At 37.7% G+C, this 263,234-nt stretch overlaps 1 protein-coding gene across 3 annotated transcripts; it reads left to right on the top strand.

Moving 5' to 3' along the window:
* Nucleotides 1-19,935: 19,935 nt before the first annotated feature.
* Nucleotides 19,936-148,460, top strand: FUT8 (fucosyltransferase 8). 3 transcript variants are annotated; one of them, XM_065839813.2, is made up of 12 exons: nucleotides 19,937-20,200; nucleotides 47,613-47,692; nucleotides 70,851-70,944; nucleotides 81,097-81,522; nucleotides 90,901-91,016; nucleotides 91,187-91,352; nucleotides 98,365-98,479; nucleotides 109,602-109,839; nucleotides 133,275-133,521; nucleotides 134,763-134,939; nucleotides 141,682-141,832; nucleotides 147,496-148,460. In XM_065839813.2, exons 4-12 carry the CDS (start codon nucleotides 81,320-81,322, stop codon nucleotides 147,811-147,813), a joined length of 1,731 nt encoding a protein of 576 aa, XP_065695885.1. In that variant the 5' UTR covers nucleotides 19,937-20,200; nucleotides 47,613-47,692; nucleotides 70,851-70,944; nucleotides 81,097-81,319; the 3' UTR covers nucleotides 147,814-148,460. The 3 variants fall into 3 exon arrangements, with proteins under 3 accessions (XP_071665218.1, XP_065695885.1, XP_071665217.1); XM_071809117.1 differs by lacking the exon at nucleotides 141,682-141,832 and having other exon boundaries at nucleotides 19,936-20,200; nucleotides 147,496-147,804; XM_071809116.1 differs by lacking the exons at nucleotides 19,937-20,200; nucleotides 47,613-47,692; nucleotides 70,851-70,944 and adding an exon at nucleotides 75,757-75,833.
* The last annotated feature ends 114,774 nt before the right edge of the window (nucleotides 148,461-263,234 follow it).

Below are 263,234 nucleotides of genomic sequence, written 5' to 3'. Positions count from 1 at the left end.
CAGTGATAACAGAGTGAAGATCTTAAAAATACCAACTTCCTGCAGTTTTCATGGAGACTAATTACTGAGTGAAGAAGAAGGATCTGCACTTGCCTCTACTGCTGGAAAGGCTGCAGCATGTACTCGCTCCAGTGAAAGCACAATTATTAATTATTATTAATGCATGACACCAGGAAAACCTTTGGTCAGAGTTCATATTTCACAGGACAACAGAAAATGAAATCACAAGACATAAATCTGTAAGAAACCAGACATCACAAATTCTGTTGCTCACAGAACTGCTCATTTTTCAGTCTTTCATGTGACCTAATACTCAGTGTTTCATTATTTAAATTTGAGTTCTGTCTTTCTTTTTTTTATTTCAAATTTACTTTTATCTTGGTTGACTTCCTTAATCAAAATGTCTCATACAAATTTTTAGTCTCTCATGTTTCTGGTTTGACCTCCATTTATGAACTCATTCTTTCTGCATCTTGACTTCGTCTTCTTCAAGATATCACTCTTCATATCTCCAAATTCTCCTTTGTACAATATCTTCTCTCTTAATGTTTCTTCCTTTTTCCCTGTTTTCTTTTTTCTTCATTTTCTCTGATTTTCTTTCTTCTTTTTATCTTGTTTTTTATCTAAGCACTCTTCTCATGGATGTCAGTTCTTTAGTTTTGTAGCTGTTGGTGACTGCCATTGTCTCTGAGCGCTCTCCTTATAAGCTGGTGCTCTGTAATTGAGAAAATAGCTTTTTAAATGCAGAACTAAAAAAAAAAACAAAACACAAAACCCCACAACAAGAACACCAAAACCCCCACACACGCATGCACACATACACAAACAAAAAGAAAAAAACCTTATTTTTTTTCTACCGGGGAAGACTACAGTATCTTTCTGAAACTTCATAAGACTAATTCATAGCCACAGTGAAAGTTCAGCTGCCCTTTTATCAGCCTTGGTAACTTTTTGTATAAATGTTCTCATTTTGTCACATACACAAGAAATCTTTCCCCTGTTACAGGTTGAGACAAAAATTTGTTTCTGAGCCATGCAAAGTTATTCTGCACAAGAGTTCATGCAATGAAAAGGCTGTGTGGCTTACAAGTAATACAAATCTTATTTTGCTTATTTTATTCTCAGTGACTTTTCATTAGTAGTTAATGCTTTAAACAATAGTGGACAATGATGTTGGGTCCTTCTGAATAGAAGAATATTGACACTTGTCATGGAAATACCTCTAGTAAAAACCAACAAGAAAAGAAATTTAAAAAAGCAGGATAAATTGTTCTTTCACCCTAGACTTTCAGCTGAATTGTTTCAGAAATACCAACAATTAATTAAAATCAGCATTTTCGAAGATCCTAAATCACATACATGCAGAGAGAATTTCTTACATCCCTAAATAAAAATACAACTGATGCAAGAAATCCAATATAGAAGTCTTCTATAATTGAGTGACAGATAATGAGAGGCAACAGAGAAGAAAAGTGCTCTCTAGTGGGCCTGATTATGAGGGATGCTTCTCATTTTCAATTTAAGAACATGTAGAGGCATCTCTGCAGCAGAGTTTTCAATCACTGTATTTCATAATTTCCAGAGACCACACACAACTGCCTGGATAGGAGTGAAATTAAGATCTTGTACCAAGTGAGAATTTGATTTTGCCTTGGGCAATTTCTGCAGAAAATATTGTTAGTATAATAATTTTCAGCCTGTGAAGTATTACAGGCATAGCAGTACAACAGACAGCTTCATTTCCACAACCAGTAACAGCTTTGAGTGACGGTAGGTACAGCTCCCACTTTCAGACCTATATTGAGCAAAAAGAAATTAAGCAAATAGGAGTAAGGAAATTGCAGCTTACTTGTGTACTATCAGATCAGATCATGACTCTTAAACTAACATGAGATAAATGGGCACATCTCACATGACAGGCAATAACTTCAGTTCTGACCAATAGGTGGTCTTTATGTTATGCCTAGGCTAGAACAAGAAAGCTTCTAAAAAATATTATTTAACATATGTGTCAAAACCTACCGTGCAGATGGCAGTTTATGCTTTAAATTTGTAATAGCTGGCTGCCTTGTAGTGTACTACTGCTCATGTAATTGCCATCAAACTTTAGTGTTTTGGTCAAATAGTTATTTGCTGTTAAGTACAATCTGCTTCTTACATGTTGCCTGTAGAGACCTATGAAATTATCAGCCTATGATGAAATAGCTTATGGAAGTGGATTGAAGTTGAGGCTAATAGTAATGGTTATATATTTGCAGTGAAGTCTAGAGAGCTTCATTAGGTCACTATTTTTCTAGAGATTATACAGACAAATAGTTTAAAAGTGCCTGCTTTGGTTACAAGAAACATTAACTGTATGAAACACGCAGGAGAAAGGGAAAGCAATTACGCGTACATAGTTGGTTGTGTGGGGCTTTCTTTTTTTTTTTTTTTTTTTTTTTTAATAGGGTTTAAAAAAACCCAAATCTGACTATTTTGTCAATGAGAATCTCCCCAAAACAAATATCTCAAGCGAAATCCACCAGCCACAGCAGACAGACTGAATCAACTACTGGTAGAAAAGTGTAAATTGCTTCATATAATCTCAATAGCATTGATTTTGTACTTCAGTTATCACAATGTTCATTCTTTCCTCCAGATCATTTTAGTGAAAATACTTTAGAAGCGCACTTGCCCTATTATCTTAACTTCTTAGGTCTCCTCAAAACCTTCCTTACCCCTGGACTAACTGCTAAACCTTCCCTCACTTGGTTTCTTTAGTTTTTTCTCCAATTATCTGTTTGTTGTTGATTCAAATTTGCTAAAATTTCTTGTTAAATATGTGGGATTTAAGTCAATGAAAGATCTCCAGGAAATCAAGTGAAATGTGATCACTTAGGTGGAATATTTTCCGCCAGATCTTTAGTAGCAGAAATAAAAGTAGTGTAAAAGTCAGCCATTATCTCATTAAAATCTGTTTCTGCTTTCAGCTCATAACTTCACTAAATTAGCATTAGAAGAACAGACCTTTATGTTAAATTCATTGCAGAGTTGTGCCAACAAGACTAGTTGCTTTTTAGTGGTCCCTCATTGCCTGTTTGCACAAAATTATAGCAAAACCCTGAACAGTAAATTAAAATGGAACACAACCTTTTTATGTTGAGCTTAGAGTAGTTGAAAGCTTAAGCTTCTGTAGAACTCCATAATTATTGTATAAAGCTTGTTTTCCAGATTTAAATTTCAGAATGATTGATTAATTAAAAACACTTGCAATAATTAATGTGCATGCTAGAGGAAGTCAGAAATTATTTACATATAATTGCTTATGGTTTATTTTATTGTACATACAAGAAAACTTGATATACTGTCTCTCTCCCAGGACTTAGGACTCCACAAACTAACACTGTCTGGGTGCCTGATTTTAAATTATTCCCTGCAGTAGGTTTTTCTCTTATTTTGTTCTATTTGTGACCATGCAGTTTGTGACCATGTTCTCTTCTTTCTTACTACCTTTATGTTTTTGTGGCAATGAGCTCCTCATTGTCTTTATGCATATTAATGTACCAATGTAATTTAATACTTTTAGACACTGTAGGAAACATTATCTCTGTTTAATAACTATTGCTATGAAGTACAGTGTAAGCCAGGTTGTTGGCAGATGTTTGCAAATGTGGTGAATTCAATGGCACTTAACAGTATTTTGTCCTTGTCTCTTTGCATGCCATGTACTTCTTTCTCAACAAGGGTTCTCTAAGCCATAATCCTACAAAGGAACATAATGTGAGAAAATATCTGTATGTAATTTAGGACTACAAATTGCCAAAAGGATATAAAAAACCCAAACAAACAAACATCTCTGTCAGCTCTTGTTTTACCTGACAGTCTGAGCAAGAAGGGTTACCCAAGCCCATTTAAATAGTAAAGATACAATGCTGTTTTGCAGAGTCATTTATCAAAATCTGATCTGTGAAACTGCAAATGGACAGAGACTGGAAGGTAAAATGACTCAAAGGGCTTTAGTTTTTATAGTATATATATATATATATACATGATTATATATATATATGATTACATATATTAAAAAAATCATATGTATGTATATATAATTATAAATGAGATTATGGTCCATATCAGCTTGTAACAGAAGAAAAGCAAAGATTTGAATTCAGTTTGTTTTGTTCTTCCTTGTGTCTAGGCTGTTCAGGAATATATTATGGAATGGGGACCAGGCAGGCTACTGGATCTGCTTCAGTATCATCATAACATCTTTTTATGTAATCTCCATTTTGAGCTGATCAGTTGATTTTGATGAAACCTGCAAGAGACACTGTCTGTGGGAGATCTGCTTATTCAGAGTGCCTGTGTTTGAGTACACATGCTGAATGGAAATTGTCCATCTCGTAAAACGGGCAGAAGGCAGATCCTGAGTCTGCAGCTCCCCTGAAAACTCACCTAGAGCTGTAGAGGCAAGTTCACCCACAAAGACTTCATGAATCTTGTCATTCTACCTGTTCCTAGTGATGCAAATTCAGTGCAGTGCTGTTGCTAGATGTTCTTGTCATTCTTCTCCTCCAGATTACTAACCAAGGAACCACTGTCTTTGTCCGTGGATGCGCTAATTGTGGAAGAGTGGTCTATGGAAGCTCAATGACTTTTAAAGATGTGTATGTTCTTCCAGTTAACCCAAGCACAGCTCCCAAACTTTACAGTTAATAGTTTCACATGTATTTCAAAGAAAAATGCTTCTTCTTTACGTCCAGAATTTCCTCTTAAAATCACCTCTGCCTCTTATAGGCAACTACAGTCTTTTCTGTGCATGAAGATGGAAAGACTTTATGTGACTGAAGGTGATTTTTAAGGCAAGAGATAGAAGGCCTTTAGCAGCTGGAAAAAAAAGATCAGTATGTTTCTCACAGTGTCTATCATTTACTTCGGAAAAGTCTAAGTCGTCATGTATAAGATACCGTGACATTAGTTTTTTTCCTGCATGTGGAAATGGAGTATAATAGTTATTGCAAGCTCATTAGTATGCTTTGAATTTATCTCCTGCTTTATTGTGCACTGATTACTCCTTGTGGACAAGCCCATTAGTCTCCACTAGCATGTTTATGGGACTGTGCAGTGGGACATGCGACAATGCAGTCACCTGACTTTACAAGTGAACCAATTTGAAAAATCAGTCCCAGTGCATTAAAAACAACAACAACAAAAACCCAAATCAAAACAAACCAATGAAAAAACTGTTAATCTTTCCTAAAATAATTATTTAGCCCACCTCACTCTTTTCTCCTGGCAACACATGAAAATGATTTTATACCACACTACCAAGTAAGTTTTTGTCAATGTTTGCGTAATTACACAACTCACTCATGAATAATGTAACCAACATAAACTCAAAGTGATGACACATTTTAATACTGAACTGTTATGTATTCTTTGTATCACATAAAGTATTATTAAGTCTTTGGGGTTACACAGAAATCAGTTAGTCAGACTGTAAAGGTGTCAGACAATTAGGCTAGGCATTTGCTGTTATTTCAAAATTGGCAATTGAAGGTAATTTATTTGATTAAAGAATTAGCATTTCCAAGTTTTGCTGTGCTGTGATTTTGAGGCCTGATTTAGCAACAAGTGAAAACCAGGTTTATTTGGTAGTGTGTTGCTCTAGAATAGGCAGAGAGAGATGGTTAAGCTTAACCACTCCTCCACATGGAGTGGAGGAGTGAAGGCTTCACTTACTCTGAAATGCATCACTGATGTTTTTCTTTTACCTAAGAACCTGTATTGGGTGTACTGGGCCAGATAAAAGGCCCAGCTAGCCCAGTGCTTCATGTCCAGTGCTGGCCATACAAGAGATGCCTGGGGAAGAATAAGAACAAGGCAAGCAGGAATGGTACTTCCCCCTAATACATTCCTAAGCTCCAGCTGTTTTCAGGTCTGGCATTCCTTGGGCTGGATGTGTTTTTGAGGTGTTTATTAACCCTTAGAGACCTCTCCTTGAGCTCAAGCAAGCTTTATTATCTACAGCATCTTTGTGGAAAGAAGTTGCACAGGTCTACCACCTGTCACATGAAGAACCACCTTTCTTGTTGGCTTTGAACCTGGCTGCCACCAGCTTCTCTTTTCTGGACTAAAGAGTCCTAGCTAACTTAAATCATTCTCTGAACAGAAATCTTTCCTTTCATCTTTCAACATTAATGGTAAATTAGACATTTTGCCCTTTGATAATAGAAATTATTTAGTAGCTTTTGAACAGTTAGTCCCACAACTTCTATTGCATGGAAACACTTAACATCTGTATCTTCCTGCATACCCGTCTGCCAGATTCTAAATTGGTGCAGATCTGTTAAGTTTGCTGATTTCAAAGGAGCTCTACCTGTTTAGACCAAATTGAGCTGTGATTCAGGATTTCTTCTTCTATTTATTGCTGGTGATACAAATTTAATAGGTGTCTGAATATTTTTACAAGCTTTGTAGCCCGCCTTAAAAAAATCAATTGCTTAAATGTTGAAAATAATCTCTCTACAGAATTAAATTATAAAGATAAGTTTGTAAAACAAAATAGAGCTGTGTTTTTTCTGAATTAAGATCTACTTCCTAGTTGAATTTGGTCTGATATTACTGCTTTGATAAAAACTAGGATTATGAAAACAGTGTATGCCCTAGAAGAGCCTTATATAGCTTATTCTGTTGATAGTATGACAATACAGAATATTTAAATAGTGGATACTTCAATGCAAATACGACAGCGATGGCTGGGGTGGACAAGTAACCTCTATAAATGAAAAGTCTTTTAAATTGTACATGTTTAGGATGAACATTCAGCAGCATTCAAAGCAAATGTGAGCTTTTATGAACTGAAACAAAGATTGTAAAATAAGCAAAGTGAACCTAACTAAATGCTCTACACAAGGAATCTGTGGAAGCAACAGGAATAGGTGTAGGCGCAGCCTGTTTTTTTAACCACCGTGTTAAAAATCAACACGCAAATTGTTTATACAGGAGTCAAAACCAAACCAAGCAAACTACCTCAGAGCTGGGCAGCATTCCACCCAGGCAAGACTTGTTACATCATGCCTTAAAACTGCCAGTGAGAGCTTCAGAGAATATTAGCATTGCAGCCAACATTACAATAATTCAAGCACCAGCTAATGAACAACACATGGAGCATGTAGCTGGGCTCACTTTGCTTTTTAGAGCTGGTCACACTCTTACTGTGAAGAAAGGTTGGATCAGATGATCCTTAAGGTTCCTTCCAACCTGGTATTCTGTGATTCAATACTCAACACTATGGTTATTGCATTTCCATATGTAAATATTAACTCTGATCTACATGTGTGCACTTTTTCAACAGTTTGATGAGTCACCTGAGGCAATCATGCAATAAAGAGTTTGTTTACAAATTCCGAGCAAGATAGCATTTAACAGGAAGCAAGTCACACAGTTGACTTTTACATTCAAACCCGCCACATGACAAACTATATTTCACATTTCAGATATTAAACAACTCTGTCATTCCTGGTTGTCTCTTGAGTCAAATTTTATGCTTTTATGAGTGAATTTTATTTTCTTTTTGGTCTAGTAAGCTTTGGGCAGAAGGTGGCAGCCTGAATAATCAGCTGACAAGCTGTAGTTTCCTCTCCTTCAGAGATCCAGAGGTCCAATTTCAACCAGCTGATTTTGTTAAAGCAATGAAATTAAAGGTTGACCAGGGATACAGACTCTCATACTTCACTAATTAACTGCCTTTAATTACTGAAAACTGAATGGAAACACTTGCTGTCAGAGGCAGGTTACTTGGTAACTGCTAGCTGTGGAACCTTCTTAGCTTTTCTATAAAGTATCAAGTGTACAGTTCCTGTGCTCCTTAGAAATATGAAACATATTTCTGTGTTGCAGAAGCAGAACAAGTATGTTTCTTTACAATAGCTCTATGAGTCTCAGCTTACAGGGAACCGTAGGGCCTCCAGCACTGTTTCCAGCAGACGCAAGTAAGGCTGAGAGGCTGCGGCAAGCCACGGTACAGGCAGAGCACTGTATGCTGGATGATGTGCTTCCAGAACAGTTGCACTTCTTCCCTGCTGTTTCATAGTGCCAGCTTTGTAGACTGGTGCCCATGCTGCTGTCTGCTAGCTACTCAGACTGATGCATCAAATAATATTATTTTCTACCAGTTTCCCTCAATTCTGCATGGGCAGAGGGTGCAAAGCTTTTATAGACTATTTGCCACTCACACCCTTCAGTGTGGATTCTGGGCCGTATCTTCCTGTTGATGTCAACGAATAGGACCAATTATTTAGGAAAGTACTGCCAACAGCATACCATTAGCTGGAAGTAAGCTGGGTAGCCTTCTGCAACAAACCGCCCTGATCTTTTAATTTATGAGGCATTATTTTAGATCGCTTATGGTGTGCCAGGTGAAAAGAGCTGTGTGGAGCTCAGCGCCATTCACACTTTATGAACACTTCGATTATACTTATGCTGTTCTGCATCCACATTTCTGCCATTTTCCTTGAGAAAGCTGGTAGCCAGGGAGTTTTCCTTGGTGTGCACGCAGCAGCATTTTAGTAAGTGTAGCCTCGTATTGTCTTTCAACTTCTAAAGTGACTCAGGAGTACCTGAGGTCTATTAAACAATGCCATTGGTGTAATAGCTAAAATTTTCAACTGTTTGCCCTGCAGGATCCCAGAGCATTTTCCAAAATAATATACAAGTGTCATTTACTGTGCACCGTAAGAGACTTATTAAATAAGTAACATCTGAGCCTTACAGCTGAGTAAATATTCCACCCATTCAATAAAACCTAAAGTCACAGCCTACATAGGCTGGGTCTCAGTAAGAGCTGAAGAAAGTTGGCATTACCAGAGAATATAAAATCTAATGAAATGAAATTCGATAGGTCTATTAACAGCCAGAAAGAGCCCCAGGAACAGGGTGTGTGATGAAATCTTATGATAAAAAAGCAGCTCACCTGTATTCACTGAAGGTTTGAACTTTAGAATTAAAAACTTCAGTTGAATTACAGTTCCCCCTAAGATACCAATAAAATAAAACATTCGTCATACCTAGAGAGAAATAAAACTTTGCAACCACTTCTGACAAAAATCGTGTCCAATGTTATTTGAAAAGAAAATATGACATCAGTACTTGTTATATCCCATTGCTGTCCTCTGAGAGCCACCGTCTGATGACCTTAGCTTTTTTGCAAGTGTTGGCTTGCTCCCTTTGCAATGGTTGTTATCTCACAATTCTGCAGATCAGAATGGGAAAAGGCAATGATAAACAGATTAATAAAGCTGATCAAAGTTCACACAACTAATCAACAGCAGAGCTGATAGGAGAAACATCTTCATTCCAGTCCATCTACTGCAGCTGTATTCATCTACATTTGTAAGGTATATCTAACACCAAGTTTATCCTGCCAGGTTAACACATACCAAAAGTGTCAGGTTTCGTGCAGCTGCCCTGCCAGAGGTGTGGGTTATCCAGCATGATTACACACTTGTTCTTCAGAGTAATGAAATTGAATTTTACCATTTACTTTGTAAAAAATTTCAACAGTAGCCAATCAGTGAATTGAAAATCTGGGCAGAATAAGTTGGAGAAGAGTGGATTGAAAAAAAGTATCAGGACACGAAATGCAAATCAGTATTACAGTGCTGGTGGAGCTGATAGGCACTCCGGCCGAAGGCAGCTGCTGGTCTCTCTGAAAGGCAGATTGCATGATTATCCCACAAAACTAGCAAAAGTCACTTCATGTATTTCTCTTTCTCGTAAGAAGGAGACTACTGACACTTAAAGTAACAAAATGGCATGAAGGTTTCTCTCCAGTAGCCACCAATATTAATTTCTGGCAATACTAGCTATTTGGTTCATGTCAGTGGACATTTTTAAACATCTAAAGATATTGCAGTAGAGATTTGAAATGTCCTTTTACATAGGCATGTTCTGATTAAGAGTATCTAGAACTGCATGAAAGTTGTCTGCTTGTGACAACAGCCCTGCTGTTTCAATAGGTGAAATGGTCAAAGGTTTTGTATATACTTTTATGGTTATACTGATGTTGATATGGCTGGCTGCTATAGAGAACTCAGAAAAAGCAATTGGCAGATGAGACATGATCTGAATTATTTGTTGAGGTGGGAACAGAAGCTGCTTTGCTTCTCCTGGCAGTGCAGAATAGAATGTCAGTCCAACAGGCACCTGCATTTCTTTCCAAGTCGTGCTGTTCATCAGCTTCTAGGAAACACTCCTTAGTTGTTTATGCCTCCAAATCTCTCTCAGCTTTTGACTGTGTGTTATCGATATATTTGTGGTATGTAGAAATACATGTACAAGTACTTCATAACAATACAATTTATTATTTAATTCTGTAATTGCATTATTATACCTCTTTTAAATTTTGTGTCCCTCAGGTGTGAGAGAGATTAAAAAAATAAATCTTATAATAAGTATTACAGGTTTGAAGCCATCCTGGATAATGACTATCCTTTATGAATGGCTATAGAAGAACCCTGGAATGATTAAAACCTGCTTTATAAATCCTGCTGCTCCAAGATCTGTGCTGTCATTAACATGCTTTTGGCTTCTCAGTGGTTAAGCTGTACCTACGTGTCAGTTTTCACCAGTTTCCTCCCATGGCATCCCTATTTCTGTTATCACATATGAACATGACTGTAGGATTAACAGGAAATAGAAACATCAAATGGAAATAATAATTTGTTTTAAAATATGTTTGTTAAAGATTATGTAAAACTTTTCATCCTTGATGTCTCTAGTGACAAAGTAGCTAAGCTCCCTTCAACCCCTCCCAGGAGGCACCTCAAACAAACAGTAAGTCTCACTTGAACATGATACAAATATGTGCCATGTAGACTGTGTAAGATTGTTTTGCTGCACTAACCATGATAGTGGGTGGGATAAAATATTTTGCCACTTACCAGATGTTTTGTGGCCATCCTGCAAAGGTAAATACAGTTGGGTGGAATTGGTAATTAAGTTTGATTTATTTTTGCTAATGTCAGACTAGATACATCTGTGTTTCTAGGTCAGTCTATCTATAATATCAGCTGCAGAATTCATGGGAAGAGAAGAGCACAAAAAGCGGTTCACCCATTTTGAATCCTTATGTGATAGAAGTCTTCACTTAAGTATTGTAGGCTTTTTAGCATAACTCAAATCATGAAAGCACATCTCCCTAGATTCCATGTGCAAACAAAAATGTTGTACTACCATTTTAGAAAAGGTGAATTTTAATCTCATATGTGCAACAGCTTCACATCCAAATTTTGCTTCAGAATTGAAAAAAGTTTGCATACAGCAGATAGCCTATTATTAGTACAAATAAAAACAGTCAAACACAGACTTGCTTAGAAAGTAAAAGTGGGTCTTCTGGCCCTCTTTCAGCTATGGCCAAATCAGTAATTGCCTTTGGTAGTTATAAGGTCTGAAACTGAACAATGTTTTTTGTGTTGCTAAAAGGCATTGCACCAAGTCAGCTTAATCTAGAAGAACTGGTAGAAGAGAAAGTTGCTTTAAACAGTGGTTAAATACTTCATCTACGAACTATTAGACTTTTCAAAACCAGTAACTATGCATTACCAATGTTGAAAAAAAAAATCGGGCTGATTGTTAGAAATGCTATGAAGTCATCACTTGCATATCAATTCAAGAAAGATGAAAGCTTATTGCTGAAAGTCAGTTTCAATCCTTCATATTATGCAACATTTTTCAAAATTACTAGAGAAGTCTGAATAACTTGGGTTTTCTAACTATATTGAATCTTATATTCCTTCTTGAAGGTTAGAAGCAATTGATTATCTAAAGAATCCAGAGTAAATTAATGAGATAGCCAGTTCTGAAACCTGGCAACAGTTCAGTGACAAAAGCTTTGTTTCTCCCCACTGGCTGACAGTTTCCTGGTTACAGTGGGACACCAACAGAGCTCCCACCAAGTAGGAATGCTGGATGTTAGAAGTAAAACCTTGAACAACCTTGGCGTCTGGCAGAAAACCAACACAGACAGGCATACTGGAGTAGCGTGCTCACAACAGCCCTTCGTTCCCAGCAAAAAGCCTGGGATGTTTTGAACCAGCTGGAGTTTTTTCCAGGGATAATGGAGTTTAGTAGGGAAGAGAGTCCTGAAAACATCTATCACTATAGCAAAACCCATTTCCAGAGTTGCAAGTACAGAGTTGAAGGAGGAGGGCTTGTTTTATTTCCTGCTGGTGGAAGTGAAGGTTGTATTTATTTTCTGGGAGATACTTTATGACTCTGGGGAGGTTATTGTATTTTTATGAGATACAAAGTCATGCTTGAAACTTGTTTGTTAGCCACGGTCTTTGCTTTGTGCCAGGGTTGCTAGAAACAGGAATGAAATTCAGCCGAAGGCCCTGCATATAACTTTTAAATTTCTAGGTAGGATATGGTATCTGGTTTATCTGGCACTCGCTAGTAGGCAGATCCTTTTTCTTAATGTACTTGCTAATGGAGGGAAAAACTGGTTGTTCAAGTTACATGTGGGACATGTGATTTGAGAATGGGCTGATAAGTAAATGGTACTGATCAACTGATTTTGCTTGCTTATTACCTGTTTTTCCATTTGTGTCGAATACTGGTAGACGCAAAAACAATGAAATGCCCTCGGGAAATTTCATATTGTAGCTATTGATGTAATAATAAGTTCACTGAAACTAGTAAAAAGCAAAATAAAATAATTAAGCTTAATGAAAACTTAATTGAATAAAATGTGTTTGTCTTGTCTGGTTTTGGTTTACGGAAGTATTTATGTCCAGAACTCAGCAGTTTCATGTGACATGCTGGGCCGGTGCTACAGGTTGTCTTTCTCCGGCAGATCTTTTATTAGCTGATCATCCTCTGAAAGTATGTGCGTAAACCATTTGCAAAGACAATGCTGAGAAAGAGGACAGCTGGGTTCATTACTTGAAAAGGTGATAGCATTTTCCCTATAATCACAGATAAACTGTTCCATGTTTCTATTTCAGGCTGTAGACCAGATCAGGCTGTTCTTGAGCGTAAGTTTACCTTCACAGGAAATCCATTGTTTGGAAAGCTAATGGAGCCACCACACCCTGTGTGCACACAGATGGGGCTCTCTGATAAGTTCTTGTTCTTCAACAGATATGAATACCTTCAAATTATCTGATAACGCTATTGTTAAAGTGCCAATACTGAAAATTCTACAAGCAGTGATACATTCATTTACATTAATTTATTGGGGTAGGGAACTTGATCTGAGTAAGGAAGAAAACTAGCAAGTAGGAACTGTGGTGTCTAGACCAATGCAAAGACAAATCATCAATCTGGAATAAATCACTGTAAATTTGCAATAATCCCAAATTCAAGGGCCGTGTTCTTTTCAAAGGAAAAGAGTGACCTGGTATACAAAAATACTGACAATCCAGAAGCTTTATTTAATTGCCCGTGGGTGTATACAAGCAAAAATCTACTCAGAAGAAACACTGTGGCATAGTTAAGTGTTCAATAATAATCACCACTTTCCCCTTCCCTCTAGTGGTAGAAATAGGAGCTGAATAAAGCTAGGAAATTTTTATGCAAAAATGTATTGATGATGCACAAGCATGTCTCCTTCATAGAGGGAAATAGTGTCTAGAAGAGAGAATTAATACAGCTTTACTGTACTCTGCAAAAAATGTAGACACCAGAACTCTTTTGAGTATCATGCATTCAGTTACTGTAAAATAAATCTGAGCAAGGAAACCCTCAAATATTGTAGCAATTAACATCTCAGTAATACCACATTAACATATTTAGATGTTTGTAATCACTACTCAGCTCTAGAAATGCTGCCTCTCCTAGTCTTTTACAGCAGAAAAATGATGAGTTTGCCTGTCTGTGTGGATGTATTAGCTTTTCCAGGAGTAAGAAATGTATGGAGACAATCTGAAACATGAGAGAGAAGACTTCCTTCTCGTAGTCTCCATACACACCTAGACCAGAAATTTCGTTTCAGATTAAGTCCTACTGAAATAGTAGATCATATGCAATACATTTAGCAACTTTGGGAGATTTATTTGGAAAACATAGTTGCAAAACTCTATTTGTTTATATGACAGTTCTGAGTGTGTGAAAAATCTGATTTTTAAAGTTATATTCTCCCTTTGTTTCTTCTACAAAAAGCCTCATTAAATACAAGTAGATTTTTAGATGAAAAGCTAAAGGCACGTTCCTACCACCAGCATAATCCTGACAAATATGAAACTCTTACTCCAAAACTTAAGGCACTCGAAAGAAAATGGGCAAACCTTTGAAAATGCTTGTCCAAAAGGCCAACAGTTTATGAAATCACGTATTTCTGTTATAAGCACCTGAAATGGAATGTCAAAGTGGGAAGTGCTGGGCCGACTTCAGGTGGCAGAGCCCACACTGTAGTCAGTCCAGCTTGTAATGCAAGTTGCATTGTAGAATTTTAATCTTGAAGCAGATCTACTGTGTAGAGTTTTGGATGATCCAAAACACACTTTTTGGATAATCTGTATTTTACTCACTCACATGAAGGGACAAATGATTGTGTTTACATAGCTGTACTACTTCTGGTTCAATTTTAAAAAATAGACATTGTCCCTTTTGTCTTTGCATTTACAGTACTGTCTTTCAAATATTATGAATGTTTCGTCTCTGTTCTGCTGAGGTGCACAGGCTGCTGCTGTGATAGTGAAGCTGTCCTTGCTTCACTCACCCAGAAGACATACCAATGCGCAGCAATGTTTTCCACATAATCACAAGCATCTCTGACGTTTATTGAACATCCACAATGTGATTTTTTGATTACATGACCTGCCCAGCTCATTTTAATGGTGTTTGCACTTTGCTCCTTTTGACCTTTATGTCTTCGCTTGCTGTAAAACCAGTGTGTGAAGTGAAACAAAATAGTATGCCACATCAATCCCTGTCAGAACTCAAAGTGAAGTGTTGTAAAAGTGGAAACGTTAAGAAAGAATAAGTTTACACTGATTTATATAAACACTTTATTCAAATGCTTTGGATACAGATAAACAGTCCTTATGCAATATTTGTTATGGTTTCACCTGCTTCAAGCTGGAAACTGAAAGTGTTTTGATTAATGGGACAGAAAAGTTTGTTGAGTTACTCTGCAGCTGCAAGTACTTATGCTGAAGCGCTATCTTACATCTTGTAACAGCAACTCGTCTCAGTAATTCAAATTTTTTTTCTTGTTTTGTTTTGGTTCTGTTTTCCATAGAGGAGGAACCATTACTTTTACTGCACTTACAATGACTGGCTGTACCTGCTGGCACTTCCTGGAAAATGAAAAGTACAGATTTTGGTGTTATTCTTTAATGGACATCAATGTAAGTCTCAGTTAAAATATTTTTTAAACTTTTTAATAACATTAATAACTGATGTTATTTTCAAATATTTGAAATTCTGTTTTACCTGAATCTGAGACTTAACAAGTGCAACATTGCATTTCAAAACACTGGAAGAAACAGGAAATATTCTGAGGGCTAGAAAGAAACATTTGATGAACCCTTTAAATCATTCTTTAGAATGTAAGAAATTTGGTTTTATATTACATGTTTAATAATATTCTTAGGCATTTTTATAAAAGTTATATTCAACTGTGGTAGTTTATGTAATTTCCCTGTTGATTGTGGCTTGATTTTCTTTTAACCCTAGCGACATGTTTTCTTCAATTCTCACATTCTGGTTGCATTTCTGCAGATAAAAGCATACAGCTTTCCTGACTGGTACAGTGTCTGGGTACTCATAACAGGCTTCTAAATGCAGGATAAATGAACTGATGTGGATGTCTATACTTTTCCCAGCTCATCCTCTTCCCCAATATGTACAGTCTTTTAGAGGGACAAATGCATAACACCCTCCCACCCCAGTTCCATTTTGCAAAATGTAATTTCCACATTTGTTTCTTAAATATACTGGATCTAGGGTTGTTCCTACTTTACATAATAAAATAAAGCTGGCATAAATTATGCAAAAACTTTATTATTCTTTGTAGCCAACACAGAAAAAAATGCTTGTTACACTTGGTACTTGAGTTCTCCTGTTTTATAATGGTCTGCAACAGGTAATACAGAATAGCTGACATGAAGTAAACTAGCTTGCAACCCCAAGCTGCATATGGAGCAATTCAGATGAGTGTGGGGTTTAATTCTGCTGTCACCTGTAGAACTGTACATCTCTATAAGCAAAGTATTTGCAAAGTACAGATACCGTGCAATAAAAAAAAAAAATGTTCAGAAAACCTAAAGTAAACAAACCCCAAACCTGACATTTAATAAAAATCGCCAAACCAGTTCCAGAAATATTTTTAAATGCTTTCCAGCTCTGATCATTCTTCCTTTCAAACTTACTTCTATTACTATGACAGCTAAAAACTGAGTTTGCTTCTGATGTTTTTGAGGCAATCATAAAACTCAAAGGGACAAGGACTTTAGAAGTAGGGTATTTTTATAGGGTTTGGTGGTATCCATTAACACTGCTTTATGACACTGGAGTTTGGAACTGGTGGAGAGCAGGAGACACCTAACATTGTACAGAAAAATAAACAGTTCACAAAAGTAGACTTTTGTAACCTTTGAGGGTTAAATGTGGACTCCAGTATGTCTTCATGTGTTTGAGGGGCAAAGCTAAAACATCTTTACATTTCTTTTTAACTCAAGTTGCTACTCAGAGTAACTTCTGAGACAGGTGGCAGGATATCTCATCAAAGTGAAACTAGAGTTGCCCTGCTGAGATTCCACCTGCTATGTAAAAGTGCTAACGCCTTCTTGCCAAATTGAAAGAATTACCTGACTCCAGCAGATTTTGAGTCTGTATCAGTTAAAGGCAATTTATTAGGGTTGTGAGATTAAGCACTAGAAAATGTACACTGGACAACTATTAATTGAAGTCTCTACCTTAAGACTGAAGAACTGTCTGACATAATTTTTCTACTCATAGGAGTGAAAAAGGGCCCCATGTTTTAGTGTAAATTTCCCTTCTCAAGAGTTTCAGGGCAGCCACAAACCAAGACTCTGACCCTGGGTCATCTGTTGAAGGAGTTGTTGCTGGAGTCACACATAAGGTTCTACACTTAATGAGTTTTTTGTGGTAAAAAAAAAATAGCTACTGGCCTCTTTGTCATGTTTGGGAAATGCACTTCTAAATGTACGTACCTGCTGCATTTAGCATTTGTAAAAAGTTAGTGCTCTGTAAAAGCACTTCCCTCAGTAGCTTTTCGTATCTCTCACTGGTCATTTAATTTTCTTTCTCCCATTATACCATGGCTTAGCACTACTCAGGTCACCAGTTCCTCAAAATAAAAATGAGGCTGATAGCAGCAGATAGTTTGAACTTTAATACAAATAAAAATAACTCATAACTACACAAGTCATGTGTAGATTGTTCACAGCTCATCCACTGTTACCTCCAGTGGATATTGGATTAGTCCTAGTACTATATAGTTTTCTTTGGGTTAAGATAATATGCCTATAGCACAGAATGTCATGGGCTTGAAAGTAAATAAACAAGCAGTAGTATCACTTGAAATGCACTTAATTTCACACTATAGTAAATGCAACTGAAATCATATTCATGAAATAGCCCATTTATTGTAGGCCTGATTTTCATCCAGTTTGTGGACAGTGTGTCTCAGAACTGTTTGCGTTGAAAATACCATACTATTTTGTGGGTTAATAAACAGATCTATGTCTATAAAACAGTATTTTCTCAGAGGCAGCTCTTCAGTTTTCAGATGTCGCCCTGGACAATTTTATTTTCTTTCAGAATTTTTCTTTAGGTGAGAACTTCCGATCAAAATAACATGCTGTTAAATGTGTCATTAGGAAAAATGTGCCTTAGTTTCTGGATCATCTTGATGCATCATAGAATGGTTAGGGTTGGAAGGGACCTTCAAAGCTCATCTAGTCCAATCCCCTGCAATAAGCAGGGCCACCTTCAACTAGATCATGTTGCTCAGAGCCCTGTCCAGCCTGGCCTTCAATGTTTCCAGGAATGAGGGCTTTCTTTCCTAACCTGCACTGCATGCTCTTTTGGTCTTTTTTTCTTATCTCAGACTTTTCAAATGTTTTTGATTTGTGGCACTGTTTTTTAGTTTTGTTTTTATTTTCCATGAAGAAATCGCAGGGTAGCAAGCTTAGGGTTATTAATGGCAGTTCAGTTTTTCTTACTTTATTCTTAAGCGTGCCTCAGCAATAATTCACTAGTGGATTCATATAACAAATTGAAAACTCTCCAACCTCTTTTGAAACAACCTGTATAAACACTGTACATAACCCAATGTTTTCTGGAATCCAAATCCTTGACCAAGTTTGTTAGTAATTATAACAACTATCACAGTAAGAGAGGCTAGCAGCAGCAACTTAGTACTTGACAGCCACTGGTGATCCCCTTAAGATTTCAACTTCTAAACTAATCTCTAGTCTTATCAGTTAGAAATTAAAACCTTAGGGAAAACAGATATATTAATTATTTTTGCATTTTCAGATCTCTCTGGAAGGTTGCTATGAGCACAGATTATAAATCTCCTCTCTGTCCTCCAGACAATGTTTACAGTAGCTGTGCCCCAAGCTCTGTGTTAGAAGGCAGCTAACACTTTACAGTCAGAAAGAGAAAAAATAAGAGACACTTCCATAGACCTTATAAGCACATTTGTGAATGTTTACTAGTTCTGGGAAACAAAAAGAAGAGGGCTTGTGGAACAAACTGGAGAAGACAAGTGTGAACAAATACACAACAGAGGCCAATATGAAGGACAGCTCTTCTGAGACTGGGAACGGGTCTAAGAAAGATGTTAGAAAAAAATCCATCTCTACCAGCTCTGATTTTCACATAAATCCTGGGATACTGAAACATAATCCTGGTGCAATTCCCACTCCACAAGTTACCCTCCCATCTCTGCTATTTAATCTCCCAAGAACACTGAAACATTCCCAGTGCACAGTGTGATATGAACTTCGAAAATGTGTACAGGTTTCCCACACAAATGCTTAGGAAATTATAGTTACATTAACTGCCCTGAAATTCCACATCTACCTGAGTTCACCTGTGTTTATGTGCATTTCAGGAAGCATTTTGATAAGCCACAGAAGCCATATGTGCTAAAGCAGCAGTCAGACAAGTGAGGGGTGCTTACACCGAGCAGGCCTCTCCCACGTCCCACTCTCACCCAGCAGACACCGAGCGCGTAACTCTCTCATCATTAAATCTTGTGAGATTTCCGTCCTTTGCAGGCATCGCTGAATTAAAAAATCAAACTATCCTGAGCTTCGTCGCTGGGCAGACAGAACAGCGTTGCGACGGGGAGCTGCCTGTTGCAGAGAGCAGCGTGGCCAGGGGCTTCGGGCAGCGCCTGCGGCTCCCGGCGAACACCGACCGGCCTCGCCCGCCAGCGCGGACCGGCTGCCCGGGAGCTAAAGCCGACACTGGCAGAGGGATGTCTCCCCAGCAGGCCTATGCCCTGCAACCCCTCCCAGTGCCTCATCTCCTCGGAACTCCCTGCCAGGAAGGATCGCCGCCGCGGCGCTTCAGCCGGGCGCTGCTCCGCGCACTCGCCCGTCGCCGGGGCGAACCCCCCCACCCCGGCCTTTGCCGCCGCCCTGCAGGGAAAGCGCAGCGGGCTCCCTCCCGCCGCGCCCGCAGCCTCTGCCGTGCGGAGCGGGGGGGATGCCGGCCCCGTCCCGCAGGCCAAGGGCGGCCGCTCTGGCCCGGCCCGACCGCTGGGACAAGGGGACGGAGCAGAGAGCGGGTGTGCGGGGGAAAACGACCCCGGCGCGCATGCGCGCCGCGCGCTCCAGCGCTGCATGACGAGAGCGCTCCAGCATCACCAGCAGCCCGGCTCGCGCTCCCATAGGCTGCCTGCTCTCGGCAGGCGCGCGCCCGCGGCGGAGCTCTTCCTAGTGCGCTCACGGGGACGCGCGCGCCGTCGCTGGCACCCTCGGTTGCTCTCGGCGCGCGCTGCCTGGCGTACGCCGCTGCTCGCTGTCAGCTGCTCGCGCGGCGCTCCCCGCCCTTGGCGCGCGCGCGCTGCCCGTGCCTCTCGCTCCGTCTTCTCAGTCCGCCCGCGGCTCCGTTACGCGGCGGCGGGTTCCTGCTCCTGTCTCCTCACCGCCCTCCCCCGCTCTGCTCGCCCCGGCGTGTCCTCGCGCCCAGCACCCTCGGCGACGGCAGCGCGGGCCCCGCCACCGGCGACGGCACTCGGGTAAGGGGATGCGGGGGCTGAGGGGGAGCCGCGGCGGCGGGGAAGCGGGTACCAAGCCGAGACCGGGCTCCCCAGCCAGCGCTCCACATCCCTCCTCCGGGCCTGGCACCGCCACTGTTGCGACTCCGGCGCTGCTCAGCAACCGCCGCCGCCGGGGAGGGGTGTGTGTGTGTGTATGGCGGGGAGGGGGGCGGCCCCCTGCCGTGTGCCGGGGTCCCCGTGGGCTCCCTCACCTGAGGGGCGCTGGCGGGGCCTGAGCCGCCGGAGAGCGCGGCGGGGGCGCTGCGCCCGGTGGGGGAAGGGGAGGCCGGGGCTTGGCGGGCGGCTGGGGCATCACTGTCGGCAGCGGGGCCGAGCCGGGCCCAAAGAGGGGGCTGCGTGGGAGCCCTGGCGGCGGCGGCGTTGCCCCGGGGAGCGCGGCTGCCGCCGTCCCGTGCGCCGCGGCCGCAGGCGGCCTCCAACTTTCCTTGTCCCAGGAACTGCGGCCGTACGACGAGACGCCTTGTTTTGAGAGAGAGAAGTACACGGGAAACGGGGGCTTTATGGACAGACCTTCCAGTCTGGGGCTGCCTGGTAGCTTGAGGAAGTGCTTGTCTTAGAAGGGTGCAGAGCCATCGGTTGCTCCTTGAGGCTTTTCCCGCTGCGACCTTTACCATATTTCAGCACATTTAACTGCTTTGATCTAGGATTCTGTTACTGATAAGGCTCCAACGATTTTGTTCACTAGTCAAGGTTGTGCTTAATGTATCCTCAGGTCTTTCATATGTGTGTGGGAGAGTGTACCCACTGTGTTATAGATGCTTTCCAAAGACCAGGCTGTGACCCGCTGCTTTCAGAAGCTCATGATTGAGGGTACAAGAATAGGTAGAGACTATCATGACATGGACCAGGTTGCACCAAAAATCCTATGGGCATAGCTAGACGTTTGCTGACAAATTGCTTGTTGAAAGACTCCAAGTTCTTTGGGGCAATGCCTATTCTAGTGTCTTCAGTGCATGCATGGTATAGTGTGCAGTACTGTAATGTGGTCAACACACTGTGATCCATATGCTATGTGAACGTGGATGTGGAAAACAGCCATGTGTCTAGAATATTTTCACTTTGAGATCACATGTCAGCTGAAATATGTGTTTCAGTATACACATGTACATTTATACAGATATGTTTACTTCCTACCTCTACCCTAAAATGCAATGTTTAAGGTCTAGGCATTAACTGAAAGCTAATGGTGTAAATACTTCAGAAAGATGGTTTAGGTAGGAAAAGGTTTTTTGATTTTTTTTTTTTTTTAAATCATCCTCCACTGTAAATTGTTAAAAGACTTCAGAAAAGTCTGAACTGAGAAAGCAAATGGATGGCAAACATTGCATGTGCTGCTACTGCTTGGGGTGGTTTTACAGAAGGCTCTTCTACGATTCTTTCCATTATTAAAGAAAGCTGCTATTAGGAGTTGGTGATTATGCTTTGATGTACTTTCAGTAACATCTGTTTCTCTGGTTATTACATGTGTCCTTACTGCCAAATTTTTATTGATACTTACTAGGATCTTGTATGCATAAATACACATACCTTAAACTGACAAACTACAGTATTGCAAAGTTTGCATATTTTCCCAGCAACACATAATGAGAAAACCTTTTTTTCAGTGTTGAAAGTGTATTTAATTATTCATATTTTCTGAGCAAGCAGTTCATTGAGGGACGGGTAGAAATCAACCTAGTGTGTTGAATCATTCAGATTCACTCTTTTAGTGTTGTAGCTGCCAGGACATTTGACAACTGGGAAATACAGAGGATCAGGTTGGAAGATGAAGTTCTTCTCTTCCCCTCTCTCTTCCCCTCTCTCTTCCCCTCTCTCTTCCCCTCTCTCTTCCCCTCTCTCTTCCCCTCTCTCTTCCCCTCTCTCTTCCCCTCTCTCTTCCCCTCTCTCTTCCCCTCTCTCTTCCCCTCTCTCTTCCCCTCTCTCTTCCCCTCTCTCTTCCCCTCTCTCTTCCCCTCTCTCTTCCCCTCTCTCTTCCCCTCTCTCTTCCCCTCTCTCTTCCCCTCTCTCTTCCCCTCTCTCTTCCCCTCTCTCTTCCCCTCTCTCTTCCCCTCTCTCTTCCCCTCTCTCTTCCCCTCTCTCTTCCCCTCTCTCTTCCCCTCTCTCTTCCCCTCTCTCTTCCCCTCTCCTCTTCTGTCTTCATTTGCTTAAAATTTTGGCAGTTTCATTAGCTAACTGAAAAGATATTAGTTTTAGCTAATATTAGAACAAGAAAAAAGGTTAGCTATGCTTGCTGGAGTAGAAGTAGAGCTAACTTACCTGAAGTGAATTAGTAAAGGTAGTACTAAACCACATAGGGACCTCCTTTTGTTTTGACATCTGTGGTTCATAATCAGTTTATTTGGATGGTAAACAGAGGCTTGATTGTATAATGAAATGTTTATGTATTATAAATATTGCAGAACATTCATAGGATTAATCTGAAAAATTATATTTTTGGTCCATTCTTATCTCTCTGTAGCTGTATATAATTACTGCTTTATCTGTCAGATCTATTCTAAACCAATGATATTCCCAGTCTTAGAAATTATGTACAGTAAAAAAAATAAACAATAATTTTACGTATACATTAGCTGATCAGCGTCTTCATTGACATTTAAGGGGATAAAGAAGATTTGGACTTGAGTATTTAAATCCCATTGCAGAGTCAGAATTTAAAATAAAATGTAATTACTATAATCTTAGGCTTGTCTGGAGGGGGAGCTAGTGTCAAAGCAAAAAGTGACAATTTTTTTCTAGACTCCTTCAAAAGCTTGCTGTTTGGTCATAGAATATGCTTCTGATACAATAAGAAAAACAAATACAGATGATGCATACTATGTATGATTACATTAATATGCATCTATTTTATATGATGAATGTAATCTGCAAGTGAAGTGATGTGTGTGTATTTTAGGGAAACAGTGCATATGTTTTGCTATTATGCAACAAAAACTATCATCAAAGAACTTTGAAGTTGCAAGATCAAGCTCTCATAAATAATGAAATGCCAGAATTAGGGATTTTTGTAAGAACTGTAATTTGGCCTGTAAATATATGGTTAAATGTTACACTTTTCTCTACGTTTCCTTCAGTATATAGCATAGAATGGCATAGATCGTGTTCAGTGAGCAATACTGAATCTTATTTCTTGGTATTGAATAATGTACGGCCTCGCTATTTGTTATGTGCTGTTCGTACTGTACCTTCTTAATTTCCTCTTTTGCTGTTTTATTACCTTAAGTTTAGTGTCTACATGTTTCACTAGTAATATTTTCACAGAAGTCACACTGGAGATGTATTATGTGTCCTTTTGTATTTAATATCCAATTTAAGGCCTTTGTGATATGATTTTTCAAACTGATCTATCAGTGTTTTAATGATTTGCATGTTCTAAATTGTTTTCTCATAAAGGTCTTTCTCTCTTTGTAGTTACTAACAACAACCTGGCTTTTCTTTGTTATTTTTTTATAGATCACTTAACAGGGATCCATGAATGCATATGCTAGAAAAGATGTCACTGCTTGATTTGTAGTAGGATGTCTGTTGATTTAGACTGCAAGCATAAATACTTAGATTTGCTGCAATATTAACCCCAAGATACTAAGTCTAAAATTTTGATGAAGAGTGGATTACCCATTGAAAGTTTATATTTTTTTTATTTTTTAAGATGATTTTCTTGTGAGAAGCAAAAAGAAAATAAAATTCTCCAGGGCAATATTAATTCCCTTTTCCTGCAATACCTATCTTATTAACAACACACTTGCCAACATTTCTAGTGCATATGGCAAAGCATTCATATAATATAGTGTTGTTATTTAATGTTTTTAGCATCTTATTCAGTAATACAGCAAGAGTACCTTGCACACAAGGGCACAGAGAATAAGGTCAAATCATCTTCAATTTTTGTGATGTGACTAGATTTTTTTTTTTAACTGAGTGTTTTGGGTGAGTTTTGGGTACTCATCTGTTAAAAAATAATTCTTTGCATTTAAACAAAGTGTTCAACGTGCTAGATTAAAAAAGGCAGGAACCCTCATGGGCAGGAGGAAACTTTCTATCATGTGGGACTGTATTACAGCATGTAAGTCTTTAGGAAGGCTGTAATGTGTGTATGAGACTTCTGCAACTTGAGCTAACAGAGGATGTTTTATTAGTAATTTGTAATGCATCTGTGGTCCAAATCCTATGGTCTTTGAATGGTTTTCTGAGATTTTTAAGTGTTTCAAAGTAGTGACAAAACTCTGGAATCTTGGGTTCTATTCCAGGCTCTGGGAATGAGCATGTTCTAGTGGATACTGATTTTTCTGCTTACTCCTTCTGTGGTATCTACTTAAATATATTTCTGTCTCAATCTGTTTTGCCCTATTCTGAAATTTTTATCACAGTCTTGTTTTCCCTACATAAACAGTTTGTTTCTTACTCAAGGACTTCTTATCTGAGGTCCAGAACTGCTGTGCAGGCAGTTTCTAATTAATAAATTGTTTATCCCAGTGTTCTTTCACTGTTTGAATCCTATCCAGCAATTTGAACTCCTGTCTGCTGATCTCAGGCTTCTGTCCACTATCATCAGCTTCACATCCAGTTCTCTATCATGGCTAGGATCTGTCTTCTCTGTGTTCTTTGTTTCCACTGGCTCCTGCTCTGTCTTCTAAAGTTTTCCAGCTTTAGTGTTGTGCTTCATTCCATTCTATCTGCCTAGCTGGTCTGTGTGGCCAAATGAACTGTGTCTGACAATGCTGATAGAGCTGGTCAAAGTCACAGTGAGGTCCTTCCTTAGCATCCTTGAAACATCTTGGAGATCAGGAGAGCTTTCCGATGACTGGAAAAGGACATACGTTGCACCCTTCAAAAAAGCCCAAAATTCGGTCCAAGGAGCTATAAAGCTGGCTGCCTTCCTTTTTCTCCTTGGGAAAATAAGGGCATGGGTGTTCTTGGAACGCTTTTCTGGGCACAAGAAGGAAATGATTTGGAACAATTGGCATGGATTTATCAAAGGTCAATCATTCATGACTAGCCTGATTGCTTTCTATGGTAAAATGGCTGAATTGTTGTATGAGGGAAGAACAGTGGATTTCATTTACCTTGACGTGAGGCTTTCAACTCTGTCTCCAACAATATTCTTGCACTCACATTTGGACATTACAGTTTGAATGGATGGAGAACTAGATGGGTAAACTCAGAAAGTAGTGGTTAATGTGTCATATGTGGAGGTTGGTAACAAGTGAGGTACTACAGGGGTTCATCCCACGAAGGTGATGGAGTGTCCTGTTGTGTCTGCAGATGACACCAAATTGAGAGGAATAACTGATATGCATGAGGACAGAGCCTGCCATTCAGAAGGACTGTGGCACTGTAGACACAAGACACATCTGGACCCTGATGAAATTCAACAAGGACAAATGTAAAGCCCTGAAGGAAGAGCACCTTGCAGTGATACAGGCTCGGGACTGACTGGCTGGGAAGCAATTCTGCTGGAGAAACCTGGGGTCCTGGTGGACAGCACTGTGGCCGAGGGCTAGCAGCAGCATGTCCCTGCAGAAAAGAAGGGCAACAACATCCTGGGCTGTATTAACAAGAACTTCCAGCAGATGGAAGGAAGTGATTATCCCTCTCTGCTTGATGCTCATCAGACCACATAGAGTACAGCACCCAATACACTTCAATACAGGAAAGACAACAGAAATGAATTTGGTGGAGGGCTACCAAGATGGTTAGGGAGCTGGAGTACTTGCCCTTTGAGAAGAGTGTGAGAGAGCTGGATTTGTTCAGCTGGAGAAGAGGTGTCTTCAGGAGGATCTAACAACAACCTGCTGGTGTCTTTGAGGAGATCTTTGAGAAGATGTAGTCAGGCCCTTCGCTGAGGCGTCTGGTGGGAGAACACGAGGCAGTGGTCGTAAATTAAAACAAAGAAGGATCAGACTGGATATAAGGAGAAACTTTCTCTCCATGACCATAGTTAAGATGTGAAAGAGGTTACCCAGAGAAGCCTCTGTCTTAGAGGTTTTCAAGACCCAACTGGATGAAGATGAATAACCTGTTCTGATCTCATGGTTGACTTTACTTTGAGTAGGAGGTTGGACTAGGGACATCTGGAGATCCCTTCCAACCTGTATTACCCTGTGAGTCTACAACTGTGAATGCTTAGCTCTCGGAAGCCTTATACTGGAATGCAGTCACTACAGACAGAATCTGTAGGTGACTCAGCTATAACATATCAACAGAAAAGCAATAACAGTAACATTACAGTGAACTTGACAAAAACATCATTTGTGTGTCAGGATGTGCATTTTGCTGTCCCTTAGGAGGATACATGTGGAGTTTAAAGCATGCAAGTGATTAAACTTTTTAAAGTAAAAATTGACTTTTGCAATGTGGTGAAAGTGTATTTTTCTATAGCTTTCCTTGGAAAGGGGAAAAATGTTCTACTTGCAAAGTGTTTTGCTTACACTCAAGTAGCTCATCTTTGAGATGGACACATGTCACAGAATGGGTCATACTGGAAAGCCTTTGGCAACTTAAAAGAAAATGAAAAATGAATCTTCTACAAGGAAATATCTGGCAGCCTTAAAAATAGCTGAAGTTTCTGGGTCATTTGTCATGATATGTATATAAATTCATGTTATGTAGCTCATAATGCGTCATTTCAAGGTGGTGATTTTCTATCTGTTAAATCAGTTGCAATCAATTCTGAGGTGTGTCCCCCCTCCTCCCCATACATGAAATACCAGTTCCCTCACATAATTATTGTTTCGTTCTGTTCTTTTTCCCCCTCCCTTCCTCCTTTCCTTCTTCTTCCACATTTTCAAAGTGGGGATGGGGGACAAATGAAAGAAGAGAAGCAGTCCTAAGATACAAGGAACTGAGTAACTGTATTGGAAGACTTTTGGCTACAAGTCTCCAAATCTAAAGAGTTAACTGTAGCAAAGACCTATTGTTAAATGACAGGCTGTGGAGCCTGGGGATTTGTTAGTGGTGGTGGTGGTTGTTGTTGTTTTGTTTGTTTGTTTTAATTTTAGTTATTGAAGTATGAGATGCTGTGTGAGGAAGTCTTTAAATGACCTTTTTGTGAAGTTTTTGCTCCTTTATATGTATTTGCTAACCTGTAGTCTTTAGGGATCCTTCCTAAGACAAGTAGTGATTTCTGTAGCAAAGCATAGTTTCCAGCAAGTCAACCATTTTACTTATTTCCATCAAATATTAGATATTAATAAAACATAATTTACATATTTTATTTTGAGGTGTGATAGATTAAAAATAAAAGTAAACACTGCAGGTATTGGTAATTCTAGATTTTGGTGAAGTTTGTACTGCTACAGTTGCTTTATAATAGCAATATTAATTCTGAACATAAATACTTTTTAGGAGCCTGCTTTCATTATATGTTTGCTTCATAACTTTATAGTGGTAAGGTGAATAATTTTCTCTAGTAATAGAGAGTTTCTTTTGTGAGACAGTTAATAGCAATGTGTATCACCATGACATTATTAATTCTGCGAGCTAAACACTTTTTAGAAGGTTTTGGTACGTTGCTGTATCTTACAGAAGTTGATTCTGACTTGCTGTTTATTAGAATCTTTCTTCAAAGCATTGCTTTTCCAAAAGGTTTTGTAAAAGAACAGTAAGAATTCTTTTCCAACAACCTCCCAATGTTCATCTTTAGTTTATTAAATTACTTATGTTGAACTCCACCATAATTTGGTTAGAACTTGCACAATGTCATGGTAGCTTTTTATGGTAGGTCTGATTTGTATGGGTATAAGCACATTTGTCAAGCTTTTTTCAGCTCGAAGTTCTTGAACGTCTTTGCCTATAAGGAGATTTCTGTTGATCTGTTTCCAAAATGTGAGCTTTCATATTGCCTGTAGCCTTTGTCTTTAGCTCCATGCCTCTATGATGATAAAACATGTAACATACCTGAAACAAGTGTAGAGCTTTCTGATAGGCTGTACTTAGCTGACATCTTGTCTCTTTCTGGGTGTTGGCTAAGCAGCTTCCTCTCTTTGACAATCAGCAAATGAGTGTATGCTTGAGACAGAACAATTTTTGCTGTTGCAGCATATGTAGCGTGTTGATGGTCTCTTTTCTCCCTCCTCTTCTTCTCTCACTCTGAGTTGTATAAGACTGGGTTTTAGTCTTATGTCTTCAGTCTTTAGTTTTTCTCAGCTGCAAGCATTTGTTCCTTATTTAGGGCAAGGTTTAAATTCACAGAAGAAAAATATTGTTTTTTTTAAAAATATATTCATTATTTTGTTTCCCCTATTTATGGTTTTATTTCAGTGAGACACCTTTGTGGTGTTGTACCAAGGCTTACTATGCTTGGATAGCCTCTGCACTTTCTTTTTATGTGGTCTGGTTTTTTTTACCTTTTTAAAAGGTTTGGAAAGAGTTAGTCACAGTTCACAATCTTCTGGATGCATGTCTTCACATTTCTGTTTATTAAGTCTGTTTCATAATTCTGCTGGGATTTTTTTTTTTTTTTTTTAGTAGAACAACATCTTACTTTTTGATCTGTCCATTGCTTGGGGTGTTTTCAAGTTATAGCAGTTATGGCAGTATGAATTACACCTTTCCTCTGTTGTAGCCCACTGTTTAGGACACAGTGGCATTGGAAGATGCTTTCCTTGAGTTCTTCATTGCAGATGTCTAGTCAGTGCTCTGGATTTTGTGTTTAACTCTTAGATGTTCTCTCTGCCACTTTTGTTGTCTTTTAGCTTCAGTGAAGTGGTGCTGGAGTAAGTATCAATAATGTTAAGTTTGCCCTACCAGGCTGTAAAGATGGATGGCAATTTGGGTAATATGACAGCTTACATTACACCCTATAACAACACCTTCAAACTCTGCAGATGTGAATAGACTTTGTGTACTTCCTAGGGAGCAGGGGATGTTGACCCTTAGGAGGCTGTTAATGGTTTCTTCTGATGTCATTTTTTTTTTTCTTCAGTGACAGCAGGACCTTGGAATGCACGTGATAAAGCCCTTTTATCCTTCTTCACCTGATTACAATGGATAGCGCTCTTAGAGGATGAGAGATTCAGTACAACCTAGAGCAAAGAGGTGTTGGTCTCTCGAGGAGCTAGATATACATGTAAGATACAGAGATTTCAGCAGGATTTAAAATGCTTCTTGGATTTTCCTGTACAACGTATTGCAGTGTCATGCATAGGTAATGATAGATAATAATTCTGTAGATTCTGTGTCTACAGAAGTGCTGAAAGAACATTGTCTTTCTTCAGCTGATTGCCCTTCAGATCTTTGTATGTGTGCACAAAATCACTTGCTTGCAGTTTATCCTCAGGCATGCTGAACACACATCTCCTAGTTGGAGTTCAAGCTATTGGGCCAAGAATAGGAGATATCCCAAGTACTGAAATCTGACAGCAAGGTCGTAAAACCATGTCTTGAGATGTAACAAGATATTCTGATATTCTCAACCAGAGATATTGTGATCCTAGACCCTCCACAGAATGAGTTTGGGACACAGTTTTATAGAACGTTTTTTTGCTTACTTCCAAGACCACTGTTTTCTAAAGTCCCACAGGACATAAGGTCAGGCTGTCCTTGCTTACAAAAACAGTTAAAATTTTGTGACCAACTACATATTCAGTTTTGTGGCACCTTTTCATACGTAGATTGTGAGTACATCTGCTATTCCAACTGTGTCAACCTCAGCTTCACTATCTGAATGCTATGGCTGTTTAGGGCAGGCTTGGTTGTTCTTCAGGAGCATAGAAGGGGAACCATCTAATCTGTATGCTTACCTAAGTGGATTAGTTAGCTGGATGAATGTCTCCAGTATCAGTCTGTTCATTGTTCTGATTGACTCCTTGCTGAAACAAACTCTTTTTTTTTTTTTCTTTGCTAAGTGTAATTTTTTTCTCCATGGTCTCACTTTGAGGGCTTATCTATGCTTTCTTACTCTACAGTTCTGCTATTTAAGCAGGGAACACTCATGCCATCTTTCCTAGAAAACGTTTCATATTATGGGGATACCCGAGTCCACTGCCCTTTTGTAATGGTATTTTTTTCTGTTTTGGCATCCTACTCTCTTTCCTAAGTTGTTTTTTTGGCTATATCTAGACAGTAGATGGAGGATCTACTGTTGTGAAGCTACTCTCAATAATCTTTGAATGCTCATGCCAATTAGAAGAAGCACCGAAGAATTGGAGGAAAGCAAATGTCACTCCTTTGTTCAAGAAGGGCAAGAAGGAGGACACAGGGAACTACAGACTGGTCAACCTCACCTTGATCACAGGAAGAGTGATAGAACAACTAATCCTGGAAAGCATTTCCAGGCATGTGAAGGATGAGAAAGTAATCAGGAGTGGTCAGCATGGGTTCACCATGGGGAAGTCATACTTCACCAACTTTGATAACCTTCTGTGATGAAATGACTGGCTTGGTAGACAAGGAGAGAGCAGTGGACATTGTCTACCTAGACCTTAGTAAGGCTTTTGACACCGGCTCCCATAAGATTGTCATAGAACAACTGATGAAGAATGGGCTGGATGAGCAGACTGTGAGGTGGATTGAAAAGTGTCTTGATGACTGTGTCCAGAATGTGATGATTACTGGCATGGAGGCCAGTAATTAACAGTCAAAACTGGGGTCAATACTGGGTCCAGTCCTTTATAACATATTTGTTAATGACTTGGATGATGGGGATAGAGTGCACCCTCAGCAAGTTCACTATGACACAAAACTGGGAGCAGTGGCTAATATTCCAGAGGGTTGTGCTGCTATTCAGAGGGACCTCCAAAGGCTGAAGAAATGGGCTGACAGGAACCTCATGGAGGTCAACAGAGGGAAATGCCAGGTTGTGAACCTAGGGAGGAACAATCCCATTTGCTGGGGGCTGACTGGTTGGAAGGCAATTTTGCAGAAAAGGACCTGGGGTTCCTGGTAGGTACCGAGTTGAACATGAACCATCAGTGTGCCCTTGAAGCAAAAAATGCTGACGGGATCCTGGGCTGCATTGGAAGGAGTGTTGCCAGCAGTTTCAGGGAGGTGATCCTTCCTTCTTCTACTCAGCACTGGTGTGTCTACACCTGCAGTTCTGTGCCCAGTGCTGGGCTCCTCAGTACAAGAAAGACATGGACATACTGGAGAGGGTCCTGCAAAGAGCTGTGAAGATGATGAAGGAACTGGAGAATCTGTCCTGTGAGAAAAGACTGAGAGAGTTAGGGACTGTTTAGCTGAGAGAAGGCTAATGGGAATCTTGTCAATGTATATAAATACCTGAAGGGAAGTACTGGAGTCAAGGTAAGCTGAGAGATGGTACAGTGTACTTTCTGGATCTCTGTAAGAAAGGCCTGACAACAAATGGCTTAATAAGATGACTGTTTTAGTAAGACAGACTAAGAAGAGGAATATAGATAGCATGTTAATCTTACATCCTTTCAGAAACTGTCCCCTCCCTACTTGTGCAACATGCCATGTTGGTTAAGGCACCTGTATGATACTTCGTATTTTGCTACAGATTATTTAGGAAAATAAATGATAAATCTTGATGGCTTTCTGTTTTTATAGATTATTTGACTCGTTTTTAATGTTTCTAAAAATCTGAGCTGGTACATGGAGGTATGATTTAGTGTCGCATGAGAAGTGTCAACCAAAATATCAATTACGTGGTTATTTTTGAAAATAATTGTGAAAAATAGGAAGCAGAACTGTATCTTGTTAATTTCAGAGTGCTGTCACAAAAGTTGATATAGATTCTAAACAGTCTTCCTCTGACTTTCTTCATGTTTATATAGCTAATGTAAATTTGGAAACACTTTTCACAACCTTTAAATGTTTATTTAAACATATTTTCTCATGACACTGATGTGAAATGTTGCAATATGCCCACACTGTGTTAGAAGGAAAAGGTGCATCCTGGGAGTGTATGAACGTTATAGTTTCCTGCTGAGATGTTTGTAAATAGTGGGTGTAATTCAGTGACACCTGCAACTCAAACATATTTAGTCAGTACAGTTTTTGTTTGTTGAGCGGTTTTCAATTGTTTTGACTTCTAGGGTACTAAAGAATAGCTTGTGTGCCTAATGCTATTGTATGCCATTTCTGTAATTCAAGTGCTCTTCAAAATCATAAACGAACAGGGAATCTTTAGATTAATCTTTGTTAGTAGCTTTTCTCCTGAAGTCTCTTACAAATGGGTAGTATTGTTGTTGCTTAAACTTTTACCTTCCCTGGCAGAATCAACCGCAAGGAGATTGATTATTTCCTTATCTGGCTTAGATGTATCTCTTATCAAAAGAGATGGTAGCTTTAACTGTGCTATTTGAAATCATAAGTGCTTTGGAATGGAAGTGTATGGAATGTTCCTTTGGACAATTCTTTTCTTGGTTGATGCTTTAAAATGTTGCATCAATGTGGTGTTTATTGACTGCCATTGCCTGGTGTTGAAGGGCATCTAGAGCTCAGAGCCCTTTGATTATGGCATTTTTTTAGTTATATGTTAGGTCAAATGTGATTGTAGAGAGAAAAAAAAAAAGCTGTGAACTGTGGATTTCCATCTGAAAATTCTTCAGCTGTGTTTGGATGTGCTGTGTGAAGACTTACTGTGATTTTTAAGGTGGATAGTCCCAGGTATGCACAGCTGGTATGAAATAACATTAAAAACAAACCAAACCATAATACACCGGAACAGTATTTAAGAATAATCAGTGTAAATACTTCTTGTGGTGTGTTAGTAACACATCAGACTGAAGAGTTTCTGCTGGAACGTGGTAAACCAAAATGGAATATTGTCTTTTGAACTGTGATTTCTAATGTCATTTATACTATTGCAGGGCCTTGTCTTCCCTGACTGCACTTTTTATGTGTGTGTAATTGGTGACAGTTACTCAGTCATCATATGTAGCGTGCGGAGAAAAGATACTTGTAAAGAAGAGTTATCAGTTCTTGAGGATTGCACTTTGAGCCTCAACTAAACATTTTGTTTCTTGGGTTCATCTTGCTCTTTTTCAGCTCTAGATTTTCTGTTTCCCAATGGAAATGCATGAAGTGTAGTGACAATTTTGTCCTTCTTTATCCAGTAGGCTCTCTGATGAGTTCAGTGATGGACAGTATGAATCTCAAACTGTATCTCTGTAAAACTAAGTCTATAGTGAAAGCTGCTACAAAATGTGCTTTTACATCAGGCTTCAGATTACATCTCAATGTTTTTTAACGTTGTCTCAATGTTTTTTCCTTTCATGCTTCCCTGAATTCTTCTATATATTACCTTTTCCTTTCCTCCTGTCCTCTTGCTGGGATCAGGATTTAGCAGAACACCCAGTTTCACAATTCCATATCCCTTGGTGTTTGAGTACTGCCTTGTCTTTTTGCATGGTGTCTGTCAGCACCTCTTGACTGCTGTGGGAAAGGGTGATCTATTGGCTAAGTGAAGCTGTTGTAATGAAGAAAAACAGAAGCAATGCTTGTTATGATTTATGAAGTCCTTTGCTGTATGAGAATTAGCTTATACATAGGGTATAGATTATATGCATCCATATTATACACATATAGATATACATATATACAAAATTATTATAATTATAGTAGATTATATCTAATCCTGGTCACATAGGGTAGCTTGTGCCTCGGTCATTGCATAGCGCAGGGAAACCTGAATTGCTACCGATATATACTTGTTTTGGGAATGAATTAAGATCTCTCAGTTGCAGAGCATTTAATCCACAGTAAGTTCATTGCAGTGAGTCCGTTTGCTTTCCTGCATACATTATAGAATGAAAGAGATAAAAAGATGAAATTCAACTTGATTAAACTCTACATGTAACTTTAAAAATGATATTTGCTTTTTATCCCTAAGTAGGGAAGACATATGTATAATTTTCTAAAAATTTCCGTAATAAATTAAGCATCAGAGGAATAAGAGAGGAATGCAAGATTGCCTAATGGATAGTAAAAGTGGGAGACAGAAAAATAACCACTTCACAGGGAACCTTTGTGCATACATTTAGCAATAGTCTCTTCTTAATATCAGACTATTTTAGTCTGTTTGTGGTGAAGCACGCTCAAGGAAAAGACATATCAAAGATTATTCAAATACAAGCAACTTAAAAGACTGAAAGCTCTCTGGAATGAAATGTGTATTAGTACATGTTTTTTTCCCTAACATTTAGGCTCTATAAAGCTTTGTGTGTACTATTTAGGAATAGTTTCAAAGGTATTTTCTGGTGTTCTGAAATATATAAATTGCATATTTTTTGTGTAGTATTCATGCTAATGGAATGATATTCAGCTCATCTTTTCAGCTTCATTCATTATCAGGCACCATCAGCCACCTAACAGACAAATTTCAAAGAGGTCTTTCAAATTTTTTTTGCTGAACATCCCTGACCACTTCTTTGATCTTAATTGCTAGAATCTCAACTTTGATAGTCTTCTTGACCTTTGTTTGAAGATCTACCTTTGATTAGCCTGTGTCTGCTAAGCATGAAGCTGCAGCATGGTCTCACCTCAAGGGAAGCAGTGTTGTGTCTCCCTTTTTTCTCAGCTTCCTGGATGCTGAACACTGCTTGCATCTGGTCATAGCCTTCCCACGGAGCAGCAATGGCAGCAGTATGCAACTGATACCATCTTTGAAATCTGCACAGCTGTGAAGTTGACCACAGTCTTGTTATTGTCACCCTACTGCTATTTGACCAATCAGTTAATAAAAGCAGAGTCACTCAAGCTATTTGACGATAGACTTTGGAATAAAATGCTATGATTTTTATTTGGTTCGTGTTGAAAACACTCAAAATGAAAGAAGAAATTATGTATTAATTCCTAGTGTAATTTCCATAGCAATATCAGGCTGTGTGCTCACTGTGGGCACGTTTGAAGAAGTTACCTTTTTAAGAAAGAAGAAAAAAGAGGAAGGAAAAGGGTAGACATCTAAAGCACAATAGAAGATGCTGTTTCTTTCTTTTAATCTGCTACTACATGAATTGTTTCAGTACATACATAAAAGATTCTTAGTAATTCTGTTGGCATTGGTATTTCTCTTGTGTGTTCGCTTCTCTTTCAATATAAATTTCTCTCTAAAAGACTGAGTAATAGCATTTGTAGGGGTAACCAGTATTTGTAGTGGGTGGTAATGTGTATGTTTTTTAATTTTTTAAAGACTTTATCTCTTTTATTTGAGGTTTGATATGCTGAATTAAATCCCACAGTTTAAAATAATCCCTCATAATTAATAAAAAGGCCCTCTAGATTTTTTTTATATAAATAAGAAATAGAAAAAAAAATTTTGTTTTTGGCTTACAGCCACATTACTTTTTGTTGTGTTTTCAATAACACAATAGTTTTCAGTGACATGCATGGTACTGTCTTTTTTCTTCTGTGAAGCTTGTTGATTGAAATCTTCCCTTTTTTTTTTTTTCTGTGATTGTCAAACATTGTATTCATAGCTTTCTCTTCTGATAGCATAGGCTTTCTCTTTTGAACTAATTACTGTACTCATAACAAATAATCATGAGGTAGTACTGCAAAAAGTTTCCTTCCTCAAATTCAAACATGAGTTTGTTTCTTACTGAGAGAACAGGTTTTGCCTTAATGTCTTTATGTTGTCTGTATTCTCACTTAACAACTTTTTAAATTGGGCTTTCCTGACAGCTCTTTTCAGCCTTTTCTTTCAGTAACCTGTGTCTAGAGAGAGTGTTCTCTCTGTGTGATTTCCTTGCCTCCACATTTCCATATTATTCTGGTTGAATTTCTAAAGACGGTTACTACTTTGCTGTTTTCTTGGTTTTGTGTACTCCTCCAGACTTTATCTGCATTTAATTTTTGTTTCCTGAAGCTGGTTTGATTTCAAATCCCTTTTTGGCTGCATTGACACTAATAAAGTGGACTATTGTCTGCTATTGAGGACAACTGACATGGACTGAGATTTGTCCTTTCTCTTTGTCTCTCAGCCTTCAAACAGGTAGCTGCACGCATAGTGCCATTTGGAAGTTGTCCTGGCTGTTTGATAACCTTTCAGAATGTTTCCAGAGGTTGGAAGAGTGTGGTTGGCCTTGATTGATCAAAAGTATTTCAGGGTTTATTTTAATATGGTTATTTGCTTTTCGGTGTCTGGGAAAGTTTCAAGCATTAGTATCTTGATGTAACCTTTTAGGTTAACTTCTGTAAAGCCAATAGTCAAGCCAGTTACCAGCTAGAGGTTAACTCAGTTATATCTATGATCTGCTTCCTGAAAGGTCTATCCTGTGAATCATTCATCTTGTGCTTTGAATGATTCTGCTAGCTGTCTAGAAAAAAAAATACCCAAACAAAATAGAAGAACCAAAAAAAACCACAACCAACCTTTCTCAACAGTCTCTCCAAAGCCTCATCCACTTAAATTTTCTTCATTGGTAATTTATAGGAGATCTATACTTTCCTTCTTACTTTCTCATTTTAATGTTATGTGGAGTATTTGGCTTCTGTTGCATTCTGGGTCTCAGAACAAGTATGCAAACCTTAGATCTTCAAGGTAAGATTTCCTGCTCCACCATCTATATCTCTCATTCTTGAGCCAAGTATGCCCTCCAACTTTATTTAGTATCTCACTAAATGTGTTTTGTCAGGTGAGTCATGTTTTTGTTTACTTTCTGAGATTTCCAGCTACTCCTGTTTTATTCCTGATAGTTTTTGTATTAACATACAGAGATCAAGGAAGCTCTGAAGATAGTCTACTGTTTGTCACCTTTTCCTCACTATGGCCCCCATGCTCACTACTCATCACTTTGGAGTCGTGATCTAGATTGCCATTTGTAACTCTTGTTATTTTATTAGAAAGGGCAGACTTTACCTTTAATTTGCTCAGTGGTGATATGAATAACATCAGATTTTTAGCTTGCCAGGATGTGAAGCACAGATGGCACTTCACATGGCTGAGAAGAAGTGGGACTCTGGGGAAAAGAAATGTAACGTATGTTCTCCTGGATTTAAGAGAACTGATGTCCAGTGCTTGCAGCATTTTCCTTAATTTTTTCCCAAATTTGCACTACACATGCTAGTCTGTAATGTATTAGCAATGTCACTGTAGCATACATGAAACTTCATAAAGTGAAAAATGTAGGGCTGCGGACGCCGAATAAGAGTGTCCTCTGGGAATATTTGGATATGTCAGCTAGGGTCATGTGTATTTTTTTTAATAAAAAGGAAAAATGAATCAAGTCATTGGGCCAGTGTGTCTTGAAGGCGGGGAGCAGGAAAGAAGTTGAGAACTGCACAGTGTCACATTGTGAAATGGGAGACCTGGTTACCCAGGATATGAAGAAGGCTGAAGTACTCAATGACTTCTTCGCCTCGGTCTTCACCGGCAAGAGCCACACCACCCAAGTTGTAAAAGGCAAAGGCAGGGTCTGGGAGGATGAAGAACCTCCCACTGTAGGAGAAGATCAGGTTTGAGACCATCTAAGGAACCTGAAGGTGTACAAGTCCATTGGACCTGATGAGGTGCATCTGTGGGTCCTGAGGGAACTGGCAGATGAAGTTGCTAAACCACTGTCCGTCATATTTGAGAAGTCACAGCAGTCCAGTGCAGTTCTCACTGACTGGAAAAGGGGAAACATAACCCCTATTTTTAAAAGGGGAAAAAAGGAAGACCTGGAGAACTGCAGGCCAGTCAGTGTCATCTCTGTGTCCAGCAAGATCATGGAGCAGATCCTTGTGGGAACCATGCTAAGGCATATAGAAAATGAGATGATTGATGACAGCCAACATAGCTTCACTAGGGGCAAATTGTGCCTGACAAATTTGGTAATCTCCTACGACTGGGTTACAGCATTGGTGGATAAGGAAAGAGCAAGTGACATCACTGATCTGGACTTGTACAAATCATATGACAGTGTCCTGCATGACATCCTTGTCTCTAAATTGGAGAGACATGCATTTGACAGATGGACCACTCCATGGATAAGGGATTGGCTGGATGGTCACATTCAAAGAGTTGCAGTCGATGGCTCGTTGTCCAAGTGGAGACCAGTGACAAGTGGTTTTCCTCAAGGGTTGGTATTTGGACTGGTGCTGTTTAATGTCTTTTTCTTTGACGTGGACAGTGGGACTGAGTGCACCCTCAGCAAGTTTGCAGATTACACCAAGATGTGTGGTGTGGTCGACATGCTGGAGGAAAGGGATGTCATGCAGAGGAACAGGCGTGAGAGGTGGGCCTGTGTGAACTCCATGAAGTTCAGCAAGGCCAAGTGAAAGGTCCTGCACAATGGTTGGGGCAATTCTAAGCACAGTCATAGGCTGGACATAGAATAGATTGAGAGCAGCCCTGGGGAGAAGGACTTGGAGGTGTTGCTTGATGAAAAGCTCAACATGAGCTGGTAATGTGTGCTTGCAGCCCAGAAAGCCAACCATATCCTGGGCTGCATCAAAAGAAGCATGACCAGCCAGTTGAAGTAAATGATTGTCCCCCTCTACTCTGCTCTGGTGAGACCCCACCTGCAATACTGTGTTCAGCTCTGGGTACCCCAGCCTAAGAGGGACATGAACCTCTTGGAGAGGGTCCAGAGGAGGCCATGAAGATGATCAGAAGGATGAAGCACCTCTCCTATGAGGACAGGCTGAGAGAGTTGGGGTGGTTCAGCCTGGAGAAGAGAAGGCTCCAGGGAGACCTTATAGCAGCCTGTCAGCACTTAAATGGGGACTACCAGAAAACTGGAGAGGGACTTTTTGACAGGTAGTGACAGGACAAGGGGTAATGACTTTAAAATGAAACAGTGTAGATTTAGATTAGAAGCAAGAAATTCTTTACCACAAGGGTGATGAAGCACTGGAACGGGTTACCCAGAGAAGTTGTGGATGCTTCATCCCTGGAGGTGTTGAAGGCCAGATTTGATGGGACTTTGAGCAACCTGGTCTGGTGGTGGAAGTTGTCCCTGCCCATGGTAGGGGGAGTTGAAACTAGATGATGCTTAAGGTTCTTTCCAACCCAAGCCATTCTGTGATTCTGTGATTAGTGGATTACATTCTGTGTGATCTACCCAAGCAAGCAGATAGATTTAAAATATGTTTATATTTGGGATGTTATTAAATAACTTGGCCTTTTAATATTCCCATGAAATAAATCAGTTGATTACGTACTGTTCTGTATACTGTATCACTTTTGTGGACCCTTCTTGATTTATGCCTTGAGAAGCTATGATATGTGAAAATTTAAAGGGAATTTTTACCTTACAGCAACTGTTCTATATTTTCTTCTGGTAAGGATAAGCACGTTATGATTCTGAATTTTACTCCTAATTCTTATTTGTGACATTAAAAATGCTGTACGCTTAGAACAAGGTCAAAGTGGCAAAATCCTATGTACCTATGTGATGTGTGCCCCAATGATGAGCAAGACTAGTAAACTGGTAACAACAGATGCAGAGAAGGCTGAGGTATTGAACAACTTGTTTACCTCAGTCCCCACTGGCAAGCTGTCTTCCCACACTTCTTGAATGGATGAACTGCAAGGCAGGGACTGTGGGGGAGCAAAGTCCCTCATACTGTAAGAGAAGATCAGGTTCGTGACCACGTGGGGAACCTGAACATACATAAATCTATGGGATCTGATGAGAGACACTCCAGAGTCCTGAGGGAACTGGCTGATGTGGTTACCAAGCCAGTCTCCTTGATATCTGAGAAGTCATGACAGTCAGGTGAAGCCCCCAGTGACTGGAAAAAAGGGAAACATCACAACCATTTTTAAAAAGGGTTAGAAAGGAGAACCCTGGGAACTACTGATCTGTCAGCCTTACCTCTGTGCCTGGGAAGATCATGGAACAGATCCTTCTGGAAGCTATCCTAAGGCACATGGAGGACAGGGAGGTGATTTGAGAGAGCCAGCATGGCTTCACTAAGGACAAGTCCTGCATGACCAACCTAGTGGCCTTCTGCGATGGAGTAACTACATCAGTGGACAAAGGAAAGGCTATGATGTTGTCCATCTGGACTTCTGTAAAGCCTTTGACATGGTGTCCCACAACTTCCTTCTCTCTAAATTCGAGAGGTTTGGATTTGATTGGAGGACTGTTCAGTGGATGAGGAACTGGCTGGATGGTCACACCCAGAGAGTAGTGGTCAATGGCACAATGTCTGGATGGACACTGGTGACAAGTGATGTCCCTCAGAGGTCCGTACTGGGACCAGTGCTGTTTAATATCTTTATCAATGACATCAACAGTGGGATCGAGTGCACCCTCAGCAAGTTTGTGGATGGCATTGAGCTGAGTACATGCCTGAGGGACAGGACACCATCCAGAGGGACCTGGACAAGCTTGGGAAGTGGGCCCATGCAAATATCTTGAGGTTCAACAAGGCCAAATGCAAGGTCCTGCAACCCCTTGTGTCAGTACAGGTTGGGGGATGAAGGGATTGAGAGCAGCCCTGTGGAGAGGTACTAGTGGATGGAAGATTGGACATAAGCCAGGAATGTGCGCTTGCAGCCCAGAAGACTGCATCAAAAGACCAGCAGGTTGAGGGAGGTGATTCTGCTCCTCTGCTCTGGTGAGACCCGATCTAGAGCACTGCGTCCATCTCTGGAGTCCTCAGTACAGGAAAGACATAGGCCTGTTGGAGAGAGGCCAGAGGAGGCCACAAAAACAGAGGGCTGATACAACTCTGCTGTGAGGACAGGCTGAGAGAGTTGGGATTGTCTCTGGGGAGACGTTAATTATTGCAGCATTTCAGTACTTAAAAGGGGCCTACAAGAAAGATGGGGACAGACTTTTTAGCAGGGTCTGTTACATTAAGACAAGGCATAGGAGTTTTAAACTAAAGGAGCGGGGATTCAGGCTGAACACACGGAAGAAATTTTTTACAATGAGGGTGGTGAAACACTGGCAGCTCACTCAGTGAGGTGGTAATGTGCCATCCCCAGAAACATTCCAGGCCAGGCTGTACAGGGCTCTGAGCAACCTGATCTAGTTGTAGGGTGATTGGACTAGATGAACTTTGAAGGTCCCTTCCAACCCAAACTATTCTGTGATTCTATGATAAGGAAAACAAAGTGTGAGGAAATCTGTCATTTGGCCTTGTTTTAAGGAATTTTGAGGAATAATGCTTCCAAATCTGTATCTTGTTTGATTAAAGTAGAATTTAATTGAACGTTTTTATGCTGTTCTCAGACCTATAGTAGTCAAAACTTGTTTGAAGGGGAACCATCTCCAGAAAACTGAGCTGCAGAAAAATCCTGTGCACTTCATTGCAAAACAGCTAATTCCTAAGAGCCTTTCTTGAGTGTGCGGTAGAAATTAGATGATTTGGCTTTGATCCTTGCATATTATGAATTTACTATATTCCACGTTTTCTTTTGCTCTTAGCAGTAAAGAATCTTAAAATAAAAAATTTAGTACATAATAAATATACAGATAATCTTATATCTATCCTCTTCAACTATATTTATTAAAAATGTTAATATTTCCCTCTGTTCCCCTGGGATGTATTCTCTTTCCATATTTGCTTAAGGAAACTTGCTTAGCATCAGCAACTAACAATAATGCCAGGCCAATTGATGGGTATAAGAGAAATCAAGTTTGTTTTTTCAGCTAAATAACTGTGTGTCTCTTGTCTTAAAACTGAAAAGCACATTTTGAGCTTCACTTGGCTTACAGAAAGAAAGTTTATAATTTGTTTTTCTTTACCAACCATTAAAAACAGTCAGTGTAACAACTTAGCTGATTTTTGAAGCTGTTTTGTTGTTTAAACTGCTTCTTTTCTTGTAATATTTTTCCTAATGTAGGTTTAGTCGCTTCTCTGCCAGCTACTTGTAACTGTAGTGCTGGCACTGAAGTAAGCAAGTGACTTCACTAACAAGCTGGTCTGTTTGCTTCTGAAATTGCTAATATTAGAGAAGGCAGGATTATTATACTTAGTAGTAGAGATTATCTATGTGTTTGGAGTAATAGAAAGTGATTTAATTAAAATAAATAAATTGCAAATTCACATACTTGAGCGCTGACAAGAACTCCTGGTATAACTAGGCTGGCAATCAGAGGTAGGTCATCGTCGTATGGCCCAGATCCTCATCTGTTTCATTCTCAGGTGATGTGCCTTTGTGAGAGTAAGGCAATTCTAAGACACATCATCTGGTTTCTAGCTTTTAAAAAAAATCATTAGGACCAGCCAATAAAGTGTTGGTTGATTTGCGCTTATGATGGTTTATAGCTCTGATCACATTTGCACGTAGAAAAGATCGAGTCATTTGGAACAGTAAGAACTGTTAGTGTGGTTATGCTGAAGTTGAACTTGCCTTCATAAAGAAGAATGAAATAAACGGTACTGAGGGAACTGGTGGAGGTGCTCACCAAGTAACTTTCAATCATTTATCTGCAGTGCTGGCTAACCAGGGAGGTCCCAGTTGACTGTAAGTTGGTGAATGTGATGCCCATCTATAAGAAGGGCTGGAAGGAGGATCTGGGGAATTACAGGCCTGTCAGTCTGATGTTGGTGCTGGAAAAGGTCATAGAGCATATCAACCTGAGTGCCATCCCGTGGCACATACAAGACAACCAAGCAATGAGGGTAGGTCAGCATGGGATTACAAAAGGCGGGTCCTACTTGACTAACCTGTTCTCTTTCTATGACAAGGTGACCTGCTTAGCGGATGAGAGAAGGGCTGTGGATGTTTTCTACCTAGACTTTAGTAAAGCCTTTGGCACTGTTTCCCACAGTATTCTCCTGGAGAAAGTGGCTGCTCATGGCCTGGATGGGAGTACTCTTCACTGGGTAAAGAACTGTCTGGATGGCCGGGCCCAAAGAGTTGTGGTGAATGGAGTTAAATCCAGTTGGCGGCTGTGTTGAGTGGTGTTCCACAGGACTCAGTACTGGGGCCAGTTCTGTTTAATCTCTTTATCAATGATCTGGATGAGGAGATTGAGTATAGCCTCAGTAAGTTTGCAGATGACACCAAGTTGGGTGGGAAAACTGATCTGCTGGAGGGTAGGAAGGCCATACAGAGGGATCTGAAATGGCTGAATTGATGGGCTGAGGCCAAGTGGTGGGTCCTGCACTTGGGTCACAGCAACCCCATGCAACACTACAGGCTAGGGGAAGAGTGGCTCAAGAGCTTCTCGGTGGAAAAGGATCTGGGGGTGTTGCTTGGCAGCCAGCTGAACATGAGCTAGCAGTGTGCCCGGGTGGCTAAGAAGGCCAACAGCATTCCTGGCTTGTGGCAGCAGGACTAGGGAAGTGGTCGTCGCCCTGTACACAGCACCTCGAATATTGTGTTCAGTTTTGGTCCCCTCAACTACAAGAAGGGTGTTGAGGTATTGGAGTGTGTCCAAGGTAGTACAATGAAGCTGGTGAGGGGCCTGGAGCACAAGTCTTATGAGGAGCAACTGAGAAAACTGGAGCTGCTTATCCTGGAGAAAAGGAGGTTGAGATGAGACCTTATCGCTGTCTACAACTACCTGAAAGGAGGTTGTAGCATGGAGGGTGTTGGTCTCTTCTCCCAAGTAGCAAGTGATAGGACAAGAGGAAATGGCCTCAAGTTGCACCAGGGCAGGCTGAGATTGGAAAAATTTCTTCATGGAAAGGGTTTTTAAGCACTAGAACAGGCTGCTCAGGGGAGTAGTTGAGTCATCGTCTCTGAAGGTTTTCAAAAGATTTGTAGCTGTGGTGCTTTGTATATGGTTTAGTGGTGGACTTGGCAGTGTTAGGTTAACAGTTGGACTCGATGATCTTAAAGGTCTTTTCAATATTAAACATTTCTATAATTCTATGAATTTGGCAAATAGAGCCTAGGAGGAAATAAGAATAGTCTTTATTGGGTGTGAGGTCATATATGAGAGAAACAACTCAAAATAAATACAACTGAAGGAAAAACTTAATGATAAATCTTGTTTGTGAAAATCAGGGGGTGAGGTCTACTGTTACAAAATCGGTAATGAGGACAAAGAAACTCAGTGGTTCAATATGACACTTTATATATTTATGTAAAAAGGCTGTGTAAGGTGATAAGATTGATCCTGGAGTCAGAAATTAAAAAAGAACATATGATATTTCTTGTTACTGGAGTAATAGAAATCTCTGAGAAAGAGACCAAGAAAGTATTTGATTGCTATTTGTCATAAAGTTTCCAGTTTTACAAATTTGATTCTTCAGGGCTACCACTGCTGTCCTGTAGATATCAGAATGGAATATTTATTTTTTAATTTTTGTATTTTTGCTGCATAATTTCTTTTTCTGAAGCAGAGGCAATTCGCCTTTGACTAAAAGTGAGATTTTGAGTGATGTGTCTGATTCTTCCTGTGATATTGGGAAAGTACTCCTGACCACATATATGGATCTAGTGTCTGTGTTCAATCAGCTCACCACAGTCAGAGGGGGAAGGGAGGACAGAAGTGTTTCCCTTTTTCTTCCCCCCTGCTTCACTCTTTTGTATTGTTGAGGTGATGTAGGTATTTTCAGCTAATGCTTCTGTAGTAGTTGGAGGCACTTACAGTGTGGCTGACATCCTTGAATTCTCTTCTCTTGCTGTTGTGTATGCAAGATTTGCATATTTTTAAATTTCAATTTAAATTACATGAAAAGTGCTGATTAAATGTTTTCGACATTGTTTTGAGTGTGTTCTTGTAATGCAAGAAACTGGATTAAACACTCCAGGTGGTATTGAACCCTTTATAAGGATATATTTTTTGATGAATATATTTTTTCTAAAAATAAAAGGTAACAACTAGTCTATGTTTACCAAGGAATTCAAAATCAGAATTGGGAGTATAACTAAGATTTACTATCTGCAAATTAATTTCATGACTTTTGTCTCCAAAAAGGTCTCTGAAAGTGGAGCAGACGTATCTGGAAGGCACCACTGTTTAGTTTATCTAGTGATATTTGTAAATACTGTTTAGGTGACTGAAAAGCAAATGCAAAGATTTTTCAAAATTGTTGGAGTTTTTACATTATAAAGGGAATTCTGTTTTCATGGATGCATTAGCAATATTAGGCTGGAAAGTTGTTAGCTTTCGGTAGTTTTAAAGTTTTGAATGCCTCGGAGTAAGTTGGCTATTTTTTTCCACATTTCCATAGAAAGATCCTGAAACAGTTACTTTACATTAATCGTGATTGTCTTAAAATAAAAGACCTTTATTTTATTCCTCTTAGTAATAGATTTATGGATGGAAAAAAAAATGCTGGTCTCCTGCATCTTGGTTTCAATATAGCATTTGTTACTAATTTGTGAGTTATTCTGAGCAGACAATGGGCTACAGGAAAATATTCTAAAACCAGTGCATAGCTGGTTGCAAAGCAATACTCAGAACTCCGATTAAAATTTTATTGTCATACAGGTAGCATCTGCTAAGTGGAGCTGCAAATGACTTGACCAGGCTAAGCGTGACTGTTTTCTGTTAAACCAGCTCAACATATTTCACTGATTTGTATTTTTTTTTTTTTAAATTATTTGTGTTCTGGACAAATTTTCCAGATCAGAGGTATAAACAACATTGGAACTTTTTTCACCTCAACCCCTCTACTTTTTCAACAGGTGTTAAATAGCTACTTCACTCTGATGGTATGTTAGTGTGGGAATAAAAAGACCCAAATATTCATGTTTTTTTATTATCCTGTGTTTTTTGCGTATTTTAGGACAACAGAGTTGAAAATTTTGGGGAGTTTTTTTGTAGGGCATGGTGAATTGCCAAGACTGGTAGGATTCTGGCCTATTGGTATTGCCCATAGTTCTGGTGCTTACAGATAAACCAACTTGTACATTTGTTAGTAGTTATTTGCATTATATGAAATGTAAACATTTCTACTTCCTGTTTACTTTGAGCCAGTCTGTCTAAATCTACTTTTCTACACATATAGCTCTCATAATATACTACCTTCTACCTGTTATTGGGGTAGCAAATACGGACTTACAAGAAAAATACAGCATAATGCTTCATATAAAATTAAAAGTAACCATCATTCTAGACTGTGCCCTAATGGGTTCACTGGAGGGCTTGGAACAGGTGGGCTCCATATGTAGGTTTGCTTGGCTTCCTGGCTCACCTTCAGTTGATATTTTCACCTCCAGTTGATATTTTCACCTCTCAAATTTTATGAAACAGGTCGTGTAACTTGTTTGATGACAAGTACAATAAAATAACTAGTTTAGTTTTCCTGTAAAGCTAAAATCCTGATGTTACTTTTTATGCAGGGGTTAACAGTGTTGTATTTTTTGTTTTGATTTCTGACATGCTTTATCCCAGGAAATGCTCTGTCCTTTTTATTGAGGACATTCTTAGCGGAAGTATACCCGAAGTATCAACCTCAAATGGAAATGAAAATGGGTTCTCTCACTCTTTCTCCAGGCACTCTGTTTTTGAAAGTTCATGGGGTCTGACCTCATAGGTGCTGTTTATCTCTAAATAATTTATTACATAAAAAAGAAAATACAAAATTCAGTCTTTTTTATCACTGTTGCTGCTTTAGAGATTTTTAGAGTTGCTAGTTCACAGTGTTCATTTAACAGTACAGCTGCTAAAGCTTCTCTTCAAGATATAAAATAAATTTTCATTCAAAAATAAGACTAATTTTGCAGTAAAAGGCAATTATCTGAAGCATTTATCATTTTCTCTTCACTTCTATTCCTGGTACTATTGTTATTTTAATCGGTTTCCTATTTATTTTTCTTCCCCGGTTTTATCCCTTTCCTTGAAGTCAGGTTCACAAATTAGCTTTTTCAACATCCAATTTATTGCTGTTTCAGAGTCTGATATGTGCAGCTTTTGATTGCTTTTCTGTTAAATGACCAACAATCAACACTTGGTTCAGTAGTATACAGCCATTCCGAATTAGCGAGACCACTATTATAAAATGACGTAACAAGTTAATGCCTTGATAACCCAAAAGTAAGACTTTGTTCAAAGCAGTCTACTACGTCATATATGGTCTACTATATATATTTTATGCAAACACAAATAAACAAGTGGTACAGACCAACTTAATTTGCTTACACCTATTTTAAAGGTATAGCCTGTTCTTTTCCATGTGGCAACTATTTCAGTTTGAGGAGTTTGCTATTTGAATTTTTGGCATCTGGTCTTAGGATACTGATCCTATAATTTTTCTCAGTGGTCTTTTCCTAAAGTCTGGCTATATATATCCCGAATGAATCCACTGCTTTCCCTCCCCTCACTTTCTTCATTTGTTTTCATAGACACCTTGAGGGTCTATACTTAACCTTTGTTGTTATTTTTGACAATGAAGCAAACAGTTTCTATTTTTTCATATCTCAGTGTAAATAGAGGTTGTTAAAGAGTATTAATTTCTGTTTTCATAAAAGTTTCACTGCAAATCACCTAATCACAATCATATAAAATTCTAAGCAATATTTTTAATGAGTGCATGCATCTACTGAATGGTGCATATAATAGTCAAAGAATGAAAACATGGATAAATAAGGATAAAAACTAATTGTTGTCTTTTTGTCTTCTGCTTTCAGGAATTACCTAGGCTTCAAAATGAAAGTGAGGAAGAAGAGTCCCCAGAAGTATTAATTTGGACAATAATTATTGCTAATAAGTAAGTACTTCCTTTCCTCTGTGATGCTGCCTGTACAGAGACAAAAACTAGATGTAAAGAAACTAGATAAAGACCTGCACTACCTAAACAACAACTGAAAACTTCCTTCCTGTTGATAAATCCTTGTCATCTGGAAAAACCAAACTTTCCAAAAAAAGGTCAGGTCCTTTGCTTTTTTGTCAGATCACTGACAACATTTTTTCAATTAGACACCCATTTCACCTTTCTTTTCTCTTTACACCCATTTCTCTCCCTTTTCTGCTTTGCCTCTCACCTCTAAAAAGATGAAGTCTTTGATAGATATATTATGTATCCTCTGTCTTATGTACGAATGTCTTATGTATTCTTTGACTGTAGTTTTAGGCCCTTTCACCGATATCTGAATTGCAGATATTACGTGTATTTCTCACAGATCAGCAATAGTTCCGTAGCAGCTGCCACAGGCCCTATTCCATGAGGTTTCTCTGAGAATTTTAAATAACTAGACTGTTGTAGCTGAAAACTGTTGTGTGCTCTGGGATATCATAGATCCAGTGCTAGATTTTCTCAAAGGGTGGCAAGTATTAAAAACTTAATATTACAGATCCTTATGTTTTTGAAGGTCTATGCAAGTACCATAATAATAATTTAAATAAATAAACTGATTATAGAAGGTAACTCTCTTCTTTTTGAAAAGTTGATTAAACAATGAACTTTGCTGAAAGGTGAATTCAGGTGTGAATTTGGAAACCAAGCATGTCATGAGGTTATTCTTTTTTGATGCAAATGTAGGAAAGACTGCTATGATTGTTAACTATGATAAGGGTAAGAAGGTTGTGAGATTTTCTTTAACTTTCAGAATTAAAAAATTTACACTAACAGCTCAAGGCAAATTTGTTGCTTTTACTGTTCACTCAACTCCAGTAATGGTTGTCAAGCTGAAGACATTTATAGTACTCTCAGTTATTATGATTTATTTATGCAGTCATAACTGTTGAAGTACTTCGTTAGTCTAAGAATTTAATGAATCGTTACAAGAAAGAAGAAAATGTGGGACTTAAAATGATGAAATAAAAATAGTTCTGAGGCCTCATGGCCAGGCCAGAACAAAGAATATGATGGTAGCTTTCCAGGCATCCTGTTTCCAGTTAGGTTTCTTGAAACTGGGTTAGTTGTTGTAACTACTTACTGTTGCTGGAAGGGGTTGTTTCCATTTCCTGAACCCTGCTCTCCTCCATATGAGTCCTGCTGAAACCAATTAACTAATTTATCTCACAAACCCGACAAAAAGGTGACTAGTTGTGTTTCTTGTTTTTTGCGTTGGGTCAGCTCAGGTAAGAGTTCAGGAAGTGTTGAAGTGAGAGCATGAACTGTCCCTTAAGGCAGTTGGTCTGTGCGGCAGTTTATGCTAAGGCTGTGTTAAAGTTTATAGACTGGAAATAGTCAGTCTGAAGAGACGTGGCTTCTGTGAGAGCTTTAGACTAGAACTGGGTAATCTCTCCAGATCTCTCCCAACCCTTTCTCTTAGTAGGAGTGGTCTGTTGAGGCTGAATAGAAACAATGATTCAGAGGGAAAAAATCCTAGTAGAAAACTAAAAAATCTGTGATAGTCTCACCCCCACACTCTGTGTGTTCCAGGACCTGGAAATGAATGAAAAGTACACATGAAGAACTTGCATGACTTGTCCAAACCTTACTTCTTATCAGACTTGGCTGCTCCCTTGTACATGATATTATGTAATACAGCAATTTATCTGGATCTTAGTTTACAGTTTTGTATATTACTTTTTTTGTTTAAATGTGAACCTAGATGCATACTTATGTGCTTGTTTATACTTCATGTTTCTGTACTTCATTTTGTACTGTGTTTCGTGCTACCTTGATTTGTCTATAAACGGTGGTGATGGTTGTGTCTTGTGTAGAGATGCAGTCCTTCCTTTAGCAAGGACAAAGCACAATGACTGAGAACTGCATGAAACCTCTTTTTGCATTTTTCTGTTCAATTTGCGTGAGAAGATGATTAGGAGGACTTGTGCAGGTCTATAAACTGCAGTGTCTGGAGCATTAGTTAAGCCAGTAATTCTGTATGCATTGCTCAACTACTAAGGGAGATTGAGTAGTGGAGAAAAGCTGATTTGATCTTAATATCTAGGTGAGATCTAGGTAGTGCTGGTAGGTTGATGCAAGTTACTAATTAATACAGCAAAGACAATACCTTTCCTGTATTACTTGTTTATGCAATCTATGGATTATGTTGGATTTCTGCTTCCTGTCAGATTACATAGCAAACTGCTTTCAGAAATATTTTCTGCTGTCAGAGTCTGACCGTGAGAAACCTGATTTAATCCATTGGCCTAGTTAATATGTTTTCTTGATGCTTCTCCCATGTAAAAACATTCCTGTGGTAGTCTTTCCTATTTTTTTTTTTTTTCACATTACATTTCACACTTGGTCTAATCCGTTCCATCTATGAACTGTATTTTTGTAGTTTATTGAAGAAGAAAGACCAAATGAGCGTTTTTATTGCATTCTAAACCACTTTCTTATCCTTGCTTGGACATAAGTTAGATTTATCTGTGACTTTTGAAGATAAACTAATCTCTGCAAAAGGCCTTTATATTTTGAGTTCTAGGGTTTATTGTAGGAGCACCTGAAATCTTGGATAGATATTCTTTATTTCTACATATCTAAATAGATCAACATATGATACCTGATGGAAAAGGAAAAGAAGGGTATGTTGCTGATCTAGTTATCGAGGTCAAAGCTGGTCTGTCCCTCTGTTTCTGAAGCGTCTACTGTCTTTCTTGCTTACTACTTTCCCTGTTGCCCGAGGATCAACAGTCTGCTGCTTCTTCTAACGTTCAGCCTTGGTTCACTGTTTTATTCTGGTAGTCATTTAGCTTTGATTCTTGTTTGAAAGATGACTTATTGCTTGGCTGGCTCTCTGAATATATTCTTTAATAAAAGTGTGTTCTACATAAGTTCTGATGGAGCAGCACAAACAACAGTATTTCATGTCTTTTCCTTCTCCAGAAAAGAGGCTACTAACGTATCCATTGACTTGCATGTTTACTGCAGTGAAAAATGATGCCAGGCTGAGAGATTGCAGAGAAGTTGGAAGACTGGATTAGAATTTAACATGAACCAACAAATTAGAGCTATCTGGGGAAAATGGGATACAAGCCATTAAAAGCAAGCTTAAAATACTGCTTTTAAATGAAAGAAAAATAAAATAGGCAAATACAAAATAAGGAATGGCTGTGACTTCTGAAAAAAAGATTGAGGATTAAGAGCTGACCTTAAGTGAACAGTGTCAGAAAAAGAGCAGCACAAAAAAATAGTTCTGAAAATTTGACATCATACCAGGAGAAATAAATGGAAGCACTGTCAGAAACACTGTGTAACTCCCTCTGCTCAGTTTAGAGTAGAAATGGAGGCAACTAGCTCATTGTGTCCAGTTTTGAGCCATGCACTTAATACATGAAAACAAATCAAAATTTCATTGCCAAATTGTCCAGAAGACAATAGGACTGATGATCGGAACACTGTATCCCTGACCTATGAGGAGAAGTTGAAAAAACAGGGTATGATTTAACACAGAGAGTAAGTGTTGCAGGTCTAAGTCTTTTGGAACACCACAAAACCTAATAAGCTTACATTTTGACCAGTGGAGAATAATGCAGTGCAGCTTCTGAAGCACTGTCATAGACTGGGAAGACCATATGTCTGTCTTTGGAAGTTCATAAAAAGTAGTAAGACACATGAGCATGTGTGATCTCTTAGAGGAGAGGGCTCATCTAATGATTTTGTAATAATCTTATTACATTTTATGATTTAATGTCTAGTTTCTAGCTGTGGTGTGTTTGTGTGGTTTTTTTTTGCCTTAATTAGCTTTCTCTTTTGTGAGTGGAGCATGAGGAGCACAGCTTTTTGCAAACAATACCTAGAAACAGCATAGGATCTGCATTTTAAAGTGTTTTTTATTTTCAAATTTTGTTTAGCTTAAATATTTTCTTCCAATGGACCAAGTAGCTTTTGATCTTGAAGGCATCTAATTTTAAACTTAAATATTCCAAATCTAAAACATTGTCTGTAAATTTGGCAGAATTACAGATGGTAACCTGGTAGATATTATTTAGCTATAAATTCATAATATTTTTATAGTGCTTGAAAAATCAAATTTCAAATATAATTGATAATCTATAGCATTTTAAATGTCTGGGATTAGACTATTACACTAAACTAAAATTAAGTGTTGACAAATTGTTTAAGGAGACAAGATCAGAGGAAATAGCCAGACAAGAAGTCTCTTTTGTCAGGAGTATGTTTCTTGCGTCACAAGTTCCTGAAGTTAAATAGGTGAGGAATTATGTCACAGGTTTTTTTGTGCTTTTTAATACAGAATAGAGAGTTGGTACAGCCAATTTTGATGAAAGTATCTGTGAGTTAAGAATTTTTATCTAATATTATAATTTTAGATAAAATTATAGACTAGAGGTGTTAGTCTTGCCCACTTTTTATTGTTTGTAAGAGGCAATTGTAGTTGTCATGGAGAGAAGCATGGAATGGGGATAAATGCTGTGGCTACATCACTGACAGAGAAAAATTCTGCAGTTGTTTTGGCATTTTTTTTCGTTCCAAATAATGTAGTCATACTACACGGATAATTCAGTACTTCTTCATTGTGTCTATGTTTCTATTATGTTAAATGGTAGCTAATAAACACTTCAGAAATTGGCAGAACCTGTTAGTGCAGGAAAGTCTTCCTTTAGCTGTTTTTGCACTTCAGTCTGGGGATTTTTTTGGTGAAGAAAATGAGAAAAATTAGATGCCTCAACAGGACGTAGAAAAAAAACCCCTGTCAGTACATGGCTTAATTATAGGGTGATTCACTTGGCATTGATCCCAATTATACTGGTTTTTAATCAGACTGATTTTTCCTAAGGGTATTTGTTGTAGCTCGTGTTAACTATATTAAAATTGGTTACGGAATCAAAAAAGTGTCCATAAACAGGGAACTTTCAAACCCTAAGGGTGGTTCTCTTGAGGCTGCATGACAGAGGGTTCTTGATCATTGTCTCTGCTGGCTCTATATTACTCGTAATAAATCTCTAAAAGTTGTGGTTTTAAAGATATAGCAATTTTAATGACAGAAAGAGATCACTAGCTTAAATTGCTTGGTGGGTTGAACCTGAAGAACTTCTGTTTAGATAGAGCCAAATGAGTGACCCCAGGTATAGACACTAATATTGTATATTGCACTTCAAGAGTTAGAGACAGTATTGTTGTCTAAAATAACAGTAGGAGAAATGTAGGGGAGGTGGTATTACTACTTTATACAATATTAATGGACAATGGTGAATACATTATGGCTAGGTTTGAAGTCTAGTCTTCAGAAATAATCTTAGGAAGTAGGAAAGGACTTAGAAAAGAGGTATAAGAATCATTCAGATTCTGGGAAAGTGTATCTCATTTTAGAGATATAAGAAGCCTGTTCTGTTGAGATGTTACTCAAGAAGTTTTGAAGATTGTACTTTGATCTTGTATGAAAGGACATTGCTTGGAGCTGAAAACAGACATGTTTGGTAATTAACTGAGCAATTTATTTGGGAATCTGTCATTCTCTTTCATATAATATGTTTAAACCTTATGGATGGCTTTAGTAAAAGATATGTATTACCTGGACAAAATGTGTGGTTCTGATGCAAAAAATAGGAAAAAGTTTCAATGATTACTGGGTTTCAGTGATCAGTTTGTGGGATGTCAGATCATGTTGGAAATGGTATTAATATGATCTGTATAAACAAATTCACCTTCCACCCCTGCACCCAGCAGGCTTTTTGAATTAACCCTAGCAATACATAGTTCAACAAAAATTTCAGAAAACATTGTGACTACTGCAATTAGCCTTCATTCATACTATATCAAAATAGGCTTTTAAGTGGCTTAACTTATAAAAGCTTTTTATTAAAAACATCCTGTAATATGACCATGATTTTTAAACCAATTTATTGAAATAGGAAGAAGGTAAATTTGTAGCAAAGGCCATCATTCAACATTTTGCTGTAGGAGTAACACTTACTTATGGTAGCTTTGCATGTCTTGGTTTCAAAATGCAGCTTTTGCTCGTAAAACTGAATCTAGTATTCAAACAGAATTAGTTTGCAAATGAAAAAAAGTCTGCTGCTAACATTGTTACACTCTGTAGATGCCACATTCTCTGTCTTGTGAAATAATCTTTCATTGGTATTCCTCGCAGTGCAATTTGTCACCAATTGGCTATCATTTCAAGTGCCTAGTGGTTATTGTGATTGGTATCAGGCTGTTGTCTTTAGAATTAACCAATGTGTTTTGGGTAGCTTTTTCCCTGCTGCAGTTTGTGTAACGTAAACTGTGCAGATCTTTTTCAGCACATAGAATCATGCTGTTCGGAAGGGATTTCCATTTAATCCAGCCCCTCAATAGCATGTCCGGTTGGAGCATCTTGCTCAAGTCTGGTCTTGTATATCTTCAAGAATGGAGATTCCACAACATCTGAGACTGTTGCCTCATGTCCTTCCACTGGGCAGAAAGAAAAGCACAACCCCATCTGCTGAGTACTTGCAGGAATACCTCTGTGTTTATTATAGTCGTACAAGAGGAGAATGTAGAAAAAGATGAAAAGTTGAGTGATAAGGTGGCTTTTACAAAAAGAGGAAAAAAGAATAACTAAAATGCCTGTATTACTGTCCGTGCCTTTGGCTTTCTGATGCAGTTTCATGCTATCCCTGTTTGGAACACTTTAGGAACATTATTACCAAGAAGTGGATGACTTTCAAGACACAGAAGAGGGTACCATAGTAACATCTGTTAATATTAATTCACCAAAAGGGGATGTACTGGAGGAGACAGACTCTTAAAAAAAGAAAGGAGGCTTTGGATACCAGCATGAGGCTCGGTGAATGGGTGAAGCGAGTTCAGGGAGGTAGCTTGTATTTATATTTTTTATGTTCCTGTGGAAGCCCGACATTCTCCCTCCACTCCCTGGTAACATCTTCTGGTTGTAACTCTGAGTACGTGATAAGAAAAGGAAACAAAAGAACTCGCTCTCAAAACACCTTGGAACCCATAAATAGCTCATAAAATTAAATAAGCTAGTGTTTTCTGGCAACAAGATAGAGTTTCTGGTTATGTATTACCAAATTGATTAGTTTCAGACAATAATATGTTACAACCAAGGACATAAAAATAAAATACGTTGGAGATCTGAAATACTCTTTGAAAAAAAGATAGTAGTTAATTGGCCAAACTAACTGATTTTTAAACCAGATTTGGGAGGAAAACTGGAAATATGAATGATACAGAAGGTATTACTTGAGTGAGTGAATTTGTTTTTTTTTCTCCTTTGTCACCAGGACACCCTTCTTGTACTGTTTCAGAAAAGTTTTAAGCAGATGCCTTTTCAATGCCATGGAAACAGAGAATCATATAGGTTGGAAAAGACCCTTAAGGTCATAGAGTCTGACTGTTAACCTGCCACTGCCAAGTCCACCACTAAACCACATCCCTAAGTGCCACGTCTTTTAAACACCTCTAGGGATGATCACTCAACCACTTCCCTGGGCAGCCTGTTCTAGTGCTTGATAAACCTTTTGGTGAATAATTTTTTCTTAATATCCAATCTAAACCTTCTCTGGTGCAACTTGAGGACTGTTTTCTCCTGTCCTTTTGCTTGTTGCTTGAGAGAAGAGGTAGTTTCAGGTAGTTGTAGACAGTGATAAGGTCTCCCTTCAATCAGCCTCCTTTTCTTCAGGCTAAACAGCCCCAGTTCCCTCAGCTGCTCCTCATAAGACTTGTGCTCCAGACCCCTCACCACCTTTGTTGCCCTTCCTCAGACATGCTCCAGTGCTTCTGTACTACTGTCTTTCTTGTAGTGAGTGGCCCCAAACTGACCACTGTATTTGAGGTGCAGCCTCACAAATGCTGATTACAATGCTTGCTATGATTTCCTTTAATATCAAAGAGCAGCCATAAGCACCAGTGTGTCTAAAATTTTGGCAATTCTTAGTGTACTATTTCTACATTTGGATCTTCAGCTACTCAACAGTTCACCCAGCAGCCTTTTGGTATCTGTAAACTATGTTGTATGGTATACAGTTCTCTTGAGGGTGGGGACAAACCACTCCTGAAACAAACTCTTCTAATTCAAAGAGATTCTCTTGGAAAACTGTAATGGTATTTGTGTTCTCCCTGCTTCCCCTTCTTTGATGTGGACAAAATGAATCTGTGCTTTCCATCAGTGGCTTTAGGTTGAGATATCAGATACCAGAAAAACTGACTTTGACTAGGAGAAGGGAAGACATAGCTCAGGCATTGATGATCTCTGGTGATCAAAAAGGCTACTTGGCAAGCAGAGACATGAGGCATAAAGTATTATCTGCAGTGCAACAAGGCAGTAGAATGTCCACATTAGATAGAAGAAGGGAAGGATTGCCATTGGCTTTGAAAGACAGAACTGAGACTTCATTTTATTGCTCAAGGAACATTACTGAATATTACAGAGCAATCCCAGTTCAGTTCTCAGTACCATACTCTCCTCTGCCAATAGGTTATCCAACCTACCTTTGCCAAAGTCAGCATATTACTCATAGCATTTTTGTCACAAATACTGTAAAATACAATGTGTAACAGTAACAGGAATATTAAAATCTGTGAAATCCATCCTTGTCTCAAGGAATTACCAGCTCCTTTTCAGCCAATCGAATGCATATTCAAGGGTCATTGCATCTTCTCATGCAGTGATTGTATCACTCCTTTCTCCTCTTTGGACACCCTGTAGAATTTCACCTATCAGGCTAAAGGTAGAATCCTTCAGAATGAATATTGGCATTGCAATTCTGCCACTGAATATGTGCCATTCCAGGAAAGATGTTAATGTTTTCACAAAGCCCTGTTTTTAAAAGATCACCCTTTTTGCCCCTTTCTACCCAGCCATGTTAATATTGATGGTATTTTTTTTAACCATAGAAATGTACTCCTTTCCCTTATATGCTGAAGATTGGCTTAGGAAGGCAAAACTACTATATGTCTCTTTCCTCTTGATTGATTACATTTTAGAAATTCTGTTGTCTTAAAGTGTTCTTTTTCTTGCAGTTTACAGTTGCAATGTTGAGCAGGAGGTCATGTTTTTAGTGTCTCTTTATATGTGATGATGGCTGTTTATATTTCCCTTCAAACAAATGATCTTGTGACTGATGGTAGTCTGAGATTGCAAACTTCCAGAGGGCAATCATTCCATTTTGCCCCATTGTCACATGCCTTTGATGTTGTTGTCAATGTTGTTACATGGCAGATGTATTTGCCATGAACGTGATCTTCTCTGTCTGAAGAGTGCGAGGAGATTGCTGGTTGTCCTGTAACTGCAACAGTGAATAATCTTACAACTCACTGCTTTTTTTCACAGGCTCAAAAGCAGCACTCAGCACTGTGCAGCTGGCCAACGAATACTTGGAGCAGTTGGTGATTTTGATGCACCATCTGTATCGTACATCCTTTTGCCTTGATTATCTCATCTTTATTTCAGCATGATTTGGTAGTTGTTGAAGTCAAACAAATATGGAAAAAATTATGTATGCTATTGTTGTATGTGCGTAACACTTATCTGAGAAGAGTTTTCTTCTAGAGGGTGGCAGAATGAAAACTGGTGTGAGGAGCCACAGATATTTTAAAAAGGGCACACTAAAAAGCAAGAAATGGAGTTGTGGGAAGTGGACTCTGAGTTTTTAATAATTCTCTGAATGCTCTGATTGGCATCCCACAGAGCAATGTAGAACAATCTATTAGTCCTGTCTTAGACAGTGATAAAGAAGGCTTGGAATGTCAGTTGAATTGTGCACCTTTTGGGAGGGCAGAGGTTAATTAATGCTGGTACTTCTGAAAGTATTTTGCAAAAACTGAAAATTGAACATTCATACTACATCAGTGCTTCACAACATATTTGAAAGAGGACATTATGAAAACCGCTTCTGTTCTGAAGCATATGCTTTAAGCCAGAAGTAATGGCATGTGCATGTACTCTGAACATACTACCAATTCACTAAATCAAAACTCTGCAACTGATCCCTAGATTTTTTTAGCTAGCAGCTAGTGTTTAGTTTTGGTTGTTCAGTACAATAGCAGTATTCCAGGGGATGTTGCTAGGATGTGACCAATGTAAAATTGTCTCTGAGTTTAGGAGCATTTACAGCAACATGTGTTTCAGAGTGGCTTATTTTGATGTCTCAGTTGAACAGGGAGCATAACAGAAAGTGAGGTCATGAAAAAGGAAAACTCAAGCTCTTTTCAGAGAATTAGTGGAATGCGGTTTATGCATTCAAATGGCTTCAGAGAAAATCTTAAAAACAGATGTTCTCCACCCCTCACTCTGCTTTCATTTCTTCCACATCTTTTGGAGTAATGATCTTTCAGGCTTGAACTCTACAAATCCCTCAAGTTTGGCAGTACTTGAGGTTTTTCCCCATTTGTGTTCTATTGAAGGATTGCTTATTTCCTGGATTTTGTTTATTCCTTTTCATTGACTTTTTTTTATAATTTAGTAACGGTTGTAAACATATCACCTGGAGATGGAGTTGATGGCAGAGAGCTTGAAATCTTTTTCTGATGTGTGTCAAATATAATCAGTCGGTTCTATACGATTTCCTAAAATCTCTGGATTTTCTCTAGCTCTGTATGTACTGAGACTCAAAACAGGCTGTAAAGAACCATCTGAATAATTAACTAACTGATAAGTCGACAGAGGAAAAGATCAGAACATTATTGCAATTTAGTATTTACATACATGCATCCTCCTTCCAAATCTCCTTTCCCTCTAGACACTCAGTAAGTCCTTGACAGCTGCTTTTGTTAATGTCTTTCAATAGGTTATTTATCTGTGCCATTTCTTTAGTGACCTTTAAAGTATATGTGTATCCATATGAACACACATGATTTATTTTCCCCCATGTTTAATCTCTGTTCTCTTTAGCAGGCATAGTATAAACAAATGCTTTTTCCTGTTTCCTTTTCTGTAAACACAGTATTTTTTTCTGAAAAGCAATTTATTCTATTACTCTACTTAATGCTGTAACTTCTTTAGATTTCAGTCTAATTCATGGCCTGTTATGATGAGTAATCAAGTGTTTATTTAATCCATAAAGGCTGTGGTTATGAATTGATTATCTTTCTTCAGCAGGTGAGTTGTTCAGTGTGACTATTTGTTCAGGATTCTTCAAGGCAAGAAGAATTTTGCCATTCCCTGCCTCATCCTTCGGGGCAGTTCATGCAGTCAAATTCTAGAAAGGAATCTAGGTGTTTCTGTTGTGTGTGTGTGATTTGTTTTAGTTGTATCTTTCCCCACCTGTTATGTAATTGTACAAGATAAAGAAATGAGCTATAAAACCACATTTTTCCTGAGCAATTAAGGAAGACAAATAACAAGCTAAGAAGCATATTGTTGCTTTTTTTTCTTTTTAATATCAAATCTGAGAATTCTTTTGAGATCGTTTTGGTAGAACTGGTTGCAGTGCCAAGTATTTGGAGGAACCTAATGTTTTTCTTTATTGTCAGAATAAATTGATTTTTTTTTGTTCCTCCCCTTCATTTTGTTAATTATAATGGTCTCCTGAACATTTTAAAATTACCTTCATTACTACGATCCGAACTATGAATATGTAACGAACATTTTGATGGTGTGTGATTGTAATGATTTATTTGATTTCATGTGAGTGCTTCTTTCATAGGATGTAGCTTTATCTTACTTGGCTGTAGTTCTATACTAGGACCAAATCCTATTCATATGCGTATATATAGAAGTGGTTTTGTTGTGTAACTATTGCTTATATTGGTCTCTGAACCAGAAAAATAGAAGGTAGCATATTTAATAGAACCTTATTCTGAAAGAATTCCAAAGCTGGTCTTTGGGGCAAAAGATTAGTAAGTTTAGCTTCTGTACCAAGCAAATCTGGAGCACCTGTGAAAAAAGTTATTTGGTGTGTGTTGGTAGATTGAAGAAGAGCCAATGTAGAGCTGACCTTGTTGGCAAGGCTCTTGAGCAATCACTTGTAGAAAAATGAAAGTCTACCGGGAAAACAGAAATAGGCTGTGAATTGGTAACTTGATAAGGGAATAGAAAAACAGGAATATATGGTTATTTTTCATAATAGCGTGTAATGCAAGGATTCATCTTACCATGCTCAAGGAACTGTACTGCCTCTTGTGTAGTTCATCATAAGAATAAATTATCTGGAAAGCGATCTCTTGAGTTTTTCTGAATAGAATATAGGAAACTTTAGCATTATATTTGGTTCTAAGTAATCTTGATTTAATGTTTACATTTTAAGTGTCATTTTTTTGTGCACTTCTGACATAGTTTAGGAGTGAAGAAAGTTAGAAATGACTACATACTGAGATTTTGGAGGAGGTCTTCCTGCAGCCAGGTAATGAATAAAAGAAATCTGAATAGTACTAAATGAACCTGTGAATCTAGCATTTAATGAAGATATGGCTATTTGTGTTTTGCTTGGTACAGTATGTGAAAGTGTTTTTGAACACTATGTGAAAGACTCAAAAAAATAATTGCATTCTATAAACATAAATCTGAATTTTGCAGTAAAGTTTTTGCAACCCTTCCCCACCTTGTTCTTGTTTTATATGTTTTATGTTTTATATTGTTTTATATGCAGTTAAATAACAACCAGCGATTTTTTTAAGTTTAGATCCATTTGTTCTGGTTCAGGTTTATCAAACATCAAAAGACTGCTTTAGGTTCATTTCTGGTTCAAGGAAAACAAAGATTTTTGGGTGAGCTTCTAGATCGAGTTAAATTCAACTCACTACATTAAAGGTATAACTCAAAACAATGGCCTTGAATGTTCCCATTTTCTTGGTTATGATCTTAATATGCATTGCTTACAAAAAAAGAACTGTGAAACATGATTTTGGCAGTTGTTGCTGTTTATTGTGCATGTAATTTCTTTTTGTGTATTGTAATACAGATATTCTAATAATATTTTTTTAAAGCCTATTCCAGCTTTTGAGTACACATAAATGTTTTATACTTATGTATGACCAAGTTTCTCTAAAAACCTATGATTTTAGTAGTCAGAATCAAATGAAAATGTTATTTGTAGATCTGGTTGTCAGTACACCATTGTTTTTGCTAGCATCAGGAATCCCTTTTTCAGTTTGGAAATATTAACAGATCCATTAAAAGCAAATCAGAACAGTGTGTGTTTTGGTTTTGGTTTTGTTTTTTTTTTTTTTTTTAATACCAGAGTTGATTTTTTGACCACCCAACTCTATTTTAGGTTTCTGTCTACCATCATTGCTATAAAAGCAAGGTATTCTGGTATATTTATTATAAAATCCATATTCCATTGCATGTGTGTTTTTAAAGTTTAACTTCTTGTGTATTACTGAAATAAATGAATAAAGATCCCCAAACTGAAGCTTTATTGGGTTAATGAGAACTGTATCTGAAATCTTTTATATCTCTCTGGAACCACCTATGCAAATCACAGAGACATAAACTCCGTGTACGTGATTTCCCTTCAATCCCTTGTTGCATAGAGAGTTTTTCCTACAGAAATCTTATTAAATCTATTAATACATATTTAGAGCATTTATAAATGATTCTGTATAAAACTATAAAGTACTGTTTTTCATATTTGTGAATTAAGAACTTTTTTGTAATCTTATATATATTTCTGTGAAATAACCATTGGCAGTTTGTAATAACAAATCATATGGCCATCACTCCTTTTTTTCCAAAGGAAAATAAAAATACCCTGCCAAATATCTAGTATCTGAAAATAAAGTTATGAAAATCAGTAACTAATAAAAATACCCTGAGCTACTACAGTAGTAGAAGGTTGTGATATTGCGTGATTTTTTTTTTTGTATGTGCCTGGTTACATTTGTCTTCACTCTCCCTCAGTGTTGCTGTCTTTAGTATTGATTTGAAATGTATTTATTAAAGAGATTAAAAAAATTATCTCGCTGTCATATTCACATGGCTTCTTTTTGGTTTTGTTTATTTAAGAATGCTTATATCAGTTTTGACCTCCTGATATATGGACACTGATGTCCATCACCACTTCTGCTTCTGAAGGCTGATGATCATAGTGTGAAGTAAACCATCTTGCTACCAGTCCTGTAAATATTTTAAATATGCTAAAGCATTACACTGACTATAGTAAAAGACTTAAAACATTTCCTCGAGATGAGCAGATACCGTGGTAGTGAAAGCTAAGAGAAAAATGACAGAAGTGACTACCACTCCAGGTAAAAATAAAAAAGCATGAAATTCTCATTTAACCTAGTTTTTATAGTTTAATGAAGGAACTTAACACTTTTTAATTTTTCTCTGGAATTTAAAGAGAAGAAATGTTATCACGAAATTGTGACATTTTCAGAAAGAAATTTGGTTTGAGTCTTCCTTTTGCCATGCGGGATGTTTAACTACATAAAGGGAGGGCTAAGATTCTATTCCAAAGAAATGCAGTGGCATCTACTAACAGTCTTGAAGTCATTTATGTGGCAATAATGAACACCTGAAAGGATGGATTGAGAAACCATAAAACTTTTTTAGAGGAGCTAGTTATTGTAGCGTTTTCAACCTCAGGTGAGTTTCTTATTGCTCAGTGTCTCAAAAACTGGATCCAATCTACAAATGGGTTTAAATTAGTATTATATTTCATTTCAAGTTAATGCCTCTGTGGAAAATTTGAGAACAGCAGATATACGTGGTCCAAGCTTGTTCAAGTTTGAACAAACTATTAGCAGAAGAGGCAGTTAGAATTGCATCTGACATACTGTAGTGATATGCTTAAATACTTTGATTCCAATGTCTTTAGAAGTTGATGTTTACAAGTTATGCAAGTTTAGAATAAGAAGATTGTAAAATACAATTCAGTCAAAATTTTTGTGTTTGTTTGATTCAGTCTTTATAAAAGCATATGTATCTACAGAAGGCAAAAGCTGTTGGAGAATTAGTACATCTGAAAAGTTCCATCGAACATAAAGAATCCTTTCTAAAGAAACAATTCCAATGCTTATTAGGTTGGTAGTATTGTGTTAAAAGTGTGGAGATGAATGGAGAGTGGCGAGAAAATCAGTTACCACTTAATCAATGATATTTTTTTACGTTTCTTTTTCTCCATGTACTGCACTTTTGGGAAATTTGAATAGTAGACATGTATTTTTAGAACCTAAAGCTTATAGTGTTCCCTGAACTTTGAAGACAAATTTTAACATATCTTAATCTACTTTTTTCATTTTTTTCCCCTGACAGATTTGAGATGTAATGCTTTATGATTACTTAAATTTTAAATGAAGCCTGTGATTATGATGTTTTGGCAATCTCAATCTTTTACTCTATATAATGTGATTAGAAAATAGGCCACACACTATTGCACTGAGAATGCAGTGTTGGTATTCTGTGTTCACTATTACCACCTCCCCATAAGTGAATTTAGTAAATAGTTAATTTTTTTTACATCACTTACACAAATGCATGTAAATATAAAAGGAAAAATGAATAGTTATTCTCCAAATTGATGACTGAATATCATTCTGAAAAGATCAAAAATAACTCAGGCCAGTTTTGGAAAATAAAAATGTGTAAAATCACATAGGTAGTCAGGGGTTCTGTTTTGTTTATTTCTGAGAATTCTTGTGTATTGATTGCAGCTGACACTTTGGGAATGTGTGGGTGCTTCTGTGAATGCCAGTGGCAGAAGCAGGATCTGAATTAGGGGTGCAAAGCAGGAACAGTAAGTCCTTTGAATACAGACACCATGTGAGCATGTTTTATTTATCACACCATTCTGAAAAGTGCTGTCTGCCTATGCTTTAAATCCTATATGTACACATGGAATGTTGTGATTTGCGAATTAAAACATGAACACAAAGTGTTCACATGCACAGATTTCATTAGGATATAAAAATCACAGAAAAGTAGATTTATCTCTTGTAAGTCAGGAGGCCAACTAATACATCCTTCTGGCTCAAACGTGGCATCAATTCTTATGTATGCTTATCTTAGATGAACAGAAGCATTAGATTCATCTGCAAGGGACTGCATGCCTACAGAAAGGACATTTTAAAACTGAACATAGGAACTGTTTAGGAAGAAACAGTAATGTTTTAAGCATTCAGTATATATTATAATGCCAGTATTTTTTCTGTAGTACTTAATGTTCTCAAATTGCTTCTGTGTTTCAAAGGATATAATTTTTTGGGAAACTATACTGGTGGGAAACAAACAATTACAAATTTTCTTTGATCTTGTTTTCTGAATAGCCTGTTTTTCAGAGCCCTTAACTGTGATTGTCCTAATGATGCCATGTTATTCATAGAAGATCATAGTAATTACTGCACTTGCAAAACTAATTACTGGGATTTTTTTCACTCAGTTTGCTATGAGGGATGACTAGCTCTCTGATTAGAAAGAAGTTATCAGACAAAATGTGTCCTGTAATAGTTTGTTTCCTGCAAGCCCTGATACTTATAAATAGGGCATTTTATAAACTATAGATTAAAAGTTATGTTTTGTATTTTATTTTACCATCCAAATTACTTTCATAACATTTCTTCTGTAGAAAGGCTGTATGACAGGTGTGTCAAACTCTTTTTCACCGGCGTCCATGTCAGCCTTGCAGTTGCCTTCAAAGGGCCAAATCTAATTTCAGGACAGTATGAATGTGACTACTCCTGGATGTTTGGGGCACTGTAGAGAAGCCTGCACTTAGCTTCTGTTGCCTTTTTTTTTTTTTTCTTCAGTTGTATGTTTGTAATTTTTAAATGTGGATGGTGGATGGATTTTAGTGGTTTGTTGATTCATTGTTGCTTTTTTTTCTGGGGTGAATAATTTAAGGAGAAGAGATGTAGGTTCTTTATCCTCCTCCTTTCCTGTAGAGCTGAACTCTTATGCCATCCACAATCCCCTTCACCTTTCCAGGTTGTTCTAAGAGACACATTGCTGAAAGAAGAATCTGTCAGACTGGCACGGGATGTATTTATTATCTGTGGCTGGGCCTTAGCCAGACCCTTCAGCAAAGAGTTGCTGGAGCAGGCAAGTCCTGCAGGAGGTTGCTCAGCACCATGGAGAGCTCCTTCACAGACCAGCATGGGGGATAACGGCCATCTTTTTCCTAGACTGGTTGCTAGAACTAGATTAACTGTTTAGAAACAAGGAAAGTTGAAAGGAAGGGCTAAAGAAAACGTACACTGAAAGTGGGAACAAGAAGATAATATCTGGTAAAAAAGAGTAGATGAAAAAAGCCTAACTTGCAAGTTCAGGGAATTGTCATTGGAGGACTGCTAAACATAGGATCGGCTGGCTGTTGCATAGTCAAATCCTTATTACAAAGGAAAATACTGCTTTTCTCCCAAATAATGAGTTTATATGCAATGATTCTATGAATTTAATGGCTTTCTTTGTGGATAGTATTGTAGAGCTTGCCTAGGAAACAGTAAGAAAAGCACATGGTTGTAGGTTTTTCCTAGTGCTTGACCTTATAAAAAAGAATATTTCAAACTCTGTCTTATGTTGCTTGTTACCAGTCTGAAATACTTAAATAGCATTTCAGTAGAATTTCATGTGAGAAAATATACAAATGTAGCTTTTAAGACCTATTTTACAATACAATATTCATATTGTTTTAATAATTACAGACTTTATATGAAAAAATGATTTTATTTTATAAACAAAAATATTCTTTTTTTTTAAAATCAACAACTTTATTTTGTTTCTATTGATAAAAACCCCATATTGCATATTAAAGAAAATAGGTTACTACTTAAGGCTGATAGTTTCTAACTCTCACCATGGTTTGACAGCAAATTTATGAATTAGTAATAGTTATGAATAAAAATTGGAATGCTCATTATCAGTGTTATCTTAATACTTGACATAAAAGGAGTTGAACAAAAAGCTTATACCTTTAAAGCTGTTTTAAACTCAGTAAGTTTTAAACTCATCTGTCTTTTTCCCTTAATATGTGACACCGATTTTGAGAGGAAAAGCTGTTGGCAGCTTTATGTGAGGTTTTGACTTGCGACATTTACAGTCCTGTTTTATTCATAGCCTTACGATTAAAGAAAGTACTTTGAGTTTTTCAGTTCCTTCACTTTTGAATAAAAGAATAGATCTTAGATCAGCAGTACACGTGAGCTATGGTGATAGTGAAGATCAGATACAGGAAGCAATCAAGTTTTGGTGGCATGGAGCTCTATGAAAGCTGTAAACCAGTGTAAATTAGGCAGCATGAACCTATATGCTAATGGATATAAATTGCTTCTCATACTTGAATTAGCTCATTAGATCTCTTTATTGTGCTTTGTAGTGTATACAGTTGTGTCCTGAAGTAAAGGGTTTCTATCTATGAAAACAGAATAGTGTTTAAAAGAAAATTGGAGCGCCAAGGGGAATTTTTACAGGTTAAGATACACATATGGTGTACATTCGAATTAAACTTAAGACAAATACTTCTTCATCATATGGCAATTTTAATATTTACAATCTTCAATAAAATTTGTCTTATTCTAATAAAAACACTACAGAAAACAGATCAATTTAAGTTAGAAAATGGTGATACAAAGCAAGTATGATTATTTAGATAATGATCACTTCAGACATTCTTACCCTGATGTGGCCCACTCAAAGTTGTATTCTGGCATTTCTTTTACTGGGTTGTCAAATCATCCAGTCTCCAAGCCTCCCATGTGCAACAAGGAAGGCTTTTAGCTCAATTCTGTGTTCTGTATTGTTTTCCACAGTTTCTGAATACCATATAGTCTTCACTATGTTTTGAGTTTGCAAAACCTCCTGGTTGCAAGTAGCACTCCAGTTTGCTTATGGCTGCCAAGTGTCATGCATTTCTGCATAACTATTACAAACTCAACATCTCTTTCATTTGGCTGTTTTTCATCTTAATTTATAAGCATCCACCTGAGTTGTGAACTGGTTCATGTTAAGTTTCTTGGTTATTAGGTTTTGCGTGTTGCTTTGATGCCAGCCAAAAGAAGAAGGATCTTACTTCTGATCTTGCTTCTGAAGTTTGCAGCCATTAAGAAATGAGATGGGGAAACTGGTGGAAAAGAAGATTTAATGTAATGCTTCAGCACCAAGAAGAATGAATGGACCAAATATTAGCTAGAAGTTGTCCATCTTTTTTGTTCTGCTCTGTTCTTTCCCCAAGGCATCTAGATTATGCTAACAGTAAGAAGCTGCACTTGCATCAAGCAGGAGAAGCCATTACACTTTGGTCCCGGAAAAACACTGAAACAGAAAGCAAAATGTTTTCATGTCTGATTCTGGTAAATTTGGATTCTAATGCAAAACTATGGAACAAAGTACAATCTTGGGGGTGGTGAGGGGGGGAACAGCTCATTACTTTGTGAATTTCGTGGCTGTGGAACCACATGCAGTATGAAAGATGTTATCTTGCAGTTGTGTATTGTAAGTGATGTTAGAAAATTAGTTGGTTTCTTTAAGCTTCTAATGAGTTCAACCTGGTTTTAGGAGCTTCTATGCTTCATTTCTATGCTTCTATAAATGATAAAATTTGGAGAGCATTAGCTTATTTTTAAAATCAGGCTTTTTGTGGCTTTTGGAGGAAAAAAAAAGTTTGGATATTGTGGCTAAAAGTTTGTATGAAAGATTAGCGAGATCAGTAAGCATGTTTGAATACATTTTAGCTAGTTCATGCAAGAGTGCCTCAGAGTCCATTCTTTTAGAGAAGTGATGGCAAATCTGTAGCTTGCATGCAGTTTAAATGCAACTTGCATTTTAGAATTACATCATTTGACCAATAGTGGGGTCATGCTGACACAGGGGCTGTTGGTTAATAGAAATCCCAGCTGCTGCAAGGAGTCATCCAGCAGCAGTGAAGTTCAGCAGGATGTTCCACCAAGTATAGTTCAGGGAGGCTTCTGAGCACTTTATCTTTTCAGTGTATGTGCCCTGCTATGTGGCTATTAACCACGTTAAGATTTTGGTATGCAGCCTGATGGGCTAAGAAGATTGACTTTCTTTATTCTAGACATTTACAGATCTCCAGAAGTATTTCACAGAATTAGGGGTGTTAAGTTCTCTGCTCCATTAAGAACATAATAAGTTCTAAGTTCTATTAAGAAAGAAATGTGCCATTGTTCATCAACTCTCATCTGACTAACACAGGGCAGAATACCCAGTTCTTTTCAACCCCTTGATTGAAATACTGTGTATTTTTGTAAGCATTTTTGCTGCTTCAATTTAAAGGGAACGAGTGACTAAGAATCCATTACCTCATTAAATTATCTGTTTCAAAAGCAGATTCCTTTAGCTGTTTTTACTTACAGGTTTAGGAACTCCTTTCCCCTTCCTTGAGAGCTGAATTTATCTAGATTAAACTCCTAATCCCCCGATTTTGTTATGCCTTCATTTGCAAATGTAAGAAGCCATTCAATGTCAGAAACCATTTCTTTTTTAACATAAGTTATGTGCTGCTAACTTCCACAGTCTGTTCCTGCTGTATTGCTTCCAGAGATTCTCACTCTTATTTTCTTTTGGAATGAGGTTTCTGCAAGGGCTATCAGTAGATTATTAACTTATTACTCTGGAGGAGAATCGTGCTTGACGTTAGAGTTGATGTTTGAATTTTTATTATTCATTCTTGACTGTGATGACATTAGATTAGGGTTGAATAGAGTCAATACAGAAAGTAAACAAGAATACATAAACCTTTGCTCTTATATAATTGTCCTGTTCATTTGCTAAGGTAATTTTTATCTTACAAAGACATTCAGTTAGTTCAAATGAGACAAGAGGCAACATCTTTGCTGTGGTTCTGATTAATGTATTATCTTAATAGTTAAAAGTGACTGTAAAACTGAAGACTGCTTTATCCATTGCTTATTAAAATGAGTCCAAATATATAATTTCCATGGAGCAGTGTATTGTTTCTGCAATTGACTATTTTATCTTCTAAAAGAAAAATCACCAGTTACTTTTTGTTGAAGTGTTTGACAGAGAATCTCACGTATATATGACAAATAACCTGCTTTTTTCCTTTGAAGGTGCAATTCCCTCTTTTGTTTAAAATTACATCAGTTGTCAAAAATTTAGAAATTGCTGTATCTTTTTGCAAGCTTTCAAATGTAATATGTTACAAAAATTGTAAGCACTTATTTGTTGCTGTATCTAAAACAAAGGCATGCTTAATATTTGCAAACAGTATTTGTTTTTATTGTTGATTTAAGCCTTTATCTAGTTTTGAGAATGTTTGGTCCTGTGATAACAAAACTACTTTTTCTTTTTTTTTTTTTTCCTAATCTCTCACCAGAAGCTATATAGTTGAAGTAAGATTAGTAGTAATACTTAACTTTCTTCTCTGTCTTTCTCTTTTTTTCTTTCCCCCCACCCCCCGAAATGTATTTAGTAACTACAGGGGGTGGGAGCCTGAATTAGCCAGAATTTTGATGTTTTTCTACCTGTGCTTTCTCATTGTAATTGGCTCCTCAAAGGAGACCAAATGTTTTTTACTTTTAAAAATGCCAATTTTTATTAGAACAACAGGATAGTTAACATTTTAGGTATTGCAAACTCAGTGAATAGGGAAAACAGAAGAAAAGTAATTTTTTTTTAACAACTTTTTCCCTACCCACATTGTCACTGTGTTTATATTGTTGCTTCCACTTGGCTACAGTTAATTCAGCGACTTTCAGCTGTGAACTGTACAGTGCCCTGTGATCTGCTGGAAGCTTTTCCTACGGTGTGCAAGGTCAGGTGCCTGCTCCCTGCTCCTTACTGCACTTTCTTTGCTGGGGCTGCAAGGTCTTCTACTGGAATTTTCTTGTCTACCATACTGCACAGTTTCTTGAGCCTCCCAGACCTGAGTACAGTCAGGCTATCTCCAAGAAAAGACGACTGTCTCTCTCTGAGAGGCCTTACCTGACCCAGTCATCCTAAAAAAGCATTAAAATGGTTATGAACAAGTAAGCACAATGCTTCCTGCCCCGCTAATACTGCCTGTGAAAAAGATTGGAGGGCATTTTTAAAAGGTATGAAGCAATATACATCAAAAGTATTACTAGAATTCACAAAAGACAGGGCTTGTAACAGCATGTATCTCTAATAACAAAATTCTTCTTAGTTCATTTTAGTATTTATGAGAGCTGAATTATTTTTTTAGGTTCAGAAGTTATGAAGAGAGCTTATGTATTTCGCAAGAGAGCAGAAATTTTCTTGAAATTTTGGGAGTCGTATTCTTCTGCTATGGAATTATTTGAATGGGGTATTCGATTTATTTGTAATGTGCTTTCTCCATATCTCCAGATTTGTGACAGTTGCATTAAGTGATTATTCTAGTGACTTTTAATATTTTGATTGAAAGAAAATTAATTTTTTTACAAGGTTTCCTTATTTATACTTTCTATAAACCATAATGTACATGAAAGAATATACATGAATACTCTTCTATCCATTTTATGAAAAATAGGGGTAAAAAAAAATCCATCCTTGTGGTGGTGGTGGTTGTTTTGTGTGGTGGTGGTTTTTTTTTTTTTTTTTTTTTTTTTTTTTGTTGTTGTTGTTGTTGTTTGGTTTTTTTTTTTTTGTTTGGTTTTTTCAATTTCAAAGTTTTCACTGGTATTTTGAACAGGGAGAAACAATTATTCAACAAAACTGCTAAATGGATGAATTACTTTAATTGATTATGTAGATTTATATCTTGCATTCAAAATTTATGACATCTTTCAGCTGCAAATTTGATACTATCTGTAAATATTAGTGAATTCAACTTCAAACATCGTTTTGGGCTTGGTAAATATTAACAAGGGAAACAGATCTGGTGAGGCTGGCTTGTACAAGTTATTCACTAAATCAATACAGACACTAAAATATTCTTTAATTTAATTCTTTGATTGCTAGATCACATTGTATTTAGTCCAAGTATAATGAGACATGGTAGTTAAAATGTTATGATTAAATAAATAATTGATGTTTGTGGAAAATCGCTAATTAGTTACATAAAAAGTTGAAAATATGATATTTTAAGATGAATTAGGTTCTTTTTCAATGTTATGATAAAAGCACAAATCAAAAGGAAGATGTTCGTGTAGAATGTGAAATGTTTTTGTTTGAATGTGAAACTAAAGGGACCTTCTCTTTTCTTTTAAACAGTTACTAATTTCACTGGCTGCTGGACTAGTGGAATTACTTGTTAACCTCCAAGCCCATGACGCGCTTGCGTTTATTTCCTGCTATCATGGAACGGGTAAGCTGTTCTTCAGATGTGTTATACAGTTATGATATTTAAAAATTTACTGTTATTTATGTGAAAGATAGTATACATTGTACGTTTGCATGTTATGCATTTTAGATTTTTTTTCACACCAAAGGCTGTGAAAAATGCTGATTAAACTAAATTCCTGAGAAGTTCTGTTATTTCATGGAATCACAGAATAGCTGACTTTGGAAAGTGTTTCTGGACATCTTCTATTCCAACCCTACTGCTCAAAGTGTTGTCAACTGGAGCAGGTTGCTCAGGTCTACGTCCGGCTCCAGGGTTGGAGACTTTATTAACCTGCCCAACCTGTTCCAGTGTTTGATCACCCTCACAGTAAGAAGTATATTCTTAGGCTTAAATAGAATTTTGTGATTTATTTTGTGCCTATTGAATAGAATAGACTATTTCAGTTGGAATGAACCTACAATGGTCGTCTGCTCCAACTGCATGAGCAACTCAGGGCTGACCAAAAGCTAAAGCATGGTATTAAGGGCATGACTAAATGCCTCGTAAACACTGACAGGCTTGGGGCATAGACCACCTCTCTAGGAAGCCTGTTTCAGTGTTTGGCCACCCTCTCCTGCTTGTGACATGTGGAGCTGGAAACTCACAGGGAGTCTACAGAGGTGTTCAAGGAGCTGAGGTTATAAAGATATAATATGAAACCAGGAGTATGTATTTATTGGTTTCCATCAGGTATAAATGAGGGATGCATGAACAGCTATCATTAACTAAGAGAAAAATATATTCATCTGGATGGTTGACCTAGATAATGTTTGCTGTTTTGAACAGCAAGGAGATAATGGAAGGGAATATAATAAAGTATAAAGTAGTATTAGAAATTCTGTTGGAGTGGAAGAATTAAGACCTCGCTCAGTAATGGTACCAAGATTATTATTCTGGATAACAACTCAGGTATTTGTGGGAATTAGAGTTCACTGACGGAGGAGGAGGCTTATAAGAAATAAAAGGTGTGCATACATTCCTTAGTTGCTTTCCTACAGCATTCTGATTGAACTTATTGTAAGAAAGATGAGAAATTACACTTACTGTTCTGTCAGCTTCAGCTTGTCTGCTATACAACTTCTTGAGAATGTGAAAAAAGCAGTAGCAATATCGGTTTGGCAATTTCTGATATATCTTCACTGATTATCAGTCAGTTTAGGAAATATATTGCTGCTTTTTGGCTTGCAAATACAGCAACTCTGGAGCTGTCAGTCAGCTCTCAGTTTATAATCTACATGTGTTTATCTTTTCTTGCTTACTTTATTTTGATTGAATGAGTAATCACTACCTATGATTGAAGGATAAAATTAGTTATACAGATCAGCTACCTTTGTTTGAAGTGCAAACAAACTGTAAGTACTGACTTCTAAAAAGGAGAGGAAATTTGGCACAACAACATTGCTTACTGGACATTCTGAATATTTGTTAATTTCTTCCTCTGCTTTCCTTTCTGAAGGTGTTTTAATTTCAAAATACTGCAAAGTGGTTTTCAACTATAAAATGTTATGCAGTTTAATTGAAAAAAGTCTCGGTCAGCTCAGTATTTTAGAATACACACTAGAAACTCAGAAATAAAACCAGGACCCTTTAAGGTTCATATTTCCTCGGCTTTGAATTACTTATCTGTAGTATAATATTTATTCTGCTAATGCTTATAAATGAATCTTATGATGACTTTTCTCAAGTTGATAACCTTGTTTTTAGGCCTAGCTTTAATTCCTCAGCTCCTGGTAATTTACCTTCTTCATAAGCTCTGTAACTCAGAAAAGTCATCAAGCTTCCACACTCAGTGGTGGCCTCTCTCTAACCAAATTTCAGAAAGGATAAATCACATTGCATCTTTCTCCTAAGTTTGTTGTTGTAGGTTATGATTTTCTTTTCTAACCAAATGAAATGAGTGGGCCTGTAGCTTTCACAGAGTTAAGGAAGCCCCTCTCCCTGCCAGGGAGTTTTCTGTGGTGAAGATGCAAAATCATAGTATTCAAAGGTTTCAGTAGTGAATAAATCTCCACTTACAATGGCATTAAAAAGAGTAGTGAATTCTATTGAGACAATGTTTAATATCAGAATAATCTACCGATCGTATCAGATGAGCAGGTCATATTGATTTGTGTAAATTATAAGGGAGTATATGAAGAGAAAATTGCTCAGAGCAGTCCATACAGATACAAAATTATGCTTTTACAGAAACGGTAGTAAAGATGAAGGCATGGAGCAAATAGTAAACAAGTCTCCTGATTGTGTATACTTATGTGGTATGATACATGTGAGCAGAAGTTAAGAAGAAAAAGGAAGTAAATTTACACAATAATTAAGAATATGTGCGGAATACTACAAAATGTATGCCCTTGCTCCAGGAAAAAGCAAGGAATGCATAGTTTTTATGGACTGAAAAATAATATAACTAAAACAATGAATTTAAATAGAAAACTAAAGGAACTTCATTTTGTATATTTTTAGAATGTAAACATGAATACATGTTCTGTGCATGATTTTCTGTTCTCTGGTTGAAGAAAATAATATAATAATTGTAAATTAATAAAGGTAATTAAAAAGTTATGGGTGAATGAAATAGTTTCTAAATTGTTTCCAGTTAATATTCTGAAAAGTTTGGAAGTAAATTGGATTAAGTGTCTTGGGATTAGTATATTTGAATGCTAGAATTAGAAATAATTACCAACCCTGGCTTGATCCCAAGTAGTATGCAAAGCATGGGGACAAATTTTGAAAGAAATGATAATTAACAAAGTAGAGCTAGATGAAAATGAGATAAATGCAACACAGGTTTGCCAAAGACAGTTTGGTCTGAATTATTCTAGATTTACTTACTAACTGATTCAATAAGGGAAAGTAAATTTCCTAATGAAACATAATTTGATAGAAACTGTGTATCTGGACTTCCTTTCAGTAATTTCTTGGCACATAAAAAAAATAGATATTGAGATAGAGAACATGTGGATGAAAAGTACCATCAGTCATTGGAAAAGGAAGTAGCTGAAAGGATGAAGTGACAGTGACTTGTGCTGCAAGGAAGAGTATTAGACTGAGGAGAGACACTATTAGTGCAATGGATTACATCTGTTATTCATCTTCAGTGTTTTCAGTAGTGAAAACATCACAAAAAAAGATAATAGATCATAATGAAATTTAGGTCACAAAGTAGAAGAGTGTTACGAAGGGGGTCAAAAGTGGGCAAGAATAATTTTTTACTTGGGATACTGGAGTGGTAGAATGAGATGAAGTGTAATAACACAAAGTTAAAAGGATTAAGAATAAGAATTTCTGTATAGAAAATGAATGCTTATCAATTTGGACAGATATAAATGCAAAAAGATTTGGAGATATTATATCCTTGCAAAATGATTGTTTACTGACAGAGTAATGTGGTCATTGAAAAGACACATCCAGTTGTGGGACATATTGCAGAAAGCAGGTCCAAGGGAGAAAAGCAAGTATTTGTTTCATACAAGATAGAGGCAACATCTTGTGTGTTATGTATACAATTCTGACTCCTGATGTTCTGAAAAGACTTAATTGGAACAGCAGCTGGTGCAGGATCTGGAGAGTTTGTAAGACTCTGGCAGAAAAGAGCTTGTAAGCCAGTGTATAAGACTCAGACTAGTGTAGAAGTCTGAGAAGGGATGTGGTTGCTTTCTGTGGATAGACCACTGTGTACAGAATAAGGCAGTAGCTGAGCTCTCTAAACTGAGTATACTAGGGCAAGAAACTGGTGAAATATAGATTTAGTGTGGAAATTAAGGAAGGCTTTTAAGCATTGGAAGAATGAGGTTTTTAAACAACCTTCCAATAATTAGGAAAGGAAATCCATATTTTTTCTTTTAGGTGGAACTTAAAGAGGTTTCTATGACATGAATACTTGAGTACTGGGACGCAGGATTTGACTGAAGAAGTCTTGCCCATATGACCTAGTTCAGATTATGAAGATGGTGTTTCATTAATCATTCCTAAAGAATGATTGCATACACCATGGATAATATTTGCAACGTTTCTTATTTGTGTCAAACACTGTGAGAGTCATTTAATTGTTATTGTTGTCCTTTGATCCTTAGTTTTATTTTAATATCCTAAAAGGGTTATTTCTTTAGGCTCTAGTCCTTTGCCAGAGGCTGTGCCATCACAACATTGTTACATAGGAACTGGAATCAAAAAGGTTTTTTTTTTGTTTGTTTGGTTTATTTAATTTTTATTAGAACACAACAGGTTAACGTTACTTAGAGTCACATGCTTTCCTCAGAAGATAATTTTTGTTAGTGAATTTTTAAAAATCCTAGTGTAATGTATTGAAGTTTACTTTTAGAGTGGAACTAACAATGATGTGAAGGTTCAATCTAAGTTGCATTTACGGTGTAACATGCTTTTTGAGTGTTTCACACTTAGTGCTAAGTCATTGTGATAGCCCTTAACAGTGAGACGAATTTCATGTTTCATATGGTGAAAAAAGAATTGTAGGTAATGTACATGCCATTAAATATAATGCTGTGTACCTTAGCTATAGTGATATATGAGTTTTGCTTCATGAGTAATTTTTCTTCTTTTCCACTTGCATAAGATACACTTCTGTTTGAGTGAATTTGGGTCAGTAAGTGGTTGAGCCAAAAGTAGACTTGCTTAGCTTGCTTTGAACTGAACCTAAAATATCTTGAAACTGTACATTGCCAAGAAAAAGCATAGTGCTATTCTGGGCCATAATTCTGAACAGCAAGCAAAAATACACAAGGAGAAAATCACTCAATCACTGAATTTGTTATTGAAAGCAGGTTGGGAATAGGAAGTTAAAAGGACCTTATTAAGTCATGGAAGATGTCCTTTCATGTGAAATGGTGGTCTGGGGCTATTCAAGTTTCTGATTCGTAAGTACCTTTTAAAGCTTTAAAATAACCAGAAGGCATTATGAGAGCAAGATGAGGAAAGTTAGTATATATTTTTATTGATTAATCATTTTTACTATCACAAAAGAAGTTTGTCATGGAAACACATTATTTCTGCTGCTGATGTTGGAGCTACACTTCAGCCTCTTTTTTTTTTTTTAAATTTTAATTAAGTCAGTGTTCTCTTTACTGTTTCTTTTAGTAATTTTGTAGACACTGCATTACATTGAATTGAAGCAATGGTTTTTAACCAAGCCTTCACTGTTAATTTGACAACAAAACATTTTTATATGCTTGTAATGAGTTGTGCCTTACATGTGTAGTATGCACAATTTGATTTCCTGATTAAGGCATTGAAGCAGACCCTTATTTTTATGTAAATATTCTGCCTTCTCTTTAATGGAGTCTAAATAAATTTGTGACGCTAACCACATTTTCTGTGCTATGCATTTTGCAGTAAATAATTTTTAATTTGTCTTCCATTCTGACAATCTTGTTTTCCATTCAACTGATGCATTAAAAGTTGTGTAGTCCTAGTGGTGTATAATGGGAAGTACTTATCCAAACTTTTTTGCTTCATTAAATAATCCTGCATGTTTTGTATTTGACTGTTTATAATAGAGCTACAGGATTAAATTAAACCTGAACAATAGCTTACTGTAGGTGATACTTTGCTTTCAACTTAGTATTTGCTTTTAACATTGCTTTGTTCTTATTCTACAAAACTTTTTCCTAATATTGGATTGATTTCTTTAGTAGCTGCAACAGGAGTTTGAAATAACAAGTCAGTTTATGAGTGACAAAAAACTCCTACATTTAAATACAAAAAGCCTTGATGTTAATTACTACCAATATCTATTTGTTTCTCATTTTTCTTGAGAAGATTTCATAGCTGGCTGTAGTCTCTTCATCTTCAGTCTTCTATGAAACCGGGAGACTCTTTGCGTTCATACGTGAAAGATTTTTCCACCATTTATGTAAATCCAAACAGCTTCATTTCCCAACGGCTAAAAGCTGTGTCTTTACAAGCCTACATTCAAGAATCCCCGAAGGGTACCAGTTTCACTGGGGCATCTCCAGCCCCACACTGATACTGGCATTAACACTTCTTTTGCCACTGTACTGTTGTGTGCTGCTGCTTCTCCCGAGATTCATCTTTCAGTGCACACCCAGCACCTACACCGGTGCTGTGACTGCAATGTCTGTGGATGGTGGCTGGTTCTTACGAAGGGGAGATGATTTGCCTGAGAGATCAGATTGAAACCCTTTTAACTGGGTTTAGTGATGACATTTAATATGAAAATTAGTTTGAAAAATTGCTATAGAGATAATTCCAAGAGCTGTTGGGGACAATAGAGCAAGACATTCTTTTTCATCCCAAACACCTAAGTTAAGTCCTTTGAAAGAGAAAAAAGGAGATATCTTATGATATTATTTTAGAAGGTGATGTTATAAGAATGTAGTCAACCATTCTCAGAATTCCCTAGAAGACAAGAACTAATCTAAAATTGCAGGTAAGAAAACGCAAATTAACTAATTGTCGATATACTGTGTTTTGACATGCTTATGGACTGAAAAATGCAAGAGTATGGGCAGATCCAATCTAACGTAAGATGAGAAATCATGAAAAATCTCAGGGAAAAACTACTAAATTAAAATGCATGGCTTTCTCTGGCAAAAGAAATGTAATGTTGTGTTCTTAGATAAAGGATCTTCACTATATAATAACATTTTAATAATAAAACTTGTAATTGTTATTTAGATGTTTTCCTGTTTCCTGCTTCATAAAATATCTTTATTCATACTGCTTTCCCACACCTTTTAAGTTTAGTGGGCTCTTATTTTGATATTCAGTATCAGACAATGTAAATGACTATGTATGTTATGATTCGTCTCAGGTTTGTATTACTGGGTTTGTGGGCTGCTGCTGACTTTTCTCTAACTTCAGGCTCATACTTTCAGTCTTGGCAGTCCTGAGCTTAGTTTACAGTATGAAAACTCACAAACAGCTAAATAAAATCAAAGTAGAATAAACATTGACATTACATCTTGACTTTCTGTCAGGCAGGTAATTGTGGTATACGTCTGCATGTGGAGGTCTTTCAGAAACCTGATAACAAGCTGTAGAAATAGAACAGTTTTTAAAATGTTATAATTTTTCCTTTTTGTTTCCCTATTTGTTCTTTTATTTCTGCTAGTCCTTTATTTATTATAATTTAATTTATTTAAGGGTCTTGTGTGGACTTTGAAATACTGAAATACTTTGACATTTTGTATTCCCAGAACAATATGAAATGGAAGAAAAAAGTAAAAGGCATATTACAGTACAAAGCCAATGGTTAAGAGTAGTTAGAACTCATATATAATTAGAAACACCACTTTTTGAGGTACTGGATGACTGTTTAATGTTAGTTCAGAATGTTCTTCCTATTTATTTGGATAGTTTGGAATCGTTATTTTATATTTAACTGTACTGTGACCTAAGTTATAAAAAGAACAATGACATTATCGGAGATTCATAGGAACCAGATAACACATGCTATCTTTTACATATTATATAAAATGTTTGAATAGTTTGAGAACTCTGTGTTCTTTAAAATATAAACTCCACTAATTGTTTTAGACATAATTTTATTTATTTTCAGGATGTAAAAACCAGCTTACTATTAAAGAAATTTAGATTTGAAGTGTCAGGACATTAAACTCACTTGTATAAAAGCAATGTGAAGGTGCTACAAGAACAATGAAAATAATTAATGTATGCTGTTGATGGCTCAAGATGTACAGTGATGTAAATAAAAATGATATTAGCTGTTTTTCCCCCTATATACACTTGAAGGTATTATAAGCTCTTGAGAGTTAGGAGTAACTGAACAATCTTATCCTCAGAACCACAGACAGGTACTTGATAACACTATCATTCCATTTTCTTCCTCAAAAAAGATTGTCTAATATATCTCCTGTCTGAATGTCTATATGTTTTTTTAAACCAAACACTCAAGAAGTTACCTTTTATTATTAGTGAGTTCTAAATTTTCTTTTTGTAACGTAATGTAGGATAGTTAGCCCTTTAAAATGTAGTCTTTTTGTGTTTGATAACACAAAACCTTTAAAAACATTTAAAATATTGTTGGTTTAACATTTTAAACATTATCGTAAAAGTATTCACACCATTTCCGATCAAAGGCTTATCTGGCCTGATGTATCTCCAAGACTGGCTTGTAGTGGATGCCTAGGGAAAACTGCATGAACCAGGATACCATGGTGATATATATTGCCCTGGTATATTTTCCAGTTTCCAACAATTTGTGACTTGGGATTCTGAGAATATTGGATGGTGTCTTTGTGGGTAGCCTTTGATGAATTTTAATCTTACTTAAAATGGTCTAATGGCCTTTGAAAGGTAAACTTTTAACACTTGCAGTGTTTCATCAAAATTAGTTTCATGCTGGAATTGCAAACTTTGAGAAATACCTTTTTTTTTGTTTTGAATTTAGTCCAATCAGAAAGTTTTACTCGTTATTGCCTTGTACTAGAAGTAACAACAAACAATTATTCCCTGTTTACTTTCTTATACTGTTAATGATTTTTATTGATTTGCTTCATTAATTCCTGAGTTGTCCTCTCTACTGGTCTGTATAACCACTCATACTTACTGAAGATTATTCTCTTTCTCCTGGCTAATTTTTCTAACCCTTTTCTGTATCATTTCTATTTCTACCGTATCTTTTTTTGTTGTTGTTGGTTCAATCAGAATGATATGAAGTAATCAAAGTTTTAATACTGTGTTTTTATGCAATGGTATAATGGTAATGATTTCTGTTGGGGTTTATTTTGGGGATTCTTGGGTTTGTGTTTTGTTGTTTGGTGTTTTATTTATTTATTTATAGCCTGTGAAGACTTGGTTGCTTTTTGCCCAATGCTGAGCTGATATTTTATAGAATTACCTGCCACAGCTAAAGTCCTTTCCTGATGGATAGTGATCAAAGGTCATCTATGCACAACTCTACACACTGATCTAGACTGATTTTTTTTATCTGCAGTTTTATTTCTTTGTTAGATAGTGTGTTGATGTCCATGAGTTTGTTGCTCTCAGCTTTTGTACTATATGTGCAGATATTCTTACCTCACTTTTCATCTTGTTTTCCAAATCAATTATGAGTATATTAAGCTGTATGAACTCTACCATGAGTCCCAATGAGGTTGGTCCCTGGTCATTTGTTTCTCTTAAACTGATGACCTAGTCTTACTGTAAGTTTCTTCTCTTTTAATGGGGTGGTGGTTCACATGATGAACTGTCTTTTTCCATGCAGCTTAGTTTCTTTGAAATACTTTGAGGACTTTGTTGAATGCCATGTGACGTATTGAATAGATCAACTGTGTAACAATTAGAACTACTTCTCTCTTGCCTTTGTGTTTGTTCACATCTTCAAAAGAACTTTAATAAATTTATGAGGCACAATTTCTCCTTCCAAAAGCCATGTTAGTACTTTTTTACTTTGATGACATTCATCCCTGTGTCTGCAGTTTTATTTCATCTTCTTATTATTTCTGCCAGTTTGCCTGACATCAACATAATTTTTTTTTCTGGCCTGTAGTTGCAGAGATCCCTGCTGTAGCCCTTACAAAGAATTCAGTTTACTTTTTTCATTTTCCATTCCTTTGCTACAGGTGATTATAAGTGAGAGGTTACATACTACTGTTAATAATTAAACCATTGGGTTCTTTAATTGCTTTAGCACTGTTGAAGAATACCATCTGTTCCTGTTGACTTGTTAAATTCGTTTTGTGGATTGTTTGATAGCCTGTTCCACTGACACTGTTGTTTGAGACAGATCAAGGCTTCCTTTTTTAAAGAAGCTACCTGATTTGTGAGTCTACTTAAGCTCCTGTTTTAACGAAAAACAGTTTGAAAAAAAGAAAGTCGGTATTTTCCTTGCAAAGTACTCTAAAAATTTCTTCTATACTCTTGGAATTCGTTGACTTGGAGTATGTAGTAAGCTATGTGCTTAGGATAAAAGATTTAGTATTAATTTTTATGTCTTTAGTGTACCAGAATTTACAGTTTGAACTCAGTATAGTTTTTGTGGAAAGTTAAAAGTTTTTTTTTTTCTTTGTGGTAGAATGCAGTAACATTGTTTGTCATTGTTCTGAATGTTAATGACAGTACATTGAGCTTAACTGCACTCCAATATAATTTTATATGTCAGAATTATAATTTCAGATTTTTTTATTCTTTTCACAGACTATAAATGAAGAATGATGTGTTATTAATGCTTTCTGTGTACAGCCTGATAATGATCTTCTTTGAGGAGCTGCATTAAGATAAACACTGAAAATAATCTTCCTGTGCTACAATGTGGTGAAGCAGAGGAACTGAAGTTGTCCACTTTTGTACAAGCTAAAGACTTAAAATGTTTGTTATTTTGTGAGCAAAAGCAGTTCTGGAGTGAATTGAACTTCTGAAAATGCGGCCATGGACTGGTTCCTGGCGTTGGATTATGCTCATCCTCTTTGCTTGGGGAACTTTACTTTTTTATATTGGTGGACACCTGGTACGAGACAGTGAGCACCCAGATCACTCTAGTCGGGAATTATCCAAAATACTTGCTAAACTTGAACGTTTAAAGCAGCAAAATGAAGACTTAAGGCGAATGGCAGAATCTCTCAGGTAGGATCTAAAACTAAAACTTTTCAGGAAATGGTTGAAATATGAAATACCAGAAATTAAATTGAAAGAGTTGTTTGTGGGTTTTTTGTCAGTCATGTTTAACATTTAAAAATATAGATAAGTGTTTTAATCAGTGCTACAACTAACTGAAAATATATTGCAAAGCCTTTGAGCAAGTAATGTACATTTAGTTTTGGTCTACTATACTCATTATTTAACAGTCATTATTTAATGGTGACAAATGTTACTGTCACAATAACAGAGTTCTGTGGGTGGTTAATTTCTCGATGCCCATTTCAAACACGTGCCATTATTATGATGTGCAAACCAATTAGAACAGCTAGTGACTTTTCTACACTTCTGCATGCAGTAACTGGAAGAACTCGTTTTAAAAGTGCTGAAAACATTTGTACAGTTTGTTGAAGATAAACTTGGATTTGCTGAAGAGGAGCTGCATTAGACTGCTGCATTATATGAATTCTTTTCCTTTGTCTTGCTGCTAAACTTGTAGCAATATTTGTAAAATAGTAGGATCATATCCCTTCTTAAAATTGTTATGTTATGGATGGGTACAATTGCAATTTAAAGTGTTTTCTTTCACCTTTTCAGACAGACAGCTTTTAATGTAGACATCTGGTATCACCTTTCCTGAGAACTTGCAAGGGAGAGTTTCTTAGGCAGGATGTGTGCCAGTGCCAGATTGGACCTAAGTATGTGAGCATCACCACATGCAACCTAAAAGTCCTGATGGATCGTGGGGACAGTAGAAGTTGTTTCATGTGTTGTGGGAAAGTAGAGAGGAGCAAAGCTCAATACAAGATTTTGCAGAATGGAAGGGTGATGTTTATTTTAAAAATCTCTTGAGTGACCTGAATTCACTTACTGTCTCACAACTGCATACTGACAAGCACCAGGGCATGTGTGTAGCAGTGGTCTGGCCAGGATCACCTGCGTAGAACATGGAGAGCAAGGGGCACTTGCAGTTGAGTCTTCATCGTGGCTCATGGGTGGTTCTTGCTTGGCAATGAGAAACTGATTTAGGACTTGCCTTTTAATACATGTTAGGAGAAGATGCCATTTTGGATCTTCTACCTTGCTACTTTGCTTCATAAATCATAGGAAAAAATAACAATTGCAAAAATCTCTTTCTTTTCCTTACTAGAGTGTTTTATGATTCTAGTCCTGTTTTCTAGTCTTTTTCTTCCCTTCATTTGAATGAAATCACACATATGGACATCACAGCAGTGAAATGAATATCTTTCCTCTTAACACTGTTCCAATGTTTCTTTTGGTGCATTCTCTCTCTTTGATGCATAGCCGTGGCTATTTGATCTGATAGGCTGGGTAGACTCCCCTACCTGGCTGAGATTTCTTTTCAATGCACTAATATATGGTAAAAACTGAATTGTCAAAAAGTTTGATATACTTTTGTTGGCAGAATGGTGTAATGTAGAGCATGCTGCTATGAAGAAACTTAAGCAAGATCCTAGATTTGAGTAAATACAATATCTTTAAATTCCTTTAATATTAGACAATAATAGTCAACCTTAGGGTTTCTTGCCTGAGAGAGGAAAATATTTGGTCCTGAATGTAAAGATTACCACCCTCTATGCTTTCAACCCCCCATATTTAGTTACTTTTATTGAGCAAAATCCATGAAAGGGCTTTTATAGAAACTTCACAAATAGGTTTGAGAGAGATCATGGCTGATCTCCATCATTAACATACTAAATCATAAGTGTGTTATAGAATTTCAATATCTCATGTCTTTGTTTGCCAAATAGGACAAGTGGTTTTAAAAATAACTGTTAGCTTTCAGATTGTCCGATTTACAGTTTTGTGGGAAAATGGCTATTGAAAATGAGGCATTAGCCAACAGTCTGTGGATTCAGTATCTATGTCCTGGAAGAGATCACTGCTGCTATGAACATATCTAAAGTAACAAAACACCTCTTAACTTCAGAAATTGAATTAGACAGAAAAGATGACTTCTGTTCCAGTTAATATCTTAAAGTGAAGACGTAACTTGTTTTAGGTTTTACTGATCAAAGGCAGAAATACTAGAACTAGTATTTGAATATTATTTAGTTGCTATATTTTTTCTCTCTTTTTTTTTTTTTTTTTTTTTAACTGAAAACTCTAGTTACTGATACTGACTGTAAAATTCGAGTGGTTAAGATGACAGTCTTTACATCATTGTAGCTTGTAAAGGTAAAGCCTGTTGCCAAGTTGGATTTTGTTGCTCTGAGGTAAAAACTTGGTTTTGCTGCTTTTCTCCACTAAGATTTTATATCTAGAGAACTAGGGGGTTTTGTTTGTTTCTCTTTTTTTTGCGTTGTTTTTTTTTTGTTTGTTTGGTTTTTTTTAATTCCAACAGAAAATAAGCACTCTTTTTGCATTGAAGATCTAGAATATATTATGGCATGCAACAGGGTTAAGCTAACACAGGAATTTAAGTAAATTTCAATAAGTCTAACTTCAGGAAAATCATATTGATAAACAGGCATCTGATTATCTACACTGATCAAAGTACTTTGACATAATGAGATAAAACTTCTGGATCGTAAAAAGCTCCAGGTTAGCAAAACTTATCTTATTGGACAAAGAAGTCAAAGGTAGAAAATTAGCATTAATATGTAGCTGTGCCGTTTATAATACCTAGTTAGTGTGGGGATGAAGTGACAGAAAGCAGGTATGGTTACAAGAATTCAGTGCTTTAATGAAAGTATAAGTTGTAACAATTCCTGTTTTGAAGTTAGCAAAAACTGGTATTTCATCTTTAAGTACATTGGGACCTTAGTTATATGGTAAAATACATTTCAATAACGTACATTTGAATTGCTTAGCATTTCCCATTGTAATGGGCTCTTGTGATTTCTGTGGCTTCCATCTCACCTGATAAGTGTCAGTCCTCTGGAATGGTTGAAAACAGGAGCTGGGTTGTGCTTAGTTTCATCTAGGCATCCGTGAATGACATATGACAAGAAGTGATCTTTCCACTCCGAGATTCGAATGCTCTTTTGCTGTCAATTTATGTAGCATCTCCTCATCCCCAAAGACAGCAGCAACAACAAAACATACCTTATGGAACACACCTTATGTGCATGCAAAATCAACTATTCAAAAGTTGAGAAATGTTGTATAAAATCTTGCTAAGCCCTTTTTTGCATATTTGATCTTGTAATGTTTCCCCTGGTTGCTTCTTGTCACACAGGATATGTGAGGAGTAGAATTAAGGTTTTAGGGCAGTAAGAGGACTGTTTGTTTGTTTTGTTTTGTTTTCCCCAACACTTGTATGTTTGATTTCACAAACTACATCATGTTCTTCTTTTTTTTTTTTTTTTTGTTGTTGTTAGTTTTTTTTTTAATATTTGTAATTAATTCCCATTATTGATTAAGAATAGTTCATATTTTTGTAAGGATTTTTGGTGAAGTTATTTTGAGCTACTTTTTTTTTTTTAATATGTGCATTCAAAATAGTGCTGGTTGGAACAGTCACATCATTTTGAAAATTACCTGAAGTAAAAATATGAATAGGAAATGAATACACTTCTGTAGTGCACTTCTGATGACTTGAAATTACTTCAAGCACTGCTTAGGCTTTACACATGCACTGTAAAAACTTAGGTGAGAAGTTACTGTAGTTCTTCTTTTGCCAATATGATACTTTGTAAAAACCTTACTTGTGGGCTATAAAGAGGCACAGATGTATGTTAGTGATGCAGAAGATAAATGCCATTAAAGTTGTTTTGTGTTGCCTGAGTTTTAGAAATTACATGCATGAATGTTGTGGTTTAATAAGATCTGGAGAGTTACCATAGTCCTTACATGTTTATAAAGAATAATTTGTGAGCAAATCTGGATTGATTTTAGAAGCAGCCTAGATCACAGTAGTGCAAAATATTAGTAAAACTGAGTTTTTTCTACATCACTATGTTACTATTCTATATCCATTAGAATTGGAAGAGCTCTTTCAAGAATACTTATTACAGGTGTTGTAGGTTTCAAAGCAAAAATCAGTTATTTAAAGGAAACTTGATAGGGTGTAATAATCAAATAAAAGTATTACATACTGTTTCATTGTTTGCCTGTAATGTAGTTTTACCTGAAAATTTCATTTACTAGTACAATTATGATATGACTGCTAAAGTCCGTCACTGTTTTATCACAATGATATAAGGCTTTTAGGAGGAAGAGAGCTTAAAATTACTACTTCTGTAAGGTCTGATTTTCTTAAACAGAAACTGGAAACATTGTGTGTATACCTTCATCTGTGTCCTAGGCTTCCTTTTTTTTTTTTGCAATACATGAGTGATTCATAGTATTCATGTACTAGTTTGTGTCTGGCTGGGTGTTAATATAATTTTTATCTTTTATGGTATATTAGTGGTTTCCTCTCCTGGAAGATAAGCCTGGCAATATGAGTACCAGTAATTTCAGAGTTTTTTTCAGGGAAACTGAGAATCTTTCTAAATGGATTCATACTGTGTTCATATTACTAATACATCACTTTTGGTATATATTTACGTGCTAGAGTCTATTCAATATTAAGTTTTGTATAACCTGCAATTCTTTTAATATGCACAATAACCTGTTCCTTCATCTGAATGAGATTGTGTTATAAAGTATAACAGGAATCAAAAATGGCAAAATGTAATAAAACAAATAAAACCAAACACCAGTATTTCTAGAAATAGTTCTCATAGTTCTGAGTGCAACTTTGGAAAGAAGAGGTAGGATTTTAATTTTAAAAGAGCATCATAGTTGCTTTAATGTAGTTGGCATTGAGGCTGGTGTAGAATCCAAACATGGGATCAATTAGTCATAAGCAAATAAAGTACTTTCATCAATTACTCTGGGCACTTGTTGGGCCCAGTGAGCCTGTAGTAAGCATTGAAAGGTACTTGGATGCAAGAATGGCTTTGGGTTGATAAAAATTTAAAGATGATTTTTAAATACTGTTTTCTACTACATGTACTCGAAGTGTCTCATGTCTGAAGCTGATGATATTGCAAAGACCAGTGTGCGAGGGAGGAAAATCATTTAACTATATGGTGTGCATCTCTGCTCTTTCTACTGTTTTTTTGTGCAATTCAGAGTTAAGGGAAAAGACACATCTTCAGTGGATATAAATAAGCACTGACCAGGGCTGTACTGATTTAAATTGCTAAGAGATGTTGCTCGCTCTTTATTTGCAGGTAACTTTGAGTGATTTTAGTTTTATTTACTGAGGAGGTTATATTTTAGGAAGGTGAAGTGACAACTTATGTAATCTTTATTTGATTGTGTGTGTTAGTGGTCATTAATAATTAAACATTATTTTCTTCCTGGGGTAAAAGAAAAAGAGAAAGAAGAAAAGCCAATCATAATGTGGCTTTAGTTAGTTATAGATCTTCCAGCTCCATATGAAGAACTCAAAAAGATACAAATAAAAGAATGAGAAAATATTTGAGTGTGAATTCGTGAAATCTTATGTTTTTCCTTTTGTTGATAAATTAATGTAACCTTTTGAATAGCTTGGAAATAGGAAAAGGTAACAATGGTTTTTATAATTTATTTTTTGTTTTAAATTTTTTTAACAATTATGGCAGTTCTTGCACCTAAACTGAATGTCACTACAATTATTTTTTGAGTGGGTCTTTCTGCCTTCAGAGATTCATGAGAGAGAGCACTACTTTGCCATTGGCTGTGTTACCTGAAGGTGATGAGAACGTGGCCTCAGTGATATGGATGAATTATTTTTTCGGTCTTTAAGTGTAGCTGGATTACTAAACAAAGGACAAAATAGAAATGGATTATCTCTACGATACAGAGTATTTTTGATGTTTAAAGTTATACAGTAACATCTTTATTTAATATGAGTTAATTATGCAAAAGATAATTTCTATTTTCTACAAAGTGGTAGGAAACAGCATGCAAAAATTGCACCTTGTAAGTACTGAGAAAAATAATTCAAACAAAACCACTGTTCTGTTTATTATCATGGCTTCCCATGTAAGTGGATTATAATTTTGTTTATTTTGTATTTATAACTTAATTCACAATGTTGTCATAGCAGTAAGTGAAGTATAGTCTGTTCTAAATGCTTACTGCCTTGTTCCTTTATTGTTGATTAGAATCATCATAGTTTAGATAAACTTACTTTAAACTCACTTCTCAAACTTTAAGGAGCAAGTGAGGACTTATTTTGATATGAAAACTTATGTATATGTTTTTCAACAGGAATTCTTAGTCTAAGTAGGTGTTATTCTTAAGATTTGCTGCACTAGAAGTTATCTACATCGATGATGTCGTGAATATAGATAAGGATTTTCATTCAAACACTTTTGCCTCAAATGTTGCCTTATCTCCAACTCAGCTGATGTACTTGTAAAGGGCCGTGACAAGCAAGCTGTGCTGGTTGCGGAGAAGAACCTTTTCCTTAATTCTGAGACTGGATTAAAGTGAGGAAGATAGCAATTCCAAGTCTGATGAGGTAACATATGTAGAGACAAAACTGCAAAAGAATAACTTATTATAGTTTTATACTGAATTTTTGAAAGTCCGAACAACTAGCTGAGGAGAATTCCCTCACCCCCATGCTAGCTCCTTTTATCTAACAATGTAAGTGTCATAGATGTTTTTATTGCAGCATGCCAAAGCAAGCTGGATGTTAAAGGCATGTACTTTCCTTTTAAAATATGTTAATTATATCAAATGGTCAGAATTATTTGGGTTCTTTTATATCATCCACAACCATCCTTCTGCAGGATTCTGTAATGGCTACACTAACAGACTTTCCTTATATTCAGAGGATGTGTGTGCTGTCTGAAATTTTTTTTGTGGTAATGATTTTGTATCATTTTACATTATTGTTCTTCACAAATTCTACCTTTAGGGAATGTGACTTATACAAAATAAGCCATTCCGCTTTCTGCTAATTTTGTGACTAGTTGTTCTGTCAAAATACACATTGTGATACCAACTTGGCAGATCAGAAATCTATTTCAACCTTGTGGTTTTAAACTAGTGCAACAGTTTAAATGTGTTTCAGTATGCTTTTAAAAGATTTATTTATATTGTCCAATATGGTATCATACTGTACATTTGTTGCACAAACAAATTCACAAATGTATTGTTCATACAAAGGGAATGTATTTATGGAGTGCACATAGTAAAGATTAAAATATTTTCCTCAGCTTTGTCATGCATGTTCCCTCAGTGCATAAAAGCGCCAATATATTGGCAGTTATTGATAATTCCTTTTTATTTGCTGTCACAGTTTAACCGCAGCCAGCAACTAAGCACCACATAGCCATTCACTCACTCTTCCCTGGTGGCATAGGGCAGAGAATCAGAAGAGTAAAAATGAGAAAGCTCGTGAGTTGAGATAAAGGCAATTTAATAAGTAAAGCAAAAACCATGCACAGAAGCAAAACAGGGGATTCATTCACCACTTCCCGTGGGCCGACAGGTGTTCAGCCATCGCCAGGACAGTTGGGCTCCATCATGTGTAAGAGTGACTTGGGAAGACAAACACCATAACTCTGAATGCTGCCCCCTTCCTTCTTCTTTCCCCAGCTTTATATACTGAGCATGATGTCATATGGTATGGAATATCCCTTTGGTCAGTTGGGGTCAGCTCTCCCAGCTCCCTCCAAACTTCTTGTGTATTCCCAGCCACTTGCTGGTGGGGCAGTGTGGGAAGCAGAAAAGACCTTGACTCTGTGCAAGCACTGCTGAGCAATAACTAAAACATCCCTGTGTTATCAACACTGTTTCCAGCACAAATCCAAAACATAGCCCCATATTAGCTACTCTGAAGAAAATTAACTCTAGTGCAGCCCAAACCAGCACATTTACCTTGGTAGCTTTAAAACACAAATAAGTATTTTGCAGCAGTTTAGGTATCCTTAATCTTCTTTCAACAGGGAACTTTAAGAGTACAGAATTTTTTACTAAAATTCTGTCAGGCTGTATAGCTTCCTCTTCCACCTCTCCCACCACCCTCTGAAAAAGGGGGCTTAAATGCTATGCTTTATATGATGTACCTTTCTGATGCTCACATTAGGTATTTATTCCCTTCAAGTGTTCCAGTGAAAATGGACTTTTCATCAGTTCCTAAATTTTTATTGGTATTTAAGTATCGAGATCTGAGAGACATTGAAATTAATGGCATCTCAGTAGGACCTTTAGAATGCTGTCATTTCTGGTTTAGGGTGAAGATACTCCCTCTAACCACTGCTTTCTCTGTGCTAGAGGAATATTTCCTCTGGTGAGGGGTCTCCCCTTACAGTGCCGTGGAACTCTGTATGTGTGTGTTGTGAAACTATCCCTTTCTTTTTATGTTCATATTCCATTACAAATAGAGAATCATCTTCATGTCCTGCAAGAATTCTGTATTTTTTACAGTTCTCATGACTTTTCATTATACATCTTCCTCCTTTCCTTTTCAGGGTCAGCTCCTACAAAAGTCTTATAAAAGGTGGAATAATTTGTAACCCTTGGCTCCACCAGAAGTGTCATTTCTCTAGCAATGAAAGGGATTTGTATTTTCCCTGCAGTAATTTCTAATTTGCGAGGCACATAGAAGATAGCATCTAATATCTATCCTTTAATAATTTCAGTTAATCGTTGTATAGATTCAAGTTGAGATGTAGAGAAAACCTCAGTAGTACCCCCAGGGCTGATTTATTGCTCAGATTTCAGGATGTGTATTCCTATGCTCCTGTGCTTACATACCAGAGATTTCACAAATGGATTTTACAGTTACTGGTGTTATTTTAGGTGCACCAGAGTTGTCATAAAAAATTAGTGTGATGGTACATTTAAGAAGTTGGCATCTTGTTCTGAGTGCACGAAATACATTGGAATCATCTTGTGCCAATGTGTAGGAAGACTTAACTTAAAAGTGGAGTTCCTGTACTGGAGGTCTGCTCCTGTAGGAATATGACCAGCATTCAAGACCAGAATGTGTTTCAAGTGTGAATATAAAAAGTAGTGAGAACTTGAGTCTTGTGGAGCCACATCCCTCAATTAGGCTTTACTTGTGTGCCTGTCAGTCCAACAAATGATCTGAGTTAAGCTGCTGCAAATATTGTTTTCACAAGTAGAGCCTAGGATTGATCGTGTCAGTGAGTGGGACTCTTGTAAACAGCACAGTTTAACACCAGGTTGAATCTGTGTGCTGCAGCTGTGTTATACACTGTTTTTCTCCTGCTGGATTGAGGTTTTAAAAATCTTTAATACGTTTAGTTGCTTCTGGTTTTGCCAAGAAGACTTATCAGCAAAACAATGTGGAACAAAAATGAGAGGAGACCTGAACTGTTAATGCAAATAACTTATCAAATAACAATAATATTTATAAATAATATAATTCCTTTATTTTCTATATCCTAGGATACCAGATGGTCCCATTGATCAGGGACCAGCTGCAGGAAAGGTACATGCTTTAGAGGAGCAACTTTTAAAGGCCAAAGAACAGATAGAAAACTTTAAGAAGCGGACAGGAGATGGTTGGTAGATAAGTTTTCTTTTACTTCTAAAACAAGTTTTGGTATTCATATCACAAATAAATTGGTTTCTTAACAAATAATTGAGCTATAACTGCTGATACTTTTATGCTTTTTTTTTTTTGTTTTGTGGTTTTTTTTTTTTTTTGTTTTGTTTGTTTGTCTGTTTCTAGGAGGCCTTGGAAAAGACCATGAAATATTGAGGAGGAGGATTGAAAATGGGGCTAAGGAACTTTGGTTTTTCCTCCAGAGTGAATTGAAGAAGCTGAAAAATCTAGAAGGAAGTGAACTGCAAAGACGCATTGATGAATTTCTGTCTGATTTGGGTCATCAGGAAAGGTATTTGTTTTAGTTGATTCTGCATATATCTTGTAAGGATTATGGATTGATTTAAATAAACTACTGATATACTGCTTAAAAATCTCTTAGGATAAGTTACTGGTGTATGGGCTAGAATATTGTGTCTGAAGCATGAACATAGAATTATTGCTTGTATTTAGTGGGACATAAAGTGTACATCCAGCTTATGTCTCTGCAGCTTCGTGTATGACCCTTTGACATGTATATTTTCATTTTTTTAATCAGAAAACCCGGGTCCTGGATGCCAGTTGTTACTTTTCAGTTGTATATGTCTATATATGTGCATATATGCATATTTGTACATATAACAAAACCATTAAAAAGCCTTAAAAATCTTTATTTTAGGTATCTGATTGTGCCTTTCATAAATGCTAGAATAGAAGTTACATGGATTATTGGCTTATTATATAATTGGAATTACTTTCAAATTGAGTATTATCTTAATTTCAGGACTGTCATTCTGAAAAGTCACTTCTTTTTGTAATGAGAATTTAACAGAAAATTTCAGTTAGAAATAACGTTTAAATACAGTGTCATTATTATGTTGTTCAAACATGTTGGAATTATGTTTTCAGTTGTTGCTCTTCTGTCTTCCCCATTGTTGAAGTACCTTTGTATTATACTAAAACATTCTGTATGAGTTTTGTTCATGCTGAACAAAATTAATTGAGGAGGTGTTAAAAAATCAGTAAAATCTGTCTGTAAGTTTGTTATATTTATAACTCTGTTTCCAACAGGATTGCAATGTCAGTTTTTGTCTCATTAGTAAACAGTCATAAGAAAATAGTTGAATTAACTAAATATACCACCTTACACAAGTATCTCCCCCAAAAGCTGAGATCCACAGGTATGAATATCAGTAGTAAAGCATAAGCTTTGAAAATATTGCTTTAAAATGAAAAAATACGAAGAATTTTAAATTCTTTGGAAATAATGTAAGCACACTTTAAAACATAGTTTAAAAATAAGACAAATTTGACTATTAATGTGAGCAAATAATATAGTCCATTAAATTTTGTAATTTAATCTTCAACGATTCCAAAACCCAGTTTGTCACAGATTGATGGAGTTTAAAGTGAAAAGGGACTATTCAATTATCGGGAGTTATTATTTATATAAAATAAGCCACTACATTTCATTCAATTCCTTCTCCACTGGGTGCAATTATATATGTTTGACTGAAATAAAAGTGGTGCTTGACTGAAGCAGAATTATCCAAAAGACTTGAGATCTTCAATTAAACAGTCAACTGAGAGAGAAACTGCCACTTCCCTAGACAGTTTGTTTCAATAGTTACCTCCACTCAGAAATATGTGTCTCTAGAGAAGTTATTTCTGTTTGGGTTTCTTGGACTTCAGGTCATTGATTCTTGATGTACCTTTTAAACTACCTGTGCCGAAACTGGAGCAAGTAGTCTAATACGAGACTTACTGATGTCTGTCATGGGAACAAAATCACTTGTGTACACGTTACTGCTCTGATTGTGATCGAGCCAGGATCACATCACGCAGTTGCCTCAGTGGAACCTTGAATAATGTTGTGTGTTTGATGCTGGGAGGTTTTTATGTCCCTGCCTCCCAGGATGAATCCTTTTATTCCTTTCCATCCTACACCAATAACTATTAGTTCATGAAGCCAAACTTGCAAGTTCCTGTACTTCTGACAGCCTTATCTTCTCATCTCTCTGTACTTCAGGATGAGGTGAGACCCATACTAGAAATGCATACTCCTTTGCATTGGGTGATAGAAGTCTGCCTTGTAGACCTCTGGAAGTTATGAGATGAATCCCACTATGGAAGTCTGAAACAACTGTGGTACTGGAAGAAGTTTGCATATAACGCAAGCAGTCACAGTTGCTCTTTTTTTTCTTTACTTAAGAACTTTCTTGTTGAATAAAAGTATTCTTTAGACTGATGCAGTGATTATCAAAAGCAGAACATCTTGGAGTCTGTTCAGTCTTAGTAGTAGATCTGTGTAGTCCTTCCTGTGTGGTGAGGTCCCCAAAGAAGACTTAAGTGATTTAAGCTAAAACCAAACAGCCAAAAAGTAGGATTTATCAAAATAAAATGTAAAGGATTTTTTTACAATATGAAAATTCAAAGCAATTGCATAAGAGAAAACAGATACAAAAATATTTCTACAATATTCAGCCTTGGTGTATTGATGTATTTACAACATTGGCTTCAGGCAATAAAAGTATCTTGTGTTGCAGAATGCTCTACTTGGTTGCCTCTAGTCCTTAGGAAGTTCATTCTTTTGCCTTTGAGGTTGGGCTGTCTGCTTCTTTCACTTTAATATTTCAGTCTCGCTGTGTGAATTGCAGGAGAACTCTCAGCCCTGTGAGTGCACGTCCTCTGTCCTGTTAATGCGCTGCTGAATTGGGGCTGTTCTGTGCCCTTAGGAGGCACAGTAGCTCCCAGGAAAGGAGTGGGGTCTTTTTCCCTCCCCACAGTCCATCTGGTCTCCTCTGAAAGGAACATAAGTTTAGAATGAACAAATCAGATGCTCTTATTCACTCGATTTTTTTTAAGGGTTTTAACAAGTCGGTGAATGCCTTTTTGTTGATGGTGATGTCCTGAAAAATTGTTACCTATGTAACCTGTGTAAATGGAACATTGTGTGTGAAGCTGGTATAACTTATTTATAGACATATATCTATTTCAATATGTATGATAATATTATGGTATATACATATGTATTTTAATATATATTACAATATTTGGATGATAAAGATGTTAATATTAGTGTTAATTATGAGTACTTAGCACAGTTTTAATGCCCTCCTTATGTGGGAAAGCAGATAAAGGGGTGGGTTTTGATCAGATGATGACATAGCTATGCAAGTAAAATGGCTAATATTTAGTTTTGTTTGTGAGGAAAGCGTATTGTGTCATAGAGGAGACTTGCTTTTTAGGGGATGATAAAGACAGTTTCTGTGACTCTGGTCACAGTAATATTAGAGTTTTTTCTTAAATTTTCGCTGTTATCTGAATAGCCTACTACTAACAGGATAGCACTTTTCCTGTTGAATGCCTCAGTCACTAGTTCTTGCCTGTGTCCTAGGGGTTGTGTAGATTTTCTCCTGGGGAGTTCCAGTCTTGGCAGATACTGTTGTCCGGTATTTCACTACTGATCCTGTTTAATAAATAATGTAGCCCAATGCAGAGTTTCCTGCATTATAGAATATGTGATTATATTCTTGCAGTTGCCATAGGGAAGGGGGTTGTTGAGAATGACTTCATCTTAGCCATGGAGAGACTATTTGATATAGAGTTAACAAAAAAGAACAAATTAATCCTCTAGTTGTCATGGTTGTTTCCTACATTGGCATTATGTTTTTTGCAAAGTGGCTGTTACTGAGTTAGTTTCATTCCTTCTCCTGGGGAACAGCTGTCGGCTTTTGTGGTAGCTGGCCAAGATTTGATACATAGTATTTGGGCATATTTTCACATTATTTCCTTTGAATTTGGTGGAACATATCACAGTTTTTTTCCTTGAGGTTTTATTTGTTGATGTAAATTTTCTACAATGTTTAAATGTAATTTTGTTGTATGGCTGGAATAAATTTGCAGGCTGATCTTCAAAAATGTGTTAAAAGTACCTGCCCTCCCCACTTTATGAAATCAGTTGCAGACGAAATATACAGTCAGAATCTCTACTCCATTCAAAATGCTTTCAAGAGCTGCTCTAAGATTTACTTTATGATAAGAAGCAAAAATAACAACAACAAGTTGCTATTGTTGATTAGTAACACAATGAATGACCAAGTTTGACTTACTGATATCTACAATGCCACGGTCTGAAATTCTTTCTGCCATTTTACCACCCCAACAGCCTCTAATAATCCTGTGCAGGCTCATCTTTTGTCTGCACTTAGCCATCCTGGGGTCATGGATTGCCAGTTCATCTACTTTTTAGCTCTCCACATGGAGCCTGACTCTGGTCTTCGATATTAGTTCATGTCTCTTCTAAATCTCTATTAATAAGCCATCATGATGGTCTGTCACACTCAAAAGAACCTAACAGGTGTAAACCTAAAAAAAATGCACATTTCTCAGCAGTAGCAATCAAAGAAAGAAGGTCTCTCTGACTGAAAGTGTGTTAAAATTGCACTACCCTGTAATCATTTCTGTATGATGACACCTGTAAATTTTTCAGTTCCTGGTTTACTACAGAGATTCATAAGAGTAAATTTTTTTTTTTCAAAAGACTGTGGAAACTGTCTAAAGCTCTTGCATGAATTCATAAAATTTCCCACAAATTATTTGACATTGTTTATGGTTTGTACTGAGCAAAGCTGCCTTTCCCTTAAGCGCTGAGTCACTGAGGCTGTGTAAGGACTCTCATAATTCCTTTTAACCTCAAAAATGATGGAATATAATTCTATTTCATCTGTAAGGCTGATTATTTAATCTTACCTACTGCCTTTGCTTTATCATGGTTACTGTGACCAGTAAGGTAGAAGATTTGGCCAATACTTTTATTTTCACTCAAAAATAGGAAAAATTACCTAACTGCTGTGAGAGAATTTTTCCTTTTTTCCTTTTTTTTTTCTTTTCTCTCTTTTTTTTTTTTTTTAATTTGTAGGCTTTGTATTTTCAATTATCTTATGCAAATATTTAACAGAAATGTATTTCTAGATAGCGAAAGGAGACTATACTGACTACTTATGTGGCAACTATGGAAGAGACTTTTTTAAGGCCAGGGACAGACAACATTTGAAAATTGTTTAAAATGTGGCTGTGGTTGCACAGCTGCTTCTCATGGTAGTAAGGATTTTTTTTTTTTAATGGTTAGACCTGAAATTATAGGTTTTCTTTAAACATCCAACATGGTTGCATCCTGATTGGGAAGAAAAATATATTTAAACTCCCAAGAAAATGCATGGATTTACTTTTTTAATTTGCCTATTAGCCTGTAGTGCTTTCTGTAAATTGGAAAACACTGCTTTAAGAGGAGCAGACTCTTCATCTATTCAGTTATGTGTGTGTAATCCATTGTATGAAATCTACTGAATCATTAATTCTGTTTGAATTGTCCCTAACTGTTTTTGTATGTTACTTTGAGTATGTCTTTAATAGTTAGTGGTTCAAAACTAGTTAACTGATGATACTTTGTTTTTTGTCCAAAACCAGAGTAGTAGGGTGTTTCAAACTTGGTTACATTGTAAAAGAAAATCCAAGTTATATGGATTGAGGTTGGAATATAAATACGGTACTTTCAATTGATTGACAGAAGGTGAACGTAGCTGCTGCTGAACAATTTGGATATAATGTTATGTACAGCAACAGTAGATGATATAGTAAGTCAGCATCACTTTTCCTGTGTAGAAGTATGGATATAAAAACCAAATGAGTGTATGAAAATTGGAAGATTCAGGTCCATAAATCCAGTTATTAGCAGGAGAAGGTTGTCTGATAACTCTGCTGATAATGTTAACTCTGTCCCAATTGGATTTATCACAATATTTAATGCTTAAATATTGTGTCATTTGAGATAGTTACCTAACAGAGATACGTCATCTGCTCCTCTCTCACTTGCCAAGCTTATGTTATGTTTTCTTATATTATATTGTATTACGATATATATGTATATATAAAAATATCTATATTATACAAGGGATAGCCTTAGCTGACAAGGTTTGTGGATGCAGTACTAACAAGTGCTGCCAACAACAGTGTCTTGTATTACTTCACTGACAAGACCACTTGAAAGTTTGTTAGGACATATGCTGTCTTCCCATCACATTCTTTTTTGTCACCTCCCAAATTTCTCTGCCTTCTGTTGCATCTCTTCCTAGTGATCAAACTTGTGCTGATCAAGAATTTCAGGCAGTAAATTGCAACATATGAATTTCAGCTGAAGGAATTCAGAAAAGTGGTTCAAAATGAAAACTTTCATATTGTTATGGCAAAATGTTTAGCAATTTTAAATATTCTCAGTCTATAAAGCCCACTCTGAAATTATTGGTTTTGAATTGGGCTAACTGTTGCTTGTAGAATAGCCATTAATGTTTTTACAAATATTTTTAATGGTTTGTCTCTAGTTTTGTGTTTTCTCCTAAAAGCCATAGATATAAAAATTTTTTTCCTGAGTGGTACAGTTTGGGCTGTTTTTCAGAAAATTTCTGGCTAATCTTAGCAAATAAATGTCATATAACATTTTTTTTCTAATGACAAGGAGTTCTTTATCCTTTTATTTGGCCATGGAAATGTGATAACCCTAAGAAGAGGATCTCTAGTGTATTAGATAACCTCAATTTAATATTTGATAGTTTCTCGAAATTCATGTTTTGTAGTCTAGACTTGTAATATGTCTTTGAATCTGTTTTGAATTCTTAAATTTTCGTTTTTTTCCCCATTTGAATATTAGTAGCATGCAGTCATTCTTAGCAGACAGAATACTTACCTTCTTCTAGGGTCAGGAGGAGTTCCATGCCAGAGAAAATACTACTTCCTAAAGCTTGTAATAATATTCTGTAGTTAGTTTTCTCTAGCAAAAAGAGAAGGATTACTGCTATACCTGTGCTCAAGGTATTTGTAATGTTACATTCTGTATAAGTATAGTAAGATGATTGTTGAAGGAAAAGTAACAATGCGTTATAATAGAAGGTACTGTAGGAATCATTATTGCACTTCGTTTGGTTCCACTGGATAATGTATCTTGCATGGAACTATTCTTTCTTTTTAGTTTTCTTTAACACATATGAGAAACAAGTGCTTTATAGCAGGCCTAAGGGTTTTTGTAACCCATTTCCTATTTAATACTATAGTGACTTATGGATATGGAACATATGTTAAATGGAGGACACAATCAGTCTGTTTTGGCTGCTTTTTGAATTGTGGGGTAGGAGTTGGCATGAAGAAACAGTTTTTGAAGCTATAATTGAATTATCTGTTTAATTTGTCTTTGATTTAATCTAATCTTCCAGTTTAGTAATGTTAAGATTGTTTTCCATTTTTTAAAGATTGTTTCCCATTTTTGTCTACAGGTCGATAATGACCGACTTGTACTACCTCAGTCAAACAGATGGAGCAGGAGACTGGCGAGAAAAAGAGGCCAAAGATCTAACAGAATTGGTACAGAGGAGAATAACTTATCTACAGGTAGGAGGGTAGAGCTTTTAAATCAATGTAAACATTTGTTTATATATGTGTGTGTATATATATCCCTTAGTTATACCCTTGTAATAGAATAATTACGTGGCAGTTTTAAGTGAATGATTGTGTACAAATGAATGACATAAAAATAAATTAGAATATTAGTTTCAACTATTATTTTATATGTATATGGAATGATAGTATTTCGAACAAATATTTGAATTTTGGGTTTTTGTAGTTGGTTGTTTTGGTTTGTTTGTTTGTGGTCTTTTGGATCTGTGGTTTTCACAGGGCTGTATTTAACTGTTTGGAGTCTTTGTTTTATTAGAGAAGTCTCTGTTTTCTGTTTTTGATTCTTTAGAGTATCAGAATGTATACATGTATCTGCATAGTGCTAAAAATAAAATTATGAAAGTCCTTGCGTGAAACTTCTGAATAAGGAGCCTATTTTTAAAATGAGTATGCACAATTCCAGTGCTTATATAGTATATTGTCCAGCCATAGACTGTTTCAACAGATGTGTGAGGCGGCTTATAGATGCTCATATTTGTAAGTGCATAAAGCCTTTTTAATATGTGTCCTTGTGTGTGTCTATAACATTTAAACAAAAGTTAATCTAAAGGTTTTGGAACTTTTATTCATGTATGACTGCATGGTGATCAAAAATATATTTGATATAGTCTGTTTTATTTGTACTTGGTTTGTTTTTCCTTGCATGTGTGCCTTCACCACTCTTTTTCTTTATTTGGTCACCCCTAACATCTGATCTTTCCTCTATATAAACAGCTGAATTTGGTTCTCAGATTTTCATTATTTCACATCTCACAGTTCAGCTATTGGAAGCTTCTTTTCTGTGACCAAACTATCTATTTGTTGCTTGTTAAACAAAAAAAGACACCCTTCTGTGGAAAAATATCCCTGTAAATGATGCGGGAGACATCACTTTGTTGCCTTTCTTCATCTCCTTCTTTAGAGCTCTTCCTCGTTCTTCCATTTTTGATGTCACTGTTTGGCCGAGGTGTACTGTAACTATTTTTCATGATGATAAATCTGGCCTTTCTGTGCCTTTTTATCTTCTTTCACTGTATCCATTTGTTGTCTTACCTAAGAATTCATATGTTTCTGGAAAGTGATTATCTTCCTATTGTATGTTTTACAGTGTTCAGGGCCTTAGTTCAAGACTAAGACATCCAAATGTGTACAATGACTAACAAAAGCAGAAGGAGTTTAGGAGAACAGAATCTCAAAATTGAAGCGTAAAAATAAATGCTTACATTGTTTTCTAGTGAATTTGAAAAAAAACTACTTACTGAGTGAAGAGCTGGGAGACCAATTAGCTTCTCCTAAAATTCATTTGTATGCCTATAGTCTGTGACAAAGGGATTTCTTCTCTATAGAGGTAATCTATTCTCATTTAAAAAAAATGTAGAAAAAATATTAAGAATGAAACCAGTACCAAGTCACAACACATATAGAATCCTAATATTTCATATATGTAGCATAACTAATTAAAGCCTTTCAGAAAGTGTATTGTATCCTCAGACACTTTGTTTATCCTCATTATCTTGAGAAGGAAACATGATGAACATGAGCAGGTGATTTACAGAAAGTTGTGGCATTAGGTTCAGAATTAGAATTAGGTCTAACATACATGGCTCAGTTTCCATCGAACAGACCACTTTTGTTTCTTTTTTATTTATAGATTTGTTAAAAAGCAGCCAATTGTAAAATTTCTGTCATGGGAAGAGCAGAGCATTTTGTCATATTTATGCATTTAAAATGTTATTAATCACTATGGTTTAATCCCGTAACACTGAGAACCACCTAAGAAAATTAGTATTACCCTCCTTTTTTTTCTTCTATTTATTTTTTTTCAAGTTCTAGTATTTTCTGTATTCTAGAGGAAATTACATTGTTTTTTGTTTTTCATCATTGGTAAATTATAGAAATTAGAAACATATAAGTGTATTACTGCTGCATATCAAATTACATATGACTTCTTCACATGGAAGGATCTAGAAACTATACAGAAGGAACATGCATTTCCCTTGTAATTGTCTTTGAGGTTTAAGGTGAAGAATGGTGATACGTATTTTCCAAAAAATGTAATTCCATCTTTGATAAATGTTGATATTTTTAGCATTGTAATTGTGCAGGTCATCAAAAATAGCACTAAATTCTTGGGTTTAGCAGATATGCAGCAGCATGTTAAAATTATGTGGGTATTTTATGAATAAATAATATTACCCTGTTTATTCTATATGTCTTTTAGGTTAGTTGAAATATTTTAGCTGTATTGGATGCTCAGTTTTTGTTGTACTAAAAAGTGAAATAGAAATATGTGATGAGCCTCTTCCCACTAAATTGTTCTTTCTTTATATGCTTACTGTGTTTCTTTTTATTAATCTCTTTTCAGGCTAAATATGCCTAAATTTTCAAACATTTATAATTTATAACACCTTTTTTTTCTTTCTGATATCTTCCCTTAACATTAATTGTTCACCAGGCTATTAGAACTGAGCATCCACTACTTGAAAAAGGACAATAGACTATTGATTTAGTGAATAGCACCAAACTATGTTTTTTTCTTATATTGCTTTTTATGCAGTCTAAGATATTATTTAGCTAATAAAAGTTCTCCCTTGATTTCATGTAACTATGGAGCTATTGAACATGATGCCCCAGATTTTTAATTCAGCTGGATTTTGAAACGTGAATTATTTTTTTTTCTACTATACTTACTTTAAATTTAGTTATCAATACAAAATTTCACCGGTCTTGAGTCATGCCTCCTTTGGTTAGTTTCTTCTGAAATTCATGCCAACCTTCTCTAGACTCGACTAATTTAAAATTTCCTAGGCATTTACTTTAACGGCTTTGCTTTTTACCAGTTCTTCTGTGTTTTGTGCATGAAAGTACGAGTCCTGCTAAGATAATTAGAGCCATTTCTCTGTGTATTTGTCATTTCTCTCTCCTTTTTGTAATCTGGTTTTGATCTTTGATCTTTGAACTTTGTCTCTCATGCCATGACTACTGTATTTCTTTGAAGGTCGTTCACTAAAAGACAAAACAAAATTTTCAAAAATCCCACTGTGACAGGAAACTGAATAGGATGGTTTAGTGCCTACGTATGTTTATAGATGATCATTAACCACCAGGTGTATACTGTTAATTCATACAAAAGATTCAAACCCCAAGGCATGGAAATTCTCAACATGTGCAACATTGCCCAAAGCTGGGGTGGAAGTAAGCCAGGTCCTCAAAGGCAGAAAATATTCTTTCTTATGAGTAATTATAGTCTTTGAGTTGAGTCATTCACCTATACCGTTACTACCATCTCGCTTTTTCTTTTAATTCTTAATCTTCTGTTTGAAAACAAACAAACAAACAAAAAACGAGGATGCAGCCTCTTGCCTGCATGCCTGTAAGCCAGACATAAGACTCTGGAGCCCTTCTAAAGATTAAAATATCTCCTGTCTTGAATGGTTGTTTTAAGTAATCATCCAAAACTGGAGTGTGTCCATGTCTACACATTTGGAAATCAAGTTGACTTATTTTGTAGTGTTACTTTCAGGATTGTGAGGTGTGTAGGGCTGACTGTGAGTATGCAATATAAAGCAGTCCATGGTCTGAAATTACACATATAGACCTCTATTCATAATACAACTACAATAAAAATATAAAATAAAATAAAGTATTCAACAACCCTTGCCTGCCAGCTCCATGCCAAAAAGAACTATCTGGAACTTTTTTTTTTCCCAGGTGAAGAGTAGAAGCACCATATAGTTCTCTTTCTGGTACATGTTGAACAGTGGCAGCTGTATTATTTTGGGACATCTCCCTGGGAAATAATTTAGCAGAAGGACTGTGAATAGCAATGACTGCCATTTCATCTGGATGGCATTACCATGAATTTGATTTAAGGAGACTGCATTTAGCTAGTTCCCTATAGTTAGAGCAACACTCTAAAAAGCTAGGAACTTATATTTAAGCAAAAGACCTTATTTTAAGAGATGTTAATTATGAAACTATTGAAGAGAATGTACAAGAGAAGTCAGACAAGGGCTCATGTAGTACTGTATATTCAGAAAGTGGTAGAGTGAGTAAATGATTATGAAGACAACAGTTTGTTTTCTTCCCCTTTCCTTTTGTGCTTATTTTTGTTGTGTGTATTTTAGGAAGTTTGTGATTCAGCATGCAGTCTCCCAATAGCAGAATATTTTTGCCTCCAATTAAAAAAAAATTCAAAACATTTTGTTTGACTTTGGAAGTTAAAAATATAAGTAGGTGATAAAGGTTACTAAGTACTCATCAACATCATCAATTATAATAGTCATAGTTTGCCGTTTTCATACTATTTATTTGGGGCTGTGTATGTTTGCAAAGAAGAGAAAGTTGCTTATAGGACTTATTCGGAGCTTTCTGGATTTCCCAGTCTTTTTGGTGATTTGATATGTCACTTAAGTTCTTCTGTCTTAAAGTGTACTAAATCCTCCCTCTTTCTCTTCGATTCAAATGAATGATATATATTTTTGATGAAAATACTCATGCTAAACTGACAACAATAACAAAAAAGGCAATGGGCGCTCTGTGTATGTGAAAAGGGATGTACCCTTCACAACTGTAAGTCTTGAAAAGTGTAAACTTGTATCCTTCGATGATTAAAATCTGATGCATTATCTTTTCTGAATTATTCCACTTCGCTCATGAGAAATTATGGTTGTTCTGGCAGTTGTAGCATGCTGTTGATGTTGATAAATCCAAACTAATTTGAAACAAAGGCAAAAGTACATTCCAGAGTGAAAAAAAAAAAACTCACAGAAAGTTCTCCATCAGCAATTACTGTTTTTCTGGGGAAGGAGGACACTTGCTCTTCTGGGACAAGAGATTAGTTATTTAATGCACAGACGTTCTAGTGCTTCAGTTTTCACATCCAACCCAAAACCTACCCATTGAGAGATTTATTTCTACTTTCGATGGATTCTCAGAAATGTTTGTAGTTTAATATAAATTTCTCTCTTTTTATTTCACCTCTATACCTTTTAATAATTACTGACTGAAAGTCTCTGGCAGATTGAAATTTAAGTGTGATTATATTTGTAATTTGACATTTTGTCCAGTGACTGAGCAGTGTATGTGGTTTTTTGTTTTTTTGTAGTTGCACATCTTTGGCTCTTAGTCATGCTTTTTGTGAACAGATTCTCTCATTATATATTGAATCATATTTATTGTTTGATAAGTTCATCTGTATTTTGCAGGGTGTTTTTTTTCCACATTTTTTCCAGGTTGTTGTATTGATTGCACGGCACCGGAAGAGTGATTTGATTCCTTCCTTGTAATACTAGAGAAGAAAATAAAATTTAGGCATATGAATTAATCAAAGCATTTAAAAAGTTAATCTTTTGGGCAAAATAGATTTAAAAGTGAAACAAAACAATTAAAGAGAGAATAGCAGACAGCAATATTGTGTACTGCTAAATTGTTAGAATAGTTCCTAGTGTATTTTTGACTCGTATCAAGTGCCTTTCTTCCAACCATTCTTTGGCTGTGTTTCAGACTTAGATCAAGACACTTTTCACAAATCTGCTGTGTGTGTGCTAACTCTCTTTTAAGAGGTTTAGGAAGTTCGATATCATAGATGTAGTCATTTCTGTGCCAGCTAGAATAAGTCTCAGGCATGTTTGATTTTGCCTATGTCTATATGTTTCAAATTATCATATTTCTAACACTTTGAATTTTCTTTTTTTTTTGTTGCTTTTGTTGTACGATAGTAAACTGGACCTAAAAATACCACAACCTGTAATTTTGGAGCCACACATTACATAATGAAACATCACAATATTTCCTTAATCTTTCAGCAGTTTATGGAGTTAGTGGAGTGTGTTTTCATTTTACTCAAGAGTACTCAGTCACCCAATAGGAACAGGAAACAAAAATGAACTCATGGTACAAATAAAGTGCTAGAGAGCATTAGGCCTTTTGATTCTTTTGTTTCATATGTAGAATTATGTGAACAGAGATGTGGTCTGTTCTCACCATTCTTTCTGGTGATTCCATTTAACATATTGCTGCTTGTTTAAGTGAAAAATAAATACCCGCTCAGTAATGGGTATTTCCCACTATAGCTGTAATTTCCCCTCTAAACTTTTTCCAGAGTTTCAAGTTTTTTACAAGATAATACTGATTTATTTTAATTCTTCTCAGGATTTCAGTCTCTCTTTTTGTTTGTTTTGTTTTAGTTAGAGATAGAAAATTAAGACCAAAAAGTTGTTGCATTTCAAACAATGTATTTAAAATATCTGGCATTAATACTTTAATAATCAGTATTCTGCAAACTTTATGCTAAACAGCTTGAGACTAGCAGTTGCAGAAGAATTTTACACTATTAGCTCATTCTCCAGCTGTGTCATCTTTGACTGGATATTAAACTTGTAGATTACAGTCATCTGCACTGAATTTTGAATTATGTACGTGGAAGAAGATAGTACTTAATATACATACACATGTACAGTTGACTAATGCTGTTGAGCAACAAGATCTTGAAGTTACCACCAATACTTCTGTGAAAATATTTCAGTGCTCAACAGTATTTAAACAATGCATCTGCCTCAGGGATAGACTGTGCAGTTCTAGTCCCTTAGTGTCAAAAAGGATATAATAAAACTAGAAAACTTGAAGAGGAAAGTAGTGTGGATCATCAAATACGTGAACCTAGTATCTCTGAGAGTAAAGACTAAATAGATGAAGATTTCAGTCTGCAAACAGAGCTGAGAAAGGGGCGTGATACATAGAGGTCTACAAAATCTTGAGTGCCCTGAGGAACTTGAGTAGGCAATGACAGTCTAGTCTTTTCTAAAGAAGACGTACTTCAGTACAAGACTTCTACTGTGCTGCTTTTGCAGAATTAAATTTGAGGTTGGATTTGACAAGGATTACATATTTGGGGCAGTCAGTCATAATAGCACAGAATCTACTTCAATCTCATTAATAATCTTGTAAAGATTTATAGTGGCAGCATTCCTTTGAACCAAAATAATAATAATTTTATTTAAAGACTAATGGTTCCTGTTTGCTACGGCTCAGATAAAATAGCTCTTAAATGGATACAGGAGAACAATTTTAAATAAGTCTTACGAAGATGAAGTAGATACCGAAGTCAGTTATTCAAAAGAAGCCATTCAAGGATATTCCTTCAAACAGGCAGAGCGATGAATGTTAGTTAAATCCAAGATATAACACTAGTATTTCATTACTAATGTAGTTTTGTAGGTCTGCAATGTAAAAGGTGATTTCTCAGTTCCATTAGTAAAGGAGATGTCAGACAGACTTCAGTAACTCTGCTACACTCATATGGCCTGTGTACCTCATTACAAAGGTTGACAAGTATGACAGAAGAATTAGGGAGATATTTTTCTTTCGAGAAAAACTGGATATACTGTTCTCCTTGTAACCTAGGCAGGAGAGGTCATTTGGAGCCTAAAGGGTGGTAAAACTTCTTAAGGGAAGAAGGAACTGGAATCTGCCAGTGCTTAGAAGTAGGAAGGAATGGCATATTGCCTTTGTTTGAGAGTTTAACTGTGTCAATTTAGTGGAAACCTTGAATTTTGTGAGAGCAACAGCATATGCCCATCTTGTTGATGATGAAAGACCGTCAAATCCATTTTCCCAGTAATGAAAATCCACTTCTCTTTTAGGTGACATGTAACATTCTTGTCCATAGAAATACATGATTTTAACCTTTTTACAGTTCTGGAAGTTTGCTACTATTTTTGCTTGCACTGTTCATGGAAGTCGATTGTTCGGCCTGGAGAAGAGGAGGCTCTGGGGAGACCTTATTGTGGCCTTTCAGTATTTAAGGGGGGCCTATAAGAAAGATGGGGACAGACTTCTTAGTGGGGCCTGTTGCAACAGGGCAGGGGATAATAGTTTTAAACTAAAAGAGGGGAGATTCATGCTAGACATGAGGAAAGAATTTTTTAAAATGAGGGTGGTGAAACACTGGCACGGGTTGCCCAGAGAGATGGTAGATGCCCCATCCCTGGAAACATTCAAGGCCAGGCTGGATGGGGCCCTGAGCAACCTGATCTGTTTTTTGGGTTCGATGTCGGATTTGGTGTTGGGTTTTTGTTTGTTTGTTTGTTTGTTTTTAATGCAGTTGTATGGCTGTTACATTACAGGACTTGACAATCCCATGGGTCCATTCCATCCCTCTCTTGATTATGTAGACAACTCAATTAGATCTAAGAGTCTGTGATGAGCAGTGTGGTTAGGGATAAAAACAGAGTATGCACTGCTTATTCAAATCAGAGATTTATAATCTCTTTCTGTGACTTTATACCAGGATGAAAAACCTTTTATCAGTCTTCACTGGATTTGAAATTGACTGTTACTATCCTCTATTAACTCAATACTTTTATGGGTTGCTTTGGTTGGCAGATTTGGCTTATGAACACACGTATTCTGATGCATGTAATGTGATTGTAATTTTTCTTCCTCCTTGATGGTTATTAATTCCACCTTTTTCAGGAATTCTCAGTTGAAACGGCAATATGTCTAAGTATCTCGTACTTTTTTTTTTCTCAATAAATATTATTTCTCAATAAATAATTTAACCTCAAATAGTGCCTTTTCTTAAAACAATTTGAAAAAAACACAGTCATAAAGAAAGTAGTTTAACTAGCTTTCTGTTAAAGTCACAAACTAGTATTACTATATATACTTTCTACTCAAGTCTCCAAGTGATGTTAGAACCCAAGTAAGTGCATTATATTAGCATTGGTAAGCAGTCATAGTATCGAACTGTTTCTTATGTGATTCATACTTGATTTCCATAATATTTTTAATAAGCTATTGTAAGAAACTTGCATTTGCACACAAAAAATTAGAAGGGCACACCTTATTGAAGTTTAAACAACTTCAAATATGTCATAAATTAAATGGTTTCATTTTCAAGAGGGCACAGGTATTTGAATATAATAGAAAATGTAGAAACATTATCTGTTGGTGTTTTCTAAAATTTCTCAGAGATTTTTGCTTTCAGAATTGTTTCAAAAAAGTTAGTTTCAATAAGAATTTTTTTCTATGTGGAAAAAAATGTAAAGACAGTCTTACCATGCTTTATGGCCCTGTCAACATCTCTAATGTCTGTATTGTTCCTTTTTGTGTGCTTTCTTTAAAATAAGTATTTTTTTAAATGTTTAAACAAAAATATTTTGCAAAATTATTAATTCATTTTAAAAATAAATAGAATTCTGTCTAAACTAAAATATGTCTTATGAGAGACTTGTGTGTCCTACTTTTTGATAAATACATTTTGCTAATGGTTTACTTTTGGCCATAATAGTTCTTTTTACAATGTTGTTATACTATGTTACACAATGTCATTAAAACCCTTGTGAGATACTTTATATAAAGTATAAATTATTATTAACTAGCAGTTAAAACATCTTTCAAAAATAGAAGTAAAACAGATAAATACAAAATACAAATTTTCATCTTCTACAACTGAACACTAATGTCTGCTTCTCACAATTCTCTAAATGACAGAAACAAGCTTCTTGTATTTGTTTCTTAGCCTAATATTTCACCTAAAAAAAAAAAGCAACAAAATTATACACTGTTGTCTTTGTTGTTTGAGCATAGGTAGTTTTTACAAAGTAACAGTTAACAGCAAAAAATTCTACTTCCACCTACTACCATTGCACTTCATTGTGTGGTGTAAGTATGCCTGTATATTTAGGGAGGAGATTTTCTTGTGGAATTATTTATTTGTGGACTTGCACACAATACTAGAAAAACCTTCTTTCTCTCCTAAAAGACTGTGGGAACCAGATTTTTTATAGTCTCAAAGATACCTGTTAGGTTTATTCTGAAGTTATCCATTAGATTTGTGACAGCAAGAGTACTGGTCAAGAAAAAAAAATGAAGAAGAGAAGTTTTATTTAATTTGTTGTTTTTCATTGCTAGTTAGTCTTAGAGTCAAATATTTTTACCCTAAATAAAATAAATACTGCAGTAACACTTTTAAATTTTTTTTCAATTTTTTTTTCTTTTTTCCTCAGAATTGAGGAACAACTGAATGCACAAATTAATTTTTTTTTATTAAGTATTTTAGGGCTCAGAATATTCAGAGTATCTTAAGATCACGTGATGGAGAGATCTCAGTTGTCCAGCCAGTGACTGTTGGGTTTTGGAAAGATCTGATTTGTTGCAAATTTACAGAAGATGTTATTTAAAGTTGCTTAGGTGTGAGAGGAACAGAATTTATATTGATGCTCAAATATCAGTCTTCTTGCATCTTAACTGAAAACTAACTTTTTAAAAAACCTTTTTGAAATACAGAAGTATGTCTAGAGACATGCAAGCGTGAATGTGTACAGCAAAGTACTATCATTTACAGAAAGAAAACCTTCTGTAGATTATTTTGTTATATTGTCCACATACCTAAACATATTTTTCAGTTGGCACTTTTGAACATAGAATTCACATAATCTAGACATTTGCCTGCTTTGTGTTTTTCTTTTTTTTTTTTTTTTTTTTTTTAATTGGACTGTGGAACTGTAGTATATTATTTTATTGAGAGTGCATGCAGCTTAAAATACTATCATTTATCAGTCTGCTCAGGTATGTGTTTTATATTCTGTATTTGGTATGTGGTCAGTTAGTCCGGGAAGCAGTCCATTAATATGTGTTTGATTTATTCTGTGTCCTGTAGACAGGTGGAGATTTTCTTTTGTTGGATGACATGTGTGTTCATTGAAAGAGAACTAACAAACTTGGAAACATGCCAAGGGGAAATGCATTCCAACATTGAAAATCATGTTGATGAAATGTGAACTCTGAGTCCGCATGTTAGCTTATTCTGACAGATTTACAAATGAGAAAGTAATGTAAAATCTTGAAGGTATTCTGTTTTACATTAGGGTCGTGAAGTGTGTTCTATAGCCGTTTGTGTTCACAGTGAAGAATTCACATAAAATTTTCATGAAGCTGAAGCTTACTCATCCATTTTAATAGGAAATGTATTATAGCAGGATGCCTTGTGTGATTTATGACATTTGTCAGTTTTTCGGAAAAAAGTATGCCTTTGTGTATATCTTCAGCTTCTCTTTTTCATCCACACTTACAGAACCCAAAGGATTGCAGCAAAGCTAAGAAACTCGTCTGTAATATCAACAAAGGCTGTGGCTATGGTTGTCAGCTTCATCATGTAGTTTACTGCTTCATGATTGCTTACGGCACTCAGCGAACCCTCATTTTAGAGTCTCAGAATTGGCGCTATGCTACCGGTGGCTGGGAAACTGTGTTTAGGCCTGTAAGCGAGACATGTACTGACAGATCAGGTACCACCACTGGGCACTGGTCAGGTAAGACTTATTAACTCAAAAATTTTCTCCTCTTTTTTTCTGATTCATACATGTAGAACTGTTTTGATACCTCTTTCTTTAATGTGATGTGGAGTGTAATAGCTATGACTGCAATTGTATACGTAAGCATCTTTTAAATACTATTTTTGCATTGTATTGAAAAAATATCATCCTAATTAAGAGATCTCTGTTTTGACAGAGATTTTTTAATACAAAATTTTTGAATTTCAGATTTAAATTATAATACTTCAGCAGTCTGCCACTATTTTATGTGCCAGATATGAATCTGGTTTTTACAGGAAGAGAATATTAAATAGAGGCTGTTGTTGGTAAATTTTAAAATAATATAACATGTTTCAAATATAAAGCAAAAGAAATACATAGCAAATGGTATCCAATAGTCATTCACACACCAACAAAATAATGAAATAACTTTTAATGTAAACTGAACTGACTCAGAATTCAGGTTGTAAAAACAGTGGCAATGTTATAGGCCAGTAAGTTGATGCATTCTTATACTAGGTCAAAAAATTTTGCTAGAATAACTGGATAAGCATTCATGTTTGGAGGATCGGATAATTTTGTTTGTCTCAAAGTAAACAGCATTAATTTTAATGGAATTCACACAGTAAACATCTCAAAGCGTTATTAACACATCCACGGTTTTATATTTTTTTCTATGTATTTGAATTTTTTTTCAGGTATTTGTTAAAATTGAGTAGGTATACAGCACCACTGGAGATGGCTGTCAGTATGCTAACTTTTTGCTCTCAATTTATGATAAATATTAGGAATATTTTTTAAAAATTAAGTTTCTGTACAGGCAGTTTTTGTGTGAACAGTTGTCAGCTGTTCAAAACATACATTTTATTGACTCTTCCTCTTTTGTTAGGTGTACTTATTTTTTCTAAGTCTGTAACTGGTATAACAGTGGGAGTTTATAAATGTTACAAGAAATGCAGGGAAGACACAATTGATCAAAAAGATTACAACTGACCCATGACTAGGTAAATTTAGTGAGATGTCTTCATTGATAAAAGGAGATTTTTGTAAAAAAACCCATAATTAAACACTTGGGTTAGAGAGAGATGGAAATACTTCGTGTTATTGACAATTACAGTACATATAATTATTGAATGAGTAGATAAGCTAACAGTTGGTGGAGAATGTGCTAAGCTATGGGCAAAAACAATTTAGAGTGGGAAACATTAAAGAAGATATTGTAGCACTTTTCAGGCTATATCTGTTTTATTTATCAGCACTGATGTGAATTTTGATTGTTAGCATGTGGCATGTTAATCTTATCCCAGAAAGGAATTTTGGCTCAGTAGCTCTGTGCTTAAGGACAGATAAAAAGGACTAATACTTTCATTATTTATGTTAGATGTGCCTACGGACTCAAGAATAGACTCAAGAATTTCTCTCCAGTATGTCCTGTAGCATGTATTTGGCAACAACAGTTGTGACTTGGATTTCATTGGGACATTTAAAAATTGTGTAGAGATTTTCAGTAGATGATTGTGTAAACTACACTCATCAGTAAGAGATAGTGCACTGATGAGGTGTTACTTTAACATGCAGTTTTCTCTTTAGAACTACAAGAGCTACAGCATGACTTTTGCAGACCAGTACTATCCCAGTGCTATAGAGACAATATACAGTTTGCCTGTTTGGACAGCAAGCAGAGCTTTTCAGTTCTGGGTTGACAGAAACTATTTTCCTCTGCACCATCTTCATTCTTTCTCTTCTGTTGCCTATCCCTGATACACAGATTTTGAATGGTGTGTAAAGTTACATGCAGGCAAGAATGGACAGATCTCCAAGTCATCAGAGGCTGTACATTGTACACTAGAGCCACAAGAAACATTCCCCTTCAAACATTTCTGACAGGTACAGGGTTATCCTGTGTTTCAGTAGAACTTTGAACTAGTCACTGGACTTGGAAATTAACAGCAATACAGAGATGGAAAAAAATAAAAAGTAGGAATTCCTTCCTTCTTTCACTTCATCTGTCTTTCTGTCTTTGAAATGTTGGAACATGTGGCCAGTGTCATAGGCACTTCCAGACAGGGAAAAATTATCTGTTCCGACAAGTGTCTCAGGTTTCACTTGTCATTCCATAGTGATTGTGCCTCTCATAGTTTCTAAAATTATTTGTGTCCTCAAGCCTATTATAGGCAGAACTGATACCTTTCAAGGATTTCTAGTTACATATAGTGGAATTGTCAGTATCTTCAACAATTGTACTAATTTATAGTTATTTTACTTCCTACTGAAAATTCATGGGAGTTGCATTGTATGCTGTAGTTTGTTTCTGAGAGCAGTGTGTTGTTCTGTTTGTTTCATGTGTATTTTTTTTTTTTCTAGAGAATCAGTAACATTTTTTATTAATATTGGATCCAATAGTTCTTGAAGATCTTTGTTATCTGGCTCATTAGCAGTTTAGTGAGGAAGTGTGCCTTTGAGAATATGTAGAGGAAGGAGAATTGTCTATGCAATGGGCAACTCAACCCCAGGCCTATTTGAATCCAGTCATAACAAAAATTAAACTTCACAAAAGTTTCCTTGATCTAACACATTGTATATGTTGAAGTGTCGATGAGATCTCGTACTTTCCACTGTTGTCTCTGTGTGCTGGTTTGACTGAAAATGGGTTAATTTTCTTCGCGCAGTTAGAAACCTTTCTTTTTCATAGCTAGCACACTCATTGTTTTGACTTAGTTTGAGAACAAGCAGATAACACCCAAACACAGAGCTAATGTTTTTAATTGCTCTGGTTTGAGAGCCAAGGACATTCTGAGTGCGATGCTTCCAGCTGTCGAGGAAGGCGGGGCAGAGATGGGACAGACCTTGACTGACATCCAGACTGATCAGTAAGAGTATTACATCCCATTAGCGTCATGCTTCCGGTTTTGGCTCTTCTGATCTCTCTGGTTCTTCCCTTTCTCTCTCTTGGGGTAGCCAGGAAGTTCGGTTGTGATGTTTAGCCCAGCCTTTTGCCATTTTGCAGAGGCCTCTGGGCTCTTCTGCCTTTTTCCTCTTTTCTCTCTCTGGGATCAGCTTTAGGACCAGGTGTGGCTTGCTGGGACTGGCTGCTCAGTTGTGGACAGAGCTTGTAAGGAATTACCCTGAGTATCTTTTATTTCTCTTTTATATATATATTTACTAGTAGTGTATTAGTATTTTGTTTTTAAACTGTGTTTATCTCAATCCAAGTTTCCCCCATTCCCTTTTGATTCTCTCCCCTGTTGGGGGCCACGGGAAAGGGATGAGTGACTGGCTATCTTGGTTGTTTTGCTAGCTCAGGTTAAACCACAACACACTGTGGAAAAGGTTTTACAAATATTTTTCTACTTCAAAGTATTCCTCAGCTGTTTGTAGTCTTTTTAGAAGGTTCAGGTACCTTGCTGAATTCTGAGGAAGGCAGGGCAGCGTAAATGTTACAGGGAGCTGGAGTTTAGGATAAAATGCAGAAACAGTACTTGCCTTTCCAAAGCAAGCACACATCTCTAGTTCAGTAAGCTAATATTTTGTCTTCTGTTGGCACTAAAGAGCATTTCCAAGTCCTGATTTTAGATACCACAACAAGAACAATGCTGATTAAAAGCAAAGCTTTTTGATCATGAACATAGTTCCTTGGAGAGGTTGTGCAGTCTCCATCTTTGGGGGTTTCAAGATCTGTCTGGCTGAAGCCCTGAGCAACCTGTTCTGATCTCATGGATGAGCCTGCTTTGAGCACAGATTTGGAGTAGATGTCCTCCTGCCCTATAAACCATGTGTTCTGGACAAAGATAGTAAATGAGTTTAACTGTAGGAAGTGTTGATTATAACTAATAATAAGTTGATTTTTTTTCGTAATGAACTGGCACTATCCAGAACCAGCTGTTATAGAAGAGGGTGAAAGTACAGGAACAGCAGACAAGTAAGGGCTAAGCTGTGTCAAAGAGAAATTCCCACGAAGGGTCAGTTCCTCCTGCTTTGGTTGTACATATGAATCCTCATACCTGCAGGTGAATCTTGCATCTTTCTCCATGTGGTTGATAGTCAGAACGTATCAAAATCTTCAGTATTCTCAATAGGAGACTGCATATCCTGTGCATATGGAATCTTGAAGATTTTAACTATTGACATCTAAGAGATCTCAAATTAACTTTTTCAGATTTACAAAATTCAGTTTACAGATTGATCCGTAAACATACTTGCATGCTTATGCAATTTATCAATATTTGCACATTGAAATAATGTCTCTTCATCAAAGCTTCAGGATGCTGCAAACTTTTATTGGAAAATTCAAGCAGATTTTGTGAAAGAATATTTTTTTCCAAAAATTATTTCTTAGAAATGGTTGAATATTTTCTAAAAATAAGTCAAAATGGAAATCTGACATTGAAAACCTCAACTAAAGTTTTATTCATGTTTGGCAAAGTTAGCAACTGAAACTGCCATCTGGGCATGGTTCTGGGCAGACCTCTTTATGTGACCACACGATTTAGTTGCACGCAGTTTTGTGAGCCTTGCATTTAGCAAAATAAGCTGTAAACCGGTGTTGTGGAGCATTTATGCACACGTGGCTTAAAAAGACTATATATTTTCATGAAAATCTGTTAAAATAGATCATGATTGCCTGAAATATGGGCTCTTGCTGATGGAAGTACAGATAATGTTTCCTTTAGTTCCCGAGAGGCTGTTTTTTTACAAATTAGTTTTTACATCTAGATCAAGTACCTCATCTTTTTCCTTGTCCTTTCTCACTGTGTTTCCCCCTGCATCCAATAAAAGATGGAGATTCTCCTTAGCTCTCCTTTTGTTGTTAATGTATTTATAGAAATATTTTTAATTGTCTTTTACTACAATAGCCAGGGCTTTGGCCCTTCTAATTTCCTCCCTGCATAACCTCACAGGGTCCTCCTGAGTTTCCTTCCCTGTCCTCCAAAGGTCATAAACTCTTTTTTTTAAGGAGTTCCAGCTGCAGCTCTCTGTTCAGTGGTCTTCTCCACCAGCTCCTCTTTTGGCACATGGGAACAGCCTGCTCGTGCACCTGTAAGATTTCCTTCTTGAAGCCTTCCTGGACTCCTTTGCCCTTCTGAGCTGCCTCCCAAGGGACTCTGTCAACCAGCGTCCTAAACAGGTCAAAGTCTGTTCTTTGGAAGTCCAAGGTAGCAGTTCTGCTGAACACTTACTCCTCCAAGTATAGAAGACCCGATCAGTAAATGAACGTTGTAGCTGAGGCGACCTCCGACCATCACATTGCCCACAAGTCCTTTGCTGTTCACAAGCAATAGGTCCAATGGGGCACCTTCCCTAGTTGGCTCACTGACCAGTTGTGTCAGGGAAGTTGTCTTCCATACCTCCTAGACTGTTTCCTCTCTGCTGTGTTGTACTTCCAGCAGACATCTGGTAAGTTGAGGTCCCTCTTGAGAACAAGGGCTAGCTATCGTGAGACTTCTCCCAGCTGCCTGCAGAGTATTTTGGCTACCTCTTCATCTTGGTTGGGTGGTCTGTAACAGACTCCCACCAGGATACCTGGGTTGTTGCCCTTCACCTCGATTCTTATCCGTAAACTCTTGACCCTATTGTCACCCTCATCAAGCTCTAGACAATCAAAACACTCCCTGACATACAAGGCTACCCCACCTCATCTCCTTCCTTGCTTATTACCTTCTGAACTGTTTATAGCCATCCAATGCAGCACTCCAGTTGTGGGAGTCATTCCACCATGTTTCTATGATGGCAGCTGTATCATAGTTTTTCTGCTGCACAATGGTTTCCAGCTCCTCCTGTTTTTTGCCAATCCTGCTTGCATTGGTATAGATGCACTTCAGCTGGGCTATTTATTCTGCCACCTTTCTGTGGAGAGAAGCTTTAATTCCTTTGTGGCCATTCTCAGGCATTTCCGTGGTTTCTAATGCATCAATAACCCTTGTGTCTTTGCTGCCACATGGCTTTCCATCCCCTATCTCCACTGAGAGGGCAGACCGAAGGGCCTGGCTAGCATGCCATCCTTCAAACACTAGCATGCTGCCCCTAGGTTTACCTCTAGTGAGCCTAGTTTTATCCCTTTTCCCTTTCAAATCTAGTTTAAAACTCTTTCAATGAGTCCCGCTAATTCCTGTGTAACGATCCTTTTTCCCCTTTGAGACAGGTGTAACTTGTTTGTCGCTGGCAGGCCTAGTGTCATGTAAACTGACCCGTGATCAAAAAACCTCAAATTCTGCTGGTGACACCAGGTTTGGAGCCAGGTATTCATCTGTTGGGTCTTTCTGTTTTTTCCCCTCATCTTTTCCTGCAATTGGAAGGATAGAGGAGAATGTCACTTGTGCTCCTGATCCCTTAACCAGTCCTCCCAAGGCCCTGAAGCCTCTCCTTGATTTCCCTTGGACTTCTTGTTGCAACTTGATCTCTGCCTACCTTAAAAATGAATAATGGATAATAATCTGAGGGCTGTACTAGGAAGTTTTCTCTTCCTATCTTTAATCCAGGCCCTGGGGAGGCAGCAGACTTCCTTAAGAAGTTGGTCCGGTCTGCATTTTGAGTCGTCTGTTCCCTTCAGAAGGCAGCCTCCTATGACAGAGACCTGTTTGTGGAACTAGTTTTGACACAAGGCCTAAGCCGACTTAACCTCAATGGCACCTCCAAGCTGAGTGAACCATCATCCTTGTTTGCTTCCTCTTGTAGAGCCTCAAATCTATTAGGTAGGGGCACCTGTGCAGGTGGGGTAGTTGCAGAGAAGATATGCCTGCTGTGCTCAGCAGGAACTTGTCGCCATTGCCCCCTGTCCCTTAAGTCGCTATGTTCAGCCAAGTGGAATGAGGATAGGGAATCCTCCATATCATGTGTCCGATCCACCTGTTGAGCCTGTCTCTGGGAAGGTAGGGTGGGATCCTAGTAGTCTCTCTCTCTCATACTCTCTGATGCTCCTAAACCTACCCACATCCTCCTGGAGCACTCTCACTAAGCAGAGGAGTTCCTCTATCTGGATGTGTATTCCATGGGTGTGCTCACTGCTGCTGTCTGGTACTCTGCAGCCTGGCACTGGGGTGGCAGCATGTTCCCACCACAGCTCTGTCTGGGAAGCGGCATCAGTCGTGGTGGATGCAGAGCTTGGAGAGCCCATGGCTTTCTGCTGAGTGGATACCATTGCTCCCTGGTCGAGCTGGCAGAGCTTCAGTGCCCTCCTGCATGCTCTTCCGTGCAAATTGCCACACCACACCCTTGCTGATGCACCACACTCTGCTTGCCTGCCCTGCTTGCTGGTGCTCCCTAAGGGCATCTTTTATACATGGGGGTGGGGGATTAGCTGCTGTTGCTCTTGACCCTGCCAAGGTCTTGTCAGCTGCTGCTGTGTGAGCTGTGGGCTCCTGGAAGCTCTCAGCTCCCCACCTCTGGAAATCCTCCCTGTGCACTTTCTTTCAGCTATGAAGGACAATCTTTTTGTGGCCAGCCTACTGGCCGGCCACACACAATATGAACTGCATTAAAGTCTCATCTTCTGCAATGGCATAACCACTGATGAAGAATGACACTGACAATTGATCTCTTTGACTAGCTTCAATCGGCTTCAGGAGGAATCCTCACTGGATACTTAATTGCCAGTAAATGAAAGACATTCTATCTTGCTGAAGATTTCTATATATGTTTTTAATGCCATTCTAAATGTATAGAGATTTTGAGTTATTTTCTAAATCCCTGTACCTTAACAGGGACAAATAAGACTGAAATTCTTAACTATTTAAAACCAGTTTGCCCACAAAACAACAACTTTAATTTTTTTTCTCTACAGCTTCTGGATTCAGCATAGGATTTTCTGGATTTTCAAAATACATGTATAAAAATGCATTGAATTTTCTACATTTCCATTTTTCATAAACAAAATTTTTCTCCTATAGTGTACTTATTTTGCTCTGTATATGGGTTTTAATGTTGTCTTATACTTATGTATCAAAAATATTAGTACAAGTGAATGCTTTTAACAAAATAACAGTGTAAATTACAGAAATAGGCCAAAAAGTCAGAAAACTGTATCGTCATCTTAAAGAAGTACTTTGATGTAATTTGCAGACCTGCATAGATAATAATTTAGTAGATTGTTCTTCATGACAAAATTGTTTAAATCTGTACATTTATATTTTTTTTTATTAAATTGCCTGTGCTTGACACTTTTATTTTAGTTTTATGAGCAACATAAAGTTTTGAGTTTTCTGAAGTCAATCTTCAGCAAAACAATTTAGATAGTAATCTTTTCTACAAAGAGCTAAGAGGCTTATATAGCTGATAATATACATATATTTAAAATATTATTGGTCTTGTCCTCTCCTAACTAGGCATAAAAGCTAATCTTGTCTGTTTCAGAAGAAATTATCATGTTTTTGGAATTTGGCAAGTAGGGTGAATTTCAATAAGCAAGCTGCTGGTAGTCTGATGGCAAGAGCAGTAAGACGTTCTCACCTGTGCTGAGAATTAGGGGTCATCTCATGCCTTGTCATCTCTGGCAGAAATTGTTCTTTGCATCTGACATGGCATTCCTACAAGACAAGTTCAGTTTTTCTAGCTTATATATGTTAAAAGAACGAGAATTCTATTGCAGGTTTTTGCAAATGCAGGACTTATTTTAATCAGTGGCATAATTTTTCCTTTTCCATTGTTTCATTCACTTTCATACTCTCCCACTAGAGAAAAAAAAAAACTTAATAAGAGAGAGCTTTATGTATGTTCTTTTTAATTTTAAAATTATACCTTGCCTGCAATTGTAATATAGCTGTAGTTCATTTTTCTTTGGTATCTATGGCCAAACTATTTATTAATAATTTAGGTAGGAATGGCTATAAGGAGCATGACTTTCTAGTCATAAGAACCAAAACTTAGATAACTTGTGAAGACATATTTATCATTTTTTTAAATTAATTTTTAAAAAAATAGTTAGTTATATTGAGCACGAATGTTTTTACTTGCCAGGTGATAATGTTCTGTTATCATTGCAACATGCTAAAACAAGGTAGGCCTCTTATCATTTTTCCTTGCTTATTTATGGTGTCCTTGTGGCATTCCCCAATAATACATTGAAGGAGGGCTATAAAATAATTACATAAAAGAATGGAACCATGGAAAAAGAAAACAGATTAAGAGAAAGGACAGATTCATATATGATGAGAAGTCAAATATGCATTGCATGACAGGGAATGAAGGGATGTGGAGGTAAAGAATCCAGCTTAATGTTTTAAATAACAGCGTGTGCTCCTTCCCTTAAGGCCTGCAAGCCAGTAAGATGAAAGACAACTTGAAAAAGGAAGCCTGAAACAAAGTTTCCTGCAGTTACCTTTGAATATTGGCTTTGCTGCCTCCAGCCAGGGCTTGATGAATGGATGCTTTTAAGGCAGGGCTACCCAGAGGGGAAAAAATGGCAGAGCTCTTCACTTCGTGGTAGTACCAGCTTTTAAGTATTCATTGAACTATAATCTTAAAATATGAATTAATTAATACGCTTGTATGTATAATTCAGGAACAAGAATAATGTGGGTACACAAAATTAATTTTTAATTTATTGAAACCAATCAGGCAACAGTCATCAAAAGGACCAAATGAAAATTGTGAACTCAAACCATAAAAAGTTCTGGAGAATTAATTGCAATAAATAAAAAAGTTTCATTCCATGAACTAGATCTTCCTTGACAGTGGTTTTTCTTTTACGTAAATCAGATGAATATTTAGTATTAGCCTAAAAACCCTTCAACTTGCATACAATTGTATGAATTGCATTTTGCTCCCATATTTCACTTTTCTTTATAAAATCTTGCAGAAAAATTGATCAATTTCTAATTCTTAATATTTTTTATACACTGACTTTCATTATTTACATTTTAATTCAAGCAGATTTACATTACTGTGAAGCATACTGGGGAATGGGGATTTGAGAAAAGAGAGCAGAACAGCAATCTGCCTTGTATTTTCCCTTTATTTCAGTTGCATTAATTTTGAAATCAAGCTGCTGATACTGTGTAGATTTTTTTTTGTTGTGAAGGTGCTTTTTAAGATGCTCTGTATGAAGACGTGTGTATGTAAACATGAGTAAATATTTGGAAAGTGTTAACTCTTAAAGCAAAGAGTTTGACCCCTCATAATCAGTGATTCTTTGGCAGCTACCAAGGTGAAAAGTGCTGGCTTCAGTTCCTGAGTCAAATGGGAGTTCATGCTGTCATTTATTTACTGTTCGCTGAAGGGAACATTTTAATCAATGACCTCATCACCTTTTTGGTATTTCATTGACTCATGGTAGTTTTTCAGTTAGTTTCTGGATTTTAAATTCCTTATTTATTTCAATCACTGTACAAATTAAATGAAGAAATAAAATTTGGGCAATTCAAACGATATGAAAGTGAGGGCTACAAAAGCACAGCCAAGTTTTAGCTCTAAATATTCAACACAAAAATAATTTTTTTCAGAGTAAAGGTTCAGGTTTATTTAAATGTAAGGAAAGAGACAACACTAGAGATTGCATGCAGAGTTGGGACTGATGTTGATAACACTAAACCATCTCTGGAAAGGCAACATGGTTGAGAAGTTTTTCCATGCCTCTTGGCATTTCCAGTGTTGTCAGCAGGACCAGAATTGATGGCTACTGTGATAATTAAGCCTCTGAGTGCTAGAAAATCTTGCCCAAACTCACAATTTAGGTCCGCTTCAGAGAATTAATGTCCCTGTTCCAGCTTCAATGTCTTATGAGGACATGTCTCCTCATGTTGTTACTCCTGACCTTTAGGCTTTGAGTGTGGATGAAGACCAAAGCAAAGATGGATAATGGTTTTAAACTAAAGGAGGGGACGTTCAGGCTAGAATAAAAAAGAGGATTAAATTTTTTCGATGAAGGTGGTGAAACACTGTCACAGGTTGCCCAGAGAGGTGGCAGATGCCCCATCCCTGGAAAAATTCAAGGCCAGGCTGGACAGGACTCTGAGCAACCTGATCTAGTTGAAGATGTCCCTCCTCATTGCAGGAGGGTTGGACTAGATGACCTTTGAAGGTTCCTTCCAACCCAAACTATTCTCTGATTCTGTAAACTTAGTATTCTAAGGAATTAGATCTGAGTTTTCAGAGCAATGCAGTAACCTGAGAGAGCAAAGTGTGATCTTTATTTATACCTAAGTGGAGGCTTACTGAATAGTAGCAAGAAGTTATTTTTGCCTTGCAGAGCAATGGCCAGACTGCAGCACACTGCCTAGTTTTGTTATCAGGCATTCAGAATGGATGTTGATAAATCTGAAAGGATTCTCAGAAAGAACTGCACTGATTCAAGGCTGGAAAAATCTGCTTTACAGTAAGAGATTAAAGAACGTCATTCAGTTTAAAAATGAAGCAAGTTTAAAAAGCTGATCCGGCCACATCTTATAGTTATTTCTATATGGGAAAAAAATCTACTTTTAGACAGAAAGAATGTGGCTGGACAATTCAGATTGGAAATAATGTCTGGTATTTTTTTGTGGAGAGATTGGCTGACTACTGTAATATTTTGTTCGGGGGATATGGTTAATTCTTGATCAGTGAGTTTTCATTTCATCAAGATTAAATATGTTCTTGAAAACCATAGATTGTCTCAGTTTCAATCTTTTATTATTTTACATGTGTAGTGTAGAAAGTTTTCATGATTTCAGTGACCCAGATGGAGTTGCAGTCTGGTGTACAGTAAACAGGCTGGGATGAGGAAGGCTGAATAGAGCCATCAGCAAGGGAGTAGCTGTGCCTTGGGTGAGCATGAGTCCTTTATTTGAAACAATCATTTACCTGCTGTTGCTTAAGAGAAGATTGGAACTGCAGAAAAACAAAAGGAAAAATAAGTTGACACATTTTTTAAAAATGTTTATTTTACTTTTTTGAGCGAGGTGATTCAATTAATGAAAAGACACACAAGTTATAACGGAAGAGTTAGACGTTGTCTTTGAGTATATGGTAATACTTTTTCAAGTATCAGATCAGTGCTTAACTTTATGAACAAAACTGTTAGTGGAATAAAAGAAGGCAAGTCTTAGAGACAAAGGGAAGTCAAATTCATTTAACCAGCTGATCTTACAGTGAAGGAAAACACTTTACATATATAGGAGAGGTGGGAGGCAGAGGGAGAGAGACAGATTTGTGAGATTGAGCCTACTTAGCGATGCATAATGTCTTTGCGGGCATCAGGAGTCTGAGATGGTTATAAATTTTGGAAAAAGATATTTTCTAATCGTTAAAAATTGACTTCAAGATGCTTTGGAACGTTTTTAAATCCTCTTCTGATTATAAGTCTTTGAATCAAAAATATTCTGAGTTTATAATATTCAGAAATAAAAATTAAACTGGTAGAGACAAATTAAAAATAACACAAGGGGTAATGAGGCAAAAATTGTGGTATATTTCAAAAGCAATTATGTTCGTTCCTGGTAAGAATTCTATCTCATGAGACATAAGTAAAATAAATTGCCTTTTTTTTTTTTTTTTAATTGACAATACATTTACGCTGATGTTATGAACAGCAGACCAGACAAAAGTGCTGTGATTCTTTTTCAGTTTTATCACTTCTTAAATTAACAATTAGGCATGCAACATTTTTTATCATTGCAATTCAGTATTTAGTGTTGCTTTATATGAAATACACATCCTTTATAAAATATAAGTTGATGCTTTCTGGATCTCAGAGAAACTGAACAGCATACTTCGCTGTAGCTTTACAAGTAATTTAAAAGACAATTTGTCATCCTGTTTTGAACCATTGGTAGAAGAGATTGTCATTTTTTTTTTCCTGCTATGAATCAATTCTCATTAACTCATATTGACACAGAAAATAGTTTCTGAAAGTAAAATCTTGTCATATATGTAAAAAAAAAAAAATAAAAATCAGCAGACTATGAAGAAAGTTGTAATTAGAAGATATTTGGTAATGTAATTGAATGCAGTTCCAAGAAAACTGTTAAATATATTCCTGTTTCTTTTTTTTCCCCACTTCGTCCTTTTTTCAAGAGAGTTTACTTAATATAGATTATCTACCCATTGCAGCATAAGTGAAGAGTCCAGCCTTCCTTTAGCCCTAAGTTAAATTGTAGCTTAAAATTACATTATTTATTTTAAATTATTTTGAAATTCTTGCTACAGCTTTTTTCTTGTTATGAAAATATGATTATCCAAAATCAGATAAAAAGTCTTTAGAGTTCATCTTAAGAATATATTAGTTATCGTCATAGCTGCATTTATATATAATAGATTATTGCCTGAAAATTGGAACATGGTGTCTGTAATTATTGTTTCTCTTACAGAAGCACCTAAAAGCATTGTTTCATTTTTAAGGAGGCAAATACAATGAAGTTGCTTGATGTTGTTAAAAGGCATTTAAAAAGCAACTAACAAAACAAAACAAAAAAAACCAAACCAAAACAAAACAATCAAAACACACAGACAACCAAAAACTTTTGTACAAATGAGAAAAATAGGAAAGAATATAATTTCTAGCAAATTACGTATGAAACCATCCTAAGGAAGGCCAGAAAAGATTTTGAGGAGAAACTTGCTAAAGGCAAAAAACTTGATAATAAATCTTTTTTCTAACACATCAGAATTAGAAAGCCTGCCAGAAAATCTGAAGGGCCAGTCAATGGTCAGAGGTTGAAAGAAAGACTGAAAGGAGAAAAGGCTGTAGTACAAACTATGAAAATCTTTCATATCCACACTCATTATAGAAGAGCTTAGGAAGGCTCCCATACTGGAATCTTTCTTAATAGGGAACACTTTGAATGTTTTTTCTCAAACAAGTATCATTGATAGCATTTCACAACAAAACATTTTGTTTATAATTGCTATTTGTTTATAATTGCTAATCATTTATTATTGCTGTTCTACAGAACAATGGGAGTTAGCTGAAGGAATATCAATTTTCAAAAAGGGTTCCAGCAAATCACAGACTGTGTATTGGACAAGCTGACAGAAATAATGAAGAATCAGTTTAGAGAATACACAAAAAATATGTTACAGTGGAGAAGAGTAAATGAGAGTTTTATAGAAGAAAATGTCTCAGAAATTCAGTAGATTTGAAAGAGGCAAAAAATATGTTAGGTATGGAAGACTGAGCTCATTTCATATCCTGCACTTCAAAACAGCATTTCAGAAGGCTTCCCCAGATGTAAACTACCATGAGGTAAAAGAGAAGCTCCTGATGTATATAAAATTGGGTTAAAAGAAACTTCAGAGGGCAAGTGTAGAAATTCATGATTAATATTTGTTAGCGGAATCAGTCACCAGCAGAGACTGATGCAAAATTTACATTTCAACGTATTCATGTATCATCTGGCAAAAAGGTGGAGTGTGAGATGGCAGTATTTCTAATGATTAGAAGGTATTTTTGTTAGCGATGGTGAACATTCTGCCTGAAGAGTTGCAGAAGGCTCTAGCAGTAGTGGCTGTGAAATAAAACAGCAGATAAAAGTCTGTGTTGATAAAGACCAGGCAATGGGGAAGAATGACCCTGAAAATACATTCAGTGGTGAGATCTGACTATGTGTTGCTATTTAAGAAGCGTGGCATCACATCCAGTAGTCTCTGTACCATAGTAATATGTTTGCCTAAAAATGTGCACTTAAACTTGTTTTTCAATATTTCACCTTCAGTATTAGAGAGTGCCTATTTAAACTGTAATACTAAAGGCACTGGGTGGCTCAATTCGTATACAATGAGAAGGTTTTTAATTTTCAGGTCACAAGTTCATATCTATGGTTTAAAATCAGTCTGGGTAATGATTGCATCTCTAAAGTAAGTACATGGACTTCTTGAGCCACTGCTTCTGTTGACCCCTATTTTGGCAGCCTTTCCAGAAGCAGAAAGGCTTGCATGAACAAAGCGAATTGAATTCTTTTACCCCCCCGCTCCCAAGTTTAGAGTAAACCCCTGATGATGATGTTGTGTTTTTGCTGATATTTTACACTTTTTGTGTGTAAGTAGAAAACTACATACTTCAGTTTTCTGCACAGCTGTTTTCACAATAATACCACTGTCTTTCAAAAAAAAAAAAGGATAAACTATATAACCAGCTGTAACTTTTTCACAAAGAATGTTAAGTGTGATCAGTATTAAAATCAAGTAGCTGGCACTTTGTTTATTCACTGGCAGTTTGTTTATTCCTGAAAGATCTAATGCTTGGAAATTGAAATGACAGGAGATGCTGTCATTTCTTGTATATTTCTTTTGGTTTTGCATAGAAGAATGTTGGCCTTTTTTCTTTCAGTGCAGTTGTGGGTTTTTGTTTGGTTGTTTTTTGGTGTTTTGTCTGTTTGTTTTCCATTTGTAGCAATACGTTAAACATTGTCTTAGAGCTTGTGACACCAAGTTCACTTGTACAAACCCAAATCTGACATACTAAGCTAAATCCATTTGTATTTTAATAAGTTCTTCAAAAAATACATCTGTGTGCTCTTTTACACCATAATCAATCAAGCCCACAATATTGAGTGTTGATTCTGATTAAGCCATTTATATAGGCTAAGCGTACTATTTGTTCTCATTTAATTGTATGAGGAATTACATTAGGTCTATTATTGATTAAGGAATGGTGTTCTTAGAGGTCGTTTTCCATGTCAGCAGCATTTTTCAGCAGAACGGGAGATAAATGGGGAATACATTACTTTTAAATACAGCCATTGTTCAGTAAATTTTCCAGTGGCAGAAGTAAGAATGTATATATTTCTTTAATGTTTTAAGTATATAATCATGCTATCTCTCCAGTAATGTTCAAGGAGCAAAAATGTGGAGGTTTTATACAATGATTTCTCCTTCTGTCACTGTTAATTTAGATTAACATTTGATGTCTGTATAAAATGTGATTAAGTTTGATAACAGTTCCATGCATGGGCTGGACCATCAATAGGCCAGCAAACACAGTGTTCAATGAGAATTATTTAAGTATGATGAAGTGAATGAAGGTAACCTAGAATAAGGGAATTTTATTCATGAATAAATATGCCCACTGAATTAATTATTTTCAAAATAGCAGAGGCTTATTTCCCTACATTTCTTGATTATGGGAAGTTGAAACGCTGGCATTATTTTCTAGACTTGGAAATCTAAGGAGTACACGAAGAGGGCAAAAAGGACTTCTGACTCTCTAGTGGTACCAATGACTGATCACATATTTGATCACGTATCTTATGCTGTTCATATGAAATATTGTTTTTTGAAGCCTGGCTTTCCCATTTCCCTAAAAGGTTGATGTTGCTTCCATCTGCTAGCAAAACTAGCACTAGTAGGTTAGTGATTAACCGCAAACTTTTCTCACAAGCATTAAATCATGGATGACAAATCATAGATTGGTAAACAAATGCCACGTTTTCATTACAAACTGTAAAAGTCTTTTGTTTAACTGTCACTCTTCTAAGCATTTTTCCATAAGCAAAAAGCTACAAATTGGCATAATATTAGAGTTTATTTGATTTAAGGTAACCATTCTTTACTTGAAGTTGTACTGTAGCATGTACACTAGGGAAGAGTACAAATGTATTTTCTGTTCAAATGAAAAAAATCAGTGTTTTTTGAATACCAAGAGACAGCATTAGGCAAACTGAGAGTAAAATTACCTCAGAAGTATGTTAGGTCTAAAACAATCTTAACACAATTTCAAATGTTAATCTGAGTTCTTTGTTTGGGTGCATAAATTTCAATCCAAACTGAAGCATTCTCAGATTTTGGGGAAATTGTCACCTATATCCTAGTTTTGAGTTACTTACTAACACTTTACACTAATCATTACAATGTAAGCAATGTTATGGTTAAGTAATACTGCTTTTAAGTAATATTTGAACAAGGATAATCTGAACTGGAAGCTGTGGCATTGAATTCAAGTCATGGAAGCATTTCATCTAAACCCTTCCTCTGTCTTGAAAATGGTTACTACCATTTCCAGATGAAAGGCATCCCAGAGCACCTCCAGCACTAGAGGTTATCACTCTGATACTTGGGAATGTATCATTTAATATGGGGTCATCCTTTCTATTAATGCAGATACTATTAATTCTGTATAGAGAGGCTGTAGTTCAAGGCTGGACATTTCATTCATTCCCATATAACTTTGCCAAATCCTAAAGGGTTCTTGTCTTTTTGCATTTGAGTACTGAATTAAAAAAAAAAAAAACAACACCAAAATGTCAACTAATTAGTGAAAATCTATTCCTTTCATAGATTCAGAATGTCATACTGAAAAATGCTTTTATTGCTATATATTTTGTTTAGATACGATGAATGAACTAAGTAGGCAAATGGTACTCAATACAGTTTTTCCACCATGTGAAATAACTGAAAGCTCTACCAAAGCTTTTAAGGCAGAAATAATTTCTTGCATTTTATATTTGTTTCTCAATCTTTAGGCCTTCAGCCTGCTGATTTCTTCCTAGTGGTGCGAACAAATAAGGAATTTGGAAACCTGCATTTTGTTCCATTGGTCTTCTGCCTACATTGGAAGACACGCATTTATTTTGTGTATTGAAATCACATTACTTATTAGGACAGAAAGAACACTTTTTATCTTTACGTTGTGCGTTTGATTATGGATAGGATTTTCAAAGAACCAGAATGATGTGAGGAAATAAATACTATTGAAAGTCAGTTGGACTTGTATTACAAAGACATGTTGGTTGTTCCGGAGCTCTGGAAGTTAGGATTTTTGCTGGAGCAGAAATAAGACTACCATCAAAGTTTTATTTTTTGAGACTGAGCTGATAAAACAGTATCTTTGGCAGATAATTATTTTAGCCAAGTTACTTGTAAGTGCAGAGGTTTTGTCATTATGCTGTGTCTTTCTATCTGCTCCTTCCTTTTTTTTTTTTTTTTATCCTGACAGCACATGTTCTGATTATTGGATTAATTTTGGCCAAATTTGACCAAAAGAAATAGGTCTTGTTAAAGTCTCTCAAAAGTCCTCAAAAGAGGCAGCCTGGGTATGTGTGTAGAGGCAATGAAGCCAGTATTCAGGCCTACCAGAAAATGAGAAGCAGTGACTGATCACAGACATCACTTTCTGGTACAGAGAATGCTAAGAGGCACAGGAGTATGTGAGAGTAGTTCCAAGAGTTGTACAAGAGAGTAGAGGAAAGGATGCAGGAAAACAGCCTTGGGAGTGCTGAGTTGAGAAAAGTAATAGAAGATGTGTTGGCATGTTTGAAAACAGTTTGGTTTATTCCCTCCTGAAGCTATCAAGAATCTGCCTCTTGGGGTGACAAATAGGACAACACAACCCATATGGTATATAAAACCTGAAAAAAAAAAAAAAGACTCTATTTTCAGTTTACTTAAAAATGAATTGCACCAAATTTATGCAATACCTGCCTGCCTTAAAAGGTTTGATTAGCTAAAGGATGATTTAAAAATTAGTAAGTGGAACACCAGTGAGAAAGTAATCAGAAACCAAGTTCAAATATTTTGTATTAAAAATGTACAAAGCAAAATCTTAGAGCAAAACCACTTAGATATACAAGTTATATTTTACATTGATGACTTTAAGAGAAAAAATAGGGTGATTTATTGCATTTTAATTCCATTTTATATTTCAAACTATGGCATTAAGTCCTTACTAGTTGACTCTAATAATGTTTGGAAATGCCCAAAACATAGTTGTAGCAGGTGCAGTCTGCAGCACAGAAGAGATAAAAACATACTTTTTATTTCTTCTGAACTAGTTGACAATTCATAAATAGCATAACACACCGTGACTTTGCGTAGTTTCCTTTCTTATTTTGTCTGCTTTGCAAAGAAAAGCATTGAGATATCATTGAAGTTGATGAACCATGAACCTGCTGTCTTTGCAATATGTAACAGTATCCAGCAAGACAATGAGGAGCCTTGTGAGAGTTCAGCACAGTCCCTCTCACCATATCCCATGATAATCTAACAGCATTCCTAGCACTCTGACTATCTTGTGTGATTGAATTTAGAATTGTTCACTCAGTTGGGGTGAGGTTTCAAATTGATAGTAAGTCTTTCAGGTTGTAGAGCTTTGTCAGGTAGAGCTGTGCTTAGTCTATGCAAGTTGATATCATCTTAAATAAGTATTTTGTAGAAAAAGGAAAATAGTGAAGCTATTGCATATTTATTTGAGTTTATTCAGCTCCGTTTCCAGCGACGCAAACAGAAATGAAATTGAAATTCTCATTTACACAACAATAATGTCCTTTAGCACAGTATTCCTTGAAATACTTTTAAGGACAACTTCTTGAAAGAATACTTTGAAATTAGATGATGAATTTTGAAATAACAGGAAAATGAATAAAGTGCTCAAACAGGTATTCAGTTAACATTAAATAATAGTATCGATCGTTACTTGAAACAAGGTGACATTTTGCTGTTCAAAGTAATGTACATCCAACAAAAATACCTATTCAAATGCAGGTCTGAGCCAATGTTCAGGTGGCAGGAAGTAAGGTAAGGTAAAATGACAAAATTTCAATGGTCATTTTGATCCAAATCAACATTTTTGGGCATTCAAATAAGTTGATATGAAAGATATGAATGGGAAAAGTTTCTAAATGAGCTTTAAACTAGGATGACAAAGATGAAATTTGAAAAGTAGACCATCAGTAAGATTATACCAAATCACAAAAAAATTTATTTAAGTCCTGTGAGCTATAAAGTAAGCGATTAGGCACATTTGGATAGTGTAGGGAAGCAAACTTACGTTTTTATAACACACACAGCCCATTTCAGTATTTAAAAAGTAATCAGTGGTACTCCTGGAAACTGAAACTGTATTACTGATCTATTAGTGATGAACCTATAAAAAAAAAATCAGTTTCGTTACAGTCCATGATTTTGTTCCGGAATATGTTGTTATGATAAAAGAATGACTATTGTCAATATTGCAGTACTTTATGGCTGTTACAAAAACACTCAATCTTTTGATTACTTAGTGAAGTAAAAATGAATTAAGTTGCAGAACTTTGGAGGGCAATTATTTAGATGAATCCCAACTGAGAAATAGGACCTGGAATCATATGAAAGTTAAGCTATAAATAGAATTATAGAGGCAAATTTTGGCAGCCGTAAAAGCAAAATATATCACACTGGAAGTAGTAGCTTGAAGTATCGCTGAAATGTAAACTACCGATAACAACTCTAGAGGTGTCTTCCAACCTAAATAATTCTGTGATCAAATGTCAAAGTTGGACCTGCACTGGAACAGGGAATTGGATCTGATTGACAGTATGATACTGTGATTTGAACTACCAACATGAGAAAAAGATAGAAGCATTTGTATGGATTATTACCTTTTATAGCTTATTTATTTTTTAACAAAATACAGCGGGGAAGTGGAAGAGCTAAAGTATTTTAAAATTCAGAGAATACATAGCTGAAAACTGAAGAAGTGTGTGGACAAAAAGATCATTCTGTGTTTTTAACCCAGCTTCACTATCTTCAGCTGATCAGCTACAACTCAGATCAATCAAGAATATGACAATGTTTTTGGAATGGGTATGCTTGCCTATCCATCTGACAGAGTTTTTGCTACCTACTGTGTAATTGATTTTGATTGCAGCTTATTTCTGAGCAGACTAAAACAATGTCCTCATACCCAAAATTTCCCTGGAAGTTTTTTAAACTATGCTTGTTGAGACAATATCATTACCTATTAGGAGTGTTTCCATGAACACTGAAAAAAAGTGATCGGGAGGATAAGAAAGCTCTTGCTTGCCTATAAGGCAGTTGCAGAGTTGTTTACTCCTGCAGGTTACTGAAGAGTTACTCTTCACTGGTTTTGTCCAGGATAAAAGCAAACAGTTGCTGTAAGTTTTACTGCATCTGCTATCTCATGCTTTTTAGAGTGAGTGAAGACTAATGGGATGTGTTTTCTTCATTGTTCAGAATGATAATAAAGGTAATAAAAACTAGAAAGAAGTTTCCTAGAATTGTTCACTCAGAGTGCACTCATTAGCACTTGACCTAGTAGCTAATTTTGCACAAGCAAGTTGTTTGTTTTGCCTTAATGAAATACATTTTGTTTGTTTCTGATTTTGATTCACAGCAAGTCTTGCAACTTCATTAGTATTCAAACAATGTATCACATACAGTTGAAAGCTCAAGTCTGTGTTGTTTTTTTTTGTTTGGTGTTTTTTTGTTTGGTGGTGGTGTTTTTTTGTTTGGTTGTTTTTTGTTATTTTGGGTTTTTTTTGTTTGTATTTTAATATTTGTGGGTTTTTTTCCCCATTTGTTTTGTTTTTGTTGTTGTTGTTGTTTTTTATTTTTTATCCAGCCCCGCCCAGATCTGCTTTGGCTTTCTTGTGATTTTGGATATTTTAATCTAGTTTGGAATATGCTGAGAATTTTCCTGGCCAATCTTGTTTTCTTCAAATCTTGAGACAGTCCATGGAAATTTTTAGAAGCATAGAACAATGTATTGAGTGCTTTTCAGGGTCAAAATGCAGGATAGTGGGTCAGATTGTTCAATCAGCTTTAGCAATAGCAAGGCTTTCCAAATGGCTGTCTTTATACAGCAACATGTTTTTTCAATGATGGAATAAAGGTTTAAAACTTGTCAGTGATACCATACTTAATAAAAATTCACGTTTTTGTATGTACCTTACCATCTCTGCTTTTTCTCCTCAAAAGAACTGCAGCAAATTTCCTTCTCTAATTTAAGATTAGAAGCTTTTTGTTGTTCCCTTGGCTAAGATTGCTTTTGCTTCTTTTGCCACCCTGTTCTTTCCTCCACTCTCAATTGAGGAGGGGAGGGTAAAAAGGATTGAACCTCAAATGTTCTGTCGCACTGTTCCCAAGCTAAACGTTTTATGTCTAGACTTCTGACTAATATTTCACATATGCACCTGATTTTGCACTTCCCTGGCTGCTTTTCTTTATTGCAGCTTTCTGATGACACACTGATAAAATGTTATCCATTTTATTATAAGGAAACTTAAATGCTCAGTATTTTTACTAAATTTGTGAACTTTTACTAAATCTTTTCCCGTGTGACGTAATAGATGGTAAAAATATGAACTGGCTTCTTGAATTAAGAAATATCATCCATGCCTGCAGTACATATTCTACAGGAAATTCTTCTAAAAGATACCTTTAAAGTAGTGTTATATAGTGCAGTATTGAAATAGTAACATACAGATACATCAGTGTAAACAGGTTTTCTGAATCTATTAAAAATAAATTGCAAATCTCCCTGATCATAAAAACATACTCCTTATTTAAATAACCACATCTCAGGGAGTTACTGCTGAATATTACCTAGTTTTGGTATGTTCACTGGTGTTAGTCTAGCATTCTGGCAATGTATGACTTAATCATGCAATTGTCATATTTCTAGAACTTTGCAACAAATACACTGAAATTCTTTTTGGTGCATACAAAAGTGTTCTAACTTTACGGTTTTTTGACTGTTTTAACCTGTCCTTGCACTGAATTGAATTTTTCAGCCATTAGATTTACTTGGTGAACAGTTATGTGTGTGATTTGCTCATGTTTCAAAGATTTTCCTTTCCTGGTTTGTGAGAACTAAACAGAGAACATCTTTGCTAGTAAACACTGCAGACAGTGAAAATACACTTTTGGAGAAAATGAGCACACTAGAAATCTTACCTGAAATGTTCAGTGTTTCAGAAAAGTAATGCTTTGTATTATGTTGTCATGTATTATACTTTATTTCAGTGTATTAAAATAGCTTTAAATTATCAATTATGCAGACACTTATGTTTGTGTAGTTTGTAAAAACTTTTAAAAAATGTTAAGTGGCTATTGAGCCTTGAATGGATGTCCCACCTAAAACAGCTGTATATGCAGCTTCGGTAAGTATTTAACAGATAACAAATTCTTACCTGTACATAAAACAAATTTTCCTTGATCTCTTTAATTTGACAGCTGTCTTCTCAGTTTAAGTTCTTCAAGATGGGAATTGTCTCTCTGCTCCTTTTGCCCCTTCTGTCAACAGAGCAGCTAATTCAATGATTCTAATGATGCCTAAAATGCTAAGATCTAGTGCAATAAGATGTATTCAATAAAGCAGCAGGCTTATATACTTATTTAAAAAACTTCTTATGCCTTAAAATATTTGTTTATTTTTTAAAAAAGTAACTGAATTTTAAGCATTTTAGATAACAAGTTTGTCAAAGTAATGGTGTCATTGTAAATTAAAAGGTATAAATATATAAACAGAAATGCTTTTTTTATTTTACTAACTTCCAGCTGATGAGAATTTAAGGACCTTCAACTTTGTTGTGCTGGAGTTGATTGTTAGATACAGTTCATATATGAATCTGGTCTAAAACAATGGGTTTTATTATTTTTTTTAATGCTATTTTGAAAAGGTAGAGCAAGGGTTGGGCAGCCCTTTCAAAGTTAAAGATGCAGTTTAGCTGATACGTTGGACTGTTACGTGTCAATGCTAAAGCTTATTAATGAAGTAAACTACTTGACTCATCCTAGTATGTATTTTAAAACAGGTGAGACTAATGATAAGGATGTTCAGGTGGTGGAACTTCCCATTGTTGACAGCTTACACCCACGGCCACCTTATTTACCCTTGGCTATCCCTGAAGACTTGGCTGACAGACTAATTCGTGTACATGGGGATCCTGCGGTGTGGTGGGTCTCGCAATTTGTGAAATACTTGATTCGTCCACAGCCTTGGTTAGAAAAAGAAATAGAGGAAGCCACGAGGAAGCTTGGTTTCAAACATCCAGTGATCGGGTGGGTATTTAGTTTTCTTTTTAACTCTCTGTGCTTTAATAAGTGTATATAGTGATCCCCCTTCAGGACAAATTGTTTAATGATGGTTATCCAAGAGTCTCAAGCGTTTTGTGGGGAGAGAGGGTGCTTTCTACATTAAGCTGTTATTTTTTAACTGTGCATAATACAAGTTGATTGCAAGTACTTCTTCAGCATACTTGCCTACCTGTAGTTGGATAAATATGTAAAAGGCAGCTCAATTGAAGGGGTTTTTATATGTCCTTCCATATCTAGTAATGTAATACAGAATTTCATTCATGTAATTGCCTTACAGCTTGTATTCCAGACGCTTTTCTGTCTGGGTCTTCTTTTCAAGTGCCTTATAGCCTTTACATTTGAGGAAAAAGGCTAAGCCTACATTTTACATGCCACAATCCACAACTAATTTTTTTGTTGGCTGCACCTGAACATGGTATGTGTCTTTCCCTTTCCTGCTGATGTTTTCACGATTGTTTCTTAGCAGTAACTGTGAGTTGCAAAGGTTTGTATGGGGAAATATGGGGAGAAGGAAGGAAAGCACCAATGGGCAACATAGAATAGATTGTGAACAAAAGGTTTTACTGTCATATAATGTGAAAAATTGTGCTGCTGTTGTGCTAGAATCTGCAAATACTGCTTCCATTGACAGAATTTTCCTTCAATTCTTAATCTTTCTTTTTGTAGGAGTACACAATAGGTCTGTCCAAATGTTAGTTGGCTTTTGACCATTGGGTTGGTAGACCACTTGATCGCTGGTGGATCTGAATAATTGTTTGGTTTCAAGCAGATGGGGAAGATACATTTTTAAGTACCTTCATTCGAAGTCTGTATTGTAGTTGGTGTCCCAATATATCCATGATGCAAATATTCCCATTTGGCTTTTGAATTGTATTGATCAAACATTATCTAAATACACCAGATAACTTCTGCACAAACAAAACACCTTGTATGCTATAACAAAATCTCCTTAATTTGTTTCTTTCAGTTAACCTTTCCCTTCCATGCAAGATTATTAGATTGCTTTCAAGAGCAGACTGACAGCTGACTTCGTGTTGTCAGCATGTCCTGGTTGGCATCAATGAGTTTTAATCTTCCCTTGTTTTGTGGAGGGATTCAGTTATAATATTCTAAAAGCACAGGTGTGAAATTTAAGGCTAAGATTTCAGTTGCTAAAGTATGTATTGTATTTATAAATTGAATTCCTAGTTTCTGCCTTTTTCCAGTGTTCATGTCCGAAGGACAGACAAAGTAGGAACAGAGGCAGCATTTCATCCCATCGAAGAATATATGGTACATGTTGAAGAGCGGTTTGAACTTCTTGCTCGCAGAATGCATGTTGACAAAAAAAGAGTGTATTTGGCTACAGATGATCCTTCATTGTTGCAAGAGGCAAAATCCAAGTAAGATGAATTATGTTTGTATTACAATTTGTTCCTTCTGGTTAGCTTTACGATTTCTGACTATTGTGTGCACAAATTTTAGTGTTTTTTTTTTCTTTTGTTATTGTTTATACAGTTAAGATAGCATTTCAGCTTCCACTGATTTTGATTTTTCTCTCAGATATTATCTTTTTTGGATTGTTTTCCAAGTATGTATAAATTATAAATACACCAAAGTTATTATACAACATACATATTAAAGATAAACTATTCTGAAATATTCTAAAAGCTAGTTAATGTATTAAGAGGTTTCACCTGTCCAAACAATACCTTTCTGTGAATAGTTGCCAGAGAAATTTTCATAAGTTGATTGAAAAACTTCTGATGACTCTTTCAGAAAGACTTCTGTATCGACAGCTTAGAAGACTTACACCCTACATGTTGAATAATTTAGGAGTTTGTGCTTGAATATATGTGGGATTCTTGATCTGTAACATTGTCTCTGTCGTATTTTTGCTCTTTGTCCTCTTCTAGCTCCCCAGAACGTGGGTGTAACAAGCTGCTCTAACTATAGGATATCCCAGCCTGCTGTTAAAAATATAACTGTGTTTAAACCTGGAAATGCACAGTGTGCATCTATTTATTCCTAACATGACCTATATTTTCCTTTAAAAAACTCATTGTTAAGTTGCATGTTTTGCAAGGTGTCACTGAGTTGACAAAACCTTCTGTTTGGTAAAAGAAAACAGATGCATGTGGAAGAAAAATGTTCCATATTTAACTGTATCTTTCTTGGGTTATGGTGTTCCTGTTACATAAACAATTTCACAAATGCTTATTGCTGTGACTATGGAAACTTGGATAAGTATTTCAGATGCATTGAGGTTAATCTTATTTGTTACCAGGTTTTCCTTTTGAATACTATTTATTTATCTGTCTACTGAATAGCCCTGTTTCTGTTTCCAAGACTTTACCTTCCTTGAGCAGAAGAACAGATTTTTTTTTTTTTTTTTCATTTAAGCAAAGAAATGAATACTTTTTAAAAATCAAGATTACTCAAGAAAGGCAAATTTTTGAAATGTTTATTCTTGGTAGACATGCTTGGAAAAATAGATAAGATAATATCCTGGATTACGAATTTTCTTTGGCATATACAAGGTAAGCAGAAAATGATATTTTGTAGCAGAGGAATTTTCTACAGCATTGCCAACCTGTGTATTTCAATTGTGCTGTTTCTATTTTTCTTTCATATCTATAAAGGGATGCTGTTTAAAATTACAGAGTTTTGAAAAACTAAGCGAACATACACAACTCCAGATGATGACAATCTAATCCTTCCTTTTTTTTGTATATGTAGAGACAAGAACAATAGCAGAAACAATTATGATAACATGACATTTAAAGTTCAAATCTGAACAATGAAAAGACAGGTAATACAAAGTTGAGGTTACACTATTTAATTCATTACATTGTCCTAAATAACTTTAATTATTGTTTATAACGTAAGAGAATTCAATATAGCTGTAACAATCTTACTTATGCATTTTTTCTTTGTGTTCAACTTTCAGCCCTTAGCACTGTACACTTCAGTTTTGTGAATAATAGTGAGATGCACTACCTATGTAAACATGTTGTCCCAAGTTTTCAATAATAACAAAAACAAATAGTGAAATTGTGACTTGCTCAGTAAAACAATCATGAATTTCATTAAGCATTGTGGTTTCTGTGGCACTTCAAGGTCCACTCCAAAATCAGTTTTATTGAAATATGAGGAAATACAGCACATTAGGACATAATTCATTTTGTATGTTTTCTTAATAAAAGCCATAGACTCTCTAAGTAGTGAAGAATTTTTTATGTGTTGCTACTGGGTTTTCAGGTAATAGTTTACACTGAAACATGATTTCCTAAGTTGCTTGCACCCTACCGTTGCTTGCAATTGAGTAGAAGGCCTTTGAAACTTCCTGTGATTTCATAGAAGACAGGATGCAATTTGATCTTTCAGCATTTAAAGGCATCTGAAGGCAGGTTAAGGTCAGGTTTTAGAAATAAAGAACCTTTTCTTCCACTTCTTGTGAAGAAAACTACAAATTAATTTTACACTTCTGACGAAAAAGTTCTAGTCATATTGAAAAACCAAACTTCGATAGAAACAACTGTCACATTGTACTGCAGTAGCTTATGTTGCATTTATTATTAGGTACACTAATATTACAAATACTAGATATTATATCTCTTTTTACATGAGAGTGATTGGCTGTCAAACAATGTTGGCATTTAAGTAAGGATTGAGACAACATTCACATGAATAGATGTGTTGCTTCTTTTAAGAGAAGTATTTCAAAATATTAACAGTCATGAAAACAGAAATGTTATGATGTCGGTTTTGGAAACTTCCCTTGCAGTCAGATGTCTTATCAACTGCAAGTAAAGTAGTAAAGACAATGGAGTCAGTACTACCAGTTTGCAGAATTTTTTGTTTGTTTTGTGTTCTGAAAGAAAGAAGTGATATATATTAAGAATGAGGATGATATAGAACAACGTGATAGAGAGGAAGGAGCATGGCTGTAATTTCAGCAGCTGTAATGATTATGGGATTAAAGCTCTTGACGAATTCTGGTAAGCAGAGGTCATGGTATTTGTCCTAGATAAGTGACGTGTTATGGATGGAATATATTGCTTGTTCTTTGATTTAATAATTTTCAAGTACAAACTTTTGAATTTCTAGTATATGTATTTCTAGTCTATAACATTTACAGCATCTTCTCTGTTTATTCAAAATAATGCAGTTGAACATCCACATAAATTCTTTGCTTTTTCATTTTTTTTGCAGTAATTTGCCTCCCTCATGAGGCCAGTTGGGTTTTGTTCAGCACTTCTGAAAACTTTTTTCCACCCCGTTCCACTACTTATTTGCTTGCACAATAGCAAGTTAATGTCTTTTCTCCCTGTGTACTATCTGTAGTTTAGCTGTTGCGACCCCACCTGCCTCAAGTCGTACTATGCCTGCTATATAGAATTCAGATGTGCTTCGAAGTTCTTGAGTCTAATGAACAGCTCATACATTTTTCCAAATTTAGAGCGAGATGTGAACATGTCATTCTTACTCCATGGGTTTACACACGTGCTCACACTCAAAGGGAAGAAAACTTGCATTGCCCGTTCTGGACACTTCTCCAGTCCTAGCGAATTGAGAAGAGGACCCTGGGACTTGCCTCAGTTCGCACCTGCCGCACAGTGTGGCACTGAGCTATACTTACACGACTAGGTGATCAGCTTCTGAAACCAACTGGAACTTGAAATAGTCTCATAATTGTGCTTGATTTGTATCCTTATCTGAGGACAGTAGGTACAGGAAGGAAAGACTTTAAACTCTGTCTTCCCCACCTTCTTCTGATTTCTTCCTTTCCCTTTTTCCTAGCTGGGGGGAAAAATCCTTCCTGACCTGTATATTGGTTTCAAGAATCTATTATTTAGCTTTAGAAGAGTTAGATTCTATTTTTAGATATATGAAGGAGATATACTACATATATGTAACCTGATACAAAGAAAACCATGTTATTCCGGTTTCGATTCTTGCTTTTGTCTTTGCAGTTTATTCTTTTCTTGTTATAGAGAAAAGAATGTGTGGGTAATTTCTTTGGAAAGGTGGGAGGGATCCTACAAAACACTGTTTTTAGGAGATTCTGTTAGTAAGAATATGACATCTTTATATTTATTATTCATTTACCACGCAGTCAGGAATTCTAGTAATAGGACCATTGCTGAGTTCCGCTTAAAAAGGGAAAAAAATTCCCCAAAAGCTTACAATGTAGGTATTACATTAATCATAATATAAATACAGATGGAAAGGGAATAGAAGGAAGCAAGAGCTAACTATAGAGCCTTAGAAGTTTCATTTCCTTCATCCTTTGTAGTCATTGTGGTAAGAATAGCTTTAAATAGTATCTAGAGCACTATACTGGGTGTGAAGGAGAATTAAGCCTTACCTGGTGCAGGAAGTCAGTAGGCCACATATGGCTAAACTTCAGAGGGGTATAGACTTGGCCTTTTACTGTACTTTTCTTTATGTTCTGCTTTCAGTCTGTACTGGAGACGGGATGGTAGACTAGAAGATTCTTTGGTCACACTGAGTATGGCTGCTGTTATACTCGCATTTTAGGTTGTTTAAAAGAAGCCTCTTTTCCCAAGCATAAATGTAGCATAGTGTGTGGGGGACAGCATAAAAGTGCTCATTTGAAAATTAAACTTGTGTGTAGATAAATGCTAAGCTTCGATCACTGATTTGAATAAATGGGTCCTGAAGCTGTTGGTTAGATGAATTTGGATCAGCTTTACAAAATGGAATTGAAGACCAGATTTAAAAGAATCTTAAAGACTTTTTACAGAATAAAGGAGGAAACAAGAAGATTTTAAATGTATGCATGAGAAGATCCAATATGACACTTTTTTTGGTGTGCTTCATTTATTAAGTTATTAGACTTGTAAGAAATCAGGTTCTTCAGGAAAGGTTTTGTCTCTGCTGAGCATGTGGATTCTGATTTTTGAAGTCTGAAGAAAGTGAGTAATTTTAGAAGTATTCCTGATTAAGAATTTGCAAAGGGGTGTGCAAATATCCTTGCTACATTCACTGTCCCTAGCAAATGACATCTTCTGTTAAGCATTCTACATGTTGCTTCTCTCGAAGTTTTGTCACTGAAATAAGACTGATGCCCATCTCTGTTCCTCAGCTAGTTTCACAGCATAGTATGACATATTTCTGTTTGGTCTGTACTTTTTTTATTAAGAAAAATACCAATATGATTCACACAATGGAAACAGAAATAGAATGCATCACAAATATTGTGTTGTCATCTGTTGTAAGAACTGGTTAAATACTGACAAAAATGCTAGACATGAAAAGATAAAGAAAATTGTTGCAATAGACTTCATCTTGAAAAGAATATCTCTTGCCATACCCTTCTATAATTTCTCAGAAGAGGTCTTATCTGTTATTACGAATATTCCCTTCCTTCTTCCTACACCCCTTTTTATTTTTGTTTGTTTGGTTTGTTTTTTCTTGTTTTTAATGTAACATGAACTTCCCCTGACACTCATGATCAGATGTACCCCTTAAAGTTGTCATGCTACCTCTGGGACATTTACCATACCTATATTACTTTTTGTTAGAGCGAGTGTTTCTCTTAGGAAAATATAATTATTAAAATCACTCTGAGGATAAATTAAAATTCTTACTCAAATGTAGAAATTTGATATATGACTTTTTGATTCACTCTTGAGGTAAATTTCCTGATTTGGTTGTCATGGCTAGTGAATGTTAGATGGAAAGACCTGCTATATTTGCCCATTTCACTTTCGAGGACACTTTCCCCATAGTTTAACATTAAAATAATAATAAATGAGGCATATTCTTACAAGAGGTTGTCATAATCACGTCTGCCATGTGTCCAGAGTGTATGCACATGCTGTGTTGTAGTATACAAGTGTGTGCTAACTTCAGAAACTTTTCAAGAACTTCTGAGTGTAAACCTTATTTTGAGCAATGTTCAACACAGGACTCTCAGGTTTTGAAGCATCTATTTACAAGTCTAAGTTATTGCTGCTCCAGTGTTATGGCCAGTTCTATGTTCTGATTTTCTTTATTAAACAGTATAAGAATGATTAATTCTTGCAAATGTAATATTAGCTGTCTTACTATCTTATTATGTAATATATTGCTTTATAATTGCTATGAAGTTTTAAATTTGAAAAACAGATTTTATTTAAATTATTTTATAATTAGCACTCTAGTTGAAATGTTGTAGTTGGCAGGATAGTCGCATGAGTTACACTTCATGACTGAAATGTAATTATTGTGTAACAGCAATGCAATTATCATCTTTGTTAAATCTACCTGGAATTTTTCATATAAAATGTGGTTTTGTTGGGAGTCTGACTGAAAATTTAATTAATTTGTGCTACTTTCCACAGTTCATTTTGGATTTCAGTTCCCCAGTAAGGGTGTACAACTGTTTTGAGAAAGACCATTCTTTTTCAACATTTTAAAGAGTATTTTATTTGCTTTTAAAGTCATTGTTACATGTCATTAATGTTAAATCTTATTTCTAAAGTAATGTAACGGGTTTATATTTCAAATAAAAATATTTTTGCTTAAAGTTTTACTAGTTAGTTTATGATGTCTACATAGGTAGATTGACATGACATTTTACATTTATTTTACTTCCTTTTAAACAGTGAATTGCAAAATTTATTCTCCATGTGACCTTCATAACTGTGAAAGACTTAATTAATTTTAATTCATTTGGACTCTTTTATTTAATGTGACCCTTTTACAGGTGACTGATTTTCTTGTGCAGTATCATAATCAGTATCTAATAGAGTATGATAGTAAAAGGTAGTCCAGTAAAGACATAATCCCATATTCTATTTAGTAGTAGAAAAAGCAAAGTGATCTGAGTATTTTTCATCTAAAATCAGGAGAATTAGCAGTATGTGGCATATACTTCCTGATATTTTTTCACTTCTTTCACAGTGTCAAATCTCAGACAGACTTACAGCATCTTTTCTTTTTTTCTGGTTGAAGAGGGGGCAGGCTTGGGGGGAGCAGTATCATTCTAGAGTGTTCAGCAAAATTTTTATTCGTTCCCTGTAAAACAGACTTACTGAAAACAAAGTAACAACCTTATCTTGCAGTAAAGATGATGCTACTTAAAAAAAAAAAAAAAAGAGACTTTGCTGTTAACAGTGTATTGTATTTCCACAGGTATCCAAATTATGAATTTATCAGTGATAACTCCATATCCTGGTCAGCAGGACTTCATAACCGGTACACTGAAAACTCCCTAAGAGGTGTTATTCTGGATATTCACTTTTTATCTCAGGCAGACTTCCTGGTCTGTACATTTTCATCCCAGGTAAAATGCAATAAAAATACAATAGAGTATACATACTAGTCCTAATCTTAGTTTCCTTCATGCTCCTATTCTTATTCTCAGTGCTCTCTCATGAAAATTTCAGGGGAAAATTAAAGGCTTGTTATGCTATCTGAACATTTAGAGGACTGTAAGCTCTGGTTGACTACTTGTCTTTAATTGAAGTTACAAGCTTAATTAAGACATTTGAAATCAGCAAGAAATAGTATTAAACATGTTTAAGCATTCCTTGTTTTGCATAAATTTAATATATATCTTGCGTCCATCCATTTCTACATGCCATTGCACTCTACTACAGTTCAAACGTGTCTGCTGTTGCCTTAGTTGGAAATGGAATAGAATGAAGAAAGCAGACATTTAATTTCTCTTTGGTCTATTACATATCTAGCAATCCAGTGGCTGTACAATAAATGTGAATTCTGACTACAGTAAGCCATAGGGAGTTCTCGTTGCAGATAATTATATGCTACAAGCTTCCATTCTTGAGTGGTCTGATGAAACAGGTTGGAGTCGCTTAGAAAATGAAATCCTATAATTATCATCATTGGCATTTTCTTCTATTATGTAATATTGTATATTGATTTCATATATCATGAAAATCATAGAAATGTTTAGGTTGGAAAAGGCCTTTAAGATTGAATCCAACCATTAACCTAGCACTATCAAGTCTACCAATAAACCGTGTCCCTAAGTGCTGCATCTACACGTCTTTTAAACACCTGCAGGGACAGTGACTCAACCACTTCCCTGTGTAGCTGGTTCCAGTGGTTGCCAACCCTTTCAGTGAAGAAATTTTTCCTAATATCCAATCTAAATCTCCCATGGTGCAACTGGAGGCCATTTCCTCTCATCCTGCCACTTGTTGCTTGGGAGAAGAGACCAGCACCCACCTTGCTACAACCTCCTTTCAGGTAGTTGTAGAGGGTGATAAGGTCTACTCTGAGCCTACTTTTCTCCAGGCTAAACAACCCCAGTTCCTCGATGTCAAAGGATTAACTAAAGCCTAGGTAGACAACATCCACAGCTGTTCCCTCATCCACTATGCAGGTCACCTTATCATAGAAGGAGATCAGGTTAATCAGGCAGGACCTGCCTTTCATAAACCCATGCTGATGGGGCCTGATCATACATGTGCCACATGATAACGCTCAAGATGATCTGTTCCATAACCTTCCTCAGCACCAAGGTCAGACTGACTGGCCTGTAGTTTCTTGGATCCTCCTTCTGGGCCTTCTTGTAGGTGGGTGTCGCATTTCCTAACTTCCAGTCAACTGGGACCTCCCTGGTTAGCCAGGACTGCTGATAAATGAAAAGTGGCTTGGTGAGCAGCTCCACCAGCTCCCTCAGTACCCCTGAGTGGATCACATCTGGCCCCATAGACTCTTGTGTGTCTAAGTGGTGTAGCAGGTCACTCAGCATTTCCCCTTGGATTATTGGTACTTCAGTCTGCTCCATGTCCTCCAGCTCAGGGGGCTGTGTACTCAGAGAACAACTGGCCTTACTATTAAAGACTGAGGCAAAGAAGGCGTTAAGGACCAGGCTTTTCTTCTTCTCTTATCACTGTTTGACCCTGTCCCTATGACATCCTTGTCTCTAAATTGGAGAGACGTGGATTTGACAGATAGACCATTCGCTGGATAAGAAATTGGCTGGATGGTCGCACTCAGAGAGTTGCAGTCGGCGGCTCAGTGTCCAAGTGAAGACCAGTGACATTCCTCAGGGGTCAGTACTGGGCCAGTGCTGTTTAACATCTTTGTCAGTGACATGGACAGTGGGACTGAATGCACTCTCAGCAAGTTTGCTCCAGGCTGTGTGGTGCAGTCGCCCTGCTGGAGGGAAGGAATGCCATCCAGGGGGAAACTTCACAGGCTTGATAGATGAGCCCGTGTGAACCATACGAAGTTCAGCAATGCCAAGTGCAAGGTCCTCCTGCACCTGTGTCAGGGCAATTGCACGCACAAATACAGGCTGGGAAGCGAATGGATTGAGAGCAGCCATGAGGAGAAGGACTTGGGAGTGTTGTTTGATGAGAAGCTCAACATGACCCAGCAATGTGTGCTTGCAGTCCAGAAAGAAGACTGTATCCTGGGCTGCATCAAAAGAAGCTTGACCAGCAGGTTGAGATAAACGATTCTCCACTTCTACTCTGCTCTGGTGAGATCCCACTTGCAGTACTGTGTTCAGCTCTGGGGCCCCCAGCAAAAGAGGGACATGGACCTGTTGGATTAAGTCCAGAGGAGGGTGATGAAGATGACCAGAGGGCTGGAGCTCTTCTCCTGTGAAGACAGGCTGAGTTGAGGTTGTTCAGTCTGGAGAAGAAAAGGCCTGGAGACCTTTGTAGCACCCGTCTAGTACCTGAAGGGGACCTACAAGAAAGCTGGAGAGGAACTTTTCGCAAGGGGAGGTAGTGATAAGGCAAATGTTAATGCCACTAAACTGAAAGAGGGTAGATTTAGATTAGATATAGGCAAGAAATTCTTTGCCACGAGGGTGATGAGGCGGTGGAACGGGCTGCCCAGAGAAGTTGTAGGTGCCTCATCACTGGAGGTGTTCAAGTCCAGGCTGGATGGTGCTTTGAGCAACTTGTTCTAGTGGAAGGTGTCCCTGCCTATGTCGGGAGAGTTGGAACTAGATGATCTGTAAGGTCCCTTCCAACCCAAACCTTTCTGTGATTTAATGATAATAATGTTTATTTCAGCTGAAGTATGACCACGGAATGCATATCAGTGAAAGAGGTGATCATCAGCCAAGACCTAGGGCTGTATGTCTTCAGTGCCACAGGTCTTGGTGTTGAGACAGTTCATACTCTGAAGGAAGAATTACGTGGTCTTGGATAAAAACTTAATCAGAAAACTTAAGTTTTCTGCTATTATGATATTCAGATAGTTGTGTTAAAAGTGGTAAATGTTGGCTTTAAATAAAACACCAGGTACAGACGTAGATGAAATACATTTTAAATATAGGTGCAAATGGCTTGGGCAGAATAAGTTGAATTGTAAGTTGAACTGTAGGTTTTTGAGTCATTTTGAAATACGAATGCTATAATTGACATAGTTAAGGTGATACAGGCTGAGGGGGACCTCTGGAGGTTGCTTGATACAACTCCCTTGGAGGGTAACTTTGGGGTACATTTTGTCTTTGAGCTCCAGTCTTATTCTGTTTCTCCCTGCATTTGACAATAGTCAGGTTTGCTGGATGACATATTTGGTTTTCCAGAGTTGCAGAAAATTTTACTATAAATTCTACTGTATTAGATTGCTACTCTCCATAGCTGGGACTCTGAATTTGGTCCAACCCCCTATTTAATTTATTCTGAGCAATTTCTTGTGCATTAATGATTTAAACTCCTCAAAAATCATTTAGCACCAGTTTTACTGGCCATGCAACAATGTGGATATCTACAGTATTTTCGTATATTGGGCTTTTCTAAGGTCTGCTGCAAGTTTTTGCTCTTTTCAGAAAGATTTATTTTTTATCAGTTGAAAGTTAGATCCTCTGATCTCTAGCATTTGAACTACTATCTCTGTCGTTTCGTCAATGAAATAAACAGTTTGGGTAGTTACTTTGGATTAAAGGTAAGCAAAATCAGGCTGTTAATGGCCATCTTTTTGAAGAGAAAGTAAGGATAAGAACATAGTCTAATTTATTTCCAGAGTGATTTTGGAGTTTCACATTAATCAATTGTATGCTGATTTTTTTCCATTTTCCTACCCATGCCAAAAAGAGTCAAAACTTCATTACAGAGGTATTAAGAGAAAATTACAGTATATGTGAGTAGAATTAGGTACTTTAGGAAGTCCTCTATTTTAATTTTTATATATGCTACTGAAACTAAATGAATACTGATAAAAGCTGAAGAATAGGTATTTCATTAAAATACTGTTGTTAAAGAAATTAGGCCCATCAAATTCTGTGAAGTCAAGAGAAACAATCTTAGCACTGTATTTCAGCAACATTGCATTAATTGAGATGTATAGAAAAGCCACATGATAGTTACGCAAATCCTGATGTAGTAGCAGAAGTAAGATTGCACATTAAAACAAAGAGCTTTTTTGTCCCTTTGGTTTTCATTTAGATGAGATCATAGCTCCCTCTGCCTGACGTACATTTCTTTATAATCTGATTTCCTTCCATTAGTCTCTGTATTTTGCATTGTACATGTAAGTATGCAGGCTGCAAAACAAGTGAATCTATGAATTAAAAATGGGAGGCTGGCTTCAACTATAGTTCTGCATGTGGTCTCTTTGCCTACTGCCCTCAACATTTTACAGTTTAGTTAACCAGGTTTGGCACCACAAAGGAAACAATTGCTGAGAGATGTTGTATGTTTTATGTCAGGTATGCAGGACACTTATGCCCACCAAAAATCGTTTCTACTGAAAATATTTGAAATCCTTTAGAGTGTGTATCCTCCTGTGGTGCACACACATGCAAAGAACAAAAGATCAAAAACAGTCACAGAAGCTACAAAATAATCAAATTTGCTTCTGTATTATGGGGTATAACAAATTGTTTGAAATAATGAACTTCAGCCCAGTCTTCTGAAAGCTACTTCTGAAAAGTTACTTCAAAGATCAGATGGAGATGGATAAAAGGAAATGATTACATTTTTAGAGCAAATGCCTCTCTCAAAGAAGCTAGGAATGTACAAATATGTCTGGTTTGACTCATCAAAGTTCTATTCACCTTATCCTTGGAGGGAGAAAAGGAAATTCAAGCTCTACTATATTTACACAGAATTAAAATTACAAAAAAGTTCAAGTGCTTGTTCATATTAAAGAAGTCTGCTGTATTGTTAGTTTATCAAGCTTTTTCAAACTTACACAAAGTCAGGGAATGATATGGTCATGTAGATTAGAAGTCAGAAGGTCACAGTAGCCAAATCAGACACCTGACTGAGAAGAGCTTTCTAGCCAAATGTTGAAAAGAACTTTGTTTAATATAGCGGGAGCCTTTTGTGTTCCTGACAACCCTGACAGATACAACACAATTCTGATGTGGGAACCTGTTGCCAGTCTGAAAATGCCCTTCATAAAATGTGATACAATGACATTTCAAAATGCATCTTTCTCCTCACCAACATCATTATTGTCTTGCTGAAATTCAGTTTCATTTAGTTGTCTTCCAAGTTGCCAACAATAATTCTATCACTGGTCTAATCTTAACATCATTTTAAAGCCTTGGACTTCTGGAACTGTTGGATAGTGGAAGGTGGAGCTTCCTTTAGAAAAGTAAATGTAAAGCCTTATTATTGCAGAGTAAATTTTAAAAATGTAAATTCTAAAGGTTCAAAGGGAAGTAAAATACAGTTTTATTAGTAGAAAAGGAAAACAAATTTACTCTTACATTAGATTGGCTACATATAATTCATTTAAAAAGCAGGATGGCTAGTGTTCATATAGGTGTTTTCCATTTTTACTGAAAAGTAGACTGTTCTAATTATTTATCTATTTATTTACCAGATCCTATCACCAAAGTAGTAATTAAAATGCTGTAAAATTGTATGCTTCTTATTAGTAAATATGCAGGTTTTTTGGTTTTGATCCTCTTGTGAAATTTCATTTTTATGCATTGGTTGCTGACTTATCTGGTATATTGCAGGCACACACAATATTTATGACTTTTCTTCTGTTTTTGTTTCTAAGGTTTGTCGAGTTGCCTATGAAATTATGCAGACATTGCATCCAGATGCTTCAGCGTATTTCCATTCTTTGGATGATATCTACTACTTTGGTGGACAGAATGCCCACAATCAGGTTGCTATTTATGCTCATCATCCACGAACTGCTGATGAAATTCCTATGGAACCTGGAGATTTAATTGGAGTAGCTGGAAACCACTGGGATGGTTATTCAAAAGGCATCAATAGGAAACTAGGAAGAACAGGCCTGTACCCGTCCTATAAAGTTAAAGAGAAAATTGAGACAGTCAAATACCCTACATACCCAGAGGCTGACAAATAGACTGACGACAAGGACAACGTTCGGCAGTAATTCTCGATTTTGATTGGCTTGAACCAGCCAACATGCTGACTAGTGGTTTATATGGGATTTGAATTTGCATTTTAACATGCAGTTAAAATCAAAGCCTTTAGCAATGAAACTGGATGAGAAGCTGAGAACAAATGGATGGGCTATTATATGAACTTACTCTTAGACAGTTTTTGTTATATGCACTCTCACACATGCACACACAAAACTGCATACAACAGGAAAACGGTTGTTTTATACTTTTTGTCTCTTTTCAGGATTCGTCCCAGTCATTAGTTTAATGTGAGCTTTGGGCTCTTTTCTCTGCCATTAATTGACGATAATGTTCAGACTTATAACACTGCCACATTGTGTAATTTGAGTGACATGAACATATTTTGTATGTGCAAAATTTAAAACATGGTGCCTATATTTGAAAAACTTGTGACCTTTTTAGAAGAGCCATCCCTATTTCACAGTGGACAAGAGTCAATCTTCAACTGGTGTTACCATGACCACTGAACTTGCTTCAAACAATAGATTCAAATTTCAGACTAGATTTCTTTATAAGTTTATTTTTAACATTCCATTGATTACTTCTCGTCATTAATAAAATAAAGGATACATCCAACATTAAAGAAGTCACTGTCTGTTAGGAACTTTTGTAAAACAATGCCATGAACAGATTCTTTAGTACTCATAATGTTTCTGGACATTGTCTTTGATTGAAAACAAATCAAACAAACCACAAAATGACAAAGTAGCTGAAATTTCATTACGTTTTTAAATGCTCATTAGTACAACTGCTTAGGGACACAGTGTTTCTCTGTTCTGTGGACAGCGGGTTTCAACACGATGACTTCAATGGCACAATTTCTTACATTTACTCTAGCACTGTTCTTTTACCTTCTGTGTTTCTCTTCCGAAAAATATTTTTTTAGGGTATTGTAGATGGCCATTTATCATTTTGGCATTGAATATAGCTACTTGTAAGTGGAATACTTCAGGTTGTTGCATTTGTAGAACCCATCAATCTAGAGTACTCTAAAAAAAATCTAACAATTTACCCCAAAAATAGTAGGTTCCAAGAAAATATACACAAGGATGAATTTTATGAATGACATGAAATTGTTAGTAATTCTTAGTGTTCTGAAAGCTGTTGCTGTTCTGCTCTCTATTAAGAAAAGAGATGATTTACAGAACAATTTTCCAAAAAACTTTTAGAATTGGGGGTTGTATGTATATATGTATATATATATATCTATATATATATATATATGTAACTCAACATACAAGATATCAAGAGATTATTTCTAAATAGAAATAATATTAATAGCCTTATACAGGTTTTAGTGCAAACCAGTCTGGAATATTGGAAGCACAGAAAATGGTTACTATTGAGACACTGATAAAATGCCACATAAGTAAAGATTAAAAAAGCATGACTGGTTGACCTTAAAAAAGCAGAAGTTTAAAGGATATCTAATTATATTTATGAACATACCAAGAGCAGTGTTGATATAAGGAATGGATGCACTTGACCAAGAATAAATTTTAGGCTGAAAAGTAAAATGAAATCTCTGGCAGCGTGAAATTCTGCAGCAATCTTCCAATCGACATAGTGGCAAGATGGAACTTGACTGGTATGTAAATGAATTAATGAAGTGGTTCTCTCTGACATTACTTGCAGGACTGATCCTGATCCTATAGATCCCTTCCAGTTATGTGTTCCTCAAATGAAAAACTGTTTTGTGTCTTGAAAAAGATCAAAGTTGAAAAGTACTGTGGAAAATTAAAAAAAAAAAAAAAAGAAAAATTATCTTTTAATAGTATTAAATAGACACAACAGTAAAAATGAGCATAAATACCAAATGGGATTTAAAGATGGACTGAAGGATAAAGGCAAATGAATAGAAGAGGCCAAGAAATGCTAAAGATGATGAATTTTTGTGACTAAAGATGGCTAGAGTTAGCTGTGTTTCTGTATTTTGAAACTACTAGGGAAGCTGTTCAATGTTAGTTTCCTGTGTAAGTGGTTCTGATAAATTTTCCACTAGCTTAACCAAACCTGTGATATTTCAAAGGCACAAATGTAGGCTAAATTACAACTTCTTTTTTACTCAAATTTGAATTGTGCATATAAAGCTGCTGCTACTTTTCAACTTGGAAAAAAAATCCAAGCCCACAGATATTTCTTCCTCAATGTTTCAATCAGTACATTTTATCTTTATCTACATTATTTCTCCACAAATACTTTACTATCTATTTGATATTTGTAGATTTTGAAAATGTTTTGGTTTTGAAGCTCTTTACTTACAGCTTTAGAGCTCATCATTTCCAGCGCATTTCTTAGAGTGCAGGAATAGTGTTCATAAATGAATTAACATAGGAAAATTGCTCCATAATCAGGTAACTCAACTGAAATAATGACTAAAGAAGATCAATAACAGAAGGTATAAGACAAGCCCAAAGGCAAGAGCAGATCTTCTGATACAGTAATGAGACAACTGAAAACAGTGATGTTATAGAAGATGTATAATGTGGCAATTCCTGAACAGAATATATCTGTCAAAATATTGGCAAGGTACATGTGCCTCCTTACATATTCTAAGTACCTAATTAATAATTAGCTCATCATCTTTGAGAAAATGATCATGAAATTATATGAAATTAAAAATTATTGTTAATAATTAACAAATGTACTAATTATGATCCTGTAGTGCTTATAATGCATTACTTGTCAGAGGAAGAAAACTAGCAATAGGCTGTATACTAGATGCATCTGTTTCTAGTGATTTGTTCTGTTTAAGACTACCATATATTTAAATATTGGAATCATAGAACCTTGGAACATTAAAACTGTATTTGTTTTATATTAAACAAAATGAATATTAGAGACTTTATTCTCAACTAAGGTGGAGTCCAGGTAGTATGGAAGGATCTATGGGTAACTGAATATGAGACCCCCAGATTTTTATTGTAGCTCACAGAAAAGTGAAATAATAGGAAATTAAATAATTGTCTTAAATACCTGAAAGAAAGCTGAATCTTTTGAAAGTTGTGAGCTTGTTAAGATCCTAACCAGAATGCTTGCAAGCAAGCAAGTATACATCCTGTTTCTTCCGTTCACATTGTAGCTCTGCAACAATCCAGTCATGTAATTTTTACCTCATACCAAACCACCAAGTTTGACGTCCATAAAACAAAGATAGCCCTCTTACTCAGAGAAGCTAATGTTCAATTAAATTTTTCCTCTTTAAGAAGCATTTGTGTGTGTGTGTGTGTATGTTGTGTTCATAAAAGGAATATGAACAGTACTCTGTTCTTTGCTATTTTACGTTATCATTGTCATGTTTTCTGTAACAAGGTATTTGCCAGGTAGATGTAGTCTCTGGAAACTGAATATGCTACTTGCTTCTTGCCAGCTGGGCTAAGGAATTTATTCTAGGTAGTTCAGTTGATTAGTCTTCTGTGTCATTGGTGCACCTGGAGACTGGGGTCATCAGCAGCAATTTGCAGCTGCCACTGCAGTGACACCAACCTGAGTTCTGTCCTTGATTTGCAGTCCAGCCTACAGTCAGACACGTGGGATTCCCAAGCCTCCTCTACCAACATCCTTTCCCTGTGAACTGCAGAGTATTATAGATTTGTTCATGAAGGATGATGTTTTATTTCAAAACTTTTAAATATTTACCTTCGAAGAAGTCTTTGTCTTCCCTTATACCACTGAATTTTAAGGAAATTTGCAATTGCCAGAAAGATTTCTCTCCACCGGTTTTTCAGGAAAGAAAACTGATGATACCTTTCTTATGGAGAGATATGCATAATGTCAAAGTTTCCTCCATAATGGATTTTCTGTTTCTTTGGTATGCAATTGTAAAGGAAGGATCTTGTCTTCTGAGCTAGGAACATAATAGAATATGAAATTTTCGTTACAAATTATTGATAAGGAGAAGGAGATTTTCCTTCATGCCTGTGGAGTAGCACATGTAGAACTTTTTCAAAACAGTGAATTGTGTTTCTTTGCAATGTAATCTCTCAACCGTCTGAAGAATCCAAGTAAAAATCTGTTTAGCTTGGGAGGCAAGAAGGAGAGAGTCTAATAAGGAGACATGATATAGTACTTTTAATTTAAGTTGCAATATAAATTCATAAAGCCACAAATAAGCCTTTCACTCTTAGGTTCAGGACCTCTGCCAGCAAAATTGTTCTGCTTTTTACCAGAAATACTTAAAATTTGCAACCCTTCTTTTGACTTTGCCTAATTCTAATCCCAGTTATGTGTATAAATATCATGCTGACCATATTCTGGTCATTGGTTGTTACTATATTACAGTTTCATATTTGGTTGGCTTGGGAGCAGGCTGTCAAAGGGCACAAACTTTGGTTTACTTATTGTGTTGAATTAAAATTACCTTTAAAACTCACAAAAATCACATTTACCTAAGGCACCACTAGAATTCTATTTGTAGTCTACAGATTTTTGTGAAGATCCCCTATATGTACCTGCAAGCTTATCAGAACCAAGACCGAAGCAAATAAAGTTATGCATAAATATCAACCTCAAACAGGTTGAGTTAGACTTTGTAGTATCCTGTTCATTTCTAAAATGCATGAAATGTGAAACTGCATGATGCAAATAAGAGGATAGTATAAAGTTTCCACGCCTGCAAAAAAAGTTGCTAGTCTGTTTGCTTCTATCACTGTTTGGGTTCACTGTGTACAAGATTGTTTCAGAATCAAAGTACATAACGCAGAGGTCTTCCAGTAATATTACAGGCATCTGAGAACCCCTTCCATTGGTGTGTTTGCTGGTCTTTACCCCTTTTAGTACCATGTATAAATACCTAACAATGCTGATCAGGTTTGCTTTTCAGTGGAACCTTCCTTTATTTTGTATGCTTGTTTCCTTTGACTCAACTTACTTGTCAGCAGAATCCTACTGCCACTGTAATTTAAGCACGTTTCAATTAATGCAAAGGCATGCCAGTTGTTTTCACCAAAATGTCTTTACTGTTGCTCAAAATTAACTTCATGCTTTTAGGCCGAGTCGTAAGGAGGTGCTGCTGACAGAAGGCACTATCTCTGCTGGAATATACTGTACATCTTATGTAACTGCTGACACATATGTGTACTGGTTTTACTTTCAATTTTGCATTATTTCTCCTCTTTATACAGACTCGATATTTTGCTTTCAGTATATTTATGAAAGGTTTTCTTGAGCTTGGTGAGGCAAACCCCCAGCTATCCTTCATTTTCTTCCATTAGCCCCACTGCCTACCTTATTCTGAGCCTAATCTACCATGGTTGTATGAACTTTCTTCAAACCTTTCTGCTTAGTGTGCTTTGATTTCCTTGTCTAGTGGCTAGTGGTCATTACTTGACCAGGAATCCAAGGGACAGCAAGTGTCTGTATGTGATTTTTCATAACATGAAAGTATATTTCTTGCAGGTTATTTTCCGTGTTTTCCCTAACTGGTATAGTCAAGGATTTGAAGAGAAAACACCATAATCAGATGTGCCTAACAAGTGTTTAGGAGGCTTACAAGGCGTAGAAGTTCCTTATCTAACAAGATTTAAAGCTCACACTGTAGCAAGTTTCTTGACCAGATGAAAGATGTATTCTCATAGCATTCCCTATCCATTTTTGGGTAACACCTATTATACACTAATGCCTGCAGCTTAATATGCAACCAACAGGGACACAGTCTAAATGGAGTCTTTTTCCAGGACCATAAGAGACAGGTCCTTTTCTTCTCTTCAGTCTTAGAATGCTTTCTTTTAGCTTACTTTCAGTGTTCCTTCTCTTTTTTTTTTTTTTGTTTGTTTGTTTGTGTTTTTTTGTTTGGTTTGGGTTTTTTGGTTTGTTTTTTGTTTTGGTTTGTTGTGTGTTTTTTTGTTTGTTTGTTTGTTTTGTTTTGTTTTTTCTGGTCTTTTTTTTTTTTTTTTTTTTAGAGGGGGGGTGGTGCTTTAATACCGCTACATGGTTTTCAATTACTGCACTGCAAGGAGAACCACAAGGATGTTACATCTCAGCTGTGTGAATCCACTGAATGTAGAGATTGCTGTCCAATTCAGCTGTCTACAAGAGATTTGTCTCTCAAAGAAGCTGAGTATGTCTGCTGATATCTTTCCAAACTGTAGCTACCTGGAAGAAAGGAAGGAGGCCAAAAAACAGGACATGCAGCTTCCTCCTTTGTGAATGAGGAGTCGGGAATCCGTTATGTCCAACGCTAACAAGTGTATCTCTCTAGAACTGCTGATGTGTTATGACTGCGCTTTATTACACTGATTCTTCTTAGCTGATGTACTCATGTTTCCGAGTGTGTTGCTCATTCTTTTTGTCCAATGTTTAGCTTGTAAGACTGATGATCCAGGAGTCTCCTTTGTTTCATGTTTCCACTACACTTCCCACAGTGGGATTCTCATAATTCAATAGCATCCCTAGACAGTAGAGTAGTATGAGTAATAATTGTAGTAATAAAATGTGTTTTAACATTTCATCTATAATGCTAAATTCGGAATGATTTTATAGTGTTTGCTTTTATTTCTATTGCATTAATATTTTCATAGAATCACAGAATACCAGGCTGGAAGGGACCAACTATTGCTTGTTTCCATTGTGTGTATGAAAATAAATTATTAAAAAAAACCCAAACAACTCAAACCAAACCCAAGCCCAAATATCAAGAGTTCGATTCAGGAAGTATTCTTAGTTCCTTCCTACATGTTGATGACCTTTGTTATTGATAGTATATTTATATGTTTGGTTCTGAAACAGCACTGTGATTTAAGAAATTACCTTACATACTTTGTTTGCTCTCATTCCTTCTCTTGGGACTTAGTAACTGAACATATGTATGCTAAATCTATTTCAGTGTGAATTGAAACAGGTTCATATCTATGCCACTGCTGATTAAGTTTGTATGTATTACTCAGTGAGAGTTTTGGAAGTAAATATGGATGTATATCCTTCATTTCTCTGCTTTTAAAATCGAATGTAGGAGAGTAAGTGTAAGAACCATTGGAATAATAGGTTTTTGTCACCTTTTGTTGAACTGGCTAGAGCTTACTCTGACCCCTTCTTGTTCTCAAGATAACACATTGCAGGAAGGTGCTATGGAGAGACAGATGCATACGCTATAGACAATTATGTAGCTAATAGGTACATGTTGAAGAGCCTGAAGAAACCTCTAGAGCAGGGGTGTCAAACTCATTTTCACCAGGGGACACATCAGCCTCGTGGTTCCCTTCAAAGGGCCAAATATAATTTTAGGACTGTATAAATGTATGAGTAGTTACTACTCTAGAAGACGAGGATGTGACCAAGGTAGTGGTTAGGTGAACATGAAGGTGTTCCAGTCTACTTTATCTGCCAATGTAATTGACTGGAGGTCTTCTTCTCTTCCTGGGCTGCCCTTCAGAATTCATTTAACAGACACACATCATTTTGTCATGACTTCCTGCTGGATGGATATTGGTTCCAGAACACCCTGTTCCTTTCTAATAAGGTGCAACCTGTTAATGCAGGTGCCCTACTGTACTATCTATGTAGATGTTTCCCTTGAAACATTCCTTCTGGGAAAGCTATACACAATGGAACAACAACAACAATTTAAAAAAACAAACCCAACCCAAACAACAACAACAACAAGCCATTATTTGCTAATTTGCATCTGATTTTTTATTTCTGAGATACCTGTGATTTGCATTGTTAACCTACAGAACCACAAGGTAGATTTTAACTTCTTTTCTGTGGCAAGTAGGTTTACTACTGTTGGCTGTAGCCAGCAATTTGATGCTGAAAGTAAGCTTTAAGCCTCTGTGAGAATTTCTGGCTCTTACTGCTGTCTGAGAAAGAATTCTGGCTCCCCTAACAGTAGATGTATGGAGTCCACAAAAACTAGTTTGGGCTCATTCTATGTGATAGACTTGTTCCTACTAACATTGCCTAAGTCTGTTTTATTCAGCTTTGCTTTGTTTTAGAATTTATCTTACAGTTGCAGGGGTACAAGGCAATGTCTGTGCTTGAAAGGCAGCTGTAAATGAGTTTTCTAAGCATGCTGCTAGTACAAGGCAGAACCATGTCCGTTAATCTCTTAATTTATGCAATATCTTCTCCAGCAACTTTTCTACCAGTGGTGCCATCTTAATTTCCTCACTGTCTCTGGCTTATATGTAGAATGGTCTTCTGTTCATTCAGATCTCTAAAAAACCTGCATATGTACAAAAAGTGAAAAATGCAATTAAATAATGAAAACATCTGCTTTTTTATCAAATTTTGTCATCTGTTTATTACATTTTTGAATTTCAAGTTCTCAGAAGCAAAAAAATTATTTTGTTATTGTTCAGACTTGTTAAACCTGAAACAATAACTAACAGACAAAAGGGTTTGTTGAAGGAGTAAAGCTTTTGCTGAAGCAGAAGATGGTTTAGGCCTAGTACAAACATAATAAAAAATAGAAATCACATCAAATTCCTAGAAGCAGAACTGCAAGAAAGATTACTCTGAATTAGAGTAAGAAATACACAGGATTATGTTTTTTTCTGTTTCTTTCCCTGTTAGTTTAACTAACTCATCTAAGTTGCTGCTTATGTGAGGAATCAGCATTAATTAGCATATGTTGAACTGGACGGACTGTTCAATGTACAGACTGCCTGTCGGAACAACTATATGAAATTTTCTCGGTCATTTTTAATCTTAATACAAAACCACCTTGATGTTCTGTTATAGCATTTTACATTTTTGCATCTTGAGGTTTTCAGATGAGCACTAGTAGGTGGTATAGAACATGAGTGATAGAACTTCAAGTATATCCATCTGGAAAGAGCAGAAACATCTGTCTATGCATAAGGCAATACATTGATATGTCATGTTAATTAATCATTTTAATTTCAGTTACGGGATGTGCAAAGTGTGAAACTGTGTCACGAGGATGGAGCCAGGCTCTTCTCGGTGACAACGAACGGTAGGACAAGGGGTAATGGGTTCGAACTGGAATGCAAGAGGTTCCACTTAAATTTGAGAAGAAACTTCTTCTCAGTAAGGATAACAGAACACTGGAACAGGCTGCCCATGGAGGTTGTGGAGTCTCCTACTCTGGAGACATTCAGATCCCACCTGGACACATTCCTATACCCTCATCTAGGTGTTCCTGCTCTGGCAGGGGGATTGGACTAGATGATCTTTTGAGGTCCCTTCCAATCCCAAACATTCTGTGATTCTGTTTACTTCACAGCAGTATGGCTAACAAATGATTTGTGAAATCATTGTCCATTTTAACCTGGATGTTCTTATTGAAGAACAGTAGCTGTGACTAACAAGAGGCTTCCATATTGTTTTGGTTTGAGGTGTGCCACCTGTTTGTTATGGCAAACATACAATGACTGAATAATAAAGAATGTAAACTACATTTTACTATTGCAGACAGATTCAAAGGCTAGTTGAGTCCCACCCAGCATCCAAAAAAATTGCTTTTGGGAAACTCCTCAAATCACTTGAACTGAGAAAATAATAAGTTATTAGATAAAAAGGCTTATATTGAGTTCAGAGAAAAGTCTCTGCTCTGGAGTCTTCAAAATTTCTGTCTAGGAAAGATTTAGTTTTCAAAGTGTGCATCAGAGCAGTACACTGTACTCCTATTTTGTCATTATTACTGTTTGTATGAAGATCTATTAATTTTATGTTACACCAATCTTACGCTTTTTCAGAATTCCTAGCATTTGTCGAGCTTGTATACAACAATAAAACAAGGTATGCTGCCTAAGCAAAGAAGTGTTTTCCAAATTTCCAAATACTTTTGCTTCTGTATATGTTATTATTAGTGCTCTTGAATTGATGCATGCACGCATGATTAAATTACCACGTCAATATGGAAGTTGAGTATCTCTAGCATGCTTGCAATTGCAGAAAACTTTTTTCCAGGAATCGCAAATGAAAATTCCCTAGATGAGTGAACCTTATTTTCAACTGTAGTATTGTCTAGCTATGAATCTGTTTGCAATGAAAAGAAACAAGCCTTTTTTCAAAGATGATTGTAATCTGTGTTTTTCTGAGGATGCATCTTTTATTCCAAAGTCAGTCGTGCTGATAGATGCATTTCTTAACAATTCTCTTTCTTCTGAGACTTCTCAAAAATTAGGTAAAGCACTTTATGCTGGTAATTACTACCTAGACAAGATGAACTTAGTTTGCAGTGTTGGTCAAATTCTCTGCCAGTTTTCTGGCAAAAAAGTGGTGATTTTTTGACTGATGACAAAGTATTAATTGCACACTCTAACTCTTTTCAACCATACCCAGTAAGATTGCTTTTGTATGCATTCCTGACCTGTACAGGCTATGCTCAGTAAAAAGTTTATCTGAATATCAGGAAAAAAAAAAACTACAAAGAAAGCTTAGATAGGAGAATAAAGTTTTGGGGTTTTTTTGGTTTTTGTTTTGATTTGTGTGTGTGTGTTTTGTTATTATTACTATTATTATTCTGTATTCCCAATTGCAGCTGCTGATGATAATGACCGTAGTTTTCTTTGCACGCTTTGGGCCACTCTCAGGAATTACTTCATGTGCACTTGCCAGCAATTAGAGTCTTCTGTTTCTGTTTCATCATTACAAGGCTTCCATTAAATCATAACCAAAGCTCCTAAAAATACTCATAGATATATACAGCTCAGGTTTCATAATGTCCCTAATATTTACTTTTTGTATTGGGCTGTTCAAAATTTGTCTTTTTTGAGAGACTGACAAGTTCTGTAGTTTGCACCAGAAGTTTTCAATCTAAATATGTGGTAGAATGCAATGCTGTGAACGGTCAAAGCCACTGATGCTCAGTATAATCCAGCATGTTCAAAAATTTTCACCAGCTTTGATCATTGGCAAGAAAATGACAATTGAATAGGAATAAACACACAAAGAAAGACAAAAGTTAATTGCTTCGATCTAACAGAATTATCTTCATAACACGTGGTCCCATATGTATTCTATTTTTTTCCAACTTTCTGCTTTGTTTCATATTTCTTTATACCTCATGAAATCTGTAACAGAAAAGAAATTACTAGAATTTTCCTTTACACTATGTGTACATGGCTGAAATGTACTTATGAACTGAAGGGTCTCAATTCTCTGACCTTAGGTGTGGGAATGAATGCCCAACCCCAGTCAAATGCACACAGCGGCAATACATCTGGAAAACATAAGCTGTCATATGGGTATGTATTTTTCAATTATTAAGAGTTCAATATTGATAGAGTTGTGCATCTTCTCTCAATAGTTGTCTTACATATTTATTGCTCTCAATAGTTGTCGTACATACTTATTCTGCTCTTCAGTATGTTGTGTCACGGGTGTTTTAGTTATCAGCCACTACACGCTGGACTGTAATGGCTCTTATGGCTGCTGGTTTTGAGGGTTTAGGGCAATAAGAGCAGACCAGTCCTCTATCAGTTCTCTACCTCACAGTGTTGGTTAATGTGAAGGGGTTTCGTTAGAAGGAGATATGTTGTTGAATTAGTCAGGCCCAAAGGAATCTGAAGGCCACTTCGAGAAGCTGAGAACAGAATCTGCAGTGAGAAAGAGGGGCGTTTCTTCATTAACAGGGCCTCAGCATGGCGTGAGTCGTCGGACCTATCATCGGTGGGGCTCCGGCATGTGGACTGCCCGTGATACTCATTTAGCGAATCCATGCTTGGAGCGTGGACGCGTGATTAGAGAATAGTTGCGTATATAAGGAGACTTGTTTCTGTAATAAATGGCTTTGCGTGATTCCCATTGAATCGGAGTGCTGAGTCCTTTATCGCTCCAACAGGTTAACGAATGGAATAAGTAACAGTGCTTTTTCCCAAAGACATAGTTCCCAAATTCATAGTGACATATTTATTTTTTAGCCATCAGTGACTTAGGATTATTCATCTATGTTCTAGAATGTTTATATGTGTCATTCTGTCTATTCTATTTTTAGCCTTTTATTTTGAGAGAATGTTGTTAGAGCAAACTGAGTGCTTCTATGAGAAAACTTCAGTCACTCATTTCAGGATATTTTGCCTTATTGTCCAGGTATTCACAAACAATGGTGACCGCTGTAGATGTGCAGATGGCAGTGTAAATGAGGAATGTTTGTTACCATTTAGCTCTGATCCTATAGCTTTATATTTTGACCTTGCCAGAACTTGGAGTGTGCTCAATCATTTTCTGGAAAGCATAATTAGTTTTCCTTCTTCATTAAACTAGAAATAACACTATCACGGGGTCCCAAGGAGACCTGAACTGCAGGTGTTGAAATTTTGAACTAGCTATAATGTTTAGCTTCCGTTGTTGCTTAGAGTAATTGCAGTGATTCTAGCACTGCTGCAGTGTCTAGCCTACATCAGCATCAGCTAGATACCAGCTGTAGCTATTGTTGCAATGGACTCATATTGCTGAGAGAAGTCGCAGGGTTTATTCTCTTGCTCAGCAGTATTAAACAATGCATATTAGTGAGACTCAGTTATCTCTTTGAGAATTTGACTGCTTGGAGGTAAAAAGTTTCGTGTTTATCCAGATTTGGGGGAAATGTACTAAATGCAATTCAAATAGCAGTTTGATTTGTTGCGCAATAAAACCTGCACATCCTGCACAGATCCATATATTCTTGTAGCTGGAGAAGAAATCCCACAGGTTTGTTTTCCATATGGTTCTATCAGTAGCCTGTGCATGCATGAAGCTAGACTTATGGTCATTTGATGGAAGACTAGATGTAGACAATATGGTATCTGAAATGGTACGCAGTATGTGTACCATTGCATGTGTTATTAAGAGGTCTACAGTAAAAACCCATTGTTAAGCAGACTTCTGGAATGAAGAAAGGGGACAAAGGAACAGGAGGGTGACAGAGAGGTCAGTCACTTAACTATCCCTACCTTTAAGCACAAAAACAGTATGCATAGCATTCGATTGGTTGGGATTAAAAATCGCTGAAGCAAGCTGTCAACTTTTATTGAGCAGAATGTCTAAAATAAATTGGATTTATGACATGAAATAGGTATAACCTCTATAGACACTGAGCTGTTCCTCTAGGTAGGGTATTTACCATCTGTTGCAGAATGTTCATTTCTTTAGCTGAATTTATCAGTCTCTCATATTCAGATTCATTCACTACTTTTTCAGTATCATTTACTCAACTGCGCATACTGTTGTTCTCTCTATTTCTCTGTTTTCAAGAACCGTGTTGGTCTCTAGGAATGACACTATAACAGCTGGAAAATTAGCCTAATATGAGCATATATATTCTGGACAGAGGCTAGTACTAATTGACCTAAGTGTTACTGACAAAAATGTCATCAGGTGGTGATCTCTGTCTGCCTTTGCCCTGCCAACATTCAGATTAGAGCAGTGGCCGGACTAACTCTTAGGTTCCAACCTGCCAGTGTGTAATACAAGCGTTAAAATATGTGAAACTTAAGAAACTCATGTTCAAGTTTGTACTGTGTCACCATTTATTGACATTAATAGTTTTATAAGTTTTTAATTAAACAAAATATTTTCTAAGTTTAGTCATGTGCATTTAATCTATTTTCAAGCAAAACAATTGACAATTTCTAGTAAAAATGAAATCATTTAGGTATCAGAATTGAGAATAGGAAATCTAGACTGATTTGCACATTTGAAATAATGGCTAAAAAGGCAGAAAGCATTTAAACTACTCATTTTTTTTCTTTGACATATTTCATTTTCTATAAAATCAGGGTGAAAAATGAGGAGAAAGAATTCTGAAACCTGAAGATTAATGACAGTGCACATTCTTTCAGATAAAGAACATTGTCATGGTTCTTGATCTTTATTTTGAAATGGCTTCAAGTAGGTAATCTCATTTAGTTTGAAAGAGAACTCATGTTTATGTTTCAGCTTCCAAGAGGTGTTAGCTGTTTTGGGTTTTTTATATTATTACATTTTTCCATGTTAATTAAAGGCACAGATACTCATTCTCATTTCAACACGTATTAAGCCCCTGTTGGAAAATTATTCCCCACAGCATCACAGCTCAGAGAAGCAGGTGTTTGACTAATGTTCAGTGAAGATGAAACATTTCATGACAGATGTTCAGAGAAAGAGAAAACATAATCATTATTGCTGGGTAATTATAATTTAATTGAGTTTTGCTTTAATTGAGCCGTAGTCCATAAGTGCTGGAAGATGATAAAACTGTTGAAAAGGTCCTAATCATCATGTATGTCCTTATCTCAATGATCTGCTGCCTATACTCCAGTGGAATACAGACATACTTCAGATAGTTTTAATGCACCGGTGAGGGTAACAGCAGCAACGGAACCACAGTAAAGTCAAACTCATAATAGGCTAATTAAACCTTCGCTCAGTTTAACCCTAGATTGAACATACCTACACAGCACTGAAGTCCTAATTGTAGATTAACTTTAAAAAAAAATTACTGGTAAGATGACTCTGCATTCACAAGCATGCTAGTTGCTCTTTTGAGAATATGTCCTGAAGACTAAAATTAATGTAAGACACTTTTATGCTAATTAAAGATACTTATCATCTGGAATGCAGAACCTTATTGAAGTCAGTTCACAATTTTAGCCTTTTCTGCTGGCAAACTATTCTGGAAATGATAGGTTAATTAACATATCATAACCATGGGGGAGGTTTTAGTTTGCTTTTTCTTCCTGGAATGAAAAATGACACTTTAGCAGGTGAATTTGGCAAGAGCATTGTATCCTGTGAAGAGATCCTAAGTCAATATTCTGTTTGAAAACTGGGAAGTTTCTCAAGTCTCTTTACTTGTGACAACTGTCTCTCTAGAAAATAAATTCTAAGGGAGAAGTTAAGGCTATTTAATGAATATTTTATTTTGAATTTAGTAAGATCCTTATGTTTGTACTTCATTCTTACATGACACTTCCAAGGGTAAGGTGTGATGATAGAATAAAATGTTTTCTTTTTGTTTGCTACCTGTCATTGTTGGCCTGTTATGCCTTGATGGTAGATCACTTGTAAGATAAAACTTTCAAGCATTCTCCATTATCCCTGGTTCTAATTGTTCAGATACTTGCTATTTGAATAACATGAATTATGATTATTCTGAGAACAGGAAAACAATTTCCTGCTGCAGCACAGAAAACCCTGTAGAAGTAGGTGTGAGCGTTTTTTGTTTTTGTGACTCTTTTTTTTTTTTCTCTCTTTTTTTTAGGCAAAGGCTATTTTTGACTTTGCCAATACAGAAGGGATCTGACTTCTGACACACTCACACTCTTAATTTTTCTCAAGTTTGTAAATACTTCTTTAATTCTTATTTAAGCCATACAACTTTCCTGCAAAATACTGCTATATTACTTTCCTGACAAGTCCTAGTGATACTCCTCCTCTCTGAAGCATAAGTGGGGAGCCCACTGAGGTAACATAATTTGAGCATGATAATGCTTTCTGTACTATTAAGCACTGAGGGTTTAATTCCTGATTATAATCTCCTCAGTCCAGGAGAAACGAAAGTTCTAATCAATTTTTCTCCTTTATTCTCATCCCCTCAAATGTTATTGCAATTAACACATCCCAGAAGGTTCACTAAAACTGTGTTTTTGATCATTGTATTCATCATTCAGATGAATCAGGCATAAACAAGACAGGATTAGCAAAGTCCCTATTCAAGGTTAACTCAGACTGCTACTGTGAATATTGGTATCTTCAGTCGTCTTTGACAGGATGAATAAAGTCCTACCTTCTTGAATTTAAAATGGAAATGGTGTTCTCTGAAACTGATCTCTCTCACCAGTCTCTGAGACCAGTGAGAAAGACTTATCCTTGGTGGAGGAGGGAAGACTTAAACAAACTGGCAATACTCAAGTCCATGAGTGGACCTGACCCAGAAAGCGATTGATGGAGTTGGCTGATGTCATTGCAAGGTCAGTCTTAATTTTTTTTTGAATGGTTATTGTGTTTGGGGGAGGTTCCTAAGAACTAGAAGAAAGCAAATGTCATTGTTATCTTCAGGAAAGGCAAGAAAGAGGATCCTGGGAGCTACAAACTGGTCAACCTTACATCAGTCCCTGGAAAGCCATTTCTAAACATATTAAGGTGATTTGAGTAGTTGACATGCATTTATGAAAGGAATGTCATGCTCAGCCCCTGATAATAAGGCCAGTAGCCTGGTGGAGAAGTTGAGCAGCTGGGTTGCTTGTCTAGGGAAGGGGAGATTGGAAAAATGACTGGAAATGTGGCAGAAGCCCTTGACTTCTGGAGGTGACTCCTGTCAGGTGTGAAGGAAAGGTATCCCTTCATAGAAGATGTTATATGTCACCCAGGCAACTGGACCACCATGAAGAAAGGTATCCAGTTGAACTGAGGGAATTTCTGTGCTGGAGGTAATTTATGATGACCTAGAAAGACAGAGAGAGGCAAAAGGTGGATGAATTGGTTGGTGAACTCTGGCTGTAGGAGAAATTCTCTCTTCCTTCCTGCAGGCGTGTGTCTCAGCTGTGGAGAAACTTTCCTGGGAGTTCCAGCGATTCAAAGAGGATACGTCCTACTCCCCACCTGTACGAACCAGTATCTCAGGTATTAGGAGTAAGATTGCCTCTGTTTGATAGAGGTTATAGTGGGTACACACCATGGGCCACCATGTGGTTTTATGTGTGTTACCATGGTAAGGACATGAGGAAGTGGGATGGAAAATCTACCTCAGCCCTGGAGGCAGAGATGCATAAGCTGCAAGAACAATCACGAAAGAAAGTTCTTCCAGGAAAAATGCTGCTCCAGTTTCCAGTGAGGAGTTCCCCAGACAGAGTAGAAAGGCTATTCTTACTTGTGATCTTAATAGAGGCACTTCTGACTTGTATTTACAAGAAGTGAGAAACAAATACTATCACCAGGACTAGAGGAGCCCTGCCTTCAACCATGTAGAGGAAGGGGACAACTAAGTTTATTGGACTGTGTGGATTTGATGGCCTGGCACGTAAGACCCATGGGAGTACAAGGCTCTAGTGGACACAAGAGCATGATGCACCCTCATGGCATCATATTCTAATGGGCCAGAACCCATCTGTATTTCTGGACTGTCTGGGAGATCCCAACAGCTACCTATACTGGAGGCCGAAACGAGCCTAACTGTGAACAAGTGGCAAAAGCATCCCATTGTGACCAACCCAGAGACTCTGGTGAATCCTTGGCATAGACTCTCTCAGAAAAGGGTATTTCAAGGACCCAACAGGGTATCAGTGGGCTTTTGGTATAGCTACCTTAAAGACGGAGGAAATTAAACAGATGTCCACCTTCCCTGGTCTTTGAGAAGACCCTTCTGCTGTGGGGTTGCTGAAGGTTGAAGAACAGGTGTTGATCGCTACCAAAACAGGGCACTGGCAGCAATGTTGCACCGAGATACCCTGATTCTCCTTCATACGCTGACTTGTCAACTGGAGAACCAAGGACTGATCAGCAAGACTTGCTCACCCTTTAACAGTCCCATATGTGAAAGTCTAATGGAGACTGGAGACTAACCATGGACTGTCGTGGCCTGAATGAAGTCACATCACTGCTGTGCCAGACAGGATAAAACTTCAATACAAACTGGAGTCAAAGACAACCAAGTGGTATGCCACAACTGGCATTGCCAATGCATTTTTCTCAATCCCTTTGGTGGCAGAGTGCAGGCTACAGTTTGCTTTCACTTACAGGGGTGTCTAGTACACCTGGAATTGACTGCCCAAGCTCTACCATTTGCGATGGACTGATCCAAACTGCACTGGAACAGGACAAAGGTCCAGAACACCTACAGTACAGTGATGACGTCACTGTATGGGACAATGCAGCAGAATAATTATTAAAGAAAGGGAAGAAAATAGTCCAGACTTCTGAAAGCTGGTTTTGCCATAAAACAAGTTAAAGTCAAGGGACCTGCACAGGAGATCTGTTTTTTATGAACAAAATGGCAAGATGTACATTGTTGGAACCCAATGGATGTGATCAATAAAATAACAGCTATGTCTCCACCAACCAGCAAAAAGGAAACACAAGCTTCCTTAGGCGTTGTGGATTTTTGGAGAATGTGTATTCCAAATTGCAGTCTGATTGTAAGCCCTCTCTGTGAAGTGATCCAGAAGAAGAATGGTTTCAAATGGGGCCCTGAGCAACGACAAACCTTTGAACAAATTAACAGGAGATCGTTCATTCAGTAGCCCTTGGGCCAGTCTGGACAGGACAAGATGTGAAAAACGTGCTGTACGCTGCAGCTGGGGAGAATGGCCCTACCTGCAGTTTCTGGCAGAAAAAACCAGGGGGAGTTTCGAGGTTAACCCCCTAGGATTTTGCAGTCAGGTATACAGAGGATCTGAAGCCTGCTATACTCCCACTGAAAAAGAGATACTGGCAGCATATGAAGCGGTTTGAGCTGCTTTAAAAGTGAATGTTGCTGAAGCACATCTCCTACTGGCACCTCAACTGCTAGTGCTGGGCTGGGTGTTCAAAGGGAGAGTCCCCTCTACACATCAGGCAATTGATGCTAGGTGGAGTAAGTTGGTTCAACTGATCACACAACAGGCTTGAACAGGAAATCCCTGTCACCCAGGAATCTTGGAATTTATCATGGACTGACCAGAAGACAAAGATTTCAGAATATCACCAGAGGAGGAGGTGACATGTGCTGAAGAGGCACCGCTGTATAATAAACTACCAGAAAATGAGAAACTGTATGGCCTGTTCACTGGTGGGTCCTGTCATATTGTAGGAAAGCATTGGAGGTAGAAGGATGCTATATGGCATCCTATACGACAAGTTACACAAACTGCTAAATGAGGAGGTGAATTGAGCCAATTTGCAGAAGTGAAGGCCATCCAGCTGGTTTTCAGACATTGCTGGTCGAGAAAAATGGGCTGTGCTTTATACTGACTCATGGATGGTGACAAGCACGTTGTGTGGATTACTACAGCAATGGAAGCAGAACAATTGGTGGTGCAGAGGGAAACATATCTGGGCTGACTCATTGTGGCAAGATATTGCTGACTGGATAGAGAACTCGGTCGTAAAAGTATGACATGTAGATGATCACGTACCCAAGAGTCGGGCCACTGAAGAACATCAAATCAACTAGCAGGTGGATCAGGCTGCCAAGATTAAAGTGGCTCAGGTGGATCTGGACTGGCAACATAGGGGTGAGTTGTTTCTAGGTCTGTGGGCCCATGACACCTCAGGCCATTAAGAAAGAGATACAACATGTAGATGGGCTCATAACTGAAGGGTGGACTTGACCATGGACACTATTACACAGATTATGCATCATTGTGAAATGTGCTGCAATCAAGCAAGCCAAGAGGTTAAAACCTCTCTGGTATGGGGGACAATGGCTAAAATATAAATATGGGGAGGCCTGACAGATATTACACTCCTGCAAACCCACCATGGCAAGTGCTATGTGCTTACAATGGTGAAAGCAATCACTGGATGGCTGGAAATATATACTGTACCCCCTACCACTATCCTGGGCCTTGAAAAGCAAGTCTCATGGCAACATGACACCCCAGAAAGAATTGAATCAGACAACGGGGCTCATTTGCAAAACAACCTCATAGACACCTGTGTCAAAAGTATGGCATTGAGTGGGTATATCACATTGCCTGTCAAGCACCAACCTCCAGTAAGATTGAAAGATACAATGTGCTGTTAGAGACTACACTGAGAGAAATGAGTGGTGGGACATTCAAACATTGGGACACACACATTGAGCAAAAGCCATCTGGTTAGTCAACACTAGAGGATCTACCAATCAATTTGGCCCTGCCCTGTCAAAACCTTTACATACTGTATGACAGATGGAGCCAAAAGTCATCAACTAAACGAACTCAATCGACATTTTAGAGGGATGGCCCATAGACTAAGAGAATCATATCTGTGTGTATACATATCAAAAGACAGGAAAGGTGATGGTGATTAATTGGGATTTTTTTTTTTGAAAGTGCGGGACCTGGGCATGATGTAGATGGTAAAGGATAAGAGATGGATATTGTGCTGGTTTTGGCTGGAATATAGTTAATCTTCTTCCTAGTAGCTGGTATAGTGCTATGTTTTGGATTTAGAATGAGAATAATGTTGATAACACACTGAAGTTTTAGTTGTTGCTGAGCAGTGCATACACTAAGTCAAGAACTTCCCAGCTTCTCATACTACCCTACCAGTGAGGAGGCTGGGGGTGCACAAGAAACTGGGACGGGACACAGCCAGGACAGCTGACCCCAACTGACCAAAGGGCTATTCCATACTATATGATATCATGCTCAGTGTATAAAACTGGGGCGAGTAGGCCAGGGCAGTGGTGGCCACAGCGCAGGGACTGGCTGGGCATCAGTCAGCAGGTGGTGAGGTATTGCGTTGTGCATCACTCGTTTTATATATTCTTTTATCATTATTATTATTATTATCATTTCTTTTTCTGTCCTATTAAATGGTCTTTATCTCAACCCACGTGTTCTACCTTTTTTCCAATTCTCAGCCCAATCCCACTATGGAAGGAGGGAGCAAATAGCTGTGTGGTGTTTAGCTGCCTGCTGGGTTAAGCCACACCATCACCTCTACTCAGAACTGGTGAGGCTTTGTCTGGAGTGCTGTGTTCAGTTCTGGGGTCAACAGTGCAAGAAAAATATGGACTTAGAGTGAGTCCAGGGAAGGGCCACAAAAATGATTAAAGGATTGAAATATCTCCAACCTTGGAGATATTAATAACCTGTCTGGACATGGTTTTGAGCATTCTGCTCTAGCTGACACTGCTTTGAGCAAAGGGATTGAACTAGATGATCTTGAGAGGTCCCTTCCAACCTCAACTACTCTGTGATTCTGTCTACTAATCTAGAAGAAGCCTCTACTAATATAAGAAGCCGTTGTCTTCTTATATTTAGAAATATCAGTGCAGAATTCCAAGTTGCTTTTCCAATGTGTCCATGTTGAGTCAATTTTTGAATAAATTATCAAACTGTTTTGGAGGTAAGAATTACAGTTGCTTCCGTCTGACAAATTAGTTTCAGTAAGAAGGATTTGGTAGCCGTAATGCTACCCCGAATTCCCCTGTGCAATACTGTCTTTTTTAAAAACTTGCTTTACATCTATGTGTTAGTTCTGTTGATGTCGATGACACCTCAAGTAGCATACTTTGAAAAGGATTTTTAAATGTTCCAATGATGTTTACAGGTCAATAGGGAGCAGAATTTTTCTCTTAAAGTTGAGTTGCCTCTGCAAAACTGAAAACAGTAAAAAACCGTTAAGATATTATGATAATCATTGATACTGGTACGTGAAGCTGGTTATACACTGGAAATTAGAGGAAAAATAGTATTTGTTTATAGAGTGACTTTTCATGAATAAATCTTCATACAAAACTATAAATTAAGCTTAAGGAAAACAACCTACTCAGTGTTCTTAAGTGTAATGGAAAAAAATGAGTACCACTTTTTAGAGCAAAAATAATATCTTCCCTAACCAAGAGACACGCATTGAGGACTGTCTGTGCAGTTATAAGATCTTAATAATCTGGAAGATCTTCAAAAATCCAGGGTCACGGGAAGACATCAGGCAACCAAAAACCTAGTATATAGCCAGAGTGGTTTGATAATTTCTGTAGCTTGAACACACATTAATTGTACATAGTTCCACATTAGGCTGCTTCTGAGTTTAGCTGAATTATGCAGCTGACAAGCTTACTTACTCTGTGGATCTGCAGTGGTTTTTACGCTTACTGATACTGTGAACCACAGGAGTATTGCCCTAAATTTCCTTGTGTACTGAACCTAATGTATCTGAGAGAAGAGATTTAAGCAGTTCTGACATTTCTTGTAGCATATTTTTTTTGCCTCCCTGAACTGGAAACCCTAAGCTCTTAAATCATTATCTAAAGCTAGAGCTTCTACATAGACTCATGGAGCTGTGTCTTTCCTTCCACTTCAGAAATTTTGCTTCTGCAGTGGTATTAACATACACACTCATCTCGCTATTTTAGCCAGAGTAAATGTTTCAGCACTAACTATCTTCTCCCTGTCTGCTTTCAGCTAAAACTTAAACTGATCATGCAAAAGAAACAGAGCGCTCTTTAGCATGCATTTTATTTAGTGTTCAAGTCGTTTTCACTTAAACATATGACTTGGGATTTAATTTGAAAAACTTGAAACATACTTATTTGTTTTATGTAACAGGAGCCAGAGCAATTGCCAAGAAGTATAAGTAGAAAAAACAGAGTGATATTTTCAGTGGATAATTGAAGGAGCAACATATTAATAAATGGTGATAATAGCATTTGTGAGATTACTGAAGGGAAATAGAAAAGGCTTTGTGTGTTCATAGGGCTCATTGAGTATAGGCTTGTAATATTTTTTTGTACCATTTTAGGAACTTCTAGAAGCTTGCCTTCAGGGCACTGGGAATTGTGTACACATGCAGCAAAAATATATCAATGCTTTGAAAAGCTTTTAGCTTGTTCAAAGAAACCTAGAATAAACCCCAGCAATAAATATAAAATAACAGTTTCAGAATAGAGGGAATTTTGTTGGACAGTTATAATGACCAAAAGCATATTTAGTATACCAGATGCATGTTTAACTATCAGATCAAAAAGCCTGAGTTCTGTCTGTACTGTAAGCATATGCTTGGAGTTGAAAACTTACATATTCTGATAAGGCCTCTAAAGGACTTTCATTTTTTTTTTAACTGCTGGGGGAGAATAGACCTTATTAGCCAGAAAGTTAAAATGAACACTGAACTCCTAATCTAGTTATGGAAGGAACAAAATAAGAAATGTGGACTTGTTCTTAGGAGAGCAAATAGTGAATCCTCTCTTTAGATTGCCTAACATTTCATATTATGCAAGAGTTTCGTAACACTTTTTTTTTTTTTCCCCCCTCAAAGCTGTAATATTAATACCTTGTTGTTTTCACCAACCTGCGAAGTTAGTCAGGGTCAAAGACATGTAGCTAGAGACAGTTCTTTTGTAAATCTTTTGAAATTCTCATTGAATTTTAAAATGTGAGAAATTACTATTTGCCTTCTTTCATTTGCATTTCTGAAAGAGATTTTTGTAGGCTGCCAAAAAATGACTGAATATAAAGACTGTAAGTCCATGCTGCTGCTGTGGTGAGACAGTGTGTATTGGGGACATTCAGGACCTGCAGGAGCACCTACAGTAGAAAGAAACTATGCTGAAAGCAAAGTACAGTTGATTCATGATTGATCACCTGACCCCGAAGTATGTCCATTTTTCCTGAGGCTTCTTAAAGGGTAAAAGAGGAGGGGAGAAAAAGGTCTATATCCTTCCTTCTGTTCTACCAGCCCAAGCACACGACACATATCACATCTTATACTCTGGTATGAAAACCTTTGTTCAAAAGCAAACGTTATTTTGATTCTAAAGTCGTGTTCTCAGACATTGTACTACCTTCATGGTTCCTCATGTGAATTTTATTATTTTCCTTTAAATCTTTGTATTATAATATAGTTGTTAATTGTTAATATGTATAAGTTGTTAATATGTATAAGAGTTGCACATCATTTAATGCAGGAGATTTTTTTATGTAAGGGAAATGATTACAGTGTGATGAAGAACTTTTTTTCTGTAAGGTTTTATTTTTAATACAACTTCGAATGTAAAGAAGGAGCAATAATGTACATGGAATATTAGTCTGTGTTTGAAATACCAATTGTAAAGGAAGAGGCAGCATGAGGAAAATAATATGGATAATGTTTTTCTAGAAAAAGTAGTCACTCTTCAGTTGACAAGTTTACTCCTTGCCAAAAGGAAAATAGTCTAGAGATGTGATGGCCTGAGCTGGTAGAGATATCATTCTGCATAGCTTACATGCTGTTTTTTCAGTGTTAGAACTGTGCAGAATATTTTCATAAAGTAGTATAAAAACGCAGGAAGAGGTAGACGGTCTAAGGGAAACCTGTTAGGTTTACAGAAAAAGTTGGAGACAAGGAAAGGAAATATTGAGAATTACAGTAAAAGAAAGAGCAGTGAGTGAGGATTTAAAGAAAAAGAGATGTGATAATAGAGAAATTTATTATTATGAACATTTGCAAGTAATCAGACATTGGAAAAAATAAATATCAGGATCTTCAAATTTTAATGATTATAAATAATAAGAGCAGGGAATTAGAAATTATAGAAATTTACAGAAAAATTAAACACAGCCATATATATCATAACACTTTTATGCTATTTATTTTGAAATGTGTTCACTGAAATACTTGCAGGAGCATGGTCAAATATTTTTTTTTCTAATAACCCACAGCTCCGAAGCATAGAAGGCTGGGACCATGACTGGTAAGGCTGGAGAATCCTCAGGAGGTACGTGTGATGTGATGGTGTCTGGTACTTCAATCTCCAAGTTCGGTTGTTGGTATTAGTGTTTATAAAACAGACAATGCAAGCAAAACAGTGGATAAACAGTCAGGATTCCCACATTTACTTACTTGATCATATTGGACCTCCTAGTAATGAAAGATACCTGCGAAATATCTGATGAAATCTAGGCAGAGAAAACATACGTATGAAGACGCTTAGTGTAATATGCTGTTTAAACTAATTAAGGCACATTTACATGTACCTCTGATTTTGACACAGGTGCTATGGAGATTGAATATCAATGCGTAAGTTCTTTTCTTTCTGTCACGGAGGCACCCCGAGGTTAGTTTAAGGGACAACAGGGTCCAAAACAACTTTTATTAAACTGGTGAGAAACAGGGTTTTAGCACTCCAAAAGTGACTTAAATACAGGTTCGGATATCAGTTGAGGAAAATTATTAAGGGGCAGCAACTAATACAACAGGCGGTCCACAGAGTGCATGCACATGGCTTCACCAAAACAATGGCAGAACCGTCTTTGAGTGCCGGAGGAGTACACACTTGCCTGAACACGGTGCGGGATTATTTTAAAAGAGATACACGTACTCATAGTGAGTATGGAAAGTTAGTACACTTGTGATTCTGCGAGGGTAAATTTATAATACACTCGTAATCCTGCGAGGGTTAATTTACTTACACGTGCAAATGTGCATGGAATATTACACGTGCTTATGTGGAAGCACGGGAGGAAAATACACTCGCGATTGTGTGAGGAAATAATTTATACACGTGCTCGTATTGAGCACGGAAAGTTACATGTGCAAATGTGCACGGAAAGTATACATGCTTGTATTAAGCACGGAAAGTATGTGTGCAAATATGCACAGAAAGTTACTCGTGCTTGTATTAAGCACGGAAAGTTACACGTGCTTATGTGGAAGCACGGGAGAAAAATACACCCACGATTATGCGAGGATTAATTTTACACGTGCTCGTATTGAGCATGGAAAGTTACACGTGCATACGTGCACGGAAAGTATAAATATACTCACAATCCTGCGAGAAGTTTTACTCACACCCGTGGTGGCAAGGCAAGCAGAGTCTCCATCCCGGGGAGGGGGCTCTCGGCGGCAGCATCTTCCTCGTGCTCAGAGAGACCCGCGACAATGGGTGGAGTCTCGACGAGAATCCCATTTTTATACTGGCTGGTCAGACCTGACTGTGAGCATTCCAGAAGCTTCTCTGCACCCTCACACCGGCTGTGGGGTGCCCCTGAAGCCTCCAAACATCCCCCACACTGGCCGCAGGCGCCCGGTGGCTCACTGATGCCTCAGCACTCCCTTCTTCTAATGGCCCTGGCCAGGGTGCTCTGGGGCCAAACAAAAGAAGCTGTTAGCCTCAAACAGCAGAGAGAGAAGGAGATGTGCCTGCTCCTTCCATACTGAAGGAGGGAGGGGGAGAGAGGAAGGTTTGCATCCTGCCACACTTTCTTTCTGTTACGCAGCTCAGAATGTGAATGCTAAAGCGTGTATGACAATGACCTGAAATTACATCACAATATTGTTTTCTTCTGCCTGTGAACTTTGGAGGAAATATAGCCCTAAAAATGAACAATGTTCAAGAGGACTAATGTGCATTTTCCCCCTTATTTTAACAAACGCATAATGAATAATGTAAGTAACAGCAAGTTATAAAAAAATGTGTGCTGTGATGATGGTGATTAGGTCATCATTTGGAATGTACTTTGGAGAGAAACAAAATCGCAAACTGCATAAATACCTATGATGCACACTTTTCTCCTTTTCTAGGGACTGTATGTTTTTTTTTGCATTTATTCTGGAATATGTAGAAGGTATGACATGATAGAGGTCAAATTTGCAAGTAGGAAAATTGAATGAAAACAATTCCTGGTAAAGTTAGTGATTAAGCAAGAAATATGTCTGGATAGTCAATCAGACATGCAATTGGCACTTACACTGATAAGCAGCTGTGCTTATTTTAGCAAAGTCTACTATGCTGTCTCTGCAGCTTGGTCAGGCCTAACTGAACCAACACTAAGCTATACAGGCAAGAAAATGGATAAGAGAGGGGCTGAAGAGGGAAATAATGCAGTGTGCACTAGTGGCCTAAGTAGTTGCACAGCTCCTTAAGTGGTATTTTAGTCACACATTTTATACTGGAATTTGTTTTATCCTTAGCAATAGCAAAGGCCTATTGTTTCAGAGTGTTTCTTTATTGTTTACTAATACACTGGTATTAATACAGAGCTCTTAATGATTCACTGTCTGTCTCTGAGGATCAACATGTCATTTGTTACAAATGACTTTCACATTCTGGAACAGTCCTAGGACTTGGATATTAGTGTACCATGGAGCACTGAGAAGTGAGGAGGATATATGTGTCATTCTTGAGGTCTGTTTGCAAAGTCTCTGTGAAGAAGATCTATAAATTTAAGTCAGAACACAAGATACACGCATTACCAGAGCTGCACAGAGCTGTGGTTTGAAGTTCAAGTGGAATAAAAACATGGACTATCGTAGGTCAACATGTATTTTTGTGCTATAAAGGTACCTGTACATGATTCTAGATAGTACTGTCACATAATTATGTTTTCTAAGCCTGTTCATGTCAGAAAAGTAATATATTAGTACTGGTCATGTAAAACAAACAAACAGACAAAAACCCTTGCAAATTTTAAATATATTATATTTACTTTCTAAATGAAATCAAAGGTACAGATCTATGCGTATATATTTCTATGCAAAAATGCTTGGCATGAACACTGGCCTTAGAGGGCATGATAATTGAATATGTGAGATTGTTTTAAAATAAACAACTGTTAGGTAGCCTCCCTGATGTTAGTTTTATAAACTGCTGCTGATACTGCAATGACTTGTGTATTTCAAATTAAATCTAGTTTAGAATAATTTCTTTCTGTACTGTTCAAACCCATCAAGTCAGTGTAATTGTCACTGCAGGGTACTAGTGATATGGTAAGAATGCCTAGACTCACTTTCTCTGGAAGAAATAAATGCTAAATAGAAAAACTCCCAGCAATTCTAATATAATTCTCAGATTTTGAAGAAAGAACATTTTTTAATAGGATCCACTCAATATTCTGCCCTGTGGTCACCCTCACTGGATTAAAATTTAATCCAATTTATTAATTAGCATATATCATAACAATATCATGCACAATACATATGTCATCAACAAATATATACACTGTGTAAACAGTGTTATGTTCTGCGTTACTTTGTATGGTCCACTTGAGGATATCAATGAGACCTAAACAGGTTAAATGGAAATAGACTGGTTAAATTCTGCAGGATTTTTAATTTATACCTGAAAATCACCTATTCTGTCTGCACGATTTTGTGTTATTCCCTTCTGTGTTCTCTCATATAACAGACAATATAATCCTGGGCACTGTCATATGCAGATAGTATATTTTCTGATGTATCAATGGGTGGAATCCTGGCTTCATTAATATCAACAAGAGCATGTTGAGTGAAGCAAGGTTTTCACTGAAGTTCTTTTTCTGCGTGTCCTTTCAACTGTTTCTTTTGGAATAATAATAGAGATTTTCTGTTGCTTATCCCAGTTAAAGTGTCAAAGATGCTTGTAAGTTTATTTCTGATGTGAAATGGTGATAAACCTTTCCAGGCAAATACCTCTAAGTAAAAATAGTTTACTTTTCTTTGCTAAGAATCTTGTAATCAAAGACAATATATGAGATGAGGCATCTTATGCTTGCATGGGAGCTAATATCCTGATTAAATACAGTTCTTCTGTGTATATAGGACAGTCCCAGCGGTGTTTTTCAGCTGTGCAGACAGACCCTTTTCCAACCCTAGCCTGAGAACAAGAACGCTTCATGCATCAGATAGGTATGAAAATAAAGGTTTTTCATCTTCTGATTTTAGTTTTTCTTGGATACCTGTTAATGTGTCATTTTTGAGTTTAAGCATTATGATATTAACCTCTGGTCTTTTAATCCCCCTGAATTTTTTATCCATAACATAATAAATAGCTGTCCTCTGAGCAAATGCCACTTTCATCTAGGTTGTTTCGACTCCAACAGCTCTGTTTTCAGCCTCTAGAGGATGTAAAGCATCTGTAGTATCTGTAAAACAGGAACCAGGTTTTTTTGTCCATATCTGAATTGAGTCTCTTCCATCTCAGACACTATAAATGTGAAAATTTAATGAAGTGTAGAAAGAACAGCGGTACTATAAACATCATTACTTACCTTTACCTGATGCATCTTCTCTGTTCTTTTTACAAAACTATTCAGGTTTTCTCTGAAGTAAACTAGAAATTTTCAGTGAGTGAGCTGAAGAAAAATCAGAAAGTAGTGACGTTTATTCCAACAGCCTGGATTTTAGACAAAGGCTCTGGTAAGTACTCACAATACTGTGACAGTGCCAAATATTTCTGACCTTTTCAAGTTAATTGCCTTGAAAGTCACTGGTATTCTGCTTTTCTTACTAAATCTTTCCCAGTGTTCATAATGTAAATGTTTTCTGAGTCACATAGTTTAGAAAATCAGAGATATCACAATGTGATAATATAGAAAGTACCTTGATATAACACAAAGGAATGATTGGGTAAAATCTGGTTACCTTTCTTTTCCTCTGACTGATCTGTTTTCTGATTATACCTATTACGTCTCTTCTTAAAAATATAATTAGTGGACTGTTCTACCTGGGGAAAGTTTTGTTAAGGAATAAGGCAATAACTAAGGCTATAGTAAACAGATATATCTTAAAATGTGGGAGAGTATGGAAAACTAGATTTAATGGAGCCCAGGATATTGTTGATCTTTGTTTCAAGGGCACATGGTTAACTATCTGTCTGCAGTTTGTTGTTCAAAGGAAACAGTTAAAGTTGAAAGATCCGCCCCCCCAAAATCCACCATTAACTCTTCAGAACCCTTTATTTGGATTCTGTTGTAATTTTCACAGGGCTGTGTAATGAATACATATTCAATAGGACATCAGTTGATGGGACAGAGATCAAGTACATCTTCTGGTTACTGCTACCAGAGTTATGCTGGAAGGAGCTATTATTTGGGGCTTTTAGTGCTCTCTGTGTGAGACTAGAAGAACATTAATATTTATTAGTCACATGAACACCTAAAGTTACATTTTATGTCGAATCAACAATTATGAGATATGTAGGTGAGAATTTTTGAAGTCATCTAAAAGCAGGGAAATGAGCAAATTTTTTCAGAGCTTTTTTTTTGGAGTTTTCAGAGCACATTTTTCAACTTGTACATGAAAGTTAACACTTGGCCATAGATTTTCCAAGAAAGTTCAGACAAGATAAACATTCCCTGTACCAAGAAGAAAAGCCAAAAAGATGGAACTGAGACAGACATGCTGGACATGAGATGTGGATGGAGAGGAACCTGTACCCAACAGTGCAATTTGAACAGTGGAAAGCAAGACAGTGCTGACAAATTTTGTGGCCTTCTATGAGAGGGTTGCAGTGCTTGTGGATAAGGGAAGAGCAAGTGATATCATATACTTGTACTTGTGAAAAGCATTTGACACTGTCTTGCATTACATCCTTGCCTCTAAATTACAGAGACATGAATTGGATGGGTGGACCACTCAGGGGTTAAGGAATTGGCTGGATGATCACACTGAACAATTTCGGTCAAAGGCTTGATGACCAAGTGGAGACTGGTGACATGTGGTATTCCTCAGAGGTTGATACTGGGGCCAGTGCTGTTTAACATCTTTATTGGTGACATGGACAGTGGGACTGAGTACACCCTCAGCAAGTTTGCTGGCAACACCAAGGTGAGTGGTATGGTCGACCTGCTGGAGGGAACAATGTCATCCAGAGGCACCTTGGCAGGCTTGAGAATTAGGCCCATGTGAACCTCATGAAGTTCAACAAACTCAAGTGCAAAGTCCTGCACATGGATCAGGGCAATCCCATGCACAAATGAAGGCTGGGCAGTGAGTGGATTGGAAGGAACTCTGAGGAGAAGGACTTGGGGGTGTTGGTTGATGAAAATCTCAGCATGAGCCAGTGGTGTGCTCTTTCAGCCCAGAGAACCAGCCTTACCCAGGGCTGCATCAAAAGAAGCATGACCAGCAGTTTGAGGGAGATGATTCTACCCCTCTGCTCAACTCTGATGAGACTCCACCTGGAATATTGTGTTTGGCTCTGGGGCCTCCAGTATAAGAGGGACATGGACCTGTTGGAGTGAGTCCAGAGGAGGGTGATGAAGATGACCAGAGGGCTGAAGCCCCTCTCCTATGAAGACAGGCTGAGAGAGTTGGAGCTGTTCACCTGGAGAAGAGAAGGCTCTGAGGAGACCTTACACACCTGTCTAGTACTTACAGGGGACTTACAAGAAAGCTGGAGAGGAACTTTTTGCAAGAGCATGTAGTGATAGGATGAGGGGTAATGGCTTTAATCTGAAAGAGGGCAGATTTAGATTAGATATAAGGAAGAAATTCTTTACCATGAGGGTGATGAAGCAGCAGAACAGGCTGCCCAGAGAAGCTGTGGATGTCCCATCCTTGGAAGTGTTCAAGGTCACGTTGGATGGGGCTTTGAGCAACCTGGTCTAGTGGAAGGTGTCTCTGTCTATGGCAGGGGACTTGAAACTAGATGATCCCCAAGGTCCCTTCCAACCCAAATCGTTCTATAATTTTATGACAGACTTCAAGGAGGTCAATTTACATGTCAAATTGTGTGTGTTTCATGAAGCTAAAAGATAAACACTGTCCGAATAACTGATGGTTTTGCTTGTTTGTTTGTTTTTTGTTTGTTGTTTTTTTTTTTTTATTCCATTGATATCCAAAACCAATTCCTTCTGAGGGGTTGATTGAATATTACTTCGTTTGAATGTCTCATTGATAAACAAATCCTTCCAGGTATAGCTAAGCACTGCTTGCTCAGAAGTATAAAGCAGTAGTATCAACTTTTCAAGACTGGATAGGATACAATGCTTGCTAACAGTAATGGGAAATTAGAAATTGGAAATATAAATATTTTGAAACTTCTTTTCACTGTATAGAGGAGTGGAAGACAGCCAGACAAGTGTTCATCTGATTCAGTCTTTGGATCATATATTAGAAACTAAAATAAAAAAACAAACCAAAACAACAAACAAACCCAAACCAAACAAACCCCAACCAACAAAAACCCCAAAACCAACCAAACAAATCAAACAAAAAACCAACCAAACAACAACAAAATCCAAGCAAACAAAAAACCAAAATCCACATAGATTCTGAAGGGAAAAAAAAAAAAGATAAATCTAGTAATTAATCTAGAAATTAGTTCTTCAAATATTTAATGAGAAAGAATAAGGAGAAGAAAGACAGAAGTAGTATCCATTGCAGTAGTTTCTAGGATACCTCTGCCCAATATTCTGAATAGCCATCAGGATGGGTAGGGTATGCAGTGTTTTATTTAGTGATTGTGAAGTTAAAAGGACACAGTTCTGCACAATAAACTTTCTGACAGTCTTGGTCTAGCTTGATGTGCTTCTGTTGAGTAAGCAAAAAATTTGTTCACAGTTTCTTTTATGAAGAATGACAAAACATGTTTGAGAGAGAGGCAGCGAAGACTCAGATGTAGCTATTTTGTTCCTTAAAATCTACAAAGCAAGCAGAAGAGAATTTGTAATGTATTTGATTTATTGATTTTAATCTACAGTAAACTGACAGGACACTTTAGTCCTGCAGTGCACCTGTTAAAGAAAATATAATTGCAGTGAAGTAGATGAAATAGATCATGGAAATATTTCCTTGTGGTGTTTCTTCTTGGCAGATGTGCTAAATGATTATTCCTTTCTTCAGATGGTTCTCACACTGTAAAATATGACCTGCTTTTTCTGTACTACATAAGCCAGGCAAACTGCCCATGCACTAGCAGAAACAAAATAAATGACCTTTCTGAAACACTGGAATTTATCAGAGCTCTTTAACTGGCACTTCAGTTGTGTGTGCTGTAGACATTTGAATTGGCACCACTTTTGTGACTTCAGACTTCTCCTTTCTCCACATCAAATATAATTTATGTTGGAAATGAACAGACAGTAAGAATGAATACTGAGGCTTTATTAATCTTTAAAATGTTGAGATCCAGGATTTTTTTTAACTGGAGCAACTTTGGATTCTTTAATTGAAGGCATCGCAAGCTAATTATAATTACACCAATAATTCTGCAGAGGGCAATGGTTCTATAATAATAAAGAAAATCATGGGAGTGGAACACTTCTAAACAATACCATTAGAATTCTTCTAACAGGACCCAGTTAATGATCTGGAAAAAGGACAAAATCAGATGTTATGTTAGACTTAGGAAAGTCCAAAGCTGGGTTAAAAATAGCATATGCAGCTGCACTGAGATACTGGGGACATAGTCCTCTTCCCATCTCCTCCCTCTCAGCGATATTTTACTGTTTTGAGATACTGATATAACTGTTTAATAAAGCAGCAGCTGTGGAAATAAAAAAATAACATTACCCTGAATGTATTTTTTTTCAGTGGAGGGAGTTAGCTTCTTTTTCTATCTAATTCAACTCTCTTCGTTATTCATTAATACTTTGGAATTTGTAGAAGAATGAACATAGGCACAATAACTTAGAGGAGTTGGTTCATTTAAATTTTTAAATGGAATTGTATGTGTTGTTTACTGCCCTCTGAACTTCAAACAAATCTATTAACCTGAGTCTGAGTGATGACGAATATTACTCTTGCATTGTTGAAGCCAGATATTCTTTAAAAAATATTCAAGGAAAAAATAATTAACCCACATCTAGGGCCTCTAACATATGTCGTTCAGTGAAAAATTACTTATGCATTCAATACATCTTGAAAGGCTTTATTAAAGCATAATACAAATTTTCTCAGAGCACTCACACATGCCAGAGGGCAGATTAATGAGAACTGGATAGCGAAGCCACCTGCCTGATTTCTGTACTGACAATTTGCTGGAGTTTTAAGAAATTGCTGAATATGTCTGTAATTTTTCATTGCCAGAAGTACAGTCTTAGATGTTCTTTGGCTTCCTCTTCAATATAAATGGCAACAATAGAAAATCAGTCTCAGCTGCAGGGACGCTTGTACCACTTCTGGCTGCAATGCCAATAGAGCTGTCACATTCGTCACCTGACATGGTAATTATGCATATCTCAAAGAGGAGGCACTTGGTTTGGTGTACAGTTTTGTGGCTCCATATTCACAGCTGCTTAGCCGGAGTCAGAAAGATTATTATAGTAAACTGCAATTAATTACAAAATTGACACGTAGCATATTGTGATCAAAACTGATATACCTGTCGGTGGTTTTCTGAGATCTTAAGTAATGAATAAAGCTACACTGGTTTGAAGAGGTACACTAGTAAAACACTGCCTCTGCTGTAGTTGGTTGTATCATAATATACTCCACTTCAAAGAAAGAAAAAAAGACTAAAAATCTTACAAGTTTCAGTGATGCTTATTTCTCAGCTTTTCAGAGGTATCTCTGGTAAAATGCTATGAAAATATTAAATTCCCTCTCAGAGAAGCGCAGTGATATTTTCTTGTGTTTACTCAGCTCTTCTTTGTTCTGTTTTTGATTTAAGAGTCCTTTTACATCTCTCCTGGTTATTGATTAATGCTAACTGTTGCAATCCTTAGTAAAGACACACACCTCTGGTGCAGCTTGTCAGACTATCAAAATCAGCCGTCTCCAGTCATGCTGCAAGGTGCAGCCTCTCTCAGTATCATCATCTGGCTGTCATGGTAAAAGGTTTGTCTAAGGCAGAAGCTTTATCTCTGGTAGCTCGCCTTGGAAATGTTTTGACAAACTAGCATCTAATGTCTGTCTGCTGCTTCTGAGTGTTTATAGGGTTGTTACTGTAACAGAAATGGCAGTAGCTATCCAGGTCTTGGTCTAATTTATGTAGGGATTATCAGGTGATAGAGGTGAACAGACTTTTAAACAGAAATATTTGGGGAGAGGTAGCAGAGTATCTTATGGCAGTTTAAAGTACTGAGAATAACAAATAAAATAAATTTACCCCTAATTGCACTGCTTAGAGGTCTGGTCCTCATTTCTTCTGACTGACAGATGTGATGACCCGTTGAATATTCTATATAGAATGATCTAAGGGGCATTATAACCTGTGTCCTACTACATAAGTCATCATATTGAAAAAAAACACCCTATAATTGGAACAAAGTACTGTTGTAGACAGCTGTCTCAGTAGAGGTTCTAGGAGGAAACAAAGACTAAGATTCCTTCTCAATTCAAGCTACTCTTTTCATCTACACTACTGGCATATTTCCGTATCATTATTTTAAAACATGAAGTCAACCCTGTCAGCAATTTCTTCATACTCCAGACTTGCAGATCGTTTGCTGGAACCTTTACTTCACCAACATTCTTGAATGCCCTTGGTTTTCTAAAGGGATTCCATTTCTGTGTAATCCTCTCTGTGGAATTTTCCTGCATAATCCTTGTCATCCACCTTTTTATTTTATTACTGCTACCTTATTTTCAAAAAATGAAACAAGATCTGAATGTCCATAGATGTTGAAAAAGGTTTGATTGAGGTGAAAATACCAAGATCGTTTGGTATAGAAATCTTAGTGACCAAAATCAGATATATAATACAAGTTTCCATCGCTTTGTAATTCAGTTCAACAGTGTGAAATCAGGGTATGGCTCTCTACAAAAAGGTGAGATTCTATCTGGAAACCCATGTAACCTTACATACAGATGAATGGAGTAGAATAGAATAGAATAGAATAGAATAGAATAGAATAGAATAGAATAGAATAGAATAGAATAGAATAGAATAGAATAGAATAGAATAGAATAGAATAGAATAGAATAGAATAGAATAGAATAGAAGTGTTTCAGTTGGAAGGGACCTACAGTGGTCATCTGTTTTGGCCAATCTGAATTTGAAAGCATTTAAACTCAAGTAGGTCATCATTGCCCACAGGCTGGAGTAAAGTGTGCCAAAACTTTGGTCTTCTAAATTAAGAACTATTTAGGTGTACCCTCAGCTACAACTTCCAAAAAAGATCTGACTTCCTTATTCCAACTCTCTAGAAAAGTTGGCATCTTTCTTTCCTTAGGTGCAGGAAATTCATAACAGGTTTCATCTATAAGAGTCTGACTCCTGAATCTGGAGGATTTTTTGCTTTCTTTTCAGGATTGTCTGTGATTGGTGCAACTAGACTTTTTCCTCACTTTGCTACCTCTATTGAATTCCTTCCTTTTTGGGGGAGAAGATTCCAGGGCTGACAGGGCTGGCAGGAGGAGAGTCACAGTGCAGCCCAGGAAGCTGCAGCCCACAGGGACAGAGACCGCTCAGAGGAGCTGTCAGCAGGACCCAGAGATAACTGAATGAACTTCCTTGGGATCAGAGGAGAATAACAAAGTTTGATGCAGTTTGATGCAGTTCAGAAAGCCACTGAACTATCGAAAGCTGTACCTACAAGCAAGGATCTGTCTCCAAGGATGCAATGAGCAGAGGGGATAATTGCTTATGAAACTCTTTAATTTTCATTCTGTCTGATGTAGTCACTTTTTACACTTTAAAAGCTGGTTAACTTTTTTTTTTTTTCTTTTAAATATATATAACCTGTCACTTCTTCTGTTTAAAAGTCTTTTGTCTTCTCACATTATATTTCTATAAAAAAAGCTCTAAGGAAGCCTGGATCAAAGCTCTAACCAGTACTAGCTTCCTACAAATCAAACATTTCTGGTCATTCTGTTATTTTTATAGTTCCTGTCTGTAAAGGACACCCTCAGCTGATCTTTGGTGTGGCTTTCTGTTGGTCTTGGCATGATGGTGGAACTAATAACTTCCTGAAAGTGAAACCTTTGCTCTGCGGCTTCTGCTATCTTAGTGCTTCCTTCTATACCAACACTGTGTCTGTTTTCAATGGCTCTTAAAGAAAGTGCATATGTTTTCCTTTTCTGGCCTCTGGATTTTTCTTAGCTACTCTTCTGCTTATGTGCTTAAATCTGTAAAACATTTAATGACTCAGCTTGTTTGAAATATGCAGTTCTCTCCTTTATGGTGCAAGCAGCAAGAGACCTAAGGAATATAGTTGACTTGGACTGACTGTGGGCAGCAGGGTTCTTCCTGTTCTTCACCAAATCTGCTATGATGCAGGAATTGTGAGAGGAAATGAAGTCTAGTGTCCTGAATGTAGATTTCACAGACATACGTGGGACTAGAGAAGTATTTCTATTGTCACTTGTGACTAGGATGGATTTTTTTCCAGTCGATTCCAATTCTTGCTGCTCACCTCTGTGTTTTCTCACACCTGCTTGTAATATTCACAGACTTGTACAATCACACACAAGTGAGACAATCTGCATGAAAAATTCATAGCAAGTTTTTAGATCACGATATTATTTAGGGCTTTAGGGAATGTGGTATAGTCACTTGTTACGCAGCGGTGCATCTTATCAGCAGGTGCCCTTGCCATGTTCAGCAAATGATAGTTCTATTCCTTCTCTGGCAGGTGGTCTCAGAACTACAAGTGTTCAGTGCATCTGGCCCAAGTGCATGGGGACAGCATCAGCATAAAGACTGCTATTTCTAATTACTAACAAATCAGAAACTGGAGCAGGAGGATCCTTCCAGTCCTGACTTCTTTTGAGTCATGTGCCACTCCTAAGATGTAATTAGCCAGTTCATGTTTGTTATTCACTGCAAAGTTCCCTTCATAGGACCTTTCAAAAAAGGCTCTGCCTCATCTTTAAGTATATTCTTGCTGGGCTTTTCTTATCTAAAGGAAATACAGCAGGAAGATCAAGAACTAGGGCTATAAAACACCCAGGAAAGGACACAAAAACAGTGAGTAAATACCAGTGTTGCCCGTTGATTCAGACAGGTAGGACACTATGAAGAAACGGTGTTTCACAGTCATTGTCAATCTTAACGTTGAAAAGCATTAAGCCAAAGGTAGAAAATGCACATCCAAACATTAGACCATAATCTCCAATATAAGAAGGATCTGGAAGACATTATGAGGACTTGATGGCTACTGTCGTCGTCCATCATGGCCAGACTACTTAGTGCTTGTGAATATATGGATATGAAAGAATTATCATAAAAGAATGAATGAGTTAAATCCATGAGAGAAGGACTGTGAGTGAAATTAGTTTTGATTGAAATAAAATTCCGTTTCCTTCCTTTATGATCTGTCACTGAGTTTAGTCACAATACTTGTGCAACACCAGCACCCTGACTTAAATTCAGAAACACATAACCGTTTTTACATGGTATGAGTAACAGTGATATTATGACATTTAGAGGAGGCAGGAGAGGAGCCTCATAATATTTGAAAATTGAGTAACTGTAATTCAAAGCTTAAGAAGGAAGAAGCAGGAGGAGTGAATTATTGTTCCTTTCCTTGGCATGTAAGGAGGTCCTGTCATTATTACCCCATATTAAAAACATATGTTCTGTTGAGAGATGGCTGCTTTTATTAACATCAGTTACAGTCGACAAAGTTCATTTCTGTGGATAAGCAATCCTACATTTCCAAAAGGGTTTTACTTATGGTTATATGCATTGTTTGTGTAGCATTTAATTCTCATTGTTTGCTGTTTTTCTCAGTGAGAACATAGTATTAGACTGTAGTGTCAAATCCACAATTCTCAGTTTGCTTTTAGGTCATATACTTTTGTAAAGGCGATCTGTTCAGCCACAGCCTTAGAATGTTCTTGCTGCTTAGCATTTGTTGAGGCTCCGTGTGCTATCTGTGTGCAGAAAAGAAGACACACCCACATTCACATACTGAAACAAGAAAGAGAGAAAAGGAAACATGAACCAGGAAACACAAGGGTGTTTATCTAGACCACTGTCCTAGGCTGAGAAATTTCCCCTAAGCAGAGAGAGAAGGACATTGCTGTGGTGCTCAGCACTGGCTTTATGAAATGCCATGTACTCCTTACAATGTCACAGGACCCTCTGTGCTAATGGGAATTTTGCCTGCTATGAGTCATTAATACCGAGATGACCATCTGCTTGTTTCTGCTTCTGGGTGAAGGCAAGGACTGCCTTTTTTCACATGAAGTGAATCTGCAGCCAATGTTTGTTTTTTAATATCTTTATTAACGGAAGAGCAACGGCCTGCATCAAATGAATAATTATCCTAGAGGCTTGGTGCCCATTAGTGACACAGGAAAAGCTGTCAGGCCTGTGGAATCCTGAAACCAATAGTGGGAGTTTGTAGCATTTGAAAAGGTGACAGCTCAAACTCTTCCTCTGTATTAAAGCTCTGCTAATGTGCTGATGTGGTTTTACACAGAAAACTATGGCCCTCCAAATATTAGATACCGACACTCATATAGTATCTTCTACAACACAGGGCACAGTGCTGCTTTCTGATATAACGCATTTGAATCTTCTCGTTATAGTAATTTGCACTTTCCTTGCAGAGGTTTAAAACATAACCGTTTTTGTTTTCATATTATTTGTGCTGGAACACTAACTTAAAACATTGCAGAGCAGTTGAGAATGATTTTGTCTAAGTGAAAACGTCAGTGACTGTTGGCTTAGAGAGATGTGCAGTCTCCACTAAAGCATCATTAGCCTTTGATTCAGTCCAGGACCAAACACTATTGAAACAGGTATGAAATTATGTGACATTAAAAGGATGTAGTAGGCTACATAAGAATTAATAGCTAAATTCAAGAGTGTTATTATTAATTGCACCCCCAGTGTTAACCTAATATTTCCTACTGCAGTTTCTAATTATTTTAAGAACTGTCTAGCAGAAGTTTTAATGTGTCCCCTACTCCTTTTCAGATGGATGTTTATTGACTGATTACAGAATTTTACAAGTAAAAGCAAAGTTAGTGATTATTCACTGTTTTCCATAGTGTTCTAAAACTGCTTAAATGATCAACAAAGAAATTTTAATGGTTCAGCTGACATTTAGCTTTTGAATGTTGTCATGAAACAACCAAACATTTCCTCTAATGACTTGTCTGGGAATCCCAGATAAATAATTCCACGGATGAAATACATTATTCTGTGTAGTGTTTTCACATTTGTTTAGACAATGTGTAACTGTAGAACCAAGAGTCCGCCAAATCTATTTTTACTGTCTTTCAGGTGTCACTTTCAGGAATATAGTACCTGATCATTGCTAACTGAAGCCAAGAGAAAGATTTTCAGTGGTATCAGACAGAGCTGCCGTTATACCTTTTGTGCCAACAGAAATTCTGTCTAAGATTAATGCAGCACAGAATACTGAAGCTCAATATATCCCAGTTTTGTGACTGGATGGAAAGCGGGGCTGTTCCTAACCTATGTTAGAGCAACTGGGGTTACTCCTTGTATAAAAGTTGGGTTCTTGTTTGTCTGCAAAGTCCCAATTATCCCCAGGAAGTGGAGGATCATCAGAGAGACTGTTACAAGTCACCCATACTTGAAACATCACTACATTGCACCGTATTCCTCTCAAATACAGGAACTAATATGCAGATGATGGAAAAATTAAGCCTTGGTTGCATATTCTTACTTGATGTCCCTGAAGAGTCAAATGACAGCTTTTCACACTTTGCTATCTTTTTATGCTGTGTATATCACCTTATGTCCACATGGTTGCCAAGAACTTCTGATAGCAGCAGTAGTAGTAATAATAGGACTTACACTTTCATATTTCTCAGAGTCACAAAATGGTTGAGGCACCTCTGATCTACCTCAAGCAGGGCTACCTAGAACCAGTTGCTCAGGAACAATTCCAGAAAGCTTTTGAATATCTCCAAGGATGGAGACTCCACCAGCTCCCTGGCCAACCTGTGCCAGTGCTCGGTCACCCTCACAGTGGAAAAGTGTTTCCTCATATTCAGAGGGAACCTCCTCTGCTTCAATTTGTGCCCATTGCCTGTGTTCCTGTCACTGAACACCAGTGAAAAGAGCCTGGCTCTGTCTTCTTTACACCTGCCTTCAGGTATTTGTACATATTGATGAGACCTTCCCTGAGCCTCCTCTGTGCTAGACAGTCCCAGTTCTTTCACCCTTTCCTCATAGGAGAGATGTTCCAGTCCTTTCATCATCTTTCTGGCTCTTTGCTGGACTCTCTCCAGCATGTCAATGTTTCTCTTGTACTGACGAGCCCAGAACTGAACACAGTATTCCAGGTGTGACTGCACCAGTGACAAGTAGGAGGGAAGGATTGCTTCCTTTGACCTGCTGGCAATACTTTGTCTAATGCAGCCCAAGATACCATTAGCTTTTTTCAATGCAAGGGCACATTGCTGGCTCACAGTCAACTTGGTGTCCAATAGGAACCTCATGTCATTTTGTGCAAAGCTGCTTTCCTGCTGAGTGGTCTACAGTGTGTACTGGTGCCTGGGGTTGTTCCTCCCCAGGTACTGGACTTGACACTTCCCTCTTTTGAACTCCATGAGTTTCCTGTCAGCCCATTTCTCAAGGTTGAGGTCCCCCTGAATAGCAACACAACCCTCTGGCTTATCAGCCACTCCTCCCAGGTTTGTCATCAGTGAACTTGCTGAAGGTGAAGTCTACCCCATTACCCAGCTCATTAACGAAGGTGCTGAACACTTTTGGACCCAGTATTGACCCCTGGGGTGCACCCCTAGTTACTGGCCTCGAATTCAAGTTTGTGCCACAGATCGCCACCCTCTGGGCCCTGCCGTTCAGCCAATTTTCAATCCATCTCAGTTTTGCTTCACCTCAATTTGCTTCAGATTTTCTTCATACTGAGTATGGTTTATTACTCAAACCTAAGTGGAGCTGAAGTAACCACATCTCAAGAGAAACAATTTGTTTAAATATATTTAATTTTAGACTTGCAGGTGTTAGGTAATGGAAGTGAATGTTCTGATCTGTCACTTTAACATTTTGTGCAAATTCCTATTAAGAGTTTTATTTTAGATAGCTGATGGTAGTATATAAAATACTGTTGCTTTATTTTTTATTTTCTTTCTTCACTGACTACTTTGCTACTGAGCAGTGTTAGATTTAGTTATCTTTTTCATTTGTTGCAGGAATAAGGGAAGTACTTGTAGACCCCCATGCTGATACTTTCACTTCCACCTGTAGAGATGATAAAATAAGCTTCTGCTACTCATTCAGCTCTTGGCTTCTCTAGCAGCTCATACTCAGTATGGACAACTGGATATTTTGAGAGGTCCCCAAATCACTGAATTTTGGCCATTTAAAAGTTATCAGAAGACAATTCTCTTCAGCAATAAGTTGTGTTCAGAATAGTGTCATCTTGCTTATTCTAGAAGTATTGGACTAACTTTTGTACTTGTTGGTGGATTGTGGTGTCCTTTCATCTGAACATCCAGGCTTCTGCATCAGGATGAGATTAGACAGCATGAGCTATCTTGTAATACAGGAGTGTGACTATGTGCTTTACTGAACAAAACCTGGAATCACCTATGTCCTGTGCTTGTGCTTTTCAAATTGACAGAGACTTCTGATGATGGAACTCTAATAGGGTAATTTACAACCTACTCGAATGCAGAAGAAAAATTACATAGGCCATCTCTAAAATAGAAAGGTGATTTGGTCTTTGAAAGAGATTAAAGAATTGTTGTGTAGTTTTATTTTGTTCCTAAACCTTTCATTTTCAGTGTCCCTTTTATAGATAAATGCCTTGATGTGGCAGGAATTGTTAAATACTGAGAGAACACCTACTTCTATTTTTTTTCCCCTCGCTCCCAGTGTTTGTGGTCAGAGCACAGAAGAGCTTGCTTTACATTGCCAGTTGCAAAAATCCAAGATTCATCAGAATATCAAGGTTTCTGGGTGCACCATCGACTCTTTGAATCTTTTGAGATTTGTCCACAATGGATAATGTATCTCAGTCATGAGATTGTGGAGGGTGCATTCTTAAGACTTTTAATGTTGGAGAGTCAATGGAAATACCAAAACTAACATGACAATACTTATTTTTAAACCAAATTTTTTCGAAAAAAAAAAACCTTAGAGCTGCTAGTTTTGTTTGTTGGCTGTCATGACTCTTGTCCCAGGGGTAACCACTCCTGGCTGTTCTTGTTGTACTGTGACACTGACAGCTTTTTGCTGCAGGGGATCTTCAATTATTTTCCCAGAGTAAAGAGACAGCAATATGATGCCATTTTAGCTGTTTTGGGGAACAGACACAGTGAGAAAGGCAAACACAAAAGAACTGGAACTGCAGGGCTCACAGGATTAGCAAGTAGCTATGAGGTGCCTGTATTCTATTCCTGTCTCTGTCATTGTCCTCTGCTATTGTGAAGTAGTAAATTAACCTTGTTCTGTGACTGCAGCACCATTTATAAAGTGGGAATGATAATGCTTAGCACCACAAAGGGGCAGTGTAATTCTTTGCTAATTAATATTTATAAAGTGCCAGATTATCCCTTGCTTTGCACCTTTGCAATCATTTACATTTGTGCAAAATGAAGACAAAGTGGCAGAAAAGTTCTGCTGTATTTTATACTAGCTCTGCGAGTTTGAAGGGCTGTACAAAGATTACAGCAATGGAGAATCTGTCTCAAGTAATTTTCAAGATGCTTTTGCCTGTAGGCATAGACCTACTAATTCAAGAGTGAAAGCACCTATAGCAGATATATCCACAATTTCCTTTCTTAGAATATGGCACACAGGAAAGTTACTGTGTTGTTAGTTAAGGCACAAACTTGTAGGATGCTACTTCACAGCAAGCAACTTGTGTGCATGTTCTTACATCCTAATGTAGTTTATCTGCCAATGAAAGAGGATTAAACTGTATTTACTTACTGTGAAAGTGTAAAAACTAGCAATCTAGTTTTATATTGCAATAAACCACACCTACAGATATTTTCGTAAGCTTAGTGATCATATTTATGTACTTCTCTTGCTGCAACATTCTAGCAATAGTTTTAGGGATTATGAGGAACACAGGAGTTCAATGATACAAAAGAATTCAAAACATTTGGGGTTTGTTCCTTCAGCTGCTTTCTTCTTTTTACAAGAGGAGCCTTTGGATGTGAGCGTACCAGTAGTGTTTACGTTCTGGAGATCTTCCAAGTGTCCCTGATAGGTTAATAGAATCACTACTCTGTCATGATTCTCGGTTGGGCTGCCAGGAAGGCAGCAAGACAAACAGCCATCTTAATTGATGAAAATGAACAAGGAAAACAGCTAACAGAAAAATCATCAAGTCAGCATGGCAAGAAGATCTTTGCAGACTCTTCTGGCAGGCTGACTCTGATCAATGCCTGTTTACTGTGCTAAACCCAGCTTTTCTTACCACTAGATACATAACTTTTTAAAAAAATCTTACTGCATGTCATATTCTAGGCTACGACGGAATGAGTAAGGGGTGTCAGTAGTTTTGGAAATATGAAAAGGAAATGTATTACCTATTGGGTTGTTTATCTGCTGTTCTCATAGACAGAAGGTGATTGTGGCTTTGTTCCTGCTCAGTTCAGATTTAATTTGAAAAATGGTGGAATGAAGAAATTTTATTCAATTGCTGTCTGCTTGTCCTCAACACTTTGCTTTGCATTCAGCAGTGGCCAGAATCATGTATATGTTAATCACAAAATTGCTTTAGTGCACATTCTTATTGCCTCTTTGATTATGGGCCTGTCACCAAGAGCCTAGTTGTTCAGACTACTTTCTGATTAATCATGCTTTTCTCATCAGACACTTCACTTGTAGAGTATCGCATAATGATCCTCCTCACTGAGAGTTAAAGGTTTCCCAATAAATAGAAACTGTGACTGTTGGGACTCCAGACAGTGTGGTATCCATTAATTAAAGTGATAGGAAACTATTCAGTCTGCAGCTTGTCTCTAGAAGATTAGCACATTAAAGTATTCACTCTTTATGATTTCAAGCAAAAAAGTAGGGTAAGAAAAACACTGGATAGGTGTTATGAAGTAAGCATGAGTGTGATCAGGAAGTATGAACTGGTATTAAATGAATGCCCTACCTTGCAGGCTCTGTGGTGGTTCTCCATCTGCTGTTATTGCATGAACAGAAATGTGTTTTCTTTTGACATCTGTTTCGTGCTTGTGTTTGCTCAGAGAAAGCATCAGGTAACTGAAATAATCCAATTCATCCTGTCATAAAAACAAGGACAGAGAGGCCTGCATCCTTTTCAATCTATCCATCTATAGCCACTGTAATATGTGCTTTAGTTCCTTGTCCAGTCTGTAGCTCAAGAAACAGGATTTCTACTGCTTCCCTGGGCAGAGTCCTCTACAGTCTGACACCATGGGTAATAGGCATGATTTCTTACATGTGACAATGGACCAGTTAGAAAACAGTGCATTGCTCCCTTGATATCCTTTAGTACAAAAAGTAAAACAGGTTCCAGAAGGTGAAATTGAGTGAATTAGGGAGGCAGGGAGCGAAGCACTAAAATCTGCTTTCATGCCTTGTCTGCTGCATATGTGTTCTAAAGATTCAAATCTTTGTGTTGCATGCCCCCCTCAATGTTTAATGTTTGCAGAAATGTCTTCTTGTTCTGTAACACTGCAAGATGCAGGGGCATTAAAAAGTCTGGCACTGCCAGTTCCAATGATGTGATGATCGGTACACTATACTTTATATTTGTATGTACATTATATATGTGTATTATACATACCTTGGAAAGGCAATAGATCAGTGATCAAAATAGTGATCGATGATAGATAAGTCACAAATCAGTCAATATAAATAATGGCAGTGGTTTGGTAAGGCTTTTTAGATCTTGAGCAAAGCGAGATTTACCTTATCAAAACAAGGGTTTGTCCTAGTAACCAAGCTGATGTGGTTTACAAAGTTACTGCATAGTGCCTGACTTGCAGTATTATTTATGAGTTCACCCTTAGCCCATGGCAAATGTAAAGAAAATTTGATTTAGTTTAGTCAGCAATTAAGGAATCTTAAACTGCATCAGATTTCCTCATATTGAGAGGAAAATAAAGATAAATAGACACAGCATGGTTCGGTTGAGTCATAGTAACCTCTTAGACTACAGCAAAATGACTGTATACATTATTCCTTATTCTGCTCTACAGACCACACAGAGAACAGAGAAGCAGTATAATACGATAGCTGATATAAGGCTCCTGAATTTCAGGACCGCATTGTTCAGTCTCTACTTTTCCACTAACTTGAAACATGACACCCAAAAATCGTCATAAACTCCACACCTTAGCTTCTCCAAATGTTGGCAATGGATAATAATTCTCAGCTGCTCTTGTAAGACACTTTTATATCCTCTGATTAAAGGTCAAATTGAATGATATAGCCTTCCATAAAGAGAAATTAATTCAGCTTTGCTATGTACCAGATTTTTTATTAGTAGATCCCTTAACCGAGAAAATTCCTCTGTGTTATCAAGTAACTGACAAAATCTAAAATACTTTTTGGGTGTAGCTTGAGTGCAGCTAAAACAAGATACACCTTCAGTCAGATGAGTGAAAACTGTGCCCTAAATGTCCCGTTAGTGTAAGACATATACGCTATGTTAGTTAAATGTGTTGAGATTTACTTTTGCAGCACAGTGACTTCCTGAAAGTATGGTGAATCATTCCATGTTTCCTTGACCAGAGTTAAAATTCACAGGAATGGTAACCTATTCTGCTCTAGACATGTTAATACTCAAGTCAAAGGTAATGCTGCTTTGCACTAAGCTAAATAACAGAACACTCAGGCACAAATACTTCTCTCTAAGCCTTTCTGGGGCAGGTGGAAATCATGCATGTGATTTATTCTGTTCTTGTAGGGCATGTAGAGGGAAATCTGGCCTGTTTCTTTAAATGTACATCATGTAATGTGTTTTCCTGAGAGAATGAAGGCTACAGATCTGTGCCTGGCAGTTTGGGCATAAACGAGTAATTCTGTGGGAGGTGGTTGCACTGTCTTATGGTGATTGCTAAAAAACCTCTGACTTCTGCACTGGTGAAAGTTCCATTTGGTAGTGAGCTCTTGTGTCTGAGGACTGTTGGCCCTGGATTTACACTAGTACATGGCAACATCTAGTGTGGTCACTGAGCACCTGGCAGGTAGAAACAGACTTTGAATGTGACTGTCATGTGGAGCTGGGAGACACAATGGGTCAGATGCGTCTGTGGAATAAGACTGTCTCTTCTGCAATGTAAAGAAAGAGTAATAAAATGAAAACTAACGGGCAAAGTTTTAATTTGGGAGTTATAATTGGAAAGAGCATTAATTTAAGCAAGTCATATATTTTCTCTTAAATGTCCCCAAGTTTCAGTCCAATTATTGTAAGTTGGAATTTAAAGTTTAAATTATACTAACACATTTTAATACATTTTACGTCGATTTATTAAGGCCTCCACATGTACAAGTGCAGTTAAATTTAATCTGAAACTCAGCCTTAACAAAATAATAATTCAGCAAGTCTCTGCAGTCTGCCCAGATCTATTGAAATAGAGAACATATTATTTGAGCTGCTACATTTGAGGTAGGAATGGACTGAGTAAATTTCCCAAATTTTAAGAAATGGAGAGAATCAAGAATTAAAGGTAGAACAAGATTATTTCCTACAAGCCTCTTGAGAAACATTCAGGCTCATATTGAGTCTCTCAGTATCTCACAAGGAGGTGCTTCAGGGAGTTAAATTCATTAGAAAAAAATAAAAGCATACAGATATCCTCTTCAGAATGTGTTTATTTTACAAACAGAGGATTGGGCGATCAGTGCTGGCAAGTGGGAGAGGAAGGAGGACATGACTGAGAGTGAAGGAGATGTGGTTCCTCTTAGCAGTAACACTAAATTTGATTGCCTCAGTCATACAAAAAAACCACCAGTAGCTGAACAAAGGTGCTGCAGTTTTATTCACTGAAGTTAAAGTGTGAAGTATTTTAAGCCAAATGGACACTGGTGAATGAAATCCTTTTGAAATTATCTTCCCTTTTGATGAGTTTTTCAGGTAAGAATTACACTTAAGCCAAAAGGTTGTCATCAAGTCTTTGTTTTAATTTACACTTCGATCAAGTTATTATGTCATAAACTTCCACATCCCTGGTTCAACTTTTCCATAATTTCATTTCATATATTGAAAAAAAAAATTACTAGAAATATTCTAGTGAAAACATTCTAATAAAACAGAACATACAATGAAAAAGCTGTTCCTGTCTTCAGCACAAAATGAGATTCAAAGGGACATAGCATTGCAGTGGCAGGATGTTACATGTTTTTGTTAAAGATTTCAAACATTTCAAATAGTTTAAGCCAAGTATGCTCTAAGTGGTTTGTTGATTTATCAATGACATGTAGTTAAAAGCAATTATTGAACTACACACTCAGGAGCTATATCAGCAATACAAAACAATACAATTTCAGGCACTTAAAAATTTTAATGAACATCTGCATATGCCTAAATACTCCTCTTTAGCTAATCCAAAAAGTTTTAATGCCCCCTGCTCATGCAATGAAATGGCTGGGTGCACATGGGCTGTGTGGGTTACAGGCAGATGTCCCTCTTCGGGCTGTGTGGTTTCCCCTATATGCCCTTTCCTCCTGTTTGAGATGTGGTTGCTCTGCCTCTGTATGGACCTGTGCCGCTTGCTACAGTCCACCGATGCCCACACTGATGGGAAAACACCCCGTGGGTTCAGGTGTGCATGCTCCAGGTGTGGGTCTCTCCTCGTTGTACCCTGTACTGGCAGCTCAGGAGCTGCACGCAGGCTCCCCATGACATCTGAGAGGCACCTCTGGCAGGGACAGGGAGGGACCGGTGATGCCAGCAGGGTGATTCCTGGCAGTGACAGACAAGGTTTGACTGCTCATGCCTTTACTCACATGCATGTCTCATTTGATACAAAATTTTCCTGGCTTTTTATACGTCTTTTGAGGCTGATTCCTCCTTTGTTTCAAAAGTCTCTTTGTAATTCCCCAGTTACTGTTTAATCTGGTTAATGTTTGTCTTCTTCTTTAACATGACCAGCTTTGACGGTCTTCATCTTCTTTAGCATGACCAGTTTGGGGCAATCGGCCTCCAGATAGTTTTGTGTATTCAGTACATACACACACACACATGATTTATATTCATATTTAGCAGGTGGTGTTATCCAGGCCATTTGCCAAGGGTGGGGCATTCAAGCACCCCCACAGCACTTGCATGTATTAAATGAATATTTCTAGTATCCTGCATAGCTCATCACATAGACATCTCTACTGTCAACACCTGCTCGGTGTTTGGCGTTTATTCCACTAAGCAGATCAACTAAATGTGTTTGCTGCTTATAAATTAACAAATGGTCACATCTGTGAAAAGCTTTCAGACAGTGAATGTAGAATGAGTTTAATATTAACCATTATGATTTTTATGAATAATAAAAATTAATAATATTGTATGATAGAAGTGGAAGAAGTGAAAAAACACTGTTTTGTGTGTATCCATTCTAGATTCTTTTATTTTCAATGACTACTTCTATCAAGCAAGCAGCATAAATAAGGACACTATCCATATCTATAAATTAAAGGTTTCTCTGACTTTTACCTGTGTATTCCTAAATTATCAGAGGCTTATGTCTGATAATGAATGAATAAATGCATAAATTCAAAGCTGTACAGAAACTATTCGCTACCAGAGATGAAACTTACCTTTGCTTCCAGCCTTGGTAATGATCCTATTTACATACACAGAACATTTGAATCAACTTGAAGGTATTTGGGTTTCCTCACTGACATAATTGTTTCCTTAACTGATTTTGATAAAGCTTTTCATCACTGATTAGATTTAGAAGATTAAAAGCTTATCAGCATTTATAGACAGATTCCCACATATTTCAGAAAGAATACTTCATGGATAGTTAGTTTTTTTCCCTTTTTGCCACTGATTAGCAGACCATTACTTTGTGTCAAAGTTTCTCACTAATATTAGTGTTAAGATCTATTAAATCTATTGAAGGAAGATAGCAAAATCTCTTTCTGTGTTTAAGAACATGTAAGAGAGAGAGGCAAACTGTATATCTGCATTTGTATGTGATACTACATGAACTGATAGTTACAAAATCTCATGGAGCTCTATCGTGCAGTCACCAGATTTCATTACCAAATAAATGGTGGGAATTTAATGCTACAATTTATTCAGAAATCTATATTAAAAAGTGAGCAATCAGGAGGGACAGTATAACATTTAGAATTTCTGTAAATCAGAACAAAAAGACAAACAATAATTTAATGTTCCAGAAAAAATAAATAATTGATTTTGCTTTTTTAATTTTAATGTTTTCATATTTAATTTAATTTTTATACTTGTAAGTTTGTAAGTGGTTTTTGAAAGTAGTGTTGTGTTTCCTGTGTGGCTATGAAATTGATATCCTCATTGATAACAGAGGCTGAGTAAACCATACTCAACCTGGTGATTCATAATGCTTATACTAACTCATAAGAGGGAAATGGAATGGTTATTGCTGTAGCATAATTTTAAATTAAAAACTCTAGGGAGCTCTGTAGATTAATACTTTCTAGCAGAGAGTTTTGAGATATTCTATTTGGGACCCAAAAGGTGGTTAAAATTTTGACTCAGGCCTGCCCTTGAGGATCAAAAACTTTGAATGATTCTCCTTGCTCTCATTGCCCCCCTGCTGTCTAAAACTTGAGTAGCTCCCAGCCAGTCATTGAGCTGGAGCTCAATGTCACGGAGCTGCTTCACTGCAGCTTCCCCTGAGACAAATTATCTGTGGAGAGGATTCATTCCGAAAGTTACTACTCCTCTTCTTCAAGGTTCTTTTCTAAAACTTCCTCTACTTTTTCCTGTTTTAATGTCTTTCCTTTCCCCACAATCCTTTTGACTTCCTGTCTCCTGTTCTCTTTTGTCTGCTTTGTGTGAACTTTTTTCTATGAAACAGAAGCACTTGCAGATTTTCTTGCTTTATTTCTTGCAGGAATGCAGTATCTTTTTAACAGTTTCTGCAGTTTACTTTAAGGAAGATTTTAATAATTGTAAATATACTTTCCTATCACCTTATGTATTTTCCCATGTGTATAAATGCAGCATATAAATCACTAAGCCTTGCTTTTAAAATGAATTTTATTTTGTATATTCCTTAAATCTGCTTCAAGATTTTCACCTGCACCTGATGATTCAGCTCTGGGTTTTGCTGTGGTACCTGGTTGTTCTGGGTGGCTGACTGTTCATATTTCCTCCTGTAAAATGGCTTCACAAGTATAGGAGTCCTGAAAGTGGTACTGGGCATTTAAAGCCTAATGTTCCATCCCAGGGGGAATGGAGAAGTCATGGACTACTGTGTGTACAGCAAGTCACTGTTAGCACAATCCCAAGATTGGGAGATCATTATCATTAACTCTGTTTCATCTTGCATGTAGATTTGTTAACAAAACACATTTAAGAGCATTTAAGTCAGTATTGCTTGTGCAGGAATCCCAAATGAAAAGAAACTTGAACTCCTAAAATCCTCTTCATGCTCTCTTTATTCACTGTTTACTTTCTCCTCTGTTGGTTGGTTGGTTGGTTGGGTTTGGTGAGGGTTTTTGTGTTTTGTTTGGTTTTGTTTTTTTCTTACTTTTGATTCTCCAGTCATTTAAATAACATCATAAACAAGTGACTACATTTTTCTTATTTAATCATTCAGTCAAGTAACATATGGGATGTTAGGGAATATGTGGTCAGTCATTCGCTGCATTTGAGAGCAGAGGCAATTTAAACTTGTTGTTGGAAGGCAGCAAAAAGGTTGTAGACCTTGCTCCTCTTTCTTATAGCAGCTGGGAGGATGGAGGCAGATGAGTAGACCGTGTTGACTTTGCTACTGGAACATGCCAGTGTTCATTTCTTTATTTCTCCTTCTTTCTGTGAAGCAGACAATTTATGCATTGAATGTTTTCCAGATTACGCAGAAGCAGAGATAACAACATTTCTGTCAGGATGACCTGTTAGGAGAAGCACAAAGTCAGAATGTGTGTGTGCTGTTCCTTACTGTGCTACAGACATGTTAAATAACCTTCAACAAGTCCGTGAGTTTTCTTTAGTATTCCTCTTTGCATGATGCCCACAGAGAAAATATGAGATTGAATATATTTGTTTTTGCCAAGAGTGAGTACTTCTTGAGTAGGAGGTACTATAGAAGTGTGAAGTATTAGTTCTTTGACATTTAAAAAATAAATTATAAAGTTAATATCTATTCTTGTTGAAGTTTTATGTGCACAAAATTAGATTGGTAGTAATGGCTGAATCAGTACCAAATTGATCAGATCTGAGTCAGTAAGATAAAGTAAGCTTTAATTTCATGTTTTCATTATTCTGGAATGGCTTTTACAGGGAAGAATTAATAGAATATTCATTGAACGGGCCCTGTTAATATTACAAGTAACAACATATTTTCAGTGATGAACCTTTTTGACTCTAGATATGTAACAAACATTGAATTTATTTCAATATAAACATCAACTAAGCTTAAATAATCCATATTTCTCTAGCCTGCATCTGATTAAAAATGATCGATTTACTGGAGCATTTTCTTATTTACTGTTTAATCAGTAATTAGTTTCAAATAAAAAACAACAACAACAACAACAAAAACCTTCTCTTTAAAACAAAACCATGTTACACTTCTAGTGTCTGATGGGAGATGAATACTGAGGTTGCATATTCCTGAAGGTCTAATGCTAGTAATGGGATCAGTAACTGTTGTGACAGACTTGGGCCATGCATGACATCTGGAAATTTTTGGAATCTGAAGGAATTTGGTGTAAGAAGACTGGGAGACAAAAAAAAAGCTACTTGTGGAAGCATGAAAAGTCAAGTACAGTTTCACTGCTGCAGGGCACCACTGAGTATGAATACTGGTCTGTCCTCATGACTTGCATCACATTAACTGATGGGCCCTAGCTTACATTAACCTAATTTCCACACAAAAATGAACTTCATTCATAGGATACTGAAAAGGTTTATGGGGCTTTCAGATTGTTGAGAACTGCCAGTGTTTGGATGCTGGCTTGCACTGAGCACTTGAGAATACTGTAAACCCAGGAGAGATTGATGAGGGCTGATTAAAATGGTTCCTACATGGATAAAAGGGACAACACTTATCAAATTAACAATATATGATGATGCATTGTCCTGTTATTGTAGACTACAGTGTATATAGGTTGGCCTATCAAGCTGTTGGGAAACCTAACAATGGTGGATCGCTACAGACCTGACTCTGCTTCTCCATGACTGGGTTTTTCATGCCTGTCTGCCTTTGGGCATGCTATATATTTTATCAAACACAGAACTTTTTTTTTTTTTCTTCTTTTTCTTCTGTGGTAATCTCTTTCTCATATAAAATAGCCTTCAGAGTCATCCACAAAGAAACAAATCCACGTATTTAGGGGGAAGGGAAGATAGCCTGTTACTTAGTACCTTAGTTGTAGTCTTTTCTCAGGCTTTTCTGTACAGGTAGACCTATACTAAAAGATAAAATATAAGTTCCCTTTTTAAAGTCTCACCTCTGCTATGTTCACAGACTTTAAAGAAGATTGGCTTGGTCTCAACATCTACAGTGATGGATCTGAATAGCTCTGTGGCTCTTAAAGCATTAGTGGTCTGTGATGAGCAGTACAGGACAGTTATGAAGGATGGATGGATGGAAATTTTGGTGAAGCTTTGTAAGCATTTGCTATATATCTCTTTTTAGTGTATCTGCTTACCCATTTTATCACTGATACAGACACAGTTATGATTTGCATTTTCTGGATGAGTAAATGTCTAATGCTATAAATTATTCATTACACCTCTGTAGTTCAATCAGAACAGGAGACAATAAACAGCAAGAAAAACAGTAATAAAGGCAATGAAACCTGTGTTAGAGTCCATTCTTGCTGAGGTACTGGCAGACCTAAGAGATTGCCCTAAGTTGCCCACAAAGACATCCTGCTTCTTTTTATTAGAAAAAAGCATTTCCATTACACGGTGTGTTATTGATCTCTTGTGTAGCAATTTAAGGTTTGAGCAGAGTTGACGCTTTATGAATGGTACAAAGTTACAATAATGTTCCACACCACCGTTCATATTTTTTCGCATCTAAATCTTGCTGAATAAACTAATTCCTCCAATCAAAATGTTATCTTTATTTAGTTTTGGCAGGAGTGATTTACGTCAATTTAGGGGTTTATTTAAATACACAGTATATTTAAAATGTATTTATGAGTAACGCTGATTTTTTTTTTTTTTTTATGTTTTAATACCAGCTTTAAAAAAATCTTGGCAATGTTTAAGTAAGCATCTTAATTCAGGGATTGTTTTCTGTCTCTGAGCCTTGGCTGTCATTGTAATATATTAGCTGGCATGGGACTGAAGTCAGGCCATACAATAGTCTCTGGCATTCCTTGTTACCTTTTATAATATAGAATATTAAACCCAGAATTCAAACACTGAAAAATGGGAAAAAGTAGAGTTTTGATCCCTGAAGCTTTAATGCAGAGATTATACATAAAACTTAATGAAGAAATTAAGATAAAAAAGGACACTTCATAGTCAAGGATAGGTCCATCCTTTTTCTGATCATGGAACACCATAGTATCTTACTGATTTATCAGAGAAATTTATTCTTCATGCCAAGCCTTGCTTCCCCAGACTCTTATCAGTGCAATGTATATAACAGGATTTGGGAACAAAAGTCAGTTATGTTTATAGTATGATAGGAGAATTCAAATTGGAAGGGAGCACAAGAGGTCTCTAGTCCAACCTCAGGTCAGGGTTAGCCATGGGGTTGGCTCAGCTGAGCCTTGAAAACCTCAAAAGGAGGCAGCACAGCCTCTCTGGACAGCCTGTTCTGTTGCTTGACTGCTCCCACGGACAAAGGTTTTTCCTTAAATCCAGTCTGAGGTTCTCTTGTTCCAGCTTATGCTCATTGTCTTCCCAGTAGGCAGCACTGTGAAGAACCTTTCCCATAACCTCCTATAGGTGCAGGCAGGCTGCTGCTAGGTCCCCTGAAGCCACCTCTTCTCCAGCTGAACAACTCCAGCTACCTCAACTTTCCCTCACAGGACAAGCAGGCCCCAACCATCTTGATGGTCCTTTGCTGAACTTGCTCTTCTTTCCTGGATGCACTACTGTAGATATGGTCTAACAGGTGCATAGCAGAAGCAGACTATTACTTCCCTTGACACAGCCCAGGATGCTGTTGGCTTTCCTCGCTGCCAGGGCATAGTATTGAGCATGGTGTCCACCAAGGCTCCTGGGACCTTTTCAGCACAACCGCTTTCCTGCTTGCCCAAAGGCATGCTGTAAAGTTCAGATCACAAAATGAAGACATGAAATATTTTCTTACAATTTCCAAACAAGACATTTTGACATATTTTTGTTCCTTCTGTTTTGTTTGAGCAATGAAAATTCAATTACATTGATCTAATTTTGCAAAGAACTAGGGTCATGACAGAACTGAACATCATTCTGTCTGCATTTCTTGAATCAGTTATAAATGCTAACCTCTCCTCCTTCTCAGGAATATCCTCTCTCAACAAGGTTTAAATAATATTATTCCATTTATTCAATTCAGTTTGATTGAAATCTGTGTTATGTTTCTCATATTTTACTGAGATATTATGGGAGAGGAAAACATAATATGTGAATTGGCTGTGCAGGAAGAAAAATGGTAAGAAGATGAAAAGTGAAGCAAAACCAGTATCTGTCAGAAGTCCAGCAGTTATTCTTTGACAACTGACTTGCAAAACAGGAACAGGATTTGTATGTTTAAATTATACCAGTAAATAAATAAATGAAGCCCATATGCAGCATTTTATGCAGAATACTGTGGACTTAATAGCTTGTTGTTTTGCAATTTGTAGTGAGAAAGGACAACAGATTGGAAGAAGCCAGCATTAAGCCATAAATTAATGTACCATGATGTCTTTAAATCCCATTGTGAGCTAATGTTAGATTGTCATGGGTTAAATGCTTTCAAGGACTGATATTAATAACATTCTAAAGCGAGGCATGTCAGTTCCCTAATGGAAGGGGGCCATTCAAGCAACATATTTGATGACTGGTCAGCAAGCTGGCAACAGCAAAGTGTATGCATGAAGACAAGGGAAAAGGAAGATCAGGGGATCATCACTTAATCCTTCCATCTTAGATTGTCAGAGATGAGAGAAAATATCAGTTTTTCACAGTAACAGTTTGTCCTGCTGGGCTTGTGTGATGTTGCAGTTCCAGGAAAAAAAGCAACAGGGTAATATTATTATTACGATACTGCTCTGAAAATGAGATAAAGGAAAAGAAAAACAGTCCTTCTCCCTAGTTACAAAACAGAAGTTGTTAAAAATATATTTATGTCTTCCAATTCTACTGTAACATTCATCCAAAAGGCGTTTAAAGATTTTGTCACCAAAGTCACTTTGCTCACCATCCTTATGGAAGGGCATCCATTTCTGCTGTGTTCCATTGCAGCTAACTAAAAAATGAGGATTAGAAATGAAGTGAGAACAAAACTTTAAAGGAAAATATTGTATTGTAGTAGAATATGATGGAATTTAGCCATTTCCTGGAATAATAACCAGGTTCTTTGGGTTTGTGTTGAGAAGTAATAAGACTATACTTGAAGGCATATACTACTGGGTCTGTACAATTTCAGAATATTTCTCATTCTTTTTTGTCTTGAGGAGGTGAAAGGACATTTGGGGCAGAACTATACAGTCAACAGGGATCCAGCCTCTTTATCTTTGTACTGTTATAATCCATAGGTGCTTAAATGTTCTCTTATGCCAGAAACAGTTCTCCCTGGGCTGTCAGCTGTGACAGAAAATGAGATTGGTATGGGGTCAGACAATATGACACTAACACGCATGCTGTACTGAGGAAACTTTATGATTGCTTGAAAGACATGAAGCTGGCTTGTATTAGTTCTGAATAGAAGGTATGAGGGAGTCTGAGGTGGGAGAAAGTTTGGTATTTATATTCAGGATACTATTGGAAGCTCTGCCTAAACCTGGTTGTGCTTCTGGACATAAACATTGCTGATGTATTTACAGGGATTGGTTTAGTCTGTACCCAGGTGGTATCTTGTCTTCTGCTGTTACAAGACAGGTTTTCATTTGTGAGACAGGAATGGAGAAAATGCTTTTGTTTTAAAAGAAGACCTGTGAAGATTTCAGTGTGGGTGATTGAGTGATAACCAAGGATATACTTGCTGTACCACATTTTTTAAAGAAATGAACAGGAAAAAATAGACCAAAACAAAGCAACATTTTTCATAATGCAGGGCTTGATTAGTGATTCACTTTGACCTGAAACATGCAGCAGCACAAAGGCCGTTAAACCAAAGGATGGCATATTTTCACTAGTGGAAGAGAAGATCATCCGATCATGCCCTGCTGACTGGCATATAGGGAGATTTATAGTCTCCGTAACCAAGACAGGTGACGTAGATACATCCTTTGGAATGTGTTTCCTGTGTGCCAAGGAGCACTCCCTCCTTTAGCACACAGTGCTCTGACAGTTTTAGCTGCACCTTTGTCATGGTTTCAACGTCACACCATTATATGGAGTTGATTACATTATTATTCTGCCTTTGTTAGTACCAACTGTACCTTGGTGTCAGATTTCTTTCTTCTAAAATGGAAAAAGAGAAAAATATCCTGTGTGTCCACAGTGATCTGTTCTAAACTAAACGGTAAATTCACAATGGCCAAAAAAGGTGATATAGTGAATACCCTGCAGGGTCTTGTTCTAGTGAACTTCTGAGAGAGATGGGTGTTCCTTTCAAATTATTTTATTGGTTAAATGTAATCAGCCAAAGTAGTCCAGTCCTCACAATTTTTTAGAAGATGCGGTCGCGACCCATAAAAGAAATATATTGGTCTTTATTAGTTTTTACATTAAGCACTGTCACTTTCTGTTAGAAGGTAGCATTTTTATGAGTTGTTTGAAACCAATGGAACAGTGAGTTTTTGGTTTTGATTTATCTCAAAGGACGTTTTATGCTTTTGGCAAAATGCTAAATGTTTCTTGGTGAATCCAGGTTAAAAAAAAAAAAAAAGAGGGGGCTAGTAAGAGCAGCAGGTGGGGTAAACACTGTGATAGGGGGATAATCATGGGAATGTAACTGTTTCTGAAGACTTTTCTGTTTTAATGGTATTGTTGTTTGAGGAAATCCTGAATAAGGACTGCTTACACCTATTCTGTGTGAAACAAAAATCTCAATAGTTCCTGGGTGCAGTTTACTTCGATTTGTGTCTTGGGAACAGAGTTGTGGTCTGTCATGGTGGCAGCCGTCGTTCTCAATACTGCCCCAGGCATCAGTGCAGAAGGTGGCATGTGGCTGTCATAGCCAAAAGGAAAAGAAGACTGCATGGATTACAATTGATTTTAAGCACTTTGAGGATGTTTTGCATGGCACTTTAAACAGTTTAAAAATCAGTAGTGGTCCACATGCTCATTTGGCAACCATCACTTCAGAGAGGATCACAGAGCCTCACGAGGCAGGGGTCATTATCCATGTCTTCTGCCTGTGTCTGTGATGAGAACTCCTGCTCCTTTTTAGAAAGACAGAGAACAGAAATTGTGTAGCAGATGTGTGACTCTTGGCACAACACTGGGAGTGACAGAGAACTCATTTCTGCTTTTTCCTTCCCCACATGACTATCAGGGAAGCAGTGAAGAAAAACAGTTACTGCTGTTTCCCATACTTCAATTTCCTTTGTGCACAGAGAGAGAAGAAAACAGAAAGAAAATGGAAAGAGAGTGTGCTGAATAGGAACTGAAAGAAAGCTGAATAGCAAGAAAGGTCAAATATCAGCTAATATTTAAGGAAAGCTGAATAGCAAGAAAGGTCAAATGTCAGCTGATGACTGAATATTGAAATGTGTGTCCATCCTTAAAAGACATGATTTAGGGTGGCCACCCCATGCTTCAGTGTTAGTGAGTGAGAGAGATTAGCATAGCTGAAGATCATGTGTATTTACAGAGAAACCTCCCATCCTGTCTGGAGAAACTCTTCAACTCCACATCTGCCCATCCCTAACCTACAAATTCAATCCCCAAATCCAAATTCGTCTTCATCTGCATCTCTTCAGTCCTGTTATTTTTTATCATGGTTTTGTTTTCTTTTTGTTTTCCCTGGCTTTGTTTGTCAGAGTGATGTCTGTGTCTTCTCTTACCTGGCATGGTGGTGCAGCTGAAAGGCTCACAGGACATGTCTCCATCAGTCATTCAAGCAGAAAAGTCAGGCTTGGACCAGAACTGGCCTGCTCTGCTGCACCTCTCTTCTTTCCTCCAGCCCTTGCTCTGGGGAGAATGGTGTGACCCTACAGAAGAGCTCTTTTTCCCCCTTTTGGAAGGACACTTAGTCAGTAGTGACTTCCCAGAGGAAAACAGGAATTCATAGGAGGAGTTGAGAGCTGCTCAGCCAGCTGCAACCACTGCAGTGTGACTCGAGAACAGCACAGGCAATGCTGTAACGAGCAAGACGCTGCCAACTGTTACTTCATCTGCTTTGAGAGTTTGGGAGTAAAGAAACAGAGAAAGGGAAGGAAAGTGCAGCCAGAAGCACTTAAATATCATTAGAGTTATGTAAATCAGGCAAGTTAAAAAGACAGAACTGAAGTGTTATTTCCCTCCTGGGGAGTTCTGGGGCTAAGTGGAAGGGGGAAGGGATGTCTTGAACAAGGATGAATTAACAATTTTTCTACAATCTGAGATCTTGTGGACAGACAGGAAGTAATCTTGTATCAATGTCTTATTTTTCCAGGTTGATAAATATAAATGCAGAATATAATCCTTTAGGAATAATATTTTTCAAAAGCTTCATATCTGGCTTTAACATTTTAATGCACTGAGTGTTGGCCCACAAAATAAAAATAAAGACATTTATGTGAATTTTTTTTGCTGTTACTCTACCAAAGTGTTTAAAGCAGTTCACTTTTAACTGCACATTACTTAAATTATTTTGGGTTGTACTTAAGTAATTCAAAGCTAAGAGTAACTAATAAAAACAGAGCTATTAATGACCACAAAAAATCATTACTTCCCCAACTCTTCTCATCCAAGGGCAAGATCCATTACACCTGTAGCTTTAAATATTGAAAAATTATTCCCTGCAAATATTTCTGCTAGCAAGGATCACATTCAGCTGGGATACAGAAGGCTGGTGCAAAGCAGCCCGCCCTGCACAGCTCTGCTGTTGTAACCAGTGTGTGTGACTGATGAGAGCGATCAGTTCTGCTCAGTGCTTGCCCTTCAAGGGAGTTTTGGCCAGGTCAAGATGGGATGACTGTATTTATAATTGTGTCTCTCCAAATGCCACAGATCTTTGCATAGAGATTCAAAATTAGGAGGAGTTGAGTTGTGGTGGTATATGGAAGACTAATTTGAAAAGTGTGGGCTGATTCCAAATAATCCTCTGGTCTATGTGGCAAAGGGCAATCAGTGGCATGTCATGAAATTCTAGATCAGTACTTCCTACATTACAGATTTCAGCTCATGCCTCTTCTCATTCATTATAGGGGAAAACAAAAATCTTACTCGAGTTAAGTCTTTAAGGATGGAAATATTAACATGTGGAGATGTGACTTTCTACATGAAAGGAACTTACTGTAGCAATGCCACCTGCAAAGAGAGACACACTATAATCAGGGCTCTCGGCAGTGTGCAGAGAAGCAGCAGATGAAGAGGTGAGGAATTGACATAAGTGCTGGGGAGCATCCAGCCAGGAGCAGTGCAGGTTTTTATGGAGAGAAAAAAAAGAGTGAGCACAGAGGAGCCGGCGACTAACAGAACACAAAGCCTGGGCCCAATACTTGGAAGCATTTTTGCCTGAAACTGCCAGTACCTCTGCACTGCAAAATACTGTCCCACAGAGATAAACAAAAAAGAAGGAAGGAAATCTGCCTGAGATTACTTTGCTTCTAAGGAGCATTTTACAGCTTGCTCTGTACACCTAAGTAACATAAAGCTTCGCCTTACAGGCTCCAGTGTGTTTTGGAAATACCCTCATTCACAAAACATGGAGGTTGAGGCTGATGAAGGTTATGACTGCTGATAAATCTAAGCATTTGTTACAGATAGTGGGTTTAAGCATTATTTATAGGCAAGCTCCTGACTCTCAGTAGCAGAATAAAAACTCTTCACATCAAAGCAGTGAGGGATTCAGAAACTATTCGTAATAAGCAAGTCTATCTGATATCAAATGAGGTTGTCTTAACAATGTATCTTGGCACTAAAAATGTGCTATTGTTTTTGCCATATTGAGGAGATGTTAAATTTCAAACATTTGAGAGATAATGTGCTACAATTGCTATTCCAGAGGATTTCTGTCAGCCCAAAAAAAATTCCGCTCTAGATGTGCCATTAAGGAGTAAAGACTGGATGACAATTCTTGGTTTTATCTGAATGGGAAGAGTGGCAAGTGAGACTGTAGGTGCTGCAGTTCCTGAGAGAGGACGTTTTTTAGAAACAATTTTTTGGGTGTATTTTAGCAGCTAGTTCACCTGAACAGTGAATGCCATCTCCAGTGCAGCCCTTGTGAATGCGCAAGATCAAGACCTTGGTGGGATGTGCTGCAACATTATAGCCTACTTGTTGTTTTAGAAATATGATTTTTGTCTTCAGTGTTGCCCACTGGACCTGATCAAAGTGGAATTTTTCAGCTTTTTTTGCAGGAAAAAAATAATCAAATCCTTAAAGACTTAATAAATACAAAGTCATTAGGAATTAGTAAATGAACCACATGAGTAAAAAAATGCCTGAATGTTGAGCATTTTAATGAACAATGACAGGAGTTTTTCTTTGTATCACATCGTGGATATTGTGTACACACCACAGTGTCTTTGTGAACCTTCTGATCTGGGGGTAGCAGTAGTGTGATACAGGTGATGTAAATTGTGCATCAGGATCAGCATGTCTGCTTTGCCTACCAACTCTGAGGGAGTACTGCTTGAAAGCTCGTATTTAAACTCTAGGTCTTTCCAACACAAATGGTTGTTCTAGCTTTTTTATGAAGTTGCTTGAGTTTCTTAGAGCTGTTATACTCTGCAGTAGGACAAAATTCACATTAAGGAGGAATGTATGACAGTTCTTAGAAGAGGCAGAAGGAGAACAGAAAAACAGTCTTGGAAGAAAAACTGACATGTTTCAACCTTACAGTAAAATGCTGTTTTGATAATATTGCAACGGGACGGTACTTTTCAAAAAAATATCTAAAAGGTGTCTTTAAATGTGAGCCATAGGAAATTGTACAGGTACCTGCTAATTGGGCCACTCTACTTGAGGCCTTTGACATGGGTCATATGCGAGACTAAGTCACGCATCCATAACACTGTTTTATTCATAAATCTTAGCTAAGAGATACAGAAGTGAATTATGCTTTCAGACATACAATAGAAAAGATGAGCAGTGGGCTGCACTTTTTAGAAACCTGAGAGCTGTGCTGTAAGGATGTAAAATTATTCCCAGTTCAGCAGAACATCACCTGCAGAGCTGCAGTCCACCAGTAATAGGGAGACCACAGCCTTCCCCTCAAACAAGCAAGAAATAAATAACCTTACTGAGTCAAGACTCAAACCTAAGTTGGGAAATAAGAGCAGCTGCCAGTCAAAGAACGTATGATAATAGGCAGGGATTTCCATCTGATGGTGAGTTCAGGATTCAGTCAGGGCTCACAGACCTGGGCACACACTGAGGGAGAAATCGTGTGACCTAAACCAGCAGCAGCCACTGTATCACAGGCTTAGTGATTTCTCACACCTGTGAGAGGCAGCTGCTCGGGAGCTGGTATGGTTCACAGGGCTCCCCAGCACCAAAGCAGTCCTGCTGAATTCTTGCAGGTGTTGTCAATGGAGATTTTTCCACTCTTTCAAAACCAAGGAGGTGATATTGTATTGCTGCTCTACCTTGGCATTGCCTGGGGGTGCAGAGGAAGAGGCAGCCAGAGTTGATTGTGCTCCTCCCTTGGAGTAGTGTTTTATGCAGTTCTCCAGGTTAGGAACTTGGGAGCTGCTCATGCTGGTGCTCTCCCAGGTGCAAAGCAACCTGGATCACCCACAGTGCTGCAAAAAATGTCTGGCTGAGATGTGCTATAGCCCAATTTTCTATTACCAGGTGCTACAAATAGTCAATTGCCTCTCCACAGACTTTGTGTAAAACAATTATATAACTTAAGTGGGTTTTTATAGCCTCTTCACTGAGTTGTAAATATTTATCCGGAGTATAAAATCATGGCAAATCTGAAGGTACACCTCAATCTCAGTTCTTCTGTAGCTTCATCCAGAAAAGGAGCAGGTCAGTCACCGTGCAGAGGTGCTGAGTACCATCCTTTGAACCCACTGGCCTCGGCTGTACTCACGTGAAATAAAACTGTGACTAACTGCCTACAAGTGTGGAGATTTTCTCCTTTTAAGCAGCATAAAGCCATGGAGATTTGGTCCATCAAATCCATCTCTCAGCTCCACTTCGCAGCTTTTATTGAAGTGCCTCACACTTAATGAGGCCTCAGAAACATTTGTGCAATTCTTCCGAGTACTCATGAAGACCTAAACCAAGCCCTGACTATGTGATCCCAGTTTTATTCTGCTGTGTTTGGTCAGCTTTTTAAGTTATCTTGCTGAGAATAACCATCAGTTCCTTGATTTTTCTTTGAGTTTGTTTCATTTGTCTTCTTTACGGTGCTCTGTAAGAACACTGACCTTGTGGCACTGCTTTCCTTGACGAGTGATGTCTTCAGCTCAAGTTGGAATGCGCAATTTGCATAAGGCAAGTGAAATCCGTCTCACACCCTGTTTAGAAGTATTAGTTAGATAGTAGAGCAGTATAATGTATTATAGAAAGAGGCTGCAGAAGAAAACATGGATCTCACAAAACGATCATTAAAACCAAACCCAATATGTATTTAAACTGTAAGAAATTCTTCTCCAGCGGCACTGGAAAGACAAATCCACAAATACTCTCAGATCAATATCTAGAAAAGAAAAACACAAGCACTCTTTTGTGAGTCAGTGAGGATACAGATCCAAGGTGCACAGGGCAGGAGGTGAGGAGGGTTATATTCAGCCCTCGGGTGCAAAGAATAAGGCCCCTACTCCCAGCAAGTGACCAACTATCCATAAACCAACTGAAAATGAGAACCTGCCTTCTCTAGTTATGTCTGATAGGAACCTCACATCATCTACACCTGCTTCTCATGCTTAGATCATTTACATTTCTCTGCCTAGTTCAGTTGAAGAGATAGATAGTCATGACTTTTGTTAGCACGCTGAAGTTAAACATCTGAAAGGACTGCTGGTCTGCTTCAACTTGGTTGTGCAACAGCTCTAACTTAACACACTGCCAGTATGCGAGGTATGGTATTTACTATTTTTTATGGTATTTGCTATTTTTACGTTTTTCAGATGCCTACTGTGTGTGTCAGTATATTCTTTTAATCACAGTTCCTTTCCTTTTGATTCTGTGAGTGCATTGAGCTACTTTGCCTCCTGGGACAGGCAATTGTATGGTGATGTACCGAAGTGGAAGGGGTGCTATCTCTGAATTCTTCTCTTTCTCTTAGATGCTAAGAATTTGCTAATGTGTTGTGGCTGTTTTGCAAGCTGCTGTGATGCATAATCCTGTTTTAAATAGCTATCAGGAAAGCATGCAGCTATTCTATTTCTCTCCTGGCAGACCTAGCATGTCAGTCCTGGTGAACAGGTGTTTCCTATGTCGTGTTTCATTGTTCTGACCTTGAATTTATAGGCTTGTCTTCAAAGGCAATTGTTTCCAGCTCAACCAAGGGGAAGTTCATATTTTGTATGAAAAACGTGCATATAAGAAATTGTGAGAGAACCAGAAATCCTGGCTCTTTTTAGACTCAGCTGGAAGTTAAATACTGATTTCAGTGAGGCGTGAGAATGAACCTGAGACTCACTGCTTAATTGCTCCAAAAGGCAAAGCTTCAGGTTTCAAGTCTATTTTCTCCTTCCTGTTGTTCTTTATTCCACCTCCTTTCTTCAATTTGTTTCCTTTAAATAGCAGTTCTGTCTGTATATTTCTTGTGCTTACACCTGGCTCTAATTTTAGGCACAGCCAAAATAGAGGGTGACTGCCGACTTGGCTTTATGGCAGTGTTAGACCTGGTGAAAGGGGCAGTGACTGCTGCTGAGAGAAGGGTTGGGGTAGGAAGGGTGGTAGCAACAGTTGGCTGAAAAAAAGAGGTAATGGCAAAATCAATGGAAACAAAGTTGCTACTCTCAGGCATTCAACTGCTCCTCATCTCAGTTTCTGTTCTGTTAGCAAAAGTAACCTGGCCCTGTTTCTCCTCCTCTAGTGGTACTTACATTGCTAAGAATACTCACATCAACTCTGCTTATAGGTTTTTCTCCAGTAACAGTCAAGGCTAATTTTACTGGAATTAAAGAAAAGCCCTTCTCTTTTGACTTGAATACCTGTTGGATCTGCGTTGAAGCTTGACCTGTGTCTTGATTTAGATTCCCGTCAAATAAAATACTGCTAGTGGGAGTCACATCTGCAGGATTCTCCAAACATTTTTGGTGATTTCATGTCCTGGTATCTTAATGTGTCTCAGTTATTTTACTGTCTGGTTTTCTTTCTTAGCTTAACAGAGGCAAATGGGGAGAAAGCTTTAAGTTGTCTTTGAAGCCTAGTTTTTGTTCAGATTTTTAAAAAGCTGAAATGTAAATAAAAATGCTGCTACTTGCCTTACTTTTATTAAATTCTAGGCTGGTCATATAAACCAGAATTGTTCATGTAGGCCAACTAATAACTTCTGGGCTGTGCTCTGGGCTCATCTATCTTCTGCACTGTTAAATCTTTGATCTTGCTGAACATATTTTGCCTTTGGTTATACTAGTTTTAGATGGTGCAATAGTAAAAGTAATGAGTTTTTCTGAAGATGGATGGAAAAGATTGCAAAGATGTTTGTTTAAAGATTTAGCAAGGGTCAATAGGAAGTGAATTTGTCTCCTGGTAAATTTATGATGAGGCCACAGCATCACTTAGTTGCATCATCTGAGGACGGTTGCTTGAACACTCTGCTGTCTTCTGGCTAGTTTTGTAAGTGATTCTGTCTTCAAACCTTCTGTGCATTTGTGAACTGTAAAGCTCTGTAGCAATGTTTATGCAAGTTTATTTTTTTCCTCACAGCAACTGAGTTTGAATAGACTACTGCTGTGCACTTAACAGCAACACAACACTTTTCACTCACAGAGCACTCACTGGGCACCTCTAAAAGTAGTTGTGTTGGAACTGGGAATATATTTTATCTAAAAGAACACCATGCATAGAAAAAAACCCATAAGAAATCACTGGTATAACCAGGACTTTAACCTGTTGCCACCATTTTTAATGGTTATGAGGTACCTCTTGCACACTGGAAGCTTCCTCTATTTGATGTTGACTGACACTTGGAAAATCAGCCTAGGCTCATGTTCTTAGCTTCTAAGTCCATCTTGAAAGCTAGGCTTATACAAATATGTTTATGTTTCGTTCAAAGCTGGTGTTAAATCAGCTGTGGCCACCCTGGGCCAGTTCCCTAAGGATGTGTTCAGTTTCTTATGTTGCTCTTGCAGTTCATGCTGTTATAACTGCAGAGCTACCACAGCCCAAATGAGCTAATTTAAATCTGCATTGAGTTTCATTGTAGACAGCCTAAACTGCTCTTAGCTGTTACTGAATGCCTATTCAGTATTTTAGAAACTTGGTTTACTGGCATTGTGAGCTGCCTGTGGGATGAAGAAGCTGCCTCTGTGCTCCTGCTGTTGAGAGTGTTGGCCCCTGGATTTATCCGTCCTTGTCATCTGTGTAGTTATAAAAAACTGCTTGTAAATGTTTGCATTAGAGATGTCATCTTCATCTGTGTGTGCAAATATGTTGCTGTTTCTTATATTTCCCCAAACTGTCAATTGTTCATTGATCACACTGATTACTGACGTTTTCAGTGATCACGCCCACTGAACTCCATTGTAATAAATTACTTTGTGACCAAAATGGGTTCATTTGCCAAGTGTTGCAGGGAAGCAGCCTGGCAGAAATTCATACTTAGCTGATAAGAAATGTCAGGGTTGAATATTTATGTGTTAATTGTTATACCAACAATATGCTTACATCTGTAATCTTGGTTACAGTATCACCACAGGATTACCTCAACTAAAGACAGAAAAGATTGGTGTACACAGATCATGTCAGTCCATTCCCATGGCTCCCCTGCCCCCCTCTCTCCCCCCCCCCGATGCCTTCTAAGGGCTTGACCCACCTAATATTAAAGAAATCAAGAGGTGGAAGATTTCACTATGTCCTTTGGGAGATATTTCAACTCTTGCACTGTGTTTTCCTTTGTTTGTATTTTCTTTTTTTCCTGATGTTCATAACACATTCTAGTTTCCTGAATTTCATTCATATTAGTGTTATTTTATTATAAATGATGGCACTGCAGAATCAGTGTCATATTTAAATAATATGGTAAAGTAAATTTAAAACTTAACAGATGCACTCTGTAGATTCTGATTTTTATTTTTTTTTTTCTTTTAGTGGCTGACATATGCTATCAAATATTAACTGCCACACTGGGACCTAATGAAAACCAGTGTTACCCCTAAAAGTGCCCAGAGTTTTAAAGTGGTGGTGTTTTTTGTTTGTTTGTTTTGGTGGGGTTTTTTTGTTTGTGTTTTTTTTTTTTGTTTGTTTGGTTTGGTTTGGTTTTTTTTGTTGTTGTTGTTGTTTTTGTTTTTTTTTAACTGGCGGCTATATGCTTGAATGTTTTAAACACAAGCAAAGGCAATGTGACAAAGTGACTGTATTTCACTGTAATGTTGTGTGTTGAAGAGAGGTGGGCCAAAGAGCAGCATGGCTGTTATTGCTACTAAGGTAGCCATCCAGATATTTCTACCAAAGTGGAAAATGGTAAATGCCATATGGATAATCTAGCAATGTTCAAGCCCTTCACTACTTCCTTTATGGCCAAACAGGGCCACGTGATCTGCAAAACCAGCTGTTTCTTAACCTCGTGCAGTCACAATGTTTCTGTGTATTTGTCCAGTAAATAGAACAAAATTGCTACTTTACATTTATATCACTATTTACTGAGTGTTGAACCAAAGGAACCTGTGTGTATTTGTTCTGCATATGCTTTTCAGAGGTGTATATGTTACATGTTGAAGTACAGCACTGTCAATTTGTGCAATGGAATCACTGTCAGTTCAGATCATTTTTCCAAACAGTTCATTGTAAACTTAATGGAACAAATGAGTTCATGCAGTCTGAGGAGCAGATAAAAATTATGCATCATCAAAGCAATGCGTGAACTGCTGTGATGTTATTTTTTTAGAAAAGCATGAACAGAAAATTTAGTTGTTGTATTATTAATATATGTTACTGTGAGAGGTGGATGAAACCTACAAAAAGCCCTATTTAATGCAATTAGAAATGTCAGGTGACAAGAGTCTGGATACGTTTTTCTCTTACCTTTCCCTTTACTCAGACCTAATGGTCTTCTCAAATGCTCTTCCTTGTGTAGCTTTTGCCCTCTGCTGGAATAAAGCAAATGCGAGCCTGTGTGTTGCTACCATACAATTTTAGAAAATGTGTGCTTGATTTTGCTGTTCCTTCATGGATGAAATCAGTTTCTATTACAGTTTGTGTTCATTTTGATCTAGGAAGCATAAAGTATGCACGACTACTGTGTACCCATTTGCTCTCTGTGGGCTGGAGGTTTCTGGTTTGGTTATAATCTTAATGCCAGTTCTGCATGATGGAAAATCTTTAGTTGCTCTGGTGGTCGGAGCCAGCGAAATACCTGGAACAAGAAGTCCTGTATGATCAGCCATGGGTGATGACGATCACCTCTAAGCTCAGCAGTTTACGTTCACAGGTGCATTTGAAACTGTGTAATGGCTCCCAGCTGGCAGCATTGCCTTTCTGTTTTGTTCTAACCAGAGGGAATCACTACCCTGCGTGTGGTGACAGGGTCTGCACACCAGAAGCTGGGAGATGGGCGCAGTGGCTGCTCCAGCCATCGGAAGCTACAGAAGAACTGAAAATAACAACTCAAATACTTGATTATAAAATGAATGTGCTCCTGCGTGTTGATATTGCCTGTAACCTCCACCTTCCCCCAAATCCTGCAGTGATAACGGCTTGAGTACTTGCAGTTGAAGCTTGCTTTGTCTGGAGGGAGAAGTTCAACAGAGAACTAAAAGCATCACTCCTTGTTTTTTAACTACTATAGGGTGCCCATCTAAGAGAAAACTATGGACATTTCTAGTAGACCCTTGTTTCTGGCACTACACTGTGATGGTATAGGGGTGACTGTAATGCTGCCTCTGAGGGAACAGCCTGTCTCGAGCTTGTTACTGCTATGATTGTATTGGCTTCTATGCAGGTATTGCTGACAATGTGCTTCACTGTTTAACCCTTGGCCTGTTTTCAGCTCTAACCAACTCCAGCTCCCCACTGTAGCGAACTCCTTGTCTGTTGTCCTCCCTTCATGCACAACCCATCTCTCTTTGATCCTTCCCTCATTCTGTCGCTCCCCTTCCACCACACGTTATGTTTGCTTGGCTTTGCAAAGAGCCATCCATAAGTGAATGCTGAGTTACAACACTTCCCCATCAGAAAAATCCGTAATCCCAGCTTTTCCTTTTTGTGTTTCAGGCGTGTAAACACTGCTCATTTGCATCTGGCTTCTGAGGCAGATGTTCCATCCCTCTGTCTTAAGTAAATTGTATTCACGAAGATGCAGAAGGTTAGCCTTAGCCTTTCAGAAATCATTCTCTCAAATCCTCCTGTGGAGTAGGAGAGGGAGAAGAAATCAATATCTATGTGGGGGTGGGAAGGGGAGAGCGAGGAGGGAGGCAGGGAATAGCTGTATATAATCTTGCAAAATCCTATAAACAACTGAGTGCTGCCAAGACAATTCTCTGGGCTCTTCAGTAAAGAACTGGTCACAGGAGAGGCCAGATTACCCTTCAAACGAATAATCCTGGAGTCAGGAACCAGATGAATTTCTCTCTTTTCTACCAGAGTTAGAAACTTTCAAGTCAGTCAGAGAGGGGCAGGAATGGTAAACTGGCTGCTTGGTACCAATATCTCAAATGTGCAGCAACAGCCTGGTTAAATAACACTGTTAAGGCTGCGTGCCCAAATCTGTCACAAATATTTCCAGACTAAAGTGTGGCTATGCAACCTTAATGCACCTGTAAGTGTGTATTCTTCACAAATAATTCCTAACTGTATTTCTCATAACATTGTTCCCCTGTACAGCTTTGCATCAACCTATGCACAGTAGCTATCTAATATAGGGATGAATCGGGGATACTAAGGGAGAGTTGCTACAGCAGGCAGACCAAGTGTATGTATAGGCGTCTGTACTGGAACAAGTACTGTTTATTATATGAATCAATGACACAGTGGGATCAAGTGCACCCTCAGCAAGTTTGTGGATGACACCAAGCTGAGTGGTGCAGTTGACACACCTGAGGGACAGGATGCCATCCAGAGCAACTTGGACAAGCTTGAGAAGTGGGCCTGTGCAAACATCATAAGGTTCAACAAGGCCAAGTGCAAGGTCCTGCACCTGGGTCAGGGCAACCCCTGGAATCAATACAGCCTGGGGGATGAAGGGATTGAGAACAGCCCTGTGGAGAAGGACTTGGGGATACTGGTGGATGAAAGATTCGACATAAGCCAGCAACGTGTGCTTGCAGCCCAGAAGGCAAATTGTATCTTGGGCTGCATCAAAAGGAGTGTGGCCAGCAGGTTGAGGGAGGTGATTCTGCCCCTCTGCTCTCCTCTCGTGAGACCCACCTGGAGTACTGCATCCAGGTCTAGGGCCTTCAACATAAAAACAACTTGGACCTGTTGGAATAAGTTGAGAGGAGTGCCATGAAGATGATCAGAGGGATGGAGCACCTCTTCTATGAGGAAAGGCTGAGACAGTTGGAGTTCTTCAGCGCGGAGAAGAGAAGGCCCTGAGAAGACCTTCTTGTGGTCTTTCAATACTTAAAAGGGGCTTGTTGAAAAGAAGAGGATAGGCTTTTTAATAGGGTCTGTTGTGATAGGGCAGGGTGTGATGGTTTTAAGCTAAAACAGAGTAGATTCAGAGGAAGAATTTCTTTACAGTGAGGGTGGTAGACACCCCATCCCTGGAGACATTCAAGGTAAGGCTGGGTGGGTCTCTGAGCAACCTGATCTCATTGAAGATGTTCCTGCTCATTCCAGGGGGTTGGACTAGATGACCTTTGAAGGTCTCTTCCAACCCAAATGATTCTATGATTCTAAGTTTTAAAAACTGTCCTGGACAACTACATTCAACTACTGGTTTTGTGTTATACAAAGCCATTCACATAAATAATGTTTTATCAAAGGTGGTTATTGGTTTTGTGTGCTTGGCACCTAGAAAATAATGAAGCCTGAGGTTTGATTTGCAGAAGCACTAACTAGGTAGTGGTGCAGTTGGAATATAGATCTATAGACAGATGAATAATCATAGAGTTGGAAGAAAATGAGATATTTTGCATCATGTAGTAGGATCAACTATACCTTTATCAGTTCTAGAGATGTTTGTCTAACTCGTTCTTAAAATCCTTAGTGACAGATCCTTCAAGCAGCTGAGCATGCAGTGTTTATCACTCTTTAAAAAAAAAAAAAAAGAAAAAAGATACCAAGTGTTTTATCTCTATTATTCATCTTATAGTAGTGGATAGGGCAAGAATAACTGGCTTAAGCTGACACAGAGAACATACTATTGTCTTGGGAGGGTGGGAGGAAGGGTAGAAGCCTTGTATGTATTTGAAAAATTTTGGTTTCCCTCAGCTTTTTAAGACTGTATGGTGCTTATCTGTTTCATCTGCTTTTTGTAGGTAGATGTAATTTAGCTTTCTATAATTTTCGTTTCTCTCACCTGGATGTTCTTTGATTCAATTTTATTACTCTTGGAGTGTCTTCCCCCAAATGGGTAGAAATACTCCTAATGAGGCTTCATCAGTGCTCAGTGCAATAGAAAGGTAACTCCATGTGTCTTGCAGGCTCTTTTCAGTGTGATTGAGGAAAGCAGGAATTTGCACTCCTACCTCCTATTGGATTTTAATAGGCGTCAAACAGCTGTTCCACTGGTGATTTTTTTCAGAAATGGGCAAAACAATGTGACTGAATATTTCCAAAATAATTTAGCTCAAGGCAGGGAAAATGCTTTAAGGCAAGTAGTTGCAGTCTGGTAATCACCAGATAGGCAACAAGAAGCCCCAGGTAATCTGGAAATTAGCTGGTCTCAACTCTACCTGTAATAAAGCTACATGTAGCCTAAGTGTCTTTGTAGGCCTTCAGGCAGATTTTCCTTACCTTTCCAGACAAACGGAAGTATCTTTATTGAATGAAAGTGGTCAGAAAACAGACACAATGGCATGAACTTCACCAGCCAGTAACATCCACAGGAAACTGTGTTAGTGGTTGAAGAAAAATAGTTTGCCCAGTGAACTATCATCCTCATGTCTTGGAGCACAGGGATGTGTAAGTGTTTTGGTTTTATTCTTTTGAGATCTTTCTTGTAAGCTGACTAAATCAAAACTCTCCTCATGTTGGATTCAATGCTGATAAAGATGTAATCTACCGTGTTACAGCTGCTTTCAATGTAGTGAAGATGTGTACCTCTTTCATATATGAGTAGAATACTTTACTAGAAAATAAATCTTCAGTACAGGTTGGTCATTATAAACACATCAAATATCATATCCAACATCTGCTTCCTGTATTCTGAAAAACATTTGACCATTAGAGAAGGCCAACCCTTGACTCACAGGCTCTGTAGTTATAATTAATATTTCGAATAAAAAGCAATGCATACTGTCAGCTGTTTCCAGCAGGTTTCTGGGTTTGTGTTGGCAGGCTGTGCAGGTGGACACACTGTGGTTTTCAGCCCTTTATGAAGAATTTACAAGAATCCCTGTAATACTTTATTCTGTGGTTAAAACCTCCTTTTGTTTAATTCTTGGTGTCTGCTTCCACATGATTATTTACTCAAAGCTGGCATCGGAAATGGATTTATGTAAAATGTTATCCACAAATTCTGGCATCTAACTTGTATTAAACCCCATCAAGTGAAACAGTGTATTAGTTCAGGGTGCTGGAAAGTTTGTGATGGTGGTCAGGCACTGTCCAGCCTTGTCACTGTCAGACTCATTAGCAAGATTGCTCTAAGCTACTACAGAAACTGTTGCATTAATGTTATGTTCTCATCAATGTCAAGAGTAATAATATTTGAGCTTCAAATATGATGGCAGGGAAAAATGAAGGACATAGTCTTAAGGGTGTCTTACTGCCTCATTCAGAGCAGCAATTATCTTTCTCAGACCCAGATACCAAGACTGACTAGGTACAAATTAAAAAACATTAAAATTTCCACTAATAAATATGTTAGAGTTCTCAGTGATGCTTCTAATACTCAGAAATTTGAACGTTGTAGAACCAGATACAATTCAAGTGGAAGGCTGAGGAGATCCCCTACTTAAGCAAACATGCCCAAGTGCTAAACAAGGAACTGCTGGGCAAACTCAAGTGGAAGAGGAGAGTTTACAGATCATGGAAGAAGGAGCTGACCACTGGGGAAGAATATAAGGCTGTTGTCAGAGGATGTAGGGAGGCAACTAGGAAAGCTAAGGCCTCCTTAGAATTAAACCTTGCAAGAGGGGTCAAGAACAACAGAGCTTCTTCAGATACATGGCAGATAAAACTAAGACTAGAGGCAATGCAGGCCCACTGATGAACAAGGTGGATGCCCTGGTGACAGAAGATACAGAGAAGGCAGAGTTACTGAATGCCTTCTTTGTCTCTGTCTACTCTGCTGGAGGCTGTCCTGGCGAGCTCCGTACCCCTGAGGCCCCAGAGGAAATCAGGACAACGGAGGAGTCTGCCTTGTTTGATGAGGACTGGGTTAGGGACCAATTAAGCAATCTGGACATCTAAAAATCCATGGGTCCAGATGAGATGCACCTGTGGGTGCTGAGGTAGCTGACTGAAGTAATTGCTAGACCACTTTCCATCATCTTTGCTAAGTCTTGGGAAACGGGAGAGATGCCTGGGGACTGGAGGAAAGCAAATGTCACTCCAGTCTTCAAAAAGGGCAAGAAGGATGACCCGGGTAGCTATAGACTGGCCAGCCTCACCTCAGTTCCTGGAAAGGCGATGGAACAACTTATCTTTGGTGCCACCTCAAGGCATATCAAGGATAAGAGGGCCATTAGGGGCTTCAACATGGCTTCACCAAGGGGAAGTCATGCTTAACCAACCTCATAGCCCTTTATGAGGACATAACCAGGTGGACAGATAATGGCAAAGCAGTGGTAGTGGTCTGTCTTGATTTCAGTAAAGCATTTGACACAGTCCCTCACAGCATCCTTGCAGCTAAACTGAGTAAGTGTGGTCTGGATGATCAGGTAGCGAGGTGGACTGTGAACTGGCTGAAGGAAAGAAGCCAGAGAGTCGTGGTCAATAGGGTGGAGTCTAGTTGGAGGCCTGTATCTAGTGGAGTGCCTCAAGGGTCAGTACTGGGACCAGTACTATTCAATATATTCATCAACGACTTGAATGAGGGACTAGAGTGCACTGTCAACAAGTTTGCTGATGACACCAAGCTGGGAGGAGTGGCTGACACACCAGAAGGCTGTGCTGCCATCCAGCGAGACCTGGACAGGCTGGAGAGTTGGGCAGGAAAAAAGTAAATGAAATATAACAAGGGGAAGTATAGAGTCTTGTATCTGGGCAGGAACAACCCCAGGTTCCAATGTAAGCTGGGAAATGTCCTGTTAGAGAGCAGTGTAGGGGAAAGGGACCTGGGGGTCCTGGTGGACGGCAGGTAGACCATGAGCCAGCACTGTGCCCTTGTGGCCAGGAAGGCCAATGGCATCCTGGGGTGTATTAGAAGGGGGGTGTTTAGTAGGTCGAGAGAGGTTCTCCTTCCTCTCTGCTCTGCCCTGGTGAGACCACACCCAGAATATTGTGTCCAGTTCTGGGCCCCTCAGTTCAAGAAGGACAGGGAACTGCTGGAGAGAGTCCAGCGCAGACCCACAAAGATGATTAAGGGAGTGGAGCATCTCCCTTATGAGGAAAGGCTGAGGGAGCTGGGTCTCTTTAGCCTGGAGGAGACTGAGGGGTGACCTCATTAATGTTTATAAACATGTAAAGGGTTAGTGTCACAAGGATGGAGCCAGGTTCTTCTTGGTGACAACCAATGACAGGACAAGGGGCAAGGTGTACAAACTGGAACACAGAAGATTCCACTTAAATATGAGAAGAAACTTCTTCACAGTGAGGGTGACAGAACACAGTAACAGGCTGCCCAGGGAGGTTGTGGAGTCTCCTTCTCTGGAGACATTCAAAACCTGCCTGGACACCTTCCTGTGTAACCTCATCTAGGTGTTCCTGCTCTGGTGGGGGAATTGGACTAGATGATTTTTCAAGGTCCATTCCAGTCCCTAACATTCTGTGATTCTGTGGTTCTGTGTTCAATAGCACTGAATTTTAAAAACCTTTGGTAGGATATTTCTTACAGAACATAGCCTGAGTCTTGCTAGGTAAATGAATCGTTTTTCTTCTTCATTGAATTATCTGTCATCCATCTTTAGTTGCTGTCATTGATGTGACTGAGCAGAAACCATTTGTCGTGGTTCTTAATGACCCTTTATTAACTAATAAAGTCAGCGAAGCTCTGAAATGGCTTCAAGTTAGCCTCAAAACTGAGGGAAGGCATGCTAAAGCTCTCAGTTTTTTAAGTGAATTGCTGTTAGCTGTTCTTTTGTATTCACTCACACCCTTGGAGCAATGGGAGTCCCTTATGTTTTAAGGAGGCTGCAAGCACACATATTTTTAGAAAAAGGACGATTTTTACTTTGTGACAGACACTGACATTTCTCTCTTACCTCTTCCTGGGAAACTGCTTCCTCAGATGATACTCGTTTGCCTGCATACCCTGGTCCTGGTTCTGCCTGAAAACTCCTGAGCATAGTTTCTTAGCTGTGGATCTCCTTGCAATATTAACAGCCAGTCCAATTTGTAAACAATGTATTGAGGAGCATCAGCACCTCTATGGTGTCTGTATTGATCTGACAAAAGCATGTAATGGTTTCACTTGATCTGCTCTCTGAATGTTGGAGTGAATTGGATTGTTCTGATATTCTTTTAGTCTGTTCTGTTCATGATGGGAGAGATTGTGTACAATAGGAAATCCTTCTTCAGTGGAGCTTCTCATGAAAGATGGAGTCGAGCAGGGTTGTAGTCTTATCTACTCAACTTCTCTTTTTAGTACTGCAGATCTTGACCTTAGCCTGTGACATACTGAGGGTAATTTGTTCAGCCGTAACAAAGTTATTCAAATCCGAGTGTCATGAAATCAGCCAGCAGCAGATCTACAGTGTTTCACTGGCTACTTTGTAACATCATACAAATACTTTCATCTTGCAATTGGTATCCAAGAGGCAAGGTCATATTTCAGCTTGCTCAAAGCTGCAGCCCTCTCTCTGTTGTAATTGGAGACTCCAAAGTGCACCATTCTTGACATTTTTCTCTCTCCTAATTCATGACAAATACCTCTGCGCTTCTAGAAAACAAATGTATCTTCAAATACATTAGTAAAATTGTCTTTTGCATAAAGGAGGAGTAAATGCTCAGTACAGATCACTGATTTAAATCTTTGACTGTATTTACTTGTCAGAGGCACAGCATGTGGATGCAAGTTGCAGAATGCCCAAGCAGGTCTTCTAAGTTAGTTTTTGGTGACAGACCATGCGTGTGACAGTGCAAGGACAACCTGAAGTCCTCTCTTACAGCATGCCAGATCGATAATTGTGAGGGACAAGCTTTGAGACATGTGGAGACAAATCTTTCCTTCTGGTAGCATAGCCCTTAGTGTGAAACATGCAGCTAAGCTGAAGAGAGAAAAGTTGTTCAGGGAGATTATATTGCCACCTCTCATCATCTAAAAATCACATGTTCAGCTTGTAACCATGAGCGTTATGTGCAGTATGATGAAACTAAATATCGCTATTTAGCACTGAAGAAGTGGAAATTGTTGGACTAACAAAATAAGAGAGGGAATTAACCATATTTTTGGAAGTGTTCTTTGATGTTGTTGTGCTGCAGTCAGTGTGCTTCTGACTGAAGTGAAGTGAGCTGTTTCTGACATTTTAAAACAAAGAAGATGCTCTATTTCTTAGCATAATGCATACCTGCACTCTTAAGCATAAACTTTTTTGCCCTGTGATGGCAGCTTGGTGGTGTCTGTAAAATGATTATAAGACTTGAGCCTACCTAAGGCTGAGTTGGAACCTCTCTTGCAAAAATTCCCTTAAAAAACAGAAATCTGAAGTCCGACGTTATGTGCTAAAGGACTGAACTACCTGTAGAAAACTTTTATTCCCTTTTTCTGTCCTTTTGCCCTCCACAACAGCAGCATCAATGCACATGTGCAAAGCTTGATGTGTGGGTGTTATGCAGTTGTATAGTTCAGACTCTAAACAGAGGAACTGGATCTCTGGAGCCATTGGTCTTTCCTTAGAGCTAAATTCGGGCCATATTATATTTTATGTTTTGGAAATTGTAGTATCAACTAACAGGCTCAAGCAAAGCTGAAGGGAATAATATAGAGATTGAGGAGACAAAGAATGAAAAACTGTCTAATCAGATTGAAAGAGACTTTGTACCCAGTGCTGCATACAGATAATAAGATATAGTCATATGCCTGGCTGTATTGGGACTTCATTGTATTGTGCATGGGTCTGTATTGTTTTTTAAAAAAAGAAAAGGGGGGGCGCAGCTGGGTGGGGAGGGGCAGCAAGATTAATCTTTTGAGAGAATGTGAGAGAGGTCACCCCCAGGGAGGACAACAGACCTGATGTAACAGCTTCTCTACCATTTCTTACCATGTAAATCAAAGCAGTTCTGTTGATGTGGTGAAGAAAAAAACCAAACAAACCTGAAACTTCCTGTGCAGTGGTGCACTCTGGTGCTGTAACAGTGCCTGGCTGCGTGCTGACACTGGCCATGAGGACCTTTATTCAGATTAAAGGATTATTGAGCAGTGCACAGTTCAGCTCAGGATCTTGAGAATGCAACATACCTTGAAACTTCTTAGTTGTGGACAAATGAAATTCTTCCTGTTATTGGTGCTGCTGTCTGATTTAATTTCAAAAGTTAATCAGTTGTAGACGTATGTAGCAACCAGATTTTGGTCAAGAAGGCAAACTTTAGAAGTTGAGAGTCTGCAATGCGTTAATGGTATATGTGGCAGTAGCATGTTCTGGTAAGAGTGATCATGCAACTTTGTAATTATTGTTCAATAGAACTCTTTGTAAATTGACTTGCTCTCCTGGGAAGATAGTAGTTTTGGAGTTTTATTTTTATTTTTTAACTCTTGGCCAAACTTGAAATGTAAATGTAAAATATCAAGGGTTTGGTATTCAGCTGATTCAGCTCTCTCAGCTCTAAAGGTTTCTCTCATTAGTTACACCTCAGGTCCTGTGAAGTGCCCCATAACTGTGGCATCTCCATTTCATCTTGTATGTGCTCAGGAGGGAAGGGGGAATAGGAGATCTTGTGTGAGACATCTGGGCAGCAGAGGAGAAAGAGGACCCTAGGATGGCTAAGGTCATCTGTCACCGAGGCAGCATGTTCAAACAAATATAAACCAATGTTGAACTCGTCCAAAACAGAATAGCCGATTCCACTTGGAAAAAAAAAAAAAAAAAAAGTGTTTTGCATCAGCTTGGCTCAGATTTTTTTGTTTAGGCTTTACTGAAGGAAAATTGTAGATGTGTGCCTTTCAAAACATTACCCCAGTAAATTTTCCTGAAGGAATAGGATTTTTTAACGGCAAAATTCTTCAGCCTGATCTGTCACTCGAGTCTAGTATCTCTCAGGACTCTGTAAAAATGTTCAAATTGTGCAAATCTCTGTCCTAAAATCTATACAGTCTAAATATATAAATAGATGGGGGTGGGGGGATAAAAGGAACACCTTGCAATGAAATGAATATGGTAGTTGGCTGTCACATCTTTCAGATAAATAAATTACATTTGTTTGAAGTTTCATATTGTTTTTACAAACTTCTATGCTTGATGCCAAAGCTTTTGGGCCTGAACCCAAACTCTGAACTCTCCAAAGCTTGCCTATGGGTAACAGAGACGGCACTACCAAAGGAAAAGGCAGAGCAAGCCTGAGTGCTTCTGAAAGGAGAGTCTGAGGTGACAAATGTGACAATACACGGAGAGGTCTGTGCCTAGAGGTGTAGGTCAGGATATTTCATGCAGGGGCCAATTCTTAGTGCCCCAAACAGCTGTGCTTCACGATAGACTGTACATGTTGTATTGCTGAGAGAAGACTGAAGGGCAGCACAGAGGAACAAGCTGAATTGCTCTTCTTGTCCTGGAGTGAACTGGTCTTACAGAGACCCGTGAATGGTAATACAGCCTAGAAGGCTGAAACTGCAACTACTTTTTCTTTGTTGATGTGGCTGAGTAAAATAGATCGTGGAAGACATCTGCTTTGGAAATGTATTTGGCACAATAAATAACATATACATGACTGTTCCAGGAAATTTCGCTGTGACATTTACTTTTTTCTTTTTTTTTTTCTCTCTTTTTTTTTTTTAAACCTGTATCCTTACCTAACCTTTTTTTTTTTTTTTTTTTTTTTTCCAGTTTGAGAGATTATCTGCTTTAAAGAAATAGCTCCTACTTTCCTTTCCTCCCCTGAGCAGTGGTTTTATTATCTCAAGAGTGCTACAGAGACCTATGGCATTTTGCAGACACTTCCAGATAGTTACTCAAAGGGATTTATAATTTGATCCCTGGTCCTACATAGAGTTTTTCAAGAACCAGCCATTGGGTCTTGCAGAGCCATGGCAAAATGATTGAAGAGCCCTGAGGTTTTAGGGTTTAAGTAAATATAATACAATGAAGGAAAATAAGAACAGTAAATACCACCACCTCTCCAAAGGACCTGAGCAGATAAAGAAAACAGCAACTAGTATGTAATGAAATGCTTATTGTTACCTCTGTATCTTTTCTACTCCATTTAAAAAGAACACATATACAACACTAATTAATTAATTTGTTTGCTAAAATTTAGAAACAGTGGAATAAATATCTGTGTGAAGATGAATGGTAGAAAGCAAATTCCAAGAAGAAAATGGAGGAATGAGAATCCAAAGTTTTGATTTTTGATTGTATCTATGTCTGATGATCAATAGAAAGTCTCATGAATTTTAGTGTTGCTTTTCCACAATATTTTGGCAATGATCTTCACATTTTGGGTTGAGTTGCATAAATGTTCAATAATCTTGTATGCATTTTTTTTTTTCTAATATAGACTTTTTGATGTAGCAGTTGACAGCATGGTCCCCTGAAGAAGTAAAATGCAGGCTACAAATAAGAACCCTAAATTAGTGTAAGTGATCGTCTTGAGGAGACTGGCTCATGATTTTTTGCCATGTGGTTTGCAACACTGGGAAGTTAATTAAGAAAATAATTGCTGCATGTTGTAGCGGCAACATCCTCCTCCACTAAAGAACATGGAGCTGAAATTAACCTACCAATAATAAAAATATATATGGAAAAGGTCACTGAAATAGAAGAAACCAGTAGAAAAAAATAGTAGTAGATGAGGATATAAGTTACCTACCAGGTGTGTGTGGGATAAAAAGCAGTCACCTACAGAATGCCTTTACCTGCTTTCCTATCAGCTTTGGAGTTATTGTTTTATTCCTTCTTTCACATCTTGCGGTCTGCTCTTTTCCTATTTCTTCTGGTTTGTGTTTGCTGGAGTGCATGCACTTGCCTGTCAGTGCCTTGTTTTTAAAACAAAGCTATTCTCCATGAGGTTCTGGTGTCATTGCCATTGGGAACAATCTTCAGCAGAAGAGGAGATCTCATCCTCTTCCAATATACAAGAGTTATTGGTATAAACAACTTTCTAACATCCTTAAGGTTTCTCAGTTCTTTATAGTCTTTTCATCTTTACTAGTTTCATAGTTCTTATTAATTTCAGCGACTTTGTGCCATTGCTAAACCACGTGTGACCTTCCAATGCTACCTTGATCTCCTCTGTGCAGAAACTCTGCTTCTGCAGAAGGCTGGTATTCAAATAAACTGTGACAATGATGACTGTAACATTTTGTGTAACAGCGAAGTGAACTCTTCCATACACCCCTGTATGCTTGATAGGAGCGTGAGCAGGATACATGTTCAGCTCTGGCTGAACGGTACTTACACAGCATCAAGCCCTTTGCTGTTTCTCATGCTGCCCTGCCAGCAAATAGGCTGGGGGTGTACAAGAAGTGATGGGGGAAGCACAGCCATAACAGCTGACCCGAGCTGGCCAGAGGGATGTTCCATACCATACTACATTGTGCTTAGCAATAAAAGCCCAGGGAAAGGTGTAGGAAGCAGAGATATTTGGAGCTGTGTCATTATTTCCCCAATTGTTGCTCCATGTGCTGAGGCCCTGCTTTCCAGGAGAGTGCCTAGTTATGTGCCTGCCAATGGGAAATAGTGAATAACTTTCTTTTTGCTTTGCTGTGCACGTATCTTTGCTTCACATATTAAACTGTCTGTATCTCAGCCAGTGAGTATTCTTGCTTTTGCCCTTCTGATTCTCTTCCCCCATCCCTCCTGGGGGTAATGAGTGAGCAGCTGTGAGAGGCTTAGCTGCCTACTAGGGTTAACCCACCACAATATCTCATGTCCAGATATAGGAATACTGATCAATTAAGGGACTTGGGACACTATATAGGCATATTAAAATGAAGGATAAGAAAGGGGATTACAAGGAGTAAGGCTAAGGAGCCCTTCACTCTATGTAGGTCTCCAGTCCCCAAGAGCTGGACATGTTATTGCTATCAAGTGCTGTACAGAGCAAGATGTTATCTTGAGTGTTGCAGAAGGATTTAACAGACGAGGTGATGCCAGGTCTAATTCCCTCCTTTGACTGCTAGTCCAGAACTGCTGTCACAAAAGCATGTCTGATAGCCCAGAGCTTACTGATATGAAGGAATCAGAACAAAACTCACAGGGGATGTACCCAGACCCTTTTGCCCTGTTCTTGCCAGCTCTCTGCCTTGACAGCAGTCCAGCTCAGCTGTCAGTCATGCTGCAGGAGGAGATGGGTTAAACATTATTGGGTTTTCCTTCAATGGCTGCTGTTGCTTATTGGCTGCTGTTGCTTGCTGAGAAGTAGGAAATTATATGTATTTCTATTTGCCACAAGATAGCACTGTTGTGGGCAGATGTGTGACATAGTTTCCCTTTTCTAGGTAATGACCTTTATTTGCATGGTCAGAATGGAACAGCATGTTGAGTTAACTCTTAACAAATCCTCATCCTTCTTCATGTCTGCCCATTTACCCAAATCTACTCCTGGCAAATAATTTTGTGGGGAATTTAAACGCTTCAGGATTTTCAGCTAATCCATTTCCATGTACATCATAGCTGCAGATTAGCCAGGGTGCATCTGCACACGCACACACTACCCTTTATAGGGCAGAAATAGTCCTATGGGGCTGACAACCATCTCATTTGCTATTCCAGCCCATACATTTCTGAGTCACAATCCCATGTGGGTGGATGTCAGTCATTTGAAGTTTATGTAATTCCTAACTATATTTAAAAAACATATACTTTTAATTTCTTTTGTGGAGAAACATCCTATATCATTAGTTCTCAACCTGTATTAGACCAATAAAGGCCATTAGTTTTCCCTGTGGCAGAAAGCCTGCTCACTATTTGGCAGCTGCCCTTGGATCATATCCTTGGAGCAGATGGCTGGTCGCCTGCCAAATAAGATACAAATTAGATTTCCAGATGATTGAATGGTGGTGGCAGGAAAAACAGCCATTCATCTTGACTCCTCCTCTATTGCAAATCTGGTTAATCAGTGAGAACATAACCACTCACCATTAATGCATGTGCACTGCACAGCTAAGATATCAGTGGATAGTCCCTACTGGGAGAAGGTGGGATAAGTGAAAATCATGGAATTATTTGGGTTGGAAGGACCTTCAAAGGTCATCTAGTCCAACCCCCTGCCATGAGCAGGGACATCTTCAACCAGATGAGGTTGTTCGAAGATCTGTCCAGCCTGGTCTTGAATGTTTCCAGGGATGGGGCATCTACTACCTATCTGGGCAACCTCTTCCAGTATTTTACCACCTTCCTTGTAAAAAAAAATTGCTTTCTCCTGTTTAGCCTGAATCTCCTCTCTTTTAGTTTAAAACCATTACCCCTTGTCATAACAGACCCTGCTGAAAAGTCCATCCCCATCTTTCTTATGGGCTCCCCCCTTTTTTTTAAGTACTGAAAGGCTGTGATAAGGTCTCCCCAGAGCCTTCTCTTCTCCAGGCTGAACAACCCCAACTTTTTCAGCCTGTCCTCATAGGAGAGGTGTTCCAGCTCTCTGATCATCTTGGTGGCCCTCTTCTGGAGCCCCTCCAATAGGTCTATGTTGTTCCTGTACTGAGGGCTCCAGGGCTGGACACAGGACTCCAGGTGGGGTCTCACCAGAGTGAAGCAGAGGGGCAGAAATCACCTCCCTCAACCTGCTGGTCATGATGCTTTTGATGGAGCCCAAGATACTATTTGCCTTCTAGGCTGCAAGTGCACATTGCTGGCTCATGTCCTGTTTTTCATCCACAGTATCCCCAAGTCCTTCTCCACAGGGCTGCTCGCAATGCCTTCATCTGCCAGCCTGTACTGATTCCAGGGGTTGCCCTGACCCAGGTGCAGGGCCTGGCAGCTGGCCTTGTTGACCCTCATGCAGTTCACATTAAAAGGAGATGTTTTGCTCTTTGCAAACATTTGGTTTATAATGAATACCAAATCTGTCTTCTACACAAGTGAATTGCCAAGCCTCATTTAGTCCATAAGGAAAGCAAGAAATTAGTATAATAGATCAACAGTACCGATAGCCTGTCTCCATCAAAGTCCTGCACTGGCTTATAAGTAGGCTGAGCTCCCATGCAGCAGGAAGATAATTGAAGCTGTTTTATGTGGCAGATTTATTTACGATGAGCTTGTACATTCAAACTCCAACTCCACATTAGCTGCATTTGTGTATCTGTGGTCAAAGTATATAAGAGTGCATGCTGTTTGGCCCAGGAGGACAGACAAGGAACCTAGTTACCTGCGCTTCTCTTATGTATTTTTTCTTTCTGTATTTTAAGTAAGCTGTATCTTTATATTTGAACGTGGTTGTTTCAACATAGTCAAATGTGAACAGGTGATTGGTGACAGTAGATGTAAAAGCAGGACAAAGGGCTTTAGTTATGTTCCAAAACCCTTGGAAATGACCACAGACTTGCCACGCACTTGTGGAGGGGAGCCAGGCTTCTTTTGGAACCTAATGTTCTAGTTGGATAACTAGGAAAAAAGCAATGAAAACAAAATAGCTTTGAAAACAGAGTTGGGGGAAAAACACATTTCTTTTTTTTTTTTCCCTGTGGTAGAAAAATAAATACAGTAGGACCAGCAGTATGCTCAGTTGAACAAATATGTTTCCAATGAAGTTAATGGAGTTATACTGGTACAACTATGAATGGAATCTGACTTAGCACAGAAGTCAGGGACTAGATTTTCAGTTGATGGAATCAGATGTGGTTTCTGCTGAAATCCATGGCGTTACGCTAATCCGCAAAAATGGAAAGAACTGGCCCCGGGACAACTGCAGTCTAGGGACTGCTTCTTCTCTTCCATATTCAAAATTCAAGTTTCTCTGTACATTTTTCTTCTCTTCCTTTCCCTATAAATAGTGGGGAGAGAAAGATTTTTAAACCTGCACTAATTTAATGAATCTTATTTAAAATATTATTTTATTCCAGAGATTAATTCTTTCTTAGTGTATCAATGTTGCATATATAGCTGTAAAAGTGTTAAAGTAACTGTGCAGCAAAAAACCCCACTAAACCTTAAGAAGATAGAGAAAAATATTTGTTGCAGCTGCATCTAAAAATGGTTTGTCAATTTTCCACCCTTCATTAAAAATGCATTACCTTCTGAAGCTGTTCTTTGACCTAAAGAGACTTAAAGCTAAAGAAATACATACACTTATTTAATTTTTAAAGAAGAAATCTAGCGAGGATGAGGCCAGAGTCAGCACAAAGCTGTTCAGTAGGGTCAGCACCACTCGGGTTTGCTGTCCCAAGGGTGGCTGGGGAGTGGGCTTCTGAGCCTGGGTGGGGGTGTGCAGGAAGGACGCAGCAGCACAATGCAGGGCCTGGGCAAGGGAATGACACAGGGACAACCACAGGGGTTCTGTACAGGGGACAGAGCTGGGAGATTACAGCGGGGTGTCAGGGATTAGCAAAGGTATCGATAAATCAAAATGGTTAATAGTAGCTAGTATGGAAGGTGAGGAGAAGGAGTCAGCAGGGTTAGGAGAGAGCATGGGAGGTTTGGGGGGGTTGTCTCTTCTCCACCGTTTTCTTAAAACCTTTTTTGCCCCTGCTCTTTCCTCCCTCCTGCAAGGAGGGATTGTGTAATGAAGTGGCAGGGCTAAGATAAAGTTTCACAGTAGAGTTCTGGAAAATCAGGTTTTCATCTCCTGCTTGTGCTCAGGATGAGGCTGCAAATGCAGGCAACAGCAGCTGTTGCTGTTGTGGGGCTGCCTAAACATCCCTCAGCAAAACTAGAACTGTGCTGGCAAGAGACCCGCTGGGATGGTCACAGAAGAATCTCACCATAGCAAAGCAGCTTTGTTTGCGACCCCAGACTGTGGTGTATTTTTTGTGTATAGGTTCTCTGGATGAGACTTCAAAGTTTGGCTGTGCTCTGAAAAGAAACTAGAAGGGCTTTAAAGTTTCCATGTCTGTTATTTCTCAAAAAAAATGTGCTCAGTTTAGAAATGAAAGAAGGTTCCTTGTCCTGCTGTGTCTTTGAATGTTCGAGCGAAACTTTTTCTCTGGCTTTCACCTGTTACAAAAACATACTGCCCTAGATTTAGACCCTCTAAATCTATATCCACGTTTGTTGAACAGACATATTTTTCCCTATTTTCACCTAACATTTGTTTATGTTAAAATCTTAGAGTAGACAAAGTGATCAGCAATTCAGGTGTATCTAGCTAGCCAAGATAAATCTACAAGTTGTCCACTGTTACATTTCAATAGTTCTTCTGTGTAAAATATATATTGCCATCAACGCACTAGAGATTTAGAAAGAACTAAATAAGACTTCTGAAAAGACGCTTTTCCTAGTAAAAGCAACACCAGTGGTACACCAGTGACACTCCATTGCCTGAAAGCAAAGAGCTATATTGATTCAGGGTCATTTTACTTTACTTCCCTTAGCTGTATTTGCTCTGAATTGGTTTCACAATAAAAAAACAGTGGTAGCCTAAAATCGGTAAGCCTAAAATCACTAAAACTACTGCACCAAAATCAATAAGCCTAATAGTCACTACATAAAGAAAATGCATCTGAAGCTAAGCCTGTGTCCTCGTAGAATCTGTTCACCTTGAAAATACTAGTGGATTTATTTCTGATTTGGCAAAGTTGATAAGAGGTTGTTGGTTTTTTATTTTAATTTTTTGATGGGGAAACTGAGGCATAAGCAGTACAAGACACATCTGTTCCAGTGCACTGTCTTTGGCACAGGTCGTGTTTGAGCTAGGACTTCTGGAATTTCTATTTTTACCTTCGTATAGCTTTTTTAGCATCTAAGGACTGAAATAGGCACTATCTTGTTAAATGCTGTATGCACACACTCAGCATGCAGGTCTGTATATGATGCCAGTAAAATCTGTTTTGGGAGCAGTGTACAGGCAATATGCACATAGGGAAGTGACATTTTTCAGCAAAGCTACTTTTCAGAAATCTTGTGGAACCCTTAAATTGCCATGAACTGTATTTATCCATTCATTCACTATTTCATTTTAATCCTCCTCCCTTTTGAGGCAGGAATCTTATACAGCTGACATGGATCACCTGGGTAAATTGGTGCTAAGTACAGAACTGTTTTAATACTTATGGGTGGTGGATGGTCAGTCTAACAGGACAGAGCCTGGCTGCCCACTCTATAGAGGAATCTATCACTTAAAATAGCTGAGAAGTGGATGGCACGTGTCTTATTTGTCTTTTTCTTCTCTGTTATGAGTCAGGTGAGTGCCAGTTACTAAATAGTCCTAGGACATGCTGTGCTTCCTTGGGACTAAGGTCCTGATGATAGTTAGGCTAGATGCTGGAGCTTATCCACAACTGTCTTCATAAATCAGAGTTTCACTATACACCTAACTCTTCAATTCCCTTCTCTCCCATAGCATATTTTTCATGTCAGTGATGAACTTTCCTCCCAGGCTTGCTCTCTGCTCTCTCCCCTCATTTATTAACCCTTATTAGAATGACTATGCCTTAATGGACCTGTTCTGGCCAATGTATTCATGCTTGCTTCAAGCAGTCTCAGGTCTGTTTTAATTACTATCTTTTTGGTAATCACTGTCTCTTTCTTCACACTCTTTTATTCCTTTTTCCCCACTTTAGTGATTTAAGCCTTTGAAAAGAGGTTTTGTAATTTTGCAACATCAGACAGAAGTCTGTTGATCAACTAATATTGTTTCAACTCCTTGTTGAATTGCAGTTTCTCTCCTAAGCTGTCCAGGAAAGCAAGAAAACTTCATATGTTATATTAGAGCAAAATTGTTCACAGGAAGAAGTATCCATCACTTCTACCTATTTACGAAAGTTAGGCTTCTGGCATTTTGATAGGGAACAATAAGAAAGGACAGATAGTAAAGATGTCTCAGTAGAAGTTTATTCTCAAAATTAAAGTCTAAATGATACAGAAGTATTTGTCTTACATTTTCATAGCCACTTTGATCCTAAAAAAGCCCAAAATACCCAAACTCACAAGCAAACCCCCAACACCCTTCCTCCCCCAATTAAGAAAAATTTAAGTTTCAGTTAAAGCTGTCATTATCTGTTCATTTAAAATCTAAAAATAGTCTTACAAAAAGTGGATGTTTGGTGTTTAGATTGTATTTCAGTTAAAATTGAATCAAACGAGACTGGATAGATATTGGACAGACTGTCATTCTTGCAAAAGACAGAATAGATTCTATAAATGATCTTAACCAGTCTTCTGCTACTTATCTTTGTGTGGTGTGAATTGTATATAAACTATTACAATGTGCTTGTGAGCATTGAAGATGTAGCCGGAATGATGTCTAGGCTATGGTGCTAATTGGGCATTTTTACAGAGAGAAAAAGAGAGAAACTATGGTTTCTTGTAGGTAGGTTCTGGTTAAGATGGATAAATGTTTGCAGATATGGCCCTTATGTAATTCATGTGGAAGATGCTGATGACATTTTCAGTTTCTTGCAGAACTGGATCTTAGACAACTGTAATAATAGATGTGCTATAAATAATTTTCTTTAGAGCTTTGTGTTTGCTTGATGATACTGCGATCTGTGACGTACTATCAGTATTTCTTATAGGAGCCTAAATTAAAAACGTCAGTTCAGGGAAAAAAAAAAAAACAAACCCAAACCTGTATAGCCTACTGAGCTGGGCGTTTTATTGCTGTATCCATAAAGTGTTGTAATTAGAATGAAAAGAGTGTATGTGGGAGAAAAGAAGTAGGGGGGAAGGCAGAAGGCTTTGATCATACTTAAACTTCCAATGCTTTCATTACTAATTGTCAATCAGTGAGACCCTGTAGCTGGTAGCCAGTCTAAACCTGTTCTTAAATATTAGGGAGTAACTAAAATTTGCATCAGGGATAGATAATCTACATCTGCTTACTAAGAATTTTCTTTCTTTCTTTTTTTTTTTTTATTTTTTTTTTTAATCTTCCTTCTTAGGTATTTGGTGTTGCTGTCAGCTGTAGAATAGGGAGATAAATAAACCAAAAGCTTGGATCAGGTATAACAAATAATAGCTAATTGATAACACGTTTTTGCTTGATGAGTATTGGTCCCTGCTTCATATTACTCTCTGTATAACAGCATCCATTTCATGTTCTTTGGAGCCTCTGAACAGAGGGGGGAGTTAATCTTTTCATGTTTTGTCTTTTTATTTCTTTTTAAATTTAATTCAGACATGAATTTCTGATTAAACATTTGTCCTAAATGGTACTTTTGCAAGGTCTTCTTCCAGTTCACACAGACTTTCACTCCAATTAATAATTTTAATTCTGTATCTAGTGAGATGAAGATAGATGCTAGCAGCCGCTCCAACTGCACTATTCCACTTCTGTCTATGATGCATGCTGTTTAACGGTTAACCTTTTCTCTGGGTTATACCATTCCAGATTTTGGTACCAAAGTATTTGTGCTATTCCTTTTTCTTCAAAAGCCTTTTTATAGTCTTACTTACTCCTGCTGTAATGCTCTAATATGCCACTTGTCTCAAAATGTATCTTTTTTTTGTTTGTTTGTTTTTTTTTTTTTTGCCAAGGAATGCAAAATTTCCACAGGTTATTTGCTCTGGGTCTTGAACATTGTATCTCTTTGTATCTTTGGTTTTGCCCATATAACTTGCAGGTTTTTGGATGTCAGCAAATGTCACAATGAATGGTATTTATTTGTTTGGAAACATGTCTAGATTTTGATATTTCCATACTTTTTTGTGTGTGTGAATATTTTTTCCCTTTTTTTTTTTTTTTTTTTGGTGATTCCTTCAGTAATGGAAGTTTTCCTGCAATCATTCTGCTGCAAACAATCACCCAGGTACCTGATACAGTTTCTATTGAAACACCTCTAGAAGTCAGAATAATCCCAGTGGCATTCACAGCATTGATGTCTGCTAAAAGGCATTGCAAAGAAGAGCCAATGTTCATGAAACTCTACATGCCAAAATCCATTTAGTGCTTCCTTTTAAAAGCCCAAACTGAGAAAATGGTGAGTTTTGTTAAGCTTGACAAAGTAACTTCTTGGTCCCCAACCAAATGCAACTAGGTGGATCTGTTTTGATAACATTGTTGGAAAGAGTATTTTGACATGCTTAACAGTTGCTAATTTAAATGCACATTTTCTTCAGAGTATGCAGAATCCTACACTCTGCCCTGCTGCCTGCAGGTTTTTTGTGTTACTGTCTGTACTTTTTGACCTCTACAGGGAAAGTAAGTTACATGCACTTAAAAAGAACTGTGTTAGTGTATCTCATTCCCTTTGGGGTATCTGCTTTGCTGACAGGAGTTAAGGTAGAAAATCGAAAGGAAAGCTCTAGAAAACAACAGAAGTAGTATTAATTAGGAACAGCCTTTCCTGACTCTGCATCATTTCTACACCAAACCTCAGGCTGCAGGGATGTTAGTGACTGAAAATGCTGACTGAAGCAAGAAGGTGAGAGGACAGGTTGTGAGAAAATTGAAGCTGATAAAGAAATACAGAAACAGTGAGTGTCTGTCTGTCAGACTCATCCCAAAGATGGGAGTCAGCTGATCTTACCCAAATTATCATTCTCAACCGAGCTTCTGTAATTAATTTTGTATAAACGTCCTTTGTGTTAAGCTAGTATCCAAAATTTAAGGATACTTTTGAACATTGAATAATCCCTGTCTCTGAACAAAAGCAGAATTTCTGCCTAGTTGATGTTATGGTTCATTACAGAAAGAGATCTAAAAAGTGGTGTATCGTCTTGCTGGCCAGGTGTTAACATGAGTGACCCATGCAGCAGGACCCCTTTGTTTTCAGACAAGAGAGGTAGAGAGGCTGTGGCTGTTACCTCGTGGATGTTACCTCCTTCTCTGGAGACATTCAAAACCCACCTGGACACATTCCTGTGTAACCTCATCTGGGTGTTCCTGCTTCAGCAGGGGGATTGGACTGGATGATCTTTTGAGGTCCCTTCCAATCCCTAACATTCTGTGATTCTGTGAAGGGTCCAAAGCAGAGTTTGACCTGTAACGTCCTTCCTTTTTTACTCCTCTTCTATTGCAGAATGTGATTGCTGTAGTGCTCACATTTCTTGAACTTTCATCCACATGATTTTTCCTCTCTTCTCTTTATGTAAAAATCTCATTGAGCACAATGTCTTGTTCTGCTTACATGTTTTTCATGGCATGATAGATGTTATTCCAATAAGATATATCAGTCTCCTTATGCTCCTTCTGATCACTTGGACATGTTTGTTTGTTTCTGTTGTTTGTTTGCTTGTTTGTTTGTTTTTTAATGCAGAATGAGCTTAATAACATTTAGTGGGGGTGGGTCTCATCACACATTTGTTACATCCACAAACAGTTAGAAATGTACAAATTACGGGTTCCTGCCAGTAATCATGGACGTGTAGTTGTACTTTATTATTCCTGGCTTGTGACACACTATGACTAATTTAATCCTTTTTCTTGTTTCCTTCATTTGGAATTGCAGTATTAATCAAGTATTACAGTTGTCCCATCTGTACCTGTCTGTCCTGCTACTTTACCCCATTATGAACACTTGAATGCACAATGGTCTTACTTTTAACCAGAGACAATGCTTCACATTGCTTTTTCTTTTCTGAGTTTGTTCATTCAACATAGAAACAGAAGTCTTCTCTTGTATTACTCATGAAAAATTTTATTGCTGCTGCACCATAGTCATGATCAAGCCTATGTTTTCTATTGATTAAAATTTCAAGCTTTTGAGAAAAATATATATCGCTCCCATCTGAGACTGGAGAACAGCCAATACTGCAGAACAAAGCAGCTTGATTCCCGATAAGGCTAAGTACTTTGGACAGACCTCAGCAGGCTTCCCACCTCTGCAGAATGTAGAAAGAATAAAGTATTTCCAGTGCTGCCACTCTGGACCCTAGAATAGCTTTTGTTGAATTAGAATTTAGAACCATATATAAGAATTCATTTACTCAATAAATTAAATGCTTTTATGTGAGTCTGGGTATATTTAGAGCTTGGTTAAGAGGCTCCCACAGTAGTTTGAGTACTTTTTCCCCCCATCTTATTCCTATTGTCATTAATATCTATAAATCTTAATTGAAATGAAAATAACGTTGAAATGAAAAAAACATTGAAATGGCAGAATGTGCTGGTCTGTAGTCAGCTGGGATGAGAAGTGACTTTCTGGTCCTGGGCCACGAAAGACGTCAAGGCTCTTCAACCAGTTACAGTTGCAAAGGATCAGTGCATTAAGATTTGAAACTAGATTGTCACACCTCAAAGTTACAGTTAAATACAAGTCCGAGCGGCAGGAAAAACCCACTGCTCAGAGTTATGTACATTCTGTACATGGCTCTGAATGCTAATCCATTAGCGGGCAAGGTGCTTTTTATTTAAATGTTTGTTTCTTCTGACTGCATATTACTTAAGAATTTATTTTCAGAGTTAACTCTTGAAGAAGGATCTATCTAAAATGAGGATCTGTATATTTAATCACAGGTTGAACGATTTTGAGGTAGATGCTAGGGAACTGCAGAAAATACTTGGTACTTGGTGAATCCATGTAATCTTCTGGTATAGAATTAATGCTGTGTTTAATTTTTTGTTGACAAGTTTGGTGGCTGAGGTGCCATGGCCAACATGAGTTGTAAAATGAAGGTTAAGGACTTTGTGCAGGAATTAAGCTGCTTTATTCCACCACAGAACGAAAAATTCTGAATGACCCACATTGGAATTCTGACCTATTTAACTGACTAGTTTGAGCTGTGCCAGTGTAGCACTTTCTCTTACGGCTCCACACTCCCATTAAAATGAGTATATCCATCTGTCTGCAGCAGAAGTGTGGGATATGACCCTGCTAATCTGGTTTTGAAACTCCCTCCAATTTTTCATTGCATAATTCAGATCTCTCCGCAGGTATGTCTGTGTTGGGGAGCGGTGGGGGCAGGTAGTCTGGTGAAGCATTATTCTGCTCTGATTTCTTGGTTTTAACTAACATTTTGGATCAAGAATGCCTTTTGGACTAATTCTGATCTGTCCTCTGGAGTTCAGTTTAATTTTTACTGCAAATGCCACTTCTGCTGTGCCTCCTGCTCTGAGGTGTTTGCAGCTGTTAAAATCTCCATAAATCTCAATGAAATAAGGTTTGTTTCTTGTGTTGCCCTCTCCCCACCCTTTAAACTCTTATTGGGACACTCTGCAGGCTCAACTGACAGAAGGTGCCCTCCTCCTGGCCCTGGCTTTGTCGTGCACTGAGTATATTTAATGTTTCTCTCCCTGATGTGGGTTTGAGGGCTTTAGCAAGCTGTTATCTTCCTGAGTAGAAAGAGCTCTAGGGAGAGACATGCTAGGCTGATGGTGAGAGAGAGGGGAGGCTTTTAGATACTCTGTGTGCTCCCTGTCAAAGAAGAAAAACACCAAGTTAGAATAAGCAGGAGCAGTCTCCACAGGCTTGACAGCTGAACTTCTGAATGAGCTGTAAAGTGCTTTTTAGCTCTTCTGCGCATTGGTGTTTAAGATGGCAACTGTTCTTGAAGATGAGCATTCTCTCTGCCTTCTACTGACTTCTGGTGTTCACCCAGAACACTATGGAATGTATAAGGAAGATGCACTTCTCAGGCTTGCTTCAAGAAATTAGGGTACTGGGGCTTAGTCAGCTCAGAGGCTCTGCTTTGAAGTAGTAAGCCAACACACAAAAAAATCTCAAACGCTCTTCTGCAGAGGATCATGTGGATTTCCAGTTTTCATTAAATGTCCTAAACCAAGAGTTACTCAAGCTGAAATCTTAAAACTTAAATCTTCTGTCAAATGTGACAGCATATATGTGGAGAGTTTCTGGCTGTGTGCTGTGAACAAGCCAGAGCTTGATGCGGCTGTGCTACACGGAAGGATTTCCCTGAGACACCAAAGACAGAAGGAAAGTAAACAGAAGCTGCTCTGCCCTCGACCCAGGCTGCAGGAGGGGCGTCGCCGCTGCGCGTGAACAGTCTGTGAACAGTGCCCTGCAGCCAATCACCATAGTGGGGGGGGATGAGTGACTGTAAGTGTAACCAATTGTAGCCTGCACTTGCTGCATGGCCTTTTGGTATAGAGTATATAAGGCTTGGAAAAACGTGGTCTCGGGGACATTGATATTCAGTGTTGTTAAGAGTTCATTAAAGAGTATGGATGGTAAATTCATATTAAATTAGACTCCCTACTCTCGCCCGGCCCGCCCGTTCGATCAAAGAGCTTATGCCGGCATCTGCATTCATCGAATTAATTTTTACTACAAATGGTAGCAGAAGGATGGATCGTTAGCAAAGCATAAGGCTCCGGATCGAAATTACTGCGGTAAGCAGCGTCCATAAAAACGGAGCCAAGCCGGGTTGTGGGAGAGTGTGCTTAGTCCGGGATAAAAAAGACAAGCACCAGATGAGCTGGCCACTCGCATCCTGCTTTAAGACCGCGCTGATAAGATAATGGATATTGAAACAGCCGCGGCACTGCTGACGACTATTCTCTCTAAGAGAGGTATTGAATCGTCACAGGAAAAGCTAATCACATTGATTTTTTTAGCTCAGAAGTGGGGACACTTTGGAGAAGTTCCACTTTTGTTTTCCCCAATGGAATGGAGATCAGTGGGGGACACTATGTGGGACAAAACTATCAGAGGTGAAGAAGAGAAAGAAATTAAAGCTTTGAGAGAATTGTGGAAAACCGTATTAGAATCATTAGAAGTTATGAAATCGGAACAACGTGCCGCCCTAAGAGCTGGACCTGGACTGATAAAACTTGTCGTCCAAAAGAAAAGAGGGGCCTGTGGGCTACTCTGTGGGGTCTGCCTGCCGTTCGGGGTGGTCGCGGGGTCCCGGCTCAGCCAATACTTTCACAATCCGATCTGCAGTGCGGATTAGAAACTTTGCGGCCGTTAAACAAAGGACCGGAAGTCTCCCCATCCGAGTCTCTGGGGCAATGTGCCAAGAAAGCGGAAGTGCAACTAGTCGACTGTCCGGACGTGGGAGGCCCTGAGTGCCGCCCTCCTCCTACCGCTCCGCCTCTGCCCTGCCCCGAGCCGGACGCCCCCCCTCCCTCCGAGAAAAGCGTGAGGGCCGGGCCCGGACCGGCCGGGCCGCCACCGCCGCCGGGGCCGGGGCCGGGGCCGAGGCCGCCTCAAACTTTGCGTCCGCAAGCATCCGCGGAAGTTATTTGTGAGCCTCCTACATCATTGGGCTCACCCCAAGCAGTAGAGCAGTTACTGCAAGTTATTACCAACAAGCTTGAACAACTTAAGAGTGTCAAATGTAGAGAAAAATAAGGAACAAATTGAGTTTCAAAAACCAGCTTGCCCTTCACAATGCAATCAAAAGTACCTATAGATTCTACTGACCAGCCGCAGCCTCGACGTGGCGGATGGTCGGGGTCATCAAAGATGCCATCCTAGAAGGTGATTGGTCTCCAGCAAAATTAGCCCTACCGGTAATTCAAAATATGAACACTCAGACAGCGGTATGGGAACCACACGATTGGAAAAATTTGCAGCAAGCAAAACAAACAATCACCAACTATGGTATACGTTCAGAAGCGATCAGACAAATACTGCATTGGATTTTTACCACTGATTTATTGTGTCCCATGGACTGTCAAAATTTAATGCGCCTATTAACTTCAGCGCAATTCCTCCTGTGGGAATCAGCTTGGTATCACTGAGTGCAGCAAGAAACAGCAAAACATACCGGTCCAAATGACCCATTAACCAATGTGGTACCTGATGCCTATACAGGTCGTGGACAGTATGCTACCATAGAAGTTCAACTGCGATTTACAGCTGAAATTCACTGGAAAGCTGCACAACTTGCCCTAGATGCCTTCTTAACCTTACCAGGACCATTAGCTCCCTCATTCAGCGGAATACGCCAAGGCACCACAGAAGATTTCTCACATTTTATTGACTGGCTACATGAAGGAGTAATGCAAAATCCGGACTTATCAGAAGAAATGAAAAATCAAATGTTTAGGCTGCTAGCTTTTGATAATGCAAATTCAAAGACTAAACAAATATTAGCAACTCTGCCACCAGGATCATCAGTAGAACAAATGCTGACACGAGTAGCCAGATCAGAAGAACACCGAAGTGCAGAGGTGATGGCTGCCGCTTTCGAAGGGGTCATGCAGAGATCTCTTCGACAAGTTAGCCAGCAAGTCTCATCTACAATGCAACCAGTTGTAGCAGCAGTTCAGCGATCAACAAATAAATTCTATAAATCATCATACAATTCCTGTCATCGCTGTGGAAGTAGAGAACACGTCCGAACGAACTGTACTGCAGCAGTCTGGTGTGACAGATACCAGTCTAACACTCATGCTACAAAAATTTGCCGGAGATCGGGAAACGGTCAAGTGAGTGCGAATGGACTGCGCACAAGGACACAAAGAACATCTCCGAACCTGTATCACAATCAGTGACCAACTGTGAACCAGGCTTCTTTCACCTCAACAAGCCAAGCACCGCAGGAAGCCTCGGAGTTGATGTGGAGACAGCAGTAGATACGACATTGACCAATACTGCAATTCATAGAATACCAACAAATGCTAAAGGACCTTTATTTAGACAAGATAGTCTCATTGGAGGCCTATTGATTGGCCGTTCTTCTGCTAGTATCAAGGGTATTATAGTAATACAAGGTATAATTGATGCAGATTTCACAGGAACTGTTCAAATTCTGGCCTAAACTCTGCATCCGCCAATTTTTATTCCTTCTGGGAGAACAATAGCTCAGGTAGTAGCATTGGAAAACTGCCTACCAATGCTTCCAGGAGTTCCTCCAGCATCCTCAACAGAAAGGCGTGATAAAGGATTTGGATGGACAGGTCCTGCAGTTTGCTTCACCTCATCAATGACTCAGCGTCCCATGTTACATGTGCAACTATTTCAATCTGATTCTACTGTTGTTGTAGATGTAAATGCAATGCTTGATACTGGAGCTGATGTCTCCATCATTAGTCAATTCAAATGGCCATGAAATTGGAAACTTCAAAAATCAATCTCTTCCACTATAGCTGGAGTAGGGGGTCAGACTACTCCAAATATAAGTATTGATCCCATTTCCATTAGTTTCCCTGAAGGTCAATGTGTTACCCTTAGGGTGTATGTAATGGAATTGCCAAGCAGCCTTGAGGCGCTTATTGGCTGTGACGTCTTGGGGCAACTTGGTGCTGTGTTAACTACTTCACCTTTTCCTTAGTGGTCACTGGAAAGCAGTTGCCCAACCCTCCATTGACCTGGTTAACAGATAGTCCAGTTTGGGTTGACCAGTGGCCATTAATGGAAGACCGACTGCAAAAAGCACGTGAATTAGTAGAAGAACAATTAGTTGCAGGCCATATCAAGCCTTCTACTAGTTCATGGAATACCCCGATTTTTGTAATACCAAAAAAGAGTGGAAAGTGGCAATTATTACATGACTTGCGAAAGGTAAATGATCAAATGCAAGCCATGGGTGCTTTACAGCCTGGATTACCATCACCTGTAATGTTACCAAAAAATTGGCATATTCTAATTATAGATTTAAAGGATTGTTTCTTTACCATTCCTTTACATGAACAAGATACACAGCGTTTTCCATTTACACTGCCTTCTGTAAACAAAGCGGAACCAGCTAACAGGTATGAGTGGGTAGTGCTACCGCAAGGTATGAAAAATTCTCCTACACTGTGCCAGATGTATGTTGCGTGGGCACTTCAACCTATTCGTGCATCATGGAAACAAACAATTATTTATCATTATATGGATGATATTCTGTTCTGTCAACAAGCTGAGTTCACAGTAAGTTCCATAGTCCAAACTACGATCAAACTCAACGAAAAGGGGTTGGTTATAGCTCCAGAGAAAGTTCAAAAGTCTGCACCTTGGAAATACCTTGGTTGGTCCATTTGTGATGCACAGATTCGTCCACAAAAAAATTGAATTACATACTGATTTACAGACATTGAATGATGTCTAAAAATTGTTAGGGGACATACAATGGATTAGAAATTGTGTAGGCATTACTAACAATGATATAGCACCTCTTACTTCACTTCTAAAAGGAGGTGATCCAGCTAAGAAAATAAGCTTAGAGTCCGTGCATCTCAAATGTCTTTCTGATATTATACAAAACGTACAGACAAATTGGTCTAGCTGAAGACTTTCTGATTGACCAATTTCCCTCCTTATTAGCAATCTAGAACATCCGTGTGCAATCATCTGCCAGTGGCAAAACAAAGACGGGGAATTCCCCATAGATGTTGCTACAGATTCTTCCTTTTGTGCCACTGTCAGATTGAAAACAGAAAATGATTTGCAATTATTAGAGTGGATTTTTCTCAGTGTCCAACCAAAATTCAGTATTCAAATGAGACCAGAAGCAATTGGAGAATTGATTCGAAAAGGAAGATCTCGAATATTAGAAATTAGCGGTCAGGAACCAGATGACATCAGTATTCCGATAAATGGAGCCGATTTAGAATGGTGGCTGAGACATTCAATGCCTATTCAGAATGCATTATTAGGATTTATAGGCAAGGTACATTCACGACAACCAAAAGGTAAACTATGGCAATCCCTTAGAACAAATCAGTGGTTAGAGAGAAGCAAAGTAAAAGCAAAACCTGTTGAAGGCCTTACAGTATATACAGATGCAGGAAAACGAAGACACCAGGCAGCATGTGTCTGGCAAGAGAATAGTCAACGGAAACAGCATTTAATTGAAGGTTCAAAAGAGGATTCATTGCAGACTTTAGAGCTCACAGCAGTAATATGGGCCTTAAATAATTGGCTGAAATCTGCTTTAAATGTTGTCACAGATTCTTTGTATGTAGCAGGTGTAATACCCAGAATGGAAAATGCTCTGCTAAGACAATCGAATAATCCATGATTAGGAAAATTGTTTGTACAATTAAGAGCCATTTTAAATCAAAGAAAAGAACCCTGCTGTGTGATTCACATCCGCAGTCATCAATGGAATCTTGGTCTAGGTGAAGGAAATCAAATTGCAGATAGTTTAGTAAGTTCAGTACAGCACATGCCTCCAACAGATAAATTCCAACAAGTGTGACAAAGTCATGAGAGCTTTCATCAAAATGCCAGAGGTCTCCAAAGACAATTCGATTTAATTTTAAATGAAACAAGAAGTATTGTACAGGCATGTCCTCAGTGTGGAAGCCAGATGTTAGGTATAGGAATCGGTGTCAATCCTCGAGGTTTAAAAGTCTTAGAAGTGTGGCAAATGGATGTGACACGTGCCAGAATTTGGAAGACTTAAATATGTGCATGTCACAATTGATACTTTCTCAAAAATGATATGGGCTACTGCTTTACCAGGGGAAAAAGCACTACATGTATGTAAACATCTCACAGCTTGTTTTGCTGTAATGGGTGTCCCAGAAAAGATTAAGACAGACAATGGCCCTGCCTATGTTAGCCAGAAAGTTAGAACTTTTCTAATGAAATGGGAAGTGAAACACGTTACAGGTATACCTCATTCCCCAACAGGCCAAGGAATCATTGAGGGAGCACATCAAATGATTAAAGTGTATTTGAGCAAACAGAAGCAGGGAGAGTTAGATTGTCAACAGCGTTTAGCAAAGGTGTTGTTTACCTTGAATTATTTATGTTTAACTGGAGATCATGAGGAGCCTCCTGTGATCATTCATCATTATCAGATCAGACTAGGAAGGAAAAATACTTTACCGGAATTCATGGTGAGATATCGTGATCCCACCACTGGATTGTGGAAGGGACCAGTACCTGTTATTTTTAATGGTAGAGGGTATATGTGTCTCTCCACAGATCAAGGTCCATTGTGGGTTCCAAGCTGAGCAGTAAAGCCAGAGTTGAAACGAACTCAACCAAATCAAATCCCTGCAGCAGAACCTTCAGAGGTCACAGAGTGAGGTGTAACATTTGCATTGATTTAGCTGTGACATGTATGTGTACTATAGTTATATAAGTAGATCTTTAAACACCACTACCTCTTGAGTAAGTTTATCAACACCCAGCACATCGTTTGTTGTAAGTTGAGTATCTTTAAACCAAAGTTCTTGGAATTTGTTTAATCAATCCATTGCGATATTTAAATGGCAATGGAATACCTCAGATTTATTGCAAAGTGCACTGTTTATGTTGATTGTTGTTGTTACTTATATGTTATGTATAAGTTGTTTTTTATCACATATCAAAGAAGGATTAGAACACACAGCTAATCAATCCTGGCTTGTCCAAAAAAAAAAAGGAGAAATTGTGGAGAGTCTCTGGCTGTGTGCTGTGAACAAGCCAGGGCTTGACGCGGCTGTGCTACACGGAAGGAATTCCCTGAGACACCAAAGACAGAAGGAAAGTAAACAGAAGCTGCTCTGCCCTCGACCCAGGCTGCAGGAGGGGCGTCGCCGCTGCGCGTGAACAGTCTGTGAACAGTGCCCTGCAGCCAATCACCATAGTGGGGGGGGATGAGTGACTGTAAGTGTAACCAATTGTAGCCTGCATTTGCCGCATGGCCTTTTGGTATACAGTATATAAGGCTTGGAAAAACGTGGTCTCGGGGACATTGATATTCAGTGTTGTTAAGAGTTCATTAAAGAGTATGGATGGTAAATTCATATTAAATTAGACTCCCTACTCTCGCCCGGTCCGCCCGTGCGATCAAAGAGCTTATGCCGGCGTCTGCATTCATCGAATTAATTTTTACTACACATATATATATACACATATATATATATACACACACATATATGTATTTAGCTAGTAGTTTGGCAAATGTTAGAAGTGCTTCTAGAATGAGAACTTGGAGCCTGAGAGTGGCAGTTGAATTACCCAGATTCAATGAGGTTAAGGAAGCTGAAGGAACTTTTTGACTGCTTTCTTCTAAGTGATTTTGTAAAGAGAAAATTTTCCTCTGCCATTGCTCTCTTTCACAGAGCTGTTATAAAAGTTAAAACATTTATCAAAACTGCCACAGATCCTATGACCCGTAGAAGGACTATCAGACCTTAATTGCAATAGCTGTGTAATTTTAGAACTTCCCTTCCCATGTTCACCTACTCTCTGACCTTTATGTCAGCTTCTAATTTCCTTCTGTAATTGACTCTTTCTCTTTCTACTACAGGAATCTATGGCAGCAGATGCATCTTCTTAATACAGTGGAAAATCCGAACAGTGTTGTCAAATGCCTAGCAAATATACTTTTAAACAATCAAGTTTTTGGAAAAAAAGTCATTTGAACAAGTTTCAGATGAAAAAGGAATGAGTTTCCCCAAATTTTGAGATTGTGGGTGTTTTAATACATAAACCTCAGTAAGGACTTAAAAGACCATCTTCGAATTTGTGCTGAACATAGCTATTTGTTTCAAGAGTTGCTCATTTCAGTGAGATGTACTAACGGAAGCAAAACCAAAGTTTACCCTGCTTCAAGGGACATTGAAACAATTGATGCAGGGCCTGAAGAGAGGAATTGGAATAGCCTCTGAGTGTACTCTAAGAATAGTTGCGTATTCTCATCTAAAGTGAGGTTTCTATATCATGCATGTTTCTATATCTTTTCTGCATCATTATACCTCTATATATTTTTTCCTTTAAGAGACTTCTGTTCTAGCACTTCCTTTCCCAGCTTTCCCTGCACAACATTGTATGACTGATACAGGAGAGAGTGATTTGTGGATCTACTAATTAATGCCCTTACCTTATAGGGTAATCATCAACACTAACAGTCATGTTGTGGTTTAACCCCAGTCAGAAACTAGGGCGATGCAGCCACTTGATCACTACATCCTGACAAGTGGGATGACAGAGAGAATTGAAAGGGAAGGGAGAAACTTGTGGACTGAGATAAGACCAGTTTAATAGGATAGCAAAGAGAGAGAAAAATAATAAGAGTTAAAAACAATATATATACAAAATCAGTAATGCACAACTCAATTGCTCACCACTTGGTGATCAATATCCAGCCTGTCCCTGAGCAGCAATTGCAAACTCTGGTCCTGTATAGCTGGTCCCAGAAGAACTAAGAGCCAGACAGCAGTTTGTGCTCAAACACACGTGCCTAACAGCCAGTCCCGGAAAAGAGAGTGTCCTGGTCTCAAACAGCTGATCCCAGAAGAAAAGAGAAACTAAATAGTGAGATGGAAAAAGTGGTTCCAGCTGTATATACACCACGAAGCTAAATGTAGGGAATATCTCATTGGCCAGCCTGGATGTCAGTCTAAGTACTGTCATGTTAGGATCTCTCCAGTTTCTATGTCCACCTGCAGCTGGAAAGTTGAAAAAGTCTTTTTGTTTCCTTTCCAACAGCCAAAACATAATTGATTCCTCACATTCTTTTAATGCCAACTCCTATACATGGCCTGGCTACTGGAAAGAAAAAAATAACTCTGTTGCAAGCAAAGGCATGGGAAGTTCGGTGTGTTATCACATTATTCTCACACTAAATCTACACCAAAGTACTACTGTCTACTAAAAAGAAAATATTCTAAGTACTATGAAAAAAAATAACTTGATCCCAGCAAAACTAGCAATAGTCAGTAACTGGAAATGCAACAACAAAAAAAAAAGGACTTTAGTTCCAGGCTACTCTAGTTGGAAGTAATGTTTAAATAAATAAAAGTATGAGTTATTAAGATGATGTTGTTGGCAGTTAGAACAACGAGATTCCTAGAAATGACCTCCTACTTTTAAATGCCTAGTAGCCACAAACTTAAAAGCAATTAATTCTTGTTGAACTATAACCAAACCTCTCACCTACAGTTTTACAGGACAGAATAGAAAGAACACTAGCAGGAAAAGAAAGAATTTTGCATGTCCTATTTATGCCTGGGTTTAGGGAAACAAGCCCTAATACACTATATTTGCTTTAGACATTGTACTGTCTTCTAGTTCATAAACCTCTTCTGCTGACCGTGTCTTTTCTCACTTGTTATTAAAATGTTTAGGATGCTGGAGATTAGAGGGCCAAAGCTAGATCTTTACGTGGGTGTTTGAATCAGAAAATTGATGTGTCTGTATCACCTATTCAGAATTCAAGAACAAAACTGGTAATATAGCTTCTATTATTACGTATAGCTATCAGTCGGGACTCAGTAGCAGTCTGCATCACAAAAATCAATAAACCCTACCAAACTCAAATAATGTACTTAAAACAACCTCTTCCTTCACCCAGTGAAAAGTTTTCTGGAACTCCTTCCTCCATAGTGTGCTGGTTTGGCTGAGGTAAAGTTGGTTTTCACAGGAGGCTGAGAGGGGACACAGCCAGGACAGCTGACTCTAATTAGCCAGAGGGATATTTGATACCATATGACATCATGCCCACTATATATCTGGGGGAACTGGCTGGAGGAGGGAATTGCTGCTTGTGGGAGCAACAGTTTGAGACCCAGGCACTTTTTATTTCTAGGACTGGCTGTTCAGTGTGATCATGTTCAAGCACAAACTGCTGTCTGGGTCTCTGCTCTTCTGAGATTGGCTGTACAGGACCAGTGTTTGTGATCACTGTGGGCTGGGCATCAGTTACCTTGGTTGGTGAGTGATTGCATTGTTCTTTGTATATTCTTTTATTGTTATTATTTTTGTTGTTTATCTGTTCCTTTGCTGTTCTGTCAAACTGTTTTTACTCCAACCCACAAGTTTTACCTTTTGTTTCTTGATTCCCACCCCCATCCCACTGGAGAGGAGGGAGAGGAGTAAGCAAGAGACCACGTGGTCCCAGTTGCTGGCTTGGGCTAAACTAGGACACACAACCACAGGGAGCCCATAGTGCTACAAAAGGGAATGGCACAGAGAACACCTGTGTGTAGGGAAAAGCACAAGCCTGCAAATACTAGGTAGTCCTGTGGCACCCACTGATTGCGGGACTCCTTGCCTTATTTCTCTCTATTTTGTTTTAAAACATAAGCTTATGACAACTGAAGAGACAACCCTTTGTGCGAAGTACCAGTTGTTTTTCAAAGGTTAGAAGGCAGATATATACTTCATATCTCTATCCACCTCTGAAGTTTTACTAGTTTGGTTCTATCTAGGGACTTCCAGAACTAGCATGGGTCTCCACTTTCTAGTCTTTAAACTCTTTTGTGTCTCATGCTGTTCTAACCACTTTGGGCCTGGGTGGGAATATGCATCCATCTAGAAAAGAGTTTACTTACCTTACCGTTTCTGTCTTGATTTTGCTTCCTTTCAAGGGTTTATTCAAGACATCAGCTAGTACCATCCTTGTTGAAATCAACTGTGGCTTGAAGAACAGCTGTTTCTGGAGATCAAGGATCCATCACCAGTTTAATCCTCATTAACTATTAATAGATCACTTCAAGATACTCCTTGAACTACCAAGGTAAGTGAAAAGTATGCATGTTCACAGAATTTTCTAGAATTTCACAAGTCAATTAAAATGTCACACTTTTTTATGACTGGCAAGACAGAGTTACTGTCTCTGAGAGAGCATTTCAAGGAAAGACAACATCCAAATAGGACAGAAAGAAAAGAAGCACAATCCACATGACTTATCAATACAGTAATCCGCAGAACGAAAACTTAGATGTTGCTATTATGCCTACCAAAGAGTACAGGAATTTATGATTTAATAAGAAAAAAGCCATGAATAACTAACTGCTGCGCTAAAGCTGTCATACATGAGAAACTAACGTGAATAATCTTCACTTTTCTGGATCAAAACATTCTAACATGACAGAAACACTGTGTACTAATCAGACTGTAGTAAAGATTTGCTAGAAATCAATGACAATATTTACAATTTATTTATTTATTTATGTGTTTGTTTGTTTGTTTGTTTGTTTTGGTGTGTGTGGGGGTGTACTTCTATATCTAAAAGTGTTCATCTTTGATACCAACTTAATACAGGTAAGCATCTAGCATTCTGGGAGTACAGTCCATAGCTACACCACTTAGTGTAAGCACAGAGTATTCTGAGACTGTACAGAGTTAATTGATAACTTCCCTGACACAAGTGTCTGAGCTCTGAAGGTGTCTTCCTCTCTTCATGAATTCAAGGCAGGCTACAGGAAATAGCAGAGACTGGACATCTAGATTAAGAAGCTGAAGCTGTGCAAGGTGACATTATATGTGGGAGTCATAGTTAAGGTTAGTTTTGTCCAAGATCAAGAAGTCTCTTGGTGCACATGGCTTTGAGTTTCACTGTTAAAATATTTCATTATTCAGTGTCACTATCCATGAAGACAAAAATCCTAAAATCCTAAGCTAGATGTGGAAGATGCAGCTTAATACACTTCATACTGAATCTTTGATCCTTGTTTCCTACCCTTTGGAGTACCTAGGACAATCCAGAGATCTCTTACAGTTAAATGTTATAGTGCTAAATTAAAATCTCATTTCCTTGAAAAGGACAAAAGATTTCTTCCATCTTTTGGGAGATGCCAGATTAGGTTTAGGAAAAGGAGGTTTACAGCCTGAAAGTTTCATCATACACAGGCCCACTTCCTTTTAATTTTTTAGAAAACATTACATATGGAACAAATAGGAGATATTTCAGTGTGTGAGGTCTGCTGCTGTTATCATACACTATGAATCTGCCTCCTGGTTGTAACTCAGAGCAGAATATTGAGATGGCCAGTGGCTCTTTGAAATCACAAAATTATTTTAATTCCTGTCTCTTCTTGATCCTTCTCACTGACTTTTCTCTCAACTGCAGCTAAAACAGGATATTGAAGGTTCTTCTGGAATTCAAATGGAAAATAATAACACCCATGTCTTTTCAATGAAAATGACAGAGCTTTGTATGCCTGTCTTTAATGTGAGGCATTTCAGATTTTCCCACCCTGAATTCACAATGGTGAAAGGTGACCTAGGCCAAATGCCAGAATGATTTAAAGTATTTGACATGCAAAGAGGTGTTCTCTCCTACCTGCACTACACTAGACAGCTTTGGTGGTTCAAGAGCTCAAAACCCAGTTATCTTAGTCTTCCACTGTCTTCTACATCACCTAGTTCTCAAATATCTTTGAAAGAACAAGCATACTGTTTTGAAAATATGAATAGGTTTAGCAACTAGAATATAGGTAGAAAAAGAAATAATTTGCATTCTTCTTTAGATTGACGTGGAGATCTACTCAGCATGTTTCCTGTGTCATAAATGTTGTTGTTTGTGTACGTGTGTACAGGCCACACTTAAATAGCATAGCTCTGAGAGAAATGGATAAGATCAAGTTTTCATGCTGATGGTGTCTCTAAACCAGTGATGGGGGAAAAAATAGGAAAGAGAAAGTAACAAGAAAATAACAGAAATTTAAAGAGTAAATGTATCCTACAAGTTGTAAGAAAGCTTGAGGAAGCACCAGAAGCCACTTCAGTGAGTTGGAAATGTGCTTGAATCAAGTGAAATACAGCAAAACAAAAGATTGGTAAAAGCTCAGATGGAAAGGGAAGGGAAGAAATAATCCACAACCAACACAGATATAGAATGCATGTTCTGTCTGGCCTGAATGAGAGGTAGAAATGGTAATAAGGCATGGTTTGAGACACGCTGAGTAAGCTGAGTAATGGAAAGTAGCAGAAGAGATTAGTTTCTCCAGGGAACACACAATGTGCATCACTCTAGCTAGACAGCCTTGCTTCTGCGCATTCTCTGTTTATAATGCAGCTGCTCCCAGCTGTCAAAGAAAACTCTATATGATAATCTCTAGGCATATCACTATAATTATTCTACATATATTGAAGAAAGTATGAACTGACAACCTACTCCCTTGTTGAGGTTTCTTAAGCAGAAAAAAGATTTCACGGTGTAAAAAGCTGACTGGTAGAAAAGGACCCGGGGTTCTTGGTCAACAGCCAGCTGAACATGAGCCAGCAGTGTGTCCAGGTGGCCAAGAAGGCCAATAGAATCCTGGCTTGTATCAGAAATAATGTGGCCAGCAGGACTATGAAAATGATTGTCCTCCTATACGCAGGCCACACCCCGAATCCTGTGTTCAGTTTTGGGCCCCTCACTACAGGAAAGGCATTGAGATGCTGGATGGTGTCCAAAGAAGGGCAACGAAGCTGGTGAGGGGCCTGGAGCACAAGTCTTACAAGTAGCATCTGAAGGAACTAGGGCTATTTAGCCTGGAGAAAATGAAGCTGAAGAGAGACAGTACCCTCTCTACAACTGCCTGGAGGTTGTAGTGAAGGGTGGGTGGTGTTGGTCTCTCCTCCCAAGCAACAAGCAGTACGATGAGAAGAAATGACCTCAGGTTGCACCAGAGGAGGTTTTGATTGGGTAGTAGGAAAAATTTCTTCACTAAAAGCGTTTTCAGGCATTGGAAGAGGCTGCCCAGGGAAGTGGTTGAGCCATCATCCCTGGAGGTATTTAAAACAGGCGTAGATAAGGTTCTTTGGGATGCGGTTTAGAGATGGACTTGGCAGTGCTGTGTTAATGGTTGAACTTGATGATCTTAAAGGTCTTTTCCAACCTAAACCATTCTATGATACTATGAAAAAGTGTTTTATTACTACAACTAATGTCCCATCCAGAGTCAGTACCTTCATAGAGACTTTAAATAGCTTTTGCTCTGTATATAAACCAAGTACTTGTCCCATCATATTATCTGAAGATAAGCAGTGATCCAAAAGTGGCAATGAAGTTTACTTTTTTTTTTGTAGTTATATCCAGTAGCTTCATATATAGGCTGAACATTTAATCTGTCCCTTTTATAGGAATGAAAAGCAATTGATGTCTGAGGATGGAGAGCAAATTGATCCAATACCCATGGAAGCTACAGTGTTTTTAAATATAGCATTGTGTTAATTACTATCTCATACTGTAGATAAAAACATTAAGGAAAAAAGACTAAAACACTAGTAGATGAGTTGTCATTGTTTTAGCTAAGTATTTAATTCCCTCAGTCAGAGATCCTTTGTAAGGCTTATTTTAATCCTTAGATCACCGGTATAATTGATAGGGACTGACTATTATGATGGCTGAGTATGATAATTAAATTCCCATTCTACATGATCTAGACAGCCCCTGCAAGAAACACAGAGATGCCTGGTAGACGAAACAGCAAAAGAGGTCCTTGGTCAAGGGAGAACAGGTAGAGAGCTTCCACTTCCATGACTGCCACTTATTTTTTTTTCTACTGAGTGCTAAATTTCAGTAGAAGATTTCCTTAAACCCTCAACCTTTTGTTCTTCTCTTCATTATTTCCTTAAGAATCTTTAAGAAGAACTCCCTTGGGATTATAATGTCTGAACTCTTTTTAGATTAAGAGCTTTTGTTTAAATAAACTTTCCCCCTTTCATCAAAATCACTTTGCTCTTCTTAATTAAAAACCAACCTTCGGAGTATAATAGTGATTACAACCTGATCTTTCGCTCTGCATACTGAACTGGGACACCTGCTCTAGTTCAGAGTACTATAAGTAATGTTTAACTGCAGTTTAAACATGGTCCTAAGTCTTTTGAAATGGAGAGAACTAAACATTCTGACTTTAAAGCCCAACTTGCTAAACATTTCGCAGTCATTTCCATGAAATCTCTGAGATGTCATGCTCAAAAGAACTTTAATAAAATACAAACCAGGTTGTAAAATCAGTGAGATAGCCCTGAAGAAAAACTTATTCTGTTAATAGATGCAGTTGCCATACAAATACATCAGTTTACTCTATCAAGAAATTAAATGTTTTCTAGCTAATATTGTTTCCATGCAAAACCAAGCTGCATAATCCTTGTGCAATGACAATACTTTTAATCAGAAAAAACATGTTTTATATAACACACAACTCAATTAGTTATCTAACTATACTAGAAAAGTCCTCTTTCTAAACACAAAACCAAGACAGATGCCTTAAATACTGTAACTCATGCTTTAGCACAAAACCTCGTTCCTGACTCTCTTTAAGTGAGTGCGTGTTTGAGGCATATGTCCCAGTATGGGAGAAGCCGGGTGGGGGTGAAAAAGACACACCCTAAAAATGCACCAGAAAACCTTATGACCAAACCCCTTAGTTATGCTGAACCAAATTACAGAATTGTCTTTTTTGTTTTAGCTGTATGTTCAGACTTACCCTGCATATAATCAGGCCCATCCCTAGTTGATCTTTAGGGATCCTAAGCAGAAGTAGCAAAACAAGGTGGAAGGTTGGTTTCATACACTTAACAATTGTGGAGCATGGTGAAAGAAACTTGTCTTAGGGGTAGTGCTAGGACATCAGGATATTTCTTGTTAGAACAATATACGGAAAGCACGGATCATCAGCTAGTAGGGTTAGTCTAGTCAATGGAGTCATTACCAATTTAGATAAGTTAAGGATTCTGCCTACAACTCTAGTTTTCTTTCCCACCTGCCTTTTTGGAAGGTCTGGAGCAATTGTCTGCTTTAGAAATTAGAACAGTGAGGTACAAATCCTGTATCTCAGTGACAAACTGAATAGCCTTGAGCAAATGGCCTGGGGAAGTCTCCAAAATAGGACTGTAATGTGCTCACCACTCTAATTACATGCAAAATGGTATAGACACAAAGCACTAGGTTTCCAAGGTAGCAAAGCTAGGAAAAACATGACAAAATGAGCTGGCCTTTGGTCTGCAAGTGTCAACTATAAGCCATTGTATTTTAAGGTGAGGGAAAGAGTTCTGTGTTCTACTCTGTATTCTTTGAAATAAATTTTTAAGGAACAGATTAGCAGAAGGAAAACAAGTCATGTACATAAAGGTCAGGAGGCAAAAGGAAAAGTAGTCTAAGGTGAAGTAGCTATTTCATTTCCCTTCAAGCTCTGTTTAAACAGTTAAGCAAGACCAAAAAACACCACCAAACAAAAAAATCCACAAAACCAAACCAACCAAAAAACTAAAGCAAAAACCAAAACCAAACAAAACATAACAAACAAAAAAGCAAAAAACAATGACAAACCAGACAAACCAAACCAATGCCAGCCTAAAAAAACCCCCAAACCAAAACCCCCACACCCTGCTACTTATCTGCTACCTAGTGCCTATTGCTTTGGCTTATGAGCGAGGTACTGGATGCTGCCGTAATGGGGTCAACCGTTGTGCTGTAAGTACTTTTACAATAGATGCCAAATGCTGCACCAAGTATCAGAACTGGTTTTGTTCAGGAAGTTTCCAGCTATCAAAGCTATTAAAGAGTTATTATTAAAATTATTATTGGCTTAACTCTACAGCAACTTAATGCAGAGTCATGTAACTTTCTCCTGCCATCCTTCCCCACTTGTAGTTGAATCCTACACCTCAAAACTAGCAACTGGTTAAAGAAACGTGATTTCCGAATGATGGTAACTGACCTTATTGCTGCATCTCTTGCCCTGGGGTTTGAGCAAGCGCCTTACTGGGATTCTTCTAACAGTTCAAAATATTTCTCAGGGCTAATACCATGTGACCCGTTTAAAGTGTCTAAATAGTAATGTTCCATTTAAATTGCTTTTTAACTCCTATGTTTTATTAGTTGCATCTTCAAAGACAGCTTTGTGTGCCACTAAATAATTAATCGTTTTTAGTAATAGCTAGAACTTTTAAAAACACAGATACTCACAGCAGTAGCGGTAGTGTACTTTGCACCTAGAAATGTGCTTACAAAACATTCAGATTCTTCACTAGGACTTACCAGAAAGTGCAAATATAGTCTTAAATTCTAGGTGTTTCTTTAAATGCTAATTTTTTGCAAAGGCTTTAATTCCCCATATGGAGGCACCAAGCACCAGCCCATTTTGTTTCTGGCAAAACTGGAGGAAAGCTTATTTCAAATTTCTAATTAATTTTTTTTCTTGCTACATAAAGAGTCCTGATGGGATTCCTCAGGGTAGTTGGATGGGTTTCTGATTGAATTGCAACTGGCCTGATTGCGTGAATATTTCATTTAAATGTTGTGAACTGAAAACAACAATTAACGACAACCTGAATAATAAAAAGCACTACTTTACCTTCAATCCTCTCTTCTCCCACACTTGATTCAAATTAGATGCTTAGTCACTGGGAAAACAAACAAACAGAGCAAACCAACCTAACCCACTAAGAAAAAGATAAGCAGGAGTCAGTATGCGGGAAGAGGACACAACTATCGTCATCACCATTGAAGTCAGAAACACTTTGCCTGGAGATTATTATTTTGTATGTGACACTGTTGCAGAACTGCCCTTATGAAGCCTGACTGTGCTCCAGATCTGCCATTTATTCAATATACTGCACTAACTTTGGTCTCTGTCCAATCTCACTTAATGTAATTTCAGTCTATCTTCTCATCTTGTATTTATCAATATAGTCACCAAGTTTTTTACTAGAGAACCACACTGCCCATAGGTTCCCTGGGGAACACTTGCTAATCTGGCTGAAAATTCTGAAATAGATTGTCCAAACCCTCCCAGACTGGGTCACAGGCTTTTAGGTGAATTGCCCACACTTACAAGCTCACATTTTGGCCAGGGCAGTTAGGAGTCATCCAGCTATGTCTGATTCCCTGGCTGGATTATAGATGTCTTCTAAAGCATACAGTCATATAAGCTGCTACTTATGGTGAATACACTAGAATCTGGGAAGTCTTATAGCAAAACTAAATGAGGGTGGGCTGGGGGGATGGTAGCTGATAAGGACATGCATTTTCTTCTTATCTATTCTGGAAAGCCACTATTGACAACGTTGACAGGTTCTGTATGCACCCTGCATTTAGAGAGTCTGCTTTTCTTGATTTTGTAAATTTGTCAAAGTATTAAAATTAAAAAGCTCATAAGAATTGATCTAAATCTGGCCAAAGTTCCAATGTTTCAAAAATATTCTTAGTTGATGACTGATAAATCCTTGACAACTAGAAGAAAATAAGTTTATTAATTGTAACCTTTATCATTAATTATTAGTGATCCAGTATTAATCACAAGTTTAAATTGTCAACCTGATTATCATAATTGTAACAGCACAGTTACTAAATCAGGACAAGTTATTAGGAGGACTAATGTGTTCCTATTACAGAGTTTTCAATGACTGTATCAATATCCACAGCTCAGAATAAAAACCTCCCTCTGTTCCCACATGAGTAACAGCTCAAATTAAGCTAGCAGAGCTATACTGGAAAGAAAACAAAAACAGAGCTGGTGAAAAGGACAGGAAATAAACCCACAACTTAATTAGCCTTCTGCAGCAGCAACCATGGTACGTAAAATGGAGTCAGCACAAAGCACTGCAGAAGAATCAATGTTACAAGCCTCAGACGCAAGGACATGGGCTTATTCTGCGAACTGCGAACTGCTCTGGTGCTGCCTGTCCCTTCTGAACTGCAGAAGAATGTCTTTCACTTTGTCTTATTAGTGTGATACCATGTCATGGGCTGATTCTTCCACAGAAAAAGGAGCCCCCCCTACCTAATTTCAGTATTCCTCAAACTGATTTTCAGTTGTAAATACACCAAAATTGCATTTAATTATTTAATGATGCCGTTATTCTAGAGTTTGGGGTAAAGTGGCAAAGTTCTGTAGACTGTAGCAAATAGTAATAATATAATTTAATATTTATATCGATAGAATTATAATAATATAATTAAACAAATAGAATTTGGAGTATATTCTGCATATTATTTTTTCTGCAGGGTAAACTCCACACTTAAAGTGTGTTTATGAAGCATTTTCCCTTGCGTACAGTTTTTCCTTTGTTTTTGAACTACTATCCTCACACTAGGAGCAGTTTTCGTACATGTATTCTGCCTGTATTTCTCATTCTAGTTTTGGTTCCAAATAAATCAAAATCTGAAAGCAAAACTCAGCTGAAAATGACATGGTTTAGATTTTAGAAGAAGTCCTCACAATAAACCAGAAGGTTTTATGTTGTTTTGGGTGCAACTGTGTGAGTTGACTTCAGTACTGCTGGGAGTAAACCACAAATTTCATCTTAGATATTGGAAAAAAAATTGAATTTATAAACTGAGAACTGTAGTTTAGACCGAAATCTCACACTAGTTCTGTGCATCAATAGGCTAAACTACATTTCAAATCACCCTTCAGCTGCAACACTGATTTCAAACTTCCACCAACACTGAAAACATTCAGACTGGATTTGGATTCTACACCACAGTCATCTTTGGAACAACCTTTAGGAAATGTTTCGCCGTGGATCTGTATTGATTTCAGGCCGTTTACATTTTAAAAATACATCTGAGAATCCGTTTGGTTCAAGCCAGACTTTGACTTCTAGGGAAAAGAGGAGAAATACAGGTGGGGCAGGCAGGCATGAGCTCAAATTATAGTTATAGCAAATCGATTTTATGTCTGTTCTGCAATTTAAAAAATATGGAAAATACTGAGCTTTAAACTCCTGATGTTGAACTTACTATTTGAGCTGGCTGTAACTCATTCTGTTTAAATGAAGGTTTGATTTCAGGTTATTCTCTTTGTGTGCACTGATATCAGTCAAAGTCCCATTTTGACTGTGCATTCAGATTATGTGATTGTTGAGTGGTTGGGGTGTTGTTTTTGTTGGGGGAGGTGTTTGTTTTAAATTTCGAAGTAGTATTGACTTTATAAGAGATATTTTAATGCGACTCACAGAATCACTACCTTAAGTCTGATTCTGTTTAAAAATAGTTGCCCTGGACAACAAAATAAATTCCTCTAATAAGAAAACTGCCTCTTAAAGAGAGTTGTTGCTTTACTGACAACGAATATTATCTCCATGTCTCAGTGGAGATCACTGAGCTGACACGGGTTGGTTCTCCAGAGTTGAATGATGGTGAGCCTGTGGCACATTTCATGGATGCACTGGTGTGCTAAGGCAGCTGCACTGCGTTTGGGAGCACAGCTGACTTTTCTGCACTGCACTCCTCACAGAGCTGGGTACGAATGTTCCTGGGATACATCAAAGGGTTTATTTTGTGACAGTCAATTTTGTGATGTGGCCGTATCTAGCATCCTTAGGCAGAAGTTATCTGTCCTCTGGTGGAAGCTACTTGGGGACTCCCCTGAAAAAGCACTGCAATCTTGGTTGTAAAATTTAGAACTATGCTTATTTTCCTTTGATCACATTCAGCCAAACCTCAGAGTAATCTACATGTGCCAGAAGTCCAAGGAGGGAGGAAGAAATTGTATTTTTCATCAGCACAACTGGATAGATCTGTTATTTGAGAGGAAGGGCATCTGCTATAAAAATATGACATTTATCAGAACTGTGTGGGCATCTAACATCAGCCCTTGCATGATGTAGCTTCAACCAGCCATTTGTATCATTATAATTTTCAGGCTATGTCAGGAGAGATATCTCTGCTTAGTGCTGCTGAGGCCACAGCTGGAATGCCGTCTCCTGTTCTGTGTGCCCCAACACAAGACAGACATGGGCTTCCTGGAAGGAGTCCAGCAAGATTATTACGGTACTGGAGCATCGGTCATACAAGGAGAGGCTGAGAGAGCTGGGACTGGTTATCCTGGAGCACAGAAGGCTCAACGGGATCTTATTAATGTATGTACCCAATGAGAGGGTGTAAAGATGATGGAGCCAGACTCTTCTCAGTGGTGCCCCGTGGCAGAATGAGAGGCAATGGGCACAAGGCTCTAAGGAGACCTTATTGCAGCCTTTCAAATACTAAAAATACTAAAATATACTCAATACTCAAATACTAAAAGAGGGTATATAAACGGAAGAAATATTTTACAATGAGAGTCGTGAAACAGTGGAACAGGTTGTCCAGAGAAAGGTGGTAGGTGACTCTTCAATGGAAGCGTTCAAAGCCAGGCTGGATGGGGTGCTGAGCAACCTGGTCTAGTTGAAGATGTCCCTGCTCATTGCAGGGGCTTGGACTAGATGACCTTTAAAGGTCCCTTCCAACACGAACAATTCTATAACTGTATGATTCTGTAACAAGTTGTCCAGAGAGATTGTGGAGTCTCCATCCTCAGAGTATTCAAAACCCACAGAGACGGTTGTGGGCAACCTGTTACAGCTGGCCTGTGCATAAGCCAGGAGTGGTTGAACTAGATGATTGCCAGAGGTGCCTTCCATCCTCAATGATTTTGTGATACCAGTCAAATGGAATGCATGCTGTGGGTGGGCTTACACCAACAACTCATATTGGTATCACTGGGATGAAAGTCTACTATGAACTTCTTCCCCAGTCAGCGAAGTTATGTGGTTTACAAAGAGGGGAGTAGGCAAGGTAGAGTAGAGAGAGAGATGCTTATCTCCCATTCCTGGAAACCACCCTGCCATCACTACCAAACCAAATTTTGGTAGCCTGTAGATGGGTTCACAGGTAAAGAGGCAAAAATATGTTTTGCCTAAATGATGAAAAGCCTTGAAAATGCAGTATCACACATTCTGAACCACTTTTTAAAATGCACCACACATTTTGGTTGTGCTGCAGAACTGTTTTACTGAGTCTGAATCCCCACTCTCACATCACATTTTTGTTCTCTGTTGGTTTAGATATGACAAAAAATGTGCTGAACAGCACTGTAAGACTAAAACCTTATTTCTAGAGAAAACTGGCTTAAAGATTTGCCAACTTTGTTTTTCATATGGAAAACATTTTCATCAACCTTTATATTTCAACTACTTCAAAGAAGTTTTATTCTGGCAACACAGGAGAAACATTAAAAGCATCCCGTTTGACATTTTTGAGAGTAGAGCATTTTGATTTTGGTCCAAAACAATATGTCTACATTAAACTAATTTTTAAAGTTCTATAAAATTCATAAGAGGTCAGATTAGGGGGACATATTGTGATTTTAATCAAAATCAAAAGAACTGAAGTTTCCCAAGATATCAGAGCTTTCCTACATGAATTTGATTTTACAAATAACCTAAAATGCCATATTTTGTTTGAAAATGTAAGAAAATATATTCTTTAGAAGTCATAAAACTTCCCACTATACAAAAAGCCTGTTGTTCATTCCCATTTCTTTTATAATGAAAGTTCATGCATTTATGGCATTAGATTGCTGTTTCAAAAACCTACAAACAGTCACAAATATAAATTAATATAAATCATCATTTTATCAATTTAGTCATCAGAAGTATCCTTAAAATAAGTATGTATGGGGTATGTACTTTTAAACCTGTACTTCTCACATCTTTCCAGGTGTTAAATATCCTATTTATTTTCTATTTTAATTTAGAATTCTCAGAATTGTAGAATATGCAGACCCAGGATTACTGCATTTTACATGAATATAGTCCTTTGTCTAGTCAGATGAACCCTACTGCAGTCAGAAAGGAAAAACTGTGTGTCGTCCTTGGCAGGCTGCAGGTTACAGGTACAAAAAAATGCAAGACAGACAGCCCCCTCTGTCTTACATGCACCAGGCACACACCTTGTTAGACTTGTAGCATATTTATTTGTAGAAATGAGTCAGAGCCAGCTGGACAACTGTATTTCCAGAGCCCAGTTGGAAGTTCTAGTGCCAATACTTAATGTCTTTTCACTGTTTAAAAAGAAAACTAGACAAACTAAATGTAAAGT

The sequence above is a fragment of the Patagioenas fasciata genome, chromosome 5 (genome assembly GCF_037038585.1).
Source record: "Patagioenas fasciata isolate bPatFas1 chromosome 5, bPatFas1.hap1, whole genome shotgun sequence".
In the NCBI taxonomy this organism is placed as follows: Eukaryota; Metazoa; Chordata; class Aves; order Columbiformes; family Columbidae; genus Patagioenas; species Patagioenas fasciata.
The sequence above is the reverse complement of the archived record's forward strand: the minus strand, read 5'-3'. Positions and strand labels throughout refer to the sequence as shown.

Coding starts and splice junctions, on each gene's coding strand:
- FUT8 (XM_065839813.2), top strand. CDS start 81,320: ATGCGGCCATGGACTGGTTCCTGGCGTTGGATTATGCTCATCCTCTTT. Junction 81,523..90,900: donor CGAATGGCAGAATCTCTCAG/GTAGGATCTAAA, acceptor TCTATATCCTAG/GATACCAGATGGTCCCATTG. Junction 109,840..133,274: donor CACCACTGGGCACTGGTCAG/GTAAGACTTATT, acceptor ATTTTAAAACAG/GTGAGACTAATGATAAGGAT.